The sequence below is a fragment of the Choloepus didactylus genome, chromosome 5 (assembly GCF_015220235.1).
Source record: "Choloepus didactylus isolate mChoDid1 chromosome 5, mChoDid1.pri, whole genome shotgun sequence".
NCBI lineage: Eukaryota > Metazoa > Chordata > Mammalia > Pilosa > Megalonychidae > Choloepus > Choloepus didactylus.
In genome coordinates, this window is record NC_051311.1 from 50015780 (window position 1) to 50286517 (window position 270738).

The following is a 270738-nucleotide window of genomic DNA, read 5'->3' on the forward strand; positions in this document are numbered from 1 at the left end:
CTTCAAGAAGCTTTAGTAGGCCCTAGAGAAGCTTCAAAGATCTCAGAATTAGCAAAATCCTCAGCCAAGAAAGAGACGAGAGTTGTTTTTTTTTTCCCTGTTACTGTGATATATGAACAGGTCGTAGGTGCTACCTAGCCAGTACCAACATATATGTTCTCCATTATGTACAATCTTTTACTTTCTCTTTCTCTCTCGCCTTCGTTGTTCCTCTGTCCCGTGCACCCCTTTTGTGGATTTGTAAGGCTGAGCCTGTCTTTTTGTCCCCTTGCCTAGGTTTTAGGCCCATCAGCCACCCCCAGGAGCTGTACTCAACCCTTCTAGCAGTCCCTGAGCTAAAGAGAGGAATGATTCTGGACACAGACTTTTCTCTAAGTGTAGAAATTGGCCGCAAGCCTTTTCCCGACACTCATAAGTCCATTTCCAGTTCTATCTCCCTTTCATCAGGAAACTCCTCTGATCAAAACCTTCAGTGGTCCCCACTGCCCTCAGCATAAAGTCCATATTTCATCAAGGCCTTTCCAAAGCGGGCCAGGCCTACCCACCTTACTTTATTTACCGCTCTGTAGCTCTTCCTCAAATACTGCATTTTAATCTCCCCTGCAGGCCTCTGCTCATGCGTTTCTCTCCACTCTAAGAAATGTCTTTCCCCTTTTCCCCACTTACCCAAGTCTGTTCATCTTTCTGGGCCCAGTCAAAGCTCCAGGGAGCTTTCCTCAAATGCCCCAGCCTGTATTTATGACCCCCTTCCCTGAAACCCATGGTACTTTCATGTGTACTTCTTATTTCTCAGCCCTAAAGCATGCAGTCTGTGTTTCTTTTTTGTTTCTCCTATGTAAGTGGGGGTAGCCGGGACTATAAAGTCGCTTCTCTGGGAAGTTTTTCCTAACCCGTCCTTCTGCAGGCTCACAGTCCCTGGCTTTCCCTGCTTAGCCTCCCTGTTCTTTCATTGCGTGTTTCATGTCTGTCGCTACCCCGTCTGCAAGCTGCACGGGGCAACGGTGGAATCTGACTCATGGACTGGGGTGCCCCAGCACCTGACCCTGCGCCTGACGCGTCTTACGTGCCCCCACGAATGTGTTAAACGAATGGAGCAAATTGAAGGCAGGAAATGCAGCTGCCACTTTTTCAGTGCCTCTATCTCAAAGACTCAGCCCAGGGCTGAGCGCCATCACGTGAATAACTAACCGAATGCCAGGCGGTTGTTTTCAGCACAGAAAGAGTTAAGGCGCCATATCCCCCAACCCCCAAAAAGGCGAGGGGGGAAAGAGTCCGGCAGAAGGTCCTGTTTACTGTAGCTCCTCCGAGTCCACCCAGCTCTCGGAGAGGGGGGTTGCCGTGGCAACCAGCCCGGCTCCCGCCAGCTGTGGATTAGCTCACTGGAGCCGAGTCAGGATGGGTCAGGGAGGCGCGGGTGGGGAGAGGCCGGGAGGGGGGCGCGGGGCGGGGAGGAGGGGGAGTAACGTCACGGGAGATAGTCGCTGATCCGGGAGAGGAAGAGGAAAGGGGGAAACCGAAGGAGGCCGGAGTGAACTCGCCGCGAGAGGGGCGGCCGGGGCGGGGAGGGGAAGCGCGCCGCCGAGGGGCGGGGGCGGCTGGGAACCGAGGAGAGGGGGCGCGGCGCAATGGAGCCGCCGAGAAGGAGCCGAGCGGCTCGCCCGGGGCCGTGAGAGGCTCCGCGAACAAAAGGGCAGAGGGTGCAGGCCATGCCGCCTCGGGCCGCCGCCGCCCGACCCCGCGCTGCGCCGCCTGCCGCCCCCGCTCGGCCGGGCGCCCCCGAGATGCGCCCCGGAGCCCGCGGAGCCGCGGCCCGCGGGGAGGTAGGGGCCGGCCAGACACCGGGGGGAGACGGTGGAGGGGACGGAAGGGGGGAAGGGAGGGAACGGCTCAAGTTGACTGAACCCGCAATCGGGAAGGGGCTCTTTGGAGACGTAGGACCACGTTTGCAGTGTGGGTGGGCATGTGGACCGGGAGGCGCCATCCTGCCTGGGCGCTTTAGCCCGTTCTTCCCGGGGCCTTGGGATAAGTTCCAGGGGCGAGCCGGGAAGCCGTCTTCCCGCGACTCGGAAACCTGCAGAAATGAAGCAGAGCACCCAACCTGCGCCGTGCTGGGTCCCAGGGTACGTGAATGTGGGGGTAGGGTGGGGTGGGGTGCAGATGTGGTGTCATCACTCAAAGGTCTAGGGTGCAGCCAGACCCTGCCACTGTTGTGAAGATTTGCAGCCTTGGGAAAGCAGGAAGGTACCGAATGATTGAATGATCTTATTTCTCCCACTTCTGCCCCTAAGGATGGAGTTGGGAGCAGATGGAGCCCAGGAGAAGTCTCTTAACAGCACAGGATGTAATCATGTTTAGAAAGGTCGTACAGAGCTGAATTCAGATCGCTGAGTTTTTGGCAAGGAGGAGAAACTTTGGTCCATCAGTGGACTGGGACAGGAAGCTGGGCAATGCCCTCTGGGGGCCGGGGGCATAGATTGAGCAAGGAAAGTGCAGTGTCTCTGCTTTAATTAGCTGGTGCTAGGGAAGGATCAGGCAGACTTCTAGCTGGTGTTTACATACGCTTCAGGGATGTGACTTCATTAATGCTCTAAATGAAATCGTTTAATAACTGGCCAGGGTAGTAGGGTTTTAATAGGCACCTAACTCTCATTTTTTAATGAGAGTAATTTTGTTATTAAACTCTTAGATCCTTTGTGGTTCCTACATAAAAGAACAAAATCCTCTCTCCTCGTATCATCAAATATCAAAAACGGTCTCTGGGGTGGGCTGCTTAGGATGGGCCGCTTAGATTTCTGCGAGGAAGTCAGGGTCAAATAGACTTTTTTGAGGAAGGGTAATGAAGAGACAGGCAGAGAGGCTGGCCTCCAGTCTTTATTCTGGAAGATCTGGAGCCTGCTTCCGTTACGCGTACATTCACTTAACAAGTCAGCATGCTGGGTGCTGTGCTAGGCATAGGGACATCATGATGAATAGGACATAGTCCCAGGAACATACCATCCTAGATGGATAGTCAAACAGAAAATTAAAACCCAGCAGGTCTGGCCTGGCTATGAGCGCTGCATGCCAAAGAGCTGGGGGAAGCCCGAGCAGGAACAACTGGCTCAGGGAAGGCTCGCAGAGTAGGTCATGCTTGCACTGAGTCCTGAAAACCTCTTGACCAAGAAAAGGAAGTGGGGAGGGTTGTTTCAGGCTGAGGGAACCTGTGCAAAGTCCCTGAGAGCAAACAGGCCAGGCAAGTGCGGAGATACTTCATGTTTGCATGTGTGGTGGGTGTGCCTTGCGGAGTGGTGAAGCAGTGGGTAGAGGCAGGCAGGGCCCAGAGGGGAAGGAAGGATCTGGGGGAAAAGGGATTTTACTGACGTGATGGGATCAGATTTGTTTCTTAAAAAACTCACTCTGGTTGTTGAGTGAGGCCTGGAGGAAGGTGAGACCAAGGCCTTCCAGAATTCAGCGGAATCACTGATGAGCAGGACAAAGACAGTGGTGAGGTGGGAGAGGATGGAATGGATTAAAGAGATATTTAGGAGGTGACTGGTGACTGGATTGGACACGAGGCGAGTAGTGAATTGATAAATTCACTGGATAAATTCCTTAAATAAAGCTAAGGAGAAAATAAAGCAAAGCAGAAGGAATGGATATCTCGAATGGTCTGGACTTAGCAGATTACAACACTTGGACAATCAATTTGGCTCTACATTTTCTGGCAGCTTAGTAATAAACAAAAATACATTGGATTGCGTAGTTTTAGATTTTGGACAACAGAAAGCATACAAATTAATTTTCAGAACAGTTTTTCCTGGAATTGAACTCAAAAGAGAATTTGTCATGTGAAACTTTACGTAAAGCCTAAACTGTGACAGAGAGGAAAAATATGTTCATGGGAGACCATCCCCCTATTAGGACTTGGGGAACATACAGCATTTCTGTGAGAGGCTGAGTTATCAGCTCAGAGGTGTCATGACCCAGGGTAGCTAAGACTAGGACTGGGAATGGAATTGTATATGAGGGAGACAGTGGTCCCTCAAATACAGGAAGATGTGACCCTTATGTCCAGGACATAGAGAGCAAAGCATCCAGCGCACCCAGCCTTGAAGGAGGAAGGAAGTGCATCACAGTATGGCCCATGGGTGGGCGGGCTGAAACTCTGGCCTGGAGAAGGAGCCAGGTGGGGACGGTCCAAATACTAAGTGTGTTGGAAGGGTCAGCATCCAGAAATTCTGGCCAAAGGGGAAAGAGGCGGGGAGAGTGGGAACAGCATTTTTGGATTCAGTTCCGTTTGGCAAACCCACTTCTCAGGCTGGTTAGGTGAGGGTCTTTCTGCCCTCAAAACTGGGGTTGAGTGTGCTTCTAAGGGGGTGAGGAAAAAGTGGGTCTCAGGAAACCAGAGATCCTCTCCCAAATGAGTTCAGGGAGAGTGGGGTTTTGTTTGTTGTAACACAAGGAAAGTTGCAGAGGATCATCCCGAAGGCACAGAGGAACAAGGAGTGCCAGCTGAGAGCTGGGAGGTTCTGTAATCCCATCTCCTGGCCAGCCCCTTTCCCTTCCGTTTCTGCAGAATCTCAATGGATTGCTAACATGCTTTCTAAAGTTTAAACCATTTCTTGCCAACTTTAGATGGATGTCTTAAATTAACATTGAGTAGTTGTGGGGTTCTGACCCCCAACTAAAGAAATTTCTTAACATTTTTTAAAACTTTGGATGCACATTAGAATACACATTGAAATGTCCTGGGGGGAGGACATTTAAAATGACTGATACTTGGGCCCCACCCTAGACAAATAAATCACACTCTCTGGGAATAGGCCCTGGGCATCAGTATTTTTTAAAGTTCCCCAAGTGAGTTTAAGGTACAGCCAAGGTGGAGAATGTCTGCTTTAAAAACCACTTAAAGGACTCATCACATTGAGGGAGGTAAACCTCAGATAGCAAAGACAAGGACCCCATAGAATTTAAAATTAGAAAGCCTGTTAATAATGATGTAATCAATTAGCTAATCAGCCTTCAACACAAAGATCTAAAGCCATCTTAAACAGAAACAGATAACAAACAAGAAGTTGGTAACAAACATTTAAGTGAAGTATTTTTTGAACAGAAATTCTAAAAGCATTCTTACAAGGCTTCTTCAGTTAGATCTATCTGGTATAATACTATTGTGTACAGTGCTGTAGCTTAGCCAAAATTGTGAAAAGCTTCAGCATTTTTTTTTTCCTGTCTAGAACCCATGTAGGCTTGTTTTTCTTGAGTGCTGAGCTTTGGGTCTCTTTCTACTTCCCTCCTGATACTCAAGTGTATTTGTTCCATGACTCGTGTCTTCTAGGTTGGAAAGAAGCTGGGAGAATTAGTTTGCAATTTAACATGCATAAAGTTAAGCCAAAGGAATTAATTTCTAAGGGTTGAATTTCAGCAATTCTGACAGGCTAGTAGGGCAGGTATTTTGAAGCTCGTTGGCTTCCCCAGCAACTTTCAAATACACTATGCAGATAGTTCCATCTTTGGCTTGGGGCAAAGTTGGCTCAACTTCCTTCCCTATCCCTGGAACCCTAATCTGCTCTTCTCTGTTTCCCATGGGCCCGTGGGGTGTCTGACCAAGGCTGACACCTTCTAGGGCCTTGTGTCACCCACAGTCTCTTCCTGTTCTCAGTGCCTCTCCGCTGAGGCTCTGTGGAGCCTCCTCTGTTCATCTTAGCACTTACCCTGCTGAAGACTCCAGTGGGGAGTTCCTCCCCGGGTGCTGCCCTGGATTGTATTTCTTGGAGTGTTCTAGTGAACAGCTTTTTCGTGGGTTTGTTGTGCAAACCCTTATGAGTTGTGGCATGTCACTGCCCTCAGAGCTGCCTCTGAGCTCGCTTGTTCCTTATAGCTCTAGGAACAGGCCTTGAGCACCAGCCATCAGCTCTGTGTGTCTAAACATGGACCCTCCCATGAGGCTGTGTGGGCTTTTTCCTCCATAGGAATCAAGATGGCCTCCACATGGATGCAAGTCTCTTTAAATTCCCCTGCTGGCAAACTGACAGAAAGATCAACAGGCACATCTGTCCTTTAATTATAGGAGGAAAGTCAGTGCCTAGAACTAAGGCGAATGATTAACTCAATTCTCTGCCTCTGACCTTAAAAAGGCAGCAATATATTGGGAAGCCCAAGTCAGATTGTCTTTTTCTTTGGTGTTAAAATCAGTGTCTGACTTGGGCAAACATTTATCCCATCAACTTTTGGTATGCCTAGACATTAAGCCTGTCACCAGCTGGATCCCAGAATTGTAGTTTTGTCTTTGGCTTCTCTTTGACACTTTTGTCCTTGACCTGCAGTCCAGACGGAGACCCCGTTTTCTAACTGGCTGAAGTTGTCATTTTTCCCCCTGCTTTAGGGAGGAAAGGGGTGAGTTACCCTTGCAGCAAGCTTAGGGAAGAGGTTACCTTCCCTCAGTAGTGGGGATCAGGAAGGTTACATGCTGCCCTTCAGAAGGAAATGAGAGCAGGCATTTGGGCGGGAGCTGGAGAGAAGGCCAGGAATCTAGACTCCTGACACCCAAGCCTGTGGGTGGGGCTGCTTGTTTTATCAGAAGGGCTTGTTAGCTAGCAGAGGTATCAAATGCATTTCCTTTATTTTTTCTTAAAAAATGTACTTTAAGATTTTAAGATTATTCTTCTATTATATGTATGCATTTATATGTAAATGATGAGGTTTATGTTTACTGTAAAACATTTAAGCAATACAAAAAAAGAATGAAATGAAAATTCACCCCTTGGTGGAATCCCTCTCCTCAGAGGCAATCACTGTTTGGCATATGTATACCAAATACTTCTAGATCTTTTCTTTGGATATAATATGTTTGATTTTTACAAAAATGGAAGCATACTCTATATATTGTTCTGCAGCCTACTATTATAATATAATGTAACAGTATTTTGTGAGAATAGTTCCATGTTGTACATACATAACTCTCTCATTCTTTTTTTTTTTTTTTTTTTTTTGAATATTTACAGGTTTACAACTTACACAGTTTTCCCTATGATTAACTCACACAGAGTTTTCCCTATGAGGAACTTTTTTTATGATTAACATTCTGCATCAGTGTGGTACTCTTGTAACAATTCATGACACAGTATTATAATTACGCTATTAACTTTAGCACACTGTTTACAATGTACAGTTCTATGGGTTTTTTTGTTTGTTTGTGTGTGGTAACATACACAACCTAACACTTCCCTTTTTTTCTCTTTTCAAATATATATTTAGTAGTGTTAATTACATATACGAAGTTGTGCCTCCATATCCACCATCCATTGCCAAAACTTTGCCATCAACCCAAACAGAAACTCCATACCAATTAAACATTTGTTCCCCATTCCTCACCCACATTTGACCCTTGGTAATCGGTATTCTGGTTGCTGACTTCATGAATATGCAACTTCTGCTTCCTTCATGAAGTGAGATCATACAGTATTGTCCCTTTGTATCTGGCTTATTTTACTTAATATGATGTCTTCAGGGTTTGTGCATGTTGCCACATGCATCAGAACTTCATTCCTTTTTACAGCTCAATATTCCATTCGATGTATATACCTCATTTTGTTTATCCATTCATCGGTTGATAGACCCTTGGAGTGTGTCCATCTTTTGGAAATTTTGAATAATGCCACTTTGAACATCAATGTGCAGACGTTTGTCTGAGTCCCTGCGTTCAGTTCTTTTGGGTATATACCTAGGAATGGAATTGTCAGGTCATATGGCAGTTCTATACTCAACTTTCTGAGGAACTAACTATTTTCTGCAGTGGCTGCACCATTTAGATTCCTGCTAACAATAAATGAGTGTTCCTGTATCTCCACATCCTCTCCAGTATTTTCTGTTTTTTAAGCAGTAGCCATTCTAGTGGATGTGGGATGGTATCTCATTGTGACCTTCTCATTCTTTTTTTTTTTTTTCCTTTTACTTAATTGAAAGCTTTCTTATAATATAGAAAATGATTTATGTAGTTAATCTCAGCTTTGTTCATGCTGATTTCTGTAAATTGTATTTTGGCTTTCTCTGCTCAAGACTTTGCTCATGTGCTGCTGTTGCTGTTGGTTTCTTTCAGGAAAAAGTGGATGCTTTCGTATAAAATCTTATTTTTAATTTCTTCTCTGGCAATTCTTTCCTGGATTCTTAACTTTGCATAATTATACCTAACGTCACCGAAATAAATCCTCCTACTCCAACATCACATGATCTTCTAATTCTAGTAGCTAATAAAAAGTGTCCAAGGCCAGTGACAACAGAGCCTAATGAACAGGGAATGTTTCCATTCCTCTGCTGGGGAACTCATGTGAGTTGGCCTAGGAGAGAGGCAATGCATTTTATAAGTTTTTTAAGACTAAGTACTGTATCGGAATCTCATTTTTAAATTTTAAAATAAAACTACCGCAATTGTCATCTAACAAATTGCCCCAATTTTCTTTCTTGCTATCAGTTTCTTGTTCCCATAACCTTGATCCCATATAACCACAATTCCACATATAGGGTAGGTTGAGCCTGGCATGGGTGGGGTGGGTTACACACAAGAGCCAACACTATGAAATAATCCAAAGTGCCTCTTTTTTTTTTTCCTCCTATTTCTTCACTTCTCAGAAGAAAAGATGTAGTAAGGGTTCAATTTGCTTTAACAGTAAATTCTCTGCAAATCCACTGTATGTAATGGATAGGGTATCCATACATACAAACTGGGACACTTTTGAAAATAAAGAGGAGCACTAAAAATAAAAGCCATCAACTGAGGTACAACAAGCCTAACCTGGTACTGTCCCTGCAAACTGCAGCTTGTGCCCTGGCAGTGGGTGAGGGGTGGACTTGGTTAAGTCATTCTCCCTGCTGGTCCAGGTATACTGACACCACAGAGATTATTTTTGTACCACTCCTCTGCCCCCCAGCCTTTCTCAGTCCCCACCCCCTCCTAGAGTGGAGGCCGGAGTCCAGAGAAGGGGAGGGAGTCAGGTGCACAACCTGGTTTTGCCTGTGAGTTTCTTGTTCACACTAAATGAATCAGAGGAACTGGGCACTACTATCCCTGCCCTCCTTTTCACCAAGTTACTACTTTTCATCGTGGGAAAGTAATAACTGACTGCCTTTTTCCCAGCAAATTAAAAGCACTAAAGCAAGAGACTTCTATCATTTTATTTGTGCTACTCATGTCCCTGGGAAATATAAGCCAAACCTCCCTAGAAGACCAAGCAGAGCATTTGTATGGGATCATGAAGCATATCGGGATTCAAACTCACCCTCCATGGTCAGGGGAGAATTAGTTGGGGGAGAAATCACATAGCTCTGATTTGGTTGCCAGACAGGGATGGTGGGCATATAGCTCTGATGTGGTTACCCGACAGGGAAGACAGGGCACCTGAGACTTAGAACTTGCATCCCCTGGGTTGCAGCGAGTCTAGATCCTCAGCCACAAGCTTGGTCAGTGTGGGGCTGTGAAGGCAGAGAAGAGCTTCCCAAAGTGGCTTCCCTAGTGCCCTGGGCTTCTCCACCAGGACAATATCTCCAGCTCTTTGGGGGCTCAGAGGGATTCTCTATTACACACTCCAAGCTGCAGCAGGTGAGATTTGTTCAATTTGGAATGAAGTGTGTAGTCATCCAACCCCAAGTATAAATCCCTGACCTCTGGCAGCAGCTGTCATCCTTTACATCTGGTCCATTTCATCATCTGCATTTGTGACAACCTACAAACATAAACAAGTTCCCAGGACATCAAAAAGGGACCAGTGTGCTCTGTTTACCATCCAGCTGAACCAGTGCCATCTATTGGAGTGGAAAAACGTTGGAGAGGAGGGAGCTTTTTTTTTCTTTTTCATTGCGGTAACATATATGTAATATAAAACTTGCCATTTTAGTCATTTTTAAGTGTACAGTTCAGCAGCATTAATTACATTTACAATGATATGCTACCATCACCTCTGTCCATTACTAAATCTTTTTCATCATCCAAAACAGAAATTCAGTGCTCATTAAGAAATATTTCCCCATTTTTCCTCCTCTCAGCCGCTGGTAATCTTTAATCTACTTTCTGTCTCTATCAATTTGATTATCCTAGATATTTCATATAAATGGAATTATACAATATATGTCCATGTGTGTCAAGCTTATTTCACTTAGCATAATGTTTTCAAGGTTCATGTTGTAGCATATATCAGAACTTCATTCCTTTTATGGCTAAATAATATTTTATTGTATGTATATACAGTACCTCATTTTGTTTTTCCATTCATTTGCTGATGGACACGTGGGTTGTTTCCACCTTTTGGCTATTGTGAAAAATCCTGCTATGAATATTTGTGGAAAAGTATCTATTTGAGTCCCCGTTTTCAGTTCTTTTGGGTGTATACCTAGGAGTGAAAGTGCCAGTTAAATTCATGTGGTATTTCTATGTTTAACTTTTTAAGTTACCACCAAACTATTTTCCACAGTGGCTACACCATTTTACAATTCTGCCAACCATGTACAAGAGTTCCAATTGCTCCACATTCTCACTAACACTTGTTATTTTCTGCTTTTTTAAATAATGTCCATCCTAGTGGCTGTGAAGTGTCGTGTGGTTTTGATTTGCATTTCCTTCATGGCTAATAGTGTTGAGTATCTTGTCATGTGTTTGTTAGCTATTAATTTATCTTTGGAGAAGGTCTACTCAAGTCTTTTCCCATTTTTTAATTGTTTTTTTTTTTTTTTTGCCTTTTTTGTGGAATTGTAGGTGTTCTTTATATATTCTATATATTAAATCCTTATCAGATATATGGGTTCCAAATATTTTCTCCCATTTTGAAGGTCATCCTTTTACTTTCTTGATAAAGTCCTTTGGTGCACAAAAATTTTTAATTTTGATGAAGTTCCCCTTATCTATTTTTTTCTTTTGTTGCTTGTGCTTTTTGGGTCGCATCTAAGAATCCATTGCCAACATAAGGTTTTAAAGATGTTTATCTGCATTTTATTCTAGGAGTTTTGTGATTTGTGTTCTTATATTTAGGTCTTTGATCCAGTTTGAGTTAATTTTTGTATTTGGTGTGAGGTAAGGGTCTACCTTCATTCTTTTGCATATGGACATCCAGTTTTCCCAGCACCATTTCTTGAAGAGGCTATTCTTTCCCAATTGAGTGGAGTTGGTACCATTGTCAAAAATCAGTTGGCCATAGGTGTGAGAGTTTATTTCTGAACTCTCAATTCTACTCCTCTGAACTCTCAATTCTACTCCACTGGCCTGTATGTCTGTCCTTATGTCAGGACCACGTTGTTTTGATTTACTGTAGTTTTGCAATAAATTTTTAAATCAGGAAATATGAGTCCTCCAACTTTGTTCTTCTTTTTCAAGATGGTTTTGTCTGTTCAAGCCCTCTTAGCTACCATATAAATTTGATGATTGGCTTTTCCATTTCTGTGAACTTGGCCATTGGAATTTGATTGGGATTGCATTGAATCACTATATCTCTTTGGGTAGAATTGACATCTTAACAGTATTTAATTTTGCAGTCCATGAACACGAGATGTCCTTCCATTTATTTAAGTCTTTAATTTCTTTCAGCAATGTTTTATAGTTTTCTGTCTATAAATCCTTTACATTCCTGGTTAGATTTATTACTAGATATTTGATTCTTTTAGCTGCTACTGTAAATGGATTTTTTTCCTTGATTTCCTCTTCAGATTGTGTACATTACTGATCTTGACTTTTTGCCTTGAACAGTTCTTGCAATCTTTTGTTGGTATTTGGTTGACTGGGTTTATATTTTTTATCCCTAGTTTGAAGGATAAAGAGTATCCTTATACTTCTGTATTTCCCAAAAGCGCCTTGCACAGAGTGCTATGTTCAGCTTGTTGATTAATCTTATTGATTAATTTCAAATCTATGAATGCTTGCTCAGATTAGCTAAATTAAATCCTAAGGGGGAGACCATTTACCCATATCTCAAAACTTAGCTAAATAAAAATGAGTGTATTGCATAACTCCTGCACACACCAGACCCAAGTAGTAAACAAAGAAAAATAGGGCCTCAGTTTATAAGGAGCTGGAAAACAGGACAGGAAGGGAGAGAAGTCAGATGATAAGCAGGCTGCGCCCATCTGAGGGTGGGCTCCTTTCACAACTGGCATTGTAGCCAGTAATACTGTAGAGCCAATGCTGATCCCGCTGTGCCCTGCCCTCTACTGAAAAGGGAAGGGGGCCAGCTCCTCTTCTGATTTCAAAACTAACTTTTATAGATTATTTTATAGATCATAACAGCAGTGATATGCTTCTGAGTGTTTTAGAGCTTTACCACACTTGCAAACAAGTGAGACTGGGAAAGCAGCCCTGCAGGTGAGTTTTGGAGATAGTATTATTAATAATATTGTTTCACAGGGCCTTGTATTATTATTTATATTATTGTTTTTTGGCAGAGTTTAGTTCACTTTATAACAAAAGGCATTTGTTGAGAGCCTTTTATGGGGCATGCATCTTGCCAAGTGCTTTACAGGTGCGATATCATTTAACCCTTACAGCAGTCTAAATTTTGATGGTGCTAATGTCGCCATTTCAGAGAGGAGAGAACTAAGGTTGGAAAAGTAGCTTGCCTATGGTCCCACAGTTCTCAAGTGACAGTGGTGGAATTTGAATCTAGGTCTGTCTGATTCCAAACGCTCTGCTTTATTTATTTATTTTTTTATTAAAATTTTTTTTCTCCTTTTTTTTTTAATGGACTGCATCCAACAGATGAGTGGGGTTTTTTGTTTGTTTTTGTTTTTGTTTTTGTTTTTTTCTTTTACTGGAGTAGTTATTTTATTATAAAGTAGTTTTTTCTTTTACTGGAGAGAGACAGAGAGAGAAGAGAGAGGAGAGACATAGGAGAAAGTTAGAGGAGAGAGAGCCAGGAATGAGAGAGAGAGAGAGGAGTTAAGCAGTTTTATTCAGACACCATACAATCCATCCAATGTGTACAATCAGTGGCACTTAGTATAATCTCAAAGTTACGCTTTCATCGCCACAATCAGTTTTTAGACCAGTTTCATTGCTCCCCCATATCCCCCTATTATTGACCGTTAGCATTGGTCTAGTACCTTTGTTAGAACTGATGGAAGAATATTAAAATATTACTGTTCATTCATCGCCACAATCAATCCTAGAACATTTTCACCCTGAAGAGGGTTCACTGTTGTACAGTCCCAGTCCCATGTTTTATCCTCTGGCTTTCCTTCTAATGGGATACACAACCCTGAACTTTCCCTTTCAACCACAATCACATCCACATCTCGTCACTGTTAATTACATTCACTAGAATGTGCTACCATCACCTCTATCCATTCCTAAACATTTACAATCAACTTTATTAAAAATTCTGCACAAATTAAGCATCAGCTTCCCATTCTCTACCCTCATTCTATCTTCTGAGAACCTATATTCTAGATATTAACTCCATGAGTTTGCTCATTATATTTAATTCATATTAGTGAGATCATACAATATTGGTCTTTTTGTGTCTGGCTTATTTCACTCAACATAATATCCTCAAGGTTCATCCCTGTTGTTGAATGCTTCGGGACTTCACTCAAGCCCTCTGCTTTTAACCACTGCGACACACCATCTCCCAAGCCTTTTCCCCCAACCCTGGACACAGCCACAGGAGCGGCTCCAGCTCCATTCTCTTTTTCAGGGATGGGAGATGACGTGTCCCTCTAAGATTGCTGCCTTTTGTCCAAATGTGCTGGCCAGGAGCCAGGCCTGGACATTCTGCTCATGGAAAGAAAGAACAGAAGCCAGCCAAAGAGGGTGGGAAGGAGCTTGAGTGGGGGGAAAGGAAGAGGACAGCAGGAGGGCGAGAGGGAAAAAGGAGGTGGGAAAGTGAAGACAGTGTGGGCAGCACAGCTGGCGCTGGGAGTCAAGGGCCAGGAAGGACACAGGACGTGACCTTAAGGGGTGTTCTGTCTAAAACATTGGACCCAGAGAAGGTGTGTCTCCCAACGAGGTATATTACAGTGGCTGCCCCGTGGTGTGGTATGAGCGTCCACTCCCGGGAGGCACAGGCCCCGGGGCTCTCCAGGGGCCTCGGAGCCAGGACGGATCACACGGAGTGGCTCTTCCTCCTCAGTCCTCCTCAGTAGGACTGTTTGGGGAGGTCAGGTTGAAATGAACATCAGGAAACCTGTAGAGGAAAAAGAAGTCACAAAATGGCAACCAAGGGTGGAGGTGATGGCCAGGCAGGGCCTTGGTGCCAGAGTGTGCATGGTAGGCAGGGGGTGGAGAGGAGGGAAGAGAGGAGACTGGGTGTTGTGTCCCTTAAATAAAATCAAGTAATAAAACTCTCCTGGGTGCCTGCTTGGTATCCAGGAGTAGAAGACCTGCACCTGCCCTCTTGGCACTCATTTAGACACTGAGCACCTGGACGCTGGAGCCTGACAACTGGATTTGTTCACCATCGATGTGGCCTTGGGACAAGTTCTTCCTCTGTGCAGACTTCAGTTTGCTCATCTGTAAAGGAGAGGCACGAGTAAAGTGGGAGTGAGGATTAAATGAAATATTCCACATAGAATCTGGCCTTAGCAAATTGTAAGTACTCAATATTAGCCATTTATTCATGATTGCAGTTTAATTGAGGCTGTCAAAACATAAACATGTGGAATTTTGAATAAAAGTGAATAACAAGTTAAGCCAACCATAGAAGAAATAACAGAAGGTTATAGACATTTAATTAGATATTAAAGTATAAATAAGTTAATAATAGTTGCTATAGAAATTCAGAGAAGGGGGCAAAAACTTTGGGTTGGGGTGCCCTGTGTAGGTTCTATGGAAGAGTTGGAATTTCAGCTAGATTTTGGAGGGTGGGTAGGACTATGATAACAAGGGAGAAGGCAGGATGACAACTGAGTAAAAACAGTATGAACAAAAGTGTGGGATGGGAAAACTTAATTCACTGAAGCCCAGGAGTAATTTTGCTAATAAGACATTTTACCTATTCTCTTGTTCACAATATGCATTTGGATATAGTATTTCATTTATATACATTTCAGTTGCAAAAAAGTTGATTACAAGGATGCTGTGTGAATTGGAGAGGCTTCTAGATGCGAAGTAACATAGCCACCTGCTCATTCTCTTGGGTTTTCTGGTGGGTCTCTTATTCTCTGGGGCTCTGGCCCCTTAGGTGCAGTTCTCTCACTGCTGCTTTGGTTTTCAGACTCTGTCTCTCTGAAGCTCTGTCTCTACTTCTCTTTCTCCCTCTGCCTCACCCTTAGTTTCCACTTCATTTCCTTTAACCTGCTAATACTAAGTCTCTTTTCCTCTCCAGTTCAGGGCAGACAGGAGCTTTCAACACTACATTACTTTTTTTATATAAAAGAAAAAAAAAGAAAAAGCATTAGCAGGAGTGGTGGCTAATGTTACCTAGCAGCTGTGGGGCAAATGGTGTTTGTTGTTTTAAAAAAAGAAAACAAAAAAACTCAGCATCCTAATAACTAAGAAGAATATTTCTCACTTCTAGAAAACATACTAACCCCAGAAATCTATCTGTGTTCTGAAAAGCTTGGCTCCTGAGCAGATTAAAAAAAGAGGATGAAATACCTTCAAGAATGTGTACCTTCTAGGATAGCTTCTCCATAGACATGTGCGTTGTCCTGGGAAGGGAAAGGGGAGCAGAGGGGGCAAATGCTCTAGATGAGCTCCTGTGGTTCTGCTCTTGCCCCGTCCCTTTCCAGCCCTGTGACTGATGCTAGTGAGGCACAAAACCTCCAGGCTGCAGTATTCTCATTTCCAGCTCTTCCTTCCTACCTGTCACCTTTATCTCTTCATGTTTGGGAGCTTCTCTGTGCTAGAGGCTTTTCTAGTGTCATTATATATCTTTAAAATTTTTTCTTCTTTGAATTTCCTCACCAGACTGGGGCCTCTAAGAAACACCATCATTTTGATGCTGGGTTCCCAGTGACCGACTGGGTCACCAGGGGTGAGCTCTGCTGAGGTCTGGAGGAGGATGTGAAAGGCTGGGTCAGCCAGTGCAGGCGTCACTCCCAACAGGGTCCTGGGAGAAGGAGCTTAGCATTTCCTGAAGGGAAATGACTCCCATAAATAGACAGAGGGATGGGAAAAGGATGGGGTCACCCCTTTCCTCCTGTCAACTCAGCTCTTCCTTCTGGTCTTCCAGACTATGCAAAGCTCGTAAACATGTCCCTGTCCTGGGTGGGAGGGGTGGGAGGGTGGGAAGGTGGGATGGGGGTGGGGTTGCTTTCCAAATAGCATGTTTCTTGTATATTATGGAACTAAAAAAAGATCTGAAGAAACAGTACACAGTACAAATGTCCTGTGGGTACATTTACCCACAGTGGCCTCTCATCATTCTAATATAAAGCCAGAGTTTTTTCAGTGGGGTTTTATTGGGAAGGAATGAAACCGCTCACCTTCTGATCCTGTGTCCTATCCAACTTCATCCAAGGGTTGTGCAGGACTTCCTGCTTGTAATATGCTGTTCAGCTCTTCAGAAATCCTAGGTGTCATGAGATTGGCCTTCCTAAGACTTCAGATGTTCCCAGCACTTCCAGTTTCATGAAAAGTCTCCTTGGGGAGGGACAGGGGTTTCTAGAGAGCTGTTCTTTCTGACCTTGATGGTGTGATGGGAACGATGGGCTTACACCCAACTTCCTCGGTAGGGGCTGTTTTCTGGTCCCAGACTGGAGACAAACCCAATGGGGGGTTTAGTTTCTCTAGCAGCTAAGTTTGTTCTGCTTCAGCCAGATGGATGCATATTCATGCTTAAAACATTCATAAACACAATAGCTTTCCTTTTTTTCACTTTGGGAAATTAGTTGGACATAGATTGAATGTGACACTTTGTGTTAGTAGATACTCTTTTGGTTACAAGTAGTAACCAGCTTGAGCTGGCTTAAGCAAAAAGGGTATGAAGATGTCTTGTGGAACCCATGGACAGGAATGCGTCCTGGCCTCAGGAGTGGACTGGATCCAGGAAGTGCAAAGCCATCCTTCTATAATCATCATTCTTTTCTCCCTCAGCCCATCTCTCTGCTTCCGGTCCACGAGGTGGGAGCCCAAATACATTGCAGTTCGAGCCCCACAGCTCCCAAGGAGTGAAATCTGATTGGCCTGACTTGAGTTAGCGATTCCTCCAGAGCCAATCAGTTGTGGCCTGGGGGTGGGATCGCTGAGTTCAAACGTGGCTGGCAGTGGTCAGTCTCTGTGACCCTTTGGATGTGGAAAGGGGACTCTGTGAGGTAGGCAAGCTGCGCATTGTGCCTGCCATGTCTACTACAGGTGTTTTGATTCTTTAACCATTTTGAATTCATTTGCTTCAACCACTGTGTTATAAGAAGCCTGGTTCCTCAGATTCATTCTCTAAATAAATTTCACGTAAGGAGGTAATGACAGAGCAAGGGCTTTGGGGTTAGGCACCTCTTATTAAATCTCGTTGCTATTTATCAGCTATATGCCTCAGTTTCCTCATCTGTAAAATGAAGTTGACTTCCTATTATGTGCCCAGTACTGTGCTAGGTGCTTAGATGCATTCTTTCTTTTTCTTTTTCCTTTTTTTTGGTAAGAGTTTTATTGAGATGTAATTCACATACCATACAATTCACTCATTTAAAGTGTACACTTCAGTGGTTTTTAGTATATTTACAGGGTTGTGCAGCCACCACCACAATCAATTTTAGAACATTTTCATCACCCCAAAAAAGAAACCCTGTACCCTTTTGCTGTCACTCCCAAATATCCCCAAATATCCCTGCTCCTAATCTACCTTGTGACTCTATAGATCCTGATCTGGACATTTCATATAAGTGGATACATACAATATATGGCTTTTGTGACTGGTTTGTTTTACTTAGCATAATGTTTTCAAGGTTTATCCATGTTGGATTTATGATGGAATAATAGTCCACCATATGAATAAACCACATTTTTTTTTACCCATTAGTTGATGGACATTTGGATTGTTTTCACCTTTTAGCTGTTAGGAATAAAGCTGCTATGAATGTTCATGTACAAGTTTTTGTGTGGCCATATGTTTTTGTTCCTCATTGGGAGACACATTATTTCTAAGATTATGTTTGTGAAGTGCTTAATGCAGTGCCTGACAGATCATAGAATGCAACAGTGTTAATTCCCTTATCCTGACCTTCTCTGAAGATTATGAATGGAAGTTATTTCCTGCTTGTCTCCCTTGGAAGAAAGGCTCCCCCAAAGAGCCTGACCCCTATGGAGAGACACTGAGGTTACTGTCCCAGGGGACTCTGGTGTCAGTGAGGTGTTGCAGCTGGCTCTTTGGCCTAAGTAGCAGATTTCTTGCATCTGGCTTGCAAGAGGTGGCAATCCTGAGTGGTTCAGTTGAGGTTATTGAGAGAGCAGGTGTCAGGGTTTGAGGGGAGAAATATAGAATTTGGAGTAGAAAGGTATGAATTGGATTCCCAATTCTTTTCTACTTAAACTATGATTGGGAAGGTCTCGGACCCTTGATCTTCTCGTCTTCAGAATAAGGATAACAATAACTACGTCCGGAAATTGGGGGAGGGATGGGTATGTATGTTGTAATGTGTGTAGATGAAAGTAAGGTGCTAGCCAAATGTATTAGAGGCTCTAGGGCTGCCACAGAAAAAGAATCAGTAGACTTGGGAAACTCAGCTCAGATTACGGTAGGTTCACAGGGCAATTAGGCACTACTGTGGACCCCCGAAGGCTGCAGCCACCTGGGCTCCCCAAGCCCCCTTTGTGAAACTCTCTAGCTCTTCCCTGTGGCTTGTGTCCTGGCTCTTACCGCTGAGAGGCCCAGGTCATTCTCGGATGCTCACCGGGACTGAGGACACACCCATAATTGCAGAGTGATCTTATCTGAACAGCTTTGGTTATTCCAGCACCAATTAACAAGCCCATCTTTGACCTAGTGATTTCAGATGCCACCTTTATCATATATAAAGTTCTATAGGAGTTGGGTCTGTGTCCAGACTTTCTATTCTATTTCCTGCTGGTCTGTTTATGTATGTGGCAGTACCACACTCTCTCTTTTAATGATGGAGGCTTTAGAGTATATTTTAGTATCTCGTAGGGCTAGTCTCCCCCTACCAGAAGGTCCTAGTTGGGGGTAAAGGGTGAGGAGTGGAATGGGCGTATTGTCTTTTGGACCTGGATATGCATCTTTATTCTTTTAGATTCACGAGCAGTGAAAGGTTTTAGTGGCTGGATCTGTGGCACTGATTTTCCCTGAACCTCCAAAAGAACATTTTAAAACAGTTTTTATTATAGAGAGATGAAGTTAAAACCTTGGTGGGTTTGGATAAAGAGTATTAGGTATTGTGTGAACTAGTCTTCCAACTATTCTTTAAGCTTGAAATCATTTCAAAGTAAAAAATTTGAAGTCAGTGGTTGTGCTTCTGGTAATATCTTGGTACAGCTCTCAGGAAGTCTACCTAAATGGTGTTCACAGATTCCACCTTGGTTCACATGTTGATTGACCCCTGCAAAGAAATCCAGCAAATCAGTTAGCCATAATCTTCTAGAATCACTGCTGCTTTTCAGGTGGTAGTTTGAGCTTCCTCAAGTGCTGAGTCATCCTAAGAGTATGAAAAGGCATCTATGCCTTTGATTTCTATACTCTAAAGGAAATTCAGCCCATCCTTTAAAGCCCAGTTCACCTGCTGTTCTTCCACGAAGGGATCATACCTTCACCTGAACTTCTTTGGCCTTTGCTGGTGAAATACCCATTTTCCTTATCACCGTGTTTTGTATTGGAGATATTCACATACATCTTATATTCAGTACTAGAATGAAAACGCTTGGAGTCTGAGGTTCACATCTTTTTTTTACATATTTGCAGGCTTCTCTCGGCTCCCTGTATGAAGTAGACACAATCATTAGTTGGAAAAATGAATTACATGACTATTTCCCTGTTAGCTATTAGTCCCCATATAGACTCTCTTTGGACCCTGTATTAATTTGGGTTCTCTAGGGAAACAGAATCAACAAGAGATATCTATAAATATAAGATTTATAAAAGTGTCTCACACAGCTGTGGGTATGCACGAGTCCAAATTCCATAGGGCAGGCAGCAGACTGGCAACTCCAATGAAGATGTTCGATGAACTCCTCAGGCAGCAAAGTGGCAACTCTGATGAACGTGTTTGATGAACTCCTCAGGCAACGAACTGGCAACTTCGAAGAACTCAGGAAACATTTTGCTGGTTAGCCAAAGAAGAAGTGAAGGTCCTCTATCTGTCTCACTTAAAAGTCTTCAACCGACTGGATTAAATCCAGCTGATTGCATTCTCTCATTATGGAAGACACTCCCTTCATTGATGTAATCAGTCACAGCTGCAGCCTACTGACTGATGATTTAATAAACCAGCCTTCTGGTTTATTAACCAGCCACAAATGTCCTTGCAGTAACTGTTAGGCCAGTGCTTGCTTGACCAGACACTTGGGCAGCATCACCTGGCCAAGTTGACACATGAACCTAACCATCACAGACCCATTGAAACATCTGTACTGGGAAGTGGTTACTGCAGATGAGGATCCAAATCTTGGTGGTCACTAAGGGAAAGGAGGTAATGAGAGAAAAGTATCTCTTACCTTTCCACTCATAGAGACACTGTGGCAAAGCAGAACAAGCTGTGGAATGAGTAAAAATAAAGACAAAGAATAAATAAATAATGGGAGGGATAAGGGGTATGGGATGTTTTGGGTGTTTTTTATTTTTTTCTTGGAGTGATGAAAATGTCCCAAAATTGATTGTGGTGATGAATGCACAACTACATGATGATACTATGAGCCATTGATTGTATACTTTGGATGAATTGTATGGTGTGTGAATATATCTCAATAAAATTGCATTTAAAAAAAAATAAAAAACAAGCTGTGGAGGGATGGGCCCAGCTGAGATGGTGCCATGTAGCTATGCTGTGCCTGTGAGGTAACAATGGGGCCTTTTGGGGGACACTGTGGGGCAGAATGAGATACCCATAGACTGTAGCAGAGTTTTAATTTCTCCCCATTATTTGTAATAGTAATAATAATGCATGCTTTTCATGGAAAATTTAGAAATATGGTTTTTGTTGTTGAAAATAAGATAAATAGAAAGAACAGGAAAAAAATCAGTTTCTTACCCAATGACAACTACTTTAATCCTTTTTTGCAGATTCTTCAAGATGACCACTAAATTGCAATTTTTCTCTTTTTATCCTCAACAAAATGGTGAACCCAAAGACAAAAATATAGAAGAATTTCCACATGTCAACTCATTGAGGGAAAAAAATGATTTGCAAATATTGTCAAATGAAAGATGTGTTTCCATCCTACTTGTGTGGGCAAATAGATCTCTATATGTAAGACTGTTCTGCTGATGTGAAAAAAAAATCCTTTCTAGGTTTATGAAAGTAAGAAAAACAATTAAAAAAAAAAATCATTAGTTGCCTCTGTGGTCCCGGGAGCATTGCAAAGTATGATCCATTCTGCATTCTCAGGCTGCTCTGGCCACAGATTCCCAGGGGCTTCATTTGTCAGACAGACAGACAGTCATTAGGTCAGGAAAATGCTGATTAAGTTGTTAAAAGAAAATACTATTGTCAGTAACTGAGTACTCATAACAACAGAAAGTCTTAAAATTAGTCGGATTGCAGTCTGGTCTTGAAGTCTCCTGCAGGCTCTAAACAAACCCTGATATTGAAGCCTGTTCAGAGAGGAATCTGTGAAACAGCTTCTTAGAGCATTTACAGCCCAGCTTGAGGGAAAGCAACTCACTGCTGATAACACCTCTCTCGGGTTTTAAAGACGTTCTAAAATAGGAGAAAACAGATGCACTGAAATAAAATATTGCCTGACAAAGGAGAGAGAAAATAGCTATTTCTGTTGTTGACTAGTGATGCCTATGACCTAACAATAAAATCCATGGTTCAACTCTAAGCCAGCAGCTCTTAAACTTCAGCATGTCTATGAATTCCATGGGAAATTTATTTAAAATGCAGATTACTAGGTCCTATTCTGTTTTCCTGTTAATTACCTTTTTGTTCATTCGGTCTGGGGTGTGGCCAGGACTCCCCATTTTTGGCTCGTGCTCCTGATGATTCATTAAAATAATAGCCTTATGGAAGTATAATTCACATACTATAAAATTCACCCTTTTAAAGTGTATAATTCAGTGATTTTTAGTATTTTGTAACATCTTTGTCCCCACTCCCAGGCCTTGGCAACCACTAATCTACTTTGTTTCTATGGATTTGCCTATTCCGGATATTTCATATAAATGGAATTATAGAAAATGTGGTCTTTTGTGAATGGCTTCTTTCAGTTAGCCTAATGTATTTAAGGTTCTTCTGTATTGTAGTATGTATCAGTCCCTTGTTCTTTTTTATGGCCTAATAATATTCCATTGTATGTTCCACATTTTGTTTAGCCATTCAGTTGATAGACATTTGAGTTGTTCACACTTTTTGGCTTTTATGCTGCTATGAACATTCGTGTACAAGTTTTTGTGTGGATGCGTGTTTTCATTTCTCTTGGATATACACTAGGAGTGGAATTGCTGGGTCATGTGGTAACTCTATGTCTAATTTTTAAAATTGTGCTAACATATATATATATATAAAATGTAAAATTTGCCATTTTAACCATTTTTAAGTGTACAATTCAGTGGCATAATTACATTGATAATGTTGTGCTATCATCACTACCTTCCATTGCCAAAACTTTTTCATCACCCTAAACAGAAACTCTTTCTGTACCCATTAAGCAATAACTCCCCATCCCCCCCTGCCACTGCCCTGCTGACTTCTAATCTTTCTGTCTCTATCAATTTGATTATTTTAAATATTTCATAGAAACAAAGTAATAAAGTATGTGCCCATTTGTGTCTGGCTTATTTCTCTCAACATCATTCTTCAAGGTTCATCCATATTTAGCATATATCAGAACTTCATGGCTGATAATATTCCATATATATATATATATATATACCACATTTTGTTTATCCATTCATCTTTTGATGGACACTTAGATTGTTTTCACTTTTAGGCTATTGTAAATAATGAAATTATGAACATCGGTGTAAAATTATCTGACTCCCTGCTTTCAGTTCTTTTGAGTATATATCTAAGAGTGGAATTGCTGGGTCATATGGTAATTCTATACCTTTTTTTTTTTTTTTTTATACCTAACTTTTTGAGGAACTGGCAAACTGTTTTCCATAGCAGCTGTACCATTTTTTATTCCCACCAGCAACCACAAGACTTCCGTTTCTCCACATCCTCACCAACACTTGTTATTTTGAATTTTAAAATATGTTAGCTGTTCTAGTGAGTGTGAAGTGATATCTCATTGTGGTTTTGATTTTCATTTCCCTAATGGCTAATAATGTTGAGCTTCTTTTCATGTGTTTCTTAGCCATCTGTATGTCTTCTTTGGAGAAATGTCTATTCAAGTTCCTTACCCATTTTAAAAATGGGTTTTTTAAAATTTTAAATTAAAATTGGGTTGTTTCTCTTTCTGTTGTTGCTCTATATTTAATTTTTTCAGGAAAAAAAAAAGCTGGAAATCTGCATTCCCACCAGCAGTGTACAATTTCTCCATATCTTCTCCAACACTTGTATTGTCTTTTTTATTTTAGCCATCCTAGTGCATATGAAGTGTTATCTTCTTGTGTATTTGATTACATTTCCTAATGATTAATGGTGTTGAGCATATTTTTGTGTGCTTATCGGCCATTTGTATGTCTTCTTTGGAGAAATACCTATTCAAATCCTTTGACATTTTAAAATTGGGTTATTTTTCATTTTATTGTGGTGCTCTAAGAGTTTTTTATATATTGTGGATACAAGTTTCATATCAGATATATGATTTACAACTATTTTCTCCCATTCTGAAGGTTGTCTTTTCACTTTCTTGATGTCCTTTGAAGCAAAATAGTTCAAGATTTTTATAAAATCCAATTTAGCTATTTTTTCTTTTGCCACTTGTACTTTTGGTGTCATATCTAAGAAGCCATTGCCTAAACCAAGGTCACCAAGATTTACTCTTCAGCTTTCTTCTAAGAGTTTTATAGTTTTAGTTCTTATATTTAGATTTCAGATCCATTTTGAGTTAATTTTTGTATATGGTGGGAGGGAGGGATCCAACTTCATTCTTTTGCATGTGGATATCCAATTGAAAAGATTATTTTTTTCTCCATTGAGTTATCCTCTGCTGATTCATATGCAACTGGCTAGGGAGCCATCCTTCTAGAAACAGTCTTGTAGAGTTTACCAGCTTTACCTTTGAAAGGGAACCATCTGCAAGTAGCTCTTTGAGACATAATCATAGTTAGTTAGAGAACCCAGAGGTATAAGAAAATGGTATGTGTTAATTCATTCAACATAAATTTCTTGAACACTCTCATTTGATGGAGGAGTCTTCTGGGCTCCAAAGCAGAAACCCTAGAAATAGAAAGACTTTGGTTATTAGCAGAAAAGTTATTAGCTTCATCCTGCCGCCGCCTTTACCCTGGCGTAGTGCACACTGAGAACTTGATGTCCGGTGGCATTGTCTGGTGCTCTTGTGCACAGTTTAGGCATTTGGCCCACACGTGCAGGCTGTGATCTTATCAAATACGTCCTCCTGGGCATTGTTCTGGGGCATGGTCTTTGGCTTCTGTTCTCACCTGTTTCAGAGTCTCCCATCTTCTAAATGTGATAAAAAACTATTGTAGTTTTTTTAAAATACTCTAAATAAAACTATATGTAAAGGGCTAGAGCATCCCATTTTAATTTTTTTCAAAACTTTTTGTTGAAGAAGATGATGAAAATGAAGTATCAGGGGAAGCAAGTGTTGATGCTGGCTCAGGGGTGAGCTCTCTATTCAGTGAGACACAGCAAGAGTTGTATTAGTGATTGTGCACTTTTCTTCCTTATGAGCTTATTTCGTGAAAACAAAATACTTTTCCAGATATACTTGCTAATAAGAAAGATGCCCAGTTGAGAAAAACAACTACTTTTTGTTCTGTGCTATAATTGTTATGGTTTCTTCTCTATTGTTTTTCATCAGCTGATCAAACTAAGAGATGCTGAAAATATTAAAGCCTATAACTTTATTTGCAGCACAAATAAAAACCATTTATAATTTAATTCTATTAGTATGTAATCATTTATGATCTAAAATTCATTTTAAATTCAATGACCATTTTCTGAATCAAGTGATGTAATATGTATTTACTTATATTTCATAACTAACATACTAACTTTAGAGCAGTAAGTGGCACTCAAAAATTATAATTGTGGGCATTTTATTTCCCACTCCACTCCTCTTCTGTCCAGATTTCATTTTTTATTTAAATCACTGTTATTGTTATAAGATTTGGAGAAAATCGATTTTTTTTTCCTGTGGCATAAACAAGTCCAGAATTTTTCCCCCAGCAGTCTCCAAAGCAGTAATATCCAAACTTCTTTTTGTTGGTGACTTTGACAGCAACATTTCTTTAGACCATCTATTAACTCCCCCATTGCCACCAGAAAAACCCGACCAGAGTTCATAGGAAGAATGTTGTTACTGTTGATGAGATCTCCATGGCATCCTATTTAATTTATTAATATCATAATGAATAATTAACCAATGCCTAGAATAAAATATGAACAATGCTCTATTATGAATAGAAATAGTCCACAAGGACAGGCCTCCGACCACAAGCAGCTGCCTCACTGGGCCCATGTCACTGAAGGCTGTTTCCAGGCTGTCTTTGCTGTATTCCCAAAATGTCAGTGGAGGCCAGAGAGCAGGCAGGCCAGCGGGGGCAGAATGCTAACTGAGCTGCTCACTCCCCACCTCTGGGCTCCTTTCCTCTCTAAGCACAGCTGGTTTCTCCCTTCCCTCCTTCAGGTAAAAGTGAGAACTTTCTCAGGAAAAGATCTCGTATCAGTTGCTTCCCCCTTGCTACTGTGGGAGAAACACCTTAGATCAGTTTTAAAACCTTGAACTTCTTATGTTTAGAGGTATTTGGTTTTTAATTGATGATTCAACATTTTAGCACTGTAAGCCCCTTAAAAAAAGAAAAATAGTTTCTTTAGAGGTCAGACTGGAACTTTAAATCTTTATGGGTAAACGTAAAGGAATTATAAAATAATAGTTTTTGGTCTAGAAATGTCAATCTGGAGCAATTCTGTTTTTTGTAGGCTTTTGAGATTGACTAAAAGCAGTGCCCTATAATTGCTCCCTCTCTCTTTGCTTTCTCTTTAACTAGGAAAGGTAATTCAGAGAGGCAATTAGGAGTAAGGAGTTCTCAGCACCATCGAGCAGCCGGCTTGAGACAGTTGAAGGCTGTTCCTAACACTAAGAACTGGGGAAGACGTTCTGCCGGGGCTTTCTTAGTTTAACCTGAGCCCTCCAATCAACCTGATCCCAGTGCCTAAAGAGATCCTTTGAGCTAAGAAAACATTTTGCAATACTCCCTTTAGACAAGAAGAAAAATAGGGTTAGATTATGGAGTTAATGGATAAACTAAAATAGTTTTCTACAGTTTGTAAGACAGCTTAACAAACTTATTATAGAAATGTCAAACACAGAGTACATGAGCTCTCTTGAATCCATCAACTAGCTTCAAAATTTTGCACATTTTAAATCTAATTAAAATTATTAGTAATAATGATGCCCACCTGGTTAATGGGAAGTTCTATTTTTAGGAAAAGCACACTTGAGTGGAAATGGGTGTTATTACTATTTACCTTTTGGAAACCAATCTGTTTGGACTAGAAGGCTAAATTATCAATTACGAAATAAAGAACTTTGTGTTGTATAAGAATCACATGAGGCCTATAATCTATATTGAAATGCAGATTACAGGCGGCCCCCAGGCCATCTTCTCTTATATGTGGGCATGGAGCCCAGGAATCTGCATGTCTAAAGGTGACTGGAACAGATCCACACTTTGGGAAACAGTTCCATCTCGCTGTCCCAGACCCATAAAGTGATAGTGAAGCTTATCATGCTAATTTAAGTCATAAAAGTATTCCCAGCTAGCAAATAAGGCTGAGGTTCTCACCTAGTTATTGACTTTTCAACATCGGATGCAGAAGGAAAAGGGTGAAATGTTGGGGGAGCAGCATTCTCCATACCTCCAGGAATTCAGCAGTGCTGGTAGGTTGATGGCTGCGTGTGCTGGGTGGTTCTCTGACCCCTCAGTTGCAGCCCCTCAAGCCTATTTCAACCACTTCTCCGGATCAGCATCAGCTGTTTTCCAAGAGACCATGGTATTAATACTGGCAGTTATTATAGCTGATGTGATACGAGCTCACTTAGGTACCATGTTGATGAAGTGCTTCTTGTGACCTTTAACCTCAAGGTCCATACATGGTTCTGTGTGCATTAGACACTGGGTTTTATCCCTCCTGGAAGAGCTATGGCTCAAGTATGGGAATTGTTCCCTTCTGGGGAAAGCTGGGTGATAGGGCTGATCATGACCTAAGCACAGTCCTGGGTGCTCTCCCTGGGGGCAGAGACTGTTCTTATCCAACTCTGAATCCCCCAGGGCATCTGGCACAGGGCCTGGCACCTACTCATCAAGAGGATGCCAGCTTGAAAGAAGAGGGTGGGTGGAGAGAGAAGCTGGCTGACACGGAACAAGGCTGGATTATTGTGGGTTGAGGCAGAGTGCATGTGAGGGGGTGGTGGTGGGGGAGCTGCTATCCTTGATGTCCGGTGGGGCTCGCTGCCAGATGTAGGACAGAAGAGCAGTGTCTGTCAGCCCGGCCAAATGGAAGGCTCCAGAAGCTTCCAGCTTTGTGGAGCATTATTAGAGGGACAGTAAGTTCCTTCCTGTCCCTGAAAGGCCTTTGAGATGGGATGGGAGAACCCTAGAACCTGACTTCTTTAAAGAACGAGGCTTGGATTTGACACAGACATACTATAAAGTATATGGGATGAGTTGCTGGTGAGAGGACAGCCGAGCTCCGTGGGTAGGTCAGAGCTCCCTCTGCATTTACCTCCCCCACTCCACCGCCCCCAAACACACAGTTTGGCTTTGCCAGACCTGTCTGTTCCCTTCCTTGTTTTTCCAGCACACAGTTCCCTAACCTCTCTTTTTTCTTTGTTGCCCATGCTCAGTCTCCTTTTTTTCATTCTCTCTCTGGCCTCCCTTTCCATGATCACTAAGAATTCGGGCATTTCTTGAAACCCAGACCTTTGATTTCTTATGGGGGAGAGGAGGTTGGGGTGCCCGGGCAGCCACCCAGTAATCTGGTAGGTAAATCATCCTGAGATAGGTGGTAGGAATCTTGGAAACCTAAGATGGAGGTGGGAGAGGGATTCCCTGGTATTTCATTGGAAAAGAAACACAAATCCCCCATACTTCAATATGCTGAACCTCTAGTCAAGGAGTTCCATCCTCTCCATCAGGAGAGCCCAGTTATGTGGGGTTTGCACTTTACAGAAGAATTGCATGACTGATCCTGTGAGCAGTGTCAGTCTGTCCTTGTGTTAAGAGACACTTATTCCCACAGAGCTCTGCAGGGACTTATTGGAATAGTACATTTTGATCGGTTACTTCAGTTCATTTGGAAGTCAGATACCAGAATATTATATAACTGCTACTTTCGAGCTGAGGCTGCCTTTTGTTATCCACACGGTTTTTGTTATCCACACAGTTTTTCTTATTTTTCAGGTCTCAGGAATTCAGTGGAGCTCCTGGGTTTTCTGGGGCCATCTCTTAGTCTTCCTTAGACCAGACAGAGGTCCAAGTGGCTAAGCTTTTCTTCCTCCTTGGTTGAGAGCCGCTGGGGGAGGTTCTCAGTGTGAGGCTCCACAGCCCAGGACAGTGCAGGTTTACACCTGCCATCAGTGTCAGCAAAAGAATAGAGCGTCCTTGTGTTGATATTTCCACCTTGGTGTTCACTTTCTTTCTTTCTTTCTTTTTTTTAAACAACAGAACAACCATTCGTTTCTTTGGAGACTATTAGCTCATCGGTAGTTTTAAAGAGACTGAAAAAAGTGCTGAGTGGTGCTGTTATTTATGTTTTATTTTCTAAGGTTATGTGCTTTCTTAAAATTTGTGGTGACTTTATTCATATATGAGAAGAGATTGGCAGATCTGAATCTGTGTGGACCTGAGGATTCTGTGTCCTTGCCCCACCTTCCTGGATCAGGGATTCTGGATATAAACCCTTATCAAATATATGGTTTCTGAATATTTTCTCCCACTCTGTTGTCTTTTCACTTTCTTGATAATTTCCTTAGTTACACAAAAATTTTTAGTGTTGATGAAGTTCAATTAATTTTTCTTTTGTCACTCATGCTTTTAGTGTAAAGCTTAAGAATCCATTGCTTAATACAAGATCCTGCAGATATTTCCCTATGTTTTCTTTGAAGAGTTTTATAGTTTTAGCTCTTATATTTAGGTTGTTGCTCCATTCTGAGTTAATTTTTGTTTGGTTTGGTGTGAGGTAGGGATCCACTTTCATTCTTTTGCATGTGAATGTCCAGTTTCCTGGGACAGAGATTCTGAATGGTGCATTCCTGTCACCCCACCCCTGGGTGGAATCTCTATCAGGGATAAATAGTTTGGGGCATGGAGCCCTAGGTTTGCTTCCCTCCAAGCAAGGCCTCGCCGTCATAGCTCACTGGGTGTGCATCCCTGTTCTCCTAGGTGACCTGGAGCTGCACTTGGTGCTGACACGATGACAGTGTGTGGGACAGCCACGGGCAGCCACAGCCAGACTGGAAACCTGAGCTGCAAACTGGCTGGCAAGTAAGAACACTGCCCCCCTGAGAGTGTAGAAGTTTGTCCAGATCCTTAGTCTCCTTCCTTTTTCTACCCTCCTTTCCTCCTCACTAACCCCACTTTCTTGAACTAAGGAGGTGTTGTTTTCAAAGTCATTTTAATGAGCCTCCTGTAAATCCTGTCCATGTGCTGTACTTATTTAAGAACTCGAGACCAGTGTGGTGCAGGAAAGAAAGATCTGACCTGGTGCCGAGTGTGGTAAGAGGATGGTAGTAGCTGTGGTGGCTTCAGGTCGTATCCCCATTTAGGTATTCCAGTTCAAAGTTTATTTTTCCATCTACTAGGTATTTTAATTATCTTTGAGCCCAAATCTATTCAGCTATATTTGTCCACAGAGCCAGATTTGCCCATCTTACATTACCAGGGTCATTTTCTCCCCAGATGGAACCCTTTCCTCTGATACTCTCTCACATTTCTGCAAAACGGATGCAGTCAATGAGCTGTTCCCAGCTCTGTGCCCCAGACCATAGTCCCTACTGGGGAAAGTGGAATCCTGAAAACAGGAACTCAAGAAACTCTTGAGTGCAGTGAGCATGTGCAGAAGGCACTCTGCTCTTGGGGGCACTTAAAACCGTTTCATCATCCTTGCCTCTTTCGCTTGGGCTTTGTAAAGCCAGTGTGGTCTTCCAGCAAGCCAAACGTTTTTTCCTCTCTTTAATTCTCGGACAGAGCCTCAGTGATTGTGAAGTCATTCCAGTTGTTTGTGATCTTAGCCAATAGCTACAATAATTACAATAATACTAAACCATTTATTAATAGCAAGACTTTAAATATATGTTAGACTCTGGATACATTATATATTTTATCTCATTTATGCATTCATTCACTTAATAAGTATTATTGACTACCTACTATGTGCCAGGCATAGTGAACAGGAAAACTTGGCCTCAGCACTCATAAAGTTCCAATCTAAATAAAGGAGAGAGTGTTCTTATTTTAAGGTGAAAAAAATGAAGCCAGGATTCCAGTTGAGCCCATGTGTTTATCTACTGAGCAATAGTGCCTAATAATATATATGTTATTAATGATTATATATTATACCATCAGTTGTCTCTAAGCATGCACTAACCTGACTTGTCATGTTTTTATGTGTCTGTCCTGACTTCATCTTGATTGTTGCACTGTGAGAGCAAGGGCTGTGATTTCTACCTTTTGAACCCTCAACCATTTATCAATAAACTGATTCTGATTCTGATTCTGACTAAAATCTGAATTCATGCTAATGTCCCCAGCAGTGACCATTTAAAACTAGGTACCTCTTTTGTAAATATTCTAAATGTTTATTTAAATAAGGAACTCTGCTTTGATAGCCATATTTAGCATATGAAAATCTGTCTGCATTTTCACAAGTTTGCAATTTATACTGTGGAACTAAGAACGATTGCTAACGTCCCCAATCAAGGGAGAAGCCTTTACACAAACAACTGATCATCTTTCCGATAGAATTTTATTTATCCCTTGCTCTGAACCTTAACTAGAGTTTTAAAATTCCTATACAGTCAGATTGATAGAGTAAAAACCTATGTACCATGAGGTTGGTCCATACATGTTTGCTAACCTTGGCATATCTAAGGTCAGTGTGATCAGTCATGACCTTTGCTGGCAGAAGAATGTTTTGCTTTTAGAGACACAGATATCCCCTTTCTTATTGACTACCTTAAAAATGTTTTTCTGTTTTTCTTTCAGAATAATTTCTGGCATCTTCATGGCATTAACTAATCTAAAATCAAATTTGGAGGCATATATCCCCACATGTAGGTTCTGGCCCAAAGATGTCCAGTAGAACTTTCTGCAATGAAGGAAATATTTTCCTGCTCTGCCCAATATGGTAGCCACTAACCATACGTGGCTACAGAGTACTTGGCTGTGGCTAGTGCAACTGAAGAATTGAATTCTTAATTTAATTTAATTTTAATTTTAATAGCCACATGTGGCTAGTGGCTACTGTTTTGAACAATGCAGGTCTAGGCCATGTGTGAAATCTGAATCTGCCTGTTGATTTACTCATTCATTCATGCAACAGATATTTACTGACCACCTACTATGTGTCAGGCATCATTCTAGGTGCTAAAGATGCAGCAATAGCCAAAACAGATCTAAATAAAAAGTAAAATTCCTGCCCTCATGGAGAGTCCACTCTAATGGGGCTCTCATTCTAGAGGAGGTTCAGTTCAAATGCACCCAACGATTATGGCTTTAACCACTCAAATCAAGATAACATATCAAGCTCAGAATCAGCAACAACTGTATGACTTGTGATGGTATTTTAATTCTTTAATAGTCACTACAAAGGCTCACCAATTGATGACAGAAGCAGGGAAAACTTGGACTGTATAATATTTACTTCATAAAATTACTCCTGTTTTCATCAGAGGAAAAGACTAATGATGACAGACACCACTTACTGAATACTCACTAGATGCTAGATATTTTATGTGGTCTAGCCCATTAAATGTTTACAGCAATGCTATGAGAAATGAATTATTTTTATCCCCATTTTACTGGTGAGGAAGCTGAGGTTAGAGGAGCTAAGCAACTTGCCCATAGTCACACAGCTAGTCGGTCAGTGATTGTTGGGATTTAAACCCAAGTCTATCAACTCCAGAACTTGACGTTCCTTTCATTCCACTATGCACTCCCCCCAAGGAAAACACATAGTGATTTTTAAAAATGATTTCAACTATGTTATTTGCAATTAGCCAATCTCCATGTATGTTCCAGCAAACCTCCATGACCAGCCAAGAGTGATAATCAGCAACCCACCCCTCCCTCACCCAGTGTCTGTCTTTTTTGTTCAGGGTCAAGGTGGAAGGTCCAAAGGCTGGGGAAGACCCTCCAAGGCAGCCATTCAGGTCTTCCAGTGGGAACAACTCCCCAGGAGCCCTGAGGCCCTCCATCCTTTTCCTAGAGACTGATCAGGATTCACCCTTCAGAAGGAGCCCCCTGGCAACCCTCAATAACCTGATGCTAGAGTCAAGAGTGGACTGTTTTCAGCAGAACATGCTCAGCCCAAAAATGATCCTCAGCGATCCAGCTTCAGATCTCTGTGCTCAAGAAGCCAGCAGGGCCATGAAGAGGCAGCCCAGTGGGGTCCAGAAACCCTGCCCTTCCGCCAGAGTCAGTGCCCAGCACAAGTCCCTCAGCATCAAGGACAAGATATCAGAATGGGAAGGGAAAAAGGAGTTTCCCACCCCTGCACCAGGCAGGAAAGCAGATGGACAAGAGGATTATATGACGTCCTGTGTGATGGAGAGGAGGAGAAGCAGTGATGGTGTAAGAACCCGGGTCACCGAGGCTAAGAATGGAACTAAGTCAGAAGTGGAGAGCAAAGAGAATGAGAGGAATAAAGGGATAGTGCAAGTTGTCGGACAGGATGCAGAGCGGAGGCAAGACCTGGCCCCACCAAATGGGGAGCTGGATCCTGGTTTGGGCAGAGGCAGAGAACCAAGGCTAGGCAAACAACGCTTTCAGAATGATAACCTCTCTGTGCTGAAGCAGGTCAAGAGACTTGAGCAGGCTTTGAAGGATGGGTCTGCGGGGCTGGATCCCCAGTTACCAGGGACTTGTTATTCCCCACACCGCCTGCCTGACAAGGCAGAGGAGGGGCCCAACCTTCCTGAGAACCGTGGAGTGGGGGCTGGCTCGGAATTCAGCAGGAGATTCCACAGCTTGGACCTGGAAGGCAGGGAGCCCACCCCTGAGGCTGCAGAGGAAAGAAAAGGCTCATGTGGGAAGCCCTGGGACCAGAGCTTAGAGAGCATGTATGGGGGGACTGAGGAGCCCCCCGCAAAGCCCTTCATCAACCCTCTGCCAAAACCTCGGAGAACGTTCAAACATGAGGGAGAAGGGGAAAAGGATGGGAACCAAGGCATTGGCTTCAGGAAAGATGGAAGAAACCTGCCTCCTCTGCCCTCTCTACCTCCCCCTCCCTTGCCCTCCTCTCCTCCCCCTCCCTCGGTGAACAGAAGACTGTGGAATGGGAGACAGAAATCCAGTGCTGACCACAGGTAGGTGATGGGTGGCTGCGTGGCAGCGTCACCATATAACCTGCTTGAGTGGTTTATGCCACATTGCAACTGCTCTCCGCCTAATGATTTGCTTTATTTAACTGATGGTTCTTGTAGTTAGATAGATGGATCTTGTAGCTTAAATGGATCTTATAGCTTAAGATACAAGTTGTCAATTAAATCTGGAAATGTGATAACTGATGCATGTGTTTTTGTGTTTGTTCTCAGTCCTCAAAAAATCAGTATTTGTCTTCAAAAATACCCTTTGGATGTGATAAGTACTTGTAATTTCAACAGTAACCGAAAGTTAAAAGAATAACTTAGTGTGGCAGTCTATTAATTGATGCTAATTGATGCACATTCTGTTATTAACATCTCCTACTATCACATGATGCTTGGGACCTTTCCTAGCTGTTCCTCTAAAGTTTTTTCTTGATATGGACTCTGGAAATACACTGCCTCAGTTCTACCTTGGCCCCACCACTCTCTCTATATAACCTTGAACGAGTTACTCTATCTCTCAAACCGTCAGTTTCCTTGTTAGTATATTAGATGGACCCACTGTGAGTATTTTATAATATTAAAATAAATACATTAGATAATAAACCATGTTAAATGCTTCAAAATAACATCTCTGTTTTGAAAATAATTTCTTTTGTGCTTTGAAACTTAACTTCTAGTTCATTTCTGTAACATGCTGATTGGTTTGAGACCCACTGACCTGGCAGCCAGCTTTAGAGCAAAACTTCTCAAAATAGTTGTCTTTACTTATTGTCATCATTTTCCCCCTCTTATTTATTCTTTAATGTAATTTCTTATCAGAGAAGTTCTAGGTTTACAGAAAAATCATGCAGATACAGAATTCCCATATACACCACTCGTTATTAACACCTTGGATTGGTGTGGTACTTTTTTTTACAACCAATGAAAGAATATTATTGTAATTTTACGTAGTCCATAGTTTACATTAGGGTTCACAGTTTGCACTGTACAGTCCCATTGTCTTTTTTTTTTTTTAATTATTCTAGTAATGTATATACAACCTAAAATTTTCCACTTTAGCCACATTCAAATATATACTGCTCTGCTGTTAATTAGGTTCACAATGTTGTGCTAATATCACCACCATCCATTACCAAAATTTTTCCAGAACCCTAAATAGCATTCTATACCAATTAAGCACTAACTCTATTCTCCAACCCCCAACCCAGGCCCTGGAAACTTGTATTCTGGTTTCTATGAATTTGCTTATTCTAATTATTTCCTATCAGTGAGAGCATACAATATTTGTCCTTTTGTATCTGGTTTATTTCACTCAAAATGATGTCTTCAAGGTTCATTTATGTTGTCGCATGTATCAGAACTGCATTCCTTTTTACAGCTGAATAATTGTTTGTAAAAATCACATTTTGTTTGTCCATTCATCTGGTGACGGACATTTTGGTTGCTTCTACATTTCGGCTAATGGAAATAATGCTGCTATGAACATTGGTGTACAAACATCTGTTCGACTTCTTGCTTTCACGTCTTTTGGACCCATACCAAGAAGTGATATTGCTGAGTCATATGGTAGTTCTATGTTTAATTTTTTTTTTTCTATGTTTAATTTTGTAAGGTATCACTAAACTGTTTTCCACAGTGACTGCAGCTTTTTACATTCCTACCAACAATGCTCCAGGATTTATATTTCTCCACATCCTTGCCAATATTTGTTATTTTTCATTTTCTTAATGAAAAATTTCAGTGGATGTGAAACGGTATCTCATTGTGGTTTTTATTTGTATTTTCCTGTGTCAGTGATGTTGAACATCTTTTCATGTGCTTATAGGCCATTTGTATTTCCTCTTTGGAGAAATATGTATTCAAGTCCTTTGCCCATTTTTGAATTGGGTTCTTTGGCATTTTGATATTGAGTTGTAAAATTTCTGTAGATATTTTGGCTATTAAACCCTTATCATATATATGGTTTCCAAATATTTTCTACCATTCTGAACATTGTCTTTTTGCTTTCATAATGAAGTCCTTTGATGCACTAAACTTTTTAATTTTGATGAGGGTCCATTTATCTGTTTTTTCTTTTCTTGCTCGTGCTTTTGGTATAAAGTATAAGAAACCATTACCTAATTGAAGGTCCTGAAGGTGCTTCTCTATGTTTTCTTCTAGAAGTCCTCTAGTTTTGCTTCTTATAGTTAGGTCTTTGATCCATTTTGGGTTGATTTTTGTATATGGTCAGAAGAAGTGGTCCTCCTTCATTCTTTTGTATAGATACCCAATTTTCCCAGCACCATTTGTTGAAGAGACTATTCTTTCCCAATTGAGTGGATTTGGTAGCCTTGTCAAAAGTCAATTGGACATAAATGTGAGAGTTTATTTCTGAACTCTCAATTCCATTTCATTTGTCTATATGTTTGTCCTTATGACAGTACTATGCTATTTTGATTACTGTAGTTTTGTGATAATTTTTTAAACCAGAAATATGAGTTCTCCGACTTCATTCTTTTTTTTTTCAAGATGGCTTTGACTATTTGGGGCCCCTTACCCTTCCATATAAATTTGATAATTGGTTTTTCCATTTCTGCAAAGAAGGCTATTATAATGTTGATTGGGATTGTGTTGAATCTTTAAATTCCTTTGGGCAGAATTGACATATTAACAATATTTAGTCTTCTAATTTATGAAAATGGAATGTCCTTCCATTTATTTACATCTTCTTTGATTTCATTTATCAATATTTTGTAGTTTTCCATGTAGTCTTTCCTTTACATTCTTTGTTGGATATATTCCTACATACTTGATTCTTTTTCAGTTGCTATTATAAATGGATTTTTTTTTGTTAGTTTCTTCTTCAAATTATTTATTACTAGTGTATAATGATCATGTACCCTGCCACTATGCTGAAAGTCATTCATTAGCTCTAGGAGCTTTGTTGTGGATTTTTCAGGATTTTCTGTATATAGCATCATGTCATCTACAAATAGGGAAAGTTTTACTTCTTCCTTTCCAATTTGGATGCATTTTTTTAAAAAATTCAATTTTATTGAGATATATTCACATACCATTCAGTCATCTGAAGTGTACAATCAGTTGTTCACAGTACCATTATAGAGTTATGCATTCATCACCCCTATCTATTTTTTTAACATTTTCTTTGTACCAGGAAAAGTGAAAAGAATAAAAAATACAAGTAAAAAATGCCCAACTCACCCCTCGCACCCTATTTTTTCATTTAGTTCTTGTCCCCATTTTTCTACTCATCCATCCATACACTGGATAAAGGGAGTGCAATTCACAAGGCTTTCATAATCACACTGTCACCCCTTGTAAGCTATATTGCTATATATCGTCATGAAGAGTCAAGGCTACTGGGTTGCAGTTTGATAGTTTCGGGTAATTACTTCTAGCTATTCCAATACATTAAAACCTAAAAAGGGTTTTATCTATATAGTGCATAAGAATGTCCACCAGAGTGACCTCTTGACTCCATTTGGAGTCTCTCAGCCACTGAAACTTTATTTCATTCCATTTCGCACAATTTGGAAGCCTTTTATTTCTTTTTCTTGCCTAATTGCTCTGACTAGAAATTCCAATACAATGTTGAACAATAATGGTGAAACTGGGCACCCGTGTCTTGTTCCTGATGTTAGAGGAAAAGCTTTCCATCTTTTCACTGTTATGTGTGATGTTAGCAGTGGGTTTTTCATATATGCCCTTTATCATGTTGAAGAAGTTTTCTTCTATTCCTAGTTTTCTAAGTATTTTTATCAAGAAAGGGTACTGGATTTTTGTCAAGTCCCTTTTCTGAGTCAATTGGTCATGTGGTTTTTTCCCTTTGTTCTGTTAATGTGATGTACTACATTGATAGATTTTCTTAATGTTGAACCAACCTTGCATACCTGGCATAAGTCCCACTTGATCTTGGTGTACAATTCTTTTAGTGTGCTGTGGGATTCAGTTTGCTAGTATTTTGTTGAGGATTTTTGCATCTGTGTTCTTAAGGGACATCGGTTTGTAATTTGTTTTCTTATGGTGTCTTTATATGGCTTGGGTATTAGGCTGATGTTGGCCTCATAGAATGAATTAGGGTGTGATCCCTCCTCATCAATTTTTAGGAAGAGTTTGAGCAGGATTGGTGTTAATTCTTCTTGAAATGCTTGGTAAAATTCTCCTGTGAAACTGTTGGTCCTGGGCTTTTCTTTGTGGGAGGTTTTTGGTTTCCAATCTCTTTATTAGTTATTGGTTTTTTGAGATTTTCTATTTCCTCTTGAATCAGTTTAGGTAGTTTGTGTGTTTCTAAGAATTTGTTCATTTTGTCTAGGTTATCCAATTTGTTGGTGTACCATTGTTCATAGTATCCTTTCATAGTCCTTTTTATTTCACCACTTTGGTAGTTATGCCCCGATTTCATTTCCGATTTTCATTATTTGTGTCCTCACTTTTTTTTCTTTGTCAGTCTAGCTATAGGTTTGTTGATTTTCTTGATCTTTTCTAAGAACAGCTTTTGATTTTGTTGACTCTCTCTATTGTTTTTTATTCTCTGTTTCATTTATCTCCACTCTAATCTTTATTCCTTCCTTCTGCTTGCTTTGAGTTTGTTTTGCTCCTCTTTTCTAGATCCTCCAGTTTTGAGGTTGTGTCTGATTTGAGATCTTTCTCCCTTTTTAATGTAAGCATTTAGCACTATAAATTTCCCTCTCTGCACTGCCTTTATTGCCTCCCATAAGTTTTGATATATTGTGTTTTTATTTTCATTCGCCTTAAAATATTTTCTAATTTCCCTTGTGATTTCTTCTTTGACTCATTGGTTGTTTAAGTCTGTTGTTGGAGAACCTAAGATGGCGGCTAGGTGAGACGGGGCAAAAAAAACATCTCCGTGAAAAATACTAGATAAAAACCAGAAGGTGACCGAGAGTACTGGTTTCAGCGATGCACCAGCTGGGCAAGTTCTGGTAGAATCACAGGGGCCGTACACTTGGTGAAACTGGGAGTCTGCATTCTGAAACTAGTGAGTAAGCCGGCTGAAAGACCTGCAGCCGTGCTGCAGTGTGGGGAAGCTGGGGGTCGGCATTTGGAGACGGACTGGTTCTTTTGAAAAAAAAAAGGGAAAAACCCAGGAGCGGCTGCAGTTCTGACGGTGGAAACCGCATAGTGAAGCACAGCAGGAGGGGGCTGAGCTGGCCTCTCAGTGTCTGGCGTGGAGGATAGCCTGCTGCAGATTCCCTCAGGGCTAGGGGAGTGGAGGGGAGAGCCAGAAGGAGAAAGAAACCCCGCTGCTTGCAGCTGGTTCCCCGGCGGGCTGGAGACACTCCTGCCTGGGGCCGTGCCCGCAGCCCAGAGCTGCGCCAGTTGTCCCAGAGCTGGGAACAAGGAACTGTGCATGGGGGGGTTGAGACGCCCCGTTCAGCCATCTTTGCATCAGGCTGAGAGTGCCCCTGCATGGCCCAGCGGCCCGGGGCTTCCCTTGAGGGACGGCACGCCCTTGTGATGTAGCACAGCCTTCCCTCAGCAGAGGTCCTGGAAGATCACAGCTGAGAAGGGGGCCTGCTCGGAAAACCCAGGGACGCTACGTCAACGCAGGTGGTTTGTGGGTCAGTGACAGAGAGGGTCTGGGGCAGAACTGAAATGAAGGCTTAGACTCTTGCAGCGACCTTGAATCTCCAGGAACACCTAGGGGGTTTGAATATTAAAGCTGCCCTGCCTCCCTAGCTACCCAGACACACGCCCCACATTCGAGGCGGACGGCTCCAGCAACACACCCAAACTGAGTTCACCAACTGAACCCCACAAGAATCATTTCCCCACACACCACAAGGACAAAGTTGAGGAGAACTGACTTGAGGGGTATAGGTGACTCGCAGATGCCATCTGCTGGTTAGTTAGAGAAAGTGTACGCCACCAACTTGTATTTCTGAAAAAATAGATTGGTATTTTTTTTTACAACTTGAAAGAACCCTATCAAGCAAAGCAAATGCCAAGAAGCCAAAAACAATGGAAAATCTTAATGCATATGATAAAACCAGACGATATGGAGAACCCAATCCCAAACACCCAAATCAAAATATCAGAAGAGACACAGTATTTTGCACAATTAATCAAAGAACTACAACTGAGGAATGAAAACATGGCAAAGGATATAAAGGACATGAAGAAGACCATGGCACAGGATATGAGGGACATAAAGAAGACCCTAGAAGAGCATAAAGAAGACATTGTAAGAGTAAATAAAAAAATAGAAGATCTTATGGAAATAAAAGAAACTGTTGGCCAAATTAAAAAGACTCTGGATACTCATAATACAAGATTAGAGGAAGCTGAACAACAAATCAGTGTCCTAGAAGTCCACAGAACAGAAAATGAGAGAACAAAAGAAAGAATAGAGAAAAAAATCAAAAAAATTGAAATGCATCTCAGGGATATGATAGATAAAATAAAACGTCCAAACTTAAGACTCACTGGTGTCCCAGAAGGGGAAGAGAAGGGTAAAGGTCTAGAAAGAGTATTCAAAGAAACTATTGGGAAAAACTTCCCAAACCTTCTACACAATATAAATACACAAAGCATAAATGCCCAGTGAACTCCAAATAGAATAAATCCAAATAAACCCACTCCAAGACATATTCTGATCAGGCTGTCAAATGCTGAAGAGAAGGAGCAAGTTCTGAAAGCAGCAAGAGAAAAGCAATTCACCACATACAAAAGAAACAACGTAAGACTAAGTTGTGACTACTCAGCGGCCACCATGGAGGCGAGAAGGCAGTGGCATGACATATTTAAAATTCTGAGAGAGAAAAATTTCCAACCAAGAATACTTTATCCAGCAAAACTCTCCTTCAAATTTGAGGGAGAGCTTAAATTTTTCACAGACAAACAAGTGCTGAGAGAGTTTGCCAATGAAAGACCTGCCCTGCTTCAGATACTGAAGGGAGCCCTACTGACAGAGAAACAAAGAAAGGAGAAAGAGATATAGAGCATTTTAACAGACATGTATAGAACCTTACATCCCAAATCACCAGGACTCTCATTTTTCTCTATTGATCATGGATTTATCTCCAGAATGGACCATATGCTGGGACATAAAACAAGCCTCAATAAATTAAAAAAAAAAATTGAATATATTCAAAGCACATTCTCTGACCACAGAGGAATACAAATAGAAGTCAATAATTTTTGAATTGTAACTCCACTATTTGCTTCCTACATGATATAAAATATACAAACTCTAATGACAAATCAGTGGTTTTGAACTCAATGTAAAATATGTAATTTCTGACAAGAACTATATAAAGGTGGGGGGAATGGAGGAGTATAGGAACATAGTTTGTGTGTCCTATTGAAGTTACGTTGGTATCAAAGAAAAACAAGATTGTTATGGATTTAAGAAGTTGATTTTAAGACCCACAGTAAACACAAAGAAATTATCAGAGAATATAACCATAGAGATGAAAAGTAGAGTATGGGTTAAGAGAAATGGGGGAAGGGGCAATGGGGAGTTAAGAAATGAGTGTAGGGTTGCTGATTGAGGTGAAGGGAAATTTCTAGTAATGGATGGTGGGAAAGAGCATTACAGCATTCTAAATGTGATTAATCCCACTAATGGAAGGCTAGGGAGGGGTTGGAATGGGAAGATTTAGGCTGTATATATGTTTCCACAATTGAGAAAAAAAAAAAAAAAGACCGTCTAAATAGATGACAATTGAATGCCAAGGATGACCCTGGATGGGATCTGAGGATGGAGGACAGGAGGCTCAAAGGGACACAGTTGAGACATAAGGGGGGAAAAAAAAAGGAAATATAGAATGTAAGTTTTGTATCAATGTTGCATCTCTTATAGTTCTTAGCTGTGTTTAATGGGATTACATAAAGGAATGTTCTTGTTCATGGGAATTGTATATGTGAATTATAATGTTTGTTCAAGGATGTGTGCACCTTGCTCTCATATGTTTAGAAGACAGAGCAGTAGATGATGGATGATAGATAGGGAGGGAGGGAGGGAAGGAGGGAGGGAAAGGAATAGCAGTGTGACAGCATGTTAAAGTTGGTGGATTGGGGTATCAGGGGAAGGGGGTCAGGGTATGCTGGAGTTCTCTGTATGGGGTTTGTATTTGTTTTTGCAACTGTTCCTATAACTTTGAATTTATTTCAAAATAAAATAATTTTAAAAAAAGAGTATGTCGTTTAATTTCCACATATTTGTGTATTTTCCAGTTCTCCCTCTGTTTTTGATTTCTAGCTTCATTCCATTGTGATTGGAGAAGATACATTGTATGATTTCAGTATTTTTTAATGTATTGAGACTTGTTTTGTGGCCTAACATATGGTCTATCCTGGATAATTATCCATATGCACAAGAGAAGAATGTGTATTCTGCTGCTTTGTGTATTCTGTTCTATGTATATCAGGTCTAGTTGGTTTAGAGTCTTTTATTTCCTTATTGATCTTCTCTAGATGTTCTATCCATTATTGAAAGTGCTGTATTGAAATTTCTTACTGTTAATGTAGAACAGTCTGTTTCTCCCTTCAAATCTTCAATATTTGCTTCATGTGTTTGGGGGCTCTGATGTTAAATGTGTATATATTTATAATTGTTATGTCTTCTCATTGAATTGACCCCTTATCAGTATATAATGAATGACCTTCTTTGTCTCTTGTAACAGTTTTTGACTTAAACTTTTTAATCTGCTATTAGTATAGCTATGCCAGCTCTATTTTGGTTGCTACTTGCATGGTATATTTTTTCCATCCTTTCACTTTCACCCTACTCATGTCTTTAAATTTAAGGTGAGTCTCTGTGTAAATAGAATATATTTGGGTGGTGCTTTTTTTATGCATTCTGCCAGTCTCTGCCTTTGACTGGAGATTTAATCATTTGCATTTAAAGTAACTACTGATAGGGAGAACCTAAGATGGCAGCTAGGTGAGACAGGGCAAAAAAACACCTCCGTGAAAAATACTAGATAAAAAGCAGAAAGTGACCCAGAACACCACTTCCAGCAATGCACCAGTTGGACAAGGTCTGCTAAATCCACAGGGAATGTGCATTTGGTGAAACCAGGAGCCTGCATTCTGAAACAAGTGAGCGAGCTGGCTGAAAGTCCTGCGGCTGCGCTGCAGTGTGGGGAAACAGTGGGCTGGCGTTTGGAGACAGACTTGTTCTTTAAAAAAAAAAAGCCTGGGAGTGGCTGCAGATACTACGGGGAAAGCCGCGCAGTGAAGCACGGTGTGAGCGGGCTGGGCTAACGCCTTGGTGTCTGGCATGGAGGATACCCCTTCCCACACCTGCTACTGATTGTCTCGAGACCAGAGGAGCAGAGGGGATCTAAAAGGAGAAAAAAAACCGTATTCCTTGCAGCCTTCTCCCCAGCAGGCAGGAGACGCTCCTGCCCGGGGCCACACCCACAGCCCAGAGCCACGCCAAGAAACCCAGTGTGACGGGAAATCTTTCCCGCAGCACTACACACAAGCCACAATATCGGCTGTGGACAGTGGCCTTTAATACACCCACAGCTGATTGTCCCGGAGCTGGGAGGGAAGAGCTGTGCGAAAAGGGGGAAGTTAATGCTTCCCATTCAACCATCTTTGAAGTGGGCTAGGAGCACCCCTGCACGGCCCAGTGACCCAGGGCTTCCCTGGTGGGCCTGCATGCACTAGTGACGTGGCGTGGCCCTCCCTCAGCAGGAGTCCTGGAAGAGCACAGCTGGGAAGGAGGAACCGCTCGGAAATCCCAGGGACCCTACGTGAATACCAAGGACTTGTGGGTCAGCGGCAGAAATGATCGGGTGGAAAGACTGAAATGAAGGTTTAGGCTCCTGCAACAGCCTTAAATCTCCAGGAACACCCGGGAGGTTTGATTATTAAAGCTGCCCTGCCTGCCTAACCACCCAGACACCCGCCCCACATTCAGGGCGGACAGCACCAGCAACACACCCAAACTTGGTGCACCAATTGGACCATACAAGAATCAGACCCCCATACACTACAAAGACAAAGTGGAGGAGAACTGACTTGAGGGGAATAGGTGACTCATGGATGCCATCTGCTGGTTAATTAGAGAAAGTGTACGCCACCAAGCTGCAGTTCTGTCAAATTAGGGATGAAGTAAAGCAAATGCCAAGAAGCCAAAAACAACAGAAAATCTTAAAGCATTTGATAAAACCAGATGATATGGAGAACCCAAACCAGAACACCCAAATCAAAAGATCAGAAGGCACACAGTACTTGGCACAATTAATCAAAGAATTACAGACAGACAAGAGCATGGCTCAGGATATAAAGGACATGAGGAAGAGCATGGCACAGGAGATAAAGGACATAAAGAAGACCCTAGAAGAGCATAAAGAAGAAATTGCAAGAGTAAATAAAAGAATAGAAGATCTTATGGAAATAAAAGAAACTGTAGGCCAAATTAAAAAGACTCCGGATACTCATAATACAAGATTAGAGGAAGGTGAACAACAACGCAGCCTCTTCAAGGACCACAGAACAGAAAATGAAAGAACAAAAGAAAGAATGGGGGAAAAAATGGAAAAAATCAAAACGGATCTCAGGGATATGATAGATAAAATAAAACGTCCAAATTTAAGACTCATTGGTGTCCCAGAAGGAGAAGAGAAGAGTAAAGGTCTAGAAAGAGTATTCAAAGAAATTGTTGGGGAAAACTTCCCAAACCTTCTACACAATGTAAATACACAAAGCATAAATGCCCAGCGAACTCCAAATAGAATAAATCCAAATAAACCCACTCCAAGACATATTCTGATCAGACTGTCAAATACTAAAGAGAAGGAGCAAGTTCTGAAAGCAGCAAGAGAAAAGGAATTCACCACATACAAAGGAAACAACATAAGACTAAGTTGTGAGTACTCAGCGGCCACCATGGAGGCGAGAAGGCAGTGGCATGACATATTTAAAACTCTGAGAGAGAAAAATTTCCAACCAAGAATACTTTATCCAGCAAAACTCTCCTTCAAATTTGAGGGAGAGCTTACATTTTTTACAGACAAACAAATGCTGAGAGACTTTGCTAATAAAAGACCTACCCTACTTCAGATACTAAAGGGATCCCTACCAACAGAGAAAAAAGCTGAGGGACTTCACTACTAGTAGATCAGTCCTGTAAGAAATGCTAAAGGGAATTGAGCAGGCTGAAAGGGACACTAAATAATTGACTGAAACTACATGAAGAAATAAAGGGTACCACTAAAGATCACATGGTAAATATAAATACCAATACTACTGTATTTTTGATTTGTACCTCCACTATTTACTTCCTACAGGATCTAAAATACATAAACTGTAATGATAAATCAGTAGTTTTGGACTCAATGTAAAATATGTAATTTTTGACAAGAACTACATAAAAGTGAGGGAATGCGGGAGTATAGGAACATAGTTTATGTATCCTATTGAAGTTAAGTTGGTATCAAAGAAAAACAAGATTGTTATAGATTTAAGATGTTAAATTTAAGCCCCACAGTAAACACAAAAAAAGTATCAGAGAATATGACCATTAAGATGAAAAGTAGAGTAGGGGTTCCGAGAAGTGGGAGAAGGTGCAATGGGGAGTTAAGAAATGAGTGTAGGGTTGCTGTTTGAGGTGAAGGGAAATTTCTAGTAATGGATGGTGGGAAAGAGTATTACAACATTCTAAATGTGATTAATCCCACTATTGGAATGCTAGGGAGGGGTTGGAATGGGAAGATTTAGGCTGTATATATGTTTCCACAATTGAAAAATAGATGACAATTAAATGCCGAGGATGATCCTGGATGGGATCTGAGGATGAAGGAGAGGAGGCTCAAAGGGACACAAATGGGACATAAGGAAAAAAAAAAAAAGGAAATACAGAATGTAAGCTTTGTATCAATGTTGCATCTCTTATAGTTCTTAGCTGTGTTTAATGGGATTACATAAAGGAATGTTCTTGTTCATGGGAAATGTATATGCGCGTTATATTGTTTTTTCAAGGATGTGTGCAGCTTGCTCTCATATGTTCAGAAGACAGAGCAATAGATGGATGATATGGAGGGAGAGAGGGAGGGAGGGAGAGAGGAAAAGAAAGAAATGGTGGTGTGAGAGGATGTTAAAGGTGGTGGATCGGGGTATCGGGGGAGGGGGGTCAGGGTATGCTGGAGTTCTATGTATGGGGTTTGTACTGTTTTTGCAACTGTTCCTGTAAGTTTGAATTTGTCTCAAAATAAAATTTCTTATTAAAAAAATAACTGCTGATAATACAGGACTTTCTTCTGCCATTTTACTATTTTTCTTTGTAAGTCTTAAATCTTTTTTGACCCTCAATTTTTCTGCTAATGCCTACTTTCATATATATTTGATTTTTTGTATTTTACTGTATTGAGTCTCTTGTAGTTTCTTTCTGAATATATTTTTCATATATTTTCCTTGTGGCTACTATGGGATTAATATACTAAAAAAATTTTAATCCTAACTATGTAACAATCATATTTGATTTGATACCAACTTGGCTTCAATGGTATGTACATACACTGTTCCTACACCTTCTGTCCTCCCCTAACTTTTTTTGTGCTTGTAATAGAGTGTGTCCGTGTTCATTATATAACCAGAACCATAGATTTATCACTAATTTTTATGCACTTGCATTTTAGCAACTGTAGGAAGTAAGAAGTGGCATTCCATACCAAAAAATACAATACAGTAGTACTGGCATTTTTAATTACCCATATGGTTTCCTTTATCAGAGACCTTTATTTTGTTATGCTGCTTTAATCCAGTGCCTAGTGTCCTTTTCTTTCAGTCTGAGGAACTCCCTTTAGCATTGCTTGTAGCATAGGTCTAGTGGTGATGAACTCCCTCAACTTTTGTTTATCTGGGAATGTCTTAAACTCTCCCTCATTTTTGAAAGAAAAGCTTGCCAGATACAAAATTCTTGATTGACAATTGTTTGCTCTCAGCACTTCGCATATTTGAAAGCACTGCCTTCTTGTCTCCATGGTTTCTGATGAGAAATCAATATATGGCTAATTGAAACTCCCTTGTATATAATATGTTGTTTTTCTCTTGAGACTTTCAGACTTCTCTCCTTGTCCTTTCTTTGCATTCAACAGTTTGACCAATATGTGTCTGGGTGTATTTCTCTTCAAATTTGTCCTGTTTGACATTTGTTGGGATTCTTGATGTAAATAATTCATGTATTTTGCTACATTTGGGAAGTTTTCTGTCATTATTTCTTTGAATATTCCTCTGCCTCTTTCTTTCTTCTCCTGTCAGGACTCCTGTAATATGTATGTTGGCCTGATGGTGTCCTACAGGTCACTTGAGCTATTTTCGCTTTTCTAATTTCTTTTTCTTTCTACTTTCAGCCTGATTCATTTCTATTGTCTTGTCTTCAGGTTTAGTGATTCTTTCTTCTGCTAGCTCCAGTCTGCTCTCACAACCCTCTTGGGCATTTTTCATTTCAGTTATTGTGGTCTTCAACTCCAGTAGTTCTGTTTGGTTCCATTTTAGAATTTCTATCTTATGGACATTCTCATATTGTTTATTCATTATTTTACTATATCTTTTATTTCTTTCTGTGTGTTTTCCTTCATCTCCTTGAGCATATTGGGGATTGGTTTTTTTAAATCTTACTCTAGTATGTCCAGAATCTGGTCTTTGTCTTTGATGTTTTCTGGATTTTTATCCTTTTCCTTTGAATGGGCCAACATTTCCTGTTTCTTTGTTTGTCTTGTCATCTTTTTTTGCATACTGTGAACACTTTAATATTTTAAAGTGTTAACTCTGGGATTTAGCACCTTAGCTATCTGTTTCTTGAGTTCGCATCAAGCTGGTATTATGATAGAGATTTTCATGAGTGCCAGGACTTATCAGAACTAGATAAACCAATGCCGAAAACACCTTTCACAGTATTTGCAAATTGGCTTTGGGTAGGCTAGTGCTCTCCTTCAGAGTTCAGCCCTCCTATCAAGAAGGTCAGCCCAGGGTGAATGCAATGTGCAGGGTCCTCCCTGTCTTGTCCTGGGCTTGTGCTTGCTAGTGGCCTTAGGAATTCCCCTGTTTACTGGAATTTGAATACTCCCTCTACTCCTTAGGAAATAGACTTTCTCCTTTTTATGGGTGCTGTATTGTAGTACTTAAAGTAGGTAATCCTTTGCCCCAGGCTGTTTAACTTAATTGTTTCCTACCCTACTTCCACTGTCCCAAGCTGCTTTTGCCTAGAAGGCAACTTCTGGGGCAGGGCAAATCAGAGAGGAGTTTCCTAGGTCAGTCTTTCCCAGTAGGAATAAGGCCAGAGCCCCACAATGGTAGTGCAGGCTGCACACTGCCCTGGGGAGGAGGAGTTGAGAAAGGGGCAGAAAGGGTACCAGTTGCTTCTCCTATGGCTTTTTTTTAAAATGCACTTTAATTGAGCTATATTCACATATCATACAATCCATCCAAGTATACAAACAGTTGCTCACAGTATTATCACATAGTTGTACATTCATCACCGTGATCAATTTTAGAACATTTTCATTACTCCAGAAAAAGAAAGAAGAAGAAAAAGAAAACCCAAAACATCCCATACTCCTTATCTCCCTCTCCCCCTGCATTATTGACCCCTAGTATTGGTATGGCACATTTGTTACTGTTGATGAAAGAATATTAAGATATTACTGTTAAAAATAGTTTACAGTAGGTACATTCTTTTCCATATACCACTCTATTAACTCCTTGTAATAGTATCATACATTTGTTCTAGTTCATGAACTTTTGTATATTTGTACAGTTAATCACAATCATTGTCCACCATAAGAGTCACTGTTACACATTCCCATGTGTATTAGTTAGGGTTCTCTAGGGAAACAGAATCAATAAGAGATATCTATAAATGTAAGATTTATCAAAGTGTCTCATGCAACTGTGGGTATGTACAAGTCCAAATTCTGTAGGGCAGGCAGCAGACTGGCAACTCCAATGAAGATGTTTGATGAACTCCTCGGGCAGCAAACTGGCCACTCCAATGAACGTGTTCGATGAACTCCTCAGGAGCTGGCAACTTTGATGAACTCCTCAGGAAATGCTTCACTGTGTTAGCCAAAGAAGAAGTGAAGGTCCTCTATCTGTCTCACTTAAAAGTCTTCCACTGATTGGATTAAATCCAGCTGACTGCATTCTCTCATGGAAGACATGCTTTTCATTGATGTAATTAGTCACAGCTGCAGCCAATTGACTGATGATTTAATAAACCAGCCCTGTTAATTATAGTCACAAAACATGCTACCATCACCTTTATCCATTTCCAAACATTTAAGTTCAACCAAGTTAAACATTCTGCACATATTAAGCAACTGCTCCCCATTCTCTAGCATCATTCTATTTCCTGGTAACCTATATTCTAGATTTTATGTCTGTGAGTTTACATATGATTAATTCATATTGGTGAGATCATACAATATTTGTCCCTCTGTGTCTTACTTATTTCACTTAACATAATGTCCTTAAAGTTCATCCACGATATCTTGTGCTTCAGGATTTCATTCCTTCTTACTACTGAGTAATATTCCATAGTATGTGTATACCACATTTTGTTTATACAGTCATCTGTTGATGGACACTTGGGTTGTTTCCATATTTTGGCAATTGTGAATAATGACTCTGTGAACATCGGTGTGCGGGTATCTGTTCATGTCCCTGTTTTCAGATCTTCTGGGCATATCCCAAGTAGCAATATTGCCAGGTCGTAGGGTAACTCTATACTTAGCTTTCTGATGAACCATCCTATGCCTTTTTAAGGCTGCATTTTCTTGATTCAGCACTTACCTAGTAAATGCAGCCCTTTAATGGTTTTTCTGTAGTTTTGAGGAAGGATCCTATCTTTAAGACTCCTCTGCTGCCTTTGCTCAAGGTGGGTTGGAACAGTGGCAGCCTCCAGTTATCTGAAGTAGCTGATCAAAAGCAGTGATCAGACTGTACATACCCAGATCTTGGGAAATGTTTTGGTTTGCTAAAGCTGCTGGGATTCAATATACCAGAAATGGGTTGGCTTTTACAATGGTGATTTGTTAGTTTACAAATTTGCAGTTCTAAGGCCATGAAAATGTCCAAACTAAGGCAAAACAAGAGGATACCTTCTCTGAAGAAAGGCCGAAGACATCCAGGGTTCCTTTGTCACATGGAAAGGCACATGGCCCCTGTCTGTTGATCCTTTTCTCCCAGGTTTCGTTGCTTTCAGGTTCTGGCTCTTTCAGTTTCTGTGGGTTCTTGCTTGCTTCTCTCCAAGCTCTCTGGGTGTTTCTCTGGGTGTCTCTCAGCTTTTTTTTCTGTCCTTTATCCTCATAAAGGACTTCAGTAAAGGATTAAGATCCACATTGAATTGGGTGGGTCGCATCTTAGTTGAAACAACCTAATCAAAAGTTCCCACCCACAATAGGTCGACACCCGCAGGAGTGAATTAAAAGAATGTGACCTTTACTGGGATACATAACAGCTTCAAACCAGCACAGGAAGCTAGATCTTTATATCCCACCCTTGCACCAGCAAGCTGTACCAGGAGCCGGGCTTGAGTCCTTCACTGCTGCCTGCTGTGAGGCTGAGGGATGGGGGATGGTAGCCGCTGCTGGGAGAGTGCAGTTCACTGGTATTTTCTGCATTTTACCAGCCTCTTCCTCTCTCTCTTTCCTGGATGTTGCAGAGTGTTCTTCTAGACTCCAGAGTTTCAAAATAGTTGATTCAGACAGTTCCTGCCAGTTCCAAAGTTGTTCTGGTAGAGGGATTGACTTCTGGAGCTTCTGGAACTTCCTACTCAGCCATCTTCCCACAGTCCTCTCTGTTGGGAGGTTTTTTATTGCTCATTCAATCTCTTTACTAGTTACTGGGCTGTTGCGATCTTCTGCTTCTTTTTGAGTCAGTGTAGGTTGTTTTGCATTTCTAGGAATTTGTCCATTTCATCTAGGTTTATCTACTTTGTTGGTATACAGCTATTCATAGTATCCTCTTACAGTTCTTTTCATTGCTGTGGGGTTAGTGATAATGTCCCTCCTACTTTTTTCTTGACCCACTCCAGTTGGGCTTTTGCCGTTCATCCTGAAACTGTTCTTGGCAAGGCGACCAATGACCTTCATCTTGCTAAATCCAGTTGCCAGTTCTTTTGTTCTTTTCTTACGTGACCTCTCTTGGTATTTGTTCACTCCCTCCATCTAGAAACGCTGTTTTCACTTGGCTTCCAGGACACCCACTTTCTGGTTGTCTTCCTGCTTCACTGGCTGCTGCCTCTCAGTTTCATTTTCTTCTCCCTCTACATGTCAGAATAATCTGTCACCCCCACATCCTAGGATCAGACTAAGGACTTCTTTCCTCCATCTGCTTTCACCCCATAAATAATCCATTTCCATAGCTTTAAATGTCATTTATGTGCTGTGATTCCCAAAGGTATCTCTCCAGCCCTGATGTCCTCTTCCAGCCTCAGGTTTGTCTAGTCATCTCCTGCCTGAATCTCCATTTGATTTCCTAATAACTCAGAGTGAACATATCCAAACCTAAATTCTCAATCCAGGCCACCACTAACCATCTCCAAAAATATTTGTCATCTTCTTAAATGGCATCATCCTTCATTTTGTTGCTTAGGCCAAAAACCTTGGAGTCATCTGTGATTCCTTTCTTTTTTCACAAACCCCATCCCCCCCCCCCCATCTAATTCATCAGCAAGTCTTTTAGTTTCAGTTTTAAACTATATCCTGAATGTATGTCTCCTCCACTGCTACCATCTTAGTCATCTTGGAACCACCGCCAATCCACCCTTCCATGCCTGATTAGATTCCTTCCTCAGCAGCCAGAGGAGTCTCCTAGAAACACAGATTAGATCATATCCACTCCCCCACTCAATACATTCTCTCAGGTGGGATTCTTTTTTTTTTTTTTTTAATCTTCATTTTATTGAGATATATTCACATACCACGCAGTCATACAAAACAAATCGTACTTTCGATTGTTCACAGTACCATTACATAGTTGTACATTCATCACCAAAATCAATTCCCGACACCCTCATTACCACACACACAAAAATAACCAGAATAATAATTAAAGTGAAAAAGAGCAACTACAGTAAAAAAGAATACTGGGCGCCCTTGTCTGTTTGTTTGTTTGTTTCCTTCCCCCATCTTTCCACTCATCCATCCACAAACTAGACAAAGGGGAGTGTGATCCCCATGCCCCCCAATCCCACTGTCCCCCCTCATAAGCCACATTTTTACACAATTGTCTTCAAGATTCATGGGTTCTGGGTTGTAGTTTGATAGTTTCAGGGATCCACCACCAGCTACCATACAATAAAAGAACATTTCAAAGAGACCATAACAAGGGAGTAAGAAAAAGACAACTAACCTAAGATAACTTCTTAACTTCCAGCCTGTTCCACCTTACCCCAAGAAAGTTGCCTAATATAGCAACATTTCTGTGAACTTGTTCCTACTATATCCATCAGAAGTTAACAGACCATAGTCATTCCTGGGCATCCCCAGAACATCAAATAGCTTATCTGTTCTTCTTGGAATATTGTTCCCCCTTCCTTAATTGCTCTCTACTGCTAGTTCCCCTACATTCTACATTATAAACCATTTTTTTTACATTTTTCAAAGTTCACATTAGTGGTACCATATAATATTTCTTTTTGTGCCTGGCTTATTTCACTCAGCATTATGTCTTCAAGGTTCATCCATGTTGTCATAAGTTTCACAAGATCGTTCCTTCTTACTGCCGTGTAGTATTCCATCGTGTATATTGCCACATTTTCTTTATCCACTCATCTGTTGAAGGACATTTGGGTTGTTTCCATCTCTTGGCAATTGTGAATAATGCTGCTATGAACATTGGCGTGCAGATATCTGTTCGTGTCACTGCTTTCCGATCTTCCGGGTATATACCGAGAAGTGCAATCGCTGGATCGAATGGTAACTCTCTATCTAGTTTTCTAAGGAACTGCCAGACTGACTTCCAGAGTGGCTGAACCATTATACAGTCCCACCAACAATGAATAAGAGTTCCAATTTCTCCACATCCCCTCCAGCATTTGTAGTTTCCTGTTTGTTTAATGGCAGCCATTCTAACCGGTGTTAGATGGTATTGTGGTCTTAATTTGCATCTCTCTAATAGCTAGTGAAGCTGAACATTTTTTCATGTGTTTCTTGGCCATTTGTATTTCCTCTTCAGAGAACTGTCTTTTCATATCTTTTGCCCAATTATAATTCGGCCGACTGTACTATTGTCATTGAGTTGTAGGATTTCTTTATATATGCAAGATATCAGTCTTTTGTCAGATACATGGTTTCCAAAAATTTTTTCCCATTGAGTTGGCTGCCTCTTTACCTTTTGAGAAATTCCTTTGAGGTGCAGAAACTTCTAAGCTTGAGGAATTGCCATTTATCTATTTTTTTCTTTTGTTGCTTGTGCTTTGCGTGTAAAGTCTAGGAAGCGGCCGCCTAATACAAGGTCTTGAAGATGTTTTCCTACATTATCTTCTAGGAGTTTTATGGTACTTTCTTTTATATTGAGATCTTTGGTCCATTTTGAGTTAATTTTTGTGTAGGGTGTGAGGTAGGGGTCCTCTTTCATTCTTTTGGATATGGATATCCAACTCTCCCAGCCCCATTGTTGAAAAGACCATTATGACTCAGTTCAGTGACTTTGGGGGCCTTTTCAAAGATCAGTCGGCCATAGATCTGAGGGTCTATCTCTGAATTCTCAATTCGATTCCATTGATCTATATGTCTATCTTTGTGCCAGTACCATGCTGTTTTGACAACTGTGGCTTTATAATAAGCTTCAAAGTCAGGGAGTGTAAGTCCTCCCACTTCGTTTTCTTTTCTAGAGTGTCTTTACCAATTGGAGGCATCTTCCTTTCCAAAAAATTTGATACTAGCTTTTCCAAGTCTGCAAAGTAGGTTGTTGGAATTTTGATTGGGATTGCATTGAATCTGTAGATGAGTTTGGGTAGAATTAACATCTTAACGACATTAGCCTTCCTATCCATGAACGTGGAATATTTTTCCATCTTTTAAGGTCACCTTCTATTTCTTTTAGTAGAGTTATGTAGTTTCTTTGTATAGGTCTTTTACATCTTTGGTTAAATTTATTCCTAGGTACTTGATTTTTTCAGTTTGCTATTGAAAATGGTATCTTTTTCTTGAGTGTCTCTTCAGTTTGTTCATTTCTAGCATATAGAAACATTACTGACTTATGTGCATTAATCTTGTATCCCGCTGCTTTGCTGAATTTGTTTATGAGCTCTAGTAGCTGTATCGTCGATTTCTCAGGGTTTTCTAGATATAAGATCATATCATCTGCAAACAATGACAGTTTTACTTCTTCTTTTCCAATTTGGATGCCTTTTATTTCTTTGTCTTGCCAGATTGCCCTGGCTAGCACTTCCAGCACAGTGTTGAATAACAGTGGTGACAGCAGGCATCCTTGTCTTGTTCCTGATCTTAGACAGAAGGCTTTCGGTCTCTCACCATTGAGTACTATGCTGGCTGTGGGTTTTTCATATATGCTCTTTATCATATTGAGGAAGTTTCCTTCAATTCCTAGCTTTTGAAGTGTTTTTATCAAAAAGGGATGTTGGATTTTGTCAAATGCTTTTTCAGCATCTATTGAGATGATCATTTGATTTTTCCCTTTCGAATTTTTAATGTGTTGTAATACATTGATTGATTTTCTTATGTTGAACCATCCTTGCATGCCTGGAATGAACCCCACTTGGTCATGGTGTATGATTTTTTAATGTGTCTTTGGATTCGATTTGCAAGTATTTTGTTGAGGATTTTTGCATCTATATTCATTAGGGAGATTGGCCGGTAGTTTTTCCTTTTTTGTAGCATCTTTGCCTGGTTTTGGTGTTAGATTGATGTTAGCTTCATAAAATGAGTTAGGTAGTGTTCCATTTTCTTCAATGTTTTGAAAGAGTTTGAGTAAGATTGGTGTCAGTTCTTTCTGGAAAGTTTGGTAGAATTCCCCTGTGAAGCCATCTGGCCCTGGGCATTTATTTGTGGGAAGATTTTGATGACTGATTGGATCTCTTTGCTTGTGATGGGTTGGTTGAGGTCTTCTATTTCTTCTCTGGTCAGTCTAGGTTGTTCATATGTTTCCAGGAAATTGTCCATTCCTCTACGTTATCCAGTTGTTGCCATACAGTTGTTCTGTATTATTATCCTCTTATAATTTTTTAATTTCTTCAGGATCTGCAGTTATGTCACCTTTTTCATTCATTATTTTGTTTATATGGGTCTTCTCTCTTTTTGATTTTGTCAGTCTAGCTAGGGGCTTGTCAATCTTGTTGATCTTCTCAAAGAACCAACTTTTGGTGATATTTATCCTCTCTATTGTTTTTTGTTCTCTATGTCATTTATTTCTGCTTTAATCCTTGTTATTTCTTTTCTTGTACTTGGTTTAGGATTGGTTTGCTGTTCATTTTCTAGCTTCTTCAGTTGATCCATTAGTTCTTTGTTTTTGGCTCTTTCTTCCTTTTTAATATATGCGTTTAGTGCTATAAATTTCCCCCTCAGCACTGCTTTTGCTGTATCCCATAGGTTTTGGTATGTTGTGTTCTCATTTTCATTTGTCTCTATATATTTAGCAATTTCTCTTGCTATTTCTTCTTTAACCCACTGATTGTTTAGGAGTGTGTTGTTTAACCTCCAGGTATTTGTGAATTTTCTAAGTCTCTGATGGTTATTGACTTCTAATTGTATTCTATTGTGGTCAGAGAATGTGCTTTGAATAATTTCAATCTTTTTAAATTTATTGAGCCTTGTTTTATGTCCCAGCATATGATCTATTGTGGAGAATGTTCCGTGAGCACTAGAAAAGTATGTGTATCCTGGTGATTTGGGATGTAATGTCCTGTATATGTCTGTTAAATCTAATTCATTTATCAGATTGTTTAGGTTTTCAATTTCCTTATTGGTCTTCTGTCTGGTTGATCTATCTATAGAAGACAGTGATGTGTTGAAGTCTACCACAATTATTGTGGAAACAGCAATTGCTTCCTTAGTTTTGCCAGTGTTTCTCTCATGTATTTTGTGGCACCTTGATGGGTGCATAGACATTTACGATTGTTATTTCTTCTTGTTGAATTGCCCCTTTTACTAGTATGTAGTGGCCTTCTTTGTCTCTCAAAATATCCCTGCATTTAAAGTCTATTTTATCTGAGATTAATATTGCTACACCTGCTTTCTTTTGGCTGTAGCTTGCATGAAATATTTTTTTCCATCCTTTCACTTTCCATTTCGTTGTGTCCCTGTGTGTAAGATGAGTCTCTTGTATGCAACATATTGATGGTGCATTTTTTTTGATCCATTCTGCGAATCTGTATCTTTTAATTGGGGAGTTTAATCCTTTACATTCAACGTTATAACCGTGAAGGCATTTCTTGAATCAGCCATCTTATCCTTTGGTTTATGTTTGTCATATGTTTCCCCTCTGTCTATTAATATCCTTTATTGTACCCATACCGAATCTCTTTAGTACTGAACCTTTCTCCAAGTCTCTCTGTCCTTTCTTTGTTTCTCTGTCTGTAGGGCTCCCTTGAGTATCTCCAGTAGGGCAGGTCTCTTGTTAGCAAATTCTCTCAGCATTTGTTTGTCTGTGAAAAATTTAAGCTCTCCCTCAAATTTTTTTTTTGCCTGTTTTTTTTTTTATATTTTATTTTTTTATTTTTAAATGTAATTTATTGAGACTTAACCACACAACATACAATCATCCAAAGTGTACAATCACTTGCCCACAGCATCATCACCACAATCAAACCCTGAAACATTTCCATCACTCCAAAGAATAAAACAAAAACCAAAATAAAAAAAAGAACATTCAAAACATCCCATTTCCCCTCCTCCCTCATTGTCCATTTACTTTTTTAAAAAATAAGATTTATTCACACACCATACAATCATCCAAAATATACAATCAATTGATCACATTACCATCATATTGTTCATTGATCACCCCGATATATATTTTTTTAATCTTCATTTTATTGAGATATATTCACATACCACGCAGTCATACAAAACAAATCGTACTTTCGATTGTTCACAGTACCATTACATAGTTGTACATTCATCACCAAAATCAATTCCCGACACCCTCATTACCACACACACAAAAATAACCAGAATAATAATTAAAGTGAAAAAGAGCAACTACAGTAAAAAAGAATACTGGGCGCCCTTGTCTGTTTGTTTGTTTGTTTCCTTCCCCCATCTTTCCACTCATCCATCCACAAACTAGACAAAGGGGAGTGTGATCCCCATGCCCCCCAATCCCACTGTCCCCCCTCATAAGCCACATTTTTACACAATTGTCTTCAAGATTCATGGGTTCTGGGTTGTAGTTTGATAGTTTCAGGGATCCACCACCAGCTACCCCAATTCATTAGAACCTAAAAAGGGTTGTCTATATTGTGCATAAGAGTGCCCACCAGAGTGACCTCACGGCTCCTTTTGGAATCTCTCTGCCACTGAAGCTTATTTCATTTCCTTGCTGAATTCTCTTTTGAAACCATGAAGGGAAGAAGTTAGTGGACTGTCATATATTTTTTTTTAATTAAATTCAGTTTTATTGAAATACATTCACACACCATACAATCATCCATGATATACAATCCACTGTCTACAGTATGATAACATAGTTATGCGTTCATCACCACAATCTATCTCTGAACATTTTCCTTACATCAGAAAGAACCAGAACAAGAGTAAAAAAAATAAAAGTGAAAAAAGAACATCCAAATCATCCCCCATCCCACCCCATTTGTCCTTTAGTTTTTATCCCCATTCCTCCACTCATCCATACACTAGATAAAGGGGGTGTGATCCACAAGGTCTTCACAATCACACTGTCATCAGGTGGGATTCTTTTGACTGCAAATAACAGAAAATTCTCAAACTGACTTTTCTTTTTAAATAAGGAATTTTAGTGTCTCATGTAACTGGAGGACTGGAGATAGATCAGCTGCAGATGCTGCATTGCTGATTATTGTTGGGCTCCAGGTTCTTGCGGACTCTCTTCTTTCCACCCCATTCCTCTTATACCCCCCTCTCCCCCAGTGAAGCACATTTCTGCCTTACTCACTCAGTTTAGGTAACAAGCCCATTCCTGGACTCCAGCCCCACTCCTGGATTTACAGGAAGAGGGATGCCAAGCTCTGGTTAACTCAGACTTGAGTTAACAGTGTTTTCTTGACTTGGAAGGTAAGATTGGAGACACCTTCCCCTGCATCTCATGGGGGTTAAGGATAGATACTTGAGCAAATCAGGATTCTGTTGGGAATGAAAAAATAGAGGTGTGTGGCTCCTGAGGGGATAGTCACAACATCCTGTACAGATGGGATGACCCCAGCCTAGAAATTTGAAGTTTTAACAAGTGCCCTGCCCCCACTGTGATTGTGGGGCAGTTGGTCTAAAGACGTCCTTGTAAGAAATACTGCTTAAAGCTCAGGCAGCTCAGTTCCCCAAAACTAAAAATAGCAGAGTGGTACTGAGGCCTCAGGCAAGACCAGTCTTTGGCTTTTAGAACATAGACAAAAGACTGTGTACTTTTTCTTGCCTTGTGGAAGGGCACAGTCAGAAATATCATGACCTTGAAAAGGACAAAACCATTAGTTCAGTTTACTTATACCTCTGGGCTAGTGACATGGCGCGTCTATCAGAGGAAGTGTGAGGACCCAGTGAGAGACTGTTAGAGATGGATTGGATGATAGAAATGATCTCGTCCCCATTTGGTCCCCATGGTGGATGAAATTTGCATAGCTCTTAGCTTGACTGAAAAAAACTAAGCCTCTCCTACCCTTCTCCAATTCTTTTTTCTGTTTTGTTTACTTAAAGTAAATAAAGGTGATACATACACATGAAAAAATTCAAGCTATTGTTGAAGGATAATTTTTTAGAATATAAAATCATGAGCCAAATGCAGATATAAAATGAACATGTGCCAAAGATTTTATTTAACTTATTTTTATTGTGGAAACCAGAAGGTGTTAAAAACTGCTTCAGAGGAGAATCCAAAGAGCAGACACATTTATAGGTTACTAGAAATGCTGAAATGAATTTAATAGATGCAAAACTGGCATCTACTGGGCAGAATTTATTTGCATCTCAATGGACATGTATTACTATCAGTTTTTTTTTTTTTTTTTTTTACATGTTAACTTCTGTCATTACAGAGTTGTAAAATGGCTTAGCCAGATGAAAGGAAGTGATAACCCAAATCAACATCCATCTCAGGACACCCACTAACTTTCAGTCTTCTCCAACTTTTCCTTATGCTATGTAGATATCATATGCATAGAAAATGATAAAATAAAAATGTCTCCCTTGCCACCTACACATTCTCTCAACTCCCAGTTCTTCCCCTCATAAGTAGTAGTTAACAATTTCTTATGTTCTCTTCCAGGAAAAGAAAAGGTTACATATTCTAGGATTTTAGATGTAAAAATTTCATCCTTTTAAAAATGAAATCATGCTATATATACTATTTTTCACTTAGTTTGTATTGAGACTTTTCATTGTTGACACATTTCTTTTTTAGCTACCACACTGTTACTGGACTAAGGTGGTGGATTCTCTGCCTGATGCACTCAAATGACCAATACCTGAGACACTGGGGTTTCAAAGAGAGAAAGAGTTTTATTTCTAGGTGTGAAGCAGGAGAGCAGATGGCCTGTAGGCCCCAAAATTTGCCTTCTCAAACTGCAGTAATTCTGATAGCTTTATAGTATCAAAAGATGGGCAGGGTTTAGGATATGAGCACAGTGGCCCCAGGTGATGTAATTAGAGGTGATCTAATTATCGAGCATGCGCAGATTGATTACATGCTTAGTCACAGAACATATGTAATAAAATGACAGCCTTAATATGATGATGGGCATGATTTTTAGTATCATAATGAGATATAGGTCATGTACAGGTTAAAGTCTAAGCTACTGCGCATGTCAGGCAGGCTCATTTTGGTTAGATTCATCTTCAGTTATCAAGATAACTTTGGATTTGAGGTGGATTAGTTCTAGGATGACCCAAGACTCTTCGTTAATAAACATTAGGGACTGTCTTTAGTGATCATAAGACTCAAAAGTCAAAAAACTGGATAAATGGGTACAAGTGAAGGTTAGAAACAAGGTTTTACAATCACAAGGATGAAAGATAAAGGCTATACAATCATTATCAGAGATTAAGGCCGCTGGATTACAGTTCAGAAATTTCAGAGATTTCCGTTTGTCTACTTCAATATACCAGAGTGTGAAAAGGAATATCTGTATAATGATTCAGTAATCATAATCATCCCTGAAATCCTAACTTTTCAGTTACAACACGATGGATAAACCATATTTTATTTAGGTCCTCCCCTACTGGTGGGCACTTACGTCATTTCCAGTTTACAAACATTGAAGTATATAGCGTTAGAGAAAGGGCTCTACAAAGTGCTTTCTGGCTCTGCTACTTACTGGCTCTGTGACAGTAGACCTGCCATTGTTTTACTTACCTGTAAAGTGCTGATAATAATTACACTTCATAGGGTTATTTTGAAGATTGAATGAATTAATATGTGCAAAGACAAACTTAGAACAGAGCCTGGCATATAGTAAAGGCTCAATAAACATTAGCTGGTTTTGTTTTGTTTTGTTTTTTCTGGTTCATTCAGTTTTATTAATCAAGGTGTCTGTTTCTGTTCAAGAAACTATTTAAGTTATTTTAGCCTCATAAAATGTTTTAATATGTAATAGAGCTTATAGAACTTTCTTATTGTTGCTAATAATCAGTTAGTTGTTTCTCTGACTTCCTATGTATACCGTCATCTGCCAAAAAATGTTCACTTTTGTCTCCTTTTTAACAGTTATAAACCTCTTATTTATTTTCATGTTTCTTTTTCAAAATTTTGACTGTTCTTGCATGTATTTTTCTATATGTTCTTTATATCACTGTATCACATTTCACGTGCACAAAATATATGTTAGTCTTCAACTGGGTTCTATGCATTTAAATTTGTTCCTAAGTATTTTACCTTTTTGTTGTGATAAATATAATCTTTTTTCTCATAATATGGACTGTATATATTATTTTTGTAAATGGACATCTTAAAGAAATCTCTGGTTTTTAATAGTTTGATCCTGTTGTACTGTCTATGTCTATAATCATATTGTCTGCAAAGAATTATCATTTTACCTTTTTCTTTTAAATGTATACCTCCTATTTCTTTCTCTTATCTAATTGCACTGGCTAATATTTTCAGAACTGTGTTAAATAGTAGCACTGATGGCTGTAGGCAGCCTTATCTCACCCCTAACTTTAATGGAAATGCTTCTAGCCTTCCACTCTCAAGCATACTTGTTTGAAATAATGTTTTTTTTTTAAATATTTTGAAGGTATTGTCCATCTATTTTTTTTTTTTTTAACCAGGACTTTTAAAATTAGGATTGGGTGTGAGTTTTGTCAAATTACTTTTCAACAACTTTGTATGACCATATGGTTCTTCTTTGAGCTATAAATAGTGAATTAAGTTTTTGTGTATGTATTCCGTAAATGAGACTGGTCTGCACTTTGCTTTTATTGTGCTGTTTTAAACCAGGCTTTGGTGTCAGTGTTATGGGAAGTTTTTAAAAAATTTAGAGGCTTCCTTCTTCTCTATGTTCTGAAAAATTTGAATCTATCTACAATTCTAAATCCTTTCCCCACCCCATGCTTCTCAATAGCAGTCTTTCCATGCCCCTTCTGGGTTATTCCTCCAAAGAAGCCCCACTCTCCCAGGGACAGGCTGGTTCCGGGAAACTGGAGTCCTTCATCCTTCATCTGTGTCATTGATGGGCAGCCAGATCAACCTGGTGCACAGTTATGCCCATTATCTTTTCTCTCTGTTACCATCTGCTCTTTTCAGTCTTCTAGCATTTACTTTAAAACCAGCTAGAGTTACTTAGTTTCAGTCCAAAGATGAAATTTTTCTTGGCCAGTTTAAATATGGTTGCATCAGATGTGTTTTAAGAATTTTGGCTTTGTTTTTTTTTTCTTTTGTTTTGTTTAAAATAATACAATGGGGATGATTAGGGCAAGATGTTCATTTACTACTCTTAAAAAATAAAGGGTGCTGTTGTTTATTGTGGTCCTATCTCAAAAATAAAAAGGCCCAACCCCAAATTTGGCAGACCTACGGCGCTCTTTGAGGAGGAAAGCCAAACCAAGGGTGAATAAAGAAATGATTAAGGATTTTGAGGTTATGAAGGATTAGAATTACATGGCCAGGCTGTGCGCTCGAGAAAGTATATTCAGCTTATTTTCTTGTGCCCCTTAGCCCACCTCGTCAAGAACCAAACCAGTGGATTCGGAGCCTTTGTTTGAGAAAATGTATTTTTCTTTTTCTTTTCTTTCTCTCTTCCTATTTCTCCCTCCCCTTTTTTCTCTTCCATTCTTCTTTTCTCTCCTCCATCTCTCCCCTTTCTTCCCTCTTCTTTCATTTCTCTAAAACCCCAGGAAATTAAATGCAAGGACTTATTCCTTCAATCCCAAAATGGAAAATGAGAAACCCTCAAATGTCAAGAAATACCAGAGATAAGGTTCCTACAGCAACATTAGCTTTTATGTTTTACGGCATACATTTAATAAGTTTGGCAGGAATGTCTTAAGGCTGACATTTAACAAGAAAAATCATTAGTTTTTAAGTGTAAGCAACATCTTGAATTCACAAGTATCTACATACCCAAAATATTTTAACTGAATTCAGGCTTTTAATTTTAGTCTAACTTGATCTTGTGATAGAGTTTTTTTAAGATCTTTATGAAACCAAATAGCTAGATTGACCAGAATTTCAACTTTTCATCTGATTGTTTTGGCACCATATAGATTCAGCCTGTCCTTGGGGCTTTAATGTAAGAATTTCAGAACTTTTTGAGGACATGAAACCTGTCATTGTAGGCTGCCAAGTCATACCGTGCTGTGATTGATTCCATAATTTCCATCTTCTGCAGGAATGATAAGGCGTCTCACGACTCTCTGAGGGGCAGCAGCCATCAGCTGTCATCGGTTTAACGGTTAATTTACCCACCTCGCTGTGGTTTTTTCCTGTCATTATGAGTCAGGCTCAGTCACCATGACATCCTTGAGGTGACTGTGAATTACTGTGACTTAAGAACTGTTTTGATTCTAACAGAATATGTTTAAAATCTTCAAAGGGGGAATATGTTCAATGAATTTGAGGTTTAGAGTAAAGGTCACTTTGAAAGCTTCTAAGAAGCTTGATTTAGTGAAATAATTTATTTCAATAGTAGTTGCATTGGAAAATGGAGGCAGAGCGGGAAGGGAGATTTCTCCTCTGCATTAGACAAGGGTATTATATCTCGTTTCTCATCGGAAGGTGGAAATCGTCAGGTTTGAGACAGAGTGATGGACAGAGATTGTTTTTCCTTCTAGCTTTTTATTTTGGATCCAGAATAGGGAAAAACACAAACCCAGTGTGGGGAGTCATACCACTCGATGGATGAGGTACCTGAAAACAGAAAAATGTATGCTTTCTCCTGCTTAGCGACTCTGCTCTAATGCCCTCCCCTGGTGTGGTGTGGTCTTGGGGGCACTGCTGCCCTTGGGCCACTCAGGAAGAACAGGCAAGAGGAGACTGGGGGGTGGCAGTGGATGCAGGGAATCAGAGCCTGGCCTCCCAAGTTTCTTAATTAGAAAACACCTTCCTTTCCCATCTGAGTGGTGTTTTCAATGGTAGCTAGTTCCCAGGCCATCCCACAAAAACTTATTTGATCCATAGCTGAAAATGTTTCTGGGAGATGTCTTCCAAACAATTAGCTAAAAATTAACTCTTAGAATGCAACTGTTCTTTAACCCTGAAGTCGGAATAAATTATAAGTGGTAAATGTAGCTGTCAAAACCAGCTTTTAAAATATTTGTTCATTTATTCAATCAAAAGATATTTACAGTGCACCAGTTTAGTGTTCAACACTAGGAATATAGAAATGAACAAGATAGTCTGAAACTTCATCCTCATGGAATTTACCGACTAGTAACAGTTGGGATTACACAACTAGTTATGTAACTATAACCACACTCAGTGCTGAGGAAGACCACAGTGCCGTGGGAATGTTCAGCAAGGGTATCCAGCCTATGGAGAAAACAGGGCCGGTTCCCAAAGGAAGTGACATTGAAGCCTGAGGTTTCCAGGAAAGGGGGAGGGCAGGGCATGAGGGTTCAGTTTGAGTGAAGAAATAGGTGAAGGCCCTGGGGCAGGAAAGAGTTTAGGGTGATAGAAGCAAGAGTGTAGCTGGAGGAAGAGAGAAGGGTGTGAGGTGAGGCCTTAGAGGTCCTCTGGATCCAGCTCCGGTAGTGTCTCTAAGGATTTGGCCTTTTACCTAAGAGAACTGAGAGACATTTGAAAGGTTCGAAGAAAGGGAGAGACACCATCAGATTTGCATTTCTGATCTCCCAGGCTGCGGCACTGAGGCTAGAAGGTCCCAGTGCACAGGGTGGGGTGGGGGAATGCAGAGCAGCCCACGGGTATTGCAGTTACCCCCCTGTGGCTTGGACTAGGGTGGTGGCAGCGGGGATTGAGAGAAGTGGGTGGACTGAAGGTAGAACTCCTGTAGTCGATTAGATAAGGTTGGTTGGTGAGAAAGAGATTAGGAGTGTGGCTTCCAGGTTCAAGGCATAAACAATTGGATGGATGAATGTCAACCTTTACTGGGATGACAATACTGAAGGAGGAGCTGGTCTTTGTGAGGGAGAGGAGAATAGGATAATGAGTTCAATTTTGGACTTGTTAATTTTGAGATTCCTAATGTGTCATCTAAGTGGAGATATGGGATGTGCCAGTTTGAAACTCTTAAGGATCCCAGAAGAGCCATGATCTTTTAACCCTATCTTGTTCAGTGGAACATTTTGATTGAGTGTTTCCATGGAGAAATGACTCACCCTACTGTGGGTTAGACCACTGATTGGGTTATTTCCATGGAGGTGTGGACCCTGCCCAATTACTGTGGGTCTTGACTGGTTCACTGAAATACTTAAGAGAGCTCAGGAGCCAACACAGACTGAGATGCTTGGTGACGTTTGGAGATGCTAGTCCATAGTTTGCTCCAGAGAAGCTAAGAGAGGACCCCCAGATGCTTAGATGTGCAGGAGCTGAAGAAGCTAAGAGAGACAAGCCCAGAGACATTTTGGAGAAAGCCATTTTGAAACCAGAACCCAAAGGATCAGCAGACACCAGCCACATGCCTTCCCAGCTGACAGAGGTGTCCTGGATGCCATCAGCCTTTCTTCAGTAAAGGTATCCTCTTGTTGATACCTTAGTGTGGACACTTTTATGGCCACAGAACTGTACATTTGTAACCTAATAAATCCCCTTTATAAAAGCCAATCCGTTTCTGGTATTTTACATAATGGCAGCTCTAGCAAACTGGCACATGGGATGAGGTCTTAAGTTAGCATTTCATTTACAAAAATATGGAACAGTCACAAATGACATTCAAAAGACTACTTGAAATCACAGCATTTGGCATTGGTTACTGAAATTTGGATATTACAGATGTTATCAACTTCAGCAAACATCCATGGACCAAGTAGATCACCTGATATTGTCTGATAATTTGAGGGTCCGGGAAGCAAACTCAGGTTTAGGGTAGGCTCCTCTCCTTCACCGGACTGTGGGCTGCCTGAAGGCAGGAAATTCTTTCATTATCAGCTCTGAGCACAATGTGACCCCTCAGAAGGTACGGGCTTAAACATGCAGGCTGGACGAGAAGTGAATGTTGAAACTAGTGGGGAGTAGAAGCCAATTTGGATGTGGTCATCATTAAGCTTTTGAAATTTCCTTTCTCTCAGAGTTAACATGGAAATAAAGATAGTAGAACTTTTTTATTTTTTTATTGTTTTTTTATTATTTTTTTAATTTTTTTCATACAGTTGAATTAAAAAAGATAGTAAAACTTTTTTAAAGTTAAAAAAATATTTTTATAAAAAAGAATTAATGAAGCAGTTGGATGATTAGTTTATTCATATTTATCTCTTCAAGGAGCCTGAACCTCAAAACCCAGGACTGCAGTCCCTAAAGGGTTTATGTTGATGATAGCAATAGTGCTTAAGAGGAACTCACCGTCTAAAGCCTTTGCTTGCAAATCTGTCACCAGTACCCGGCAATGATAAACCAAACTTTGTAACTGGAATTCCATTTTCTCACTGGTTCTAGATCTCTGGTTTCTCCTTGATGTTTTATGGACCCTTGCTTCATGTTGATTTTAAAGTTTCTTTGTCTTTCAGGCATCCTGAATAGGAATTAAGCATCTGAAAACCGACAGTTGGATACAGAAATGGTGCTGCTATTTAAGAAATGTTTTGATGAATTCTTTTGCAACTAAATAATTGTTTGCAGTGTGCATAATTGTCCTCTAATGTCTTTTTTCTTTTTTTTTTTTTTTAAGTTTGTAGTTTTTTTTTTTTTTTTTTTTAATTGGGCTTTTCTATTGCTGTTTAGACTGGTGGTACTTCTTATGTGTTGGGAATCAAATGCAGAGCATGGATGAACTCATATTAGCATCTTGTTTTTAGAAATATGGCAGGATTATAAAAAAACATTCCAAATATGTCTGGAAATTCCAGGGTGTCTGACAGTTGCCATTTGGATAAAAGGCTAATCCCATGCAACAGACCCCAACAATGAATCCATATTCTTGTTGTGTTACATATTGCTCTAAAGAATGAGGCCTCAGCTGGGACTTAGAGATCTTTAAACATAGGCATTAGTTTCCTAGGGTTGCCATAACGTATTACCACAAACTGGGTGGTTCACAACCACCGACATTTCTTCTCTCTGAGTTCTGGGAGCTAGAAGGCCGAAATCAAGGTGTCGGCAGGGCCGTGCTCCCTCCAAAGATTTTAGGAAAGAAAATTCCCTTGCCCCCATCTTCACACGGCCACTTGTCCCTGTGTTTCTCCGTCTGTGTACAAATCTCCCTCTTCATGTAAGGACACCAGTCATACTGAAAGTAGGGCCCACCCTAAGCCAGTAGAACCATATGTTAACTTGATTACATCTCCAAAGGCTCCATTTCCAAATAATGTCACATTCACAAGGACCAGGGATTAGGACTTGAATATATCTCTTCGAGGGACACAATTCAACTCCCAACCCCATATAGTAATAGCATTACTATTTATTACAAGTTTGAATTATTCAAATATTATTTCATGGGTACTTTAGTAATTTTGTTATTTTACCTATACAAATATTCCTTCATAGTTACCTCAAGTGAAATTTCTGAAAATCAAAGCAATTATAGAGCTTTCTCCATGGCAAAGCAAGGAAGGGCACAGATACAGTCACTTTCTGCTGTCAGAGAAAAGGCCAAGCTCAGTCAAGGTCAGCCACGGCCACTGCCTTGTTTTTCTGCTGCCGGGAGTGGGGCTTCCAGACATTCTGGGGAAGCTGCTCAGCTCCCAGGGAGGTGACCCCCTCACCTCCTCGCTTTTCCCTCTGCAGAGCTGATGGTTCTTAGCTTCTCTTCATGGTATAGTTTGGTTGCATATGTGGGAAATAGTGGGCTTGCCTGGATAACACACTATAATGTGCAATATAGTTTTCTAGGGAAAATTAGTTCAGGTTCCTAAAAACAAACTTTTGAAATGCAACTGTTTTGGGGACTGTGAATGCCACTTTCCTACCACATTGCCTTACTTGAATGCTCTCCTAATGCCTTGTGTGGCTAAGAGCAACAGTCTCCAGCCAGACTTCCTGGATTCAAATCCTGGAACCACCACTTTCTCCTCGTGTGACCTTGAGCAGTTTAATCTCTTTGTGCCTCAGTTTTCTCATATATAAAATAGGTATACTAACAGTAGTTCCTCACAAAGTTGTGAAGTTTGACTATGCGAATATAAGTAACACTTAGAATAGTCCCCAAGACTTAGTAGGTACTCAATAAATATTTGTTGAATGAATGGTTCTATTATTTCTTTGAATAGTTTTCACTTTCTCCATCAAATCAAGGTCTTGTGCATGCTGAGAGTTCTTGTCTACCATAATCTGTTTAGCTCACCAGCAGAAACCCAGGAGTTCTGGCCCACTGGAGGCTAGTTACTTCATGCTGCTCTGGGCTACACACCACTCCTCCATCCCCAGTCGGCTGCCTCGCCTAATGTGAACCTTAGCTAGAAAATGTTTACGGTGGGCTCACAGCACAGCCCATTCCCATTCCAGAGGAAAAGCTCAGAACCTGCCTCCTACCCCCCAGGTCCTACCTATAGAGCTCTGAATCTTGGTCCTTCCTCTCCTGGCCGCATACCCCAATGGGAGGAAGAAGGGGCTCGTAGATTGGTAGCCCCTCCTCTGGGCATGAGCTGCTCTTAGTAAGTCAAGCACCCTGGGGCATGGGTGACAGTTTCAGCTTCCTGGCCTGACTTGAGACTCTGTAGACCCAGCCTCTAAGCTTTCAGCTTGGCCCTTCTTTGTGCTATTGGCTGAGCGCTGAGTCCAAATGTGCAGTTCATAGATAAAGGAGTGAAGGCGGGGTAGAGATAGGGAATGATGAATTCAGATTTGAAGATATTAAAAGTTTAAAGCCTAAGCAGGGAACATGAGTGCTAAGCCTTGGGAAACCCTAGAGCCCAGAAAGAGGAAGAGAATGCCAGTTAAGGCGCAGGGTTGCTCTGAAAGGGAAGGTAGAATTAGGACAGCATCCCTGTCCCCACCTTTATACCAGTAGGGTGTGTGTGTATGTGTGCATATTTCCAATCCTTCACTAATCAATATTTTTGTAAAACATGGTTTTAAAAAATTACTAGAAATAATGAAATGAAAAAGACAGCTATACAAGCCTCATTAAATTTTTTTTTGTGGTAACGTATTTAATACAATTTTTCCTATTTTAACCACTTATATGTGTATAGCTCAGTGATATTAAGTATGTTCACAATATTATGCCACCATCACCACCATCCATTACCAAAACTTTTTCCACACCCAAAACAGAAACTCTGTACCCATTAAGCAGCAACTCTCCATTCCCCCTGCCCAACCCCTAGTAACATGTAATCAACTTTCTATCTCTATAAATTTGTTTATTCTGGGTATTTCATATAAGTAAAATCATACAATATTTGCCTTTTTATGTCTGGCTTATTTATCTGTACATGATGTCTTCCAGGCTCATCCATTTTGTAGTATGCATCACAGCTTCTTTCTTTTACATTATGGCCAAATCACATTCCATTTTATGTGTATACCATATTTGTTTATCCATTCATCTGTCAATGGACACTTGTGTTGTCTCTACCTTTAGCTATTGTGAATAATGCTACTGTGAACATTGGTGTACAAATACCCATTTGAGTCCCTTCTTTTAAGTCTTTTGGGTATATACATAGCTAGCAGTGGGATTGCCAGCTCATATGGTAATTCCATACTTAGCTTTCTGAGGAACTGCCAAATTTTTTCCACAGCAACTGCCCCATTTTACTTTCCACCAGTGTTTACAAAGGTTCCTATTTCTCCACATCCTTCCCAACACTTACTAGTTTGCATTTTTAAAATAATAGCCATCATAGTGGATATGAAGTGGTATCTCTTTGTGGCTGTGGTTTGCATTTCCTTAATAGCTAATGATATTGAGCATCTTTTCATGTACTTATTGGCCATTCGTATATCTTCTTTGGAGAAATGTCTATTCAATCCCTTGCCCGTTTTTAAATCGATTTCTTTGTCTTTTTGTTAACAAATTGAAGTTCTTTATAGATTCTGGATACTAAACCCTTATTGGATATATGATTTGCAGCTATTTTCTCCCATTCTATAGTTTGTCTTTTTACTTTTTTGGTAATGTCCTTTGATGCATAGCTAACTCATAGCTAACATTTATTCAATGGTGAACAACTGAAAGCTTTCCCTCTAGGAGGGAAACAAATTTTGATGAAATCCAATGAATCTATTTTTTCTGTGGTTGCTCATGCTTTTGATATTATATCTAAGAATCTATTGCCTAATTCAAGGCCCTGAGGATTTTCCCCTATGTTTTCTTCTCAGAGTTTTATGGATTTTGCTCTTATATTTAGGTTGCTGATCCATTTTGAGTTAAATTTTATATGTATTTTCATTCTTTTGCATGTGGATATACAGTTTTCTCAGAAACATTTATGGAGGAGACTATTCTTTCCCCATTGATCAGACGTGGTACCCTTGTCAAAAATCAATGTCCATGGATGTACAGGTTTATTTCTGAACTCTCGGTTTTAATCCATTGGTTTATTTGTCTCTCCTTAAATGAGTACCACATTGTTTTGATTACTGCGGCTTTGTAGTAAGTTTTGTAATCAGGAAGTGTGATTTGATCTTCTTTTTCAAGATGGTTGTGTCTGTCTAGGGCCCTTTGCCATTGCATAAGAATTTGATGATTGTCTTTTACATTTCTCCAAAAAAAAAAAAAAAATGGCTGCTGGAATTTTGATAAGGATTGCACTGAATCTGTAAGTCACTTTGGGGCAGTGTTGGCATCTTAATGATATTAAGACTTCCAGTCCACTAACAAAGAATGTCCTTTCATTGATTTAGGTATTCTTTAATTTCTTTTAGTAATGTTTTGTAGTTTTCTGAATACAGGTCCTTTACATCTTGTTTATATTTATTCCTATTTACTTCTTTTAGTTGCCACTGTAAATGGAATTTTATTTTTGATTGCCTCCTCACATTGCTCATTACTCCTGTATAGATAACGCTATTGACTTTTGCATGTTCATCTTGTATCCTGCCATTTTGCTGAACTCTATTATTAACTCTAGTAGCTTTGTTGTAGATTTTTTGGGACTTTCTGAATATTGGATCATGTCATCTGCAAATAGGGAAAATTTTACTTCTTTCTTTCCAATTTGGAAACCTTTTATTTCTTTTTCTTGCCTAATTGCTATAGCTAGAACTTCTAGCACAAGGTTGAATAACAGTGGTGATAATAGGCATCCCTGTCTTGTTTCCCTCCTAGAGGGAAACCTTTCAGATGTTCACCATTGAATACAGTGTTAGCTATGAGTCTTTATATATACCCTTTATCATGTTGAGGAAATTTCCTTCTATTCCTTTCTTTCGAATTGTTTTTATTAAGAAAGAATGCTTGCGAGACCAAGGGAAGAGGTGTTTATTTGGTGCAGGATCTATATTTTTCTTCAGCACACTAAATAATTTAACTTGTACGGTCAGTTTATTCAAACACCATAATTACACGGAACTTTGAATAGGAAGTGAGATCCAGTAAGTTTGTACAGGTTAGTGTGAAATCCCGATACATCCCAAAGTAATTTGGGCAGAGAATAAAAGTAAAACTGTATTTTAAAAAAAGAAAGAATGCTGGATTTGTCAAATGCCTTTTCTGCCTCAATAGATAAGATCATGTGGTTTTCCCCTTTGATTTGTTAATGTGGTATTACATTAATTGATTTTCTGGTGTTGAACCACCCTTGCATACCTGGAATAAACCCCTCTAATCATGTTAGCATAGTTTTAATGTGCTGTTTGATTTGATTTGCAACTATTTTGTTGAGGGTTTTTGCATCTGTGTTCATTAGAGAGATTGGTCTGTTTCCTTTTTTGTAGTATATCTATCTGGCTTTGGTATTAGGATGATGTTGGGTTCATAGAATATGTTAGGTAATGTTCCCTCCTCTTCAGTGTTTTGGAAGAGTTTGAGCAGGATTGATATTAATTCTTCTTGGGATGATTGGTAGAATTCACCTGTGAAGCCATCTGGTTCTGGGCTTTTCTTTGTTGGGATGTTTTTCGTGACTAATTCAATCTCTTGACTTGAGATTGGTTTATTGAGGTCTTCTATTTCTTCTACAGTCATTGTAGGTTATTTGTATGTTCTAGGAAATTGTCCATTTCATCTAAGTTGTCTAACTTTTTGTCATACAGTTGTTCATAGTATCCTCTTATGATCTTTTTTATTTCTGTGGAGTCTGTAGTAATGTTCCCCCTCTAATTTCTGATTTTACTTATTTGCTTCTTTTGTCTTTCTTTCTTTGTCAGTTTAGCTAAGGGTTTGTCAATTTTATTGATCTTCTGGTTTTGTCATTCTGTTGTTTTTTTTTTTCTTAATTTCATTTATTTCTGCTCTAACCTTTGTTATTTCTTTCCTTCTGCTTGCTTTGGGATTTGTTTGCTATTCATTTTCCTAGTTGTTCTGGGTGTGCAGTTAGGTCTTTGATTTTAGTTTCTTCTGCTTTTTAATGTAGGCACTTACGGCTATAAATTTCCCTTTCAGCACTGCCTTCACTGCATCCCATAAGTTTTAATATGTTGGGTTCTTTTTTCATTTGTCTTTAGATATTTACTGATTTCTCTTGCAGTTTCTTCTTTGACCCAGTGATTGTCTAAGAGTTTGTTGTTTAACCTCCATATGTTTGCATGTTTTCCCATTCTCCACTTGTTGTTGGTTTCCAGCTTCATTCCATTATGATCAAAGAAGGTGCTTTGTTTAATTTCAGTCTTTTTAAATTTATTGAGACCTGTTTTGTGACCCAACATGTGGTCTATCCTGGAGAATCACCCATCAGCACTTGAGAAAAATGTATATCCTGCTTTTTTGGGGGACAATGTTCTGTAAATGTCTGTTAGGTCTAATTCATTTATCAGATTATTCAAGTTCTCTGTTTCCTTATTGATCTTCTGTCTAGATGTTATATCTGTTGATGAGAGTGGTGTATTGAAGTCTCCAACTATTTTTGTAGCAACACCTGTTACTCCCTTCAGTTTTGCTAGTGTTTGCCTCATATATATTTAGGGAACTCTGGTTAGGTGCATAAATATTTATGACTGTTATTTCTTCTTGCTGGATTGCCCCTTTTATTATATGATGTCCTTCTTTGTCTCTTATAGCATTTTTGCATTTAGAGTCTATTTTGTCAAATATTAGTATGGCTGCCCCAGCTCTTTTTTGGTTACTGTTTGCATGGAATTGCTTTTTCCAGTCTTTCACTTTCAAGCTATTTGTGTCTGTGGGTCTAAAGTGAGTCTCTTGTAGGCAGCATATAGAAAGATCATTTTTTTTTTATCTATTCTGCCAATCTTTGTCTTTTGATTGAGGAGCTTAATCCATTAACATTCAATTTTATTACTGTAAAGGCAGTACTTAATTCAACCAGTTTATCCTTTGGCTTTTTTTTTTTTTTTGTCATATCTTATTTTGTCTCTCTTTTTACCCTTTAAGTTAATTACCCTTTCTGATAATCTTTATTTCTACACTCTCCTCCAAGTCTCTGTCTCCTATCTTTTCTTTTCAGCCTGCAAAACTCCCTTTAGTATTTCTTATAGGGCAAATCTCTTGTTAATGAACTCTCTCAGCTTCTGTTTATCTGTAAATATTTAAAACTCCCTCTTATTTTTGAGGGATGGTCTTGCTGAATAAAAAATTCTTGGTTGGCAGTTTTTCTCTTTCAGTATCTTAAATATATCATACCACTGCCTTCTTGCCTCCATGGTTTCTGATGAGAAATTGGAACTTAGTCTTATTGAGCGTCCCTTGTATGCGATGAATCACTTTCTTTTGCTCCTTTCAGAATTCTCCCTTTATCTTTGGCAGTTAACAGTCTGATTAGTATGTGTCTTGGAGTAGGTCTATTCATATTTAGTCTGTCTGGAATATGTTGTACTTCTTGGACATGTATATTTATGTCTTTCATAAAAGTTGGGAAATTTTTGACCACTGTTTCCTCAAATATTCTGTCTGCTCCTTTTCCCTTCCATTCTCCTTCTGGAGCACCCATGTCACCTATGTTTGTGCTTTCTGTGCTGTCATTCAGTTGCTTGAGACCCTGCTCAAATGTTTCCATTCTTTTCTCTATTTTTTTGTCTGTATGATTTCAGATGTCCTGTCTTCTAGCTCACTGATCCTTTTTCTCCCTGTTCAAATCTGCTGTTGTATGCCTCTAGTGCATTTTTAATCTCATCTATTGTGCCTTTCATTTCCATAAGATCTGTCATTTTTTGCCTGCTTTCAAATTCTTCTTTATGCTCACTGTCTTAATATTCCTTATCTCTTTAGCCATATTTCCCTTCATCTCCTTGAATTCATTTAGGAGATTAGTTTGAACTTTTTTGATTGGTTGTTCCAAATTCTGTATCTCCTCAAACTTTTTAATTTGTTCCTTTGATTGGGCCATATCTTCCTATTTCTTAGTATGGTTTGAAATTTTTTGCTGATATCTAGGCATCTAATTTTCTTGATGAAATCATTCTGAAGTTCATTTTCCCTCTCTTGTCTATGATTTTGTTGTTGATTGGGTTTGTGTTAAAGCTCTTCTTTGACACTTCATTTGTCGGTATTTCCCAGCCAAAATGGCCAGGGACCCATGCAAGGATCACAGACAGGTTCCAAAGGGCCCTGGGGAGAGTGTCAGGACAGACACCAAAAAGCCATTATTTCATCTCCCCGAGGATGTGCTTTCCTGGCCTTCCCAGCAGATGGCATTCTTCAGCAACCTGTTCCCTACAGCCCTAAGAAGGCAGGGTATTTTTAGTCCTCTGCAGGCTCCTTCTCTGACGTGAGTCAAACAGTGGCACAGCAGCGCCTGTCCAGGACAGGGTAAAGCAGTGAGACACAATGATCTAAATTTGCTGGCCAATAGCTGGATCAGTACTGGGCTTTGTCACCTCTGTTCTTGGGGAGAAGAACTTCCATGGCCCACCAGTCCTAAGCAGCCCCCATGCAGGGACTGGGCCAACCCAAAGCTGCTTCCCTTGAGGGTGAGGGATGGGCATCAGGAGCTACAGCAGAGCAAGTGACTCACAGTTCTTCACTGTGGTTTCTCAGTCCCTTTGTTCTGCTCTTCTCTGTATGCTGCACAGTACTCCTCTGGTCTCTGGAGCCCCAGAACAGTTGTTTTGGACAGTTTCTGCCTGTCTAGCTGTTTTTGGAAGAAGAGTGAACCCTGCAGCTTTCTACTCCACCATCTTCCTGGGCATTTTTCATTGCAGTTACTGTGGTCTTTAACTCTAGTGGTTCTGTTTGTTTCCTTTTTAAAATTTCTATCTCTTTACTTAGAATCTCATATTGTTCATTCATTGATTTCCTGATATCCTGTAGTTTCTTCTCTGTACTTTGCTTCATCTCCTTAAGCATTTTGATGATCATTTTTTTAAAGGCTTTGTTTGGTACGTCCACATTCTTGCCTTCTTCATTGGTGTTTTCTGTATTTTTGTCCTCTTCCTTTAGATGGGCCATCATTTCCTGTTTCTTTGTCTTTTACTCTTTTACCACACAATATACATTTTAATATTTTAAAATGTTAACTCTGGGATTTACTCCCTGGGATATCTGTTTCCTAGTTTTGTATCCAGCTGGTGATAAGACAGAGATTTTCTTGAACTTCAGCCATCCTATCAGGAAGGACTGCCCAAGGCAAATGCAGTGTGCAGGGTTTTCCCCATTTTACTGGGCCTCTGTCTTGTCCCAGGCGTTTTTTTGTTTGTTTGTTTTGTTTTTGTTTTTTGTTTTTTAATTCAGTTTTATTGAGATGTAGTCACATACCATACAGTCATCCATGGTGTACAATCAACTGTTCACAGTACCATCATATAGTTACGCATTCATCACCCCAATCTATTTTTGAACATTTTCCTTACATCAGAAAGAATCAGAATAAGAATAAAAAATAAAAGTAAAAAAGAATACCCAAATCATCCCCCCATCCTACCCTATTTTTCATTTAGTTTTTGTCCCCATCTTTCTACTCATCCATCCATACACTGGGTAAAGGGAGTGTGATCCACAAGGTTTTCACAATCACACTGTCACCCCTTGTAATCTACATTGTTATGCAGTTGTCTTCAGGAGTCCAGACTACTGGGTTGGAGTTTGATAGTTTCAGGTATTTACTTCTAGCTATTCCAATACATTAAAACCTAAAAAGTGTTATCTATATAGTGCATAAGAATGTCCACCAGAGTGACCTCTCGACTCCATTTGAAATCTCTCAGCCACTGAAGCCTTATTTCATTTCATTTCACATCCCCCTTTTGGTCAAGAAGATGTTCTCAATCCCACGATGCCGAGTCCAGATTTATCCCTGGGAGTCATATCCTGCGTTGCCAGGGAGAGTTACACCCCTGGGAATCAGATCCCACGTAGGGGGGAGGGCAGTGAGATCACCTGCCAAGGTGGCTTAGTTAGAGAGAGAGGGCCACATCTGAGCAACAAAGAGGCACTCAAGGGGAGACTCTTAGGCACAATTATAAGCAAGTTTAGCCTCTCCTTTGCAGTAACAAGCTTCATAGGGGCAAGCCCCAAGACAGAGGGCTCAGCATGTCAAGCCTTCAGTCCCCAATGTTTGTGAGAACATCAGCAACAATCCAGGTGAGGAAGTCCAACACCTCCACATCCTACCCCAGCTCCTCAGGGGGGCCCCGAATATATATTTTTATTCTCTGCCCAAATTAGTTTGGGATGTGTTGCTATTTCACTCTAACCTGTACAGACCTACCATATCTCACTTCCTATTCAAAGTTGTCCAGGCTTTTGCTTGTTGGTTATTTTGGTGTTCCCCTGTATACAGGAGTTTGGTTGTCCCCTCTGTTTTCCAGGGGACAAACCTCCCTCTCCTGGGTATCTGAAGCCAGTAGGCCTTTGTCCCAGACTGTCTGCCTCTATAGGCTTTTTTTAATTGAGACTGTTTACATTCCATACAATTATCCAAAGATCCAAAGTGTACAATCAATTGCCCATGGTACCATCATACAGCTGTGTATCCATTACCACAATTAATTTTTTTTTTGAATTTTTAGGGCATTTTCATTTCTCCAGAAAATAAATAAAGACAAAAACAAAAAACAAAAACAAAAACAAAAAACAAAAAACAAAAAACAGGAAACTCAAATCCTCCCATACCCCTAACCATCCTCCCTCAATTATTGACTCATAGTATTGGTATAGTACATTTGTTACTGTTGATTAAAGAATGTTAAAAGACTACTAACTGTAGTGTATAGTTTGCAATAGGTATACTTTTCTCCCTATATGCCCCTCTATTATTAACTTCTAGTTATAGTGTCATACATTTGTTCTAGTTCATGGAAGAGATTTCTAATATTTGTACAGTTAATCACAGACATTGCCCACCACAGGATTCACTGTTTTATACATTCCCATCTTTTTAACCTCCAACTTTCCTTCTGGTGACATACTTGACTCTGAGCTTCCCCTTTCCACCACATTCACACACCATTCAGCACTGTTATTCTCACAATGTGCTACCGTCACCTCTGTCCATTTTTAAATACTTAAGTTCAACCTAGTTGAACATTCTGCTCATAATAAGCAACCGCTCCCCATTCTTTAGCCTCATTCTATATCCTGGTAACTTATATTTCATGTCTATGAGTTTACATATTATAATTAGTTCATATCAGTTAGACCCTGCGATATTTGTCCTTATGTGTCTGACTTATTTCACTCAATATTGTGTCCTCAAGATTTCTTCATCAATCCATTTTTTTTAAGACTGTTTTGTTCACACCCCATACATTCTGTCCTAAGTAAACAATCGATGGTTCCCTGTATAGTCACGTATTTATGTATTCACCACCCTCACCACTATCTATATAAGGACATCTTCATTTCTTCCACAAAGAAGGAGGAAGAGTCAAAGAAAGTAGAGAGACAAAAGAAAAAGAAAAAAGAAAAAGAAAACAACACACACAAAAAAAAAAAAAGAAAAAAAAGAAAACAACACAAAACAAAGCAAAACATGACAACTAGGAAGCAACAGAAGGAAAGATAGCATTAAACTAAAGTAGAATAAAGAGACAACGTCACCAATGCCAAGAGTCCCATACCACTCCCTTATGTCCCCTTCTTATATGCATTTAGTTTTGGTATATTGCCTTTGTTACATTAAAGGAAGCATAATACAATATTTCCGTTAACTATAGTCTCTAGTTTGCGTTGATTGTATTTTTCCTCCAATACCACCCTATTTTTAACACCTTGCAAGGTTGACATTTATTTGTTCTCCCTCATGTAAAAACACATTTGTACATTTTATCACAATTGTTGAACCCTCTAGGTTTCACTGAGTTATACAGTCCTAGTCTTTATCTTTCCTCTTTTGTTCTGGTGTCCACATGCTCCTAACCTTCCTCTTTCAACCATACTCACAGTCATCTTTATTCAGTGTACTTACATTTCTATGCTACCATCAACCAAAATTGTGTTCCAAACCTCTCACTCAGTCTGTAGTGCTCTTTTTAGTATTTCCTGTAGAGCAGGTATCTTGTTCACAAACTGTCATTGCCTGTTTGTCAGAGAATATTTTAAACTCTCCCTCATATTTGAAGGACATTTTTGCCAGATATAGGATTCTTGGTTGGTGGTTTTTCTCTTTCAATATCTTAATTATATCACACCACTTCCTTCTTGTCTCCATAGTTTCTACTGAGAAATCCGCACATAGTCTTATCAAGCTTCCTTTGTATGTGATGGATCACTTTTCTTTTGCTGCTTTCAGGATTCTCTCTTTGTCTTTGACGTTTGATAATCTGATTATTAAGTGTTTTGGCATAGGCCTATTGAGATCTTTTCTGTTTGGGGTACGCTGCCTTCTTGGATCTGTAATTTTATGTCTTTTGTAAGAGATGGGAAATTTTCATTGATTATTTCCTCTATTATTGCTTCCGCCCCTTTTCCCTTCTCTTCTTCTTCTGGGACACCCATGACAAGGACATTCATGTGGTTCATGTTGTCATTCATTTCCCTGAGACATTGCTCATATTTTTCCGTTCGTCTCTATCTGTTCTTTTGTGTGTAAGCTTTCGGATGCGTTGTTCTTCAGTTCCTAAGTGTTTTCTTCTGCCTCTTGAGATCTGCTGTTGTATGTTTCTATTGTGTCTTTCATCTCTTGTGTCATGCCTTTCATTTCCATAGATTCTGCCAGTTGTTTTTTTGAACTTTCGATTTCTACCTTATGTACACCCACTGTTTTCTTTATAGCCTTCATCTCTTTTGCCATATCTTCCCAAAACTTTTTGAATTGATTTAGCATTAGTTGTTTCAGTTCCTGTATCTCAGTTGAAGTTTAAGTTTGTTCCTTTGACTGGGCCATAACTTCATTTTTCTTAGTGTAGGTTGTAGTTTTCTGTTGTCTAGGCATCTGGTTTCGTTGGTTGTCCCAATCAGGAATTCCCAGACCAGAACAGGCTCAGATCTCAGAAGGGGTCAATATTCAGTATCAGGTTTCCCTAAGGGTGTGTCTTAGAAGATTGACACTCTCTGAGACCTCAAGCAGCTGTGCTTTTCCTAACCTGCCCAGCAGGTGGCACCTGTCAGCCTGTAGCTCCCCACTGGTATAAGGAAGTGTGGCCCCCTTAGTCCTTAGTTTCTGTATTGGCTGTTTTCCCCCAGGCTCTGGGGTCTGGTTCTGAATGGGAGGTGGGTAGTAGGGCTGAGCACTACCTCCTTCCTCTTATGGAAGATACACCCCTTAGGGAGTGATCATCAGCATTTAGATATGTTCTTTGTCTCTCTGACTCTGCTGTCTTCACCCTTGTCTGGGTCAGAGTGCTGTGAACTGAAAATGGCTGCAGCTTTCTCCACTGAGCCTCCCAGTTTGAGAGAGAGAAAAAGGGACAGAAAGCCCCCCTTCAGGGTCAGTCCGCAGTCCCCCCAGCTTCACCTGCCAACCAGAGATAGTACCTGGTCCTCTGGGCTCCCCCTCCCGGCACAGAGAAGTCCTCCAGCTCTTTAAGTTCAGTTGTCACTAAAAGCCTCTGTCTGCTTGTTGGGGATTTGTAGCTTGTATTGAGTAGTCCATGTTTGTTAATCAAAACCCCAACTGGAGCTGGACTGAGGTATATTCACTTGTTCAAAGAGTGCTGCTCTCTATCACAGCAAGGTTTTGCAGTTTGGGCTGCCTTGGGGGGAAGGGTTCCCAGCTCAGGTCTGCAGTCTTTACTTTCTGATTTTATGCTGCAATCTCAGGCATTCCTCCCAATCCAGGTTTGTGTGTGACGTGTCCACCTCTGTAGGTTCTTATACTCCTTTCATTGCCTCATGCTACTTTTGCCTATAGGAAAAATTCTGGGAGGAGGGTCACCCCAGAGAGGACTTTCCCAATTCAGTCTTTCCCATCCAAAACAGGACCCATGAAGGGGGCACAGACCAGCTCCAAAAATGTCCCTTTGAGGGGGTTAGGAAGGGTGCCCGTCTCCGATGACTCCCCAAACCTGAGATTTCCCAGCCTGCCCAACAAACACAGCCTTTCAGCTAACTTTTCCCCCACACCCTTAAGGAAGCCCTGCATGTTTGAATCTCTACCACCTCTGACCCTTTCTGGGGAGGGTTGAAACAATGCTGCCCTCAGAGCCGGGACCCAGCAATCAGAATTCTCTAATCAAAAGCCATGATCAGTGATCGGCCATGCACACCCCTGTTCTTGGGGAAGAGGATTTCTATATCCCTTGCTGTCAGCAGCAGCTGGCCAGGAACTGGACCCCACAGTGGCCTGCTGCTGGAGTGGGAGATGGGCACCAGAGAGAAAAATTTACAGTTCTTTACTATCATCTATCAGCCTCTTCTCCCACTCTTTCCTGGATGCTGTACAGTGTTTGTTTGTTTGTTTTTTTTTTGGCCTCTGGAGTTTTAAAATAGTTGTTTCAGACTATTCCTGCCTGTTTAGTAGTTGTTTTGGTGGAAGGACTGAGTTCTGGAGCTCGCTAGTCCACCATGTCCCCGAATAAGCGCTTTACAAACACTATCCTTCCTATTCTTCATACAATCCTATGAGATAGTTATTATTTTATAAATCAGACCACTGTGTTTCAGCCCATTTAAGTAGCTCATTTAAGGTTAAGCAGGTTGTGAGTGACAGTTCAGGTTTGCTTGATCCTGGAGCCAACAGTCTTATCTGCTGGCCTACTAGAAGGGCACCTTCCTCAGGGCTGGAGGGAGATCGAGAGTGCGTGTGAAGAAACAAAGACACTTACACTTCTTAGTGGTCAGCCACAGTTATTTAGCACCTAGCGTGTGCAGAACACTGGGCTAGACATGTGGGAACAAAATAAAGAAGATAAAGATGCCTGAGTCATAGAAGGGTTGTCACCATCTGTACCCCATGTGGGGAGGCATGAGGGGCCGGGATGAAGCCAGCTCCAGCTGGGGGGATGTGCCCCAGCTAACGCGTGTGAGCTGTGTGTTCACCCAAATCCCATTCAAGGGAGGCCCACATTTGTTCAGAACAAATTCCTGACAAATCCACTCAGGGTAGAAGGTGAGCCTCCAGAGCTTGAGTGGGAAAGTGGAGGGTTGCTTCAGAGAAGGACAGGGAGAGTGAGAAGAAAAAGGAAGGTGGGTGAACCTGTGAGATAGCAGATGTTCTGCATGTTTCACAATATAACCCATCTTATGACCTCCCAAATTTCCAGTAAGTTGTAAAAATCGTAGAAACTTAAAGGGAGTGGAATTTTTTGTGTGTGACAGTTGGAGAAGGGGCTGGACTTCACATTAGAATTGACACCAGCAGGACAGGAACAGGCCTTGTGGATGTAGATGTGGGGAGAAGGTGGGGAAAGAAAGCCAGAGAAAGTGCCAGACCACGGAAAGAAACCCAGGGGTGGGAGGGAGGAGATGTCTTAGCTGGCCTCTGTTTCATACAGATCATAACCTCTTGGGTGAAGAGAAAAGGGGAGGCATGCAGGCTCTGGATTTGCCATCACCATTCCTTTCTGATTTTTAGAGTAATATGTGCTCCATCATCCATATCGTAGAAAATTTGAAAAGTCCAGAAAAGTAAAAATGAAAAGAAGCCCACAGTCCTCGCTCAGTCCTGAGATAGCAGTTGTATATTTCATTTCCTTCTTTTGTTTTTGTTTTCTACTATATGTTTTTTATTTGTTTACAAAGTTGAGATTGTATTTATGTATATATACATATATATATATAATTTAATATTTTTCTTAACGTAATAGTATAAACATTCTCACCAGTAAAAGCCACATCTCTTATTCGAGGATTTTCCCGCCTTCTTACAAAAAACAGAGTTGATTTCTATTTGTTTTAGTTTGCGAGAGCTGGTATCACAAATACTACAAACTGGCTTTGGCTTAACAGGAATTTACTGGCTGATGGCTTTGAGGCTATAAGAAGTCCAGTCAAGATACAGGCAAAGTTTGCTTTCTCCTGGAGTCTGTAGAATTCTGGTGCTGGTTGCTGCCAGTCCATGGGGTTTCTGAGCTTGTATGTTTGTCTCCCATCACATGGCAATGGCCTCTCCTTTCTGACTTCTGGGTTCTCTTTATAAGGCCTTCTCTAATATGGATTAAGACCCACCCTGATTCACCTAGGCCACACCTCATTTACAACGGGGTCACACCCATGGGATGTGGATTTAGAACATGTTGAAATTCAGGTACATAATTCAATCTCAGACCACCATAGTAGGAATTTTGGGGGGAATATGTCTTTTTTTTTTTTTTTGGTATTTATTCTCTGAACCAGCCTGATTTGATTCAAGTCTTGTTTTTTTTTTTCTCCCATCTTGCACAACTCAGAAAGTCATATGAGTTTGAAGACTTACTGCAGTCTTCTTCTGAGAACAGCAGGGTGGACTGGTATGCACAGACTAAATTGGGGCTCACACGCACTTTATCGGAGGAGAACGTCTACGAAGACATCCTAGGTAAGAGGCCAAAATGTCTGTGTGTGGGTGTGAGTCTGTGTCTGAGAAAGGGAAGAGAGGAAATGGGGCTGGCTGCTTAAAATGAAGAGAAATACGAACACATACAAAGACACTTGAGGACATACATACACATACTCAAATGAAAGAGTAGTAGGCAGAGCAGGAGAGTGAGCTTGGTAGGATATGTGAGGGAAAATGGGGCTGGAGTTGGGGAAGGGCTGGCACTGAACAGCCAAGGAGGCAGAGTTGTGTATGGGAAATACACAAGCCCTGGGGTCTCAGGATCCAGGTTCAAATCTTGACTCTGCTACTTATTTGCTGAAAGACGTTGAGCCAGTGACTGAACCTCTCTGAACCTCACTTTTCCTCATCTGTATAATGAGGATGATGATAGCTACCTTCGGGGTTGTTTAAGGACTGAAGAGAATGGTCTTTTGAGCACCTGGTTTATAATAGATGTTCAGTAAATTGTAGGGATTACTGAATGAAAGAAAATACTAAAGGCCAGCTTACTGTCTCAGAACCTGTAAGAATATGGCACTAACAGGGCATCAAAATTCAGACTGCTATTAGCAAAGTAACTTCTGCCTAGCTCTGGAGAATTCTCACATTCCACAGTGGGACTTAGATTAAGTTTTCGGTTTTTTTTTTTCCTGCATTTAAATTTGGCGAGTTAAATAATCTTCAGGGAAGATCACAGTTTCAGTAAGGCATGAACTCACACCTGGTTTCTACTTACGGTGGGTTACGGGTAAGAGAGAGAAGCCCATGTGGGTGTATGCATGAGGGCATATATATATATATATATATAAAATGCCAGAAGATATTCTGTAGTAGGAGGAAATACCAGGCTTGAAGAAGGGAATATACTTAGCTGAGCTATTCTAATTGTACCAGAGATGATTTGAATTGCAGTGTCCAGGCTTCTGGGGATGGGTTCCTGTCCAAACAGTGGTCTTCTCAAATCCAGAGTATGAGAGCTGGACTTCTCTTAGCAGGTAGTACCAGAGAGGGTGCTTTCAGTTACAAGGAACAGAAAACTCAGCTCACATGGGCTGAAACAAGAAAGGGAATTTGTTGGCTCATGTGACCGACTTTTTCTTTCTCTATTTCTTATTTCTGTGTTAGCTCCATTCTCAGCAGCTTCCCACTTTCCTCCCCCATGGTCCCAGGATAGCTCCCTGGAATCCATACTTTGTCATTCAGACCCAGTGAGGAAGGAGAGCCTGTGTCCCACAAGTCCCAGCAGAAATCTTCACTCTGATTAGTACAGTGTATATAGATCACATGTCCACCCTTTAAGCTCACAGAGTGCCGTGCAGTAATTGGCTTAAATTAGGTTTGGGATATGGGCCCTTCCCTGAACCGATCACCGAGGCAGGGGTTTGGGATACACAGACTGGCTATAGCCCTAAAACTGGTAGTTGCATTAATCTTATATGGCTAAGGATGGGGAGATGGGTAGTTAGACTAAAGAAAATCACCCAAGAGAGAGGGTGACTGGATCACAAAACAGCAGCCATCCCTCACAAGGGCCAACACGGGAGAGGCCAAGACATTGGGTAGGGATCCCATAAGGAAAAATTCCTCAGTGTTCCCAGGTTCCTGACCCGTTGCCTTTGACCACAGATCCGCCCATGAAGGAAAACCCTTATGAGGACATTGAGTTACATGGTCGCTGCCTGGGGAAGAAGTGTGTCTTGAACTTTCCTGGTTCTCCCACCTCTTCCATCCCCGACACACCCACCAAGGTATGAGCCCACGGGGAAGTGGTGATGGGGGAAGGTCCCCAGCGCAAAGGGCTGGAGCAGCCTGGAGGTCTGGGAGGCACTGGGAGTCCAGGCCACCCTCACAGCTGGGCTCCTGGATTTTCACTTCAGCTGCCCGACTGGTCTTCCTTCCTCTAGTTCTCCTGGAATCAACAAATCTTCCTAAAATAACATTTGAACCTCCCAAACTGCTAAATATGTGATGGTACATCCATACATTGCATACTCTGTAGCTATTAAGAAGAATGCACTGACATGGGACAAATACTCAAAGATATGACTGAGAGTATGCTACCTTTTGTGGGTATTTAATAATACGTTTGTAAAAGTACAAAAATGTTTGTATATATGCATTTGTATATATACGTATATATACGTTCATATATGTACAAAAATATCTCTGTAATGATACTTAAGAATGAATAAGTGGATCCTCTGTGGAAGGGAACTAAGTAGCCAGAGGTCAGGGTGTGAGGCTGACTGACTTTATAGAATATGCTTTTGAACCTTTTGGAGTTTGTACCATGTATATATGTAAATATATATACACATATGTAGATACATAATATAACTGTATTCATGTACACAATTATAATTTGACCCATTGCCTACAGAACTGAGTTCATAGTCCTTAGCTTCGCATTGAAAGTCCTTCATAACTGATCTCTGGCCATCATTACTACCTAGTTTCCTGCAGTTTCCAGGTACAAAAACTCCCTTCCAGTCAGAGCCTCCTACATGTTATTCTGCTATTATAGGCCCAGGGTTGGCAAACTTTTTTTTGCGAAGGGCCAAAGAGTGAATATTTTAGGTTTGTGGGCCCATGCAATCTGTTGAAACTATTCAGCGCTGTCGTTAGAGAGTGGAGTGGAGCAGCTGTAGACAATATGTCAACGAAAGTGCGTGACTGTTTTTATTCACAGACCCTGAAATTTGAATTTTAGGCAATTTTCATGTGTAATGAAATAGTAATTTATTTTTCCAGCCATTTAAAAAATGCAAAAACTCTTCTTGCTCACCACCTATTCAGAAATGGTTGGTGAATTGGATGTGGTCCACAGGCTATAATTTGCCAGTCTCTGTGCGGGGTCATTTCTCCATCTGCCCTTGACCCTTACCTGGACCTCTGCTCTCATCCTTTAAGGTCCAGCTCAATCATGCCTCCTTCAGGCAACTTCCCAGGCCATCCCAGCCCCTGAGACTTCTTCCCCTCTGATTTCTTATTAACACTCCGTGAGCTAAATCATTCATTTCACACCAAATTATATACTGCCTTGTGACATCTCTTACATAGATTATTCAAATTATGGCTTGTCATGTAATGTATCTTAAAAACATCTCCCCAACCAGATTATAAATTCCTCAAGAAATTATGTCATGTTTTTTGTGTCTCCCATAAGGCCTAGCAATAGTTGTTAATATAGTTTTAGTCACTGAAAAAATTAAGTAAATGAAGGGCAAATCTGGCCTGCAAATGTCTTTTTAAATCCCATTGCAATGATCTATTCCAAACTAAGAAAAGAAGCCATTTTCCTCTCAGGGTCCCAAAGGGCCAGCATTTTCGGGTGGGTGGGGGTGTCTTCTCATGAGGCATGCCTTTGGCGTTCAGTGTTCACAGAGGGACTCTTTCTGCTACCCGTTTTCCAGAAAAAAAAGGTGAAAGTATAAATTATGAAGGGTATGTCTTACAAACCCAAACCAATTGCTACAATACTTGCTGTTTTTCTCATATGGAAAAGAGTATTATCTTCATGAATAATCCATGACAACCAATAATTAGCAAATTGCTTCTACTTGCCTTTGAAATGTGTTTTTGTTTTGTTTGGGATATGGATGTCTTCAACATGTAGGGAGTCCTCCATGGCCCATAGTGGATCCGTATCATAAAAGCCTGACCTAGAAGAAGACAGCAAGCTCTTGCACCTGGTCCACCTCCCTTCAGGTCCTACCTGGCTTCCCACTTCATGCAGTGGGAACTGCCTCACCTTCTCAGGAACAATCAAAACCATCTGCCTAGAGCCCCTCTGCGTTCAGAGCAGAGTACTCCCCACTAATAACAAATTAAAGGCTTAAAGTCCCTTTCCTTCCTGTTCCTCCGGGACCTGAGAAAACCATGGACTTCTGCCACCAAAACAGTTAAACATATTAGGTAATAATGTCATGAAATCCTGACGTAGCTATCCTAAAAAAAGGTAACCCAGTCGCCCCAATGCACATGTCTGATTGCCACTGATATCTATAGGCTGCTTTGGGCCTTTGCAAGTCTTCAACAGGACTTCATGTCCACGCTTATTACTCTGCCCTCCCACATCTGAGTGTCTGGTTTGTGCCCCCGTTCTGGGGGACAGCTGCAGACCTCTCCACTTCCTCCGTTGAGCTCATCAAATAGTCACTGAGCATCTGCTGCAGCTGGGCTGCATCTGGGACCTCAGAACTGGCTGAAGGAATCCCTCTGTGTCTACCTCGTCTCCGGAGCCTCTACCAGCCGCAGAAAGGCCCTATGACATCTTTTGGGACTTTTCACGTAATTAGATCATGCCGAGTCCCAGTAGAGAGGGAAGAATTAGCTGGTCAGACTTTCCACAGAAAGGAGCAGCCATGCAGCTGGGGCAGATGCAGATGCTTATTAAGCAAACTGCAAGCTCCGGAGAAGGGATCATTTCCTTTTCCTCCTGCATGTTACCCCAGTATTTCCATAGCTAATACAGCACAGTGACTATAGTAAGAACTTATTTTTCTAATAAAGAAAATCTAGGCTAGGTGAATGTGAAGTGTTCTTTTTTACCATATTGACACCTAAAGGAAAAAATTCCCCACTATTAGCATTCACTGGTTGCTTATATAGCCTGGCCCCGATCTCTCACATCAACACATCATCTATTACTTAGCTGTACCTACAGAGAAGCAGTACGTGGTTAAATGTGCAGGTTCTAAAGCCTGACTGCCTCATTCAAAACTTGTCCATTCCACTTGCCAGCTGTGTGACACTGGGTAAGTTATCTAAGCTACATGGGTCCGTTTATTCACTGATAAAATGGGAATAATAATGGTATACCCCTCTTAGGGTGCCTTATGACAATTAAACAAATTGATACTTGTAAAGCATGTAGACTAGTGTCTGCATAATAAGTACTATTTGTATGTGTTGCTAAATAAATAGCAGTACACTTTTCAGTATGTGATCTATTTTTAAAAATCTTTTTTCTGAAAATACTACATTCTTGCAAAAAAATTTTTAACTATTAAAAAGTGTAATGAAAATAAAACACACCCATAATTGGCAGTTTTATTCTTCTGCTTACCTATATTTTCTAATTTTTCTACAGTAGATTGGTATTATATGTATGTGTGTGTGTGTTTTAAAGGTCTTTTAAAATTGCATATATACCCAACACCTAAAGGTAACCACTGTTAACACTTTGGTTTATTTCCTTCCAGACTTTTTTTTCTTACACTGTTTGTATGTGTGTACAACTTGAGATCATATTGTACATTCAGTTTTGACTTTTATATTTATCTTGAGCATTTCCCCATGTCATTAATTTCTTTTTAAAAACAATGTTTATTGTCTTCATGGTATTCCTTCATTGTAATGTACTATAATTCATTAGTCGAGTCCTACTTGTTAGAATGTGCATGTATGCCTTTCTGTGTTTTTCTATGTATATATATTTAAGGGAATGTTTGTTTGCATGTGTATCTGTGGGTGTATATGAGCACATGTGTATGTTTTTTGTGAATGACAGCTTTTTAGGGGAAGGTTTCTAAGAGAATAGAAAGGAGGTTGAGATAGGTAAGGAGGAGATGATTTTTTTTTTTTATCAAGGACCCCTTTAGTTTCCTACTGTTGATGTCCCCTGAGGCAGTGAAGACTTGGGACAGTAAAGGACAGGAAGAAGTGAAGCCACCATTCACAGACAAGAGGGCGAGCGGACCCATCATGAGTCCAGGTTAGCTCCCTCCGCAGAGGCTCGCTGCTTGGCTGCTTCCTTGCCGCAGCCTCCTTCCCAACAAGATGCTCCCTGGCCGGAGCCCATTGTACTGAGTCGCCTGAAATAACTCAAGACGCTTCAGCTGGGCAGTCATTTAAACCAAAGCTGGCGTGAAGCTCTCCCATCAAACGCTGTAATTGTCTCCAGACCTCCTGGTATGTTCTTGTTGATCACTCAGACACAATCATTCTTAGGGTCCTACAGTGATTTCCCTGTTATACTACAGTTCAGGGATTATCAAACTATGGCCAGAAGGCCAGCTGCCTGATTTCGTAATGCAGTTTTACCAGAACACAGCCAGGCTCGTTCCTTTACATATTGTCTCTGGCTGCTTTTGCCCTATAGTGGCAGCATTGAGTAGTTGCAGTAGAGACCATATGGTCCTCAAAGCCTAAAATATTTACCATCTGGTCCTTTGAGAAAAAGTTTGCCAACCCCTGCTAGGTCCAAGAATCACATCCTCACTTTCAAAGGCCTTCGACAATCATGTCTTCATTGTTGTGTCCTCTCTTCCCATCCTTTTCACTGCCCTCGCTCTAAGCCATAAAGACCCCCTTCGTCTAATTTGCTCACCCTCACCAAGAAGCCTGTTCTCAAATTGTGTGATGTTTTTATAACACTCTTCCCTACAGCCTACTAAATCTCTTTTTATCAGTTGAGTAGCTACAAAATTCTACCCCTCTTGAAAGCTCTCTGGACAGTGGTGGCTTATTTTGGTGCTATGGGATACAACCCGAGTCCCCTTCTCCACTGGTGCGACCACAGGCCCCCACAGCCTCCACCGGGTCTCCTGACATCCTTCACAAAGTGCTGTGTTTTCATTCCTGGGGTTTCTTGAGGGAAAGAACCAGGTCTGAGGGTTCTTCTTTCTCCTTAGGCTTTTTCACAGGTCAAGTCTCCCTTGAGCAAATACTATCACAAACTAAATCTCTAACAAAAAACAGATACCTGCTTTTTGCCAACAATTTGATATGAAATTCCAATGCAATGAAAGAATTAGGGCCATTTCTTTGGACTTCCTTGCGGATGAAACTTGGCCTTTAAGGAGTATTGCCAATATTCCTTTTTCTGGAGCAGGTGTGATTATTAAGATACCAGGCTGGCCACTTCCTCTGCTCAGCGTTTGTGATGCTGAGTAATTTATTGTTCCATGTAGAAACATGATAAAACATCAGAGCAGGACCCTTAGGAAGGCTAGGAGTCTTTATTCCTACAACTCTTTTAAAAAGAAAAAGTTTTAAAGTTTTATCTGTTACATACTGCTTGGTACTAAACAAGAATGGCAAAATCAATGGAACAAAATAGGCCTATTCTATGAAGGTTTAGTATGTAATAAATGTGACATTGTATGTTGATAGTGGACAGGCTTGTTCATTAAATGAGATAGAGATAAGTTAGCAATTAAGAAAAAATTGACTTAGGCTAATATACAATGAAATAAATTACTGATGGATTAATGAATAAACTATATGCAAAGCAAACCAAGAAAATAGAATTAAATATTTATTAAACCTCTAAAAGGAGATAGCTTTAGTAGACAAATAAGACAACCAAATCAATCACAAAGGAAAGACTGACAGACTTTAGTATATAAAAAAGTTGTGTGAAAAATTCCATCTTACTGAAATAAAAATACAAACAAACCACACTGCAAAAACACACTTTCAACAAAACCAACAAATAGTTAATATCAGTCCTATTTGGAGAGTTCATCCAAATTAGTTAGAAAAATGCAGGATCTCAGATGATAAATAGGCAAAGAACATAAATAATATATTGAAGGAAAATTCAACTAGCACCTGAAAGTATGGGGAAATGTCAGTGTCTTAAGAGGAAGGAAGAGAAATATATTGAATCCTTATTATCTGTCAGGCACTCTGCTAGGAGTTTTATGTACCTTTATCTTATTTAATCTCATTAATTAATTAAGAAAATAAAAGACATCTACATCTATAATGTCATAAAACTTGAGTTCTGGAAGTACCCGTAGAAAGCATGTAGATAAAGTAGCTCCTTTTATTTTATTTTTTTATTAATGTTTTTTATTTCAGTGAATAATTAATACATTCATATGGTTCCAAATTTTAAAAGTACAAAAGGAATACAGTGAAAAGTCGTCTTCTCACCCTTGCCCTTCTATTTCTGTCCGCCAGAGCAACCAGTTAATCACTTAATCCGTCCAGAACTATTCTATGCATATGCCAGAAAAAATAGTTCCTTAAAACACACACACACAAACATTGGCTCACTATACCGACTTGCTTTTCATGCTTAACAATATGTATCTTGAATCTTCTGTATCAGTACTTCAATTTTTTTAAAAGCTACAGAATATTCCACTGTATGGATGTACCACAATTTATCTGACTACTCCTCTAATGATAGATGTTTAGGTTGTTTCCATTACTTTGTAATTACAAACAGTGTTGCAATGCACAATATACTTTGCACAATATAAGTTTCCTTGTACAATTTAGCTTTTCAAAATATGAGTATATTATAGGGTAAATTCCTAGAGATGGAATTATTGGGTCAAAGGGTATATGCATTCGTAGTTTTGTTAGATTGCCCTCCATAGAGTTGTACCAATTTACAATCCCACCAGCAGTGTATGAAAGTGTGGAAGTGATTGTTTTCCTTCCGTTTCAAACATAGTGAGTTATCAATTTTCTTTTAAATTTTGCTGACTTTCGAGTGAAATATGTTTCTTCAATATAGTTTTCATTTTCTTTCTTCTTCTCACAAGTAAAGTTGAGCATCTTTTTACATATCTAAGAACCATTGTATTTCCTCTTCTATAAATTTTCCATTCTTATCTTTTGCCCAGTTTTCTTTTGAGTTTTTTGGGTCTTTTTTTTTCCTCAATTTGTATTGTATATTAGGAAAAATGAGTTCTTTTCTATGTTGTGAGTTGTAGATTTTTTTTAACAGTTGTTCCTTTGCCTTTTGACTTTAAAAAGGTTCATTTTAGAATTAAGACACTGAGGCACAGAGAAATGGAATTACTTGTGTAGAGGGCACACTAACCAGTGGCAGGGTCAAAACTAGGCTTAGGTCTTGTAATTCCCAGTAGAGTGTACCTTAGATTATCAGAAAGCCTCATTTCCAAAGGCAGGGTATTAAACCAGGTGAGTTCCCACTTGTCTAAAAAGAGAGACCGGACTAGATTTATATCCTTTATCACACCATTTTTTTATAGTTGGGTGATAAATGTGTATTGAGCAGTTATGATCATAGACAAACCCAGTGCACTCAAGCATAGTTCCCCTTCATAGCCTTATGATTTCCATCCCTGGCATCACAAATCATTTCTTGTTTTTTCCCCTTCATACTTTTCTTTTCTCCACCCAGCAGTCAATGTCCAAACCAGCTTTCTTCTGGCAAAATTCAGAGAGGAGGAACTTCAAACTGCTGGACACGAGGAAGCTAAGCCGTGATGGAACTGGGTCCCCTTCCAAAGTCAGCCCCCCTTCCACTCCCAGCAGTCCTGATGACACCTTCTTCAATCTTGGAGACCCACAGAATGGCAAGAAGAAGAAAAAGATACCCAAGGTAACTCTTGCAACAAGCTTTGTGTTCAGATCTCTGCAAGGAAGGCTGTGGAGGAGTCTGGGCAGAGAACAAATCACTGGACCGACTACTATCTGCTTCACCACAGGGAAGCCAGCAGGCCTGGGATATTTGGGCCTTTGTCATAATAGTCATCATGATCCTGTAGCCAGCCTCTTAGTCATCTCTCCCCCAGCCCTAACCACTCCTCTGATCCCAGAAAGTGATTGGAACACCTAGCCTCAAAAGGCCTCTTCCTTCTCCTTCCTGTCCTCAAAATGTAGAGCTCCATGCATCATGCTCCAACTGAAACTTTGTCAATCCCCACTGCAGAGGCAGGTACCACGTGGAGACTGCTCTGAGGCAGTACCTGTCAAAAATACATCTTTTCTTGCTCTCTGCAGTCCAAAAGGTAAAAGACACTGATGGCTTGGATGTCCATCTTTGTGTGTGTTGTCGATTAAATTTACCTTTGCTCAGCTTTAGCCCTACAGTGCTGGTCACTCTTTATTGATAATTTGTTACTAATTTCTTACAGGAACTCTCAGGGCAGGGATTCTTAACTTAAGAGTTCATGGATGGGGTTGGGGTGGTGGTGGTGGGAGAGAGACTGTCTATAGGTTTCATCAGCTTTCTCAAAGTCGTCCATCACCTGAAAGAAAGTCAAGGCATTGATACTCTCCACGAGCTAGTTCCTTCTGACACAGTTTGGTTAAACAGTATTGGGAGTCATGATTTCACCCCACTTCCTCCCTGCCCCCAACATTCTTATTCAAGTGAAGTCAAGTCGCCTTGAGTGCATTCTGAAAGGTAGAGGAAATTAGGGTCAGGTGGTCGAGAAGAAGACCTAAAACCTGCAGCCTGAGAAGACCTCTTGCTTTGTTTCATTGATGGAAGGCAAGGAGAGGGACAGGGTAGGAGCCGTGCCTCATTTCCCTTAATGTTCTCCTTTTTCTTCCTTGCCCAGGGCACAGTGTAGGCTGTGTATTGATTATTGAATGTATATTGAATGAGCTCCAGCCATACATGTGGATCCCAGGTCTCTTTCAACACTGACACATGTCTCTCCATTCTCCTTTCACCTGCCTTCCAGAGTCACTGTCCTGCACTGACATTATAGCTGCTCTAGGGACTCAAAAGGGTGGGACCTTGAGCCACTCCCTTAACTTGCCTTCTACTTATTCTGGCCTGGTTCATGCTTATCTGTAATGTCAAACACCTACAATGGTGGAATTATTGAAAGTGGATGTTAACATCTGTGCAGCCTCCATTAGTTCAGAAAATTAAACAGGAATAAGCAAATGAATTGGCTGTTAGGTTAGAAGAACTCTGTTACAATTCCAAGTTTGAGTATGTGATCTCTAATAACCATTTAATCTCTCTCCCTTATAGCCTCAGGCTCTTACCCATCACTTTCCCATATATGCTATTTTAATATTTTTGAAAAATGTTTTGAGATTGCGGGAAAGAGAATATTTGCACATATTTCATGTGAAAGTAGTAAAGTGGAGAGAAAGGTAGAACTGTTACCATCATTTTTTATATGTATAATTCTCAAATTTAGAAGTTTATTTCCTCCTAGTTTATTGCCTGAAATTAAAGTGGGCTGCCACCAGGTGAGCACAGGCATTTTATCAAACATGCTTATTTTGACAGGCATAATGAAACTAAGAAAAAAAACAGCATGTTTTACCAGCCAATTTTACAACAACAGCAAAATCTTATTAAAACTTAATCATAAAAATGAAGTACATAATTCTTCAAAGGAACTATTGGAAAGAAAACAAATGACTAATTACAGTTTGGTAGAAGTTTCATTAGTCATCAGTTTTATCACTTGCCATGTAACATTAACCTAGGTTTATCTCCATGCTTTAGTAATGTGTTTCTTTCAAAATGCTCTGAATCCTTTACCTCAGGTCAAAGGGTCTTTGCCAGTCACTTTCATGACTTCTTTATTTTGGAACATTTAACCATTTGGGAAAAAACAAACAAACAAACAAAACACCTTTGTTTTTGTTTATCCAGCAAGAAAGACTTTATTGCCTACTTAGAGCTAATCAGATAGGAGGGTTGATGGGTCTGCCTTAATACTGCGTCTACATTGCCTGTCCGACAGTACGGATGCTTTGCTGGACCTCTCCCAGAGAGGAATATCCCAGTGGAGGAGGGGACAGGGAAAAAGACAGCCCTTCTAGCTCCCTTGTACCGTCATTAATACTGAAGCAGAGCAATTAATTACACAGCCATGTGATGGCCTAGGGATTCATGAAACAGTATGGTATCTTGTATAATTAGAAGAGGGCTCTCTGCATTTTTCCTGCCTCTCATCACACTTTAGCCTGGTATTGTACGAAACCATTGTTTCTTTAGCCACCATCACAGGCAGAATTAGATACCAGATGACTCTGTTGTCTGAAACAGATTATCTTTCAAAAGAGCTTATAGTTAAAAATATTTTTTTCAACTTAAAAAAAGTTTTAAAAAAAGAAAATTTTCTCCTAAAACAACAAAACTTATTTCCTATTAAAGTGCAATTGTACAAAAACATTTAAATTCTTCTCTCCAGGGAAAAGTATTTTTAATAAAAAAGAACAAAGACTTACTGACCAAAGTATATGTGACTTGCACTTATTCCAAAACCTGGTTTAAAGTAAGAAAAACATTCTCTGTCATGTTAGTTATGCCACTCATGTAGCACTCATTAATTGTCTAGAGAATATGTAGCTTGCATGGTAGTTATTTATGTGAGATCTGAGTCCTCCATCGTAGATTGTGCACTCCCTGAGAACAGATACCATGCCTCATACATCTTTTTATCCTTCAGTGCGTCTAGCAAAATCCCTTGCACGTAGCAAATGTTTAGTATTCATTCAACAAATTCACAACCAACAAATATTTACTGAGTACATACTCTGTGTCAGATGCTGCTCCAGACCTTATAGGTACTGTTATGGCAGTAAGCAACACTAACAAAAATCCCTGCCCTTACGGAGCTTACATTCTGGTGTTTATTGTGTTTAAATAAGTGGAAGAATGTTAAATATATCCTATTTTCTTTCTAGTCATTTTTGGATCTTTTTGGGAAGAGATTTTGAATGGGTTGAAAAACACCCCCCCAGCCCCCCCCCAAAAAAAAAAGAATGTGACCTGGCAACTCCTTTATAAGGTGTCTGATTCCAGGAGAAATGGGGTTAGCATTAAGATCCTGATGGTTAGAACATGAGAGAAAGGAAGAGAATGGGCAAAATTCAGGAACATGAGCTCTCGAGGAGACGGCAGTTTAGTAAGACCAAAATATAAATGACTGCCACACAGGCAGGAATTTGGTGGTTAAGGTAGAGACCCCTTTTGAGTCAGATCCAAGGCAAGGCAATGGGCAAAACCAACACATAGTTAAGAGACAAGAAGTTCACAGAGAGCTGGCAAGGCAAGGGCTGGCCTGGTGGTCAGGAGCCAGAGTGCTCAGGATATCCCAGGATAGTAGGCTCAGCAAGCAGCCTGCAGAGCACGCGGGGCCAGCCCAGGCCTGCCACAAGGACACCTTAATACTGAGCCACCTCCCCACCCAGGCAGTGGTCAGTGCCCCAGTGTGGAGAGGATCTGGGGAGCCACTTTAGGGTGCTGGTCAGGAGTGGAGGGCAGAGACTGGACACAGCTAATCCACTGCACACCCTGGTATCTCCACCCAGGCTATACCCATCTCCCTTCCTTTTCTTCCCAGTGCACAAAAGAATTTTAAATCTTTCAAGTCAGCTAAGAAACACAGCTCCCCTTTAAAGTTGCTAGTTGGTTTGCTTCAACTGTGTCCAGGTAGGTTTCCCTTCCTCTCCCGACCTGGCATAACCCAGGAAGCTTCTTCTCTTGAAAGGGAGCAAGTGGTTCTGTGAAGCCAAGTGGGAAGTGATCCCAGATTCAATCAAGAGATGGTTCCAACATAGTCAAACTGGGAGTAGGCCTTTAAGTTGTGATGCTTGAGTGATAAACCTTCTGACTCACAGGAGAAGTCATGAAAGGACATCTGAGGACAGCTAAGAGCTTTTATCATAGAACCCCGGAATGTTGGAGCTGGAAGAGACTTTGGAAATACTCTGATCCCCTCATTCTTCAGATGAGGAAATTTTGGCTCCTAGAAACCAAGTCACAAGCCCACAGGCACCCAGACAGCCAGCAGCAGAAGGGGGGCCCAAATATTAAAAATATATGAAAAATAAGAATTTAAAATATTCACAGAACATGGAAAATAGTCACCACTTTGTATTTTGACTCACTTATTTCTGTAGATAACAACCGTTAGGTCGCTATGTGTGTGTATAAAGTAACAAGTAATTTTATAAGCCACACATAACAATCTAATTTTAGAGTCCCTCTGTGTGTGGGATTCTGGATTCAATGTGCTGAAAATGTGTGTTCTCCGACAGCTTTGGTCCCTGGGGACCTGGAAAAGCAAAATATATAAATCCACACTCACCAGTTTCTCAGGAGAAAAAAGGGGGAAACAAACACATAGGAACACCAAACATTTTTCATCAGAAGTAAGAAAAATGTTTCCTTTGAAGCAGGTCTGCTCTCACATACGCAGGAAAGAGCTAGGCTTGCTGGTGGAAGACGGTGGAGACAATGAGCGGGGCCATCTGGCGAGAGTAAAGGGGGAGGGGTGCCTGGCACTGCGTGGTCTAATTGGAGACTGGAGTGTTACACTCCAGAGCATGCACATCCACTTACACACCACACGTGCGTGTACTCTGAGGATTCATGGAGTATCCACGACATCTGGAGTGAATTTTGCTCTGCAGAAAGGGCGTGTGCTAGTATACTCCATGCTGCCCCAGCCCAGGACTCGAGATGCACCCGAATCCCTGCTCCCTTCCCACTCACAGCCATTCAGATATTCTTTGGCATGGTTCCCATGAAAGGGGCCCTGCCTGGGAATTTTTTTTTTTTTTCTTTTCACTGTGTCTTCCTTTTCTTGTTTTGTTTTGGGAGCAGAAGCTGCTTCCCAAACCACAGTGAGTGCCCCACTGCAGTATCAGAGGACAGCAGCTGCCACATCAGGAGCCAGTGACTTTGCCTCCCTGTGGCTCAGCGGGATGGTTTGCATATTTAGACATCACCCACCCCTACATCAGCAAGGCTGGCAGCTTCCTTTGGTTGTTCTTGACAGTCACGTTCCTATCTGGCAGAAAATCATGATTAAAAGACGCCAGCAGGCCAGTGGGAAAGATCTCCTCCCTTGTCCTTTCCCTGGCCCACCGTCATCCCAGAGAAGAAGGGACAGCCAAGGAATCCCAGCTGCATGTGGAAGCGGCCTGCTAACACTGGCTTTTCTTCTCCCGGTGTCTGGCAGCTGGTGTTGCGAATCAACGCCATTTATGAGGCCCGGAGAGGAAAGAAACGGGTGAAGAGGCTGTCCCAGTCGACAGAGAGCAACTCAGGAAAAGGTAGAAACTTCCACCACTGTCCCTCCTCCCCCAAGAATCTGGAAACAGGCACTTCCTAGAAGAACCTATCCTGTTGCATCCTAGAAGTTGCATCCTGTTGTTTCCGGTTGGCTCACCAAGGAGCGAAACAAGTTGGTGCTTTATAAATGTCTGTTCTGTTTTCGCTCCACTGTCCTGAGGTGGCAAATCCTCTGGCCCCGCACCCTGACCCCCCATCAACTAGCCCAGTGATGCACGCCCTGCCTCATGGGTTCTCTTCCTGCTTGGCATTTAGGTGCCAGTATCTTCTTTTTTTTTTTCTTTAATTATTTTTATAGTGATAACATATATACAACATAAATTTTCCCATTTTAACCACTTTCAAACGTATACTTCAGTGGTATTAATCACATTCACAATGTTTTGTTACCATCACCACCATTCATTACTGAAGCTTTTCATCACCCCAAACAGAAACTGTACCCATTAAGCAATAACTCCCCATTCTCCCTTTCCCCGCCCCTGATAACCTGTAATCCACTTTCTGTCTCTGTGGATCTGTGCATTCTAGTTATTTCATGTAGGTGAGATCATACAGCATTTGTCCTTTAATGTCTGGCTCATTTCATGCAACATGATGTCTGTTGTTGCATGTGTCAGAACTTCATTCCTTTTTATGGCTGAATAATATTCCATTACATATCTGTACCATCCATTCATCTGGTGGACACTTGGGTTGTTTCCACCTTTTGGCTATTGTGGGGGCCAGTATCTTTGATGTCTCATTTGATAAATGTATCATCTTAGAGACAAATTAATTTGGAAATGCATTCAGTTCGACAAAGACATAGTTTGTCTACATTACATTTAAATAGACGAAAAGAAAACACCCCCACTGAGCTAGAAATCTTAGATTTGTGTACCACATATAAAAAGTTTCCTGCAATAGAAGTACTCATATTTAACTTTCTTCCTTGTCTTTTTGGTCTAGTGACAGATGAGAACAGTGAGTCTGACAGTGACACCGAGGAGAAGCTAAAAGGTGAGAACAGCAGTTGTTGTGCAGGGCTCATGCGGGTGGCTTGGAAGTTACAAAGGCAGCCCTTCTGACCTAGTGGGAGGACCAGGAAGGAGAGGGGATGGTGGGGCCCCAAGTGGGCTCAGGGGCCACTCAGGAGCATGAGCCTCCCACTCCTCTCCAGAGAGCCAGAGCTGGCTACCATAAGCAGCACCCTCTGTTTCCATGACTTTCCATCCAGACGTAAGTGTTTTTCATACTGTAAGACAGCAGTGCTTGTCTAGGGCTCCAAAGATCTGTGCTCCTGCCCAACTTCTGCTGAAACTGCTGTGTAAGCTGGAAGAAGTCACTTAAGACCTCTGGTCCTGCATCTGCCAAAGGAAGTTGTTGAATTAGTTGGCTCTAAAATTCAGTGATCTAGGTCTAGGCTTTTGTGAGTTTGCCACAGTTTTGCAGACTCCAGGGTTGCTGAGTGAGGCAATAGAGACCTGTCCATCCAGTGGTCCTGCCTCATTTGCTTCTACCACCTAACTGCTGCCTCTCCCATCTCTAGAATGAAGTAAGTACATTTCCATCGCATAGAAGTGGTGTAGGAGAGGTGGTAGATGGGAATTCTTGGACAAGTTATGTCTGTGCCAGTTGGGTCATGTGGAATGTTAACTGAGCTCCCAGCTCCAAAACCTCCCTGGAGTGGATTTTGTCACTTCACACAAACTGGAAGATGAAGGAAAGGAGTGAGGGGAGGAGTCAAGGTCCCCACCCCATCTGACAGATGAAGGTGAGGTCTTTGTGAGCCGTTGCTCAAAGTCCAGAGAGCAAAACCGTGGCAGAGCAGGAACCCTGCAACCCCAGGCTCCTGCACCCCACTTAGCCTGATAATCCATTGAGTGTGGCTCCTCCCAGAACTTGCACAAGGATCCCAAATAGAGAGTTTAGTACTAATGTGTTAGATGTAGAAATACTTTTTAGGACCTGAAAAAGCATTGGAGCTGGGAATTACATGTTGCAGCTCTGTGCAATTCCGGCTTTGAAAGTGAGTCCTTGTCAGGCTCCCTGTCTCTCTCTCTCTCCAGCTCATAGCCGCCGTCTCGTCAATGTGAAGTCACGCCTGAAGCAGGCTCTTCGGTACCCATTGCTAGACCGGGATCTCATCGAGTACCAGGAGAGGCAGCTCTTCGAGTACTTTGTGGTCGTGTCATTGCACAAGAAGCAGGCAGGGGCTGCCTACGTGCCAGAACTCACCCAGCAGTTCCCTCTGAAGGTACAGCACCCTGTACTTCTGTGGCCTGCCGGGGAACATCAGCTTTTTAGCCAACACCTTGTTGGGACTTGTATTAGTTAGAGTTCTCTAGGGAAACAGGACCAATAAGAGATATCTGTAAATATAAGATTTTATAAAATTGTCTCACACAACTGTGGGGATACACAAGTCCAAATTCCACAGGGCAGGCAGCAAACTGGCAACTCCAATAAAAGTGTTTGATGAACTCCTCAGGAGACACTGGCTAGCTGAAGAAGAAGTGAAGGTTCTCTCTCCCTTAAAAATCTTCAACTGATTGGAGTAAATCCAGCTGATTGAATTCTCTTTTATTGTGGAAGATGCGCCTTTTGTTGATGAAATCAGTCACAGGTACAGTCAATTGACTGATGATTTAATAAACCAGTCTTCTGGTTTATTAACCAGCCACAGATGTTCTTGCAGTAATGGTTAGGCCAGTGCTTGCTTGACCAGACACCGGGGCACCCTCACACGTGAACCTCACCATTATAGGACTCACGGATTCAGGGAGGCGCAGGAGTCTGATGAACACTTAGTGTCTCTAGAATCTTGAAAATGTGTCCTAATTAGAGTGTATCAGATGAGAACAACTGCCAATGGAGAATTTGGGAGTTCCCAGGGAAGAGAGGTTCAGGGACTAAAAGTATGGGCAAAAATACTTATATCCTGTGGTCTCTACACTGCCCACACCATCCTCCTGGTCCTCTCCTATCTCCTTATCCAGGTGCATCTCCCAACCTGTCCTAGAAGCCCTACTTCTCTTTCGCACCAATCCACACTGCTCTCCCCAAGTAGTATACCGTTGGTGTTGATGCTACATGTCTGAATGTACACAGTGTATCTCTCTATGTGTGTATGCAAAATTCCACTCTATTATAACATGGTTCATGGTTACGTTGATTTGGTTTTGCCGTCAATTAAATCATGGCCCCTAAAATAAAATGGCATGCAAAAAAGCCTAAAATGGCATAGCTGATAATATATAAATTATTCATAAACTTTGCAGTATTAAAGAGGTTCAACTAGAATTTACTAAGAACCTGTTGGTCTCAGAGGATTGTAAAGATGAACAAAATGCATTTCCTGCCCTCAAGGCATTGACACTCTGATGGGGAGATAAGAGAAGCATATGAAGGTAGAATATGACACTCTCTGGAAGGTTCATACAAACCAAAGCTGAGGGTGCTCAGAGGAGGGAAAGTGGGAGGAAGCTCCTGTGCTCGTCTGCTTGGGGCCTCTCGTTGGAGTCACCACCCCAGCACGATCCCAGCATCTACCACGGCCTAGACCCCGGCTGTCCCCCACTGCCTCCCCTCCTTTCATCCTGCCCACTGTGGTCCAGACAGCAATCAAGTCCTGTCCTACAAGAGGAGACTTTAGGGAATGAACTCTATCATTGAAGGGAGCCATAGGCACCAGCCCTCCAACCTGGCAGCTCTTCACCTCGCTCCGGGTGCCACACTCTAAAGGAGGAACCCCTGAAAATCCTATTCCCATGGTGTGCCCAGATTTGGGGGAGCTGTCACATGGACAAGAGAGGCCACCAGCCAGGATCACACTGATTCACAACACAATTGAGAACCACCCAGAGTGAGCACCAAGGAGTGAGGGACTGTCCTGTTATCCTAATTATTCCTCTGGAGGAATACCAAATGTTCCAGGAGGGGAGGCATTCATTCATTTGTTAGTTAGTTAATGATTAATCACCATAACTATTGAAGCATGAAATACTTTTCCTAGACATTCTCTTCAGGTACTTTCTTTATGCTTATAGTTTCCAACCTGGGGTTTCCAGCCTCCTAGAGACCCACAAAAGTAGTATTGGGGACCAGAAAGTATTCTCTTTAAGACATTTTTTAGTTGAATGTAATACATAGTCATTGTTGAAAAGGGGCCGAATATAGAAATGTATAAAGAAAAAAAAAACACCTAAAATTCCATTACACAGAGATCATCACTCTTAGCACCTTGATATGTTTTCTTACAGTCTTTCTCATAGTATAACTTTTTTACAGAACTGAGAATACATTGTATGATTTCTGTATCATGTTTTGTGTGCTGTTTTGTAAACCTATCATTATTTATAAACATATTTATTAAAAAATTTTAAGTTTTATGCTGTTCCCTTATGTAGATATACCCCAATCTATTTAGCCAGTCCCCTCCTGTTGGAAATTTTCTTGCTGCCAGTGTTTCTTTAGAAATATATTTTAAATGTTATGATGTTCATCCTTATACATACATTTCTGCCAGGCTATTTTACACTTCCTCACCATGGTTCAGTTACTCCCTCTGTCTGAAGGACCTTTTCTTCCTCCTCTCTCTTTCTCTTTTCTAACTTTTCCCCTTGGGTTTTATCCTCCACTCCTATACAGTCACCTTAACAAAGGTTTGCAGTTTATATTTGCATGCTAGAGATCATTCCTGTCATATTCCATTGAAGTGTTTGATATCATATGTTTGTCTTTATCACAATGCATGCGCTAACAGAGAATCACTTTAGGAGAGTGGGATATTTTTTAGGCCTCTCTAAAGAGTTGTGTTTGTGAGAGAGATCCCAATGTGCAGCTTCCTGTAAATGTGTTTGAGTGCTTATACGAACAAGTGCGTGCACGTGTAAGATGATAACTCAGTACTGATGACATGTGTCTATCTACATTTGTGGGTATCCCACATGTGCTCTGGGAGTGGGTGCATCCAAATGATGGCTGGACCATTTTCAAACGTGCAGATACTTGCTTGCCTAAAAGGTCTGCTTTTCAGTTCTCTAATGCTATTTCCCATATGGGGAAATGTGGTTGTTCCTTCCTTTGTATTCTTTATAATTTAGGGTCCTTCACTCTGTGGTGATTAGTGACCTCTTCCTACAATCACACCCAGCTGGTATTGCTTCTCTATAAGACTGTCCAAGGGTAGTAATAAATCTCTGCATTGGGAACAATCTTTGAGTGAGTGAATTATCAACTCACTTTTCCTAGACCAGTTGGAATCTTCTGTGTCGAGGACGGAAGAGAGAATCATTATATAGGAGAGACATAGTACCGTATTCTGAAGAAGAAAGCTAAGTACAATTCATGATTAGATTTAAATGGTTAAGTGGCTACTGTGTTTCATTGATTGATAGTTGTGTCACCATTCATATTAGTAGCAGCCCATGTCTTTCATTAAATGTGATCTAACCTAAGGGGAAGTGGTACTAAAGTCGGTTTTTAAGATTGAAAACCAACTGCCCAGAGCTCTATTCCTTTGGATGCTCTCTTCAGAGACCTCCTCTCTGTGGTATATGGTGACCTTGGGGCTTACAGATAATCTGTGAAGCACTCAACAATCTTGCTGCTCTGTAGGCTTCAGAAACTGTATGCCTGCTGCTGTAAAGGTCAGTAGTAGGCTATTAACAGCAAAATAAGAAATTGATGGAAATTATTAGAAAGATTTTAGGTTAAACATTTATATTTCCTAACCTCAGAAATAGAGACTCCACTTACTTCAAATATCTAATAGCTCAAGATGCTATAGGTAACTCTAGCGTAATTTATTTTCTTCAACTATTGATAAAGGAAATTTAACAAGTATAAATTTATCAAAAAAGAAAAAAAAAAAGCCCACAATTCTTCCCAGAAGTACCAATTTATAAGGAAACATGCTAATTGCAAATTATTCTTTTGTGTCTCCCAAACTTGCTCCTGGAATGCTTTGTAAAAGTACAGATTCTTGTTCATACATAAAATAAGCAAACTGATGACTTTATGTATAATCTCTAAATCAGACTTTATTCATTCATCCTGTTCTTTAACAAGATAAAATTCATCCAGCTATGATGTGTCAGATACTGTCCTAGGTACTGGAATATATGAGAGAGGGAGAGGGAGAGAGAGAAAGAATGAAAGACCAAAGATTAAGATCATTTTTATTCCTGGCTCTGACACTAAGTTTTGTGATCATGAACAAAACACTTAACATCTCAGGTTTTATTTCCTTATCTCTGAAATAAGAATGTCAGACTAGTTGATGTCTAGAGTCCCTTCTAGTTTTGATACTCAATGACTCTCTGAAATTAGTTGAATTTCAATGTATAATATAATTTCATGTTATGTATTCACTAAGTAATGTTTTAAAATCTCTTTGCCTGGATTGGGAAGAGGTGTCTGTGCCTGGGGCCCAGAAGCTGGAAGAATTTATTTGAGGCTCTGCCTTCCAGATTCGTGAGCCTCTTATTTGGATGGGATTGCTGTGACAGTTTTTCCTTATTGAGCTACATAATTATATTTCAGAATGTTAGGCATAGAGAACACTTCTCTAAAACAGATTAATTTTTTTCCTGACTTCCCCCCTAAAACCATAGTTGGAACGGCCATGGAGAAAATAAGGGCCCAATAGACTGAGTTGCAAACCCTTCCCGAGGCAGGAGGTTAAGGTGGCAGTCAAGGCTGTGGGAAGCTGGGAGATGAGGTCCTTGCAGGCATCTGCCTCACTCTCCCATGCCGGGTTTGAGGTTTATTTTCCACCTGTCTCTCACCTTTATCCCTGCAGCTGGAAAGGTCATTCAAGTTCATGAGAGAGGCTGAGGACCAGCTGAAGGCTATTCCCCAATTCTGTTTCCCCGACGCCAAGGACTGGACGCCTGTCCAGCAGTTTACCAGGTATGTGTGGGCATCTCCGCTCCCCACCCCCAAAGACAAAGACGGGAATTAGGGATGGCGTCACAGATGGCAGACCCCCTAAGTCAGTCCTACCGAAAGGCGATCCTGGTGGGATCTGGTCCAGAGGAGACAGGTGGGACACTTCCCCCCCAGTATTTCTTAAACTTCCCTGAAGATAAGAATCACATTGCTAAATATGCAGATTTACCAGGCCTCCCCTTCAATCTGAGAATGTTTCTTTGTTTCATAAGCCTCTGTGCAGGGTAGTAAGGTAATTCTTAGTCTGGGAAAAGTTAGGGGAAGATTGCCCATCACTTATCCTCATCCAGTGCTCCTGAAACATTTCTTCAATATCCCATCTATCTGTTACTCCGATTTTGATGCATTTACATTTCTGCCTTAGCTCATGTTATCATATCATGGTAACGTATTAGATACCAAGATTTTATTATCAGATGCTTTGGCATTTGACCAAACTCGGTAGACTGCATACCATAGGTGTTGGAAGGACACTATGTTCCTTGAAGTCAGCCCAGCCATCTCTAAGGACAGTCCAAGTCTCCGATAGCTCAATAGGGAGAACACTTTGGGAGAGCCACACTGGCAGCAGTTCTGAGAGGGACCAAGAACTGTCCCACTCCTCAACTCCCCCCTCACAGAGCGACAGCTCTTGTCCCATGGATGCCACCTCACCTTCAAGCTCGTGGATGGCAGCACCCACATACCTCTTCCATCTCTTCAGCCACAACAGATACGCAATAAATGACTGACTCTTGTGCAATGGGATGGCTTAGGTGATAGAATTATCTGAGAGATTTTGGAATTTGCTCAGGGTGATTTTAAAAATTCCTCATTTCCTCTCAGGATGAGATCTTTAGGTCTCCCCCTCCTCAACATACACTCTGAAACTAGGTGACCATATCTCTCAGCACAGAGATAGACAAGCAGGACAGGGGGGTAGCCCTTTTTGACAGCCTCCTCCAGAACGTCCTCTGGTTTTTCATGGACACCTCATTGCATGAGTGGTGATGAGGTTTTTGCTTTGTTTTGCTTGGTAATGCATTTTTGTTTTCCCAACCACAGTGAAACATTCTCATTTGTCTTAACTGGAGAAGACGGGAGCAGAAGGTTCGGTTATTGCCGAAGACTGCTGGTTAGTACATTTTGCTCTTCGGCCCGCAAGAGGTCCTTGGAGGGCCCAGTCTGGCTTTCTAGTCCCTCAGTCTGTGGCTTCACCACGTGCCACAAGAGAAGGAGTAGAGGGTGTGGCAGGTTAATTGGGGTAGTTAAAAACATGGGAAAAGATTTGGGGGCTCACCTGACTCTTACTAGTAGATGGGAATAGTATTTTTCTGTCTCCTTCAAAAAGAAAGAACTTCCTCTTTTGTATTCTCTGTTAAATAAAAGAACTTTCTCTCCTTATACCGAATGTCCTTGTAATAATACGTGCTAAACAGACCCCGATAGCTTAGAGAGGACATTCCTAATGGTTGCTAAGGGCAGAAGAGGGATGGTTTCATTGTTTATGATTCCAACAAGTCAAGAGTGTCCCCTTCAGAACAGTCACCTTTAAAAGCCCAAACTTATTCCAATGAAATGACTATGCTAGTTTTCAAACTTGTCTTTTTTGAGGCCTAATCTTTTGAGTGACAAATCTTTTTCCACTGAGAGTGCATTTGAGTCTTAGAAATAGGCTGATATAATTTAGAGTCAAGTGTAATGCATGGCACATAGTAGGCACGTATTTGTTGCATAATTTATGAGTAAAAAATAATGGATAATAATTGAAAAAATTAAATGGGAAAATAATTTTTCTTGACAAAGTTACTTTAGAACTAAAGTATTGAAATAATTGTCTTTTTGGTTTCAAAATTAGCTTAAAGTCAGTTTCCGAACTACAGTGATTTGTGTAAAAAAGTTAAGCCGTTTTACTTTATTATAGAAAATATTGAGCACCTACTATGTTCATGACTCATTTGGAACCTTCCAAAGAATTAAAAAAAAAAAAATTACATGACCAGAGGTTCTTTCCACCTATAAGATGGTGTATTGATACCTACTTTCCTCGTTGGGTTTTCAAAAACCACAGTACATGGAAACATTGGGCACATAAGAGACACTCAAAAATGTTTGGGTTCTTTTCTTCCTTAGGGCTGGTAACATTAATGATTTCCTTCTGTTTCCCTCCCAAAAGCCTGGTGGCAAAGGGAAGCGTCTCCCTGAAGTTTACTGCATAGTGAGCCGCCTGGGGTGCTTCAGTCTCTTCTCAAAGGTGAGAACTCAGAGAAAGGAGGGAGACGGGAAAGGCAGGGGCCTAGAAAGAGTCAGGAAACACCCACGACTCCCTGAACTTCTATAACCTCATTCTCTATCTATTTTCCTTCCCACTTCTTCACTTCTTATTGCCTCCTCTATTCTCTTATCATTGATAAAGGAAATAGGAGTTGATGGAGGTCAGGACCCGAGCAGTGGGGTGGGAGGAGGATCAGAGTAACTGTAGGAGAGCGATGGAGGGGCAGAGGATCCTCCCAGGGTGTTCCAGGTGTTTTCCTTTCCTTCTTCTAAGCATTGTCTTTTGTCGTATTACCTTTTGCTGGACAAAAAGGCCATTATGAGGTATGTATGTGCATATATGTAGATATGTGTTCTGTGTGTGTATATGAGTTATATGTGTGTGTGAAGTTTATTATTTTAATTGTGTCCCAAGGCTTTCAAAGGCTTTATATAGAATTTGGTCATTTTTTCTGGAAAACAAGCCAATATATCAAGACACAGGATTGCCATGTTGGATTGGCTCATCTATGCAGTATTGTGGGTGGGTATATAGGAGACCTCAAAAATTAGATATAATTCAACATTTTCTTTATTAACAAAATATAAGTACCTAATCCATGAATTTATTCTAAATCCTTCTTGATTTAGAATAAATTCATGGATTTTATATATATAAATATATTTCCATCTGAGCTTTCTCTTGGAGGATTGAAGTCCGTATATAAACTGTCCATTGGTGTAAAGCAGCACTTTGTAAAAATGTTTTTAAACAGACTTCTCGGCTGCCACCAACGAAAGTCTCCCTCCCACCCCCCTCCACCTGAGCTCAGAGGACTGAATTACACTGGTATAGTGCGATCTCCTGCCACGGCAGAACTTGACTTCCATACAAATCTATTAAAGGAATTAATGAGGAAACAGTTAATGCTATTCATGTAATCCGAGATGTGGTGTTACCTCCACTTCACCTGAAATGGTAATAATTTTACATTAATGTTGGTCATTTACAAGCTCAGCACAGTTGTGCGTTGCTGCTCATGCCAATCTTTCACACAAGTTTATTTAAAAGTGAAAATAAGGCTGTAGGTTATAGCCTTTGTGTGGGAATGGTTATCACAGCTAGAAGTGAAAAAGTTCATGTGAGTTATTAGCCCGGCATCCAGCTGGGAGGTTTGGAGTTCATGTAAGCTTCATTGCTAGGTCACGGGCAGGGGGTGCAGAGCAAGTACACCCACTAACATACTGTGTGATGCATGATCCTGTTTGTCATGTCAGTCTTGTGACTGGGGATATTATGGGAGTGTCTAGTGATAACATGCCAAAGACCATATAACAGATACTCAGGACAGAACCAGAAACAGAGCCTTGGTTAACTGATCCCAGGAACTGGAGCTATTTGACAAGGATGACTACAATTGCAAGTTGTCATTTAGAACAAAAAGGGGAATCATGGATAAGAAGAACTGCTCTCAGAATCTCTGAGAAGAAAGGTGATTCAGTTAACTACTGCTGTGATAGTGCTGGGTAACAAACCACCCCAAATCTCAGTGACTTCAAGAGGCAATCCTTTATTCCCACAGATGGGCAGGTCGGCTGGGGTTCAGCTCTGCTGATCTCCACTGGACTCACTCATGTGTCTGTGAGTAGGCTGGGAGTTGGCTGATCTAGGCTGGCTGATTTTTGCTTTAAGTTGCAAGCCCAGGCCAGGTCTACTCCACTTGTCTTTCATCCTTCTTGGAACAGTGAGCCTGGCCCATGCATGTTTGTCTCATTGCTATGGCAGAGGCACAAGAAGGCGAACAGAAACACACATGGCAAGCTTCCTAAAGGCTAGGCTTACACCCAACACACTGTCACTTCTGCTTCTTTCTATTAGCCCAGTGTTTCTCCACCTTTTTTGTTTTTTTTCATTATCACCCCCGTAAACAACCTTTTTAGACATTTTTTTCCTAATTTTCCTCCCATGAATTTTTTTATTTTAATGATATATTTAGCCCAATATATCCAAAATAGTAATTCAATATATAATCAATATAAAAAATCATTGAAGTGTTTTACATTCTTAGTTGTGTATTTCAAAATTCAGTGAATGTTTTACATTTACAACCCATCTCAATTTGGGCTAGCCACATTTCAAGGGCTCAGTGGCTACTTGTGATATTATTATAAATGGCATTTTTATTTAGACTCTGATTTACTACTGGATTATGAAACACCTTCCATTTGGACTTTTTAAATAACAGTTTTAATTGAGATATAATTTACTACCATACAATTTACCCATTTAAAGTATATCACCCAATGGCTTTTAGCATATTTGCAGAGTTGTAAAATCATCACCACAATGAATTTTAGAACATTTTCATCACCCCAGAAAAAAACCCTGAACCCAAGAGCAGTCACTTCCCATTTATTCCTGTCTCCACTGCAGCCTTAGGCAACCACCAATCTACTTTCAGTCTCTATGGATTTGCCTATTCAGGACATTTCATATAAATGGAATCATACAATATATGGTCTTCTGTTAATGACTTCTTTCACTTAGCAAAAGCTCTTTAAAGTTCATTCCTGTTGTAGCATGTATCAGTACTTCATTACTTTTTATGACTGACTAATATTCCATTGTAGGGATACTACACATGTTCTTTATCCATTCATCTGTTGATCGAAGTTTGGGGTTGTTTCTGCTTTTTGGCTATTATGAACGATGCTGCTATGATCATTCATGTACAAGTTTTTGCGTGGAGGTATAGTCTCATTTCTCTTGAGAAATACTTGAGAGTGGAATTGCTGAATCGTATGGTAACTCTATGTTTAACCTTTTGAGTAAAAGCCAGACTGTTTTCCAGAGCAGCTGTGCCGTTTTACATTCCCACCAGCAGTATAAGAGAGTTCTAACTTCTCTCCATCTTCACCAAAACCTGTTATTATCTGACCTTTTAATTATAGCCATCCTAATGAGGGTGAAGTGGTATCTCATTATGGTTTTGATTTGCATTTCCCTGATGACTAATGATTTTGAACATCTTTTCATTTGCTTATTAGCCCACCGTAAAATTTTAATACCACTGATATACTGTATGTCTGTTTATGTAGTGTGGAATCATTATAATATCTAAGTCCTCCCCAAACCAATTTTCACCCCCTTGAGGGCAGTATTGCCCTCATTGAGAATATATGTATTAGCCCAAGAAGTCACATGGCCAAACCCAAAGTCAAGGAGGCAGGGAAATATATTCCACCCTTTTTGCAGGAAGAACTGGAGATCCACATGGCAAAGGGAGTGTATACATAGAGCGGAGAATTGGGATCTGCAATGCATAGGGTCAGAGAGACTATAAGTTTGGCCTGATGAGGACCGCAGGGCTGCCCATAATTCTTCAGTCACCACAGGCCCACTCTGTCTAAAAGAGATACACACCTTGGCACTGTACACTTCAGAATAGCTGAGTTGTTTTTCTGACCCTTATAGATCTTAGATGAGGTAGAAAAACGACGAGGCATCTCTCCTGCCCTGGTGCAGCCCCTCATGAGGAGTGTTATGGAAGCCCCTTTCCCGGCTCTGGGCAAAACCATCGTTGTCAAAAACTTCTTGCCAGGATCAGGCATTGAGGTAAGCTGTGAGATGCTTTGCCTGTTCTAGGGGAGGGAGTGGCCCAGAAGCTAAGACCCAATGGTCAGAGCGACTGGCTTTCAGTGGGCCCCCAAATTCAGTGTTGCCTTGTCCTCACTCTTCAGGCTGGCCCTGATCACTCATATATGAGGGCAGTATAAATTCCATCCTGAGTCAATTTCATCCAGCCCAGGTCTCTGTCCCAGAGAGCAACCCGAAGAACTATGCTATGGGAGCATGTGATGGCTTCTTTGCAAGATGTTGGCTTTGCAGTTTAGAGACAGACACTGAACTTCCTTAGCTTCTCTTAATAGCCCATTATCATTCATAAATTTTATTTGAACTTATTTACATTTTTGATCGCTTTACCCCCCATGAATTTATCATGTAAAATAGATTCTTTTCAGGGAAGACAAGGTCAGGTACTATTTTTTATTCATCCTAGGATTTGAAGCATGTCCCTTCCCTTGGCCTGATTGGAATTTGATGGCAGACTTTGCTCTCATCCTTTCAGTTCCCTTCATTGTCCTTTTCTGTGAACATCAGGAGGCAAATCTCATTCAGCCCTGAGTCTCCAGTTCCAAAGGCCCTCAGCATACCAGGTGACCTCTGGAAATAAAGGAGGGGATGAAGATGAGTCTGAGACGTTCTGGAACAACCCAATTTCCCGTCACAGAGAGGAGCAGTCTCCTCATTGCTGGGGAGCCCTAAACCATCCCCATCCACACATAGCAGGGAGGTTAACTGTGTGGGGGCATTGGGTAAGTGCTGGGAACAGAGACCAGTCTCTGCCCAATGAAGGAGCCAGTCATTTAAAGGGGAAAAACATGCACACGAGTAGCAACTTGAGATACATTAAAGAACATTTTGTTAAGTACAGAATAATGAGACACATACACTAAGCATGCAAGCTGGAAAGATGCCTCATCAGAAGGTAACTGGAATGGGTTAGGATTCATTAAGAATTGCCTCTAAAGGAAGTGAGTCTTGCAAGTGCTGCTTGGATCTGCCAGTTGTTCTGCACAAACCCGTGACCTGTTCCAGCAGGTAATACCGTGTCATGAGTCAGAGACACTTCCCAGTGGGACTGTAAGGGATGAGACAGCTTTGAACAGTCATGGAATGCTCAGTGGAGAGTCCAATATGTCACTGCCAGGGAGAGCTTCCTGGCCATTTTGGGCCAAGGGCCATTGATCCTGCCCGTCTTTCCCCGTCTCCACCTGACTCTGGCCTTCTGCTCAAGCTGGAGCAGAGCCCTGCCTTCTGAGGTGACCGTGGCAGTCGCACTTCTGTGAGAGGGGCCTTGCATTTGTGTGGGAGGGTCTCACTTTCCTACCAAGGTGCCTCCTTCCCCAGTCTCCTGGGATCTTTCTTTTCCCCAATCCTTTTTGTTTCACTTTTTTTTTTTCTTTCCCTTTTCCCCTGCCCGTGGGTCACCCTGCTGAGGACCTTAGGGCCCCTGGGACTGCGGCGCCTTGCGAGGCCTGGCTGAATGGCTGGGCCCCCTCTTCATGGCTGCTCCTGTTCCCTGGCAGGTGATTGAACTGTGTCGCCCGCTGGACTCCCGGCTTGAACACGTGGATTTTGAATCTCTCTTCTCCTCTCTCAGCGTCCGCCACCTGGTCTGTGTTTTTGCTTCCCTGCTTCTGGAAAGGAGGGTCATCTTCATTGCAGACAAGCTCAGGTACCAACCTTGGCTACTTCTGCAAAAGTGTTTGAATGACAGTTTGTCTTAGGCTATCTAAAGTCTGTAGACCATGGGATTGCCTAGGATTGAAGATTAAGCTCTCTTAGATCAGAGTCAGTAGGAAACTAAGATTGGATGTTCTTAAGGCATACCTGTTGTGTAAAATGGGGTAAGCCTGCACTTCAGTGTATTACTTATCTAGTCTCTGGCCTACTTTTCACACATTCTGCTATGTGCTAGGCCCTCTACTACTGCTAGGGAAACAGATAAAAGACACAGCACTGTCCTCAAAGAGTTCTCAGTCCAGTGGGGGAAACAGAGAAGTAAACAGACCATTACAGTATCATTTGGCAAAGACTGATTAGAGGCAGTGAGTTCTGGAGGCTGAGGGAGGGCTCACTCCAGAGGAGGTGAGTTCTAACTGAGCCTTAAAGCCAAGAGCAAGTAGTAAGCATATTCCAGATGGCAAAAGGAGCCATCTACACAAAAGCAAGGAGACAGGGGAGGCCAAGCACGTCACCTTCAGAATGGCAAGTAGTTCACTGTGGCTGTAGCAGAGGGAGGAAGGTGGATCAGCAAGAGGTTGCAGAACCAGTTCGTGAGGGTCTCCAATGCCATGCTAAAGGATACACACTTTACCCTAAAGGCATCCCTTTCTCTCATTATTAAAATAAATCATATGTGTATAAACACACATCTACTCACTGCACAGTAGGATGCTACCCAAGTCCTAATGGTCACATTCAGTGATTTGCAAACGCCATGTCACCAGTTGTTCTGGTTTGCTAATGCTGCCATGTTGCAAAACACCGGAAGTGGATTGGCTTTTATAAAGGGAGTTTATTTGGTTACAAAATTATAGTCTTAAGGCCATAAAGTGTCCAAGGTAAAGCATCAACAATAGGGTACCTTCGCTGAAGGATGGCCATTGGCATCCAGAAAACCTCTGTTAGCTCAGAAGGCACGTGGCTAGCATCTGCTTGCTCCCAGGTTGTGTTTCAAAATGGCGTTCTCCAAAACGTTGCTCTCGAGGCATTTTGTCCTCTCTTAGCTGCAGCTCCTCTTCAAAGTGTCACTCCCAGTTGCTCTCCAAAACGTCCATCTCAGCTCTGTGTGTTCCTTCTGTTTGTCAGCTCATTTATATGATTCCAGTGATTTAATTCAGACCCACCCTGAATGGGTAGGATAATACCGCCACAGAAATTATCCAATCAAAGGTCTAGCGCACAGTTTATTGAGTCACATCTCCATGGAAACACTCAATCAGTAGGTTCCAACCTAATCAACACTAATACCTCTGCCCCCACAAAATTGCATCAAAGATAATGGTGTTTTGGGGGACATAATACATCCAAACCTGCACACCAATCGAAGAAGATCCAGAAGGAGATGCTGGTAGGGACATGAGTTAATTATGAACTCAAAAAACAAACAAACAAACAAACAAAACCCTGGCATTTTCATCATTTTTTGTCACTCAAAAAATCCTGAATCAGAGCCTTCTTTGCTTTGAAATTGAGGGCGCAGAAGCATGAGTGGTGGCTGCAACTTCCGGGAAGTGCTGGGATATGGGGGCCAGGCCAGAAATGAGCCAGCCAACCAGGAGAAACAGATGAGGCCACCTGAGAAATTCATCTGGAATGAAGAAATGCCAAAAACAAAACAAAACAAAACAAAACAAAGAATTGTGGTTTGCAGGGAAAATATGATTCTCAACTATGGGAAACAAAAGGAAGGAAGAAGAAAAGTGAAAGAAAAATGAAAAGAATAAAATGCATCAACATGGAATTCATCATGAGGTGGGGTAGGAAACAGAAAGCCAGCCCTCTCCTCCCCACAGCAGCCCATCTGGTCACCTTTATGATGCTCCTCTTTGGACAGCAGCCATTTGGCTATCCCCAGCCTGCTCCCACCCTGGTTTTTAGTTAGCTATTCACTTTTAAATGTCATAGTTATTGTACTCCCTTGTGCACTTTTGTCAGCTCAGGAAGCAGGCCTGGTCTTTCAGCCTGCAGCTGGTGCTGGGCGCTGGGCAGCTCTCCAAGCTCACTGGGCACTGGGGAATTCAGACAAGAGAGTTCTCAGGGTTGGGGCCCTGGAAGCCAAGAATGAGTAATAACCTTTCAGTGACCAAGATCTGATTTCATCAGCACTGTAGGAACTGTCTTTGTTCTCTTGAAGATCCCTCACTTCCCCACTCCCACTGTCCTTTAGTTGTAGAATTCTCAGGCTTGGACTTGGGGGAGGGGAAAGTGTTGGATCTCAGGAAAGCCTAGGCAAGATATAGGAACTCCCCTGCCACCCCACTCACCACCCGTGCTCCACCCTGACATGGCAGAGTGAGAAGCTTCAGGGAACTTTAGGACTTTCTCCACAGAAGCTTTGGGCAACCAGCAAGAAATGGCAGAGATAGCTTTGTAAAAGCTCCAGGAAGTAGTTAAAGGATTTTAGTAACAATGCAAGTGCCGAATCAAGAAAAAGGCAACCTAAAAGCAGTAGGACTTCATGGTGCCCTGGCTGGCCCCTCCTTCACCCCTCACTAACCCACTGCAGGGCAGATCCCTGGTCCTGATTCTGGAGGGAGCAGAGTAACCTTCATGCACATACTGGGGGCACGTATGTCAGCTCACTCTGGTGGTTGGGACTCGCCATGCCAGACCCTGCCCTACACATAGAAGGCAGCTCACTGAGCTCTCCTACAGAACTCTGTGGAACAGTAGTCAAGTCATGCTGTCTTGGGGGAGGGATTGCAGGCCAAGGACTTACAGTGCAGTGCCCAGACCATGAGGAAACTTCCTGGGGAAGAGGGGACATTCATATCCATGTAAATGGGGGGATTCCTCTGGCCACTGGCACATGCTCAAGACAAGAAGCATGCACAGAAAGGATCAGAGAGGCCCCTATTCTTCAGCCTGGAGCTATTCTCCAAACTCAAGGTATGGATAAGCCCTGAAGGAGAGCGCTCAGCATAGGTCAATATGCAAAGACTGGGAATGGTGTTTTCTTTTTGTTGTTGTTGTTGTTAGCTCCTGGCATTTAAGGCAAACTCTAAGAACACTAGATGGATATAAGCTTGAGGACAGATGCCTCAGAGTCTAAGTTCTAGCAATAACACACTAAACTATCAAAATGTCCTGGTATCAACAGAAGATTACAAAATGTACAAAGAAACAGGAAATGATAGCCCAGGCAAAGGAGAAGATTAAAACATTAGAAACCACCAATGAGGAGGATCAGACCTGGAACATAACAGACAAAAGCTTTTAAAAATGGTCCTAAATATGCTCAAAGAGCTTAAGGAAAACATGGACAAAGAACTGAAGGAAATCAGGAAAACATAGATGAACACAAAAAGGACATCAGTAGAGAGATGGTAATTATGAAAAAGAACCAAACAGAGCTGACAGCCATAGTGATAAAAATTTAAAATTCTTTAGAGAGGGCCAGTAGCAGATTAGAACCGGCAGGAAGAAAGAATCAGTGAACTTGAAGATAAGATAATTGAAATCATCCAATCTAAGAAGCAGAAAGAATGAAGAAAAGTAAATAGAGCCTGAGAAATCTGTGGGAAACCATCAAGCATACCAATCTACACATTGTGGGAGTCCCAGGAGGGAACGAAAGAGGGTAGGGGGCAGAGAGAATATTAAAGGAAATAATGGCTGAAGACTTCCCAAGTTTAACAAAAGACAGGAACAGGATGCTCAATACATTCCAAACAAGAAACCCAAATAGACGCACACTGCGCCATGTTATAATCAAACTGTCAAATGCCAAAGATAAAGAAAGAGTTCTGAAAGCCGTGAAAGAAGCTACGTGTCACATATAACAGAACCTCGATAAGATTAAGTGCTGATTTATCACTGGAAACCATGGAGGCAAGAAAGCACTGGGATGACATATTTAAAATGCTGAAAGCAAAAAAATTGACAACCAAGAATTCTGTATCCGGAAATATTGTCTTTGAAAAGTTAGGGAGGAATTAAGACATTCCCAAATAAACAAAAGCTGAGGGACTTCTTCACCACTAGACCAGCCTTACAGGAAATGCTAAAGGGAGTTCTGCAGGTTGATAGGAAAGGATTCTAGAGAATTGACTGAAGCCAGATGGAGAAATCAGGCTCTCTGGTAAGATAATGACATGGGTACATTTAAATACCAGTACTGTTGTATTTTTTATTTGTAACTCCACTTTTTACTTCTTATGGGATCTAAAAGGAAAATGCATATGAGTGCTAGTTTGAATGTATTATGTCCCCCAAAACACCATTATCTTTGATGCAGTCTTGTGTGGGCAGACGTATTAGTGTTGATTAGATTGTAATTCTTTGATTGAGTATTTCCATGGAGATGTGACCCACCCAACTGTAGGTGATAACTCTGATTGGATAATTTCTATGGATGTGTGGCCCCACCCATTCAGCATGGGCCTTGATTAGTTTATCAGAGCACTATATAAGCCCAGAATAGAAGGAGTGAGCTTGCCACAGCCAAGAGGGACACTTTGAAGAATGCACAGAAGCTGAGGGAGTAGCTGCAGATGAGAGACAGTTTGAAGATGGCCATTGAAAGCAGACTCTTGCTCCAGAGAAGCTCAGAGAGGACAAACACCCCACAAGCAACTAAGACTGATATTTTTGAGGAACTGCAGCCTGGAGAGGAATGTTCTGGGAGAAAGCCATTTTGAAACCAGAACTTTGGAGCAGACGCCAGCCACGTGCCTTCCCAACTAACAGAGGTTTCCGGACAGCATTGGCCATCCTCCAGTGAAGGTACCCGATTGCTGATGTGTTACCTTGGACACTTCATGACCTTAAGACTGTAACTGTGTAACAAATAAACCCCCTTTATAAAAGCCAATCCATCCCTGGTGTTTTGCATTCTGGCAGCATTAGCAAACTAGAACAATATGTAATGATAAATCAGTGGTTTTGGACTCATACTGTATAACTGATTTGTGAGAAGAACTACATAAAGGTGAGGAGAACAAAGGTGTATAGAACATGATTTATGTATGCTTTTGAAGTTGTTAAGGTAGTATCAAGGTGAGTGAGATTGTTATAAAATTTATGGAGGATGATAGATTTAAGCCCCATGGTAACCGCAAAGAAAATATCTATGCAAACTCATAGAGACAGAAAGTAGAGTACACATTAACAGGGGTGGGAAGCAAGGGCAATTGGAAGGTTAATGTAAAATGAGTGTAGGGTTTCCCTTTGGAGTGAAAGGAAAGTTAGAGCCATGGATGGTGGTGAGGGTACTGAAACACTGTGAATGTAATTAATCCCACTGAATGGTATGCTTGGGAGGGGTTTGAATGAGAAGATTTTGGTTGTGTATATGTTTCACAATTTAAAAAAAGAAAAGAAAAGAAAAGAAAAGAAAGAAACTAAAGAGGTAATGACAATTCATTGCAATACATGATCCTGGATGAGATCTAAGAATTGAGACAAAAAGGCTCAGAAGGACAATATTGGGACATAGGAGGACTTGGAATAGAGAATGTAAACTTCATATTATTAAATTTCTTAAACTTGATAACTGCACTTAAGATGATTACATACATGAATATCCTGTTTTGTAGGAACTCTACATGGAATTATCATGTGTTCAAGGAGTGTGATGATGATAGAATGATACGGCAAAGGTGGCAAAATGTTAAAAAGTTGATGGAAGGAAGTATCTGGGGGTATCTGGTGGGGAAGGAGGCAAGTTGGACTCTCTGTATGGGGTTTGTAATATTTTGGCAATTGCCCTGTAAGTTTGAAATTATTTCAAAATTAAAAATTTTTTTAAATAATGTAGAAAGGCCAACTGAGCAAACCTAAAGCCTGCAATGTCGGGAGTGGAGATGGGGGCACAAATAGCCCTCTGAGGAGCTTACTTCTGGATTAAGAATGTGAGGCTTGGGTGGGATTCCCGTGAGAAGATGGGTGTGGCTAGAGAAGAGCTGACCAGTCAGGGACCACGTCCCCACCCTTATCCCCCAGGTGCCCTCCAAGGAGAAGGGGAACAGAAAGTATCTGTTTTTCTGGTCAGAACACAATGAAAGAAAAGGTGGAAACAGAAAGGGGAGAGGAGCTTTGTTAAAGACAAAATCCATCCCTGAAGGGCTGTGTAGTATTTATCTATATCAAAGAGTCAGGGAACAGGGAAGCTGAGAAATGCTTACTACGAGGATGTCTGGGGGAGGACCGGCCATCTCTGCCTTTCCTTGGACCAGTTTCTGGGTTGATTGGTGGGATACTGGGGCAGCGCCTCCTGCAGAGCTGCTGTAATGAGACAAAGGAAAAATGAATGGATTCCAGCATCCAAGAGGCGGGGCCTCAGCTGGTTCTCCCAGTTTCCCACCCCCACTCACCTGCTTATGGAGGAAATAATTTCAGCTCTGTGGCTGACTGGAGGGATATGAGATTCTCCCCTCACCCCACCTGCCATGATGCCTGACATCCTGCCCTTAGAGATTTAGTCCTTTAAACAGCAGATGCCATGAGAAGGCTAAAATGTCAGGTGTGTCTGCTGCAAGCATATTGCCCACTGGATATTTCTTTTTTCAGTGGCTGGCAAATGTCTTGGGCATCAAGAAGATGGGATTTTTGTAGGGGAGGAGGAGGAAGCAGGAGAGTGGGTAGTTTGGGTGCCCTCCTAGGGACGAGGTCTAGGCCATGCTGTAGTAATTGTGTGTGTGTGTGTGTGTGTGTATGTGTGTAAAATACCTTTCTGATGTGTTTTCACTCTTTAGAGCTTTCAGACTTGCATACCCATCTTATCCTCACAGGGGAAGGTTTCCAGGGGTAGGAAGGAACCCTGAACATCCCTAGTCCTGGGTCTCCCTCTTTATGAAACAAAGAGCTTGCCTGGGCCATGGCCCCCTGCAGCTCTGTCTTCCTGGGGCTCTAATGTCTTGTTTACCCTAAAGGAAGCCTGTGCTTTTCCTGTTATAAATGGTTCAAAATGTTTTCTTGCTTGCCCAATGAATTATCTTTCTATCCTACTCTAATAGGATACAGACCCGAAGAGGTGAAAAGGTGGGAGTTGACAGTGGAGAGCTAAGGCCAAAAGAGCTCTTAGGAAGGAAGAGAAGAAAACTGAAAGAGCGAGTGAACCTGACAAGAATAACAGCAGCAGCAGCTACGACATGGAGCCGTGGGGTGTTGGCACTGGGCCATCCCTGCTCTAAGGGTTTCACCTGTATCATCCCAGTCTCTCAGTAACCCAGTCAGATAGATACTGTTGTTAGGAACCCACAAAGCACACAAAGGTTCAGCATCTTTGCTCGAGGAAAACAGTGAGTGGGAGAGCTGGGACTCACTCAGACCCAGGCAGCCTGTTTCCAGAGAAACAAGGAAGGATTGGGAACAGAATAAGGTGGTCTGAAGGTAGGGGCTGAGGGGTCTGTGACCCTATCTGTCTACAGAAGTATATAAAGTCAGTCTTTTGTCAAACATGCTTTTTATGACCCCTTTGTGCTGGCAGTTGGGTCAGAATTGCCTCCTGAGGACGCTGTGAGGTCTGTGCCCTTCTCCTCAGGGTCCTCTCTCCCTCCCTGGCAGCCAGTCTTCGGCCCTCCAGTGCAGTGGGTGGAACTGGATAGCCCCAAAGTCTCTCCTGGCTCTGAAATTCTCTGACGCCATGGGCCAGGCCTCCCAGGACTGTGCTCCTTGGTGCCCTCCCAGCGTTTGTGGCCCAGAACCTGCTGAACCCCCCTTTCCTCACCCAAGGACTCCTCCTCAGGCTTCTTGTGCTTTCCAAAGTATCCTGGGGGACAAGCACCTCATCTGATCAACTATGAAACAGGGGAGTGGACTGTGTAGTTCATGGGGGCCCTCTGACTCAAAGGCTCTGTGGTTCTATGAATTTGCTACTGAGGCAAAATCAGCACTAAAACCGGACATCCCCTCCCACCCTCACATCCCAGGGACCTGGTTCAATGGAAATCTTCTGGCTGTCAGGTCTCTACCATTGCTGCCTAACTTAGAAGAGTGATCCTAATCATGGGAATTTCAGTTTTTCAAAGCTGGGAGTGATAAGATGCTGAGGTAGCTTGTGAGTGCTCAAATAATGCCTTTGCACCTTATTTGTGTGAGAAACCCTCTCTTCAGAAAAAGATAAATGTGCACCATGTTTTGATTCCTCTCCCATGGGATTCTCACACCCAAATGGCCATCCTAGGCCCCTGCTTCAAGCTGTACTTACAAGCCAGGAGTTGCTCAACAACTACTATAACTGCATAATTTTGTAAAGCCTCGGCTTAGCCTTCTCATTTTGTGTCTCTGACCCTCGGTGATGCCCCTTTCCCAGCAGGCCAAGTAAGTAAAAAAGTGAAAGCAAAAAACTCAGAGAACCTTTGTTGTGTGTGTGTCTGTGTGTTCCTGAGTGAGAAAGCAAGAAACCCATCTTCTCTTCTCTTGCCTGCTCCACCTAGGGGATGTTCCTCTGGAAAGAATCAGGAATCTGTATCCACCTAGTTCTGTCTGACTTACAGAAAAGTAGCCACAGGGATTTTTTTTTTTTTCATTTACATATTTTTATTTGGAAATGTTTATATCAGTACAGTGAAATTAAATTTTAGAGACACTGGTTATCAGTTTATTATAAAAGAGACATGGAAATTATTTACATCATGGAAGATTTCAGAACTTCAGTGGAATGGGCAGCTTCACATTCAAGAATATTTCACTCCATATACTTCCCAAGAATGTCACTATCTCTAAATAAGAAATACTCCTTGTCTTCTAGAACTACTTTGATGCCTCCATATTCTGGGAGAAGAACTTTGTCTCCAACTTTCATGCTAACTGGTTCAATCTGTCCACCCTTTCCTTTAGCTCCCGATCCAACAGTTAATACTGTTGCTTGCAACACTTTTCCTTGAGATTTTTCTGGAAGCATAATGCCTCCTTTAGTTACAGTTTCGGCTGCACTCCTTTCAACCAATACTTGATCAAAGAAGGGAAGAAACTTTCTAAACGCCTGTCTTGCCATGGCTCCGGTTAGCCACAGGGATTTGAAGTCTGACAAACAAGGGTTTGGGGAAGAGTCCCTGGCTGCAAGTTATCTGATCTGGAAAAGTCTGTGAAGAAGTTCTTCAGCATAAGTTACAGCTCATGCCTTCATCCCCACTGCCTGGACACACTGCTGTACTTGGTGCACATGTCCTAATATCTAGCCCGGGTTGGCTAAAATTTGAGGCAGCCTCCTCATTCTTCAGGTTTCCCTTTGTAACCCTAGTCTTTGTGAGACCATAAAATAGCACATGAGAACAGAACATACCACAAACTCATGGAGTGACCCTGTGACATCCCGAGGGTGGAGATTAGCCTGTTTTAGGTCTTTGGTCGCTACCCCCAACAGCCTCCCCCACACAGAGAATTTATTTATTCATCATTGCTAGTGAGTCTGTCCAGTGCAAGAGGAAATCACAGGGAACTGTGGCAAATATTGTAAGAGTTATGGAAGGGTTTGAAGTTGAGCCAAAATTCTAACAAATTTAGAATAACATTTTTGCTTTGTTTCATCTTTAGTGTGGCTGTTGAGTGTTTCTTAAGGCCCTGTTAAACCAAAGTTTGACAGATGGAAAAGAAAGAATGTTGTGATGGCTTATCCTGTTGCCATGACAACCCAAATAAATATTTCCCTATACCCTTTTCTTCATTTCCCTGAGGATAAACATTTTGTTGTTTAGTATTAATTTCACTTCCCCAAAGTTTTGGCTACACCTACAGACCGGGCTGAATAATAAAGTCAGAGATGTATGTAAACAAATTTGCACAAGCATTTTAGGTAGGGCAAAGTTTCTAATATTTAAGAAATTACTTATAATCTTTTGTAGTTCATTAAGACCATAAACGTAATGACTGACTCCTGGCTAATTTAAGTGAGATTATGTGGTGAAATCTTGACATGGACTGGTATTTGAACTTCTGCTTTGACTTATGGGCAACTACACAAGTGAGTTCATGTATAGCTGTGCACCTTCATCCTTCAGGGTTCTCTTGGTCCATTTTTAATGAGTTTCCATAAGCTTGAATGGGAGTTCCATAGCCTCTCTTGAATCTGCTGCACCCAACAATGTCTGCCATCTCAGAAAAAAGGTTGGGTTTGACCAAGACCTACCTGAAAGTGTTCAGAGCAGCCACCTTGGTGCTCTGGGATCCAAAATACCACTTCAGAGGTCTGACATTCCTCAGTGTAGTTGACAGAGTCTTGGTAATAAATACCTCTAATTCAGCAAAACTCTATGAAAAATACAATCTTAATAACATAATAGCATCAGTCTGATTAAGTATTACTTATTTTTGCATATGAACACCAAGAAGATAACACTTGAAGTAAGATTTAGAGAATAACCTGCCACATATTGTTGTCTTCTATTCCAAACTTGTCACTAATGTAATCTTGGGTTGGAAATTTATTCCAGTTCTTCTCTTGGAGTCAGAGTCCTCCCAGGCTGAGATTGCTTTGTATTGTAGTCTTCCCCTATTGGGCTAGCTATGGCTGAAAACATCTCAACTGCTTTATTAGTTTCTCAGAGTGAGATGTCACCATTGTCTTGCTCTTCTGTCTCCACTAATGAGACCTAGAATTACCTTCTGGTGACAAGCCTTTATTCTTTTCAAGACCTCAACAGAAAGCTCCTCTCCTGGAATCTGGTTTTAAAAAAATTTTTGAAGTACTTTCAAACATACAGGACAGTTGCAAAAATAATACAACCCCCTCCAACATACCCTTTGTTCTAGTTTGCTAATGCTGCCAGGATGCAAAATACCAGAAATGGATTGGCTTTTATAAAAGGGGGGTTATTTGGTTACAAGGTCATCAAGTGTCAATCAACAAAGGGTACTTTCGCTGAAGAAAGGCCATTGGCATCCAGAAAACCTCTGTTAGTTGGGAAGGCATATGGCTGGCGTTTGCTTGCTCCTAGGTTGTGTTTCAAAATGGCGTTCTCCAAAATGTCTGCATCAGCTTCCAATGGCCATCTTCAAAATGTCTGTCTCAGCTCCAGCTCACTATGAGCTCCTTCTGTCTGAGCTTATATAGTGCTTCAGTAAACTAAATAAAGCCCACACTGAATGGGTGGGACCACGCCTCCATGGAAATAATCCTATCAGAATTATCACCCACAGTGGGTGGGTGACATCTCCATGGCACTGAACCAGTAGGTTCCAATCCGGTCCACACAAATACATCTGTCCCCACAAGAATGCATTAAGGAATGTGGCTTTTTCTGGGGGACATAAATATACAAACCAGCACACCCTTATTCCCCCAGATACCCAGATCCACCAATTTAACATTTTGCAACATTTGCCATATCATTCTGTCTATCCATCAGCCTATCAATCAATCTATCCATCTATCTGTCTATCTATCTGTTAATCCATTTTCTGAACATTTGAGTGTAGTTTGTATACATCATGCCCTTGAACACTTAATTCTGGTATGCACATTTCCTAAGAACAAGGATATGCACTTATTGTAAGCGCTGTAAATGCATTTATCAAGTTTAAGAAGTTTAACACTTATGGTGTATATTTACACTTACAATGTATATTCCAATTTTTCATATATCCCCAAAATATATATATTTTGGGGGGCTTCTTCTCCTCCATTATTAGATGCCATCCAGGTTCACGTATTGCATTTAATTGTCATTGTCTCTTTAGTTGCTCATTCTTTTTTTTTAAATTGTGGGAACATATATACAATATAAACTATTCTATCTTAACCACCCCCAAGCATACCATTCAATGGGATTAATCACATTAAAATATTGTGGTGGTCTCCTAACCTTCCATTACTAAAACTTTTCCTTCTTCCCAAACTTAAATTCTACACCCATTATGCATTAACTCCCCATTCCCCTGCCCCCTGCCCCTGGCAACCTGTACTCTGATTTCTTTCTCTGTGAACTTGTATATTCTCTGATATTTTCTTTGTAGTTAACATGGGGCTTAACTTTAACATCCTAAATCCATAATAATCATGTTTTCTTTGATACCAACTTAACTTCAATAGTGTACACAAGCTGTGTTCTGTACCCTGCCCATCCCTTACCTTTATGAAGTTCTTGTCACAAGTTACTGGTTTATCCATTATGAGTCCAAAACCATTGATGTATCATTACATTTTATGCATTTGCCTTTTAGATCCTTTAGGAAGTAAGAAAATGGAGATACATACCAAAAATTCAATAGTACTGGCATTTATATATACCCATGTTATTACCCTCATTAGAGATCTTTATTTCTTCATCCAGTGTCATTTTATCATCTCTTGCCCTTTCCTTTCACCCTGTAGAACTCTCTTTAGCATCTCTTGTAGAGCCAGTTTCGTGGTGACAGTATCTCAGCTTTTGTTTACCTAGGACTTTCTAAATTCATCCCTCATTTTTTTTTTTTTTTTTTATTTATTTTATTTTATTTATTTATTTATTTTTTTTAATCATCATTTTATTGAGATATATTCACATACCACGCAGTCATACAAAACAAATTGTACTTTCGATTGTTTACAGTACCATTACATAGTTGTACATTCATCACCTAAATCAATCCCTGACACCTTCATTAGCACACACACAAAAATAACAAGAATAATAATTAGAGTGAAAAAGAGCAATTGAAGTAAAAAAGAACACTAGGTACCTTTGTCTGTTTGTTTGCTTCCCCTACTTTTCTACACATCCATCCATAAACTAGACAAAGTGGAGTTTGGTCCTTATGGCATTCCCAATCCCACTGTCACCCCTCATAAGCTACATTTTTATACAACTGTCTTCGAGATTCATGGGTTCTGGGTTGTAGTTTAATAGTTTCAGGTATCCACCACCAGCTACCCCAATTCTTTAGAACCTAAAAAAGGTTGTCTAAAGTGTGCGTAAGAGTGCCCACCAGAGTGATCTCTCGGCTCATTTTGGAATCTCTCTGCCACTGAAGCTTATTTCATTTCCTTTCACATCCCCCTTTTGGTCAAGAAGATGTTCTCCATCCCACGATGCCGGGTCTACATTCCTCCCCGGGAGTCATCATCCCTCATTTTTAAAAGACAATTTTGTCAGATATAGAATTCTTGGTTGACAATTTTTTGCTTTCCAAACTTCAAATATGTCTTCCCACTGCTGTCTTATATCATGGTTTCCAATGAGAAATTAGCACTTAGTCTTACTGAGGATCCCTTGTAGGTGACACGTTGCTTCTCTCTTGCGACTTTCAGAATTCTCTCTTTATCTTTGACATTCAACAGTTTGATTATAACTTGGTGCAGTATGGGTCTATTTGGGTATGACTTGTTTGGAATGTGTTGAGCATCTTGAATGTGTATATTCATGTCTTCCATTAAATTTGGGAAGTTTTCAGAGTTATTTCTTTGAATATACTCTCTGCTCCTTTCTCTCTTCTCCTTCTGTAATTCCCACAATATTGGTGCGCTTCATGGTGTCCCACAGGTTTCTCAGGCTCTGTTCACATTCCTTCATTTTTTCTTCTTTCTGTTCCACAATCAATTGTTTTATCTTCAAGTTCACTGATTCTTTCTTCTGCCAACTCCAATCTGCTTTTGAACACCTCTAGGGAATTTTTTATTTCTGCTGTTGTGGTCATCAGCTCCGTTTGGCTCCTTTTCATAATTTCCATCTGTTTGTGTTTATCTGTCATTTAGTTCTTTGTTCATGTTTTCTTGTAGCTCTTTGGTCATATTTAGGACCACTTTTTTAAAGTCTTTGACTTATATGTCCCAAATCAGACTTCGTCATTGATGGTTTCTAATGCTTTAATCTTCTCCTTTGCTTGGGCCATCACTTTCTGTTTCTTTGTGTTTTGTAACCTTCTGTTCAAAAATGGACATTTTGATATTTTAATGTATTATTGCTGGAATTTAGACTAAGGAGGTGTCTATTCCTTAAGCTGCACCCAGCTGGCATTATGACAGAGCTTTCCTTAAATGCCAAGAGCTAAAAAGAAAAAAGAAAGAAAAAAGAAAACACCATTCCTAGTCTTTGCAGATTGGCCTGCGCCAGAGCTCTTCTTCAGAGCTTACCCATAAAATGAGTTTAGAGGATAGCTTGAGGCCAAAACATAGGGGCCTCCTGATCCTTTCTGCATATATGTCTTGTCTTGGCCCTGGGAATTCCCCTGTTAACATAGATACAAATGTCCCTTCATCCCTAGGGAAGTCCCCTCATCCCTAGGTCCCAGGCACTGTACTGTATGTCCTACAGCCAGCAATCCCTTGCCCAGGCAGCCACTTGACTGCTCTCTCACAGCATTCTATAGCAGAGCTCTATGAGCAGCCTTCTACATGCAGGGCAAATTCTGAGATAGCAAGTCCCTAAGGACAACCACTGGACAGATTGGGCCAGACATACATGTTCCCAGTGCATGCATGAGGGGCTCCTCCCTTCTGAACCAGGACTTTAGGTCTGCTCTGGTAGTACTGGCCAGCTCCACACTAAGCCAGTGAGGGGTGGGGGAGGGGTCTTACCCCACACTACAAGATCCTATTGTTTTCAGGTAGTATTTTTCTTGATTTGGCACTTGCCCCATTAATGCAGTCCTTTAACTTTTTCTGGAGCTTTGAGAGAGATGTTTCCTCTAGTTCTTGCTGATTGTTCAAAGCTTCTTTCAGGGCATGGAGCCCTAAAGCATCTCACTCTACCATCGTTCTGGTTTGCTAATGCTGCTGTTACATAAAATACCAGAAATTGATTGGCTTTTATAAAGGGGGTTTATTTGTTTGCAAATTTACAGTTCTAAAGCCATAAAATTGTCCATACTAAGGCATCAACAAGATGATACCTTCACTGAAGAAAGGCCAATGGCGTCCAGAACACCTCTGTCAGCTGGGAAGGCATGTGGCTGGTGTCTGCGCTTCTCCAGGGCAATCTTGGGGCTTCATCTCTTAACTTGGCACCTCCAAGCATCCTTCTGTCCACAACTCCAAGTATCTCTAAACCTCAGCTGCTCTTGGGGTGTTTTCTCCTCTCTTAGCTTCTCTGGAGCAAACCCTGGGCTAGCATCTCAATACATCAGCAAGCATCTGGGTCTGCTCTTTTTAAAGGACTCCAGTAAACTAATCAGGACCCACACTGAATGGGCAGGGCCACATCTCCATGGAGATAACCCAACTAAAGGTGTCACCCACAGTTGGGTGAGTCACATCTTCATGGAAACAATCAAAAAGTTCCAATCTAATCAACACTAGTATGTCTGCTCCCACAAGATGGCATTAAAGAACATGGCTTTTTCTGGGGGACATAATATATCCAAACTGGCACAACCATCTTGATCAGGGCTGGACTCCCAGTGCCTGGCTTTGGCTGCCTCTTATACATTCATTGTTCATAGATGTCAAAGCTGAAAAGACATAATGAATTATCATGTGTTCTTTACGTATACAAATGAGGAATCTGAGACCTAGAGAAGTTAAGGGCTTTCTCTTAATGTCACCCAGGTAGTGACAGAACCAGTTTTCTTTTTCTTTCTTATTTTAATTTTTTTAATTTTTAGTGTTGTAACATATACAACACAAAATTTCCCATTTTAACCACAAATATATGTATTACTGAGTGATCTGAATTGTATTGACTATATTGTAGAATCAGTTCTCTTGAGGCTCAGCTTGTGATCTTTCTAAATGCTGTAATACATTATTTCAGAGTTTAAAGTACAGTAATCAAAGTGTGGCATCCCCTGCCTGGTGATACTCACCTCCCACTAGGTTTTGCCAATCATCAGATCAGGTTACCTTTCATTCATCACTCACTGTCATTCACCTACTGTCCTTGGGACTGATGTACCAGTAGGAGAGACACTTCTCATGGGATGCTAAAGGATACCAATTCTTCCTTCAAATTCCTCGGGTGTTTGTCTAATTCAGAAGACATCACTTTTCCAGTAACATCTTAGAGGAAGCTCTGTGCTAGACTCTTACTGGTTCATAGATGAGTTGGAAGTCTGCTAAGCATTGTAATCCCAAACTTGGCACAGGGGCTTGATAGCAACCAGAACTGAAGTGTCTTCTCCAGGAGAAAGTTGGCATCACAAGTGGGTCCTGATGTCTTTGGAATAATGCTTTGACTCTCAGGAAAATAGCAAAATACTCTGGGACCTGACCTTTCTCATCTGTGCCCATCTTTTAATCCTGTGGCCTAGCCAGACTCCCAGTGGGGCATTCTCTTCCCTCCTCCCCTTTGTACAAATTGATCACAACTGTAGCAGCTGGTTTCTTTCCTCCACCCCCACTGTAATGGAAGCCAGCTGCAAGCATTCCCTTTTCCTAGCGCTTCTTCACAAACTGCCTCTCCTACAACCAGTGGATGCTCAGTAAGGCTGTGTCAAGCTTACTTGAAGAGTCATCCTCAGTACCCCAGAATCATTCACTATTCTTTGCCTGTTCCTAAGAGATCACCATTCCTAGCAGTGCCCCAACCCCCACCCCAACCTATCCCCCGTGGAAGGCTCCTCTAGCCTTGACAAGTCAGGGAATAAAAATTCATTAGCACCTGCAGCAGGGATTGCAACACATCAGCTACACTCAAAATAATCCTTTCTTTTCTTCTCTACCACTTATTTTGGGGGAAGAACTACCACTATTTTAAGGCAATACTTGACCTTTTCTTTTAGTGTTGCACAAGACAGAATTTTTTTAGACTATTGATGGGGGCTAGAGAACAAGAGGAATGAGCTACTCCTTCAGCTCAAATACTGCCTCAATCGTGTTGTTCCTGAGCATCCTGTGCTCCATAAGCACCAGCTAACGAGGTGTTAATGATAACCAGGTGTGGAAGCATTAGGGCCTGGCTGCAATAGCAGAATTAGGCTAAAATAAATTAATGAATTAAATACAACTTGTTAGGAGGGATAGTTAGCAGTGGCAGCACCTATTTACATGACCAACAGTTTACTCCTTGAGCTGTCATCATTTGCCCCATCAAAATCAAATAGAGTTGTCCTTTAGCTCAATGCCTTCCTGTTCAATTAAAGCATTTTCTTTTTTCCATAGCATGTATTCACCCAGCCTATGTATCCAGCATCAGCATTACTTATTTTTCTTACATTGTTCTGAACTACTTTCCACATCCAGTTGGTTCACACACACTGCAGCCCCCAAGGGTCCCTCCATCACTTCAGGGGTGGCATAGGGGTTCAATTAGAAGACATAAAGTGCTGCAGCAGCACAGAGAGAGAAGAGACCAATTAGGTCTTATTTCTGGGGATAAAATCCCAAGAAAGTACAAGTGTAGGTGGCACCTATTCTCTGAACTGAGAAGAAAAGCATAAAACAGATTTGTTTTTCTTTTCCAGTGATTGTGAAAAACACATAGGGTATACTCAACATGCCTGCTGGTGTCGCTGTTCTTATCTCTGCATCTCTTTCAACTCTTGCAGGACTTTTCTCTCCCAACCCTGTCCCCTGCCCAAAATTCAGAGGTTCTTTTAGCTTCTTTCAATCACTAAGATCACGTCCAGATATAAAATTCTGTGATTCTATCATTTTCCTGTAGTCAAAAGAGTGCTTAAACCACAACTCTGAAATGTAAAAGGAATCTTAAACATAAATATTGTGTTTGTATTCTTCTTTGGTGTGTAGAGTGAGAGTTTCAAAGACTGAAGTGGCCCATGGATGACAGTATCTACCACCTAAATCTCTACACAATCCACCTCTTTCTCCAATGTTAGCCAAATAATGTTTAGGAACTTTTGAATGTGCTATAAAAAGGAATGGGTTTCATACAAAAGGCTTCATTCAGGGAATTCCTCCTTAAGATCTCTTTTTTTTTTTTTTCCTTTTTAATTTTTATTGGGATTGTTCAGATATCATACAATTATCTAAAGATCCAAAGTGTACAATCACTTGCCCCTGGGTACCCTCATACAACTGTGCATCCATCACCACACTTAATTTTTGTTCAATTTTTAGAAACTTTTCAGACAACTCCAGACAAGAAATAAAGTGAAAGATGAAAAAAGAAAAAAAGAAAAGGAAACTCGAATCCTCCCCTATCCCTAACCAACCCCCCTCAATTGTTGACTCATAGTGTTGGTGTAGTACATTTGTTACTGTTTATGAAAAAATGTTGAAATACTGCTAACTGTAGTATATAGTTTGCAATAGGTATATATTTCTTCCCTATATGCCCCTCTATTATTAACTTCTAATTGTATTGTCATACATTTGTTCTGGTTCATGGAAACAATTTCTAGTATTTGTATAGTTGATCATGGACATTGCCCACCATAGGATTCAGTTTTATACATTCCCATCTTTTGACCTCCAACTTTTCTTCTGGTGACATATATGACTCTGAGCTTCACCTCTCCACTCGGCACTGTTAGTTATTCTCACATCTTACTACCGACATGTCTGTTCATTTCCAAACATTTAAGTTCATCCTAATTGAACATTCTGCTCATACTAAGCAACCGCTCCCCATTCTTAAGCCTCGTCCCATATCTTGGTACCTTATATTTCATGTCTATGAATTTACATATTGTAATTAGTTCCTATCAGTGAGACCCTACAATAATTGTCCTTATGTGTCTGGCTTATTTCACTCAGTATATTGCCCTCGAGGTTTTGTCATCAACCCATTTTTTTTTATATGGTTTTGTTCACTCACCATACATTCCATCCTAAGTAAATAATCGATGGTTCTCTGTATGGTCATATATTTATGTGTTCACCACCTCCACCACTATCTATATAAGGGCATCTACATTTCTTCCACAAGGCAGGAGGGAGAGTCAAAGAAGGTAGAGAGGCAAAAGAAAGAGAAAAAAAAAAAAAAATGACAGCTAGGAAGCAGCAAAAGGAAAAATAACCTTAAATCAAAATAGAGTAAAGAATCAGACAATACCACCAATGTCAAGTGTCTAACATGCCTCCCCTATCCCTCCCTCTTATCTGCATTTACCTTGGTATATCACCTTCGTTACATTAAAGAAAGCATAATACAATGATTCTATTAGTTACAGCTTCTAGTTTATGTTGATTGCATCCCTCCCCCAATGCCTCCCCATTTTTAACACCTTGCAAGGTTGACATTTGCTTGTTCTCCCTCGTAAAAGAACATATTTGTACATTTTATCACAATTGTTGAACACTCTAGATTTCACCAAGTTACGCAGTCTCAGTCTTTATCTTTCCTCCTTTCTTCTGGTGTCTCACATGCTCCCAACCTTCCTCTCTCAACCATATTCATAGTTATCTTTGTTCAGTGTACTTACATTGTTGTGCTACCATCTCCCCAAATTGTGTTCCAAACCACGCACTCCTGTCTTCTATCACTCTGTAGTGCTCCCTTTAGTATTTCCTGTAGGGCAGGTGTCTTGTTCACAAAGTCTCTCATTGTCTGTCAGAAAATATTTTGAGCTCTCCATTATATTTGAAGGACAGCTTTGCTGGATATAGGATTCTTGGTTGGAGGCTTTTCTCTTTCAGTATCTTAAATATATCACACCACTTCCTTCTTGCCTCCATGGTTTCTGCTGAGAGATCCACACATAGTCTTATTAAGCTTCCTTTGTATGTAATGGATCGCTTTTCTCTTGCTGCTTTCAGGATTCTCTCTTTGTCTTTGACATTTGATAATCTGATTATTAAGTGTCTTGTCATAGGCCTATTCATATCTTTTCTGTTTGGAGTACGCTGCGCTTCTTGGATTTGTAATTTTATGTCTTTCATAAGAGATGAGAAATTTTCATTAATTATTTCCTCTATTATTGCTTCTGCCCCTTTTCCCTTCTCTTCTCCTTCTGGGACACCAATGATGCATACATTATTGTACTTTGTTTCATCCTTGAGTTCCCGGAGACGTTGCTCATATTTTTTCATTCTTTTCTCCATCTGCTCCTTTGCCTGTAGGCTTTCAGGTCTTTTGTTCTCCAGTTCCTGAGTGTTTTCTTCTGCCTCTTGAGATCTGCTGTTTTATGTTTCCATTGTGTCTTTCATCTCTTGTGTTGTGCCTTTCATTTCCATAGATTCTACTAGTTGTTTTTTTGAACTTTTGATTTCTGCCTTATGTATGCCCAGTGTTTTCTTTACAGCCTCTATCTCTTTTGCAATATCTTCTCTAAACTTTCTGAATTGATTTAGCATTAGTTGTTTAAATTCCTGTATCTCAGTTGAAGTGTACGTTTGTTCCTTTGACTGGGCCATAACTTTGTTTTTCTTAGTGTAGGTTGTAATTTTCTGTTGCCTGGGTATGGTTTCCTTGGTTATCCAAATCAGGTTTTCCCAGACCAGAACAGGCTCAGGTTCCAGAGGGAAGAAATATTCAGTATCTGGTTTCCCTGAGGGTGTGTCTTAGAAAATTGCTCCACCCTGTGATGCCTCAGATCACTGTGCTTTTCTGCCCAGCAGGTGATGCCTGTTAGCCTATAATTCTTGACTGGTGTGAGGAGGTGTGGCCGTGTTCCCCCAGGCTCTGGTGTCTGGTTCTGAATGGAAAGGGCCCCACCCCTTTCCTCTTAGAGAAGATAGACCCCCTAGGGGGAGGTCATTAGCATTTCAGTGGTCTCTCTCTCTGCTTGTGCTGTCTCCACCCTTCTCTGAGTCACAGCCCTGGAAACTGAAAATGACTGGGGCTTTCTCCACTGAGCCGAAAAAGAAACAGATAGTCCCCTTCAGACCTAGTCCAAGGCGACCCTCCAGCTCTCCAAGGTCAGTCGTCACCCAAAGCCTCTGTCTGTTTTTTGGGGATGCGTACCTGTAGTGAGCAGTTCACACTCGCTACTTAAAACCCCAGTTGGAGCTCAGCTGAGCTATATTCGCTTGCTGGGAGAGAGCTCTCTGACACCAGGAGGCTTTGCAGCTTGGGCTATGGGGGAGGGGGATCTTGCGACTTGGATCCGCAGGTTTTACTTACAGATTTTATGCTATGACTAAGATCTCTTTTAAGGGACTCTTTTAAGGGACAGGGAAATGAAAGCCAACAATCACGTAAAATATGAAACGTGTCAAAATTCCAGCTCATTTTTATCTCTCTCCTTGCCCCCACCTCCCAGTTCTCTAGTCCAAATCACTGACTTCAAACTTTTTTTATTGCAGTCCACAATGAGAGATCCATTTTACATCCAGACCCAAAACTCACACCACACACATACACACAGTTAGTTATCACAGGGTGGGGGTGGGGGCTCTTATTTTCTATTCTTCTTGTTTTCACTGCTGATCATGATCCAGCAGATGATTTCAGGACTCACTAATAGGCTGCAAATTGCAGTCTGAAAAACCTTCTCTAGAAGCAACTATTCTAATTTACATTTTAGTGCTTTTCTAATTTTCTGAGTCATTAATCTAACAACTATACTACATGAGCAGATAAACATGTAGACTGGCCCCCATGAACAGGTATTAGTCATAAAATAAGAAATTTTACAACAAATTGAATTCAACAACATTCTGTGATCTTAGATCACAGAAATTAAACACAAATGGTATGCAATTCACTAAAAGTATTAACATTCTTGAAGATTTAGGAGAATGTGATCCCTTAAGATAAAAGTTTCCCTGCTTTGAGAGAAAATGTAGACCTAGATCCTTTGAAATGCGTAGAAGTCACGTCTACCCCAAGCTGCTGACTGAATTGATATTGCTTTCCTTAGTTAAGTCCTAACTTCATTATACTGTCTCACACTTGCTCAGCTAATAAAGAAGGTATTATAGTGATATGAAAGCTTGGGGTAACAGCTTTCTCATTTTGAGGGTGATCATTTGAAAGAAAATATCAGTGAACAGTATCAGTGAATTATGTGGATGCTTTGCTACTAAGAGGTAGTTCAGACTCTGGTGGGTGTTAGGAGAATGATGATTTCCAAAGAGAGCACCTGGAAGGTTAGGAGACTTATGCAGATAAGTAAGCAAGATTCAGTATTACCTTTATCGGGCTCGGGGGCCTCCAAATGAGAGCGAGAGGGAAAAGAGGGCTAGTGTATATTTTAAGGATGTTTCAGGGGGTGCTAGATTCAAGGGGAATCACTTGGAAAGGGTAAGTGATTGGAATTCATTGGAAAGGGAGAATTTAATAATAATATTACAGGTGCCCCGTGTAAAAAAGGGTTAAGTTTAGCTTTCACATAGAGACAGCATGGAATAGGGAAAATGGAGGCAGAACCAGCTTAAACAAGCCCTGTGGTAAAGGGAAGAAAGAGAGAATCTGCGCCAGCTCCTTATATGGAAAAATAACCATGGTTACTGGAATGTAAAAAGATATGGGTTAAGATCAGAGGCGGGAACTCCCAGCAGGAAATTTAAACTGAATGTACTCTCTCAGATAGGCTGTTCAATTCAAAATCTCAATAATGAGCTAGTTGGCTCTCTCGGATAGGCTGTAACCTCTGTAGTACCCAGCCAATGGGGAAACAGGGAAGGGACTTGCGCATTAGGAATAGGAGATTAAAAGATCGCCATTTTGTTCCTCCTGCATGCCAGCCCACTATGTTTTTCGCTGTGCACCCTTTCTTGCAAGATCGTAAATAAATTCTTTTCTCCTCCAGAACCGAGTCAGCATTTATTCCCTTACAGGTACTGCTTTATTTCCAACACCCTGCATCATGGAAACCTAGTAAAGGAGTACCCATCGATCTAGAACTCAGTTTCCTTGTGACTTTACCTAAGTGAAGTATGGCTGAGGGGGAGAACCAGGGCAAAAGTTCAAAAGGCTTCCAAACAAATGACATGCTGCTCACAGGAAGCATGCACTGAAGATGACACATTGTACTCATGGGGGAACCCACTGGGCCCTTATTTTTATTTTATTCTTATATTATACTTAATTCTAACAAGCTTCTAAAGTTTCCAATCCCATAACATTTTAGAAACAGTTTAGTAGAATGAGAGAAGAAAGGGAATCATTCTCAAAACCCATCAGTTCTCACTTACCTTGCTTGCACTGTCTTGCAGTACGGTATAACTGATAGTCAAAATCATAACCCTAACTAATTCGTTTATTCATTCAACAAATAGCATGAATCCAGGCCCTGTGCAATGCATTGTGGATAGTGATTAATAAGTCTCACTGCTGGCTAATAAAAGATACATTATGATCATTAGTCTTAAGAGAGACTCCTGATATTTATCTCAATATTATTTTTATTTTTTTAACTTATTTTTTAGAGCAGTTGTAGGTTTACAAAAGAATCCTACAGAAAGTAACAGTTCTCATACATCCGTCCCCCCCCCCACATTTCTCCATTATTAATATTTTGTATTAGTATGGTACATTTGTTACAACTGATGAACCAATTTTATTATATTTACATTATTAACTAAAAGTTCTTGATTTACATTAAGGTTCACTCTTTGTATTGTACAGGTTTTAAAAAAATTTTTTATTGTGTTAAAGAATCATTGGGCGATTGCCCCAATTCTCCTAGATATAGATAGCCTTTCATCTATCATTCTTGTTGCATGTTAATTGAATAATTACCTCTCTTTGTCTCTGAACCTGGGTATAAAACCCAATTAAAAAGACACCCGGGGAAGCAGATTTGGGAAAACTTTCCCTGCTTTCTGCCAGTGTAAAATAAACCATCTTTTCCTCTTAAAAAAGCAAAATTTTTTTTATTGTGGTAACATATGCACAATATTAAATTTCCCATTTTCACCACTTTATTTTTTGAGCTTTGGTGCTTAAGAGGATTAGCCCTAGGTTATCTAGAATATTTTGACCAGAATTCTAGCTAAGGGGTAAATGTATATGAATTTCATTTTTATAAAACATACCAATTAGGAGTCCACTGCTGACATCTGAATACCAAAGTTGTTTTCCTAGTTTTCCCCAATTGTATTTACATATATATACTTGGCTGAGTAAATTTTAGCGTAAGGCAAAGAAGCTTAAAACCAGGGTGTAAGAATCTGAAAGTTCTCCAAGAAGAAAATAAGCATACATGAGAAAATAGGCTTTAGTTGTTTTTATTTGTTTGTTGCTGGGGAGGGAGGATGAGGGGCAGGGGTGAATGATTTAAGCTAAACGTCCCATGTGAAAACAGACTAATAAATACTACCTGGGGCATTAAATTAATCCCTCTGGCTGTGTCTTAAAGCCCCTGGCATAAGCTCAGTGGGTTGGAACTGAATCACATGATGTACCCAAGACACACATGACTCCTTTTGTAAGCAACATGCCTTTGGGAGTGAGTCTAAACGTTTCTCTCCAGCCCTCTCCCACGGAGACTGCCCACCCGGGGGCCTGGAGAGGCCCTGATGTGCCAGAGCTCCAGGGCTTGGCAGTGCCTTGTCTCCATGCCCCTCCCTGCAACAGCCTCCTCTCTCTGTTCTCTCCTTGGCTGCAGCACCCTGTCCAAGTGCTGCCACGCGATGGTGGCGCTCATCTACCCCTTCGCCTGGCAGCACACCTACATCCCCGTGCTGCCGCCCTCTATGATCGACATCGTGTGCTCGCCAACCCCCTTCCTCATCGGGCTGCTCTCCAGCTCGCTGCCGCTGCTCAGGGAGCTGCCTCTGGAGGAGGTGAGTTCCTGGGGTGGTCGTCTCCCTCCCTGCTGTGCCCAGAGCAGAGGGAGGTGCTGGCTGTCGCCCTGCAAGCAGGTAGGGCCAGTGGTGTCAGTGGAGCAGAGGGACAACATGGCTCTGTCTGTGAGATAAGTCCCTCCTAAAGTTTGACTCAGGAGAACCTCGGCAACTGCGAAGATACTTTTCCCTTCAAAATGAATTGTCTATCGAGAAGGGCAGCAAAATCCAACTTTGTTGGATGTCAGGGCTCTTAAGACAAACGGCTGTCTACCCTATCCTTCTCTCTCCTCCCACTCCCCAATGCTAAGGGCAAAAAAACAAACAAACAAACAAACAAACAAACAAAAAAACACGGAGAGCTGACAGTTACTGGAATTTTTATTTTGGCTAATGACAAAGTTGACAAAGACTATGCTCTTATAAATAGATCCTCGTTCACATCACCTTAAAAGACAACCAGAATGTTTGTGATTATCAAGTTCTATATTCTCAGATAAGAAGCCAAGTAGGGGGATCCCACTTGGCATTTCTGTGGTCACACACAGCTCCTTTCCACTGGATAGTCACTGGCCCTGTGTACAGTGCTGGGAACTTCTCAGCAGGCAAAGCGATAACCGTAGGGACTAAATGGTGCTGCCCAGGCCTGAACCACCAAGGGGAGCCCTGTCCCTAAAATTCTCCCTACGTCCCAAGGTGCTCTGGGGAAGGGGGATCTCACCAGATGCAGCTGCTCTAAGTGCCCTGGGGGGCTGCATCCCTGACAATATTAAGCATCAGTCTCAGGTTTCCGCGTGTGGGTTTGTGAACTCCAGAGTTTGTCTGGAGCCCTGTGACCTCTAATATGATTCAGTTCAACCCCAGAAGGGTATGTTAGACAAGGAAGGAGAGGCCTCCCTCGCTCCTGGGCAGGGTCTCTGGGATATGCTTGAGCCCATGTGTTGCCAGCCGTTGTGCTAGCCATCTAGACCCCTGGCCCTTCCTCCATAACAGCGTGGCTTAGGCCAGGGTCTGAAAGAGGGTCTCACTCTCAAGGTCGTGCAAGCAAGGGATCAGCCCTTGCCTGACCCCAGAATGAATGCCTCTCTAAACTCAGCACCTTAGGCACTTGTCTCACGCTGGTCCTGGATTCAGGGTCTCAGCCCCATTCTGAGGAGGAGGGGGGAGGTGCTTTATCCCGAAAGCCCAATTCATTTTAACTAATGAAAACCCACCACCTGCAGCTGGATCCCACTCCTCTGCATTTCTCTCCTTCTGAGATGCATGGACCCTTCTTTCCCACCAAGAGAAATGATAAGTTTAAGTGGGTAGCTGGGAGGAAAAAGGAGGGAAAAGCCTGCAGGGTAGGGAGTGGGAACAAAAATGGGTGACCTCTGGCATCTTTTGTTCTACCCCAGTATCCCACATACACACACAAACATATATACACACAAAAGAAGTCTGAGAAGTTCTGTCCTAGTGAGTCTGAGGGCAGAGAGTTCAGCTTGCAGCAAACGTGTCCCAGCCTGTGGTTTTCCTGTTGAAAGCAGGCAATTCAGGAAAGCCCCTGCCCCCCACCTCCCCTCTGCATCGTTTGTGGCCACAGTGGCAATGTCAGGAAACCACAAATGGGCCAGGCTCCCCTCTCCAGCCCAGCTGCACCTCCACGTGCCAAGGAGGAAGAAAGCCTTAGCCTTCCTAAGTCCGTGTGCGTATTCCAGAAGCCCGGGTGGTGGTAATAGTCCCGTTTCCTCTCTTCTTGTAGGTCCTTGTGGTTGACCTCGTCAACAATCGCTTCCTTAGACAGGTGAGTAAGAAAGCCGATTTCAGCCTGCTGCTCTCTGTTTTCACCTCTTTGTTGTTTGGGGGCTCAGCTTTCCTGTTCTGGAAAGGCTCCCTGGTAGGACTGGGAGTGCCAAACAGGCTGGCCGAGTCGGACTGAACATGAGACAGGAGGAGCAAAGAGGAGGGCTTTGGTGAAGGATTAATTTCCATGTGTTCTGTCACAAAATGGTATCCTCACAATTAGGATCTTCATATAGGTTATAACTGTAGGCACTTGTCTTTTTCAACATGTTTTTAAAGAATATTTGATGTCAAAGGGAAATATTCATGATAAAATTTTAAGTTGAAAAAATTAGGACATAAAAATTATACAGATTATTTTGATTGTGGTTTTAAAAAGGGGGAGGGAGAGGAAAAGAGAAAGAAAATATGTGTATATCTGCATCTTTAAAAGACTGAAAGATAAACACACCAAAAATATTAACACTGTTTGTCTCAGGGTGGGAAACTGAAAGGGAGACAGATTAAGAGTGATTTTAAATTGTCTTGATACTTTTCATGCATTTTCTATAATGATTGTAAATCACTTTCATTATTGGAGAAAATAATACACCTTTAATTTTCTTTTCATCATTTGCCAGAGAGGAGTAACTCCCATCAGATCTTGCAAAGAATAATTACAGAAAGGTTTTCTGGGCTTTCTGACAGATCGCTTTTAAACTTGGAGTTGCCACATTGCCAAAAAGTTTAGTAATGTTAATCCTATAATTGATCATAGTTCCATCTGCCTTCACTACCCAAAGGCCCACAGGGTCCCAGTGCCAAATGAAACTAGAGTTCCTTCCCAGAGGCCCTCCTGTTCTAGACCCAGACCATAAGGTCAGCTTTGGATCCAACTGATCATCTTTCCCAGACCAGATCCCCCCGATTAGCACCAGACACCCTTCAGGGTGGAGGCAGTGGAAAACATTTATGGCATATCCACTAAGCACTAAGCCCTTTCACAAGGTAATTGCACTGCACTTTAGTCTGCACAATGAAGTAGCTATTGGTAGCCCACTTTACAGATGGGGAAACTGAGGCTCACAGAGCTTGTAAAAAAAATGGAATCAGGATTCAACTCTCTGACCTCTGACTCTAAAATGTATTCCTTCCGCTAAGCCCCGGGACTGAGCCAGGCTTGCCCTGGGGTGGACCCAGTGTGTCCTGCTGGCCAGATACGGCCACCATCCCCAGAAGCTCTGGGGTGGTAGCCCACCTGCTTTTTCTGCTTTCCAGATGGATGACGAGGATTCCATTCTGCCCCGGAAGCTTCAGGTAGCCCTGGAACACATCCTGGAACAGAGGAATGACCTGGCTAGTGACCAGGACGAAGGGCCTCTGGACTGTAGGCATGGTAACTGCTTGGCCACCTCCCAAACTGCATCTGCTGCCTGCCGTGTCCCCCCATTAGGGCTAGGGGTGGGGGGTGTCATAGTTTGCCAGGGCTGCTATGACATATACCACACAATGGTTGGCTTAGACAAAGGAATGTATTACCTTTGAGGTGTTGGAGGCTAGAAGTCCAACATCGACACTTTCTCCTGGAGCCTGCAGAGTTCCGGCATTCCTCTGTCCCGTAGCAAGCTCTCTCTCCTTGTGTCTGCTCCTCTGAGTCCACTGGTTTCTGCCTTCTACTGACCGATCACGTCCAAATCCTCTTTGCTTATTAGGACTCCAGCCTTAAGGATTAAGATTCACCCTGATTCAATTTGGACTCATCTAAATAGAATCTTTGAAAATCTGTTCACAAATGAGTCCACACCTTAACCAATAACAACACCTTTAAAGGTCCTATTTACAAACCACAGGACCAGGGGTTAGGACTTGATATGTCTTTAACGGGGATGTGATTGAATCCCCAAGAGGGGACAAATGGTCAGTCCATCCATTCCTCTTGACACTGGACTAACTAGGAAAATGGACAACAAACACATGCAAGGAGAGAAACTGGATTTCATACAATCAATGAATTGTGGGAAAATTTTCCCTGCCTCCCCCACTTGGGTCCTAAAACATCTGTTTAAAGGGGGGAAGACATGACAATAATTTTGGGTAACTTTTTTTGTGGATAATTACAGTCCAACATTGAGGGGACTAACATTTACATTTATTGCCAGTTGGCTTGTCTCAGAAGCTCTGGTTAAGCCCCTCTGCCCTCTGGCCTTACCCTTCCTGGCCTTTTTTCTACTTTGCTCAGGCCCCGATTCCAGCCCCTTGAACGAGGTGGTGTCAGAAGCCTTTGTCCGCTTCTTCGTGGAGATTGTGGGCCACTACTCCTTATTCCTGACGTTGGGCGAGCGTGAAGAGAGGACCCTGCAGCGAGAGGCCTTCCGCAAAGCCGTCTCTTCCAAGAGCCTCCGCCGTTTCCTGGAGGTCTTCATGGAAACCCAGACGTTTCGGGGCTTCATTCAGGAGCGGGAGCTGCGCCGGCAGGATGCCAAGGGTTAGGGGGCGTCTTCCGTGTTGGGGCCAAGTCAGCTAGGGATGCCCAGACTCCAGGTGGCTGGTGAACAGGGACGAGGTCATGGGGAAAGACCTCCTTTGGAGAACTTTCATTTTATGCCACATCTGAGCTGGTGAAAACCACCCCAGATGTCCCGCCCACCTCCTCTGACCTTCCTTCTCTTTGCCCCGTCACTAGGCTCTCCCAGAATCACTCCAGTTTCTTGTGGCAGATCCTCCTTTTATTATGTTCTGTCCAACTTGATGAGACTCTCCACAACATTCCTTCCTCTCTCTGTTGCCCCTCGTCTCCTTTTCTTCAGGCCTCCTCTTGCCCTTTCTGCCCTTCTTTCCTCCCCCTGTACGGGGTGGGGAACAAGAGGCAGGAGTGGGTTGGGGTGAGGTGGAGGAGAGGACGGTCAGGGGCCTTCCCCACGTGATGTGTGAATACCTGCGATGCCCAGTGGGGGGCACCATGGGGATGGGCGAAGGGCAGCAGCAGCCTCTCCTGGACTGGGGGGGCTTTCGTTTGATTTCACAGTCAGTGACCTCCACTCCTCCTCCCTCATTCTCTCTTTTCCTCTGAATTCTTCTTTTCTCTCTTACCTTCTCTCTATCCCTCTCTGCTTTAGTTCCATCATATTTCCAGGAATGAAGGAAGGGAAAGGGGTGAGAAAAGAGGAAAAATCATTACAACTTCTTTCCTACATCATCTTAAGCCCTTTGGGGGAATCTAAAAACTAGAAACATTGGTAAAGGCTGTTACAGATTGAAGTTAAACCTCAGTAAGGGAAAGAAGTAGCTGCACACTGAGGAAATCAGGCAGAGCAAGAGAAGATTCCGGCCAAGCACTTGGCCCCAAGGTGCTGTGAACACAAAGAGACTAAGTTAAGAAACCCAAAGCCCTACATTCCCAGAGCTCTTTGCAAAGAATGTTCCACATTTCAGGTAATTCTGATATGTCCTATCTGAAAGGACAAAAGAAAATCCCTCAGAGAGCATGAGTCACGCGATGTACCTGATGAAAGGATTCTTTCAAATGGAAGAGCTGCTGGGTACATTTAAATATATATTTACAGATCATGGTTTGATAGGGAGGTGGGAGACAGAAAATCTTAAAAGTAAAATGAAAGGGACCCTCTGTCCCTGGCAGATCGGTCAGGAATGAAGGCAGCATCTGAGCCTCAGACCCCAAAGATCACCTGTTCAGCCTCCTGAGGTCACAGGTGGGAAATGGATTCCCGGGAAGCTAAGGTGGCTTGGCCAGGGTCCCTCTTAAAGGAGAACACGAGTAAACAGAAGAATACGGGTAGCTCCTCGAGAGCTGGAACCATCTGGTTCATTTTTGAAACTGCGTGCCTGGCACAGTGTAAATGCTTGGTAGGTGTTTGTTGAATAAAAATGGGATTTCGTGCACAGCTTGGCTTTGCAGCTTTCCAAAAAGAGTTACTGCACAAGGTTGGGCAATTATAAGGATAATAAAAATGCCTATAAGCCTTATGATTCGGAGCAGGTTTATAGGAGCAGTTTCTTCTCAGAAGCAAGGTTTCTCTTTTTTATGGCAATGAAGAAATGGCTATGTTGAGAATTGCAAAGAGAAGGAACTAAAAAGCCTGGGACTTTTCTTGTCAACAGGTCTGTTTGAGGTCCGAGCCCAAGAGTACCTGGAAACACTCCCCAGTGGAGAACACAGCGGGGTCAATAAGTTCCTGAAAGGACTAGGTAAGTCCCAGGGTCTCTGACCCAGGCAGCAGTCTTCAGTTGTCCTGTAGTCTTGGCCAGCTACCCCCCTGGAGCAGGGGCCCTAAGTAATTCAAGACCCAACAGTCTGCTGGGCAGATAAGATCAGTTGGCCTTCTTAGCTCTGTTAATCTGCTCCCCAAGTATAAATAAAGGACACAAACTATCCCCTCCTCCCTGCCTTTATTTGGCCCTTGCGCTATATTGCTATCTTCCTTCCCTATTATTTCTTCCCTTCTGCTTTACGCTTCTGGGGAGCTGAATTTAGGAAGCTTGAATGGAGCCAGAGAAGGGACTCGGGCAGAAAAAGAAACAATCAAAAGAGACGACCTGGACTGGCCTCCAAATTCCCCCTTGGAAAGTAGAAATGTAAGAATTATCAGAAATGTGGTTTAATTTATAAAAAGACTCTTACTGGAAAATGGGGGGTGAAGAAGACAGCATAAAAGAGGAATGAAGAGCAGGCAGTAAGGAAGAGGCTGTGGGGTGGGGAGCACCCAGAGGACCAGCAGGAGGCGATGTGTTTGTGCCTCTTGTAGGAGAGGCCTGCTTCTGAGAAGTTGCTAGCACTGCACACCTCAGGCTCTTCCACCTCTCCACTGTCTTTCCTGTAGGGAAAGTACCCTCTCCCCACCCCTGCTCCTGGAGCTTTTCTTCCCACCCGGCTCCTTAGGGATGGGCTATACTCAGTGCTTCTCTTGTTACCATTTCAGAAGCAAACCCTCCTCTACAACTCTGGCATTCTTCCTTTCAAAATGCTCCAAGCTTGGTGATCTTAAGATGCCTTTTTGTTAGGGAAGGGGTAGGTTCATGAAGAGCTCAGGGCAGGGGTAACTCCAGAAAGGGTGAATCCCCCTGCCTCCAAATTCCCCAGGGCACAGGGATGAGGTCCTGGAAGTAGCTTGGGAGGCCACAGCTGTCCACACCACATCTGGGAAGAAAAGGGCAAGATTTAATTCATTCCTCTGTCTGCCTGGTGAAATGGTCTCATTTTATTTTTTTAGGCAACAAAATGAAGTTTCTCCACAAGAAGTAATTCTCCGCTCAGCCTCAAGAGAAAATTACATCCGAGTGCAACCACATGTGTTAAGAAAAGTTGCTGTTGGCTTTTCTGAAAGGTTTGGATCTTTGGTTGCCCCAGGTGCTGGGATAAAGCCCAGGATGGTTTCAGGCCCACACTGGAGAGCCAGAAGGCCCCCGCTTCTTCAGAACAGCTCTGGAAAGGGCACCTGAGAACAGGCGCGTCGCCGACATTCAAATAGGTTGTTTTGGTTGTTGGTTTTTTCGTTTTTTTAATATTAGATATTAAAAAAAGAAAAGTGTTTGGGTTTTCTTTTTATTATGCCAGAGCTAAGAAAATCTACCCTGCCCTACTTCATCTTTCCCTGTTCATCCTGTCTGGCAGCTCAGCTGGAGCCAGGAGGAAAGGAGGACTTGGGAAGGAGGAAAGACCAGGGAATTAGAACAAAGGAGCTCCCCTAGGCGGAACTCGGGACAAATGCAGGAGGTTAGGGGCGGAGGAAGGAGGAAGGGCGGCAGGTTTCAGGGTGTGTGTCCCCTGCTGGAATAGAGCTGAAAGGAAGAACCAGGAGCTTTTGGCTTCATGGGATGAGCTGCTTTTCCAGCCAGTCAGTGATGCCACCTGGTGGCCAAGACCTTTTTTTCCCATCCCAAATGGACCCATGCTTTTTTGACGGCCTTTTTTCTCTTAGAAGCCATGGAACTATCTATGCCACAGCAGTCCATGACTTTAATCTGTACATACAAAAAGAGGAAATCCCCTCGTAAGATCTGTTAATAAAATGTCCTTGGGGTTCTCAGCCCACCGTATAATGCATAAGCCACTACCTTGTCCTCATTCCCATTTATACTGTATGTGATTCCCATCTCACCCGAGGGACCCAGATCAATATAAATGAAATGGTATATGTGCAAAATAAATGTTAGGGACATTTGTTTTCGATACTGTTAGCAACAAAGAGGATCAGAACTTTGGGGGCGACTTCATTAGACTTATGTGGCCATAAGGGCAGCTTGCTTCCTCTGAACCAGAAGCAGGGAGCATGCAGGAGAAGGCTGCATTCTGCGAACTGTCCTGCAGGGAAGATAGTGGGGAGGTGGAAGAGCCTGAGGTGTGCAGTGCTAGCAACTTCTCAGAAGCAGGCCTCCAGGGGCCGTCTCAGCCAACCCACTGCCTGCATATCCTGCTAATGGCAGCCAGTAACCTCGACAAAAACACATAAATGGGATGTGTTCCAACCTTGGCAGGGGCCCACGGGGCCACAAGACAGAAGTTCTAAACTGGAGTCATAGACCACCCCTCACCACCCACCCCCACCAAATCGCATCCAAGATTTGGCATGTCCATCTGTTTTTCAAGGGTGAGGATCCATAATTTATGTCAGATTCTCAAAGGGGTCCAAGATACCCCAAAAATGGTAGGGACCAAGCTATGCATAAAAATTAACCTGGATAGGTATGTGTGGTTGGGGGCGGGGATGGGGGATGTGAATCTGAGCCTGGGGCTCGAGGAAGTTTTATTTAACAAGGTCCTCAGATTAGTTAAGTTTATTAACAGTATTCTACAGATTTTTATATTGCCCAGAGATGATCGTTTTTAATATTTTGGGATATACCTTCTTTTCTAACTTATTTTATATTATATTGTTTACTTAATACATACAAGTGAATAAACATACATCTTCATCAATATTCCTAACGACTGCATAATATTGTATTTTATGGATATACCAGACATTTTTTCACCCCTCCTCTACGCTTATACATGCAGGATGTTTGCAGTTTTGAATATCTTAAAGAGCATTGAGAAAAATATCTTTGTATAAGTATTTTAGACCCTTGCCCAGTTTTTATTTGATTTCTTATTGAAGTAAAATATACCCACAGAAAAGTGCACAAATCATGAATATACAGCCTGACAAACTCTCACATCCTGAAACCAGTAACCAGATCTAAAAAACAGATCATCAGAACCCTGGAAATCCCCTCCATCCCCCTTTCTACACATTCATCCCATCCTATTCTGCATATGTACAAACTAAACCAATTAAATTGTCTGCAGCATGCAAAGTGGTAGGTTAGGCAGAGGATGGTCGGGGTAGAAAAAAGAAGTAGAGTTGTGATGCCTGCCCACAACCTAGGGCAGATCCTTGATAGGTCATACTGTTTGGGTTTAGAAACCCATTTGTGGCTTTGAAGTATGGGCATGCTGAACCACTCAAACATTGTGCCTTGCCTCATGCCAACCCCTCTGTCCAAGAACCAAGATATGTAATAATTCCAATTTTAAAAGTCTCCTTTTTTCATGAAGAATGTGTACTTACAAGCATTCCATTACTGTTTTTCAATTCACAGTAAACCTTACAGTCATAAAAAAAAAATTGCCATAGTACTGCTGAGTGGATTTTATTGCTATGGATTATCGTAGACACTGGTGGGCAGGAGAAGGGCAGAGTGGGAGCAAGGCCAACTGGCATATCTTAGCCTGAGGGAGAAGACAGCACCATCATGGCTGCTTGGACCGAGGAAGAAGGCGTTCTTAGAAATGATCACAAAAACTTCTTACCTCTCAGACAGTTAATAATAAACTGCCCATTATTGAGCATTCATTTTTGCCCATCCCTCGGTTAAGGTTTTCGTGTATGTTGTTTAATCACTAGAACGGTGAGCTTCATGAGGGAGGGGACTGTGTTTATCATGTCACTGCTGAATTTCCAAAGCTTAAAAACAACAGTGAACAAATAAGCCCTTCTCACGATAGTCCTGAGGGTCTTCCAGGCCCTTTCCCCAGGCTGTGAGCCCCCTGACATGGATGTATACAACACGAAGCCAAGGTAGTCCTTTACCAAGGGGGATGGGCCTTTCTATGGATAATCATAGATGGCTTGGTGAATTTGAAGTCAGAGCCGAGGGGGTCAGCGAGTCGTGAGGGACATTTCCTGAGGAGGGATGGGGAAGCCTGACAGACGTTCTCTGTCTCATGAAAGGGTGAATTTCTCTTGCCCGCCAGATCCTTTTTCTCTTCCCCCAGGTAGTGCTGGATAACCCTGCCAACTTCTTGATTCTCAGCTCCCCTCTTTTTTATGCTTCCTTCCTTTTCAGACAGGTACCAATTTTCTTAGATATATCTGCTACCTCCCAGTCATACCTCCAAGAGGACCCAGTTTTCTCAAGATTCACCTGGGATACTTGTTTGAAATGCAGACTCCTGAGACTCACTTTGACCTGTCTAGAACCCTTGATTGGCTAGGGGTTTCCCAATTGTCTTCATCCAGACATTACCAGAATTCTGTCTTTGGTGAGTCATTTCTTTAGGAGACTGATCTCATCCATTATGTATGAATTCTTCCTTAAGTTTCACTGACAGTAATCTTAGGGCCAAGTTTTGGAAATAAGCCTTTAACACCACCCCACCCCATGTCTTGAGCTTCTAAAGAGCTTCTAAAATGCCTTGAAGAATGAAAACATCAGTGTAATGGGTATAAGCTTCCAAGGCCCCACAGAGGGTCCATACTCATTTGGGTAGGTCAAACCTGGTAAATTAGTTTTTAAAAAGGTCCCATTATTCTAGATACCTTGCATACACTTGAAAAGTAATCCCAAGACAATGTATGGCAAGCCCCAAAGAAGCCTGAGAAAATGAGCACTGTGAGAATGAGTTCAGAGGAGAGCAAGGTTGGCAGGAGTTGGAGGGGTCAGCTTAGACTTCATGGAGAGCTGATGTGAGTTCATAAGAAATCTAAGCTGGACTTATGTGGATAGCAGGGGCTGAAATGGGCAGAGGAGGAAGGGAGGATTTCAGGCCTGAGCAAAGGTTAAGAAAAGCAAAAGGTAGGTGAGAAGGGCCATTTAACTGCTTGCACCTGGTAAAGCCAATTAACTTCACCTCGCCCTCACCCAGCACCTGGGTGTGGTTCCGCTGCCAACCTCTAAACTTCTCTCTGGCTACAATTAACAGAGGCCTAGTGCCAGTTTACACAGCATTGGGCCAGAGAGTAGTCTCACCTTTGATCACAATGTGTGAGAGGGCACCAACCCTGCGTTCCTTACCTGTCCCTTCTTATTCTCCTCTGGGCTCTGTCAGCAAATCCCTCCTACCACCACCTCTCACCTCCTACCAGCCCATAATCCTAGGGGTGCATACAGTGAAGCCCTGCAACCAAACATCACAAGAGATTGCCCTTTCTACAATAGAGTTAATTACTAATTTCCTTTGCCACCATGGGTGGAATGTGGACTGAGTTGTTTTTCCTCTTTTGCTAGGCCCATGGACAGGTGTGAGAGGGCTTAGCCACTGGGGCTCTGGGTAGCAGCAGGACCAGACAAACCAGGAGGTGTCAGGCCAGGAGTCCAGCAGAGCGGCAGGGGCTGGGCAGGAGAGTCACTAAGGCAGGGGCAGAAGGAGGCAGAGTCCAGAGTCACAGGAGCAGCAAGAGTTACTTCACCCAGTGAATGGAGCTTAGCTCAAAACCTGGGGCAGAGGCTGCTTTTCTCTCCTCCCTGCCTTGTTTTATCTGGCCTTTTGGGAAGCTCTGGGCAGGTACGAGGCAGCTCTGCAGCCCTGTCTCTAAGCCAGGATCAACCATGCCAGGGTAACTCACAGATGATGTCCAGCAGTCCCCTTTCTGGCATCATGAGCTCCATTGGCGCCCACATCCTTGCTTATGGCCAGGCTAGTCAAGGTGGAGTTGTGAGAGCAAAGAGGAAAGCCAGAAGTGGCCCACATCTCGAGAAGGGAGCATTTGCCCTCTGTGTGAGAAAGTAGGGTAAGGGCTGTGCTACACCAAGCTGGGGTCATCTCCATCCTGTACTCCCTGGCCAAATCAAAATATTCCTCTGTAAAGAAAAATAATAACACCACATTGCATTTATATTCTGATGCAATTTTATTCACCATGGGCACACAGCACTTCAGACACATGGATTCCTATAGAAGAAATGCCAACTTCTCCCTCCGTGCAGTTCTATTTTCTTCCCTTCCATTCCACAGTTGTTGATCCAAAGAGTGCTTCCTAATAAATCCACATGCTAAAATTATATATATTCCTCTTAAAACTGTTTTTTGACTATTCCAGGACTAGTCAAGGAAATTGTAAAAGAATTCTGTAACTCCTCCCTCAGAGGCAGAGGAATGAGAAGTGGAGCCTTGGGGCAATACAGTGTACTGGTGTCCTTTATCCCCATTCTGCCAGTGGCCCCAGCCATCCTTGCTAAAACTTGGTCTTCTTGCTCTCTCTCCTCCCCTGTCCCAAAAATCAGCTCCAGGATGGGCTGCGCCCTTCCCCACTCCTTCCAGTCCATACCCCCAAGGACGGAGGATAATCCCGCCACCACCCTCCCCACCCATCCCCGGAGGCAGGAGGCAATCTGCCCTTCCCTCTGGGCTTCTGAGATAAGCTACCTTGGAAAACCGGCTGTGGTGATAATAGTTTGAATTGCCCCTATAGGGGTTTCTGTTTCAGCAGCTGAGTCTTGAGCTGCAACACCAAAAGAATGGATTTCTGATGCTGAGGGTCGAAGAGCCAGAGTGTTGGTTATGGGGAGATATCATTTGGGTGGAGTTGACCTGAATTTTATCCTGTGGTTTGCCATCCCCCTCCTTGACTCTACCTGCCTAATTGAAGGGAGTCTCCCAACATCCAGATCCTCCAACTTCCAAGGCAGCCACAATTGGCCTGGGCAATTTGCCCTCGCTTCTCCCTCTTGCTAATAGCTTTCGCTTTAACCTGTATTCTAGAGGAACTAAGTGTTCCCGAGCCCTGCTCCTGCCATCTAGGTCCACGCCCGCCCAAGCTGCCACCCACACAGGTGAAGAAAAGATGAGATCTTCAGGGAATGATAATGTTCTGGAATTAGATAGTGGTGATAGTTGCACAACAAATTTGTGAATATGTTAAAATCCACCGAAGGGGGATGAACTTTATGGTATATAAAGTGAATTTTATCTCAATTGGGAAAAAAAAAAAAAATGAGACCAGCCACTGAGAGACAAGCAAGGAGAAATAAAGCTTGATGTGTAGGGCAGCTGAAACTACAACTGGACAGAGTTATGGGACCAGATAAGCTGAAGAAAGAATAAGCAGCAAGCAGCACTCACACCCCAACACCCGGAGAGATGGGTATTTGACTCTGGGGCCTGTGGGGAGTGGGGACACCAATACCCTGTGACTAATAAGCTAATTACCACAAAGGTAACTTACAGTTCACGCATAATCATTAAAGACCTTGCTAACTCGAAAACCTGACAGCTTCATCCCAAATGACCCTTCATGTGCTCTGTACACACAACTCCCAACAGCATCTCCCTCATTAATCCTCTTACCAAGACACACATCAACTGGCCATGTTCAAACTTCAGAGGTTTCATTGAATGTTGGCATTGCTTCTTCTAGCCCCTGAAACCTGGAGCAGCTCAAACCCCTGCATCCTGGGCCCAGCCCTCCTTTCATCCGCAGGCTCTCTGCTCCCCCCACCTCAACAGGACCCTCACCATCCCGACACTGGGGATTTACTGCCAATCTCCTTTGAAGGTGACTAAGATCACACATCAGCCTGCTGCCTTCTTCTAAAGGAGGAATGAGAAAGCCTGAGTGTTTCTGTTACACTCTCTCCCAATTCAAACACAGACTAACCCGGGTGTCGCTCGGGCAAGGACATTTTGGATGCTTTTGTATTTCCTTGATGTGTGTTGCAGCTTGGGACGTGACCTGGAGTAGAGGACCATGAGCTGGGGAACGCTTATTCCCTTTGAGTACACAATTTAAAGTGTGAGGATGTGGAATAGAACAGACGATAGTAGATTAACCCCTTTGGAAAATTGACATTACCTAGTAAAGTTGAACACACACACCCGATGACCAGCAATTCCACTTTTAAGTGTATACCCAGCACAACGTATATCTATGTACACCAAAAGATATGCAAAGAAATATTCATAAACTGCATAATTGTGATAGCCCCAAACTGGAAGAATGAAATATTCATTGATAGTAAAATGTATAAATAAGGTGTGGTAGAATCATGCAATGGCATACTGTGCAACCCTGAAAATGAATGAACTATGACTGTGTGCATTAATGTAGTTCAAGCTCACAAACATAATATTAAGCTAAAGAAGCAAAAAACAGAAGGATACAAGTATGACTCTGTTTAAATAAAACTCAAAAATAGGCAAATCCAACAATGTATTTTCTTAGGGATCTATATAGAGTAGAAAAAGATTAACACAAAATTGAGAAGTGTGGTTTACTTGAGCCGGAGGGGAGGGTGTGGTAAGGGCAGACTTCTAGGATATGGTAATAATCTCCTTGTGATCTGGGTGGTAGGTACGTGGGTGTGTTTAAACTGTGTTTAAACTGAAAGCTTGTATGCTTTCACACATACACACACACGCCCAAAAATGAAAGAAAAGAAAGCTTCATCATCCTGGTAATACCTGTGTGTTAAATGCCAAGCCCAGCAGATTGATATTTCACTGGCAAACTGATGAGGCCCTGGCCTCGCCTGGGTATCGGGGGTGATTTACTTCTGCCAGATCCATAACTGCCCTACAGAGGCCATGGCACCAAAGGGGCAGTTTGGTACTAGAGAAAGAGGGAGCCACGTAGCATCCTCACCCATCTCTGCTTACAGATTACTGTGGAACGTGGGACACGTCTCCTCCCGACTTTCTGTTTCCACATCTGCAAAACAAGGTCGGGGAGAAGGGGGTCCCTCCTGACCCCAGCCTTGTGTCCATGAGCACCTGCGGCCACTCATAGGAAGTATGGCCATCACAGTCTGGTCCAAGGCAGGATGCCAGGACCTCCCACTGATGGTGCCATTGGGCAGATTGGGAGAAAGGAGGTGGACTCCCTGAAAAGACAGGTGGTTGCCTGAGGAAAGAGGAGACAAAGAATTAGTTATTGACCGCAGGTCTCCCAGGCAGCTAACAGCGGACCTAACCTTAAAGTGAGGGCATGCCTCAGCTTGTCTTAGCAGCTATTTATAGCTGGTACACCTCCTTATTTGGTAGCTGGCTGCACCGCTGGTGCTGTCTTCTCTCCATGTGGAAGTCTGCCCTTCTGATGAGTAGACAAGGCTTCAGGGGCAACTCTATCTCACAGGGCGTTACACAGAATAGGCACTCCAATCTGTGCGTCGTCTATTCCAAATGCTCTTTAAATCCATTTATTTGAATGACTTTTTTCAGATTCTAAAAATAATACACGTATACTGTAGAAAATGTGGAAAATACAAAAAAAAACACAAATAGGATACATTCACACCCTTAATCCAGCAGCCAAAAAGATCCCCTATTAATATGTTGGTAAATTTCCTTGTAATCTTCCTCCTAGACATGTTTTTAAAAGATGTTACTCTGCTAGGTTTCCCCATGGTTAACTTCTTATATGGGCCACACAGCCCCTATTTCAATCCCACTATCCCAAATATAACCACTAAATTTGACTCTCACACCCATCTTGCTATCAGAGAAGCAGTTTCTTCATTTTAGTTACCCAAGCGTATTTTTAATCTTGGTTGAGATTATCTTGTACATAAGTTTTGCATCCTTATTTTCTCCTATATTTATGGAAATGGCTTTTCATAATCACATTAGGGTCTATTTTGTATGTATCCTGTAAACTATTTGTTTCCTATTGTTAGGCATTTGGGCTTCTGGTTTATTGATATTATAATTAATGCTGATGGGACAACTTTGTGAATAGGTCTGCATGCAGATAATCAAACCCAAGTGACAGAATTTACCTCCTGCCTCTTGACCTTCAACCCCACAAGGGAGGGGAAGGAGACTGCCCAGGGATCCGCTGCCCCTCCCCCGGCTCCTCAGACCCACTGTGCTGAGGATCTAGTGGGTCCCTGCACGATCCTCTGAGAGGGAAGAAACTGCGGCCTAGGGAGACCCTCAGTGACACACCACTGTTTGGTGGGGATCACCCTAACCTGCCTACTCCCACCAATCCAAGACGCTCGCCGACCACCAAAACTTTTACAAGCACTACCCCTTTCCTTCCTGTGACCTATTTTTGGGCACAATGGGTATCAATCTCCCCTCTCCCCACTCTTTCTTCTCTGTTCTCTGATTTTACACAGGAACATCTTGAGCTGGATTCCTGTTCAAATCTATTTATTTTGGGAGCAAGGGGACATTCGAATTACAAAGTATCAGCTTTTGAGACTCATCCGTCTTATTCCTTCCCAAGCACAGGCTCTCAAGGATTAATGTAACATCCAGACACTTTCCCATCAGGCCCTGTTGGCCATGACACCCCCTGCCCTCTCCCAGCCAGAGCCCACCTTCCAGCTCCAGCTTACCCACCTCACACTGGTCCTGTCTCAAGCTAAGCTTTGCAGAGCCCATTTTAGCCATGTAGATTTCCTGCAGCATAGGCCGTGGCCACTGAGGCAGCATTTAACTTAATAGATGCTGTGAATCGAAACATGATGCTCCACACGCCCCCAGCCCCCCGACTCCAACTCACAGAACCACCCCCAAAGCCATAGGTAATTGGGATTCCATTCAACATACATTCCTATAGCAGCTTCTATGAGCCAGATACTCTGGCAAGTAATGGGGCATAAGATAAAAGCGAATCATTCCTCATCCTCATGGAACTTGCTGTCTAGTGCAGAAGATGATTCCAAATGACATGATGTGTCCAATGTCATACATGGCCCAAGGTGTTATGGTGTTACCATACTAAGGCAGTGTATTCTTTGCCTGATGCACTCAAATGACCAATTCCTGAGACACTGGGGTTTCAGAGAGAAAAAGAGTTTTACTGCTAGGCGTGAAGCAGGAGAGCAGATGGCCTATCAGTCCAAAATCTTTTTCCCCAAATTGCAGTAATTTTGATAATTTTATAGTAGCAAAAGATGGGCAGGTTTTAGGAGAATGAGCACAATGGCCCCAGGTGATGTAATTAGAGGTGATTTAATTATCGTGCATGCACAGATTGATTACATGCTTAGCCACAGAACATTTGTAAGAAAATGGCAGCCTTAATATGATGATGGACACAATATATAGTACTATAATGAGGTATAGGCTACTCCACATGTTGGGGAGGTCCATTGGTTAGTTCCAGCTTCAGTTACCAAGATAACTTTGGACTTGGGGTGGGTTAGTTCAGGGCTGACCCAAGACCCTTCTTTTTTTTTTTTTTTTTTTTTAATCTTCATTTTATTGAGATATATTCACATACCACGCAGTCAGACAAAACAAATCGTACTTTCGATTGTTTACAGTACCATTACATAGTTGTACATTCATCACCTAAATCAATCCCTGACACCTTCATTAGCACACACACAAGAATAACAAGAATAATAATTAGAGTGAAAAAGAGCAATTGAAGTAAAAAAGAACACTGGGTACCTTTGTTTGTTTCCTTCCCCTATTTTTCTACTCATCCATCCATAAACTAGACAAAGTGGAGTGTGGTCCTTATGGCTTTCCCAATCCCACTGTCACCCCTCATAAGCTACATTTTTATACAATTGTCTTCAAGATTCATGGGTTCTGGCTTGTAGTTTGATAGTTTCAGGTATCCACCACCAGCTACCCCAATTCTTTAGAACCTAAAAAGGGTTGTCTAAATTGTGCGTAAGAGTGCCCACCAGAGTGACCTCTCGGCTCCTTTTGGAATCTCTCTGCTACTGAAGCTTATTTCATTTCCTTTCACATCCCCCCTTTGGTCAAGAAGATGCCCTCCATCCCACGACGCCAGGCCCACATTCCTCCCCAGGAGTCATATTCCACGTTGCCAGGGAGATTCACTCCCCTGGGTCCAAGACCCTTCTTTAATAAACATCAGGGACTGTCTTTAGTGATAAGACTTTAAAGTCGAAAAACTGGATAAATGGATAAAAGTGAAGGTTAGTCACAAGGTTTTACAATCACAAAGGCACAAGATAAAGGCTATACAATCATTATCAGAGATCAAGGCAGCTGGACTACAGTTCAGAGAGTTCAGGAATTTCCCTTTGTCTACTCTAATATAAAGAGTGTAAAAAAGGAATATCTATATAATGATTCAGTAATCATAATCATCCCTTAAATCCTAACTTCTGGGTTATAATAGGACTCGGAGAGCGCCCCAAACCCAAGCAGGAGTGGGGCAATCCTGGCTGGAAAGGTGCTGGGGTTGACATGGCACAAGCCAAACCCCAAAGGGACCATTTCACCACACACCATACATTTTTAGATTTCAATTGTAGTGCTGGAACCAGAATTTCCAGTGCCAGATTATAGTCAAATGGAATCAGCGAGCTATGTATGTAAAGCCTGCAGCCTTTCACTGATTTAGGGGAGGATCCGGTAGCAAAAAAAAGATTTTATGACAAACAGCATTTTCTTGGTTGGTCCTGGGCCCACAAAATGATTGCCCCTAAGATCCCTACTAAGGTAAGAGGTCCCTAGACTGAAGGTTCCAAAGAGCAGAGGTAACTGTGTTCAGAGGATGGGATATGTGTGCAGTGGTTGGAGGTGGAACAGTTTTGGGGGCTGAAAAGGCCTGGGTATGCCCACAAGAGGGTAACTAGGGTAAAAAAGGAAAAGCTGATGACGATGCATGGAAAAACTGGAGGTCCTTGCAATACATATGGATTTTAAAGTCACCCAGCATTATGACATGGCTTGGGGTAGAAAGACTGCAGGCCAAGTGACAAAGTCTGTAATGAATGATCAGGACCTGTTTACTTGACTCAGTTTAACAGGGTTGATTTGTTTTTCAGAACAGCTTGTGTGTAGAAACCTTGCCTAGGACTTGGAAACATCCCAGTTAGAAGGGTAGAAGGGTAGATAACAATAGCAGAGCTGGCAGCTTCAGGACCAGTGCTAACTTTCTTCCACAGCTACAATGTAATATGACCTGCCAGTCCCGGTCCTGAAACCTTCCAGGGGTTCCCCATTACCAGCAGGACCAGTCCAAGCCCCTGCCTACATCATCTGGCTGCAACCTGCCCCTTCCTGCCTAGGACTGTAAGCTCTGACAGTGAATACAGTCACTTCCAACTTCCCTCCTACACCAGCCTGGTTCTCAGCATTGCACCTGGGCTTCTGCAATCTGTGGCTAAGTCCAACTCATTTAAAACTCAGCTCATTGGGCACCTTCCGTGCTACCCTCACTCCCACCCAGGCCGGGTTAAATGCTGCTTCTCTGAGCTCCCATAGAACCCTAAAGAGAATTCTGTTACTGCACAGTCCCCATTAAAATGATCTGCTTTTGTATTTGTTTCCTCTATTAGGTTCTAAGCATCTTGAGGACAGGTGCAATTTCTTTTCATCTTGGTATCCCTCATTCATTAGTTCATTTACTCATTAAACACAGATTCACTGAACTGCAAGGATGTACCAGACACCATTCTAGTTTGAATAAATGCATGCCTTGGGAATTGGGCCTTCTTGAGTCACTCATTCTGCACATATTGAGTGTGGTAGGCTAGCTGGAGATAAAACAGTGAACAAATACAGAGGTGGTTGCTGCCCTCAAGGGTTTATGGGGAGAAGAAAGACACTTGAATAATCACATGCAAACAAATGTATTGCTTCAACCCTGACAGATATTATGAGGGACAGGTATCTGGGGTGTAAGAGTGGATCAGGGAGGGTAGGACTTGGTCAGGAGTCAGAGAACACTTCCCCAAGGAAGTGTCACTGGAGTGGAGATCGGAAGACTAAAAAGGAGAGGGGGGAAATTCATTCTAGAAAGAGGGAAAAGCATATGCAAAGCCTTGAGTTCTATATTGGTTAGAAGGCTTCTGGCTCAGAAAAACTGACTGCCTGTTGGTTACACTTATTGGGGTTTACTTTATTCACACAAGAAATATGGAGGTGGTGGCTGCTGGCACTGGCTCAATTGCCCCACACGGTCACCAAGGAGCGGGCAAGGTGAAGGTTCCCCTGCAGGCTGAGGGGCAGGGGTGTGGCACTGTTGTGAGAGGGAGAGTTCTGAAGTTGCTGAGCTCAGATCCCGTTCCTGTTAGGACAGATAAATGCAGATGTTTTCTGCCCAGTTCTCTGATCCAAGGGCATTGTTTTCGTCCATCAATTACATGTGCGTTTTTAGTTTTAATCATGAGATGCTATGAGATATATGCTAGAGAACTATCAAGTCCAGAATGCCCTGTTGTAAGCTTTCAGAACAAAGCCCCGGAGACATGTGAAGCCAGGAGGAGAAGGGGGCAGGAAACTGGGTAGACACTCTGCACTGTGATTATCCAAGGGTGACAAAGGATCTGCACGGCCTCTGACTCCCACTGACAACAACTCCTCAGGTAGCTACCCCGCATGCCCACTATTGAACACAGTCCCATGGCCTCCGTAACCCCCCTATCTCTGACCACTCTCAGACTCTTTCATTGGGCTCTAGCCACACCAGCCTTCTTGCAGTTCCTGAATCACACCAAGCAAGCCCCCACTGCAGGGCTTTTAACAGTTACTGTTCCCTCTGCCCTCTATGTCCTCTAAGCTCTCCTCTTAGATCTTCGTTCTTTTGGACCTTTAGGTCTCTGTTCAAATGTCATCTTGTTGGAGAGGTGCTCCCTGACCATCCTGTCTAAATGAATGAAAAATGAATGCATCCACTCATGTCATCAGCCCCTAAGACTGTGGCCCATTTAGGCTGAGTACCAGGAAGAGGCTTTTTTTTTTTTTCCCCCTAAACAGCTCTGTATTTTAACCAAATAAAGCCAGGGAATTCCTAAATTCATTCTTTGCATCCACTTCTTAGTTGGGACTCAAGAATTCTTCTGAAATGGTATTTTTCTCCCCAGCCTTCCTTTCCTGAAAACCATGGTTTAATTACGGCAAAAGACAGTTAGAGTAGCATTTGTACAAAAGGATGAAGCATACACAACCCTGTTGTTAAACTGCAGCGTGACAGTGTAAGAATGTACATAGTTTCATTTAAACTTTTAAACCACGCAAAAAAAAAAAAAAAAAAAAAAGAGAGAAACAAAGATTAAAGGAGATAAGATTTTTCTAACTTGGTATTTTAAATGGTTACTATCAGCCCTTTTCTAAAATTTCTTTTCTCTCCCACTCGCAGGTGGCCCCAGGCCATTACTGTGCTTAAGGAGATAGCAAGTGGATGTCAGCTCAAGTAGCAGGGGTGGAAAAGAGAAGATGGAATGTTCTTAGCATTTTTTGCCCCCTTTTGCCCCTCCCTAAGAGAATGCCCTCAAGCAGCAAAAGCTATTTTGTCTGTACTAAGGCTTTTTAGCAACCCCTATGCGGTTGGGAAGATTGATAATACCCAGACATTTTACAGGGGAGGCACTGAGTTTGCTCCAAGTTACTCTGATTTCCCAACTCTTCTTTTTAGAGGGTGAGAGTCGTGAGCTAGGGTAAGGGCTTTACAAATCTAAATTTGCATTCATTTCTGTATTCCTTGGTTGGTTTATCCATTCATTTGCTTATCGACAAATATTTTTTTGATCCCTCTACTATGGGGCAGCCACTGAGCTGAAGATAAAGAGTAGACTGGGGTGGGGGTGAGGGTGGGGGCAGGGGTCCCCAAAATGTGTTTTTTTTTTTATTTATTTTTTCAAGTCCTCTACCTCAAAATGTTTTGATGTTAAAAAGGGTCCAGCCAAAGAAATATAGCAGGATTTAAAAACTAAAATAATCATATTCTAAAGTTCATATGTAAAATTAAACAAGCCAGAAAATTTCTGGAAAAGAATCATAATGAAGCCCTAACAAAGATATTTCACAGCCTCAACAATAGTGTGATACCAGCATTTAAATAAACAGAACAAAACAAAAAGTTAAGAAACAGACTCAAGTGCAAGAATTTAATATGTGACAAAACATCCAAAATCAGTAGAGAAAAGATGAACTGTTCAATAAACTGTACTGAAACAATTGGGAAACCATCAAGAAAAAAAATCAAAGTAGTAGTCACAGCTAACACCATTTTTCTGGCTAAATTACAAAGATTTAAATGTAATAAATTAAACCATAAATTATTGGGGAAAACTAATGCACAAATACTTTAATAACCTCAGAGAGGGGAAGACTTTTATGATGTAAAACACAGAAACTACACAATTCTATTGCATTTAAAAGAGGTCTGCATAGCAAAAAAAAACAACACAAGGAGAATCAAAATTGAGAAACATATTTGCAGTTCATGACAAAGGAACAGTTTCCCTAATTCTACTTATATCGTGTACAAACTGTTAAGAAAAAGACCAACAACCCAACAGAAAAATGTACAAAGGATATGGATAAAAAAGAAAATCAAGTGTCTCTTAAGCTTCTGAGAAATAAGATTGGCTTGGTGGCATGTTGGATTGGTAAATTGCTGTCATCCATTGCTGGTGGGACTGTAAATTGAAACATCTATGAAGCATTATTCATTATGGTAAAAATTTGAAAATAAACTATTCATAATAGGGGACTGGTTATATGAATTATAGAACATTCACACAATGGAGACCTATGCAACTATAAAAATGAATGAAGATTTCCTTTAGGTTCTCATCTGGAAAGAGCTCCAAATTATATTGGCAGTTAAATGGGTGGGTGGAGGAGAAATGTGTATGCCACTATTTTTTATTCAAAAGACAAAACAAAGGGTACATAAACATATTTGTTTGAGTATGCATAAAAAATCTCTGGAAGAACACAAATTAATAACAGCACTTGCCTATGGGACAGAAGTTGGGGGACTGGGAGCTAAGGAAAGGAGGAAGAATTTTCACTATGTACCCTTTCCTCCTTTGTAGACTATGTGAGCCATGTGACTGAATTCCTTATTTAAAAAATTTTTAACAAACCAAAAATTAACACAGCATTTAATAAAAAGTGATTCATAAATACTAGTGGGGGCAGTTACTTATACTCAAAAAGACAGAGAACCACTGAGCTATGTGAGAATACAACTGTTTTTAGAGGGACCAAATCATTATTTAAACCCCTAGTTGGAAAGAAAATAATTCACGTATTAACATTGTGTTTATTATGTAGACTAGAGTTTCCAGATTAAGGTTTTCAAAGCTCATGCAATATAATACAAACTGGACCTGTTCCCAGTAAAATACTCCAGTTTGACAAGATGCCAGATATATCTCTTATAATTTTTTTAACTCTGTAGCATTTAGCACAGGAAAAGTGCCCAACAGACAAATGTGATTGTTTTGTGTTTGCAATCTTCCCTTTCAAGTTAAAAGCTCCTTTAGGGCAGGGCCTGGCTTCCAGCATCAGAGGGGAAGAAGCAGTAGCACTAGACTAGAAGCTAAAATTCCTCAGGTTCCAAACTGGATTCAGTCACTTGTTGGCTATGTGATCCTGGGATGCTTGTTTCTCCAAGCTAACTTTTTCAGCTTTAAAGGGACATAGTAATCTGTGCTATCACTACTTCAAACAACCATTGTGAGAGTCATAATAGATAATATAGATAGGTGAAATGTCTTTGAAAACCCATCAAGTGTGGTTCTAACACAGAGTTGCCAGATAAAATGAATAGTAATTTTTAATTTTCAGATAAATGATGATGTCACTGCCCAAGAGGGCTTTTATAGCCAAAGGACTAAAGAAAGCACAGGACACGTTCTGAGACATGAGCTTTTATTATAGGTCTTACCTACAGGGTGGGGAAGTCAAGCTATGTTGCCCTGAAATCAGGAGCTTCTCTGGATGGATTCAGGAGCTGCTCTGAATGGCGGCCACTTCAGAGCACAACGTGGAAATAGTCCGCACTTTGGGTGGCTGAATAAGCTGGTTATAAGGGCTCCACATTCCAATAGGTATGAGAGCATAAGGCAGGCAATGTAGGGAGGGGTTGACTGTAATCAACAGGGAGGAGGGGAGGATTATAGAGATAACAGTATCTCAGTGAGTCTCAGGGAGGAGGTAGTTTGGGGTATAGATTACAGTTAGCATCTGATATTACAAGGAGAATACGTCCTAGGTCAAGCAAACTGCTCTGTGCAGTTTTCAAGACACTTGGGGGCCAGGGGCTCCCACAGATGAGTAATTTTTTTTCAGTGTAAGTATATACCATGCAATATTTGGGATATAGTAATAAACAACAACAAAACAACAACAAACCTTATTTGTCATTTATCTATGTAACTGGGCATCCTGTATTTTTATTTACTAAATCTGGCAACCCTATTTTAATGTCATATTGCAAAGACAACAATAGCAAAGACTTATTAAGCACAGTACAGCAACTGTCATTTGAGCTTTGTATATATTAATTTATTTAATCTTTATAAGGAAGGTATCATTTTACCAGTGAGGACACTGAGGCAGTTACTTGCCCAATGTCAGACAGCTACTATGTTCAGACACTATACTACCCCATGATTCCTATAACCATATATCCTAGATTTTCTGCTCAGTCCTGAACTGAAGTTTTCTGGTCTCCTGAGTTCTCCTGTTCTCACTGCACCCCTCCTATCAAACCATGCAACTTTCATTCTAACAAATATCACTGTTCACTCAAGAAATGACTATAGCTTTATGTGAAATTCTAAAAAGATACCCACCATACTCTCTTCTTGTTAGTCTTCCTTTCTTTCTTTCTCTTCTTCCCATCAAGTGTCCCTAAGCTGGCCTTGACCCCCAATCAGTAGAGGCAGATAAGGCAAGTCTCCTTGGCTCCCATGTGTGTTCCCCCCAGTCCCTCAGCAGATATGCACCCTCCTCTGGACCTGGGCTTCTGAGAAGACATTACTAATCTGAGGTCCTTGGCATACACTTATCACACCAAATAGGCAGTGAGCTGGCCTATAATTTAAGACCCTGGCTGCTTGTGGAGTGCAGGTACAGTAGAGTCACTAATAAATATTTTGTGAATCAAGAAATGCATGAATTGCCCTTTTGCTGAACTTTTCACCCAGCAGTGTAAGCCAGAGATGGCTTTTTGTTTTGTTTATTTTGTTATCTTATAATATAAAACATCATTATTCCTAGTTGGTATGAATGGTGAGCCAGGACACAGTATTGCCAGGCACTTGTTAAAACATCAGAGAGTTCTCTCATTTATTACCCAAATATTACTGAGCACCTACTATTATTGCCAGGCAGTGCCAGGTGGTTCCAGGCACTTGGGGTACAACTGTGAACTAATCAGGCAAACATCCATGCCCTCATAGAGCTAATATTCTAGCTAGGAGAGACAGACAATAAACAATAAACATAACAAATAAGCAATTTCAATGGTAAGTTAGAAGGTAAATGCTAGGGAATAAAGAAATAGAAGAGGAAGCAGAATAAGGGGAATAGAGTAAGGGGTGAGGAAACAGGCTGCAATGTTTTAAAAAGCAGTCAGAGGAGCCCTTGGTGAGAAACAGATTCGACCAAAAGCAACAGTGTGAATAGTGTGTGTGGGTCAGCACGAGGCCAGCGTTCTGGAAAGGAGGGAGCCAGGGGAAAAAAGAGGAGACGAAGTCATGGGAGCAGGGACAGGAGAGAAACCAGGTCATACAGGGTCTTGTAGGCCTTACCCTGGTTGAAACCCACACTGGAGGACTTTGAGCAGAGGAGGGACTTGATCTGTGTTCATTTTAAAACCATCACTCTGGCTGCTGTGTTGACTGGGAGGATCTAAATTTCAAGACTCTCAGCATGGTCAGGCATGTGTGGACTTGGGGACAGCCTTGGGTCCCCTCATCTCTCTGTTCTTTAGTACCAGGTCTGGATTGTTATTAAAGTTCAGGCACAAGGTCTTTCAAGGTGTGTTGCTAAGACTCAAATCTTCTGTGATCTCATTTGGTAGCACCAGGACTCTGAACTGGGCCCCAAGGCTTCTGATTGAGGGCAGCAGCAAAAGAGACAAAAACAATCCATAACTTACAAAAGGATTTATCTAAAATAGAACTGTTTTAAGTGACTCACTCTTAACATACAAAAAAAGTTTGTGTCCCCCTTTTTAAAATAATTTATTACTTAACTGATAAAATCCAACAGATAATGACTACCAGGGACACATCCGTAATCAAAGTTAAATTTATTATGTAGCAGGGGAGTCTATAATAGCAGAGGTATTTGTATTGTGGGGCATCTTGGAAATGGGAAGTAGAGCAGGGCCTCTTACTAGGGTATAAGCTTGTGATGGCTAATTCTGAAGAGGGACAAGTGAAAGAGGAGACTAGCTCTAAGTTGGATACTGTCATGAAGAGGGGACAATTTAGGATCTGGGGGAGTCATTAGTTAAAAAGTAGGAATTACTCAAAAGAAGGGGATTAGTTGTCATTTTGCAGCTGTGGTGTGGCCTTGGGAGAAACATTGTTTTCTGTTGGCTTTGCCACTGTCCTTATTTGTGCCTGTTAGGTACATCATGGTCTGATTATCAGTAGGACTGATTTTCACTTTCTCAAGGCAGAACGACTAGAAAAATGGAATTTAAGGGCTTAAGAAAAACCGCCTATAGAAGATCATGATTTAATATGCAGCATCTGAGTGGACAATAGGCATTAATGGGGAAATAGATTAGGAGAGACATTTTAATTTCCATAGTTGTAGAAATTACTCTCAGAAGTTTAAATACTCCAGATACCTTTAGTTACTCGTTCTATATTAAGTACTATCTGCAGGGTGACACCCAGCAGTAAGAATTTTACATGGACTTTCATTTAATCCTCAAGACATCCTCTGGGCAGATACTATTATTATCCCTTTCTTACATATGGAGGAAACCAGAGCACCAAGAGGTAAGATAACTTGCTCAAAGACTTGTAGCCAGGAATGGGAGACGTCGGGAGTTTGAAAAGAGACAAGCTAACTCCGGAGACTTTTGCTTAGCACTTATCCACCATGCAGTTCTCTTGAGCTTAGAGAGGTTACGATACTTGGCCAAGGTCACACCACTGGTTAGAGGAACAGAGTTGTCATTTATTGTTTACTATGTCCCAGGCTCCTTTATTCCTTGCATATCACATAATCTTCACTGCAAACGTATGAGATAGGGTCTACTATCATCCTCATTTGAAATTAGGAGATAGGTTTAGAGAAGTACCTTGCCCAAGTTCATACAGCTAATAATTGGTAGAGCCAATAAATGGAAAAGTACACACACATTCAAACCAGGTCCTCTGACCCCAGGTCCCAAATTCCTTCCACAACAGCAGCCCCTACTAAGAAATAATCCTCTGAGTCCGCTGCTCTTTAAGTTTGGCCTTCCGTTTCCACCCCCACCCCCACCCCCGATTTTGAACATCTGGGCACATCTGGGCACACCTGGATAAAACCCCAGTTTTAACTCCTCCTCTTTCCCTGTGAGATCTCTCCTCCACCAATCAGATGGCGTTGGGGGCGGGCCGAGGGCGCTCAGGCCCCGTCCTTGCAGTTCAAGTTGCTAGAGCGCAAGGAGACCCGGCGCGGAGCGGGACGGGGAGCGACCAAACGCTTCTGTCCCCTTCCCCTCCCCTGGCCGCACTCTCCCCGAAGCCGGACCGGAACTATGTGATCCCGGAAGTTCCGGTGCCATTGCTGTGTGGGATAAACAGTAATGGCGGAGGCTGCAGCTCCCGGAACAACAGCCACAACATCAGGAGCAGGAGCGGCAGCGGCGGCGGTGGCAGCGGCCTCCCCCACCCCTATCCCCACAGTCACCTCCCCGTCCCTGGGGGCGGGCGGAGGGGGAGGCGGCAGCGACGGTAGTGGCGGCGGCTGGACTAAACAGGTCACCTGCAGGTAAGACGTTGCGTGGCCGAGCCGAGCGCGAGGGGCGGGGGCCGAGGGCCGAGGACCGAGCTAGAGAGCGAAGGAAGAAGGGAGGGAGGTTGGCTGGCTGAGAGGGAGCGAAGGAGGGCGGGAACTCGGCGTTCGCGCGTCCCCCGCCGCTGGCGCTGCCGCCGCAGCCTCCCTGCCCCTCACTGCGTCAACCCCCGCCGGTCCGCGTAGGCCCCGCCGCGCGCGAGATGTCTTCGGGGTGCCCACATCCCTTCTGCCTCCTCCGCTCTCTTCGCCCTAGCCTGGATTCGGCATCTAGCGCCATTCAGGGAGAGAGAGGTAGGATAACTCCTCCCTTCACCCCGTTTTTTTTTAATTGTCGGTGTATTCTCCCTCCTACCTCCCGCTGTTGAGGTTTGGGAAGGGGACGGGTGATTGTCGCTTTGAGCCGATCTCCCAACGACCTTTTTCGAGCCTGGGATGCCCCGCAGAGGGCCCCAGCGAGGTAGCTTGGCTCCCGGGACTTCTCTACCGTGTCATCCGTTTGTAACGTCTTTTCACGTTTCTCTGCCCTCGCCCCCTTCCCAGCTGTGGGAAGTACCTTTTCTATTTTTTCTTTGTGTGTTTATCGAGGTTGGCGGCTTTGAGCTTTGTTTAGAACTAAGCCCTGGGCCAGGGTTGTCTCTTCCACTCTTTATTTTACGAGCTGTGCCATTACTGTTCCCACCGAAATGTTTCTCCTGAAATTCACCCATCTTCCTTCTGCAAGGAGTAAAAGGGCTCGTCGCGCCCTGAGGCGAGGTTTTGTTTCACTACGTTAGCCGAAAAGCCGGAATAAGTTGGTGGATGGCGGTTATACTGATATGTACGCATGTGAAAAATTAGCCAGCGGTACAAGTGAGATTAGGGCATTTAATTGTAGGTTTGTTATATCTCGATTTTTTAAGAGTGGTCACTACCTACTATAAGCTTTTCTTTTTCTATCTGTTGGAAAATTCCTCCTGAAGCTCTGGTTTTCACCTTGGTGGGGTGATTTATATGTAGATGCATTAAAAATATTCCTGATATACAGAACTCAGCGCCCTAGTGTTAAGCGCGAAATGAACCTTTCTCAGTTTTTAATATGATACATTTAAGGCGTGAATAATAAGCTTAATTGAGTTTATTTTCAGTAATGGCATGGAGAAAGCATAAAAGCTGTTTTAGGTAGATTCTAAGAATGAAATCAAGTGGAATATCCCAAGAAATAAGAATTTTTAAGTTCCTATTCATGAAATCAATTATTTTTGAGTCTCCTTATTTCTGTTTTCACTACATTCGCCAGTGGATTATATGTGCCAATGACTCTTGAAAATAACTGATGTAACTATTTTATTCCTGAATTTTCTGGCCATTCATCCTCCCGTCCCAATTTATCCCCAGGCACCGAAAATAATCTTCCTTGAATATGCCAGTTCCTAAAGAATTTTTACCCACCATTTCTATTCTTATTATTACCCCGTTGGGTCTGTAACTTGAGCCCAATTTTACATCTCTGCACAGAATTCTTTGTCATGTCCAAAGCACTTTCCCTTTTTCTATTTCCCATTCTCTTTTCTAGTTCCTCACCAGTTCCATTTTCAGAAACAGTGCTGACCAGACTAACCATTGCTCTTTGCTTTCCTTTAGGATCTTTGACTTAATGAAATAGCCAGTTGTTCTGGACCAGCGAGGATTTATGTGTTTAAGAAACTTTCATAGCCAAGTAACCTGATAATTTGAAAATGTATTACGTAAAAGATGCAGTCTTATTAGTGGTAGTTTTTTAGTGTTTTATATGTGTATATATATATATATTTAAAAGCCTGTCTTTAAACTTTTGCTTGACAGTTATCTTTTAATTTAAGAAATCCAGAATGTATCTCAATAAAATTGAATTTTAAAAAATCCAGGTTAGGTGAAATGTCTTGGGAAAATGATGTTAGACATTATTGTTGGTTCTTCTAGGTATCCAACATAATCTCCTATTTCAAAAAAAATCTCCTATGAATAGAGGATTGTCAAATAAGATATCTTCATTTATTTCTTCTTGACTTTGAGCTCTCTGAGAGCAGAGATCCTATTTTGTTCATTGAACCTGTAGGTTTTCCTCACTGCTTAGCATAGAGCAGAAGCTTAGTATATGCTTGAATTGATGTTGGTAAATCCACACCTAAAAGTAACCACTTTAATATGTACTTGTATAATTCCTTTGCTTTCGTTTTCTTAAACACTTGGAATAATTAACAAAGACAAAGGACTTATTAGAACGTATGTATATCTTTTTGATACTACTTTATTCAGTTATTAAATAAGCATTGAGGGCCTAGAACAAGGAACAGTGGTAGATGTTAAAGGGAATACAGAAGTGTACTGTATTATAAATAGTTTTAATGTGTTTTGTATCTAAACCTCCTTTGAAGAGAATTCAAGGTATGTTGTAGTGTTTGTGTGTATGTCTCCTATAACAGACCACTCCTATATCCAGGAATTTGACTAAGACTATTTTCTTCACTTAGGGTATAATCCTCTTAGAAGTTAGATGTTCTTTGAGTGAGGATATTTGTTTTTAACTGCCCAGAATTGTCTGTTTTCTTGATGGTTACTATTTTCTTAATATTTGTCTTGAAATTCCATCTCGTGTTTTATTTCTGCAGCTTAAGGAAAATCTGAATATACCTTTCTTAAAGAACTGTATTATGCTGCCCTCACCTGTCTTGTTTTGTTTCCATATCTTTATTAGAGAATTACTATGAAATAGAAATGCTCTTGGTGCTTCCAGTTTCCTTGAGTGTGTGGGGTTAATCAGTTAATGTTTAAAGAAAAGTTCTAATTTGCAAATTATAATTTTGAATTTGAGACACTGCTTTAGTGGAGTACTTCTACAATGGCAGATAAGTGTTCTGGCAGCTGAAATAATATACATCAGTCAAGAATTTTTTTCATTTTGGTTATGCAAATAAAACATGGTTAATATAGTTTAAAGATGAAGGAAATCCTTCTAGCTTAAGAACTGGCCATACATGTCCAGTAAATTATTTATCCAAGTGTTGTGATGTACATAGTTTAAATTTATTATTTGCAAATTATAGGAGTGCTTTGAAGAGGGGAGGGTGGACACAATATACACTTGAAATGGCATTGAAAAAGCCCAGGGAAAGAAAAATTAATTTGCTGACTCTGTTGTTCACCACAACACCTAGCTGTGATCTGTAGGTTTTATTAAACAAATATTTAAGTATTAGGTGTAGGTACCATAGGAGATAAAAAGCAGAATAAACTATATTCCCCTACCCACCAGGATTTTACAATCTAGTTTGAGAAGCAGGGTACATACTTATCAAACTGATTATACACATTTATCAAACTGATTATCAAAGTAAAAATTTCCATAGCAGATTAAGTAATTAAATGGCAGTTTAGTTAATATTCTGTAGTCTCTTGAAATCCCTAGAGTGGTTATGATTCTTAGAGGTGGTACTTGAGTATTAGTTGGTTCTTGTGTACCTTCACAAGCTACTATTGGGTTTCTTGTTATGTATCTTAGATTTCCAAGAAGTACAGCAGAAAAGGGATTCTAGTCAATTGTATTGTCTTTATTACTGGGCAGTGTCTGCTTGGAGTCATAGATCTTGAAATTGATGAAATTTAGAAATCATACAACTCAGCCTTTCACCGAAGCACACTTAGCTGGGCAATGGCAACGAGATGAATTTGGATGGTAGCTTTTTGGTGTGGTATTTGGAAAGAAAACAGAAACTCTTATCTTGATTGGGGGTTGGAGGAGGGGATTTGGAAATGGGTTGCTTTTTTTTCTTTTTGTTATCTTTTGCAACTTCTAGCATGTCATAATCCTTAGGTTTCTATGGAGGATAAGCAAGAAGAGATTTTACTGTGAAGTTCGTTTATAATTTTGGATATACCAACAGTGTTATCACTGAGAGACAAAAGGCAAAAATACACAGTCAACTAAAACAAGCCCCCAAAACAGACCACACCTACCCAAATAACCTTATAAAATAATGCTCATTATCTGGCAGAAAGACTAATTAGGGCTTGTGTTTTAGTGTTCCTGTTGGTTTTGCAGTATCAGGTGATTTAGTGTATGCTGAATTCCTTCAGTGATAGTTCTGTACCTTATGAACTTGTTACCTTGCTGGGTAGTTCTGTTTCTTCATCCTTATATTGAGCCCAGTCTAGCATGTTGCTTTCCACATATATTCATTTTGACAGGAATAGTGCTGGAAAAAGTATCTCGTTTTCTGCAGGCTAACCGCTTGTTATTTAAAATCTTGTGGCATGATATCTAAGTCCCTTGCCCTCTTGATTGTCGCTCTCTTTCTTAACTGGTTTGTTCATATGTACCTCTTAAAATGCATTATCAGAAAAAGATGTGTCCCAGATATGGTCTGACAGGGCAGAGTAGAGATGTGGAAGGAAAGTGAAAATGAACCTGAGTACCAGCAAAGACGTTATGCCAGTTACTTCACTTATAGTGACTTTTATTTTTTTAAAGCTTAAACCTAAGACAGTGGTGAAATTAAGAGTAAGTTGTTTAATGAAGGTCATGGAGCTACTAAATTCTAGCAGGAGCTAAACAGTCTTCCTGAGTCTTCCTGATTTCAAACCCTCACGCTTTTTTATTACTGGTTTGATCCGTACAATCTGCTTCTGTTAATGGATACTGATTGTATTGACTCTTTTGGTAGCTGCATTCACTTTGTCTCATGAAACTTGTGATCAGCTCAAGTCCCTAGATTTAAATAACCAGTTAGCCAAGGCAGGACACCTGGAAGGCAGTGTTTTATGAACACTAATTTTCAGATCGTAGTGAGGCTCTCCAGCCTCATCTCCCACAAGGTCTACCCTTGTTCTCTTAACTCACCCTGTTAACCTTTCAGTCCCTTGTACTGGCCATGCCTCCCTCATACTACAGGGCCTTTGTAGATGCTGTTCTCTCTACCTGGAATGTTTTTCCCTTTTAATTGTAGGTTAACAGGGACCTATTCAACCAACTCTTAGAGCAAACGTAACTTTGTTGGGGAAGCCTTCGTTGAGCCACCTGATTAGGTCATATCTCCCTTATATGGCACAATTTAATGTTTCTTTGTAGCATTTATTGCAGTTTTATTTTTACAGTTGTTTGTGGATTGTTTTACTAATTTCTTGCCTCCCCCACCAGATTCAAGTTCTGTGAAGATAGGAACATTGTTTGGTTTAATCGCCATCCTATCCTTACTGCCTCTTACACAGTGTCAGGCACTCACTTTGCTGAACACTAATTTGGATGACTTGGGTTGTAAATTGTAAGCATGGTTCACATCTTTGGAGTTTCACCCAAAGTTTAATAGTCTCAGCCAGTGAGAACTAGCTTGGTAATGTGCTATATTATATTATACTCTTGGCCAAAGGGTACTAGTAGGCGCTGCCAATCTCTTTGTTGACTCATTTTCACTTTCTATCATTTTGGATCCTGTAAACAATTTTCACCCATCATGGATGTCAAAAAGTGAGGGTAGGTATTGCAAACATGCTAAGGAAGAGTGTCATGCTGGGTGTTAACGTGCAGTTATTAGGGGTTTGGACACTTTGGAGCAACTGGTTGAGGAATCATATGGTTTAAGTGTCAGCTCCTATGAGGGTAGTGATTGATGAAGGACATAATTTGACATATGAAAGAGCATCATAAACATAAGTAACTTGGGAGACAATGATCAAGAATTGAATGAATGGTGGCTTGGTAAATTATGATTTAAGGACAAACCTATGTATGTATTTATCTTCCCAACCTGAGATCTCTCAATAGATATTTTTTAAAATCTTAAAACTGTATCAGTATCTGTAACTCTGACTTCAAATTGAAATCCAAGAAGCATTGCAGGTGTTTTTGTGTCTATACAGACACAACTTCGTCTTTTGTGAAAAGAATGTGAGAGTGAAAAGTGTTAGACTGAGGACTGGGTGGTATGCTATTCAAAAGGTGACATTGCCTCAAGTGACTAACCCATTATTAACTGTGGTTACTTTTATAACATGGTTGTACATGGTGGTGATTACACTGTAATTATCATTGACTTGTTTGATTGTTTTTATTTTTTATTTTTTTTATTTTTGAGTCTTTTAACCCCTTCACACATGCAGTCAAATTGTAGTAGTCTTAAAAACTTGGGATATGTGGAGCTCAAACAATCTCAGCTTGCAGAAGGTAGCTCTATAGTTGAGTACATGTTCAAACTGAGTTAAAGTTAAGCTTAATGACAGTTGAAATTAGGTTAATTATATCTACAATTTCACTTCTTGCTATGTTCTTACATTTTATCATGGACTGCAACCCTAGGGTACTTTAGGATTTTGGTAATTATAACTGTTCCCACCAAGATGTTATATTTCTTTCATGTTAACTGTTCATAGAAGGTTCATTTGCAGGTAGTCTTTGAATAGGACCATTCACATTTCAGTTCTGGGCAGCCTTCTTCCAGGTTCCTTAGGTGTAAATATCTATTTTCTGTATATCACTCAAATCATTGGGCAAGCTGAATATATTTAACACCTCCACTGCTGTTTAACTACCATCTCTAGATAACTACGTGACACCCTTAGCTATGGCAGTGTTCTCTACAAAAAGGCCAAACCACATTTATACCCAGGAAATAGTTATGTTTTCATTACTCTGACATTGTGCCAGCTGTAGATGCATGTTTTGGGAGTTGTGACCTGTCAAAACTAAATCTTTATAACCCTGCTCAAGAGAAAAAGACAAGTAAAGGACCAAAGAGTTAAAAAATGAACCCTGACAGAAGTCAGTGATAGGTGGATGGGGGAGGATTCTACTCACTTTATAGGGTCAAGGTTATCTACCCCCAAAAAGACCTCTTTGGGGGAGAACTCTATCACCAATCTTAGACTCTGAATATTTTTCTTCTTATCACTTCCCGAATCCATGTGGTACTCAGAAAAACACAGATTTCTGGACCCTGGCCCCAGTTTCCAATTTAATAGGTCTGAGGTAGGGTCTCAAAATTTGTACTTTTAGTAAATTCCCAGGTGATGCCAGTGCTGCAGGAGACCACATTTAGAAACCACTGAGTTGTACTTTAATATGTGGTTTTTGGAAGCTGCTAGTCATGTACACATGTACTCCCTTAAGGCAGCTTGCAGAGGAACAGTGTGGTAAACGAGAGACATAAAACTCTTTCCTTTTGCTTCTACTTTGTGCAGCTAATTTCGCTTGTGTTTTCATATGTGGCTTTTAAAGAATTAAAATGGTTTCTTGAAGAAGTGAAACACATGCAATATTCTGACCCTTCTTGGTCTACATTGTTTCTTGCTTCATCTTTAAATTTTTTCTTTTCAGATAGAGGCTGCCATTTTGGCTAAAGTTAATGGAAAACAAGAAGCCATCTCTCCAGGACTGTAAAATGAGAACAGTGGTCAAACTTAACCTGCAGTGACAAGATTAATGACCACATCAAAGTTAAAATCTGAATTGGTGCATGTATCTGTAGGCAGACCTTTTCTATAGTATAGGAATGGGCAATTTTATGGCCATGCAGTCTAGTTACACTTTCTGTGTATTCATTTTGTATGTTTGTGTATTTACTGGTAGAATATATTAGTTATGAATTCTTTGAGGACTGACTTTTAGTCTTTTTTAATCCAGTTTTGTCATCCTTTATTTCACAGGTATTTTATGCATGGGGTTTGTAAGGAAGGAGATAACTGTCGCTACTCACATGACCTCTCTGACAGTCCATATGGTGTAGTGTGCAAGTATTTTCAGCGAGGATACTGTATTTACGGAGACCGCTGCAGGTAAGAATTTGTTTATAAGTTAATTTTGCTGAGGACTGGTGAGTTGGGAGGAAATAAAGAATAAAATACATAACTCAAATAGCTTTATAAATAATAGATTAAAGATACTTAACCCTTTAAAAATGTACTCCTTAGAAAACACTGACAAGTATCTCTTGGGGAAGGAGGGGAGTGTTTCACAGTCCTAAATTTAATGCTCAAGGAACAACTTCTGCTAAGGGGATGAGGATATGTATGTTTGTATATGGTGTCTTGGCATTTCCTTTTTAAACCAGGAATGAGGTGCGTATTTGATCAAACAAGACTGGTTTCAGTTGTCCTCTGAGTATGAATTTTGGAGAGAGAATAGGATCTTAGGTATTTACAGTGGTACACTAGGTTACTGGTTAGGAGGGTTTGTTTTCCAAGTAGGCCTTCGGAACCACCTGAGCTCACCAGACTTAAGTAAAGCTCAGGTGCCGTTTAGATTTAGGAACAATGCTTCAGGAAAGCCTCTAGCACCTCAGAATGTTAGAAAACCAAGAAGAATTAGTTATTAAGAAATCTCTGTTCTTATTCACTGAATTAGAGCCAATTCTCTTAGACTGCAATTCAGCAATTGTGGATTCCATTTAGAAATTGAGCAGAACTTTTCGTCTTTATCTTGCCAGTTTAAAAAATGTTAAGGTGCATTAGTTATTCATTGCTTTTAAACAGATTACCCAAAACTTAGCAGCTCAAAACAACAAACATTTATTATCTCACAGTTTCTAAAGGTCTAGAATCTGAACAGCCTAACTGGATGATTCTTACTCATGAGATTGCAGTCAAGATGTTTCCAGGGCACATTCATCCAAAGGCTTGACAAGGTTGGAGGATTGCTTTTGAGATAGTTCTTTCACAAAGCTATTGGCAGGAGGTCTCAGTACATGTGAACTTTTCCGAAGGGCTACTTTAGTGTCCTCACATCTTGGTAGCTGCCTTCCCCCAGAGCAAACTATCCAAGAGGGAAAGCAAGGAAGAAGACACAATGCCTTTTATGACCTAGTCTCAGAAATAACATGATGTTACTACCATTGTATTATTTGAGGCAAATGACTGAAGTGCAGCCCACATTCAAGGGAAGAATTGGGCTCTCCTTTTGAAGGGAAGAATGTCAGAAAGAATTTGTGGGCATAGTTTTAAACTACCCCACTTGCTAAGACTTTTGGGCAATATCTTAGCCAATTTTAGTGTCATTGTTGAGACGAAAAATTGGTCAACTGTTGGTTTCCAACCCTTAGTATTCAAAAGAACATGAAATGGTTGGTGAGTGGGATAGAGACCCATCTTCAGCAGATCCCTGTACTTAGAAGGCTTATTTGTGGGAGACCAAGATTTAAGGCCAGGGGATGAGGTCGATTCCCTAGCCTCTAACATTTAAACAGTTGTGAGTTGCCTGATGAAGGAACTGAGTTTTTTCTTTATAGTTGAAATCCAGTAGGGGTACAGTTCTTTACTCTTTATGGAATGATGCTAGTTCAAGCTGAGTTTAAACTTCTTAGGGAAAAGGAAAGGAATTAGGGAAACCTATATACTGAAAGTCTTTTCTTTCCTTTCCTTTTTTTTTATATGACTTATGCTTTATTTCTTTTATTTTAAATTCAGTGTTATTGAGATATATTCACAATGTATAGTTATCCACAGTGTACAATCAGTTTTTCATAGTACCATCATGTAGTTGTACATTAATCAAAATTAATTTTTGAACATTTTCATTATTCCAAAAAAATAAAATAAAAGTAAAAAGGAATGCCTAAAACATCCCATCCCATCCCACCGTATTTTTCATTTATTTTTGTCCCCATTTTTCTACTCATCTGTCGATGTACTGGACAAAGGGAGTGTGAGTCCACGGTTTTCACAATCACACAGTCACACTGTGTAAGCTACATAGTTATACAACCATCTAAAAGAATCAAGGCTACTGGGTTGTGGTTCTACAGTTTCAGGTGTTTCCTTCAAGCTATTCCAATACACTATAAAGATTACAAAGGAATTTCTATATAGCGCATAAAAATGCCTTCCAGAATGACCTCTTGACTCCATTTGAAATCTCTCAGCCACTGAACTTTATTTTGTTTCATTTCGCTTCTCCCTTTTGAATAGTCATCTTAGTACCCTACCTTGAAAGGAAAGTCTGGTGATAATTGGTTGGGATAGGCTAATATAAGTGATTCTTAAAAGGTTGATAATGGATTAGCTGATGAGGACTCATGCAGGGGCTTGTTCCAAGACTGCTTGTTTTCTTTTGACTGTTATACCTGGGGACTTAAGCCTACTTTCCACTTCTTAGTTTATTAGGCATCTTTTTATGCAACTTGTCCATTGTCCAGGGTTTCTCACAGGGAATAGGAAATTTCTAATGAAAGACAATGCCATAGTTCCAGTGTAATGTTACTACGTTAGTGTTTTGTAATGATGGCACTGTTACTTAGGGAAGCTAGTTCTTCATAGTTCAAGATTGTTCTGCACATTGTAGGATATCTAGCATCCCCCACCCCCAATGCCATCAAGAGCTTTTAGTAATTGTTTCTGAACACCTCTTGGGGAAAGGGTGGTATTGCCTTGGTTGAAAACTGTTGTTAATAGGTAGATTTCTTGTTTCCCTCAGGGGAGTTTCATACTGTGGATCTACTGTATCACATAAGTTAAATCTTTAAAGACAGGTGTTGGGCCATAGAATGAATGGGGGTGAGGATTTGCAAGCCAACCAAAGAGAAATGTACCTGACTTCTCTTGCTTGGAGTTAGAAGAAGAAAAATTGATTAAATTCATACTATATCAAAGTATTCTTTGCAAAAAGAGAAAGAGCTCAATATTGGTTTCACTGTTTATTACCATTAATTCATCACTTAAAAGACTTGCCAAAAAGATCAGATTCGGTGATAATCTTTGTATTTTTGGCTTTGTAGGCCATATGGTCTCTTGTGTGAAAGCAGCCATAGACAATGCATAACCTAAAGGGCTTGTGTTCCAGAGAAACTTTATTTTTGGACACTGAAATTTAAATTTCATGTAATTTTTGTGTGTCATAAAGCAATCATTTTTCCCCAACCATTTAAAAATGTTAAAACTGTATGATTTTAACTTAACTCGATTTGGATTTTGGCCCAGGGACCATAGTTCTCCAGTACGTGTCCATGCTTCATTGATCCATATTTTCAGGGAAACACATTTCAAAATGGGAGTCTTGGTTTTTCTGTTTCTTTCCTGTATATTAATTTTTGCTTACTCAAAAATCTTGACTTTAGAAATTTTTTTATATAGATCTATTGTGCCTCTGTCACTAAGGAAATAACAACTTTGCTTAACTAGTCAGATTTGAGAACATGTTCTTCTGTGTCATTCTTTAGAAGCTATATTTCTCTCAGTGTAATCCCTCAGGATAATTTTTTATTTTATGTACATTTCTTTTCTGGGGGAACTCTTAATTTTAAAAGTTTTCATTTTTCAAAATAGATTCTCATTTGATGGCAGGGATCTTGTTTTATTCATCCTTGACAGCTCAGTATATGTACAGTTCTTAATGTGTAGTAAAGGTTTACTACCTGATATTGATCAGATAAGTTAACTGAATGTAATATGTATATCTCAGTTTCTTACATATATTCCTAATGAGCATAGAAAATTGTAGAATATTGAAAAGCAAGAAAAATTCATTTGTTTACAATTGTATGCTTTCTAGCTAGTAGCCCATATTTTCAAAAATTGTACTAGACCTTGTTGATTCCTTGATAGTTAAATTTACCTTAAAACCAAAATGCACTCCTTTCAAAAACTCGTAGTACTTGCAATGCAATAATTAAATGATGACAAGCATTGCCAGTCCTGTATATTAAGTATTTTTTTTACTCTGTTACACTGAAAATCCTTAAAGTGAATATGCAAAGGAGAAGGAAAAGGAACTAAAATATGAATGCTATCTATCTCTTTGACCCTTTATATATCTGTTGTTAATCCTTTAAGAAGGCTTTTTATGGTGGCACAGCTGGCAGATTTAATTCATGTCCATCTTATTTCCAAAACCCAGATTCTTTTCTAATTTAAAGACTGAAAATATTTTTTCTGAAATTCCCTTTCAAACTAGGAAATTTCTTGTTCTGAAAAGAGAAGATTTGGGGCTAGAATTCTAGGTTCCCTACAACTCTAAAAAAAGGTTTAGAGCAGTGACATGCAATAGTAATTTCTATAATGGTGGAAATGTTTAAATGTTCCATATCCACACTTATATGATAGTAACTGTGTGCAGCTTCTGAACACTTAAAGACGTGGCTAGTGCAAGGACTGAGGAACTGAATCTTTAATTTAATTTAATTTAAATTTAAATAGCCAAATACAGGCTATTGTAATACCTAATGTTTAAGGTTTATATAACTCGGACGGTTAGTACTGTTTACTTGCAAGAACTGCTGTATACATACTAGAAATTACAGCGCAGTTTAGATTTACTACATACATTTTTAAATTTTTATTTTTGAATGAAGCTTAGCATGAAATGCTCAAATGCTTAAACTATTAGTATAATATGCCTCTTGAAGGAAATAGTGTTTTCTTGTTTTGGAGATGATTTAATGATGGTTTATGGATGAAAAAGGAGAGAATGTATAGGGAGAAATTTGGAAAAAGGAAGTAATTTTCGGTGAATGGATAGATATAGAAACAAATACATACTGTGTGTTTTGCAAATACGTTCTCTCCCTTTTAAAATTGAGAACACTATTGCAGGTAAAACGTTGCACATTTCTGCTTATTAAATTTGAGTGTCAACCTAGCTTTGATTAATCAACTAATTAATTTTTGCTTCATATTCTCTTTGAGTTACCACGGGAACTGTAGATTGTCCACTACCTGAAACTCCTGATTAGAGTGAAATATGAAGCATAATAAATCATTTACAGCATGGGAGTCAAATTATAGCAGGCAGGTCAAATATGGCTTGACTGATTTTTGTAAATGAAGTTTTATTGGAACACAGCCATGCCTTTTAATTTAAATATTGTCTGTGAGTGCTTTTGCACTACAGCTGTGTACAGAGACTGTATGGCCTGCAGTGACTAAAATATTTATTTGACTCTTAAGTTTCCTGACCCCTAGTCAACCTTGCTATACAGAGTTGGTCCCTGTACCAATACATGTATTGGTATCACATGGGGACTTGGTAGACATGCAGAATCAGGCCATTCTCCAGACTTAGAAATTCAGTATTTGCATTTTAGCAAGTTCCCAGGTGATGATACACACATTAAAGTTTTTGAGAAGAATCCATGGAAGTATCAGAAAATATATCTGTATTCCATTGTAAGGTTTGTTTGGTTTGACAGTGACTGCTTACTTTTAAATTTTTTAGATATGAACATAGCAAGCCATTGAACCAGGAAGAAGCAACAGCTGCAGATCTGACTGCAGAATCATCCCTTGCTGCTTCCTCAAGTGTCTCGTCAGTAGTTGGACCACTTGTTGAAATGAGTGCAGGTGAAGCTGAGTCAAGAAATTCAAACTTTGCAACTATAGGAGCAGGCACAGAAGACTGGGTGAATGCCATTGAGTTTGTTCCTGGGCAACCCTATTGTGGCCGTAGTAAGTATTTTGAAGAATAAAAATTAGAAGGTTAGACGGCAGTTCCTCAATTAGCCGAGTTTTCACAACCTTCCTCCTTTCAATCTTCTTTAAACTAATCTTAGTACATTAAATTGGATTACCTAAGATTTGTAGATGAAGTGAAGAAAACCTTAAACCCCAATAGTAATGAATTTCGAATGTTTTGAAAAACTGAAGCATCTTTTCTTAATCAGTACTTTTTTAAATTAAATTTCAGTTGCACAAGAAATACTTAAACCATCTTTCTACAAGTCTAATCTTGGAAATACCAGCATTAGAAAAAATTAATTTCAGGAATGAGGAAATTAGTTCAATGGACTGTTTTGGAGTTTAATTGAAGTTCTTTTGTATTTTTTCTTTTCAGTTAGGTTCTCAGTTACCTTATAGTTCATATATCCGCCTTATCCATTTTGGACCTTTACTACCCTCTTAAACATTTTCAGCTGCCCCTTCCTGCACTGAAGCACCCCTGCAGGGCTCAGTGACCAAGGAAGAATCAGAGAAAGAGCAAACCGCTGTGGAAACAAAGAAGCAGCTTTGCCCCTATGCTGCAGTGGGAGAGTGCCGATATGGGGAGAACTGTGTGTATCTCCATGGAGATTCATGTGATATGTGTGGGCTGCAGGTCCTACATCCAATGGATGCTGCCCAGAGATCACAACATATAAAAGTAAGTCTTTAGGGAGATATGTATGTTAATAGGTGTGAGAAATTATTTTCTCTTTTACAACATTGTCATTTCCTTTCAGAGAACACTTGGGGAATTGAATAGTTTTAGTAAGTAGGAATCTTTTCCTACCTGGGCTTTTTGAAATGCTTTTTCAAGGAGACATGATTCCATAACCTCAGTCTTTTGCTTATCTTTTTTTTAAAATAACAGCTTTTTGAGATAATTCACATACCATTCAGTTCCTTCTTTTAAAATGTACAGTTCAATGGTTGTTAAGGTATTCAGAGTCGTGCAACCATTACCACTATCCTAATTTTAGAATGGTTTTATTACTCCCCAAAAAAACCCTATATCTATTAGCAGTCACTCCCTCTTCTCCCTTCCCCTGAATGCCAGGCAACAGCTGATTACTTTCTGTCTCTGGATTTGCCTCTTCTGACGTTTCAGATAAAATGGAATCATACAATATATGGCCTTTATGTCTTGCTTTTTTCACTTTACATAGTGTTTTCAAGGTGAATCCATGTTATAACATGTATCAGTCCTTTGTTCCTTTTTATGGCCAAATAATATTCCATTGTATGGATATATCATGTTTATCCATTCATCCATTGAGGGACATTTGGGTTGTTTCCACCTTTAGGCTATTATAAATAATGCTGCTATGAACATTCATGTATAAGTTTTTGTGTGGACATATGTTTTTATTTCTCTAGGAGTAGAATTGCCAGGCCATGTGGTCACTTTGTTTAACATTTTGAGCAACTGCCTAACTGCTTCCCACAGTGGCTGCACCATTTTACAACCCCTCCAAGCAATGTATGAGAGTTACAGAGGATGGCTTTAAACCTACCCACAGCATTAATTTTTTTGGTGGGAAGAGATTGCATGACAAACCCTGTCTTTATTAGAGTAAATTTTCTTCTTATCATCATTGCTGTTTCTGTTTAATAAAAATAATTGAGGGGGGTGAATTATGGCATAAGATAGACTTAGTTTAACCCCTGCCTTCATAGCATACTCATTATGTAGATATAGGCAGATTAGAGTCCTCTCAATCTTTCATCTGTATGTTGGGGATAACAGTTCCTACCCCTAAGAATTGTTTAAAAAAATAATAAAGGTTTAGAAAAATGACAAGGGAAGATACTAAAATATTAAGTGGTTATGTCGGATTATGGATGACTTTTGTATTGCTTTTCTGCATTTTTCATGTTCTTCATAGCAAGCATATTTCTTATAGATTATTGAAAAAATGTGATCCAAACAAAAACTTACAGTATTCACAACAGCATTATTCACAATAACCAAAAAGGGGAAACAACCTAAATGTCTGTCAGTGGATGAATGGATAAACAAAATGATCTATCCATACAATGGAATTTTGTTCGGCCATCAGAAGGAATAGAGGACTGATGTATGTTCTAACATGGATGAACCTTGAAAACATTATGCTAAGTGAAAGAGACAAGACCCAAAGGCGACATATCGTATGATTCCATTTATATGAAATGTCCAGAAAAGGCAAATCCAGAGATAGGAAATAGATTAGTTGTTGCCAGGGCCTTGAGGGGAGAGGGAGAATGAGGAATGACTGCTAATAGATATGGGGTTTTCTTTTTGAGGTAATGAAAATATTCTAATATTGATTGTAGTAATTGTTGCACAATTGAATACACTAAAATTTATGTACTTGTAAACTTGAAATGGATGAATTTATGATTTGTGAATTATATCTTAATAAAACTTTTTTAACATGAAAATTATGTGCCTGGCACATAATTGTCACCTAATAAATGTTAATTTCCATTATTCTCATTCTTTTTTGGCAGGCTGTAAATTAGGGCCTTAATCCTAACTACATTCACCAGTATAAAACAGAAAATCAACAAACTTAGTAAGAAAAACCGTCAGGGGTTGAGCTGCTACAGGGCAGGATAGAGAAAAGTATAATTTTTCAATTCCTGAATTTGAGTCTTTATCATCTAATTTTATAGTGTTGCAAAGTCCCAAAATGTTATTGTATTCACTTGTGAGCAAATCTTATTTTAATACCAAATTGAGAATGTTATCCTTGCCATCCTTTCTTCACTTGACTATTTGATTCTCTGAGTGTCAAATATTGTCTTTCCATATTCAATGACTTGATTACACTTCTCTTATCTCTCCACCTTTTCTAGTCTTGCATTGAGGCCCATGAGAAGGACATGGAGCTCTCATTTGCTGTCCAGCGCAGTAAGGACATGGTTTGTGGGATCTGCATGGAGGTTGTCTATGAGAAAGCCAACCCCAGTGAGCGCCGCTTTGGAATTCTCTCCAACTGCAACCACACCTACTGTCTCAAGTGTATTCGCAAGTGGAGGAGTGCTAAGCAATTTGAGAGCAAGATCATAAAGTGAGACTCCTCCCCAATCTTCGTTTGTGCTTTCTATTTTGGGGAAGAATTTAGTATATTGTGCCAACTTTCAACCAGATGGACCGCATTTAAATGCATGCATTTTATCTTGAAACTGGGGTATTCTAATTGGGATTTCTTCCTTGTATTTCAGCTAGCTTCTAGGTTAGTTGGTATATCTACTTTTATTTGAATGAGGAAACCCTATGTATCAGTTAATAGAATCTTCGTGCTTTTTCTGAGGAGATTGTGTTTAATGGATTAGCCAGTTTAGGCTCAGTGAACAAACTTACTTATTAGCTCTGAATGTATGTTTCCTGATGTTTTACATTTTCCACTTTCCTATTCCATCCATTAAGCTAGCCAATGATCCACCATTCTTTAAAGATTGTTCTCATAACTGAACAAAACTACATAATCTAAACAGAGCAAAGTTACAAGAAATAAATTTATTTAAACGAAAGAAAAAGGAGTCTGTGTGAAATGTCTTTTTTGTTGTTTTTTTACCTAAGTTATTTTTTTAAAATGAACTGGCTAGCCAATGAGTTCACTTATTAACAAATGAGTTTGTCTTGCCTCAAAAGAAATGGTCAGTTGTCTGATGGTGTGTGGAACCCTTTCAGGAAATGCCCACATGCCTTTCAGTTAAGTCTGAAAGTCTGGATGGGACACACCAGGGTGTGTCCTTGAAGAGTGGGCCTGTAAAAGGGAATTTGCATTGCAGCCTGTTCATTGTTTCCCAGGTCCTGCCCAGAATGCCGGATCACATCTAACTTTGTCATTCCAAGTGAGTACTGGGTGGAGGAGAAAGAAGAGAAGCAGAAACTCATTCAGAAATACAAGGAGGCAATGAGGTATGAGCACTGCAGCCTTTTCTCAAGCTAAGATCCCAACATAGCTTGGGTTCACTTTGAAAAGAACAGTGCTGCATTATATACTCCTACCTCCTTCCTACCCTTTCTTTTACTTCCCAGTACAGTTTATTTTGTCACCCCTGGTAACACCCATTATGTATCTTGCTATAACACAGTCCTTGGGGTGCATGCCAAAGGACTGTGTTATAATGAAGTCTGTACTGATAGCTAAATCTCCATTTATGGGGTTCTGCCTTATTCTGAGTCCCATGTTCTAGTTGTCCTGTATTCTTGTGTATTGGCTTTCTAGAAGATTTTCTTTCTACTGGATCTGTGGTACTAGAGCAGTTAAATAGTGTAGACTTGAGCGGAGTATCTGTTTCCAGTTAGTGTTTTATGCATTAGCACAAACGTTTAAGAACACTCCTTGGGGAGGGCTGTAAACAGACATACTGGTTCTATCCCTACCTGTTTAAAGAAACCCTGGATAATAGTCAAATACAGACCTGAAATCCACTGTGAATAAGGGTTGCGATATTTTCCTTTCCAGCAACAAGGCGTGCAGGTATTTTGATGAAGGACGTGGGAGCTGCCCATTTGGAGGGAACTGTTTTTACAAGCATGCGTACCCTGATGGCCGTAGAGAGGAGCCACAGAGACAGAAAGTGGGAACATCAAGCAGATACCGGGTAACTCTCACTGTTTTTTTAAAGGAGGGGAAATATCACAGTATCAGTTGAGTCCTGCACATATTGGGGTAGGGGAAGGAGAAGATTAACACTCAGGTCTGGGAGTATTAAAGGAGGAAACAAGCCCCAGAAAACTGGGAGGGATATGAAAGGAAAAGCTCTAGACTAAACTGTTTGCATCAAGTAACCATAGGGGAGGAATTGGTAAAATGGAAACCCTAAATGAGAAGTCTGGTTCGTCATGCTCTCTGGTGTGCTGGACGTTTTGCCTTATAAACAACAGAATAGAAGATACTACTCGACAGTGCCATCCCTATCATGGCCTTGTTTTTTACAGGCCCAACGAAGGAACCACTTCTGGGAGCTCATTGAGGAAAGAGAGAACAGCAATCCCTTTAACAACGATGAAGAAGAGGTTGTCACCTTTGAGCTGGGCGAGATGTTGCTTATGCTTTTGGCTGCAGGTGGGGACGACGACCTGACAGACTCTGAAGATGAGTGGGACTTGTTTCACGATGAGCTGGAAGATTTTTATGACTTGGATCTATAGCAACTTCCAGTGGAGTATGAACTGGTCTGCTGGGCCTCAGACAGTAGCTATTACCTGTGGTGGTGTGGCAGTGCCTGTGTTTCTCTCCTAGGCAGGCCTATCAATTCCAGGTGCTGTTGTAATAATTTTTACCCAGGGTCTGTCTTCTCAATCCCTCACCTTTCCCCAAGGAGTGTGTTGTTTTCTCTGTTTAAAAAAGTTATAAAAAATAAATCTTAAAGTTAGTTTTTTTGTAATGAATTTAACTGTCAGACAGTTAGTGTAGGTTTGTTGCGTCATCTGTTTTCAACTAGATTCACGCAGTTCTAGGGTAGCATTAATGGACTTTCCACACTCATTTTGAGGACCCCAGGTTCAATAAAATGAAAGTATTGGCCCTGCTTTGGGGTCTGAGAATAGGGGTGATGGGTGAAGGGATCTGAACTGGCAAGTATACTTCGACTACGGACTTCAGAGGTGGATACTTAAGGTTCCTGGTAAAATCTGCACATTTGTGTTTTTGTATCTGTTCCATACCCTGTAATGCCCACCACATGCACTTGTTCTGTGGTTTTGGTCTCTTGTTTAATTGCACATGAGTAATACTACTGGGTAACCAGAACCAGGTGCGAATGTGTTTAGATTTTTACTGTGTTTAGCATGATAGGGAAATTGTGAAAGAACAGATCAAAAGATATAGTGGCATAAAATAAATGCAAAGTTGGAAGTTGACTCCAAGGGCTAATAGACTTGGCATGTGTGAGCGTGAGCGTGTGATAAGCTTTTCATCCCTGCTTAGAAGCAGTATTCTTAGCCTTAGTGGGAAAGCTTGGTTTAGTGGTTTCAGCCTAGTTTGGCAGATAGATCTTAAAGGACAAAGCAGTATACTGATATTGGTAGTTGTTAATATAGCAGTGCTAGCTCTTTCTGTCTATATAAATACAGAAATGGGATTAGCCACAGAGGTTAAAACTTTCTGGTTATCCCATATATTAACACAAACTGGGTCTCGGATACACAGTTTTATTTAATGTTTTATAATCTCCTAGCCTTCCCAGTCCAGGCACTTTTTGAAAAATCTTTGTCCTCATTTGAGGGGTTTTGTTGTTGGGTTTTTTTGTTTTTGTGGGTATTTTTCTCCTCCTGCCCCTGAGCTTTGCAGGTAGACAGGTGTGATTCAAAACTATGTTTCTAAGGTGTTTATTGTAGTGGAGTCATTGGTTTGCAGTAATAAGTCACACTTCCACTAAAGGGGGAGAGGGTGGTCATCCACGAGACAAGCTAAAGTTAAGTCTTTAGAAGAATTCTTTAATTGGAAATTTTAGCTTTGCATTTTGTTGCTCTGTTTCCTAAAACTAGCTTGGAGATGCTCCTGATTTGTCCATCTACTGCTTTGATTCCTTGGATCCCACCCATTCTTTCACTTTAAGAAAAAACAAGTAATTGTTGCAGAGGTCTCTGTATTTTGCAGCTGCCCTTTTGTAAGAAGCACTTTTCCCAAATAAAACAATTAAAAAAAAAAGTTTGCCTTCTATTTTGTATGAGCTCTTTTGAAATGTGCAGATGTTGAAGTACAGCATTTGTTTCTTTCATTGACTCTGATCAGTTCATCAGTTAGTCAATTTCTGTGGATATAGTTTCATTGAGAAAAGTGACACCTTTTACATGACATCCAGCCTGCTAAGAAATGTTTGAGAGAGAAAGAGAAACTTTACCAGCGGGATCATCACATTGTTCCATATTTTAGAATTTGCAATACTAAATCTAAGCCACGTTTATCAATAAAAGGCACTGTCAGTTTTCTGCTATCATGCGCTCATGTTTGAACCTTCTTAATACCCTCAAGTAATAATCAGGTCACAACATACTGTATTTTGAAATGGTACGTTTCTTATTTTATTATGAAGTTGTTATTAATAAAATAAAAACCATTCTGTCACTCCTGGAAGACCTTCATATGGCTTTTTTGCAGTGCTAATTTGTAAAAAAAAAAAAAAAAAAATGCCTCGTTTCAATAAAAAAATTTGTGCTATTGAAAAATGCCTCCACCTCTAGGAATTGTGTATGAACAGCTTATTGTAATCATAATAGGTGTTGTAGACCACTGAGTAGTATGTTTCTGTAAGTTCATGTACTACCAACTCCCTTCCAGAAGTCAGCAGTCCACCTTCAGCTGCTACTGATCCTTCCATCCAAAAGGATGCTAAAGAACCTTGGAGGAAGGGTGAAAGTATTGGAGAGTTGAGCCTTGAATTCTTTTGTCTGGAAAGTTAGAAGAGGCTTGTTGGTAGTAGCTGCCCTGTTTGCATATCTGAGTGGTTGTGGGGGGGTGGGGTGGGGGGCGGGTATACAAAAGAACTTGGCAGCCGTAGTAGGCTACGTCTGGAGTTTTAAGTAGGTTTATGCTTGGAGCAGCTCCCTTTGTAACTTAGCAAAGACAGTGGAAGCTCGTGTATTACTCTTGAGTAATCAATGATTACTCAGTGCTGTCCTGTCACTGAGTTGAGAGTGAGCTCTCCTTTCCTCAGCAATCTCTTTCAGGGAGGTTGCCTATTACAACAGGAGTTAGGGGATAAACAGTGATGGGTGAAACTTCTCACTTTCTCAGTTGCACAAAAGTTACGATTTCAACCTCCTTCCTGCCAGCACACGTGATAAGGGTTGTTTACATCTATCATTAACTCCCATGGCCATGCATATATTCTTAATTATTTTAAAAATCTTGGAGAAAAAGTGAGGCAAATACCACCAGAGATGTAGGGGAGGGGAGAGGCATGATATGAATAAAGGTATTTGATAGTCATTGCTGTTCACCACATTTCCAGGCCTCCTTTTTAGGTGCATGGTATGGTTGCAAGGCTCACCTAACTTTCTTGGGCCATTGAAATGTGAGCAGAAGTGACATGTATCATTTCCACATGGAAGTTTTAAGAGCTAGTGCATGGTTTACATCATTCTCCCCTTTGTGGCAATTATTTTTGAGAAGCTAGCTGTTTATCACCTTGGGTCAAAGTGTGAGGAGAATACTTAGCTGACCCATTAGGGATATGTAATGTGAGTAAGAAATAAACCTTTATGGTTAATTAACCACTGAGATTTTTGGACCACTTTGTTACCACTACATAACAGCCTATCCTGACTGAAGAACCTAATTGTCATAAAGAAGACACTATTTTACTGTTTAAAATACTTGGTTATTTTATTAAAATGACTTTTTTAGGCACCTCTGCTTCAGAAATATTTGTAAGGTGTTCAAATAGAACTGATGAGCAAGCAAAATTACATGGTACAACTGTTGAACTGTAACCCAGTAGCCTTGATTCTTGAAGATGATCATATAACTGTATAGCTTACACAGTGTGACCATGTGATTGTGAAAACCTTGTGGCTCACACTCCCTTTATCCAGTTTATGGACAGATGAATAGAAAAATGGGGAGAAAAAGTAAATGAAGAATGGGGAGAGGAGGGGTATGAGATATTTTGGATGTTCTTTTTTCTATTTTTATTTTTATTTTTTTCATTTTTATTTCTTGGAGTAATGAAAATGTTCAAAAAACTGATTATGGTGATGAATACACAACTATATGATGAAACTGATCAACTGTACACTTTGGATGATTGTATGGTATGTGAATATATCTCAATAAAATTGCATTTAAAAAAATTACATGGTACATGTATACAGACATTACTACTAGGAAAAGCATGATTAAAAATTCCATTTGCTTTCTTGCCTACCCTTTGATAATATTAATGGTAATATATATAGTTTTTAGAAGAGTAAGACTGCTTTGTGTTAAGTTTTTAAATATGTTAGAGGCAATTATTTAATTCATTTGTCATAAATGGGCAGCTAGAAGATAAATAAGGTTTAAATAGCCCTCAAACACTAGAAGCAGTTTTTGAGTTTCATAGGCTTAGCAACCAAAGGGATTAACCTCTAGATGGAGAATTTTAAAAATCAACAAACATTAAGTCCTTTGTAAGTCATATCTGAAGTAATTAACATGAACTATCATTTTCTCCTATAATGGCTGTGTTTTATTACTTTCACAGTATCTAGGACTTAGTTCACAAATTTTCAGTTTCCTTTATACAGGTTTACATTTTAGATAAAGAAGTGCTCTATAGTAAATTATTTTCAGGAGAGTGCTTATTTCTTTTTATCAAATGGCAGGAAAATAGATCTGTTGCTGATAATAAAAACTACCTTACTAAGAACTAAACAGGGTCTTATTTAGTTCACCAGGTCTTTGTTTCAGCTTCCTTATCTGCATACAAGAAATATACCACACGGGTATCCGAATAAAAAAAAAGGCATTTTTAGGTCCAAGTGATGTGCTCTTTAGTTTCCTTTTAATGAACAGGTTACTTCCCCTCCACATATGCTTTTAAGTTGACTTCTAGAACGTTTTTACCTACCCCAATCTTTGGCAACAGTGAGTATAATCTCAACATAAAATTTGTAAGAAAATAAAAACTTTGTTTAAAAGAAGACTCATTTTTGGTTAATTTGCCCTTTAAGAACAGCTCATTTTCTTTGTACATATGAAAGTGCAAATGTACTAACTTCCTTTCTTCCTCTTCCCTTGCCTGTTTTTAAACTCTTGTTAATGAATAGACTTTTTTTTTTATCATCATTTTATTGAGATATATTCACATACCACGCAGTCATACAAAACAAATTGTACTTTCGATTGTTTACAGTACCATTACATAGTTGTACATTCATCACCTAAATCAATCCCTGACACCTTCATTACCACACACACAAAAATAACAAGAATAATAATTAGAGTGAAAAAGAGCAATTGAAGTAAAAAAGAACACTGGGTACCTTTGTCTGTTTGTTTCCTTCCCCTACTTTTCTTTTTTTTTTTTTTTTTTTTTTTTTTTAAATCATCATTTTATTGAGATATATTCACACACCACGCAGTCATACAAAACAAATTGTACTTTCGATTGTTTACAGTACCATTACATAGTTGTACATTCATCACCTAAATCAATCCCTGACACCTTCATTAGCACACACACAAAAATAACAAGAATAATAATTAGAGTGAAAAAGAGCAATTGAAGTAAAAAAGAACACTAGGTACCTTTGTCTGTTTGTTTGCTTCCCCTACTTTTCTACACATCGATCCATAAACTAGACAAAGTGGAGTTTGGTCCTTATGGCATTCCCAATCCCACTGTCACCCCTCATAAGCTACATTTTTATACAACTGTCTTCGAGATTCATGGGTTCTGGGTTGTAGTTTAATAGTTTCAGGTATCCACCACCAGCTACCCCAATTCTTTAGAACCTAAAAAAGGTTGTCTAAAGTGTGCGTAAGAGTGCCCACCAGAGTGATCTCTCGGCTCGTTTTGGAATCTCTCTGCCACTGAAGCTTATTTCATTTCCTTTCACATCCCCCTTTTGGTCAAGAAGATGTTCTCCATCCCACGATGCCGGGTCTACATTCCTCCCCGGGAGTCATATTCCACGTTGCCAGGGAGATTCACTTCCCTGGGTGTCTGATCCCACGTAGGGGGGAGGGCAGTGATTTCACCTTTCAAGTTGGCTTAGCCAGAGAGAGAGGGCCACATCTGAGCAACAAAGAGGCATTCAGGAGGAGACTCTTAGGCACAAATATAGGGAGGCCTAGCCTCTCCTTTGCAGCAACCGTCTTCCCAAGGGTAAAACTTATGGTAGAGGGCTCAACCCATCAAACCACCAGTCCCCTATGTCTGTGGTCATGTTAGCAACCATGGAGGTGGGGTAGGCGAATACCCCTGCATTCTCCACAGGCTCCTCAAGGGGGCACTACATCTTTTTTTTTTTTCCTTGTTTTTCTTTCTTTTTTTTTTTTTTAACTTTCCCTTCTTTTTTAAATCAACTGTATGAACAAAAAGTTAAAAAGAAAACAAACATACAATAAAAGAACATTTCAAAGAGACCATAACAAGGGAGTAAGAAAAAGACAACTAACCTAAGATAACTGCTTAACTTCCAACATGTTCCTACTTTACCCCAAGAAAGTTACATAATATAGCAACATTTCTGTGAACTTGTTCCTACTATATCCATCAGAAATTAACAGACCATAGTCATTTCTGGGCATCCCCAGAACGTTAAATAGCTTATCTGTTCTTCTTGGATTATTGTTCCCCCTTCCTTAATTGCTCTCTACTGCTAGCTCCCCTACATTCTACATTATAAACCATTTGTTTTACATTTTTCAAAGTTCACATTAGTGGTAGCATATAATATTTCTCTTTTTGTGCCTGGCTTATTTCGCTCAGCATTATGTCTTCAAGGTTCATCCATGTTGTCATATGTTTCCCAAGATCGTTCCTTCTTACTGCCGTGTAGTATTCCATCGTGTGTATATGCCACATTTTATTTATCCACTCATCTGTTGAAGGACATTTGGGTTGTTTCCATCTCTTGGCAATTGTGAATAATGCTGCTATGAACATTGGCATGCAGATATCTGTTCGTGTCACTGCTTTCCGATCTTCCGGGTATATACCGAGAAGTGCAATCGCTGGATCGAATGGTAGCTCTATATCTAGTTTTCTAAGGAACTGCCAGACTGACTTCCAGAGTGGCTGAACCATTATACAGTCCCACCAACAATGAATAAGAGTTCCAATTTCTCCACATCCCCTCCAGCATTTGTAGTTTCCTGTTTGTTTCATGGCAGCCATTCTAACCGGTGTTAGATGGTATCTCATTGTGGTCTTAATTTGCATCTCTCTAATAGCTAGTGAAGCTGAACATTTTTTCATGTGTTTCTTGGCCATTTGTATTTCCTCTTCAGAGAACTGTCTTTTCATATCTTTTGTCCATTTTATAATTGGGCTGTCTGTACTATTGTCATTGAGTTGTAGGATTTCTTTGTATATGCAAGATATCAGTCTTTTGTCAGATACATGGTTTCCAAAAATTTTTTCCCATTGAGTTGGCTGCCTCTTTACCTTTTTGAGAAATTCCTTTGAGGTGCAGAAACTTCTAAGCTCGAGGAGTTCCCATTTATCTATTTTCTCTTTTGTTGCTTGTGCTTTGGGTGTAAAGTCTAGGAAGTGGCCGCCTAATACAAGGTCTTAAAGATGTTTTCCGACATTATCTTCTAGGAGTTTTATGGTACTTTCTTTTATATTGAGATCTTTGGTCCATTTTGAGTTAATTTTTGTGTAGGGGGTGAGGTAGAGGTCCTCTTTCATTCTTTTGGATATGGATATCCAACTCTCCCAGCCCCATTTGTTGAAAAGGCCATTATGGCTCAATTCAGTGACTTTGGGGGCCTTATCAAAGATCAGTTGGCCATAGATCTGAGGGTCTATCTCTGAATTCTCAATTCAATTCCATTGATCTATATGTCTATCTTTGTGCCAGTACCATGCTGTTTTGGCAACTGTGGCTTTATAATAAGCTTCAAAGTCAGGGAGTGTAAGTCCTCCCACTTCGTTTTTCTTTTTTAGAGTGTCTTCAGCAATTCAAGGCATCTTCCCTTTCCAAATAAATTTGATAACTAGCTTTTCCAAGTCTGCAAAGTAGGTTGTTGGAATTTTGATTGGGATTGCATTGAATCTGTAGATGAGTTTGGGTAGAATTGACATCTTAATGACATTTAGCCTTCCTATCCATGAACATGGAATATTTTTCCATCTTTTAAGGTCCCCTTCTATTTCTTTTAGTAGAGTTATGTAGTTTTCTTTGTATAGGTCTTTTACATCTTTGGTTAAGTTTATTCCTAGGTACTTGATTTTTTTAGTTGCTATTGAAAATGGTATCTTTTTCTTGAGTGTCTCTTCAGTTTGTTCATTTCTAGCATATAGAAACATTACTGACTTATGTGCATTAATCTTGTATCCCGCTACTTTGCTAAATTTGTTTATTAGCTCTAGTAGCTGTATCGTCGATTTCTCAGGGTTTTCTAGATATAAGATCATATCATCTGCAAACAATGACAGTTTTACTTCTTCTTTTCCGATTTGGATGCCTTTTATTTCTTTGTCTTGCCGGATTGCCCTGGCTAGCACTTCCAGCACAATGTTGAATAACAGTGGTGACAGCGGGCATCCTTGTCTTGTTCCTGATCTTAGAGGGAAGGCTTTCAGTCTCTCACCATTGAGTACTATGCTGGCTGTGGGTTTTTCATATATGCTCTTTATCATGTTGAGGAAGTTTCCTTCAATTCCTACCTTTTGAAGTGTTTTTATCAAAAAGGGATGTTGGATTTTGTCAAATGCTTTTTCAGCATCTATTGAGATGATCAATTGATTTTTCCCTTTTGACTTGTTAATGTGTTGTAATACATTGATTGTTTTTCTTATGTTGAACCATCCTTGCATGCCTGGAATGAACCCCACTTGGTCATGGTGTATGATTTTTTTAATGTGTCTTTGGATTCGATTTGCAAGTATTTTGTTGAGGATTTTTGCATGTATATTCATTAGGGAGATTGGCCGGTAGTTTTCCTTTTTTGTAGCATCTTTGCCTGGTTTTGGTATTAGATTGATGTTAGCTTCATAAAATGAGTTAGGTAGTGTTCCATTTTCTTCAATGTTTTGAAAGAGTTTGAGTAAGACTGGTGTCAGTTCTTTCTGGAAAGTTTGGTAGAATTCCCCTGTGAAGCCATCTGGCCCTGGGCATTTATTTGTGGGAAGATTTTTGATGACTGATTGGATCTCTTTGCTTGTGATGGGTTGGTTGAGGTCTTCTATTTCTTCTCTGGTCAGTCTAGGTTGTTCATATGTTTCCAGAAAATTGTCCATTTCCTCTACATTATCCAGTTTGTTGCCATACAGTTGTTCATAGTATCCTCTTATAATTTTTTTAATTTCTTCAGGATCTGCAGTTATGTCACCTTTTTCATTCATTATTTTGTTTATATGGGTCTTCTCTCTTTTTGATTTTGTCAGTCTAGCTAAGGGCTTGTCAATCTTGTTGATCTTCTCAAAGAACCAACTTTTGGTGATATTTATCCTCTCTATTGTTTTTTTGTTCTCTATGTCATTTATTTCTGCTTTAATCCTTGTTATTTCTTTTCTATTACTTGGTTTAGGATTGGTTTGCTGTTCATTTTCTAGCTTCTTCAGTTGATCCATTAGTTCTTTGAGTTTGGCTCTTTCTTCCTTTTTAATATATGCGTTTAGTGCTATAAATTTCCCCCTTAGCACTGCTTTTGCTGCATCCCATAGGTTTTGGTATGTTGTGTTCTCATTTTCATTCGTCTCTATATATTTAGTAATTTCTCTTGCTATTTCTTCTTTAACCCACTGATTGTTTAGGAGTGTGTTGTTTAACCTCCAGGTATTTGTGAATTTTCTAAGTCTCTGATGGTTATTGACTTCTAATTGTATTCCATTGTGGTCAGAGACTGTGCTTTGAATCATTTCAATCTTTTTAAATTTACTGAGGCTTGTTTTATGTCCCAGCATATGATCTATTCTGGAGAAAGTTCCGTGAGCACTAGAAAAGTATGTGTATGCTGGTGATTTGGGATGTAATGTCCTGTAGATGTCTGTTAAATCTAATTCATTTATCAGATTGTTTAGGTTTTCAATTTCCTTATTGGTCTTCTGTCTGGTTGATCTATGTATAGGAGAGAGTGATGTGTTGAAGTCTCCCACAATTATTGTGGAAACATCAATTGCTTCCTTTAGTTTTGCCAGTGTTTCTCTCATGTATTTTGTGGCACCTTGATTGGGTGCATAGACATTTATGATTGTTATTTCTTCTTGCTGCATTGCCCCTTTTATTAGTATGTCGTGGCCTTCTTTGTCTCTCAAAACATCCCTGCATTTGAAGTCTATTTTATCTGAGATTAATATTGCTACACCTGCTTTCTTTTGGCTGTAGCTTGCATGAAATATTTTTTTCCATCCTTTCACTTTCAGTTTCTTTGTGTCCCTGTGTCTAAGATGAGTCTCTTGTATGCAACATATTGATGGTTCATTTTTTTTGATCCATTCTGCGAATCTATATCTTTTAATTGGGGAGTTTAATCCATTTACATTCAACATTATAACCGTGAAGGCATTTCTTGAATCAGCCATCTTATCCTTTGGTTTATGTTTGCCATATTTTTCCCTCTCTGTATTAATATCCTTTATTGTACCCATACCGAATCTCTTTAGTACTGAACCTTTCTCCAAGTCTCTCTGTCCTGTCTTTGTTTCTCTGTCTGTAGGGCTCCCTTTAGTATCTCCAGTAGGGCAGGTCTCTTGTTAGCAAATTCTCTCAGCATTTGTTTGTCTGTGAAAAATTTAAGCTCTCCCTCAAATTTGAAGGAGAGCTTTGCTGAATAAAGTATTCTTGGCTGGAAATTTTTCTCACTCAGAATTTTAAATATATCGTGCCACTGCCTTCTTGCCTCCATGGTGGCTGCTGAGTAGTCACTACTTAGTCTTATGCTGTTTCCTTTGTATGTGGTGAATTGCTTTTCTCTTGCTGCTTTCAGAACTTGCTCCTTCTCTTCTGTGTTTGACAGTGTGATCAGTATATGTCTCGGAGTGGGTTTATTTGGATTTATTCTATTTGGAGTTCGCTGAGCATTTATGATTTGTGTATTTATGTTGTTTAGAAGATTTGGGAAGTTTTCCCCAACAATTTCTTTGAATACTCTTCCTAGACCTTTACCCTTTTCTTTCCCTTCTGGTACACCAATGAGTCTTATATTTGGACGTTTCATATTATCTATATTATCCCTGAGGTCCATTTCGATTTTTTCAATTTTTTTCCCCATTCTTTCTTTTATGCTTTCATTTTCCATTCTGTCATCTTCCAGGTCACTGATTCGTTGTTCAACTTCCTCTAGTCTTGTACTATGAGTGTCCAGAATCTTTTTAATTTGGTCAACAGTTTCTTTAATTTCCATAAGATCATCCATTTTTTTATTTAGTCTTGCAATGTCTTCTTTATGCTCTTCTAGGGTCTTCTTGATTTCCTTTATATCCCATACTATGGTCTCATTGTTCATCTTTAGTTCTTTGAGTAGCTGCTCTAGGTGCTGTGTCTCTTCTGGTATTTTGATTTGGGTGCTTGGGCTTGGGTTATCCATATCATCTGGTTTTTTCATATGCTTTATAATTTTCTGTTGTTTTTGGCCTCATGGCATTTGCTGAACTTGATAGGGTTCTTTTAGGGTTTGTAGACCTATTGAAGTCCTTATCTCTAATTTATCAGATCTACAGCTTCGTGGAGTACACTTTCTCTAACTAACCAGCAGGTGGCGTCCACGAGCCACCTGTCCTCCACAAGCCAGTTCTCCCCTGCTTAGCCTTTTTGGTGAGTGGAGGAGTGAGTCTTGTGGGGCCCAATTGGTGTACCAAGCTTGCGTGTGTAGTTGGTGTTGCCTGCCGTGTATGTGGGGCGTGTTTCTGGGCAGTCGGGGAGGGGGGGTGCCCTAACAATCAAATCTCCCTGGTGATCCTAGAGTTTTAAAGCTGCTGCAATAGTCTAAACCTTCAGTTCAGTCCTGCCACAGTTTGTCTCTGCCACTGACCCACAAGTCCTTGGTATTGGCGTATGGCTCCTGAGACTTGCAAGTGGGCCCCTCTTCCAGGCTGTGCACCCCGGGTCCTCTGTTGAGGGATGACTGTGCTATGTCACAGGTGAGTGCCGTCCCCCCAGGGCAGTTCTGGGCTGCTGGGGTGTGTAGGGAGGCTCCCAGTCTGCTGAAATGATGGCTGAATGGGGCTTTGTTAATTCACACTGCTCCACCTTCCCAACTCTGGGACAATCAGCTGAGGTTGCAGGGAAGGCTAATGTCCACGCCCAGTTTTGTGGTGTGTGCCTGTTATTTGAAGCCCTTCCGTCACACTGGGTTGTCTGGGGCAGCTCTGGGCTATGGGGCTGGCGATGGGCAGGAGTGTTTCCTGTCCACCAGGATGGTGGCTGTGAGCGGACACCCCCCTTTTCTTGGGAAGTTGTGGTGTTAAGTGAATTTTCTCAGCCACTGGATTATTGCCTTTTGTCTCAGAGCTCTCTTAGTTCTGCTCTTGACTTGACGTGCCCAAATTGAAAGTCTTTGAAGCTTTCTGTATTGGGCTTCTTAGAGTAATTGTTTTAGAAAAAGAAAAAAGGATTAAAAAAAAAAAAAAAAAAGGGCCCTCCTCAGAGATCTAATGGGTTATTGAAATGCTAAGAGACAAAGCAACCAGGTCCATTAAGGAAAGGTCCACAGGGCAGGGAGATCAGCTTTTCTTCGGGATTTGCATATGCGCCTCAAGGCCTGAGCTCCGCCCTTTCTCTTTCTGTGTTCACCAGAACTCCAAAAATCCTCTGCTTTTATTTTGGAGTTTGTCGTGTTGTTTTTTTTTTTTCTATGCCTGTCTCCTCTCTGCTGGGCTGGCTGCTCTCAGAGTCTCTGGTGTCTGGTCTCAGTCTATCTATGGTTGGAGTTTGGATCAGTAGAATGAGTTTCCGATAAGGGCTACCACTGCAGTTCTCCCTTCTCCTTCCCGGAGCTGACAGCCCCTCCTCCCACGGGACTGAGCCTGGCAGGGAGGGGCGCGGGTCCCCTGGCCGCAAAAACTTACAGATTTCGCTGATCTCAGCAGTTCGACGTTTTCATGAGTGTTGTATGAAGTATGCCCAAAGACAGATTGCTCTGTGGTGTCCAGTCCACGCAGTTCCTGGCTTTCTACCTACTTTCCTGGAGGAGTAACTAAAATATACAGCTCACCAGTCTGCCATCTTGCCCCGCCTCCGAATAGACTTTTTAATAAAATGAAAGTATCCATTTATTCTTCAGATATTTTAGTCCCTGCTACATGCCAGGCATTGTGCTAGCACTAAAGATGCCAAAAGTGTAACAGATAAGACAAACTGTGCTCATTAAAATATTCCTTGTGATCCCCTCAATTTTGTACCTAGTTGGTGCCATGTGACTAGTTCAGACCAAGGGCCACATCTTCTTTTTATCCACCATGGAGATGTTAGATGCCACATGCTGAATCAGCAGTTAGAAGGTGGAGGTATCCTGGATCCTTAAGTCATTGGATAGATAAGAGCCAGCCCAACCCAAATCAGATTTTGCTTGAATAAGAAATAGAGATTTGGGTGTGCGTGGTTTGTTTTTTGTTTGTTTGCCAGTATAGCCTGGCATTAATTATCTTAATAAAATAATAAGGTCCTTTTCTTCATGAAGTTATAGATATTTGTGTGATTCTGTAATTATAAACTATTACAACTGTGTGTAGAGTAGAAGGAGTTTTAATTAGGGTTCTTGGATCATCTCTGGTCAGGGAATGCTCATTGGAGCTGAGATCTGAAGGGGAAAAAGGGAACCCTTCTGGCAGAGAGGACATATCAAAGCCCTAATCTAGGGAAAGGCAGAACACTACACCAGCTTTTACTTGACACTACCATAGATGGCACTTGCCGGCCTGCAGGATATTCCTCATTTCCTATGTTAGCTCTAACTCCTTTTTTCCCTTTTAGAAAAGTCTATCAAAGAAATTTTGTTAGTGACATTCGTAGGGATAATTTTGAATTACCTTAATATTTCAAGGAAATTCTTGATAAGTTTTAGTACTTTTATTAATTGTGACACACTCAACTGATCATGACCTGCTGCAATTGAAATCATGGTTTCTAGAACAGTGTTTCTGAAACTAATATGTAAGTGAATGTGGGGGAGGATCTTGTTAAAATGCAGATTGTGATTCAATAGATATGGAATGGGCCTGTGATACTGTATTTCTAACAGTTTCTCAGGTGACACCTAACCAGCTAGTCCGTGGACCACACTTTGAGTAGTAGCATAAGAGAACTAGACTGAAGTATAAGCCAAATAGATGAAGCAGAATATTCATAGCACTTGTTTTGCATTGTTATCATTCGATTGGTTTGTTGTTTTTTGAAAACTTCCCTTTTAAACGTGGTGCTTTAGGCCAAAATCTGTAAGAGCAAATCCCACAGACCAAACAAATATAGTAGAGTTTTGATTTAACTTTTCAAATAATTTTCCATCTAAAGATGAGCATACGTAAGTGCAGACTCTATTGAGAAGTAAGGGGATGTATCGAGGGTACCATTAACTGAACCACAAAGCATTCTTAGATTATTAGTGTTCATTAGCCAGCAGCCAAGCAAGTTAGTGGTCAATTAAACATTATACATGCAACTGAAAGCCCCAATACTTTCCTTAGCCTAAACTAGAATTTTGAATAATACAAAGCAGCTATTCTAGTGTCTCAACACCTGTTATGACAGGTGTTGGAGAAGTTGTAAAGGTTTGAGAGGATACATGCTGTCACAGAAGCATTCACTTGGCATCAGTAATCAGCCCAGTTCTATCCCAAGATAAATGGTCAGTTTCTTACATTATCTTCACTTTGTTGTGCAATCATCACTCTCAACTTTAACAATTGTTATAACATAATACATCCCAGAGCGCTTATCAGCTGCTAATTATTCATCCCTAGTATTAGTGCAGAGTTGGTAGGATATTCCTATTAAATATAGTTTTTAATATGTAATGGGTAGTTTTTCCATACCACTCTGTTGTTAACCCTCTGCACCAGTGTCACGCCTTATAAGTATATCATGCTAACTTTTATTTAGGATTATGGTGCTACTCTGTGGTGTACATGCCTTTAAGCAATGATTTACAAACATGTTTGCCTTTAATGTTTCACTGATACTTATAATCCCATTAACGAGCCATAGTCACACCTTACCATTCCCATACCATTAAGATCAACCTCATTATCATATATGTACATATTAGATTATCATTCCTCCTTCACTAGCTTCTATCTCTAGGTCTCCTATATTCTACATTATATGACACTTATTGTACATTTTTCACAGAGTTCACTTCAGTGGTAACAATATCTCTCCGTTTGTGTCTGACTTATTTCACTCAGCATTATGTCTTCAGGGTTCATCCATGTTGTCATAGTTTCACGACCTTGTTTCTTCTTACTGCTGCATGGTATTCCATTGTGTGTATATAACACATTTTGTTTATCCATTCATCTGTTGAAGGACATTTGCATTGTTTCCATCTCTTGGCAATTGTGAACAATGCCACTATGAACATCAGTGTGCAAATATCTGTTCGTGTCACTGTTTTCAGATCTTCTGAGTATACACCAAAAAGTGCAATTGCTGGATCAATGTGTGTTCTGGTTTGCTAATGCTACCATTGTGCAAAACACCAGAAATGGATTGGCATTTATAAAGGGGGTTTATTTGGTTACAGTTATGGTCCTAAGGCCATAAAAGTGTCCAAACAAAGGCATCAACAATAGGGTACCCACTGAAGAACATACCATACCGATGGCATCTGGAAAACCTCTGTCAGCTGGAAAGTCACAGACACATGGATGGCATCTGCTCCAAGGTTCTGGTTTCAAAATAGCTTTCTCCCAGGACTTTCCTTTCTAGGTGTCTGGGGGTTTTCTCTTAGATTCTCCCAGGCAAACTCTGGACTAGCAAAAGTCTACTTTCAATGGCTGACTCCAAAATGTCTCTCTCAGCTGCAGCACTGAGCTCCTTCTGTCTGAGCTCTTACAGGGCTCCAGTAAACTAATCAAGACCCATGCTGAATGAGTGGGGCCACACCTCCATGAAAATAATCTAATCAGAGTTATCATCTACAGTTGGGTGGGTCACATTTCCATGGCAACAACCTAATCCAAGGGGTCCAACCTAATCAAGACTAAATACATCTGTCCCCACAAGATTGCATTAAAGAACATGGCTTTTTCTGGGGAACATAATATATCCAAACTGGCACAGTAGGGTAACTTGATATCTAGTTTTCTGAGAAACTGCCAAACTCTCTTCCAGAGTGGCTGTACCATTATACAGTCCCACCAGCAATGAATAAGTGTTCCAATTTCTCCACATCCTCTCCAGTGTTTGTAGTTTCCTGTTTGTTTAATGGCAGCCATTCTTATTGCTGTGAGATGTATCTCATTGTGGTCTTGATTTGCATCTCCCTAATAGCTAGTGAAGATGAACATTTTTTTCATGTGTTTTTTTAGCCATTTGTATTTCCTCTTTAGAGAAATGTCTTTTCATATATTTTCCCCATTTTATAATTGGGCTGTTTGTACTATTGTTATTGAGTTGTAGGATTTCTTTATATATGCAAGATATCAGTCTCTTATCAGATACATGATTTCCAAATATTTTCTCCCATTGAGTTGACTGCTTCTACTTTTTTGACAAATTCATTTCAGGTACAGAAGCTTTTGATTTTGAGGAGTTCCCATTTATCTAGTTTATCTTTTGTTGCTTGTGCTTTGGGTGTGAGGTCTAAGAACCTACCTCCTAATACTAGGTCTTGAAGATGTTTCCCTATATTATCTTCTAGGAGTTTTATGTACTATCTTTTACATTGAAGTCTTTAATCCACGTTGAGTTAATTTTTGTACAGGGCATGAGGTAGGGGTCCTCTTTCATTCTTTTGGATATGGATATCCAGCTCTCCCAGCCCCATTTGTTGAAGAGGCTGTTTTGTCCCAGTTCAGTGGTTTTGGGGGTTTTATCAAAGAGCAGTTGACGATAGATCTGGGGGTCTATTTCCATGTCTCGCTTTGTGCCAATACCATGCTGTTTTGACTATTGTGGCTTTATAGTAAGCTTCAAAGTCAGGAAGTGTAAGTCCTCCCACTTTGTTTTTCTTTTTTAGAATGTTTTTAGCAATTCAAGGCATCTTTCCCTTCCAAATAAATTTGATAACTAGATTGTTTTGAGATAGTTTCCTTCAGTTGCTAACCATTTGAAGTGTTTTTATCAAAAAAAGAATGCTGAATTTTGTTGAATGTCTTTTCAGTATCTGTTGAGATTGTTATTTGGTTTTTCCCTTTTTATTTGTTAATGTCTTGTATTATGTTGATTTTCTTAAGTTAAACCACCCTTGCATGCCTTGAATGAACCCCACTTGATCATGGTGCATGATTTTTTTAATGTGTCTTTGGATTCGATTTGCAAGAATTTTGTTGAGAATATTTGCATCTATATTCATTATGGGGATTGGCCTGTAGTTTTCCTTTCTTGTAGCATCTTTATCTGGTTTTGGCATTAGAGTGATGTTGTCTTCATAAAATGAGTTAGATAGTGTTCCATTTTCTTCAGTTTTTTGAAACAGTTTAAGTAGGAATGGTGTCAGTACTTTTTGGAAAGTTTTGTAGAATTCCCCTATGAAGCCATATGACCCTGGGCTTTTATTTGTAGGAAGCTTTTTGATGGCCAATTGTATCTCTTTGCTTATGATTGGTTTGTTGAGGTCTTCTATTTCTTCTCTGGTCAGTCTAGGTTGTTCCTGTGTTTCCAGAAAATTATCCATTTCGTCTAAATTCTCTAGTTTGTTGTTTAATGGGTTTTCATAGTATCCTTATGATTTTTCAAAAATTTCTTTGGGATCTGCAGTAATGTTCCCCTTCTCATTTCTGATTTTGTTTATTTAGGTATTCTCTCTTTTTGACTTTGTCAGTGTAGCTAAGGATTTGTCAATCTTGTTGATCTTTTCAAAGAACCAACTTTTGGTGTTATTTTCTCTATTGTTTTTTTGTTCTCCATCTCATTTATTTCTGCTTTAATCCTTGTTATTTCTTTTCTTCTACTTGATTTAAGATTAGTTTGCTGATCATTTTCTAGCTTCTTCAGCTGTTCCATTCATTCTTTGATTTTAGATTTTTCTTCCTTTTTAATGTATGCATTTAGAGCTATAAATTCCTCCCTCAATACTGCCTTCACTGTATCCCATAAGTTTTGATATATTGTGTTCTCATTTTCATTCATCTCTAGATATTGAGCAATTTCCCTTGCAATTTCCTCTTTGACCCACTGATTGCTTCAGAGTGTGTTTAATCTCCAGATATTTGTGAATGTTCTAGATCTTTGATGGTTATTGACTTCTAGTTGCATTCTATTGTGGTCAGAGAATGTGCTTTGAATAATTTCAATCTCTTTAAATTTATTGAGGCTTGTTTTATGCCCCAGAATAGGCTCTATCTTGGAGAAAGTTCCATGAGCACTAGAGAAGAATGTATACCCTGGTAATTTGGAATGTAATGTTCTATATCTATCTATCGAGTCTATTTCATCCATCACATGGTTAAGATCTCTATTTCCTTATTGTTCCTCTGTATGGTTGATCTATCTATAGAAGAGAGTGGTATATTGAAGAGTCCAACAATTATTTTGGAAACATCTATTGCTTCCTTCAGCTTTGCCAATGTTTGTCTCATGTACTCTGGAGCACCCTGATTGGGTGCATAAACATTCATGATTGTTATTTCTTCTTGGTGATTTTCCCATTTATTAGTATATAATGTCCTTCCTTGTCTTTTATGACATCCTTGCATTTAAAGTCTATTTTATGTGATATCACTATTGCCACCCCTGCTTTCTTTTGGCTGCAGCTTGCATAGAATATTTTTTTCCTTCCTTTCACCTTCGATTTCTTTGTGTCGCTGTGTCTGCGATGAGTAGACAGCATATTGATGGTTCATATTTTGTAATCTGTTCTGCCAATCTATATCTTTTAATTTGGGAGTTTAATCCATTCACATTCAATATTATTACTGTGAAGGCAGTTCTTGAATCAGCCATCCTATCCTTTGTTTTTTATTTGTCAGATGTATTTTTCCCCTCTCTTTATTTTCTTTAAGGTATGTTCTAGTTTGCTAATGCTGCCAGAATGCAAACCACCAGAGATGGATTGGCTTTTATAAAAGGGAGTTTATTTGGTTACATAGTGTCCTAGTTTGCTAATGCTGCAGAATGCAAAACACCAGAGATGGATAGGCTTTTATAAAACGGGGGTTTATTTCACTACACAGTTACAGTCTTAAGGCCACAAAGCGTCCAAGGTAACACCTCAGCAATCGGGTACCTTCACCGGAGGATGGCCAGTGGTGTCCGGAAAACCTCTGTTAGCTAGGAAGGCAGCTGGCGTCTGCTCCAAAGCTCCTCAAAACAGCTTTCTCCCAGGACGTTCCTTTCTAGCAAGCTTGCTTCTCTTCAAAACATCACTCCCAGCTGCACTCTCTTTCCTCCCCCCGAGTCAGCTCATTTATATAGCTCCACCGATAAAGGCCCACCCTGAATGGGCGGGGCCACGCCTCCATGGGAACATCTCATCAGAATCATTGCCCACAGCTGGGTGGAGCACATTCCAAGCAAATCCAACCATCACCAAAACGCCTGCCCCACACAAGACCACAAAGATAATGGCATTTGGGGGACACAATACACTCAAACCGGCACACATAGTTACAGTCTTAAGGCCATAAAGTGTCCAAGGTATCACATCAGCAATCAGGTACCTTCACTGGAGGATGACCAGTGGTGTCTGGAAAACCTCTGTTAGCTGAAAAGGCACGTGGCTGGCATCTGCTCCAAAGTTCTGGTTCCAAAATGGCTTTCTCCCAGGATGTTCCTCTCTAGGCTGCAGTTCCTCAAAAATGTCACTCTTAATTCCTCTTGGGGTGTCTGTCCTCTCTTTTCTTCTCCGGAGCAAAAGTCTGCTTTCAAAGTCCGTCTTCAGAGAGAACCCAATATGGCGGCTAGGTAAGACAGGGCAAAAAAACACCTCCATGAAAAATACTAGATAAAAACCAGAAAGTGACCCAGAACACCAGCGATGCACCAGCCAGACAAGGTCTGCTAAATCCACAGGGACCATGCATTTGGTGAAACCAGGAGTCTGCATTCTGAAACGAGTGAGTGAGCCGGCTGAAAGTCTGGTGGCCGTGCTGCGGTGTGGGGAAACTGTGGGTTGGTGTTTCCAGATGGACTAGTTCTTTAAAAAAAAAAAAAACAAAAAAAAAACCTGGGACCAACTGTGGCTACAACGGTGAGAACCGCGCAGTGAAGCACAGCAGGAGCGGGCTCTCCCAATGCCTCAGTGTCTGGCAAGGAGGATAGCCCTACCCACACCAGCTGCTGATTGTCTCAGGGCCAGGGGGGCAGAGGGGAGCCAAAAGGAGAAAGAAACCACACCCCCTGCAACCATCCTGGGGATGCTCCTGCCCAGGGCTGGACCCACAGCCTAGAGCCATGCCAAGAAACCCAGTGTGATGGGGAGTGTTTCCCGCAGCACCGTGCACATGCCACAATATCAACTGTGGACAGTGGCCTTTAGGGTACCCACAGTTAATTGTACTGGGCTGGAAAGGAGGAACCGTGTGAAGAGGGGGAAATTAACATGCCCCATTCAAACATCTTTACAGCAGGCTGGTAATGCCCCTGCATAGTCTGGCGGCCCAGGGCTTCCCTGGAGGGCTGGCGCACACTTGTGATGTGGCACAGCCTTCCATCGGCAGGGGTCCTGGAAGAGCACAGCTGAGAAGGGGGACCCACTCAGAAGTACCAGGGACCCTATGCCAGTACCAGGGACCTGTGGGTCAGCAGCAGAGACAATCTGTGGTGGGACTGAGGTGAAGACTTGGACTCTTGCAACAGCCTTAAATTTCCAGGAACACCTAGGAGGTTTGATTATTAAAGCTGCCCTGCCTCCCTAACTGCTCAGACACATGCCCCACATTCAGGGTGGAAAGCACCAATAACACACTCAAACTTGGTGCACCAACTGAACCCCACAAGAATCAGACCCCCACACACCATGAAGACAAAGCTGGGGAGAACTGATTTGAGGGGAATAGGTGACTCGTGGATGCCATCTGATGATTAGTTAGAGAAAGTGTACACCACCAAGCTGTAGATCTGACAAATTAGAGATTCGTATTTTATAGACCCTGAAAGAACCCCATTAAGTAAAGCAAATACCAAGAGGCCAAAAACAACAGAAAATCTTAAAGCATATGATAAAACCAGACGATATGGAGAACCCAAACCCAAACACCCAAATCAAAAGATCAGAAGAGATGCAGTACTTGGCACAATTAATCAAAGAACTAAAGTCAAACAACGAGAGCATGGCACAGGATATAAAGGACATGAAGAAGACCCTAGAAGAGCGTAAAGAAGAAATTGAAAGAGTAAATAAAAAAATAGAAGATCTTATGGAAATAAAAGAAACTCTTGGCCAAATTAAAAACATTCTGGATACTCATAATACAATATTAGAGGAAGTTGAACAATGACTCAGTGTCTTAGAGGACCACAGAATGGAAAATGAAAGAACAAAAGAAAGAATGGGAAAAAAAATTGAAAAAATCGAAATGGATCTCAGGGATATGATAGATAAAATAAAACATCCAAATTTAAGACTCATTGGTGTCCCAGAAGGGGAAGAGAAGGGTAAAGGTCTAGAAAGAGTATTCAAAGAAATTGTTGGGGAAAACTTCCCAAACCTTCTATACAATATAAATACACAAAGCATAAATGCCCAGCGAACTCCAAATAGCATAAATCCAAATAAACCCACTCCAAGACATATACTGATCAGACTGTCAAATACTGAAGAGAAGGAGCAAGTTCTGAAAGAAGCAAGAGAAAAGCAATTCACCACATACAAAGGAAACAGCATAAGACTAAGCTGTGACTACTCAGCGGCCACCACGGAGGTGAGAAGGCAGTGGCATGACATATTTAAAATTCTGAGAGAGAAAAATTTCCAACCAAGAATACTTTATCCAGCAAAACTCTCCTTCAAATTTGAGGGAGAGCTTAAATTTTTCACAAACAAATGCTGAGAGATTTTGCTAATAAAAGACCTGCCCTACTTGAGATACTAAAGGGAGCTCTGCCAACAGAGAAGCAAAGAAAGGAGAGAGAGATATAGAGAAATATGGAACATTACATCCCAAATCACCAGGACACACATTCTTCTCTAGTGATCACAGATCTTTCTCCAGAATAGACCATATGCTGGGACATAAAACAAGCCTCAATAAATTAAAAAAAAAGAAAATTGAATTTATTCAAAGCACATTCTCTGACCACAGTGAAATAGAAATAGAAGTCAATAAGCATCAGAGACTTAGAAAATTCACAAACACCTGGAGGGTAAAAATGAAGGGGAGATGAAAACATTCCTGGGTAATGAAAAGCTGAGGGACTTCATCACCAGTAGATCAGTCCTATAAGAAATGCTAAAGGGAACTGAGCAGGCTGAAAGGAAGGGACACTAAACAATTGACTGAAACCACATGAAGAAATAAAGATTTCCAGTAAAGATCACATGGTAAATATAAATACCAATACTACTGTATTTTTGATTTGTTACTCCACTACTTACTTCCAACAGGATCAAAAATACATAAACTGTAATGATAAATCAGTGGTTTTGGACTCAATGTAAAATACGTAATTTTTGACAAGAACTACATAAAGGTGGGGAAATGGAGGAATAAAGGAACATAGTTTATGTGTCCTATTGAAGTTAAGTTGGTATCAAAGAAAAACAAGATTGTTATAGACTTAAGAGGTTAAATTTAAGCCCCACGGTAAACACAAAGAAAGTATCAGAGAATATGACCATAGAGATGAAAAGTGGAGTATGGGTTCCAAGAAGTGGGGGAGGGGCAATGGGGAGTTAAGAAAGGAGTATAGGGTTTCTTTTGGGGTGAAGGCAAATTTCTAGTAATGGATGGTGGGAAGGTGATAGCAATGCAGCATTCTAAATGTGATTAATCCCACTAACGGAATGCTAGGGAGGGGTTGGAATGGGAAGATTTAGGCTGTATATATGTTTCCACGGGGGAAAAAAAAAACAGGCAGTCTAAATAGACAATGACAATTAAATGCCAAGGATGATCCTGGATGGGATCTGAGGATGCAGGAGAGGAGGTTCAAAGGGACACAGTTGGGACATAAGGAGGAAAGAAAAAGGAAATATAGAATGTAAGCTTTGTATCAATGTTGAATTTCTTGAACTTCTTAGCTGCACTTAATGGGAATGCATAAAAGAATGTTCTTGTTCATGGGAAATGTATATGTGAATTATGTTGTTTGTTCAAGGATGTGTGCAGCCTGCTCTCATATGTTCAGAAGACAGGGCAATAGATGATGGATGATAGATAGGGAGAGAGGGAGGGAAAGAAAGAAATGGTAGTGTGACAGGATGTTAAAGTTGGTGGATCGGGCTATAGGTGGAGGGGGGTCGGGGTATGCTGCAGTTCTGTGTATGGGGTTTGTATTTTTTTTTTAATTTTTATATATTTTTTAAGTTCAGTTTTATTGAAATATATTCACATATCATACAATCATCCATGGTCTACAATCTACTGTTCACAGTATGATCATATAGTTATGCATTCATCACCACAATCTATTTCTGAACATTTTCCTTACATCAGAAAGAACTAGAACAAGAATAAAAAATAAAAGTGAAAAAAGAACGCGCAAACCATCCCCCCATCCCACCCTATTTGTCATTTAGTTTTTATCCCCATTTTTCTACTCATCCATCCATATACTAGATAAAGGGGTTGTGATCCACAAGGTTTTCACAATCACACTGTCACCCCTTGTAATCTACATTATTATATAATCATCTTCAGGGATCCAGACTGCTGGGTTGGAGTTTGGTAGTTTCAGGTATTTACTTCTAGCTATTCCAATACATTAAAACTCTAAGAGGTGTTATCTATATAGTGCATAAGAATGTCCATCAGAGTGACCTCTCGACTCCATTTGAAATCTCTCAGCCACTGAAACTATTTCATCTCATTTTGCATCCCCCTTTTGGTCAAGAAGATACTCTCAGACCCATGATGCCGGGTCCAGATTCATCCCAGGAGTCATATCCTGCATTGCCAGGGAGATTTACACCCCTGGGAGTCGGGTCCCATGTAGGGGGGAGGGCAGTGAGTTCACCTGTCGAGGTGGCTCAGTTAGAGAGAGAGAGAGAGCCACATCTGAGCAACAAAGAGGTGTTCAGGGGGAGACTCTTAGGCACAATTATATGCAAGTTTAGCCTCTCCTTTGCAGTGAGGAGCTTCATAGGGGCAAGTCCCATGATCAAGGGCTCAGCACATCAGATTGCCAGTCCCAATGTTTGTGACAACATCAACACCAGTGCAGGTGAGGAAGTCCAACACTTCTGCACCTTCCCCCAGCTCCTCAGGGCCAGGGGGAGGGGGGAGCGGAGGCTGTAAATATATTCTTTATTATCTGCCCAAATTACTTTGGGATGTGTCACTATTTCACTCTAGCCTATACTAACCTACCGTATCTCACTTCCTACTCAAAGTTGCATGTAATTGTGGTGTTTGAACAAACCGACTGTAGAGTTGTACTGTTTAGAAAATGTAGATCCTGTACCAAATAGACATCTCTTCCCTTGGTCTCATATGGAATTTGAAGTTTTAAAAAACAGTCAGTTTTGACCTTTAGCCTTTGGCCCGGTTTGCTCAGGTCTTAACCAGACCTGCTTCATTCATATCACTAATTGAAGTCTGGGCTCTTTTTCAGCAATTTTTTTTAACAGTGGCTGTATGCACTAATACTGACATTCATATCTGCTGAGCTCTAGCTCTGAGTTTCAGGTATCTCAGAGATATGCATTGTTCCAGAGGCCAATCAGGTTATACACTAAGGGATCAGCATCTCAAAGTTTAGAGATAGGCCTTACAATTCAGGAATAGAGTTAACTGCTGTAAGAGCTTACAATCTAGGGACTATTACAATAATTATGTCCACATTAGGCTATGTTCTAAGATTCAATTCTGAGTTTACACATTGTAGTTAGTCCATATTGGTGAGGCATTAAAGTGTCTGCCTTTATTTCTGGTGTACTTCGCTCAAATACTGTGTACAGGATCCACTCACCTCGTGTGTCTCACAGCTTCACTCCTTCTCATAGTTGCTCAGTGTTCCACTGTATGCGTACACCACAGTACACCATTCCGTTCTTCAGTCAATGTACCCTTAGGTCATCTCAACCCTTTGCAAATCATGATTACTGCCTCCATGAACACCAGTTTGCAAATGTCCATTCATGTCTCTGCCCTCAGATTTTCAAATGACATACCCCATAGTGAGGTTGCAGGACCTTATGGTTCCCATATACTTAACTTTTTGTGAAACAACCACATTGACCTTCAGAAAGGCTACACCATTCTACCTGCTCATCAACAGTAGATAGGTACATCCCTCTCACCATGTTTTCTCCAACACTTTTACTCCTATATATTTATTTTCCTACAATTTTATAGAGTTATATTCACATACCGTACATTTATCCACAGTGTACAATCAGTTGTTCATGGTATCATCATAAAGTTGTACATTTATCACCACAATCAGCCCTTGAACATATTGATTACTACAAGAAAAACTTTTTTTTTTAGCAATAATAAAAAAATTATAAAAAGAAAAATAACATGTCTTACAATACAATATAATAGTAAGGACAGCAAATAACACCACTACCAAGAATCCCATATTCCTCCCCTATATCCCCCTCTCATGTACATTTAGCATTGGCATATTGCCTTTGTTACAATTAATGGAGGTATATTACAATGTTACTGTTGACCATAGACTCCAGTTTGCTTTGATTATGTTTTTTCCCGTATACCATCCCTTTTTCAACTCTCTACATGGTTGACATTCATTTCCTTTCCCACGTGCAAAAACATTTTTATATTTGTGTAGTTAGTAACAGTCATTGGCCACTCCAGTTTTTGCCAAGTTACACAGTCCCAGTCTTTATCGTCTATCTTTACCTCTGGTGTCATACATTCTCCTATCCCACCTCTTTCAGCTTTACTCACAGACATCTTTGTTCAGTGTACTTACAATATTGTGCTACCTTCACACAGTATTATGCTATCTATTTTCTGGATGTATACAATCAATCCTGAACATTCTGCAGTCCTTCAGCATCAACTGGCTGGTCTCTGCCCTCTTTCTATCTTCTGGTCACCTATGTTGTCAGCTTTTAACTCCCAAAGTTTGTTCATTAATGCCTGTTCATATTAGTGAGACCATACAGAATCTGTCCTTTTGTTTCTGGCTAACTTCACTCAACATAATGTCCTCAAGGTTCATCCACATTATTATATGATCCATGTCTTTGTTCTGTCTTACAGCTGCATAATATTCTATCATGTGTGTATACCACAGTTTGTTTATCCACTCATCCATTGATGGACATTTGGGCTGTTTCCGTCTCTTGGCAATTGTGAATAATGCTGCAGTAAACATCGGTTTACAAATGTCTGTTTGTGTCTTAAGTTTCAGTTCCTCTGAGTATATACCTAGCAATGGAGTAGCTGGGTCATATGGCAAATCTATATTTAGCTTCCTGAGGAACCTCCACACTGTCTTCCAGAGTGGTTGCACCATGTATTGTTTTTCACAACTGTTCCTGTAAGCTTGAATTTATTTCAAAAAAAAAAGAAAGGCGGTCTCCAAAATGTCTCTGTCAGCTGAAGCTGAAGCTCCTCTCTCAGTTCCAGTGCATTCTTCAAAGTATCCCTTTTGGCTGTAGCTCCTCTTCAAAATGTCACTCTCAGCTGCACTGAGTTCCTTCTGTTTGTCAGCTCTTTTATATGGCTCCAGTGATTTAATTTAGACCCACCCTGTATGGTCGGGGCTGCACCTCCATGGAAATTATCCAATCAGAGTCATCACCCACAGTTGGGTGGGGCGCATCTCCATGGAAACACTCAAAGAATTACAATCTAATCAACACTGATAGGTCTGCCCACACAAGATTACATCAAAGATAATGGCATTTGGGGGGACATAATGCATTCAAACTGGCACATTCCACCCCCTGAACCCCAAAATGACATTATCTTTCCATATACAAAATACATTCATCCCACAATATCACAGAAACTTAAACCATTTCAGTAACAATAATTAAGTACAGGATCCCATCAAAATCAATAATAAGCATTGTTGGTCCTAAGGCATAATTCTCCTTTAGCTGTGGATCTGTGAACTTAGAACAAGTTGTCTGCTTCCAATATACAAAGGAGAGACATTCATAGGACAAACAGTCCCATTGCCATAAGCAGAAACTGAAAGGAAAACAGGGTTCACAGGACCAAAACAGTTCCTAAAACCTGCAGGACAAACTCCATTAGATTCCAAAGTCTGAGAGTCATTTAGAGAATGATGTTTTATCCTTGGGGCTTGAGAGAGCAGGAGTCTAACCCTTCCTGAGGGCCTTTGCAGCAGCCCTTTTTTCTCCAAATGCTGAGGTGAGTTCTCCAACATATCCACACATTGGGGAGTCCACCTTCTTGGCCCCCCCCTCCTCAAACATCGGGGCAGCACCCGGATTCCCTTCCATCTCTGGGGCACATGCTCAACCCTTTCAGAACTGTGGGGTGGCAGCCAGGCTCTCCCCAATTCCCTGGGAATGTGCTCCACCTTCTTTGGGGTTTGGGGTGGCAGAACATTTCCTGAGCATTGAGGCGGATGGCCCACCCTCGACCTCTGGGGCAAACTCATCCTTCCCATGCATGTGGGCCACTCCGCTCTCCCAGCCTGAGACCTCTTGACTCCAGACCTCAACCTCCATGGCTCTGTCTTTGAAGAAATTTTTCCTTCAATTTGTTCCTTGTCTGTCTCCTCTAGTCCAGACTGGCAGCATCTCTGTCTGTAAAGATCTCACAAAAATTCTGTTGGCTTCGCATGCAGTACATAGGGGTCAATGCCATCAGACAATAGGACTTTCCACAAATCCTTTCTGGATAACTCCATCTCCGATCTTGGTTTGTACTGAAATGGCAGTCAGTTTCCAAGTTTGGCTAAATTCTCACAGTGGGCTATAGATTCTGGAGTTCCACTCCCTGGAAGCCTGGAATTTTATGAACCGTCAGTTTCTGGTTTCTTTGAACCCAAGAATTCAGTTCTAAGTTTATCTCTGTCCCGATGCATTTTACTATAAGCTGCAAGTAGAAGCCAGGCTACTTCTATATTTTGCTTGGAGATCTTATCAGCTAAATATTCCAGGTTGTTGCTTTCAAATTCTGCCTTCCATCTGACACCAAGACTCAATTTTGGGAAATTCTCTGCCATTTTAAAGCAAGGATCACCTTCCTTCCAGTTTGCAACAACACATTCATCATTTCTGCCCAAGGCCTCATCAGAAGTATCTTTAGAGTCCATATTTCCACATTCTCTTCAAAGCAGTTTAGGCCTTTTCTATCAAGCTCCTCCCAATTCTTCCAGAATCTTCCCCTTATCCATTTAAAAAGCCATTCCAACATGTTTGATATTTGCAAACACAGCAGCACCAGCACCCCACTTCTCTGCTACCAAAATCTGTTCTAGTTTGCTAATGCTGCCAGAATGAAAAACACCAGAGATGGATTGGCTTTTATAAAAGGGGGTTTATTTGGTTAAACAGTTACAGTCTTGAGGCCATGAAGTGTCCAAGGTATCACATCAACAATCAGGTACCTTCACAGGAGGATGGCCAATGGTGTCCAGGAAACCTCTGTTAGCTTGGAAGGCACGTGGCTGGCATCTGCTTGATCCCAGGTTGCATTTCAAAATGGTGTTCTCCAAAATGTCTGCATCAGCTTCCAGCCGCCATCTTTAAAATGTCTGTCTCAGCTCCAGCCAGCTATGAGCTCCTTCTGTCTGAGCTTATACAGTGCTCCAGTAAACTGAGCAAGGCCCATGCTGAATGGGTGGGGCCATGCCTCCATGAAAACTATCCCATCAGAGTTATCACCTACAGTTGGGTGGGTCACATCTCCATGGAAACATTCAACCAAAAAATTATAATCTAATCAACACTAATATGTCTGCCCACACAAGATTGCATCAAAGATAATGGTGTTTTGGGGGACATAATACATTTGAACTGGCACAGCTACTCTTACTAGAATTCTTCAGTTCTGGGACCTTCTCCAAACCTCTCTCTCTCTCCTTTCTTTTTTTCTCAGCCAGAAGAGCTCTGTTTAGTATTTCTTGTAGGCTAGGTCTCTTGTTAACAAATTCTCTCAGCGTTTGTTTTTCTGTGAAAATTTTAAGCTCTCCCTCAATTTTGAAGGAGAGCTTTGCTGGATAAAGAATTCTTGGTTGGCAATTTTTCTCTTTCAGAATTTTAAATATGTCTTACTACTGCTTTCTCGCCTCCATGGTGGCCACTGAGTAGTCACTACTTAGTCTTCCATTGTTTCCCTTGTATATGGCGAATCGCTTCTCTTGCTGCTTTCAGAACTTTCTCCTTCTGTTCAGCATTTGACTGATCAGAATATGTATCAGAGTGGATTTATTTGGAGTTATTCTATTTGGAGTTTGTTGAGCATCTTTGATTTGCATATTTATGTTATTTAGAAGGATTGGGAAGTTTTCCCCAACAATATCTTTGAATACTCTTCCTAGCCCTTTACTCTTCTCTTCCCCTTCTGGAACACCAGTGATTCTTATATTTGTGCCCTTTATGCTGTCCATCATTTCCCTGAGATCGATTTCAAATTTTTGAATTTTTTCACCATTTGTTCTTTTATGCTTTCACTTCCCATCACCTTATTTTTGAGTTCACTTATTCATTCCTCTAGCTCTTCAAATCTGGTGTTATGTGCCTCAAGAATATTTTTAATTTGATCAACAGCATCTTTTATTTCCACAAGATCTGCTATTTTTAAAAATTTACTCTTGCAAATTCTTCTTTATGCTCTTCTAGGGTCTTCTTCATGTCCTTTATATCCTGAGCCATGATATTGATGCTTGTGAGTGCTTCTTTGATTAATTGCCCCAAGTTCTGTGTCTCCTCTGGCTTTTTTTTTTTTTTTTTAATTCAGTTTTATTGAAATATATTCACAAACCATACAGTCATCCATGGTATACAATCAACTGTTCACAGTATGATCATATAGTTATGCATTCATCACCACAATCTATTTCTGAACATTTTCCTTACATCAGAAGGAATCAGAATAAGAGTAAAAAATAAAAGTGAAAAGAGAATACCCAAACCATCCCCCCATCCCACCCTATTTGTCATTTAGTTTTTACTCCCATTTTTCTACTGATTTTTTTTTTTCAATTTTTTAACTTTGTTTATCAAAAAATTAAAAACAAACAGGCAAACAACAACCAAAAAAACCCCCACAACATTTCAAACAAAGCAATGGATTAAGGAAAACAAATAACCTAAAATAACTACTTTGTTTCCAATATGTTCCTACCATACCCCAAGAAAATTAATAAACCATGTCCAAACAGAGGAGTAAGAAAAACAAATAATCTAAAATAACTACATTGCTTCCAACATGTTCCTACCATACCCCAAGAAAATTAACAACCCCTAAGAAAACAAAGGAATAAGAGAAAAAAAGAACCTAAAATAACTCTATTGCTTCCAACATGATCTTACTATATCCAGGAAAGTTTACAAACCATAATCATTCCTGAGCATTCCCATAACATTGAGATTACCCTCCATAGTTTATCTGTTCTTATTAGATTATCATTCCCCCTCCACTAATTGGTATCTCTAGGTCCCCTACATTCTACAGTATAAAACATTGTACATTTTTCACAGAATTCACATTAGTGGTAACATACAATATCTCTCTTTTTGTGCCTGGCTTATTTTGCTCAGCATTATGTCTTTTTTTTTTTTTTTTAAATCTTCATTTTATTGAGATATATTCATATACCACGCAGTCATACAAAACAAATCGTACTTTCGATTCTTCACAGTACCATTACATAGTTGTACATTCATCACCCAAATCAATCCCTGACACCTTCATTAGCACACACACAAGAATAACAAGAATAATAATTAGAGTGAAAAAGAGCAATTGAGGTAAAAAAGAACACTGGGTACCTTTGTCTGTTTGTTTCCTTCCCCTATTTTTCTGCTCATCCATCCATAAACTAGACGAAGCGGAGTGTGGTCCTTATGGCTTTCCCAATCCCATTGTCACCCCTCATAAGCTACATTTTTATACAACTGTCTTCGAGATTCATGGGTTCTGGGTTGTAGTTTGATAGTTTCAGGTATCCACCACCAGCTACCCCAATTCTTTAGAACCTAAAAAGGGTTGTCTAAAGTGTGCGTAAGAGTGCCCACCAGAGTGACCTCTCGGCTCCTTTTGGATTCTCTCTGCCACTGAAGCTTATTTCATTTCCTTTCACATCCCCCTTTTGGTCAAGAAGATGTTCTCCGTCCCACGATGCCAGGTCTACATTCCTCCCCAGGAGTCATATTCCACGTTGCCAGGGAGATTCACTCCCCTGGGTGTCTGATCCCACGTAGGGGGGAGGGCAGTGATTTCACCTTTCAAGCTGGCTTAGCTAGAGAGACAGGGCCACATCTGAGCAACAAAGAGGCATTCGGGAGGAGGCTCTTAGGCACAACCATAGGGAGGCCTAGCCTCTCCTTTGCAGCAACCGTCTTCCCAAGGGTAAAACCTGTGGTAGAGGGCTCAACCCATCAAACCACCAGTCCCCTATGTCTGTGGTCATGTTAGCAACCATGGAGGTGGGGTAGGTGAATACCCCTGCATTCTCCACAGGCTCCTCAAGGGGGCACTGCATCTTTTTTTTTTTTCCTTTTTTTTTTTTTTTTAACTTTCCCTTCTTTTTGAAATCAACTGTATGAAAAAAAAGTTAAAAAGAAAACAAACATACAATAAAAGAACATTTCAAAGAGACCATAACAAGGGAGTAAGAAAAAGACAACTAACCTAAGATAACTGCTTAACTTCCAACATGTTCCTACTTTACCCCAAGAAAGTTACCTAATATAGCAACATTTCTGTGAACTTGCTCCTACTATAACCATCAGAAATTAACAGACCATAGTCATTCCTGGGCATCCCCAGAACGTTAAATAGCTTATCTGTTCTTCTTGGATTATTGTTCCCCCTTCCTTAATTGCTCTCTATTGCTAGTTCCCCTACATTCTACATTATAAGCCATTTGTTTTACATTTTTCAAAGTTCACATTAGTGGTAGCATATAATATTTCTCTTTTTGTTCCTGGCTTATTTCGCTTAGCATTATGTCTTCAAGGTTCATCCATGTTGTCATATGTTTCACGAGATCGTTCCTTCTTACTGACACGTAGTATTCCATCGTGTGTATATACCACATTTTATTTATCCACTCATCTGTTGAAGGACATTTGGGTTGTTTCCATCTCTTGGCAATTGTGAATAATGCTGCTATGAACATTGGCGTGAAGACATCTGTTCGTGTCACTGCTTTCCGATCTTCCGGGTATATACCGAGAAGTGCAATCGCTGGATCGAATGGTAGCTCTATATCTAGTTTTCTAAGGAACTGCCAGACTGACTTCCAGAGTGGCTGAACCATTATATAGTCCCACCAACAATGAATAAGAGTTCCAATTTCTCCACATCCCCTCCAGCATTTGTAGTTTCCTGTTTGTTTCATGGCAGCCATTCTAACCGGTGTTAGATGGTATCTCATTGTGGTCTTAATTTGCATCTCTCTAATAGCTAGTGAAGCTGAACATTTTTTCATGTGTTTCTTGGCCATTTGTATTTCCTCTTCAGAGAACTGTCTTTTCATATCTTTTGCCCATTTTATAAATGGGCTGTCTGTACTATTGTCATTGAGTTGTAGGATTTCTTTTTATATGCAAGATATCAGTCTTTTGTCAGATACATGGTTTCCAAAAATTTTTTCCCATTGAGTTGGCTGCCTCTTTACCTTTTTGAGAAATTCCTTTGAGGTGCAGAAACTTCTAAGCTTGAGGAGTTCCCATTTATCTATTTTCTCTTTTGTTGCTTGTGCTTTGGGTGTAAAGTCTAGGAAGTGGCCGCCTAATACAAGGTCTTGAAGATGTTTTCCTACATTATCTTCTAGGAGTTTTATGGTACTTTCTTTTATATTGAGATCTTTGGTCCATTTTGAGTTAATTTTTGTGTAGGGGGTGAGGTAGGGGTCCTCTTTCATTCTTTTGGATATGGATATCCAACTCTCCCAGCCCCATTTGTTGAAAAGACCATTATGACTCAGTTCAGTGACTTTGGGGGCCTTATCAAAGATCAGTCGGCCATAGATCTGAGGGTCTGTCTCCGAATTCTCAATTCGATTCCATTGATCTATATGTCTATCTTTGTGCCAGTACCATGCTGTTTTGGCAACTGTGGCTTTATAATAAGCTTCAAAGTCAGGGAGTGTAAGTCCTCCCACTTCGTTTTTCTTTTTTAGAGTGTCTTTAGCAATTCGAGGCATCTTCCCTTTCCAAATAAATTTGATAACTAGCTTTTCCAAGTCTGCAAAGTAGGTTGTTGGAATTTTGATTGGGATTGCATTGAATCTGTAGATGAGTTTGGGTAGAATTGACATCTTAATGACATTTAGTCTTCCTATCCATGAACATGGAATATTTTTCCATCTTTTAAGGTCCCCTTCTATTTCTTTTAGTAGAGTTATGTAGTTTTCTTTGTATAGGTCTTTTACATCTTTGGTTAAGTTTATTCCTAGGTACTTGATTTTTTTAGTTGCTATTGAAAATGGTATCTTTTTCTTGAGTGTCTCTTCAGTTTGTTCATTTCTAGCATATAGAAACATTACTGACTTATGTGCATTAATCTTGTATCCCGCTACTTTGCTAAATTTGTTTATTAGCTCTAGTAGCTGTATCGTCGATTTCTCAGGGTTTTCTAGATATAAGATCATATCATCTGCAAACAATGACAGTTTTACTTCTTCTTTTCCAATTTGGATGCCTTTTATTTCTTTGTCTTGCCGGATTGCCCTGGCTAGCACTTCCAGCACAATGTTGAATAACAGTGGTGACAGCGGGCATCCTTGTCTTGTTCCTGATCTTAGAGGGAAGGCTTTCAGTCTCTCACCATTGAGTACTATGCTGGCTGTGGGTTTTTCATATATGCTCTTTATCATGTTGAGGAAGTTTCCTTCAATTCCTACCTTTTGAAGTGTTTTTATCAAAAAGGGATGTTGGATTTTGTCAAATGCTTTTTCAGCATCTATTGAGATGATCAATTGATTTTTCCCTTTTGACTTGTTAATGTGTTGTAATACATTGATTGATTTTCTTATGTTGAACCATCCTTGCATGCCTGGAATGAACCCCACTTGGTCATGGTGTATGATTTTTTTAATGTGTCTTTGGATTCGATTTGCAAGTATTTTGTTGAGGATTTTTGCATCTATATTCATTAGGGAGATTGGCCGGTAGTTTTCCTTTTTTGTAGCATCTTTGCCTGGTTTTGGTATTAGATTGATGTTAGCTTCATAAAATGAGTTAGGTAGTGTTCCATTTTCTTCAGTCTTTTGAAAGAGTTTGAGTAAGATTGGTGTCAGTTCTTTCTGGAAAATTTGGTAGAATTCCCCTGTGAAGCCATCTGGCCCTGGGCATTTATTTGTGGGAAGATTTTTGATGACTGATTGGATCTCTTTGCTTGTGATGGGTTGGTTGAGGTCTTCTATTTCTTCTCTGGTCAGTCTAGGTTGTTCATATGTTTCCAGGAAATTGTCCATTTCCTCTACATTATCCAGTTTGTTGCCATACAGTTGTTCATAGTATCCTCTTATAATTTTTTTAATTTCTTCAGGATCTGCAGTTATGTCACCTTTTTCATTCATTATTTTGTTTATATGGGTCTTCTCTCTTTTTGATTTTGTCAGTCTAGCTAGGGGCTTGTCAATCTTGTTGATCTTCTCAAAGAACCAACTTTTGGTGATATTTATCCTCTCTATTGTTTTTTTGTTCTCTATGTCATTTATTTCTGCTTTAATCCTTGTTATTTCTTTTCTTCTACTTGGTTTAGGATGGATTTGCTGTTCATTTTCTAGCTTCTTCAGTTGATCCATTAGTTCTTTGATTTTGGCTCTTTCTTCCTTTTTAATATATGCGTTTAGTGCTATAAATTTCCCCCTTAGCACTGCTTTTGCTGCATCCCATAGGTTTTGGTATGTTGTGTTCTCATTTTCATTCGTCTCTATATATTTAACAATTTCTCTTGCTATTTCTTCTTTAACCCACTGATTGTTTAGGAGTGTGTTGTTTAACCTCCAGGTATTTGTGAATTTTCTAAGTCTCTGATGGTTATTGACTTCTAATTGTATTCCATTGTGGTCAGAGACTGTGCTTTGAATAATTTCAATCTTTTTAAATTTATTGAGGCTTGTTTTATGTCCCAGCATATGATCTATTCTGGAGAAAGTTCCATGAGCACTAGAAAAGTATGTGTATCCTGGTGATTTGGGATGTAATGTCCTTTATATGTCCGTTAAATCTAATTCATTTATCAGATTGTTTAGGTTTTCAATTTCCTTATTGGTCTTCTGTCTGGTTGATCTATGTATAGGAGAGAGTGATGTGTTGAAGTCTCCCACAATTATTGTGGAAACATCAATTGCTTCCTTTAGTTTTGCCAGTGTTTCTCTCACGTATTTTGTGGCACCTTGATTGGGTGCATAGACATTTACGATTGTTATTTCTTCTTGCTGAATTGCCCCTTTTATTAGTACGTAGTGGCCTTCTTTGTCTCTCAAAACATCCCTGCATTTGAAGTCTATTTTATCTGAGATTAATATTGCTACACCTGCTTTCTTTTGGCTGTAGCTTGCATGAAATATTTTTTTCCATCCTTTCACTTTCAGTTTCTTTGTGTCCCTGTGTCTAAGATGAGTCTCTTGTATGCAACATACTGATGGTTCATTTTTTTTGATCCATTCTGCGAATCTATATCTTTTAATTGGGGAGTTTAATCCATTTACATTCAACATTATAACCGTGAAGGCATTTCTTGAATCAGCCATCTTATCCTTTGGTTTATGTTTGCCATATTTTTCCCTCTCTGTATTAATATCCTTTATTGTACCCATACCGAATCTCTTTAGTACTGAACCTTTCTCCAAGTCTCTCTGTCCTGTCTTTGTTTCTCTGTCTGTAGGGCTCCCTTTAGTATCTCCAGTAGGGCAGGTCTCTTGTTAGCAAATTCTCTCAGCATTTGTTTGTCTGTGAAAAATTTAAGCTCTCCCTCAAATTTGAAGGAGAGCTTTGCTGGATAAAGTATTCTTGGCTGGAAATTTTTCTCACTCAGAATTTTAAATATATCGTGCCACTGCCTTCTCGCCTCCATGGTGGCTGCTGAGTAGTCACTACTTAGTCTTATGCTGTTTCCTTTGTATGTGGTGAATTGCTTTTCTCTTGCTGCTTTCAGAACTTGCTCCTTCTCTTCTGTGTTTGACAGTGTGATCAGTATATGTCTCGGAGTGGGTTTATTTGGATTTATTCTATTTGGAGTTCGCTGAGCATTTATGATTTGTGTATTTATGTTGTTTAGAAGATTTGGGAAGTTTTCCCCAACAATTTCTTTGAATACTCTTCCTAGACCTTTACCCTTTTCTTTCCCTTCTGGTACACCAATGAGTCTTATATTTGGACGTTTCATATTATCTATCATATCCCTGAGGTCCATTTCAATTTTTTCAATTTTTTTCCCCATTCTTCCTTTTATGCTTTCATTTTCCATTCTGTCATCTTCGAGGTCACTGATTCGTTGTTCAACTTCCTCTAGTCTTGTACTATGAGTGTCCAGAATCTTTTTAATTTGGTCAACCGTTTCTTTAATTTCCATAAGATCATCCATTTTTTTATTTAGTCTTGCAATGTTTTCTTTATGCTCTTCTAGGGTCTTCTTGATTTCCTTTATCTCCCGTACTATGGTCTCATTGTTCATCTTTAGTTCTTTGAGTAGCTGCTCTAGGTGCTGTGTCTCTTCTGGTATTTTGATTTGGGTGCTTGGGCTTGGGTTAACCATATCGTCTGGTTTTTTCATATGCTTTATAATTTTCTGTTGTTTTTGGCCTCGTGGCATTTGCTGAACTTGATAGGGTTCTTTTAGGATTTGTAGACCAATTGAAGTCCTTATCTCTAATTTATCAGATCTACAGCTTCGTGGAGTACACTTTCTCTAACTAACCAGCAGGTGGCGTCCATGAGCCACCTGTTCTCCACAAGCCAGTTCTCCCCTGCTTAGCCTTTTTGGTGAGTGGGGGAGTGAGTCTTGTGGGGTCCAATTGGTGTACCAAGCTTGCGTGTGTAGTTGGTGTTGCCTGCCGTGTATGTGGGGCTTGTTTCTGGGCAGGCAGGGGGGGGGGTGGCTCTAACAATGAAATCTCCCTGGTGGTCCTAGAGTTTTAAAGCTGCTGCAATAGTCTAATCCTTCAGTTCAGTCCTGCCACAGTTTGTCTCTGCCACTGACCCACAAGTCCTTGGTATTGGCGTATGGCTCCTGAGACTTGCAAGTGGGCCCCTCTTCCAGGCCGTGCACCCCGGGTCCTCTGTTGAGGGATGACTGTGCTATGTCACAGGTGAGTGCCGTCCCCCCAGGGCAGTTCTGGGCTGCTGGGCTGTGTAGGGAGGCTCCCAGTCTGCTGAAATGATGGCTGAATGGGGCTTTGTTAATTCACACTGCTCTACCTTCCCAACTCTGGGACAATCAGCTGAGGTTGCAGGGAAGGCTAATGTCCACGCCCAGTTTTGTGGTGTGTGCCTGTTATTTGAAGCACTTCCGTCACACTGGGTTGTCTGGGGCAGTTCTGGGCTATGGGGCTGGCAATGGGCAGGAGTGTTTCCTGTCCACCAGGATGATGGCTGTGAGCGGACACCCCCTTTTCTTGGGAAGTTGTGGTGTTTAGTGAATTTTCTCAGCCACTGGATTATTGCGTTTTGTCTCAGAGCTCTCCTAGTTCTGCTCTTGACTTGACCTGCCCAAATAGCAAGTCTTTGAAGCTTTCTGTATTGGGCTTCTTAGAGTAATTGTTTTAGAAAAAGAAAATAGGATTAAAAAAAAAAACAAAAAAAAAAAATGGGCCCTCCTCAGAGATCTAATGGGTTATTGAAATGCTAAGAGACAAAGCAACCAGGACCATTAAGGAAAGGTCCACAGGGCAGAGAGATCAGCTTTTCTTTGGGATTTGCATATGCGCCTCAGGGCCCTTCCCCTTTCTATGTTCACCAGAACTCCAAAAATCCTCCGCTTTTATTTTGGAGTTTTTCGTGTTGTTTTTTTTCTATGCCTGTCTCCTCTCTGCTGGGCTGGCTGCTCTCAGATTCTCTGGTGTCTGGTCTCAGTCTATCTATGGTTGGAGTCTGGATCAGTAGAATGAGTTTCTGATAAGGGCTGCCACTGCAGTTCTCCCTTCTCCTTCCCGGAGCTGACAGCCCCTCCTCCCCCGGGACTGAGCCTGGCAGGGAGGGGCGCGGGTCCCCTGGACACAAAAACTTACAGATTTCGCTGATCTCAGCAGTTCCACGTTTTCATGAGTGTTGTATGAAGTATGCCCAAAGTCAGATTGCTCTGTGGTGTCCAGTCCACGCAGTTCCTGGCTTTCTACCTACTTTCCTGGAGGAGTAACTAAAACATACAGCTCACCAGTCTGCCATCTTGCCCCGCCTCCTCCTCTGGCTTTTTAATTTGTACATTTGGGTTATCTATATCTTCTGGTTTCTTCATATGCTTTATAATTTTCTGTTGTTTTTGGCCTCTTGGCATTTGCTTATCTTGATAGGGTTCTTTTAGTATATTCAGGATTATGTGAACAGTTATCTATAATTTGGCAGAGCTACAGCTTGGTTGAGTGCATTTTCCCTGACCTACCAGCATATGGTGCTCCTGAGCCATCTCTTCTGCTCAGGCTAGTTCTCCCCAAATTCATCTATGCACTGAGTGGGGGTCCAAGCTACGTGGAGGTCCAATCAGTGCACTAGTTTTCTGTGTGCCCTGAGAACTGCCCGCCCTGTGGATGGGGGGCATGCCCTGTGAAGTTTGGCAAGGAGTCTCCTCCAGGACACAGTGGTCCTGGCCATTTCCTGGGCTGTGGTTGAAGTACTCTGGGGCTGCAGAGCTGCACTTCTCACCTTTCAGCTCAAATGCCCCCAGTCCCTCTCTGCCATGGGCCCAGGAGTCCCTGGGATTGGGGGAGGGCTCCTGGAACTTCAGTGCTGCATACCTGCCTCTAGTCTGTGCATGCCGCAGGCTTCTGTTGTAGGAAGGGTGGATGCCATCACAGCCCACCGAATCCTGAATTCCCTCAAGGAAGCTCTTGGCTGTGTGGCTGTGAAGGGTTGTCTCCCAGCTAGATGCAAAGATGGCTGCACGGGGCAAGGAAAGCTGCCCTTTCTCCGTTTGTCTGCCTGCCCCAACCTCTAGTCCCTGTCATGGGCTTTTGGCTGTGGGTCTATGAAGGGTTATTGCCCACATCAGATAGTGAGGAGGGTGCCCAGGGAGTGGAAGGCTACTCCTCACAATGCTGTCCACCTGCTCCAGTCACCTGTTCCCCGGAGGCATTCCAGGCTGAACACTCACCCATCGTGAATGCAGTCTTTCGGTTTCTCCAAGTACACACACACTATGGGTGCAGAAGTTCCTGCCCAGCTGGTGGAACCCTGGAACTGCTGTTCTGGGCCACTTTCTGCCTATATTTAGTGTATTTCATGGAGGAGAATTTTGCTCTGTCTCTTCCTAATCCACCATCTTGGATCTCCCCAATAATATTCTTTTTAGGGGAAGGGGATCTATGGTTCAATTAAGTATACCTGTACTTCTAAGCTTACTTTAACCTTAATTCATTCATCAAATATTGAATCCCAACTCTTTCTTTTAGGCATTTGGGATACGGAGGAACAAAACAGCTACCCATCTGTTTACATTCTAACAGATCCTAGTGAACCTGTTCTCTCTCTGGTTCATCCTGCCCCATCAGTTAAAGCATCATATAGACCCACAATTTCCAGCATTGCCTACTTTTTGCTCCCAATCCCAGCCCCTTCACTATCTCTGGCATCTCTACACTCACCTGGCATCATATTACCCTCCAGTTCCATCACTCTTACCCTCCCTCTCAATGCTTACCTTTTTACTGCCTCCTTCTATCATACCCTGTGTACCACCACCTGTAGCAAAGGCTTTAACCTTGACCCATTTCTCTTGCCATTATTCCTTTTTTTTTTTTTTTTGAGATGTAATTCATACCATAAAGTTCACTTTTAAAAAGTGTACAATTCAGTGGTTTTAGGATATTCACAGGGTGGTGCAACTACCACCACTATCTAATTCAAGAACATTTTCATCATCCCCGAAAGAAACTATGTACCCATTAGCAGTCGCTCCCCATTCCCCCTTCCCCCAAGCCCTGACAACAACTAATCTTCTTTCTGTCTCTGGATTTGCCTATTCTGGACATGTGATATAAATGGAATCATACAATATGTGGCCTTTGTGTTTGTTTTCCTTAACTTAGCATAATGTTTTAAAGGTTCATCCATGTTGTAGCATATATCAGTACTTCATTATGTTTTTCAGCTTGATAATATTCCATTGTATGGTTATACCACATTTTGTTTATCCATTCATCAGTTGACAGGCTTGGGCATTTCTACTTTTGGCTATGGTGAATAATGCAGCTATGAACTTCTGCAAACAAGTTTTGTGTGGACATACATGTTTTTCATTTCTCTTGGGAGTATACCAAGGAGTGCAATTGCTAGGTAATTTGGTAATTACATGTTTAATATTCTGAAGAACTTCCAAACTTTTCTAAAGTGGCTGCACCATTTTATATTCCTGTCAACAATGTATAGTATTTCAATTTCTCTGCATTATTGCCAACACTTGTTATTGCCAGTCTTTTTTTTTTTTTAATAGCCATCACAGTTAGTGTGAAGGAGTGTGAAGCAGTATCTCATGTTAATTTTTATTGTGGTGTTATTTCTATTCCTTGGCCTAACTGGAACTTGGTCCCTGCACCCTGAGAATCCTGTCCTAAGGAGACCTCCATTATCATTCTCCTAAAGCCACTTTCACATTATTTGACCACGTGTGAGAGTTTGAAGTCCACACCAACCAGCCATTATCAGTCTTCAAACAATAACTTGCACAACGTTTTGTAAAGCACTTTAACAGCTTTCTTATTTTATTGTCAACAGGAATATAAAACGGTGCCACCACTTTAGAAAACGTAATGAAGTACTGATATATGCTACAACATGGGTGAACCTTTAAAACCTTTACAAGTAAATGGATCAAATTAATGCAAAGGAAACTAAGATTTCAAAATTAAACTAGCCCGTGTCAAATGGCAAGTGTCTAAGTGGTAGGTTTACAGCTTTGGTCTCCAAATCTAGGTTTCTTTACATTGAACTGCTATTTGCTTTCTTTCTGGACCTATCTAACTTTTCTGGGTGACTTTAACAACAGATTTACCTTCTTCCTCACCATATTATCCCCTCATCCGTCATCCTTGACTTTAACAACTGTTTTCAAGGAGTGTGGTCCCTGTTTTCCTGTCAGCTCCTAGAAGCTGCCCACAGTGCCATGCTAAATGGCCTCCACAAACAATTTACAACTTGAATGTTTGCTTTTCCCAGGCCAGCTGGGACACATCTGGCTTCCTCTTCTGCAACCAACTGGAGAACATGCTCTCCTTTTTTTCTTTTAAATTCATTTTATTGAGATATATTCACATACCATGCAGTCACACAAAACAAAGCGTACATTCAATTGTTCACAGTACCATTACATAGTTGTGCATTCATCACCAAAATTAATTTTTGACACCTTCATTACCACACATACAAAAATGACAAGAATAAAAATTAAAGTGAAAAAGAGAAATTACAGTAAAAAAGAACACTGGATGCCTTTGTTTGTTTTCCTTCCCCCATTTTTCTACTCATCCATCCATAAACTAGACAAAGGGGAGTGTGATCCATATGGTTTTCCCAATCACATTGTCACCGCTCATAAGCTACATTTTTATATAATCGTCTTAAAGATTCATGGGTTCTGGGTTGTAGTTTGATAGTTTTGGGTATTTACTGCTAGCTACTCCAATTCACTAGAACCTAAAAAGGGTTGTCTATATTGTGTGTAAGAGTGCCCACCAGAGTGACCTCTCGGCTCCTTTTGGAATCTCTCTGCCACTGTAGCTTATTTAATTTCCTTCCGTATCACCCTTTTGGTCAAGACGATGTTCTCCATCCCACGCTGCCAGGTCTAGATTCCTACCTGGGAGTCATATTTACATTGCCAGGAAGATTCACTCCCCTGGATGATTTCACCTGCCAAGTTGGCTTAGCTAGAGAGAGAGGCCACATCTGCATGCTCTACTTTTAAGGGGCTCACCTGATTAGATCAGGCCCACCAGGATAATCTCTCTTTTACCACATAATGGACTACAATCCAATTTAAGGATTATAGAAATATAAATGGGGATGATATATCATCATATTCCTAGCTTACTACCAAACCCAAATGGAAGAGCATTATACATGGGCAAAGATCATGGGGATCATCTTAGAATTCTGCCTATCACACTGGATTATTTGGATTTTAAATTTCCTTATGATTTTTCTGCTTCACTTCTGTAATGAAAAAAATCCTCTTATTGGAGACCTATAAAAAATAGCACATTATGTATATAGATAATATTTATCCCTAGTAAGTGAAAAACTAAATATAATCATCACTATGTTGTCTCTTTTAAATATTGGTCTTTCAAGTTCTAGAGACATCCTGATACACTATATAAGGACTTTGATGAGAATATATGCAAGTTATTTATGAGGTAAAGAGCAATCTTTGGATGATTTTGCAGAATTATTACCTATTCTGTGTTCTTTATTAACTTATATTTTAACTTCAGTGTTTCTGGTGTTTCCAGTCTTTGGCAATTACTTTTAGGTATAACTTAAACAGCAAATTATTATGTCTTTGACATTTGATAATCTGATTATTAAGTGTCTTGGTGTAAGTCTATTCATATCTCTTCTGTTTGGAGTACGCTGCACTTCTTGGATCTGTAATTTTATGTCTTTCATAAGAGATGGGAAATTTTCATTAATTATTTCCTCTATTATTGCTTCTGCCCCCTTTCCCTTCTCTTCTCCTTCTGGGACACCAATGATACGTACATTATTGTACTTTGTTTCATCCTTGAGTTTCCGGAGACGTTGCTCATATTTTTTCATTCTTTTCTCCATCTGTTCCTTTGCGTGTAGGCTTTCAGGTGTTTTGTTCTCCAGTTCCTGAGTGTTTTCTTCTGCCTCTTGAGATCTGCTGTTGTATGTTTCCATTGTGTCTTTCATCTCTTGTGTTGTGCCTTTCATTTCCATAGATTCTACTAGTTGTTTTTTTTGAATTTTCGATTTCTGCCGTATACATGCCCAGTGCTTCCTTTACAGCCTCTATCTCTTTTGCAATATCTTCTCTAAACTTTTTGATTTGATTTAGCATTAGTTGTTTAAATTCCTGTATCTCAGTTGAAGTGTACGTTTGTTCCTTTGACTGGGCCATAACTTTGTTTTTCTTAGCGTAGGTTGTAATTTTCTGTTGTCTAGGCATGGTTTCCTTGGTTATCCAAATCAGGTTTTCCCAGACCAGAACAGGCTCAGGTCCCAGAGGGAAGAAATATTCAGTATCTGGTTTCCCTGCGGGTGTGTCTTAGAAAGTTGCTCCACCCTGTGATGCCTTGGGTCACTGTGCTTTTCTGCCCAGCAGGTGACGCCTGTTAGCCTATAATTCTTGACTGGTGTGAGGAGGTATGGCCGTGTTCCCCCAGGCTCTGGGGTCTGGTTCTGAATGGAAAGGGCCCCACCCCTTTCCTCCTAGAGAAGACAGACCCCTCAGGTGGAGGTCATTAGCATTTCAATGGTCTTGCTCTCTGCTTGTGGTGTCTCCAACCTTCCCAGAGTCACAGCCCTGGAAACTGAAAATGACTGGGGCTTTCTCCACTGAGCCAAAAAAGAAACAGATAGTCCCCTTCAGACCCAGTCCAAGGCAACCCTCCGGCTCTCCCAGGTCAGTCGTCATCCAAAGCCTCTGTCTGTTTTTTGGGGATGCGTACCTGTAGTGAGCAGTTCACACTCGCTACTTAAAACCCCAGTTGGAGCTCAGCTGAGCTATATTCGCTTGCTGGGAGAGAGCTTCTCTCTGGCACCACGAGGCTTTGCAGCTCGGGCTATGGGGGAGGGGGTCCCACGACTTAGTTCCGCAGGTTTTGCTTACAGATTTTATGCTGTGTTCTAGGGCATTTCCTCCCAATTCAGGTTGGTGTATGATGAGTAGATGGTCTCGTTTGTCCCCCTGCAGTTATTCTGGATTATTTACTAGTTGTTTCTGGTTTTTTGTAGTTGTTCCAGGGGGACTACTTAGCTTCCACTCTTCTCTATGCCGCCATCTTGCCCCTCCTCCAGCAAATCATTATAAATGAACACAAAAGATATTGTTTGATGTCAAAACCGCCCTAATAGATAGCAGTATTCTGCTAAATGGCAAACCAAGTGAATCATGCTCTCTCAATAATTGATCACAGGCTCTTGGACAGATCCCATATTAATGTTTTTTGAAAATGATAATTAAGCAGACACTGTTACTGTCTTTGATATGAATCCCCAGAACCTCTTTTCAATCATCCGGAAGTTTGCAAACCACCTGTAGGAAGCACTAAGTATTTGCTGAGTTTTTCTCCATCCTCTTATTTCTCTCCAGTGTCTAGTCTGTCACTTCATCTAAAATGTAGGGTAGTGCTCAGCCTGATTTGGCCTGGCTCACCCATATAGCCTTGACTATGAGTGAACCAGAGTTTTTACATCATACCTGTTCTCAGGGATATGTTCTCAGGCTGGCCCTGGTATATTTCAGGCACAGCTACCCCCCTAGTTTTCCCAATGTTAGATAGGTCTAGCCTAATCCACTCACCCACATACCTTTCCTTCTCCGGTCTTCCTTCCCCCCATCAGCTTCTTTTACCCAGAGAGCTGTACAACTTTACTTTGGAGGGTATCAATATATATGTCTGAGAGTATATCTAGGAATGATATATTTCTGTGTGTGTGTACTTGTGCATGTGTGTGTAGAGGATGACAGGTTAATATGATGGATCCCAAGTCCTATACTGGTCATTATCTGAGGAGTATAGCATAATTGTTAAGAGTGTGAGTCTGGAACCAGATTGCTTGGGTTTGAGTCCTGACTCTGTCACTTTCTACCTGTGTGACCTCGGCAAGTCATTTAATCTCTTTAGATTTCATATCTTCATTTTATTTTATTTATTTTTTGTTCTTTTTCTTTATCATTGGAGAGATTGTGGGTTTACAGAATAATCATGCAAAAAATACAGGATTCCAATATACCACCCTATTATTAACACCTTGCATTGGTGTGGAACATGTATTTTTGTTAAAAATGACAGCTCATTTTTATAATTATACTATTATAATTATACTATTATAATTATACTATTAACCATAGTCCATGGTTTAACTTAGGATTCACGGTTTGCAATTCAATGGATTTTAAAAAAAATTTTATTCTATTACCATATAAACAACCTAACATTCCCCCTTTCAACCACATTCAGATATATGTATTTCATTATGACTGTTAATTACAGTCACAATGTTGTGCTACCATCACCACCATCCATTACCAAAAACATTTCCATCATCATCATTCCAAATAGGAATGCTGTACATTTTAAGCCTAACTTCCCATTCCCTATCCCCACCCCATCCCCTGATAACCTATATTTTAGGTTCTGACTTTATGAGTTTGCTTATTCCAATTGTTTCTCATCAGTGAGATCATACAATATTTGTCCTTCTGTATCTGGCTTATTTCACTCAACATGATGTTTTCAAGATTCATCCATGTTGTTGTTTATATCAGAACGTCATCCCTTTTTATGGCTGAATAATATTCCACTGAATGTATATATCACATTTTATTTATCCATTCCTTGGTTATTGGACCCTTGGGTTGCTTCCGTCTTTTGGCAGTTGTGAATAATGCTGCTATGAACATTGGTGTGCAAATATCTGTTTGAGTCCCTGCTTTCAGTCCTTTTGAGTATATACCAAGTAGTTGGATTACCCTGTCATATGGGTAATTCTATACTTAATTTTCTGAGGAACCTCCAAACTGTCTTCCACAGTGGTTGCACCATTTTGCATTATCACCAACAATGAATGAGTGTTCCTATTTCTTGTATCTTCTCCAATATTTGCAATTTTCCATTCTAATGGGTATAAAACGGTATCTCACTGTGGTTTTGATTTGCATTTCCCTGATGGCTAATGATGTTGAGCATCTTTTCACATGCTTTCCGGCCATTTGTATATCTTCTTTTGAGAGCTGTCTATTCAAATCTTTTGCCTATTTTTTAATAGGGTTTTTTGCCTTTTTTTTGTTAATCATGTCTTCATTTTAAAAATAGGAATTACAAATTGTATCTGCCTCGAATGGCAGGATTCATTGAATTAGTATCAATAAAGTGCTTGATAACAATGCTGGGAGCATAGTAACTGCTATATGTGTTTGCCATTATTATTATTGTAGCATTTTAACTATTCCTATTAATAGACCTTATCAATAATAGAGTAGGGGGGCCTCCCCTGCCCTAATGGGCCCCCCAGGCTGCTCTACCCCATCTGCGTCACCCTGTCCCCTGCACGGGTCACCAAGTGAAAATGATCAGAAGCCTTTAACAGTAAAGTCATCCTCACCTCACCAAAAGCTATGCCCTTGTTCCCCACACTCAAGCAGCCACCCTTGATGGCATAGCCAGAGACTTCTATGCTCCTAAAAGTAGGGCCTGTGACCCACTGACAGCCTGAAGCAGCTACAGAAGATGGACCACTGGGCATTAAGGGAAACAAACTCCCTGAGGGGGGAGTTGAGGCAGGTTAGAATTAGTGTGGTGACTGGCTGATGAGCAAAGGGCAAATCCCAAGAAGCATCAGGCCAGAAGGAGAAAGATTTCTCTGAGAAAAACGTCAGTAAACAGCACCTGGGGACCAGTCAACCCCACCAGTCAGTCATCTACGATCAAGTATCACAATGGAGGGAGTTGGGTGGAGCCAACCAACCCCTTCCTGAGTAATCTAAGATCAAGCATCAATGAAGGAGGAAAAAGGGGAGAGTAGTAAAACAGTTAATAAAAATTACAAAATTGAACAAAAATCTATAAAAGCAGATTGCTGCACAGAGCTGGGGCCTCTTGCCTCTACCTTCTTGCAAGACTGCCTGCATGCCTTCTCACATGTGTACTTAATAAATTTTCCACCTGGTTGCTCAAAAAAACAAAACAAAACAAAAGCAGATACCACTTTACACCCACTAGGAGATATTATTAAAAAAAACAGAAAACAGAACAAAATAAGTCTTGGAGAGGATGCAGAGAAATTAGAACCCTTATACATTGTTGGTGTGATTGTAAAATGGTGTGATAACTATGAAAATCAGTTTGGTGGTTCCTCAGAAAGTTGAGCATAGAATTACCATATGACCATCCATCCAGTTTCTAGGTATATATGCAATATAATTGAAAGCAGATACTCAAACAGATATTTGTACAATGATGTTCGTAGTAGCATTATTCACAATAGCCAAAACGTGTTAGCAGCCCAAGTGTCCATCAATGAACGAATGAATAAACAAAAGGTGTTATATACATATACATACAATAGAATATTATTCAGCCATAAAATGGAATGAAGTTCTGAAATGTGCTACATCATGGATGATCCTTGAGGACATCATGTTGAACTAAATAATCCAGAAACAAAAATAAAAATAAATAAATAAATAAAAATAATAGAGGGGGGAAGAGATTCAGGAGCAATCTATAAGTAATGAAATATTATCTGAAAGATTTTCTTGTTATGGAAATGCATTTGACACTGGCAGACAAATTAAAATTTTGATGTATTTTATAATCTTTTTATACTTCCTAAATGTCTCTTTTAGAACTTAATTTCACACAACTCACTTGTTAATCAACTGTACCATTTTGGAGATGTAAGAAAAACACCAATTCAATTGGCACACAGCCTTCTCAGTACCATGTCTGTAAAGCAAAGCCTGCCAGAGCTAGTTTTATAGTGCCAGTGATGACACTATATGGTAAGCTTCAAAAGAGCCTGTCCCTCTTTTCATAGAGATAAGACCTTTGTGTGCTCTCATCTGGGGAAGAAACACCAATCTGCAGACTTTATGGATTCCTTTCAACTGTGTTTGAGGGTTTCTGGTTTAGCACTATAAGTTCAACAGAACCTCAGACTGGTTAATTACAGGTCTATGATAGTCGGGTGACCTTATTCTTATTCAGGTGACCAAACACTTGTAACTTGTTTTTAGGAATATTTCAATTCCAGATAATCCCCAAGACTGCATAGCCCATAAGGTGGTGGGATTTTCAGATTATTGGTTGAGATTGATGTGCAGAGATATGAAGGAAAATTGGTATGAGTCTGGAGGGTATGTTACAATTAATATTTTCATGTCCTTTTCAGTTTCTTTCTTCCCTACTCACTCTCTTCCCTGATCTACTCATTTTTCTTACCCTTCTTTACTATTGTCTGCTTATTGCCTTCTCAAAAAATTGCACAATGGCTTGTTACGGGTATTTTCCTGATCTGCCTTATGAGATTCTGCTTTGGGTAACCTTTTCTTGAGAAAAAGTTTAATCTGTTTTGGTTAATCTGTTTTGGTGAATTTATTCTCTCTAGCATACAACTAGATTCTCTCATGTTTCATAAAGGTGGACCATTCATTTCAACAATAACATATGTTGAAGTGAATTAAAATGAATTTAATCTTCTGTGATTCTTGCTCTCATCCTCTTTGTAGTAGTGGTCCTCAAGTTGTAGTGTGGAGAAGAATCACGTGGCAAGCCTGGGTGAAGTGTCTGCTTCTGGTACCCACATGCAAAATCCTGATTCAGTAAGTCAGTCAGGGGTCTCAGGAATCTGTAACAAGCATCCCCCAGTCACTCTTAAACAGATTCTTGGTGGATTACACTTTGAGAAGCATTTCTCTATTAGTAGCACTGTTCATAGATATATGATGGAAGCCACACATATAATTTTACTTTTTCTAGTAGCTACATCTAAAAAGTAAAAGAAACAGATGAGTTTAATTTTAAATAATATATTTTATTTAACCTAATATATCCAAAATATCATTTCAACATATAATCAATATAAAAATTATTAGTAAGGTATTTTACATTCTGTGTGTGTGTGTGTGTGTGTGTGTGTGTGTGTGTGTGTGTGTGCTAATTCTTTGAAATCTTATGTGCATTTTACATAGAACTCTTCTCAAATTCAGTCTAGCTGCATTTCAAGTACTTAGTAGCTGTATGTGGCTAGTGGCTACAGTATTGGACAGTGAAGATCTGAAGCCTCTTGTAATGTCTATTCCTATGTCTTCTTCTGTTTCTTCTGCACCCCATCCCCTCCTTCCACCAAACCATTTTCCTTCATTGATGTTGTTAAGTCCAGACAAAATGTATCTGGAAAACTCAGGTCTTGAGTGTTCACACTATCTGATTATTATGGAAGTAATGTAGGCAATGGAGTCAGACTTGGGCTTAAATCTGGCAGCAAAATTAAACCTTATTAACTTGTTCTCTGCTTGATTACCAGCTTCTGAAAGAGGTATTGTTCCAGTTTGCTAACGCTGCTGCTTTGCAAAACACCAGAAATGGATTGGCTTTTATAAAGGGTGTTTATTTGGTTACAAAGTTACAGTCTTAAGGCCATGAAGTGTCCAAGGTAAGGCATCAACAATAGGGTTAACTTCACTGAAGGATGACGTTTGGCTTTTGGAAAACCTCTGTTAGCTGGGAAGGCACGTGGCTGGTGTCCGCTTTGCTTCTAGGTTGTGTTTCAAAATGGCTTCTCCAACATGTTGCTCTTGGAGCATTTTGTCCTCTCTTAGCTGCAGCTCCTCTTCAAATGTCACTCTCAGTTGCTCTCTGGGGTCCCTCTGTTTGTGAGCTCTTTTTATTGGACTCCAGAGAACCAATCAAGACCCACCCTGAATGTCTGGGGCCACATTTCCATGGAAACATTCAATCAAGAGGTCACACCCTAATCAAAGGTGTCACTCACAGTTGGGTGGGTCACATCTCCATGGAAACACTCAATCAGAAGGTTCCAACCCAATCAACACTAATATGTCTGCCCCCACAAGATTGCATTAAAAAACATGGCTTTTTCTGGGGGACATAATATATACAAACCAGCACAGGTATGTTAAAATTTTCTTCTATAGTTGTAGATTTGTTAGTATATTGCAATACTGCAATTTTTGCTGTAGGTATCCTGAAGTTATTAGGTGCATGCAAATTCAAAACTGTTATATATTTCTGAGGAAGATGTCCCTTTCATCACTAGGTAGTAACCGTCTACGTCCCTAGTAACACATTTTACCTTAAAGTCCATTTTGTCCTAGGCAGCAGTGTGTTTCAATGGAAGAATGCTGGGCTTATAAGGTCTGTTTTGTCTGTCACTAGATTCTTTTGTCTGGTATCTGCATTTTATAGCTTCTTTCCAAACCTTTTTAATTTTTTAAGCCTTTAAATTTTAGGAACATCTCTGGAAAAGGGTTTCTTGTCTTTTTCTAATCTAAGTTTGATCATCCATCTTTGAATAATGTGATTACTGGCACATTTGGATTTATTTCTTCTATCATGCATTCTCTTTGCTTTTTCTTTTCTGACCTCTCTCAAATTGGTCTGCTTTTTAATTTTTTTTCCTTTACTGGTTTAGAATTTACACATTCTGTTTTTATTGTTGTAGTACTTACCCTTAAAACATTAACGTATATACTGACTTAAAATCTGAAATTAATATCTCCATCCTTCCCCTGAGCAATAGACTCTTAAAATGCTTAATTTTAATCATCCCTTCCTATCTTTCATGTTACTCTTGTCAGTATTTTAGTTCTACCTTGTATCCTCTAAATTAATCTTTATTATTTTTATCATTATTATCCCATCTCCTTATTCTATGCTGTCTTCTTTGTGATTTTTCTCTACTCTATTTTCAATTCACCAGTTTTTTCTTTATCTCAGAGTAATCTGCTTAACTGGGCCTTTGATTGAATTTCAAGGACTGTGTGGGGTTTTTTTGTTTTTTTTTTTTAATCTGTAGCAGTTCTGTGTGCTGCTAGATCAAAAGTGATGGGTTCTCTATTTGATGCCCTTAAATGACAAATTCTTGAGACACCAGGGTTTCAAAGAGAGAAAGAGTTGATTTTTTTTTATTTTTTTATCTAAATTTCATATAATTTTCACATCACAAGGTATTTTGATTTTTTCAACCATTTAGAAAATATAAAACCATCTTAGTTCATAAGTTGCACAAAAACAGGTGGTAGGACAGGCTGGTTTACCTGACCCCTGTTCTAGTTACTATCCCAGTGCCAGGGAGTTTGCCGTTCATTCCAGGAGACTTCTAGATTTCTCTAGAACTTGATTCTACTTGACTTATGATAAATAAGCTTAGACAATACTTAGTTTCCAACTGTATTATAATCTCTTTATTCTTTTGGTAAAACTCTTCCAAAGTTAACCACTTCTGTTTGTAGATGATGAAATGCATAAAGATCCACTTCAAATGCTGGCACTGCTATGAACATGGTCTCTTCCCTTCAACACAGAATTAAGACTTTTGATTCTTGTCTTTAATAGTCCAGTCCCAGAAGTAAGTTAACTGTGGACTTCATCTGAAGACAGTCTTATGCTGCATGGCAGTTATCTACAACCAGGCTCTAGCTTCTCCAGGAATACTACAGGATGAATTTAGTTTAAACTAAGAGGCATTCTCTCAAATGAGTTTAAATGCATTTTTATTTTTAGACAACCTACATGACATGTTTTTCTTAAAAACAATGCCTCCGCTCCAAATAAATCAAGGTCAAAATAAATGAGTTCAAGATGGCATCAGTCCATCTGTCTAAGTCCGGGTATCATGTGGATAAAAAGCAGCAGCCAGTTATGATGACAGGTGATAGATCGAAGGAATTGCCAAGTTTGTTAACATTTCTCCATTTCTAAACCATCCTTAAAGAAAATCATATATGAGGTCACACCATCCTCACGGTAGTCCAGGAGAGCAACCATACCATCTGGATTCATGTTTTCACCAATATAGAACTGGTAGTTTTTGAAATTAGCAAGGATGTGCTTGACTTGTTCTGCAGCGCCTGTCATAAAAGGTTTTACTCTTTCTGGTCTCTGTTCTTCAAGTTTGCCTTTGATTGATTTCATGTAATCTTTGATATACTTTTTGTAGGCTTCTTTTGTGAAGCTAGTTTCCTGCAAGTGATGGTTCATGACAATATCAACACCGGTGACGACTGTGCTTTTGGTAACTTCACCCTCGGGGCCTTCAGCAGAGGCATTTCCACCAATGAGCGAGTCATCAATGCCACCCTCTGTCCTAGTGACCATCTTCCCCTCCACCTCGAGGCACAGCCCGTCCGCGATCTCCCGGATCTTGTAAATGTCGGAGAACATCTCCTCATGGCTGATGAGGTCCCGGTAGATGATCATGATGGCTGCTGGAGGGAGGCGGCGGCAGCGGTGCTGGCGTGGCAGGAGCCCGGAGCTCGGAGCGAGCGCGAGCGGCCGGAGCGGCACCGGGGGGTGGGGGGTGGGGGGGAGCGGGCGGAAAAGCAGAAAGAGTTTATTGCTGGGCACGAAGCAGGAGAGCAGATGGCCCATCAGCCTAAAAATCTGTCTTCACAAACCTCAGTAGTTCTGATAGATTTGTATTACCAAAAGATAGGCAGGTTTTAGGATAATGATCACAATGGCTCAAGATGACAAGGTTAGAGATAATGTAATTATTGAGCATGTGCAGATTGATTACATGCTTAGTTACAAAACGTGTAAGAAAATGATGGCCTTAATATAATGATGGGCATGATATTTAGTATTATGATGTATAGGTGACTTATACATTAAAGTTTAAGCTACTGTGCATGTCAGGCAGACTCATTTTGGTTACATCCAGCTTCAGTTATCAAGATAACTTTGGACTTGAGGTGGGTTAGTTCTGGGCTGACCCAAGACTCTTCATTAATAAATATTAGGGGCTGTCTTTGGTGACTCTAAAGTCGAAAAACTGGACAAATGGGTACAAGTGAAGGTTAGTCACAAGGTTTTTCAATCACAAGGGCACAAGATAAAGGCTATACAATCATTGTCAGAGATCAAGGCAGCTGGATTACAGTTCGGAGATTTCAGGTGTTTCCCTCTATCTACTCTAATACACCAGAAAGTAAAAGGGAGTATCTATACAATGATTCAGTAATCATAATCACCCCCTAAATCCTAACTTCTTGGTTACAATGTGGTTCTTTTTCAAGTTTGTCTGGACTTTTTTTCTATAGGTTTGTACTCTTTTCTCAAGATTTTGGATTCCTTCTTTTATGCCTGTAATCATTTTAAACATATATTTAGTCTCTCATATTGTTGAGTAGTAGGAAGTTCTTTTGGGTATGTGGGGTGGGGCTAGGATCTTCCAACCCTCTGCCTCAGAGAGGCCCAAGGCATCTAATCTTCTGTCCCTATGTGGGCAATAAATCTCAAGGCCTTAGGCTTCTGCTTCTGAAGTGAGCAAATCACCCTACCCCACAACCTCAAGGCAGCCAGCCACTTGCGGTTTTGGTCTTCAGTTATTTGTTCATTTTTAGCCCTTGAAGATGACCTCAACTCTCTCGTGAATTCAGCTATGAATTTACAACCATTTAAAAATATTGTATCCAGTGTTTCCAGGTGTTTAGATTAAGAGGGTTTCAGGTTAACTAATCTGCATAATACTGAAGCCAAAATTTTCCTGTCACTTATTAGCCATGTTAGGCAAATTATTAACCTTAATTTCCTGTCTGTAAAATATGGAAAATAACAGCTATCTCAAGTGGTAGTTTTGAAAATTAATAGAAATTACATATATAAAGGAGAACTTTGCATCTAGTAGGCATTCAAATATTATATTATAATATTCAAATATTATTCTCAGTTGATGAGGGAAAACTCTTTTTTTATAGAAGAATATCAGTTAATAAATGTAGAAGGAATGATAGAATTAGAAAATCATCATTTTACAACCCCAGGAAATTGATTTAGACAGATACCATCAGTGGATGCGAAAACCATTAGATGAAATGCTGTTGGGTAACAAGGTGTTTGCATAATGCCAAGTATCAATCCAAAGATTGCATCTAATTGCAAATAGATAGCAGTACTTTTTTTTTTTTGAGGGGTTAAATGATATAGTTGTTTATTATTTTTTTAATTCAGTTTCATTGACATATATTCACATACCATACAATCATCCATGGTATACAATCACCTGTTCACAGTATGACCATATAATTATACATTCATCACCACAATCTATTTCTGAACATTTTCCTTACATCAGAAAGAATCAGAATAAGAATAAAAAATAAAAGTAAAAAAAGAACATCCAAACCATCCCCCTCATCCCACCCTATTTGTCATTTAGTTTAGTTTTTTTTTTTTTAATCTTCATTTTATTGAGATATATTCACATACCTCGCAGTCATACAAAACAAATCGTACTTTCGATTGTTTACAGTACCATTACATAGTGGTACATTCATCACCCAAATCAATCCCTGACACCTTCATTAGCACACACACAAAAATAACAAGAATAATAATTAGAGTGAAAAAGAGCAATTGAAGTAAAAAAGAACACTGGGTATCTTTGTCTGTTTGTTTCCTTCCCCTATTTTTCTACTCATCCATCCATAAACTAGACAAAGTGGAGTGTGGTCCTTATGGCTTTCCCAATCCCATTGTCACCCCTCATAAGCTACATTTTTATACAACTGTCTTCGAGATTCATGGGTTCTGGGTTGTAGTTTGACAGTTTCAGGTATCCACCACCAGCTACCCCAATTCTTTAGAACCTAAAAAGGGTTGTCTAAAGTGTGCATAAGAGTGCCCACCAGAGTGACCTCTCGGCTCCTTTTGGAATCTCTCTGCCACTGAAGCTTATTTCATTTCCTTTCACATCCCCCTTTTGCTCAAGAAGATGTTCTCCGTCCCACGATGCCAGGTCTACATTCCTCCCCGGGAGTCATATTCCACGTTGCCAGGGTGTCTGATCCCACGTAGGGGGGAGGGCAGTGATTTCACCTTTCAAGTTGGCTTAGCTAGAGAGACAGGGCCACATCTGAGCAACAAAGAGGCATTCGGGAGGAGGCTCTTAGGCACAACCATAGGGAGGCCTAGCCTCTCCTTTGCAGCAACCGTCTTCCCAAGGGTAAAACCTGTGGTAGAGGGCTCAACCCATCAAACCACCAGTCCCTTATGTCTGTGGTCATGTTAGCAACCATGGAGGTGGAGGAGGCGAATACCCCTGCATTCTCCACAGGCTCCTCAAGGGGGCACTACATCTTTTTTTTTTCCTTGTTTTTCTTTTTCTTTTTCTTTTTTTTTTAACTTTCCCTTCTTTTTTAAATCAACTGTATGAAAAAAAAGTTAAAAAGAAAACAAACATACAATAAAAGAACATTTCAAAGAGACCATAACAAGGGAGTAAGAAAAAGACAACTAACCTAAGATAACTGCTTAACTTCCAACATGTTCCTACTTTACCCCAAGAAAGTTACCTAATATAGCAACATTTCTGTGAACTTGCTCCTACTATATCCATCAGAAATTAACAGACCATAGTCATTCCTGGGCATCCCCAGAACGTTAAATAGCTTATCTGTTCTTCTTGGATTATTGTTCCCCCTTCCTTAATTGCTCTCTATTGCTAGTTCCCCTACATTCTACATTATAAACCATTTGTTTTACGTTTTTCAAAGTTCACATTAGTGGTAGCATATAATATTTCTCTTTTTGTGCCTGGCTTATTTCGCTCAGCATTATGTCTTCAAGGTTCATCCATGTTGTCATATGTTTCACGAGATCGTTCCTTCTTACTGCCGCGTAGTATTCCATCGTGTGTATATACCACATTTTATTTATCCACTCATCTGTTGAAGGACATTTGGGTTGTTTCCATCTTTTGGCAATTGTGAATAATGCTGCTATGAACATTGGCGTGCAGATATCTGTTCGTGTCACTGCTTTCCGATCTTCCGGGTATATACCGAGAAGTGCAATCGCTGGATCGAATGGTAACTCTATATCTAGTTTTCTAAGGAACTGCCAGACTGACTTCCAGAGTGGCTGAACCATTATACAGTCCCACCAACAGTGAATACGAGTCCCAATTTCTCCACATCCCCTCCAGCATTTGTAGTTTCCTGTTTGTTTAATGGCAGCCATTCTAACCGGTGTTAGGTGGTATCTCATTGTGGTCTTAATTTGCATCTCTCTAATAGCTAGTGAAGCTGAACATTTTTTCAATGTGTTTCTTGGCCATTTGTATTTCCTCTTCAGAGAACTGTCTTTTCATATCTTTTGCCCATTTTATAATTGGGCCGACTGTACTATTGTCATTGAGTTGTAGGATTTCTTTATATATGCAAGATATCAGTCTTTTGTCAGATACATGGTTTCCAAAAATTTTTTCCCATTGAGTTGGCTGCCTCTTTACCTTTTTGAGAAATTCCTTTGAGGTGCAGAAACTTCTAAGCTTGAGGAGTTCCCATTTATCTATTTTCTCTTTTGTTGCTTGTGCTTTGGGTGTAAAGTCTAGGAAGTGGCCGCCTAATACAAGGTCTTGAAGATGTTTTCCTACATTATCTTCTAGGAGTTTTATGGTACTTTCTTTTATATTGAGATCTTTGGTCCATTTTGAGTTAATTTTTGTGTAGGGGGTGAGGTAGGGGTCCTCTTTCATTCTTTTGGATATGGATATCCAACTCTCCCAGCCCCATTTGTTGAAAAGACCATTATGACTCAGTTCAGTGACTTTGGGGGCCTTATCAAAGATCAGTCGGCCATAGATCTGAGGGTCTATCTCCGAATTCTCAATTCGATTCCATTGATCTATATGTCTATCTTTGTGCCAGTACCATGCTGTTTTGGCAACTGTGGCTTTATAATAAGCTCCAAAGTCAGGGAGGGTAAGTCCTCCCACTTCGTTTTTCTTTTTTAGAGAGGCTTTAGCAATTTGAGGCATCTTCCCTTTCCAAATAAATTTGATAACTAGCTTTTCCAAGTCTGCAAAGTAGGTTGTTGGAATTTTGATTGGGATTGCATTGAATCTGTAGATGAGTTTGGGTAGAATTGACATCTTAATGACATTTAGTCTTCCTATCCATGAACATGGAATATTTTTCCATCTTTTAAGGTCCCCTTCTATTTCTTTTAGTAGAGTTATGTAGTTTTCTTTGTATAGGTCTTTTACATCTTTGGTTAAGTTTATTCCTAGGTACTTGATTTTTTTAGTTGCTATTGAAAATGGTATCTTTTTCCTGAGTGTCTCTTCAGTTTGTTCATTTCTAGCATATAGAAACATTACGGACTTATGTGCATTAACCTTATATCCCGCTACTTTGCTAAATTTGTTTATTAGCTCTAGTAGCTGTATCGTCGATTTCTCAGGGTTTTCTAGATATAAGATCATATCATCTGCAAACAATGACAGTTTTACTTCTTCTTTTCCAATTTGGATGCCTTTTATTTCTTTGTCTTGCCGGATTGCCCTGGCTAGCACTTCCAGCACAATGTTGAATAACAGTGGTGACAGCGGGCATCCTTGTCTTCTTCCTGATCTTAGAGGGAAGGCTTTCAGTCTCTCACCATTGAGTACTATGCTGGCTGTGGGTTTTTCATATATGCTCTTTATCATGTTGAGGAAGTTTCCTTCAATTCCTACCTTTTGAAGTGTTTTTATCAAAAAGGGATGTTGGATTTTGTCAAATGCTTTTTCAGCATCTATTGAGATGATCAATTGATTTTTCCCTTTGGACTTGTTAATGTGTTGTAATACATTGATTGATTTTCTTATGTTGAACCATCCTTGCATGCCTGGAATAAACCCCACTTGGTCATGGTGTATGATTTTTTTAATGTGTCTTTGGATTCGATTTGCAAGTATTTTGTTGAGGATTTTTGCATCTATATTCATTAGGGAGATTGGCCGGTAGTTTTCCTTTTTTGTAACATCTTTGCCTGGTTTTGGTATTAGATTGATGTTAGCTTCATAAAATGAGTTAGGTAGAGTTCCATTTTCTTCAATGTTTTGAAAGAGTTTGAGTAAGATTGGTGTCAGTTCTTTCTGGAAAGTTTGGTAGAATTCCCCTGTGAAGCCATCTGGCCCTGGGCATTTATTTGTGGGAAGATTTTGATGACTGATTGGATCTCTTTGCTTGTGATGGGTTGGTTGAGGTCTTCTATTTCTTCTCTGGTCAGTCTAGGTTGTTCATATGTTTCCAGGAAATTGTCCATTTCCTCTACATTATCCAGTTTGTTGTCATACAGTTGTTCATAGTATCCTCTTATAATTTTTTTAATTTCTTCAGGATCTGCAGTTATGTCACCTTTTTCATTCATTATTTTGTTTATATGGGTCTTCTCTCTTTTTGATTTTGTCAGTCTAGCTAGGGGCTTGTCAATCTTGTTGATCTTCTCAAAAAACCAACTTTTGGTGATATTTATCCTCTCTATTGTTTTTTTGTTCTCTATGTCATTTATTTCTGCTTTAATCCTTGTTATTTCTTTTCTTCTACTTGGTTTAGGATTGGTTTGCTGTTCATTTTCTAGCTTCTTCAGTTGATCCATTAGTTCTTTGATTTTGGCTCTTTCTTCCTTTTTAATATATGCGTTTAGTGCTATAAATTTCCCCCTTAGCACTGCTTTTGCTGCATCCCATAGGTTTTGGTATGTTGTGTTCTCATTTTCATTCTTCTCTATATATTTAGCAATTTCTCTTGCTATTTCTTTTTTAACCCACTGATTGTTTAGGAGTGTGTTGTGTAACCTCCAGGTATTTGTGAATTTTCTAAGTCTCTGATGGTTATTGACTTCTAATTGTATTCCATTGTGGTCAGAGAATGTGCTTTGAATAATTTCAATCTTTTGAAATTTATTGAGGCTTGTTTTATGTCCCAGCATATGATCTATTCTGGAGAAAGTTCCGTGAGCACTAGAAAAGTATGTGTATCCTGGTGATTTGGGATATAATGTCCCGTATATGTCTGTTAAATCTAATTCATTTATCAGATTGTTTAGGTTTTCAATTTCCTTATTGGTCTTCTGTCTGGTTGATCTATCTGTAGGAGAGAGTGATGTGTTGAAGTCTCCCACAATTATTGCGGAAACATCAATTGCTTCCTTTAGTTTTGCCAGTGTTTCTCTCATGTATTTTGTGGCACCTTGGTTGGGTGCATAGACATTTACGATTGTTATTTCTTCTTGCTGAATTGCCCCTTTTATTAGTACGTAGTGGCCTTCTTTGTCTCTCAAAACATCCCTGCATTTGAAGTCTATTTTATCTGAGATTAATATTGCTACACCTGCTTTCTTTTGGCTGTAGCTTGCATGAAATATTTTTTTCCATCCTTTCACTTTCAGTTTCTTTGTGTCCCTGTGTCTAAGATGAGTCTCTTGTATGCAACATATTGATGGTTCATTTTTTTTTGATCCATTCTGCGAATCTATATCTTTTAATCGGGGAGTTTAATCCATTTATATTCAACGTTATAACCGTGAAGGCATTTCTTGAATCAGCCATCTTATCCTTTGGTTTATGTTTGTCATAATTTTTCCCCTCTGTCTATTAATATCCTTTATTGTACCCATACCGAATCTCTTTAGTACTGAACCTTTCTCCAAGTCTCTCTGTCCTTTCTTTGTTTCTCTGTCTGTAGGGCTCCCTTGAGTATCTCCAGTAGGGCACGTCTCTTGTTAGCAAATTCTCTCAGCATTTGTTTGTCTGTGAAAAATTTAAGCTCTCCCTCAAATTTGAAGGAGAGCTTTGCTGGATAAAGTATTCTTGGCTGGAAATTTTTCTCACTCAGAATTTTAAATATATCGTGCCACTGTCTTCTTGCCTCCATGGTGGCTGCTGAGTAGTCACTACTTAGTCTTATGCTGTTTCCTTTGTATGTGGTGAATTGCTTTTCTCTTGCTGCTTTCAGAACTTGCTCCTTCTCTTCTGTGTTTGACAGTGTGATCAGTATATGTCTCGGAGTGGGTTTATTTGGATTTATTCTATTTGGAGTTCGCTGAGCATTTATGATTTGTGTATTTATGTTGTTTAGAAGATTTGGGAAGTTTTCCCCAACAATTTCTTTGAATACTCTTCCTAGACCTTTACCCTTTTCTTCCCCTTCTGGGACACCAATGAGTCTTATATTTGGACGTTTCATATTATCTATCATATCCCTGAGGTCCGTTTCGATTTTTTCAATTTTTTTCCCCATTCTTTCTTTTATGTTTTCATTTTCCATTCTGTCATCTTCGAGGTCACTGATTCGTTGTTCAACTTCCTCTAGTCTTGTACTATGAGTGTCCAGAATCTTTTTAATTTGGTCAACAGTTTCTTTAATTTCCATAAGATCATCCATTTTTTTATTTAGTCTTGCAATGTCTTCTTTATGCTCTTCTAGGGTCTTCTTGATTTCCTTTATCTCCCGTACTATGGTCTCATTGTTCATCTTTAGTTCTTTGAGTAGCTGCTCTAGGTGCTGTGTCTCTTCTGGTCTTTTGGTTTGGGTGCTTGGGCTTGGGTTATCCATATCGTCTGGTTTTTTCATATGCTTTATAATTTTCTGTTGTTTTTGGCCTCGTGGCATTTGCTGAACTTGATAGGGTTCTTTTAGGATTTGTAGACCAATTGAAGTCCTTATCTCTAATTTATCAGATCTACAGCTTCGTGGAGTACACTTTCTCTAACTAACCAGCAGGTGGCATCCACGAGCCACTTGTTCTCCACAAGCCAGTTCTCCCCTGCTTAGCCTTTTTGGTGAGTGGGGGAGTGAGTCTTGTGGGGTCCAATTGGTGTACCAAGCTTGCCTGGTAGTTGGTGTTGCCTGCCGTGTATATGGGGCGTGTTTCTGGGCAGTCAGGGATGGGGGGTGGCTCTAACAATCAAATCTCCCTGGTGATCCTAGAGTTTTAAAGCTGCTGCAATAGTCTAATCCTTCAGTTCAGTCCTGCCACAGTTTGTCTCTGCCACTGACCCACAAGTCCTTGGTATTGGCGTTTGGCTCCTGAGACTTGCAAGTGGGCCCCTCTTCCAGGCCGTGCACCCCGGGTCCTCTGTTGAGGGATGACTGTGCTATGTCACAGGTGAGTGCCATCCCCCCAGGGCAGTTCTGGGCTGCTGGGCTGTGTAGGGAGGCTCCCAGTCTGCTGAAATGATGGCTGAATGGGGCTTTGTTAATTCACACTGCTCTACCTTCCCAACTCTGGGACTATCAGCTGAGGTTGCAGGGAAGGCTAATGTCCACACCCAGTTTTGTGGTGTGTGCCTGTTATTTGAAGCACTTCCATCACACTGGGTTGTCTGGGGCAGTTCTGGGCTATGGGGCTGGCGATGGGCAGGAGTGTTTCCTGTCCACCAGGATGATGGCTGTGGGCGGACACACCCCTTTTCTTGGGAAGTTGTGGTGTTTAGTGAATTTTCTCAGCCACTGGATTATTGCGTTTTGTCTCAGAGCTCTCCTAGTTCTGCTCTTGACTTGACCTGCCCAAATAGTAAGTCTTTGAAGCTTTCTGTATTGGGCTTCTTAGAGTAATTGTTTTAGAAAAAGAAAAAAGGATTAAAAAAAAAAAAAAAAAAAAAAACGGGCCCTCCTCGGAGATCTAATGGGTTATTGAAATGCTAAGAGACAAAGCAACCAGGGCCATTAAGGAAAGGTCCACAGGGCAGAGAGATCAGCTTTTCTTCTTGATTTGCATATGTGCCTCAGGGCCCTTCCCCTTTCTATGTTCACCAGAACTCCAAAAATCCTCCGCTTTTATTTTGGAGTTTTTCGTTTTGTTTTTTTTCTATGCCTGTCTCCTTTCTGCTGGGCTGGCTGCTCTCAGATTCTCTGGTGTCTGGTCTCAGTCTATCTATGGTTGGAGTCTGTATCAGTAGAATGAGTTTCCGATAAGAGCAGCCACTGCAGTTCTCCCTTCTCCTTCCCGGAGCTGACAGCCCCTCCTCCCCCGGGACTGAGCCTGGCAGGGATGGGCGCGGGTCCCCTGGCCGCAAAAACTTACAGATTTCGCTGATCTCAGCAGTTCCACGTTTTCATGAGTGTTGTATGAAGTATGCCCAAAGTCAGATTGCTCTGTGGTGTCCAGTCCACGCAGTTCCTGGCTTTCTACCTACTTTCCTGGAGGAGTAACTAAAACATACAGCTCACCAGTCTGCCATCTTGCCCCGCCTCTCCCTCTCTCTCTTTTTGTATGTGTTTTAATAATAGCCATTCTAGTGGGTATGAAGTAATATCTCATTGTGGTTTTGATTTGCATTTCCCTATGGCTAATGATGTTGAGCATCTTTTCATGTACTTATTGGCAATTTGTAAATCTTTTTTGGAGAAATGTCTATATTCAAGTGTTTTGCCCATTTTAAAAATTAGGTTGTCTTTTTGTTGTTGAGTTGTAGGAGTTCTTTAAATATTTGGGATATTAACCCTTATCAGAAAGATGGTTTCTGTATTTTCTCCCATTCTGCAGGTCGTCTTTTCCCTATCTTGATAATGTCCTTTGATGCAAAAAAGTTTTAAATATTAATGAAGTCCAATTTATCTATTTTGTTGTTGTTGCTTATACTTTTTGTGCAACGTCCAAGAATCCATTCCTAATACAAAGTCCTGAAGCTATTTCTCTGTATTTTCTAAATTTTAAAGTTTTAGCTCTTATATTTAGATTGTTGATCAATTTTGAGTTAATTTTTGATATGTTGTGAGATAAGCATCCACTTTCATTCCTTTGCATGCGGATAAACAGTTTTCCCCACACCATTTGTCGAATACACTGTTCTTTCCCCCAATGAGTAGAAATGTCAAAAATCAAGTGGTCTTAGGTCTGGGTTTATTTCTGAACTCTCAATTTTATTCTGTTGGTCTGTATGTTTTTCTCTTGTGCCAGTACCACACTATTTTGATTATTGTAGCTTTGTAATAAGTTTTGAAATTGGGCAGTGTGAATCCTTCAACTTTGTTCAAGACAGTTTTGGCTGTTTGGAGGGTCCCTTACCTTTTTTTTTTTTTTTTTTTTTTTTTTTTTTAATCATCATTTTATTGAGATATATTCACATACCACGCAGTCATACAAAACAAATTGTACTTTCGATTGTTTACAGTACCATTACATAGTTGTACATTCATCACCTAAATCAATCCCTGACACCTTCATTAGCACACACACAAAAATAACAAGAATAATAATTAGAGTGAAAAAGAGCAATTGAAGTAAAAAAGAACACTGGGTACCTTTGTCTGTTTGTTTCCTTCCCCTACTTTTCTACACATCCATCCATAAACTAGACAAAGTGGTGTTTGGTCCTTATGGCTTTCCCAATCCCATTGTCACCCCTCATAAGCTACATTTTTATACAACTGTCTTCGAGATTCATGGGTTCTGGGTTGTAGTTTGATAGTTTCAGGTATCCACCACCAGCTACCCCAATTCTTTAGAACCTAAAAAGGGTTGTCTAAAGTGTGCATAAGAGTGCCCACCAGAGTGACCTCTCGGCTCCTTTTGGAATCTCTCTGCCACTGAAGCTTATTTCATTTCCTTTCACATCCCCCTTTTGGTCAAGAAGATGTTCTCCGTCCCACGGTGCCAGGTCTACATTCCTCCCTGGGAGTCATATTCCACGTTGCCAGGGAGATTCACTTCCCTGGGTGTCTGATCCCACGTAGGGGGGAGGGCAGTGATTTCACCTTTCAAGTTGGCTTAGCCAGAGAGAGAGGGCCACATCTGAGCAACAAAGAGGCATTCAGGAGGAGATTCTTAGGCACAAATACAGGGAGGCCTAGCCTCTCCTTTGTAGCAACCGTCTTCCCAAGGGTAAAACTTATGGTAGAGGGCTCAACCCATCAAACCACCAGTCCCCTATGTCTGTGGTCATGTTAGCAACCATGGAGGTGGGGTAGGCGAATACCCCTGCATTCTCCACAGGCTCCTCAAGGGGGCACTACATCTTTTTTTTTTTTTTTTTTTTTTTTTTAAATCATCATTTTATTGAGATATATTCACATACCACGCAGTCATACAAAACAAATTGTACTTTCGATTGTTTACAGTACCATTACATAGTTGTACATTCATCACCTAAATCAATCCCTGACACCTTCATTAGCACACACACAAAAATAACAAGAATAATAATTAGAGTGAAAAAGAGCAATTGAAGTAAAAAAGAACACTGGGTACCTTTGTCTGTCTGTTTCCCTCCCCTACTTTTCTACACATCCATCCATAAACTAGACAAAGTGGTGTTTGGTCCTTATGGCTTTCCCAATCCCATTGTCACCCCTCATAAGCTACATTTTTATACAACTGTCTTCGAGATTCATGGGTTTTGGGTTGTAGTTTGATAGTTTCAGGTATCCACCACCAGCTACCCCAATTCTTTAGCCTAAAAAGGGTTGTCTAAAGTGTGCATAAGAGTGCCCACCAGAGTGACCTCTCGGCTCCTTTTGGAATCTCTCTGCCACTGAAGCTTATTTCATTTCCTTTCACATCCCCCTTTTGGTCAAGAAGATGTTCTCCGTCCCACGGTGCCAGGTCTACATTCCTCCCTGGGAGTCATATTCCACGTTGCCAGGGAGATTCACTTCCCTGGGTGTCTGATCCCACGTAGGGGGGAGGGCAGTGATTTCACCTTTCAAGTTGGCTTAGCCAGAGAGAGAGGGCCACATCTGAGCAACAAAGAGGCATTCAGGAGGAGACTCTTAGGCACAAATACAGGGAGGCCTAGCCTCTCCTTTGCAGCAACCGTCTTCCCAAGGGTAAAACTTATGGTAGAGGGCCCAACCCATCAAACCACCAGTCCCCTATGTCTGTGGTCATGTTAGCAACCATGGAGGTGGGGTAGGCGAATACCCCTGCATTCTCCACAGGCTCCTCAAGGGGGCACTATATCTTTTTTTTTTTTTTTCCCCTTGTTTGTCTTTTTTCTTTTTTTTTTTTTTTTTAACTTTCCCTTCTTTTTTCAAATCACCTGTATGAAAAAAAAAGTTAAAAAGAAAACAAACATACAATAAAAGAGCATTTCAAAGAGACCATAGCAAGGGAGTAAGAAAAAGACAACTAACCTAAGATAACTGCTTAACTTCCAACATGTTCCTACTTTACCCCAAGAAAGTTACATAATATAGCAACATTTCAGTGAACTTGTTCCTACTACAACCATCAGAAATTAACAGACCATAGTCATTTCTGGGCATCCCCAGAACGTTAAATAGCTTATCTGTTCTTCCTGGATTATTGTTCCCCCTTCCTTAATTGCTCTCTACTGCTAGTTCCCCTACATTCTACATTATAAACCATTTGTTTTACATTTTTCAAAGTTCACATTAGTGGTAGCATATAATATTTCTCTTTTTGTGCCTGGCTTATTTCGCTCAGCATTATGTCTTCAAGGTTCATCCATGTTGTCATATGTTTCACCAGATCGTTCCTTCTTACTGCCGCGTAGTATTCCATCGTGTGTATATACCACATTTTATTTATCCACTCATCTGTTGAAGGACATTTGGGTTGTTTCCATCTCTTGGCAATTGTGAATAATGCTGCTATGAACATTGGCGTGCAGATATCTGTTCGTGTCACTGCTTTCCGATCTTCCGGGTATATACCGAGGAGTGCAATCGCTGGATCGAATGGTAGCTCTATATCTAGTTTTCTAAGGAACTGCCAGACTGACTTCCAGAGTGGCTGAACCATTATACAGTCCCACCAACAATGAATAAGAGTTCCAATTTCTCCACATCCCCTCCAGCATTTGTAGTTTCCTGTTTGTTTAATGGCAGCCATTCTAACCGGTGTTAGATGGTATCTCATTGTGGTCTTAATTTGCATCTCTCTAATAGCTAGTGAAGCTGAACATTTTTTCATGTGTTTCTTGGTCATTTGTATTTCCTCTTCAGAGAACTGTCTTTTCATATCTTTTGCCCATTTTATAATTGGGCTGTCTGTACTATTGTCATTGAGTTGTAGGATTTCTTTGTATATGCAAGATATCAGTCTTTTGTCAGATACATGGTTTCCAAAAATTTTTTCCCATTGAGTTGGCTGCCTCTTTACCTTTTTGAGAAATTCCTTTGAGGTGCAGAAACTTCTAAGCTTGAGGAGTTCCCATTTATCTATTTTCTCTTTTGTTGCTTGTGCTTTGGGTGTAAAGTCTAGGAAGTGGCCTCCTAATACAAGGTCTTGAAGATGTTTTCCTACATTATCTTCTAGGAGTTTTATGGTACTTTCTTTTATATTGAGATCTTTGGTCCATTTTGAGTTAATTTTTGTGTAGGGGGTGAGGTAGGGGTCCTCTTTCATTCTTTTGGATATGGATATCCAACTCTCCCAGCCCCATTTGTTGAAAAGACCATTATGGCTCAGTTCGGTGACTTTGGGGGCCTTATCAAAGATCAGTCGGCCATAGATCTGAGGGTCTATCTCCGAATTCTCAATTCGATTCCATTGATCTATATGTCTATCTTTGTGCCAGTACCATGCTGTCTTGGCAACTGTGGCTTTATAATAAGCTTCAAAGTCAGGGAGTGTAAGTCCTCCCACTTCGTTTTTCTTTTTTAGAGTGTCTTTAGCAATTCGAGGCATCTTCCCTTTCCAAATGAATTTGATAACTAGCTTTTCCAAGTCTGCAAAGTAGGTTGTTGGAATTTTGATTGGGATTGCATTGAATCTGTAGATGAGTTTGGGTAGAATTGACATCTTAATGACATTTAGCCTTCCTATCCATGAACATGGAATATTTTTCCATCTTTTAAGGTCCCCTTCTATTTCTTTTAGTAGAGTTATGTAGTTTTCTTTGTATAGGTCTTTTACATCTTTGGTTAAGTTGATTCCTAGGTACTTGATTTTTTTAGTTGCTATTGAAAATGGTATCTTTTTCTTGAGTGTCTCTTCAGTTTGTTCATTTCTAGCATATAGAAACATTACTGACTTATGTGCATTAATCTTGTATCCCGCTACTTTGCTAAATTTGTTTATTAGCTCTAGTAGGTGTATCGTTGATTTCTCAGGGTTTTCTAGATATAAGATCATATCATCTGCAAACAATGACAGTTTTACTTCTTCTTTTCCAATTTGGATGCCTTTTATTTCTTTGTCTTGCCGGATTGCCCTGGCTAGCACTTCCAGCACAATGTTGAATAACAGTGGTGACAGCGGGCATCCTTGTCTTGTTCCTGATCTTAGAGGGAAGGCTTTCAGTCTCTCACCATTGAGTACTATGCTGGCTGTGGGTTTTTCATATATGCTCTTTATCATGTTGAGGAAGTTTCCTTCAATTCCTACCTTTTGAAGTGTTTTTATCAAAAAGGGATGTTGGATTTTGTCAAATGCTTTTTCAGCATCTATTGAGATGATCAATTGATTTTTCCCTTTCGAGTTTTTAATGTGTTGTAATACATTGATTGTTTTTCTGATGTTGAACCATCCTTGCATGCCTGGAATGAACCCCACTTGGTCATGGTGTATGATTTTTTTAATGTGTCTTTGGATTCGATTTGCAAGTATTTTGTTGAGGATTTTTGCATCTATATTCATTAGGGAGATTGGCCGGTAGTTTTCCTTTTTTGTAGCATCTTTGCCTGGTTTTGGTATTAGATTGATGTTAGCTTCATAAAATGAGTTAGGTAGTGTTCCATTTTTTTCAATGTTTTGAAAGAGTTTGAGTAAGATTGGTGTCAGTTCTTTCTGGAAAGTTTGGTAGAATTCCCCTGTGAAGCCATCTGGCCCTGGGCATTTATTTGTGGGAAGATTTTTGATGACTGATTGGATCTCTTTGCTTGTGATGGGTTGGTTGAGGTCTTCTATTTCTTCTCTGGTCAGTCTAGGTTGTTCATATGTTTCCAGGAAATTGTCCATTTCTTCTACATTATCCAGTTTGTTGCCATACAGTTGTTCATAATATCCTCTTATAATTTTTTTAATTTCTTCAGGATCTGCAGTTATGTCACCTTTTTCATTCATTATTTTGTTTATATGGGTCTTCTCTCTTTTTGATTTTGTCAGTCTAGCTAGGGGCTTGTCAATCTTGTTGATCTTCTCAAAGAACCAACTTTTGGTGATATTTATCCTTTCTATTGTTTTTTTGTTCTCTATGTCATTTATTTCTGCTTTAATCCTTGTTATTTCTTTTCTTCTACTTGGTTTAGGATTGGTTTGCTGTTCATTTTCTAGCTTCTTCAGTTGATCCATTAGTTCTTTGATTTTGGCTCTTTCTTCCTTTTTAATATATGCGTTTAGTGCTATAAATTTCCCCCTTAGCACTGCTTTTGCTGCATCCCATAGGTTTTGGTATGTTGTGTTCTCATTTTCATTCGTCTCTATATATTTAGCAATTTCTCTTGCTATTTCTTCTTTAACCCACTGATTGTTTAGGAGTGTGTTGTTTAACCTCCAGGTATTTGTGAATTTTCTAAGTCTCTGATGGTTATTGACTTCTAATTGTATTCCATTGTGGTCAGAGAATGTGCTTTGAATGATTTCAATCTTTTTAAATTTATTGAGGCTTGTTTTATGTCCCAGCATATGATCTATTCTGGAGAAAGTTCCGTGAGCACTAGAAAAGTATGTGTATCCTGGTGATTTGGGATGTAATGTCCTGTAGATGTCTGTTAAATCTAATTCATTTATCAGATTGTTTAGGTTTTCAATTTCCTTATTGGTCTTCTGTCTGGTTGATCTATCTATAGGAGAGAGTGATGTGTTGAAGTCTCCCACAATTATTGTGGAAACATCAATTGCTTCCTTTAGTTTTGCCAATGTTTCTCTCATGTATTTTGTGGCACCTTGATTGGGTGCATAGACATTTACGATTGTTATTTCTTCTTGCTGAATTGCCCCTTTTATTAGTATTCCATATGAATTTGATGATTAGCTTTTCCATTTCTGCAAAGAAGTCTGTTGGAATTTAAATTGGGATACATTGAATTTGTAAATTTCTTAGGATAGTACTGACATCTTAACAATATTAAGTCTTCCAATCCATGAGTGTGGGATATCTTCCCATTTATTTAGGTCTTCTTTAATTTTTTTCGGGAATGATTTATAGTTTTCTGTACACAAGTCCTTTACAACCTCGGTTAAATAAATTCCAAGATATCTGAAGCTGCTATCTTAATTTACTGTTCTGTAAGATCTTTAAGAAACTGCAAGCTGCAGAACAGAGGTGTGTGTTTTATCGGCTGGGACAGGTAGAGCTGCTGTATTCTTTGGAGGGATTGTTATTCCTTCCGTCCAAATCTGACAAATCTATAGACTGTGTCATAGTGTCTCTCTCCATCTTCTCTTTTCTTCCTTCAAATCTGATTCCTCATATCATTCTTTTTCCAAACAAAGCTAGATTCAGATCATAATTATTCCCCAATCAGGTTAAATCCAAGAATATTTACAGTCGACATTATCATAGTCTGGTATGGTGTAGTAGGTTGAAAAAAATGGTTCCCTAAAGATTTCAGATCCTAATCTCTGGAACCTGTTACTTTATATGAAAATAGGGTCTTTGCAGTTAAGGATCCTGAGACGGAGGAGATTATCTTGTTTTTCCAGGTGAGCCCCAAATGCAATCATATATGGCCCCATAAGAGGGAAGCAGAAGGAGACTTGATTGCACACACTGAGGAGAAGGTGGTGTAAAGACAGAGGCAAGGACTGGAGTGATGCAGACACAAACCAAGGGATGCCAGCAGCCACCAGCAGCCGGAAGAGGAGAGGAACAGATTCCCCTGAGAGGACCAGATGGAGGGCAGCCCTGCCAACACCATTTTTCAGCTCAGTGATACTGATTTCAGACTTCCGGTCTCTAGAACTGTGACAAAATAAATACCCATTGCTTATGCCACTCAGTCGATGTTGCCTTACACCAACAGTGATGACACCACCATTAAAGCAGCTACAGGAAACTAACACAGGTTCCTGCAAGAAAACTATATGCATTTTTATGACTAGTATTCTTTAAGCTTAGGGGAAAGTCTCAGAACTCTGTGCCTAGAAGAAAAGTGTGAGAGCCCCTTGGTAGAGGAAGGGATGTTGTGGAAGAAGCAATGTTGTGAGAATAGGAGTGAAGAGAAAGTGGCTCTGCATTGGGATTGGCCTCTCTCCCAGAGTTTGCTGGGACAAAGTGTGGGTGAGTATTTAGGCATATCAGACGGGAGCCATGCCCATGACAGGGTCAGCTTGTGGAATCTTTTTAGGGTCTCCAGATTCCTAGGGCCGTGGAAGGAGTAGAGTGCTGGCGGGAGGCACCACGGTGCAGGTGTCTCTAAAGGATCCATGGTAATATTCTGTGAAAGAAAGCCCGGAGGCTGCCTGCAGCAGAGCCAATCAGGGAAGAGCTTTTCTGCTCCCCTGGCCCCTCCTCTCAATGGGAGCCCCTGCTCCAACTCCAGAGAGTCAGAAAGAGAAGTTAGGGAGGGGAGGAGAAGGGGCATGAGAAGATAAGGAGCCAGCCAACACCAGTTCCCAGGACCTAGCTGGGAAGGAGGAGAAATCTTACATTTGAATGAGGACTGAAGTGTTGTCTATTAGGGGATTTTAATAGACCTGTTTTGAGCCTAAAAGGGATGGGCGAATGGTTTGTATTACCTAAGAAGACAGAAGAGTCTCAGGATACCTAGGATTTCCTCTGGATCAGGGAAAGAACTAACCCTTCCCTTGAGCAAATTTAAAGGGACAGTGGGAAACACAATAAAATTGTATCCCACAAGTCCAATCCCTTCTTGTTCAGCACATCAATTACATTTCAAAATTCAGAGGCCGAGTCAGCTGTGGGCTACAGTCAGAGTGACCACATGATTTATCATCCAATCATCTGGGACACTTGAAAAAATAATTTATTGAGGTGAATTTCACATAATGTAAAATTAACCATTTTAAACAGGGACATTTTGAAAGTGAAAGGGGCACTGTTAATTATGCTAGGATAACAGGCATAAGCCAGGATGTGTAGGTCCAGCAAGAGGGGTTTGGGATCTTTCCCTTTATGATATAGCCCTGGTGAAAGGTCTTGAAAGAAAGCTGGGATTTGCCCCGGTGGGAAAGAAATGGAGGGGCACTTTGTGTTATGGAGCTAAGCAAATGCTGGGAAGGCAAGGATGTGCCAGCAGTAGGCAGAGGACAAACTAACCTGCCTGGAAGGGCTAAGGTTTCCATGGTGGAGGAGTGGAAATGCAGAGACAGTTCTGGAAATTTAAAGGGATTGTGGCAGAAATAGAAGTAACCACAAAACAGTTGGGATGAAACACAGGTGATACAGGTGATACTGACTCAGGAAACCCTCTCTGTACTATGCTTACCTTCCCACCTGGGAACAGATCATACACTGAGTCCTTGAGAGTAATGTAAAAATTATTCCTAATGGCCAATCAGACAATACTGACTTCTCTGATCCATTTGTTTTTCCTGCTGAACTTAAATCTTTTCCAGTTTTTCACGAAGATTTTTTCATTGACAAGTGCTAAATTATTTTAAATGTCAAGAACTTCCATTAAGCAACAAAAGTGAGCTCTGCTCCACTTATTTCTCCTAATTTAGCACAGCATTCAATCATATTCTTTCAGTTATCTAGGCTATTCTTTGCTCAAAGCTGTTACTCTGACATTCATACAGAAATATTCATTGAGCCCCTATTTTGTGCCATGCATGGGGATAGATGCTGGAGATATAGTAGTAAACATTAAGCACACATCTCGGCTCTCACAACATTGACAATCTATCAGGAAAGAAATGTGCAGTTACAATACAGGAGATAATGATCGAGAAAGTACAGGGTGCAATGGGAACACAGAGCTGGGTGCTAATCCAGTTTAGGAGCAATCAGCAATGGCTTCCTGGAGGAAGTGGCATTTACAGAGCAGCCTGAGAGGACTTCTGGGAAGATGGCAGGATAGGAGAGTTAGAGCAAACTTCTCCTCCATGAAAGGGGCTAGAGAAGGGGCATAGGGTGCCCAGACCAGCAGTTCCAGTATGCGACCAGCTGGGGAGAGAACTCTGTAATGCATAGTGGGGACTTGGATAGAGAGTTGAAGAGACTGTGCCTGAAAGGATGGGTGAGTATGTTCTACCAAGACCTCCACAGGGGACTGGTGGCTGGAGCCAGATGCCAAGAGCAGGAAGGAGCAGCTTTCCATGCCCTGTGCACCCATTTCAGCAGTTGGCTGGGGAGAAAACCCTTGACAGCCCCACAGCCAAAAACTCCTGTGAGGGAACTCGGGATTCAGCAGACTTACGGTGACAGGGAAAGTGCACTCCAACAAGCATAGTCCAACACAAGAAAATCAATATATATAAATGCTCAACTAATCCTGCATATCTCAAAATAATTTTATCAGGATAAGCAAATGCCCTGAAGCCAACAGAAAATCACAAACCATATGAAGACCCAAGTAGATATGGGCCAGCCGAAGGACCAAATTACCAAGCCAGAGGAAACACAGAATCTGGAGCAATTCATCAAAGAAGTACATACACATCTCCAAAACAACTTCAGTGGATGGCTAAAGACACAAAGGACATCAAAAAGGCTCTAGAAAAGCAAAGAGAAGAATTTTAAAGAGTAAATTAAAAAAAAAAAAAAAACAGACCTTATGGAAGTAAAGGCTACTGTAGATCAAATTAAAAATATACTAGAGATACACAACAGCAGATTTGAAGAAGCAGAAGAAAGAATAAGTGAATTAGAGGAGTGAAATTCACTGAAAAAATAAAAAATTGGGGAAATGAAGGCCAAAATGAAGCATGCAAATACAAGAATCATTGGTGTCCCAGAAAGAGAAGAGAAGAGTAAAGGGTTAGGAAGAGCATTTGAGGACATAGTTGGTGAAAACTTCCAAACCCTTCTAAATGAGATAAATATGTAAATAAAAGAAGCCCTATGAACTCCAAATAGAATAAATCCAGAAAAAGCCAGAGAAACTGAGAGAGGACACCTGGAAAACAGAGAGAAACCATAGAAACAGAGAGGAAGCTGCTGAAGCCAGAAGCTGGAAGCAACAAAACCTGAGAGGAGAAGGGAAAGACAAGCAGCTCTTGCCATGTGCCTGGCCATGTCACAGAGGGGCTGAGCATCTCTGGTAGCTAGTCTACAGGGAGAAAGCATCACCTGTTTTTGCCTTGATTTGACATTTTCACAGCTGCAGAACTGTAAACCTGAACAGAGCTGTTACATCACATCAATTTCATCAGCGTAAAGGCCAATGCCATTTCTGGATTCATGCTTTTTCACCTCAATACTGGAGGACTCCTAGGGTCACCACTCATTCCAGATTCTTTTGCCTCACTGGCTGCTCCTTCCAAGACTGTTAAATGTTGGAGTGCTAAACAACTAATGGGTTAAAAAGAAATTCCAAGAGAAATTAAAAAATACTTAGAGATGAATTAAAATTAAGACAACCTAACAAAATTTGTGGGATGCAGCAAAGCAGTGCTCAGAGGGAAATTATAGCTATGAGTATTAACAAATATATCAAATTAATAACCTAATTCACATCCTGAATCACAAGAAAAGAAGAGCAAATTAAATCCAAAGTTAGCGGAAGAAAGAAAATAATGAGGATTAGAGCAGAGATAAATGAAATAGAGAATAGAAAAACAATTGAGAATAAACAAAACAAAAAAGTGGGTTATTTGGAAAAAAAATCAGTGAAATTGACAAGTCTGTATCTTGGCTGACAAGGAAGAAAAAGAGAAAACACACTAATAACTAAAATCAGAAAGAAAAAAATGGTGCAATCACTACCAACTTTACATAAATAAAAAGGATTATAAAAGAATACTATGAACAATTGTATGCCAACAAATTAAATAATGTAGAAGAAATGGAAAAACTCTTGGAAATATACAAAGTACCTACATTGACACAAGAAGAAATAGAATACCTCAATTAACCTATACAAGTAGAGACTGAGTCAATAATCAAAAACCTTCCACCAAAGAAAAGTCCAGGGCCAAATGACTTCACAGGATACAAGATCAAAACACAAAAATCAATTGTGTTCCTATACACTAGCCATGAGCAATCCAACAAGGAAATTAAGAAAACAATTCTATTTACAATAGAATCTAAAAAAATAAATATCTAGGAATAAATTCCATCAAGGATATAAAAGATCTGTACACTGAAAACTGCAAAACACTGCTGAAAGAAATTAAAGAAGAACTAACAAAATGGCAAGACAGCCCATGTTCATGGATTGGAAGACTAAATATTGTTAAGATATCAATATTACACAAAGCAATAAACAAATTCAATACAATCACTATCAAAATTCCAACAGCCCTTTTTGCATATATGGAAAAACCAATCCTTAAATTCATATGGAATTGCAAGGGGCTCTGAAGAGCCAAGACAATTTTCAAAAAGAAGAACAAAGTTGAACAACTCACACCTCCTGAATTCACTTTGACTACAAAGCAATGTGGTACTGGCATAAAGAAAGACATAGACCAATGGAACAGGATTAAAAGTCCAGAAATAGGTTCACACATCTACGGTTTATGATTTTTGACAAGGGTGCAAAGTATGTACAGTGGGGAAAGAAAGTGTCTTCAACAATGGTGCTTGGAAAACTGGATATCCATATGCAAAAGAATAAAGTTAGACCCCTACCCAAAATGGATCAAGGACCTAAATACAAGAACTAAAACTATGAAACTCTTAGAAGATAACATAGTGGTGAATCATCATGACTTGGAAGGATTTGGCAGTGGAAAGACATGACACCCAAAGCATGAGCAACAAAAGAAACAATAGATAAATGTAATGTCATCAAAATTTAAAACTTTTCTGCGTCCAAGGCAATTATCCAAAAAAGTGAAAAGACAATCTACAGAATGGGAGAAAATGGTTGCGAACGACATATTGGATAAGAGCTTCATGTTCAGAATATTTGAAGAACATTTACACTGCAACAACATAAAAACTGCCCCAATTTGAAAATGGGCAAAGAACTTGAAGAGTTATTTCTCCAAAGAAGATATACAAATGACCAATAAGCACATGAAAAGATGCTCTACATTGTTAGCTATTAGGGAAATGCAAACTAAAACCACAATGAGATACTACTTCACACCCACAAAGCATGTCTATTATTAAATAGAAAAAGCAAGTGTCACTGAGAATGCAGAGGAATTGGAACTCTTGTGCATTGTTGGTGGGATGTAAAATGATGCAGCTGCTATAGAAAGTAATATGGCAGTTCCTCAAACGTTAGATATAGAAATACCATATGTCCTGGCAATTCCTCTTCTACTTATATACCCAAAGAAAGTGAAAAAAGCCCTTAAACACATAATTGCACACTAATGTTTATAGCAGCATTATTCATAATAGCCAAAAGGTGGAAATAACCCAAGTGTCCATTAACACTTCGAACAATCAACATGTAGTACATACACACAACAGAGTATTATCTGGTCATGAGAAAGAATGAGTTTATGAGACATGTTGTGACATGGAAAAACCTTGAAAACATTATGCTCAGTGAAATAAGAAAGGCAAATAAGGACAAATATTGTTTAATACCAAATAAGAAAATGACTAGAAATTGCAAATTCTCAAAGACAGAAAGTAAACTAGAGGTTACTGGGGAACGTGGAAAGGGGGAAAGAGGGAGTGTTTGCTTGTAAAAATAAAAAATAAATAAAACATAACAAAATGTTTTTTAAAAATCCAAATAGACCCACTCCAAGACATATAGTAATCAGATTGACAAATTCTGAAGAGAAAGTCCTGAAAGCAGCAAGAGAGAAGTGTTCACCACATATAAGGGAAACCACATAAGACTAAGTACTTACTCAGCAGACACCATGGAGGCAAGAAGGCAATGGTATGACATATTTAAGAATCTAAAAAAGAAAAATTGCCAGCCAAGAATTCTTTATCCAGCAAAGCTCTCCTTCAAAATTGAGGGAGAGGTTAAAATTTTCAAAGACAAAAAATGTCCTTTAGCAGACGAGTGGATAAACAAAATGTGGTCTATACATATGATGGAATACTAAGCAGCAGTAAGAAGGAACGAGGTCCTGAAACATATGACAACATGGATGAACCTTGAAGACATAATGCTAAGTGAAATAAGTCAGATATAAAAAGAGAGATACTGTATGTTATCACTACTATGCACTCCCTGAATAATGTAAAATCAGTGTCATAATGTAGAATATAGGGGACCTAGAGGTAGAAGCTAGTGAGGGGGAATGATAACCTAATATGTTCAGATATGTTAATGAGGGTGAATTTAAAGGTATGGGAATGGATATGGGTGATAATTGTTCATTAATGGGATTATAAGTATCAGAGCTGCAATGAAGGCAAACATGATTGAAAGGGTTGTTATAAGGCATGTATCCCACAGATTAGCACTACAAATACAAATAAGTGCTTTCATGATACACTTCTAAGGTATGACACTGGTACAAACAGTTAGGTATATGGGAAAACTACCTACTGCATACTAGGGACTATAATTAATAGGAATACCTTACTAATTCCACAGAAATACTTGGGACAAATAATTAAGGGCTGATAAGAGCTTTGGGGTGTTTGGGGTCTTGAGAATTGTTTAAAATAGAGAATGATGATGATTGTACAACTAAGTGATGATAATATGAGACGCTGATTTTTTATCTTGGACATAACATATGCTATGTGAAATTAGGAACCCTCTACTTAATAAGTCAAGCCCTTGTTAATGGGATTATAAGTATTCACCTCCAGAGAACCTCTTTTGTTTCTCAGATGTGCCCTTTCTCTCTATAAGCCCAACACTGCAAATAAATTCATCATCCTCTCCCTGATGTGGCACAGGATCTCCAGGTAAGTGAGTCTCCCTGGTGATGTGGGACATGGATCCCAGATATGAGTCCGACCCTGGCATTGAAGGATTGAGAATGCCTTTTTGATCAAAAGTGGGAAAAGAAGGGCAACAAAATAAGGTTACAGTGGCTAAGAGATTTCAAATAGAGTTGAGAGGCTGCCCTGGAGGTTACTCCTGTGCAAGCTTCAGCTAAATATGCCAAATGACCACAGTATGACAAGCCCAAATCAGCAGTAGTCCCAAGAATCCTAAAGAATACCCAGATCCCTATCTGAAACTCTATAAAAGTTTCACTCACTAAGTTTGTTTTTCAGAAACTTAAATCCTCCAGAGTATTCCTATGCCAGATAAAGTCCCCAAACCCAGTGGCAACAGCCTCTTCAAGAACATCAATTGGATGCGTTCCCCTTTCCCCTAATGTCGACACCCCTTTTAAACATGAACAAGGTAGCATTGTCACTGCCTAAACATCCCCGAAGATCAGGAACTTGATTAAACTAGGAAGGGGTAGCAACAAACAAGATAGAATTTAACAAAGGATTATGAATACTGAATCATTATATAATTTTTTTCTTAGTTCCTAGGGTATTAGAAAAGCTAGAAGGAAAGAACTCAAATGGTGGAACTGTAACCCGTAACATTCTTTGAAATTTGCTCTGTAACTACTTGTTTAATTGTACTTTGAAAGTTATCACTTTTATGTATATATGTGTATTCCACAATAAAAATATGAAAAAAAATGAAGAAAAAAAAAAAGAGCAACCTGAAACCTAAGTAGGATTTAGCCATACAGAGGGGGTGGGAGTTGTTGAGAGTGGGTGAGGGATGGGATTGCAGGGACTGTTTTAGCAGAGGGAACAATATGAGCAAGCGTCTGGAAGCTAGAACAATGAGCAAGGTTTTTGGAAAGAAACTGAGTGCGGCCAGCTTCTGGACTGCATGGCTGGCAGCGTTCAGCAATGAGGCTGGAGGAGAAGAGCAGGGTGAGGCCACCAAGTGCCTTGTGAACCAGGCTCAGCAGTTTGTTTGCACTTTAGCTCGAGGGCATTCTAAACTGGAGGGACACTGCACAGGAGCTGGGTTTCCTGTGGACGGGTGGAGGGGCAGGACAAGTCAATACACAATGATTTCTTTGAAGACTGGAGTCATTTGTTTGGTGGTAAAGTGGCTGCAAGGGGCTGGGAATAAACTTTGGAGAGAGAAAGAGACATATATGAGGAAATGTGGAAACCGAAGAGGGTAATTATATGGAAAGGGGCAGAGATGCCTCTGTGAGGGAATAACATGATTTACTTTCTTGGATTAAGGCTAGGGGGCCACTGAGAGAAAACAGGGAGACCTGCTGTGTCAGCCCTCAGGATTGGATGTGTCATAAACTAAGAGACTGGAGATGTGTCCAGATCCATCTTTGGGGATATTTCTAGAACCAGTTACGAAGTGGGGTTGTTGTGAAAGGCAGACTAGGGTGTAAATACCAACAAAACTTTGTGAGATTCTCAGAAATCCTGTAACTTCTTGGCATTTGCTACCCTCCTCTGCCCCATCTGTTTCCTCAGAGTAATTGGTAGTTAAGGGTGGGTGCTGGCAAGGGGATGGGTGAGGGGAGAGCCAGCAAGGGAGCTGGTGGGATGGAGAAGGGTGTGGCCTTCCAAATGCAGCCCAGAGGGGAGGGGAACCCCACAGCATGGCAGCTCTCCATTGCAGGAACACCTTCCAGTGTTTCCTAGGAAGCATTTGAATTTAACAGAAAAGGGATCCAGTCCACCTGCCTGGGGAAACCTCAAGTATTTGAGGTTCATTCCTGCAGTGAGATATGTTATTCAAATCCATTGTACCTTCTCTGGGAGCTATCCGGAGGTCGTGGGATGACTTTCCCTGTCTGCTTGACTCTTCACCCAATGGGCCTCTGAGCCTCTCTGTGCACCACGGCAGGGTTCTCTCATTTTTGCTCTCCCAGGAAATAATAACTGCTTCCACTTATTGAGTTCTTAGCCCTGTGCTAAGCACTTTATTTATTTAATCCTTTCAACACAGTATCTTTGAAGCATGCAGTTTTATAGATGAGGGAGTGGTAATTTAGAGAGAGTCAGACTAGCTCAAGTTCAGACAGGAAGAAAAGGGGAGGGGAGATTTGAATGCAGATCTGTCCAACTCCAGAGTCCAGGCACTAGACTAGAAACAGACATGGCCTAAGTCAGAAGCTTCAGGGTGCCCTGGGTGACTGTCTGGGCCTAACCAAATCTTGACGAATAGCTGGAGAGGAGCAGAACCCAGTGGGGCTCTGGGAACCAGTCCACCTGCTCGGAACCTGCCTCTCCTGTCAGTAACCACATGACCTTGGTGCTTACTTAACCTCTAGATACCTGAGTTTCCCAATTTGGGAAATGAGGATAACTGTAGAATCTACTTCTTCGGATTGTTTTGAGGACTAAATGAAATGATTCAGGAGAGTCCTTAGAATAGTGCCTGGAACTATAACCAAGAAGTTAGAATTAAAGGGATGATTATGATTACTGGATCATTACATAGATATTCCTTTTTACTGTCTGGTATATTGGAGTAGACAGAAGAAAATTCCTGAAATCTCTGAACTGTAATCCAGCTGCCTTGATAATGATTGTATAGTCTTTCTCTTGTGCCCTTGTGATTGTAAAAACCTTGTGACTGACCCTCACTTGTACCCATTTTATCTGGTTTTTCAACTTTGGAGTCTTGTGATCACTGAAGATAGCCCCTAATGTTTATTAATGAAGGGCCTTGGGTCAGCCCAGAACTAACCCACCCCAATTCCAAAGTTATCTTGATAACCTAAGCTGGATCTAACCAAAATGGGCCCATATGACATGTGCAGTAGCTTAGACTTTATCCTATAAGCAACCTGTACCTCATTTTTTCCTATACCTCATTAGAATACTAAAAATCACATCAAAATCTATTAAGGCCAATGTTTTCTTACATATGCTCTGTGACTAAGCATGTAATCAATCTGTGCATGCTCCATAATTACATCATCTGGAGCCATTGTGCTCATTATCCTAAAACCTGCCCAACTTTTAATACTATAAAACTATCAGAATTACTGCAGTTGGGGAGACAGATTTTTGGGCTGAGAGGCCATCTCTGATCTCTTGCTTCATGCCTAGCAATAAACTCTTTCTCTCTTTGAAATGCTGGTGTCTCAGGAATTGGTCATTTAAGTGCATCAGGCAGAGAATCCACCACCTTTGTCCCGTAACAGAACCTAGCGTTTAATAAATGCCACCTGTTATTATTATCTTCCTATTAGCTATTCTGGAATAAGAAACGGGTTCATGGAGGCAGGAGAGCATGGGCGTGCCCTCACACCCTCTGGGTAGGCCCTACTCATTGCGTGGCAGCTGCTGGTGAAGGGTGTTGGAAACCTTGGTGAGCTTCCTATTCTTTGTTTTGAAGACGTGGTTGTTAAAAAAGAAATACTGGTTCCTTTCATGGTCCATTTTTTAACACAAACGTTTTTGGTTCCAATGGGGGTGTTTGGGCAAAAAGTTAAAGAAGAGGGAAGGCATATCACTCCTTTTCCAAAGAGACAAGTTGCCCTCCATGTGGACTCTCCCAGCCTGACTCCTCTCTTTTCTGGTCTCTGCCGTGTGGGAAGAAACACAGAACCTCTGAAAAATAGGAAGGAACTGAATTTGGGGGGCATTTACTTTGGCAGCAGCCTGTGGAATCTGCGGTTTTTGGCCTGACATAGCAGGAAGGGGTGAGCACAATCTAGGCTCTTAGAATGACTTTTGATTATTAAGTTAGGAGAAGCAGAATGAGTTACAAAGCAGCATTCTCCTCAAGTCTGTGAATAAGGCAGGGGGCTGGAATGAGAATCAAAACAGCAAGGAAAAAATAACAAATCCATCCTGGAATCATAGTAACAATCATAGATGTGCTCGATGCGCCAATAACATGCAAACATCAACGACCTCTCTAAGGGAAACAGCCATCCGCAGCCACGCTTGGTATTCTGTCACTGTCTCACTTCCTTGGGCCAACTGGAACCAGGTGGCACCTTACGCCAGGCCAGCCCATCCTCAGGCTGACCAGCATGAAAAGAAGAAATGGGGCAAATTCCCTTTCTGAGGAATGTGAGCTCGCAGATACTAGGAGAATGAGAGGGTTTAGTAGCAGGAGCAGATGTGGGATGGTGCTTTGAGAGGATCCATGAGGGAGAGCGCAGGTGTGAGAGTGCGTGGCAGTGTATATAAGAAGCAGCTCCCAGCTAGAGCATATAGATGCAGAGGAGACACAAGGAGGGTTGTTTACAACAGGACAAGCAGGGAAGGCCCCGAGTCTGGTCCTTGGCGAAGCCCTTAGGAGAGGATTTTCAAGTTCTGGCTTTCACAGTGGCTTGGCTCTCTTATGGCTCCTGCTTCTGCTGGGTTTTGCTTGGCGTTTCCTAGGTCCCATGGACTTGTACCCCCACCATAAGCCTCTATGATTTGAAGTAACATGGATGAGTTAGTTCCTTAAAAGAAATCAACCCTCTAGAAACCAATCCTATCCTTTGTTCAGCACTTACTATGCACTGCTAAGCACTTTATGTACATGATCTCATTAAATCTTTACAATTCCATTAAGTATTAGCCCCATCGTATAGATGAGAAAACTAAGGCTCAGAGGATAACTTGCCTCCGAGCTGGAATATATCTGTCAATGTGTAAATAATAAATCCATTAAACATGGTATAGTTAGCTCTTTTCAGTTGGCAGTTGGCTGTCTAGACCAGTGCTTTGCAAACTTTAATTAACATATGAATCACTCTAGGATCCAGTAAAAATGAAGATTCTGATTCAGTAGGTCTGCAGTGGGGCTGGAGATCTTGCAATTTTAACAAACTCCAAAATGATGCTGATGCTGCTGGTCCCTGGACCACACTTTGAGAATCAAAGGCCTAAACTGACTCGCCAAAATTAAGCTGCCACCTGGTAAAAAGTAATGTACTCAGGAGGGAGGAAAAGTCAGCTCTGCTTGCAAAACTAGAACTACGGAGAAATGACAAAAACATTACACTCTTTTGAATGTCCAGTAGGACTGCTTACATTTCAAACTTTTAGTTTGTTTCACATAAGCTAAAGTTTCTGTTAATTTTGATGTTGGTGTGTTGTTAAGACTTGTTTAGGATCTTAAAAGGTGTAAGTAGTCCTTCAAAGGCATCGTCAGTCATTCAGCGGAATGGCTCCCTTGGGGACTTGGAGCCCCCTGACTCTGTTAACATCAGGCTACAGCTGTACTTCCTGTGTGATCAACACGGACCTTGTGCATCAGAATCACCTGGGGTGCCGGTTCAAACAGATGCCTGGGCCCACCCCAGATCCCCTGCATGAGAAACTCGAGGGTGCCATCTTGGATTGTCCCACCCCTATTCTCATTCTCGAGCGAATCAGATGGGAAATACTGGGCAGGATGCCTGCTGAAGTTCCTTCCACTGCTCACACTTTTATGATTTTATGTTGCCGTACCATGGTAAACCTCAAAAGTTTAGTGTCAGCATCGGGAACCAGTAAAGAAAAGTTAAATGCCTTGAAAATGCCATACCGATCAGCATAATGACCAAGTTAGCCGCTCCATATTTTTCTATCTCATGAATCCAGTGAGGAACAGACTCGAACGTGGACCGCCGGGTGAGGTCGTAGGCGATGATGGCAGCGTGGGCACTGCGGTAGTAGCTTTGGGTAATGGTTTGGAAGCGCTCCTGGCCAGCCGTGTCCCACACCTGCATCTGGAGAAGGGCGGGAAAGAGAATCTGTATCAGGAGTTTCCACACTTGATGGGAACTTGCTCACCCAAGTCATCTTAAAATTAGTTTCCCAGATGCTCCCTCAGAGCCTCCAGAAGGAACCCACCCTGCCAACACCTGATTTCAGACTTCTAGAATCCAGAACTGTAAGACAATAAATTTCTGTTGTTTTAAACCAAAAAAAACAAAAACAAACAAAAAAAAAAACAAAACACACACACACACAAAAACAGTTTCCTGTGTCTCACTTCTAGATCTTCAGATTCAATAGATCTGGAGTGGGGCCCAGGAATCCATTTTTTCATCTGCTCCCTGGATAGTCTGGATGTGTTTCCTTGTTTGGAAACTTTAATCAGCACAGTGGACCAATTTTGTCCTAGGGGTCCTGTGTTCTTTTGACTTCACCTCAGTCAGTCCTTGGTCCAGATTTGGGGGTTCCTCTTTTCAGCCTGCCCATTGATATTAATACTGGCAATGGTGATGAGATTGGCTGAGCTGTTGTATTATTTTGTTTCTAACTTTTTATTTTGAAGTAATCTCAAATTTACAGAATGGTTGCAAAAATAATACAAAACCCATACAGACAACTCCAATGTAAACCTTTCCCCCCACCCCAACCACATACCCAGATCCATCAACTTTTAACATTTTGCTACATTGAGCTGTTTTGTTTTTAAATGACCACTGAAGCTGTTCATGTTTGGGAGTGTCCTCATAATAATACCAGCCAAATTATGGTCCAAAGCAGTGGCACCAATTTATATGCCCTCCAACAATATAGTACAAGTTTCCTCATATTCTCACTATTTTTAAAATTCATTTTTTAAAGAAAGTTTTCAAACACAAAACCAGAGTGATTAGAATAATGAATTTTCATACACCCATCACACAGACTCAACATTTATCGAGATTTTGCCATTTTTGCTTCATCTAGCCCTTTCTCTTGATTTCTTTGCAGGATTATGCTAAAGCAAATCCCAGACGTTGGGTCATTTCATTCTTATTTACATCAATATTCATTCCCCTAAAAATGGATATTTTCTTACATAACCATGATGCCATTATTATACCTAATATGATTTTTAATAACTTCTTGGTATCATCTAATTCCCAGATCAAAATAAAAAATATTCTGATTGTCTCTCAAATGGGTTTTTGCTGTTTACATGGGTTTTTTTTAGTCAGGATTCTAAGCAATTTCCATGTATAACATTTTCACCTACAGGTTTTGATCTTTTCTAACCAAATAAGAGTATCCGCTATTATTATTTTAATTTGCACTGCTTTAATTATGAGTGAAGATGGGCCTCTTTACAACCTTACATAAATTTATGAGCTAGCTCTTATAATGTTTGTGAAATAGCAGTTTGTGTCTAACCTGTGAATTGCTCACTTTTTGTATTTGGTTGTTGGTCTGTCTCTTAGATACTTATCAGAGCTCTTTTCAATGTAAAGAAATTAGTTCTTTGTCAGTCCTATGCTTGCAAATATTCCTTTTCAGTTTATCATTCTTCTTTTGGTATTTTTTGCCAATGTAGAATATTGGACCTTTAAATAGTTAGATTCAACAATATTTTCCTTTATGGCTTCTGGGTTTGCCTCTTGTATAGAAAGGCTGATTTCCCCATTCCATTATGATAAAAATTCTCCATGTTTTCTCTGGCACTTTTGTGATTTTGTGTTCTGTATTTAAATCTTTTATTCCTCAGGCATGCCTTTTGGTGTTAGAAGTCTGGCAGTAAAGGGAGAGCCAGCCCCAGTGCCCCTCTAACCTTCACTTTCTTGCCATTGATCTCAAGGGAGCGCACAGTGAAGTCCACCCCAATTGTGTTCTGCTGTGTCTCTGTGTAGACCCCAGATTTGAAATGCTGCACCACACACGTCTTCCCCACGTTGGAATCCCCAATGAGGATAATCTTGAACAAATAGTCAAAGTTTTCATCTGCCGCCCTGGCTGAGCTGGAGAACTGCATTACTCTTGCCACCTAGAATGGACATAGGAAGAAGAGAAGGAATTCAGCATCTCTTTAGGGATCCAGGCACTGGGTCTCAAAAGAGGACAAGACAGAGAGAGGTCACTGCTTCCACAGTGTTAACATCCTCATGGGAGAAAGACTCTAATTACTGGTCACTGAAGGGGGAATTGCCTCACAAGCCCATGCCTACCCTAAGTGGGATGACATTACTTTAGGGGTACCATCAGAATTAAGGGGTTCTACTTCTATTCTCTGCTGGGCACAGTACCTAGTCAATGCTGTCAGACTACAGCATTGGCTGAAATCCTAAGTGATTAAGATTAGATGTCCCATGTTCCGCCAGTGTCCAGAAAGCAGGAGAACGGCAGAGGAAATGCCCCACCATCATGTTACCTGGCATTAAGTCAGTTAGTGGACATGCCAATCTGCTATGCTACCAGGTTTCATATGGGGAGAAAGACTCCCAACTGCCAGAAGACTGAACCTCCAGGCAACCAGGAACAAGGGCCAACAAGATCTGACCGAGAAGATAGTTTAGGGAAGGACAATATGGCCTTTTTATAGTGGTTGGCACCTAATTTTTCTTGATCAGGAAATTAGAATATTGAGAGTATTCAAAATTTAAAACTGAGGTTAAAATGTTTATGGCATACTTTACCACAGATGCTTAGACTGGAAAAAACATAAAGGTTTCTAATGACAGTGGTTCCCAAACTAACTGATTATCAGAATTACCTGGGGGGATTATTAAAATATATATTCCTGAAGCCTATTGCAGACCCACCAAATACAGATTCTTTAAAAAAAAACATACTTCCCAGGTGATTCTGATGACTAGCCAGGTTTGGGAATCACTGATCAAAACAATCACTCACCTGAAACTTTATTCCCGTCTTCAGTATCCCTGCTTAAATATCCACCTAGGCTTAAATATGTTTGATCATAAGGAGCTCATTATCTCCTGAAAAAAATCCATTTACACCTGGCAGATCTAACTCATGTGGGGTTGAAATCTCTCCACCTGGCATTTCCATCTGTTAATTCTAGTGCCATACACTACCCAAAACAAGTCAAATTTCTATTCCACACGATAGCCCTTCACGTGGCACACTCCTGTAGACAAATCAACCAAGGCCCTTCAATTGTTCATGCAATATTGTTTGTCTCCTCATCCAGTATCTCATAATAATAAATGAAATCTTATTCCATTCAATGACTAAATATGATGTGCTGCCAATGGCTCCTGCTTTATCACACCCTTCTTCATTTTCCCCAATTTTCTTTTTTTCTCTAAAGTCATAGAAAAGGACAAGTCACATCATCACATAAATTAAAATGTATATAAATATCCAATCTAAATGCCAAAATCCAGGGCTTTAAATGGATGAAGAAGGATCTCATACCTTTCTTAGATGCTCCTAATATCACTTATGGCTAAATTATCCAGCAGACAACAGACAACCATGGTAGAGCCTGGTATCTGGGGTGGGGAGTGAGCGGGATGGTGGAGTTTTGGATATGGGATTTGTATTATTTTTTGTAACTGTCCCATAAGTTTGTTCCCTAATTACTTCAACATAAAAATTAAAAAAAAAATTTTTTAAAGACAATCAAACCACTCCTTTTTTCCTCTGACTTTTCAACCATTTTACTTCCGGTGTCTTATCAATGAAACTCGAGCAGAAACTTTTTATCGACTCCCCCCTCCTCCCGTAAGTCTTCAGGGTTTCCACGAAAGCCGTCTTTATCTTAGCCTACATGCCTGCAATGAGAAACAGGCAAAATCCACCCAGCCCAAGAGCCTCCATCCCATGTCCTGCAGTCTCCACCTTCCTGGTTCACCTGTTGCTTACCGGTCTTGCTGTCTCACCTCTGCTAGCAGGTAATGTTTTCTTTTTCTCTTTGTTTCCCTTTTCAGCTCTCAGTGCCCCTTTTCCTCCTGCCTCACTGCGTGGTGGGAACTGTAGTTCTGTCTCCAGGTGTCAGGTTTAGCGGCTTGAGAAAGTGAAAGGAAAGCGCAATCCCTCCCACCTCCTCTGAGGCCGGGGCTCCCACAGCACAAAGCATAAGGTGCTGGCCAGCACACACAACACCAGGTCAGCTTTCCCACCCCAACATTCGCCAGCCTAGCAAACAGCCAAAAGACAAAGGACCAACCCGTGAACTCGACCAGTACGGATTACACTGCAGCTGCTCCTTTCTAATCACCCTGGCATATTAATCTCTCCACCTAAATTTTTCCTTGTGTCCTGTATTTGGCTGGGGTGGAGGTTAGTTGAAAGAACATCAGCATAAAGAAGGACACTGATCTGAGTCTTAAGTAATTGAATTGTTCTGTGGGTTCGAATAACTCATTTTGAAGAGCCACTCAAACAGAGGAGGTGATCCAAAGAGAAGCTTGAAAAACCAAACAAACAAAAAAAATAAAAGAACTTTGAATTTGCATGCAAAAAGAGAAGAAACAGTTCAAAAAATTTTGTTTCACTCCCTCAAAAAATCTACCGCAGAGCACAAGGTTAATTTAATCTGGAATAGAAGCTTAAATCTGAGGTAATTTTACTTAACCTTTTGTTTTCCTGCAGAGTCCAGGGCAGTGATTGCTTCTCAGTGCCTATCACATGTGCTAGATTTTCTTCATTATGTAGGATATAGGCAGGTAAACATCACTACAGGCACAAAAAGCAAAACAGAAAGAGAAACAGTGGATTGATAAAACATTTAAATTGGTATAACATATTTTTGAACTGTGGGCTGAGACCTAAAATGAGTCACAAAGTCAGTTTTGGTGGGTTGCCACCAGCATTTTTACAGAAGAGATTAGGAAAAAAATTCAGAATGTTTCTCACGTGAAAAGGGTAAGTATTGTTTTGTGAAATGCTTGGGACAATTGTATGTGTATATGTGCATTTTGAGTGGTGATATAAAATGTATTTTTACTATGGGTTGGGATTCCAAGAAGTTTTAGAAGCAGGACAATTTATTGTCTAAGAGCATTCTTTCCGTGATTCTTTCATATAGCCTTTAAAATTTGATTTAACTTACCAAACATTTCATTTACACATCAATTTTCAGAAATCTCTCTTTTGGGCAATATAAACCCAACACTGGCAGGCAGAGCAAAATTTGACATTCCACTGCTGCTGCTGCAGGCAATTGCCTTGAGAACCAGGGTCACACTCTGTGACTTAGAAATCAAATGTCGATCAACATCCATCACAAATGTATGGGCAGGGGACAGGAAATAAAACCTGTTAGATGTCAATGTCAATGAGATTAGATGTCAGAATGTTTTCTTTCTTCTAGTAATGGTTACTGGGTAAGCCAACTCAGAACGAGCACTTGGAGAACATCTAGAGCTAGAAATCAAATGGTGAAATGTCCAGATGGTTATGAAAATCAAGGAGAGAGAGACTGTCTCTTCCCAATCCTCACCCACTCCACCAAGGTCTCTGTAAGTGCTAAGAGCACTTCTGGAGGAGTCCAGAGGAATGACATGGAGTAGTTTGGGCTATGAGGAAGAAAGCTCAGAAAAGGGCAGGCCAGAGAGATGGCTTGGAGGCAAAACCCTGTCCTAATAATCCTTAATCTGAAGATCTTCTATAGTTAGAAAAAATGTAGAATCTAGGGAGAGAAAAGTTTGTAAATATGATGTTTAAAAGCAACACATAATATAAAAGAAAGAAAAGCCACAATACACAAAGTATGACTTTACTTATAAAATGTTCAAAAACAGGTAAATATTAAACTATATTGTTTAGGAATGCCTACATAAAGAAAAACAAGGCAATGATTACCAAAGTCAGGATAGCGGGTTACCTGAGGTGGGTGGGGAGTTGTGATGGGGAAGGGACAAATAGGGTGTCTAGGGTGACCATCATGCCCTATTTCTTGACCTGGCTGGTGGTGACACAGGTTAGGTACTTATTCATTATAGATATATAGATATTTATTATATAGGTACACATATTCATATATTATATATGTACCTATAAACGTATTTCAAAGTATATATATTTTATTTTGAAATAATTTAACACTTACAAGGAAGTTGCAAAAAGAATACAAAAAGAATACAAAGAATACCAATATACCTACCACCCAGAAACAATTTGTTACATCATTCT

The 270738-nt window shown here is 40.6% G+C and overlaps 5 protein-coding genes across 7 annotated transcripts; 2 read left to right on the forward strand and 3 right to left on the reverse strand.

The window, feature by feature from the left end:
* The first annotated feature begins 1551 nt into the window (after positions 1-1551).
* On the forward strand, positions 1552-144762 carry DENND2A (DENN domain containing 2A). Of its 2 annotated transcripts, none has more exons than XM_037836022.1 (20): positions 1552-1820; positions 29580-29681; positions 32513-33721; positions 82220-82347; positions 83977-84098; positions 91463-91660; positions 97005-97098; positions 98069-98119; positions 99169-99356; positions 103905-104014; positions 105098-105167; positions 106209-106286; positions 109761-109901; positions 111437-111585; positions 135885-136062; positions 137807-137848; positions 139105-139222; positions 140066-140311; positions 141946-142032; positions 143055-144762. In XM_037836022.1, the coding sequence occupies exons 2-20, from the start codon at positions 29611-29613 to the stop codon at positions 143084-143086; spliced, it is 3312 nt and encodes a 1103-aa protein (XP_037691950.1). In that variant the 5' UTR covers positions 1552-1820; positions 29580-29610; the 3' UTR covers positions 143087-144762. The 2 variants fall into 2 exon arrangements, with proteins under 2 accessions (XP_037691950.1, XP_037691949.1); XM_037836021.1 differs by having other exon boundaries at positions 1553-1820; positions 91460-91660.
* LOC119534017 (10 kDa heat shock protein, mitochondrial-like) lies at positions 120265-120573 on the reverse strand. Its single transcript, XM_037836023.1, has one exon. The coding sequence runs from the start codon at positions 120571-120573 to the stop codon at positions 120265-120267; it is 309 nt and encodes a 102-aa protein (XP_037691951.1).
* Positions 144763-163384: 18622 nt separating the features above from the next.
* Positions 163385-184233, forward strand: MKRN1 (makorin ring finger protein 1). Of its 2 annotated transcripts, none has more exons than XM_037836024.1 (8): positions 163385-163720; positions 171401-171529; positions 176898-177127; positions 177592-177818; positions 179999-180213; positions 180957-181067; positions 181618-181756; positions 182094-184233. In XM_037836024.1, the coding sequence occupies exons 1-8, from the start codon at positions 163536-163538 to the stop codon at positions 182304-182306; spliced, it is 1449 nt and encodes a 482-aa protein (XP_037691952.1). In that variant the 5' UTR covers positions 163385-163535; the 3' UTR covers positions 182307-184233. The 2 variants fall into 2 exon arrangements, with proteins under 2 accessions (XP_037691952.1, XP_037691953.1); XM_037836025.1 differs by lacking the exon at positions 163385-163720 and adding an exon at positions 163762-164038.
* A 49716-nt stretch (positions 184234-233949) lies between these two features.
* On the reverse strand, positions 233950-234510 carry LOC119534877 (translationally-controlled tumor protein-like). Its single transcript, XM_037837431.1, has one exon. The coding sequence runs from the start codon at positions 234483-234485 to the stop codon at positions 233967-233969; it is 519 nt and encodes a 172-aa protein (XP_037693359.1). The 5' UTR covers positions 234486-234510; the 3' UTR covers positions 233950-233966.
* Positions 234511-263199: 28689 nt separating this feature from the next.
* On the reverse strand, positions 263200-268507 carry RAB19 (RAB19, member RAS oncogene family). The gene is made up of 4 exons (XM_037837494.1): positions 268468-268507; positions 266411-266623; positions 264437-264620; positions 263200-263333 (listed from the first exon to the last, which is right to left on the reverse strand). Exons 2-4 carry the CDS (start codon positions 266609-266611, stop codon positions 263212-263214), a joined length of 507 nt encoding a protein of 168 aa, XP_037693422.1. The 5' UTR covers positions 266612-266623; positions 268468-268507; the 3' UTR covers positions 263200-263211.
* Between the last annotated feature and the right edge of the window lie 2231 nt (positions 268508-270738).

Bases quoted from the DNA above. Each gene is read 5' to 3' on its own strand.
- LOC119534877 (XM_037837431.1), bottom strand. From the start codon at position 234,485: ATGATCATCTACCGGGACCTCATCAGCCATGAGGAGATGTTCTCCGAC.
- DENND2A (XM_037836021.1), top strand. From the start codon at position 29,611: ATGACAGTGTGTGGGACAGCCACGGGCAGCCACAGCCAGACTGGAAAC. The intron at 104,015-105,097 runs GTATGTGTGGGC...TCCCAACCACAG, and splicing joins CCTGTCCAGCAGTTTACCAG to TGAAACATTCTCATTTGTCT. The intron at 137,849-139,104 runs GTGAGTAAGAAA...TCTGCTTTCCAG, and splicing joins ACAATCGCTTCCTTAGACAG to ATGGATGACGAGGATTCCAT.
- LOC119534017 (XM_037836023.1), bottom strand. From the start codon at position 120,573: ATGGCAAGACAGGCGTTTAGAAAGTTTCTTCCCTTCTTTGATCAAGTA.
- RAB19 (XM_037837494.1), bottom strand. From the start codon at position 266,611: ATGCAGTTCTCCAGCTCAGCCAGGGCGGCAGATGAAAACTTTGACTAT. The intron at 264,621-266,410 runs GTTAGAGGGGCA...GCCCTTCTCCAG, and splicing joins TCAATGGCAAGAAAGTGAAG to ATGCAGGTGTGGGACACGGC. The intron at 263,334-264,436 runs GTATGGCATTTT...TTCAAATCATAG, and splicing joins CTTGGTCATTATGCTGATCG to AGGCTTATGGTGGGGGTACA.
- MKRN1 (XM_037836024.1), top strand. From the start codon at position 163,536: ATGGCGGAGGCTGCAGCTCCCGGAACAACAGCCACAACATCAGGAGCA. The intron at 171,530-176,897 runs GTAAGAATTTGT...TAAATTTTTTAG, and splicing joins ATTTACGGAGACCGCTGCAG to ATATGAACATAGCAAGCCAT. The intron at 177,819-179,998 runs GTAAGTCTTTAG...CACCTTTTCTAG, and splicing joins AGAGATCACAACATATAAAA to TCTTGCATTGAGGCCCATGA.